This window comes from Leptosomus discolor, chromosome Z (genome assembly GCF_034619465.1).
Source record: "Leptosomus discolor isolate bLepDis1 chromosome Z, bLepDis1.hap2, whole genome shotgun sequence".
Taxonomy (NCBI): Eukaryota; Metazoa; Chordata; class Aves; order Leptosomiformes; family Leptosomidae; genus Leptosomus; species Leptosomus discolor.
In genome coordinates, this window is record NC_141419.1 from 26,502,565 (window position 1) to 26,790,922 (window position 288,358).

The 288,358-nt window shown below is 38.9% G+C and overlaps 1 protein-coding gene across 1 annotated transcript; it reads left to right on the plus strand.

Annotated features, from left to right (window-relative positions):
* Positions 1-103,486: 103,486 nt before the first annotated feature.
* Positions 103,487-217,027, plus strand: PRR16 (proline rich 16). The gene is made up of 2 exons (XM_086480316.1): positions 103,487-103,648; positions 216,269-217,027. Exons 1-2 carry the CDS (start codon positions 103,487-103,489, stop codon positions 217,025-217,027), a joined length of 921 nt encoding a protein of 306 aa, XP_086336442.1.
* Positions 217,028-288,358: the final 71,331 nt, after the last annotated feature.

Below are 288,358 nucleotides of genomic sequence, written 5' to 3' on the forward strand. Positions count from 1 at the left end.
AATTATATTGACGAGGTCTATCACAAGTAAAAGCTTGTGATCTTAATGGTGAGAGCTAATGTTTTAGAAAACTATTCTAAGCTGAATATTAGAAATGCACCTTACAGATTTCAGGGTTTCCTGGCTCCTTCAAAACAGAGACTAGAGAAGACCCAAATGATATTGCTGCTTTTGGCCAGTCTTCAGAAAGCTTCTTTCTGCTCTGTTTAGTTGATGAGCACAGGATGAATTGGTGCTGCTGCAATGTGGAATATTGCAATTCTTACTAAACTGTCCTCTGCAGGGACGCAGGTTTTTGCGGGAGTGAATGTGTAACAACTTTTAGGAAACGAAAATTTTCTCTTATTAGCAGTGCTCAAAATCACTCAAAGAAACAGAGGCCACTGGAGATGTTTATAAAGTGACAGTTGTAAACAGTGTATTAACTGGCAAAATGCACCAACAGAACTAATGGATTTGGTATGTATGTCTAATGATGTGTGGTTTGTTGACCCAGGCTGGATTCTAGGTGCCCAGCAAACCAGTCTATCACTCCCTCTCCTCAGCTGGACAGGGGAGAGAGAATATAATGAAAGGCCCACGGGTCAAGATAAGGATAGAGAGTTCATTCAGCAATTACCATCATGGGCAAAACAGGCTTGATTTGGGGAAAATGGATTTAATTTATTACCAATCAAATCAGAGTAGGGTAATGAGAAATAAAAACTAAATCTTAAAACACCTTCACACCATGCCTCCCTTCTTCCCAGGCTCAGCTCTGCTCCCGATTTTTCTACCTCCTCCCCTCCAGCAGTGCAGGGGGACAGGGAGTGGGGGTTATGGTCAGTTCATCACATGTTGGCTGTGCTGCTGCTTCTTCCTCAGAGGTAGGATCCTCACACTCTTCCCTTGCTTCAGCATCAAGTCCCTCCCCCTGGAGAGAATTCTCCACCAACTTCTCCAATGTGAATCCTTCCCATGGGCTGCAGTTCTTCATGAACTGCTCCAGTGTAGGTCCTTTCCATGGGGTGCAGTCGTTCAGGAAACAACTGCTTCAGCATGGGTCCCCCATAGGGTCACAACTCCTGCCAGCAAACCTGCTCTTGAGTGGGCTCCTCTCTCCATGGGGCTACAGATCCTGCCAGGAGCCTGCTCCAACGCAGGCTTTCCATGGTGTCACAGATTCCTTCTGCACATTCACCTGCTCCTGCGTGGGGTCCTCCACAGATTGCAGGTGGACATCTGCTCTGCTGTATACTTCCACGGGCTGCAGAGGGGACAACCTGCTTCACCATGGTCTTCGTCACAGGGAGTGCAGGGGAATCTCTGCTCCAACACCTGGGGCGCCTCTTCCTCCTCCCTCTTCACTGACCTTGGTGTCTGCAGAGTTGTTTCTCTCTTATATTCTCACTACTCTCTCTGGCTGCAATTGTGCAGGTTTTTTCCACTTTCTAAATATGTTATCACAGAGGTGCTACCACCATTGCTGTTGGGCTCAGCCTTGGTTAGCCACGGGTGCATCTTGGAGCCAGCTGGCATTGTCTCCATTGGGCATGAGGGAAATTTATGGCATCTTCTCACAGAAGACATCCCTGTAGCCTCCCTGCTACCAAAACCTTGCCACACAAACTCAATACAATGTCCAGTAAAAAATTATCCAGACTAATTGCCAATTATCAGTCACGCTAATACAAAAGATATATAAAGCCTTTTTTGCTAGTAAGTCTTGCAAGAATCTTGTAAAAAGTCAACACCTTCTGAAATGCATGACTTCTGCTTCCAGAATGACCAGAAATAGGATCTGCTTTTAATTATAGTTTTATTTATCCTTGTAAGAGGAAACATATTTTTAAGTCCACAAAAATTTAAGAGCTGCAGAAAAATTGTTAGTATGAAATAAACATGGCTCTTTAATCTTCTTGGCTTGTCCATTTTTTTAATGTACAGACTATTAATTCGTATGGATGGCTGAGTAAAAGTTTCATTCTGACAGCATTATCTTCCTTACAAATGTAGGTTACAAAGGTTTCCTTCCATTAAAAGGCAATATTTCATGCTGAAGTTATGAATGCGAACCACTAGAGCAATGCAAACTGATGGAGAGCTTAGATCACATCACAGTGAAGTTTAACATCCTATTAACATCTTCAGTGTTTTAGCCTTAGTCCTTAAAATAAATAAGGCAAAGAGCATCATAAAATTAGATTAAAATCGTGAGGAACTGGAACTATCACCTGGAAACTCTAGCATTTTTCTTAATGAACAAAAGAATGTATTTATATAACCACATGTTCAACTGCTTTGTAATATTAGAGATTATTTCCCTCTTTCCCACATGTTCATCAGCTTCTCCTATCACATTTATTGTGGGTGACATTTACTTTGCATGTTCCTTTTAATAATAAGTGATCCCAACAGTATGTCAGCATTGAAAATTATTTTCTCTGAGAAAAAAAATAATAGAGCAGAGAAAACAAAAAAAAAATAGAGCAGAAAATACATGCTGCTTTTTCATTGCTTATGTCTTGACTCGAGGAAGAAAAAGAAAAGGCAGAGCATGAGGTAAGCACACAGAACAGAGCTTTTGCTGGTTTCTGTATCGCTGTGCATTGCAGTCCTATTTAGGCTGTGAATAGATGTGCTTATTCCAGTGCAATTGAACAAGAACATGGGGCAACAGTAGTACTGCTAACTGATCACTGGATAAGCATTGCACAGTGCTTTGGAAAGTCACTTTTCCCACACCAGTTATGTTATGCTTTTTTGTCTTTACATCAGTTTTAGTGAATAATGGTCTGGACATAATTGTGATAAGTATCTGCAGAAGAGACGAACTTTGATTCTTTTCAAAAAGCAACACTTAGAAACAAAGCATTTGAACTGCTTTTTCTGCCTTTAAAAACATAAACACTCTAGCCTCATTATTCACTCATCACTTTAGTTTTACATGTGTGTATTGTCCTGTCCTATCTAAGCAGTACTCATATAACAGGACAGAACTGGGCTTTTTGTATCCTGTTTTCTACTTAAACTTTTCCAGGTGTAGGACTAATCATTTTTTACAAACCTACTATTTAAATACTCCTGGTGAATTTAAAGGTCCTGTGTGAATACTTGATTTAAATTTAGCCCAGGCTCACAAAAGGAATGTTAAGGGAAATACTGATGAAAGCGGGGATCAAAAAATTATGTATATATTTTCACTGCTTCATTACATTACAGAACTTTGTCTGTTGTGTGGACTTTTTCTTTTTTTTCCCCTTTTCCTTTTTTCTCCTTTCCCCCCCTGTATTCTCTCTTTCTTTCTTTCTTTCTTTCTTTCTTTCTTTCTTTCTTTCTTTCTTTCTTTCTTTCTTTCTTTCTTTCTTTCTTTCTTTCTTTCTTTCTTTCTTTCTTTCTTTCTTTCTTTCTTTCTTTCTTTCTTTCTTTCTTTCTTTCTTTCTTTCTTTCTTTCTTTCTTTCTTTCTTTCTTTCTTTCTTTCTTTCTTTCTTTCTTTCTTTCTTTCTTTCTTTCTTTCTTTCTCTTTCTTTCTTTCTTTCTTTCTTTCTTTCTTTCTTTCTTTCTTTCTTTCTTTCTTTCTTTCTCTCTTTCTCTCTTTCTCTCTTTCTCTCTTTCTCTCTTTCTTTCTCTCTTTCTCTCTTTCTCTCTTTCTCTCTCTCTTTCTCTCTTTCTCTCTTTCTTTTCTTTCTTTTCTTTCTTTCTTTCTTTCTTTCTTTCCTTTTGTAAAGGCCTAACATTTTGGTTAGGCTTTTTAGTTAGACCTAATCAAAGTCCAAAGACACATTAATTGAAGTCCAAAAAGATACATTATTTAGGTTTGGGTTGAGAATTAAATGCAACAGATCCACTGCAACAAATCATTAACTTGTTCAGCCCTTCAACTGACAGACTTATCCAAGGGCTTTTCTGTTACTGGTAGTGTTTTGGAACTTTTTAATATTTTATTGTTTCTGAGCAGATGCAGTTTGTAGGCAGCAATAGGAACCTAAGCAACATGTTACTTAGTGCAGAGTATAGATGAGATTAAAATCATCATCAGATCAATTACCTGGGATTATATATCTGGATATCTACATGTCTCTTAGAAATGTTGATTCACTTGTAAATCTGCTTTCCACTTTATAGTAGAAAGTTTTCTTTTTGGATGGAATGCATCTTAACTTAAGGTGATCACCTAGGTTTACACGCTCAATTCATACTTCTTTGTTCATTAGATATATATGTCTCACTCTTGCATTCAGTGTAGATATGTATGATGTTTAGGTAATACACCACTAACTAGAAATATACAAAAGGGAGTGAACATGTATCCTGAGGATACAAGAATGCATAGAAGCCAATTTAAACCTTAAAGGTAGAGAAGCAAAGCAAAAAAAAACCCAACTAGGTAGAAGACTGATGCTAACAAGATACTCAAACGGTAGAGACCTAGCAAAACACTAATCTTTTAATATAGTCTTGATCAGCACATGGAGCAAGTGTTTCCAGCTTTCCTGTTACATAGATAAGCCACAATTCTTCAGGTGTTTGTACTGGAAATCTATACACTGTCTTTCTCACATGGAAGTTTTTCTTTTCCTCTGTAAATAGCTTCTGATTTCTCACTCCGTGAGTTTATTCTGTAACATGAATGGCCACAGAGTGACAGGCAGCTCTAAGTTTGTTTATTTTTCTCCCTTTTTTTTTACTATTTTCTTAAACTCTGTCTTCTGAATTAAGCTGAAGCTAAGAGCTAGTGTGTGTGGTAAGTATATGGTGTGCTTGTGGTATATTCTTGTGGCTCAGAGGCTGTTATGGGGTAGGTGAGAGGGAGTGGAAGAAATAAAGAATGGTATGAGAAATGCTATAGATAGGGATTTTCTCTGTGGCTCTTTAATATTGTATGCTTTCTTTTCTTGGCCTAAGAAAGCTTGACCACCACTGTAACAGGAAATTTAATCATGGAGTGTGTTGGTTATCTATTAAACTTTACTTTCTGTAGTGCTTTTCTGTCTATACAAGTAGTTATTTATCATCTTCTTAGTTGGGAAAAATACAATATTCTTTATTGCTCCAAATGTGCCTGCTAGAGAAATTAATGTAAGGCTGTAGAAGGAGTGAAGAGCTATAACTTTATGTGTTTCTACTGTTTCTTTATGTGGACAAATAAGTTAATTCACTTTGTCATTTATCTGCAATATGATCAAAATGATCATTCATGTCACATTGTAGAAAAGTCGTATGGAAATTCCTTTCCCTCTTGAGGTCTCAGTAATACTACAACAAACTTGAAATGTCCTATTTGCTGGCATTATCTTAGGGTCTTAATCTTAACAATTTCAACCTTGCTTGGATTTTAAGATTTTTAATAGTTCTCCACATCGTTAAAGAATTATATCTCTTAAAAATAGTCTAGTTGATCTATGCATCTTGTTTTAACTTTGACAGTGACAGAACATATGTTATTTCTCAATGCGATTTTGTTTGAGGCTGTGACTGACATAGTCAATGCTGTGTCAGTGAAGTGCACTGGAAGAATAGCTGAGAGTAACCTCAAGAATTCAAAAGAATTTGTAAATTAGGCTTCTGATGCACAAGGCTCTGTTTTATAATATCACTCCACTTTCATGTCAGACCCATGGAATTCTGGCATGATGTTTAATATCTATGCAACTACATAAATACCCTATCACTTAACAGTTATACCAATTTAATTTTCAGAGTCAATCTCAGAAGGATATTTGAGCAACAACCAAAGCTAAATCAGTGCAAATTAATATGCTGTTTTGCATATGCTTTAATGATTGTGATGAGAGACAGCTTTCTGATTGCTGCGGAGTTGCCTGTGATGATCAGGAAAACACTGAGTCTTCTCCTCAGGTAGTGTAAAAAAGCCTACGTAGCATCACATAAAGGTTAAAACTTCGTTTTTACTTTCATACCTTTTATTGACAGAAAGGAACTAAAGTCAGAAAAACAGACTAACTTTAAATAAAGAAACAAGTATCTTACTCTTGTTTCCTCCATCTGAACTGCAACAAACCAGCAGGTGCTTTCGAGGCAGATAGAAACTCACTTATGTGTAAAACTGTAAGTCACACACCAAAAATTAAGTATTTTTCCTTATTTTTAAAGCTATATATAATAAATATAATATGCCTATACAAAGTTAGCTGATGTGCTTTTTGAGCTTTCCTATCATTGAGTACACACTCAAACCAGGTGTTCATCTGAAATGACCAGTGCTTAGGTTTAACAGGTTAAACCAAACACTTTTCTGCCAGCTTAGTAAGAGAGCAACATACACAATAAAATAACTTGTAATACTGTAAAAAGCTTAAACAATGTGAGATTCTCCCCTGTAATGGAAATAATTTTCTTATGATTTTGTGAGAAAGAATAGCTGATGAAAATAATTTGCAGTGACAGGAATTGCCTTATTTCAAGGCAGCATGGCTTGGGTAATAACTTGTAGATAACAGAGTAGTGAGGGATAGCTTAGGATTTTGGTCCAGATTTTTCTTCAAATCTAAGTTGCATTCACTGCCTAAAACCTTTAACTGAGCTGAACACTGAGTAATTTGGCAATGATGACCAAGTAACATGTTCTCAGTCCTGTCACATCTTTCCTTGCTAATTCTATGGATCCTTGTTTTCAAGCATGAAGGGTGACATATAAGCCTGTCTTCACTTGCACATATGAAACCATTCTGTGTTTAGAGTAATTATCTTCATAGCATTATAATAATATTTTAATTAATTTTATTGCAGCATTACCAACGTGATTAAATATGAAGTGTTTGGGGGGCATTGCTGTTTTTTTTTTTTAGTGAGTTTTTGTTGTATTTTTAGTGGGTTTTCATTTGTTTCTTTAACTCTGGTCATTTAACTGTTTTGTCATTTGAAGCCAAGAGATGCACTCCAGGTAAAAAACATGTACCTTTTGCTGGGGGAAATATGTATTTCCAGTCTGGAAGCATGGGGTTTTTGCCTCACACAAAGTTCCTTCAGCTGTTGTGCAGTGCAGCTGAGACATACAAAATCATCTATATTCATATTTTCAGCCCCTGGGAAATTATGTGCATGTGTTCAGCAGTCCACTTTGGATTTCCTCTAAGCATTATAGGTGATAACTAGTCAAGAAATTGTCTTGTTCTGTAGCCCTAGTGATGGCACATCTCTACAGAACCCAGCTGTGTAGTAACCTTGCAGAAAACAAAAACTACCGGGTTTTACCCGTATTACATCATCCTAAGCAGAAAGTTGAGAAACAATAGGTTAAAAGTATACAGAATTATATATCCAAAAATAATAAAATGGGGATAAAAAGAAATGTAGCAGTTTGTGTCCATTTTCTGTACCTTCCCACTCTGACTGGTTATTTTACAAAAGAGGATTCACAACACTGTATAAAATTAGTGGCAGTAATGAGGTGTAGGTATGTTACATTTATTACAGAACACATTTTTAAAATGAAAATTAATTTGCTTGCCTTTGTATGACCTTTAACTTATATATAGCTGCCTCTACTCTTTTTCTCACTAATGAATTTTTGTCTGTGTTAGATACAGCAAGTACTGCTGCAAAACCTAGGTGTTGCTCACACATGGGCTTTAGGGGTAGGTTACCCAAAATCATCCTTTGGAGATGACTAGACTGACAATAATCAGACTGGCTCAGGATGTATAACAACCTAGATGGAAACGGATTTCAGAGTGTTTTTTCACTTCTGTTTCTTTCTTTTTACTCCCATTATTGTCTGATATACTCTTCAGCACACAAGTTCACTCTCAGAATCCTTTACTTTTCAGGTGAAAACCAAAAATTTAGCAGCCTTTCCCCCTTCTGCCCCAGAAACAGGATCACAGGTTTTGCTCCTAACAGCAGCGGCATAAAGGCTGCTTCTATAAGACACCACAGTTTAGAATACAGAAGGATTAATATCTTATCATCATATGGGATAATAATTGATAAAACTATGGCAAATCATTGGAAAACATATTTAATCTATTATTCTGAAATATTTGCTTAAGTCTTTGTAATAGTATTCAAGGCCTTCCATTATATATGCTTAACCCTGAATCTCTTTCTCAAGATTAATTTCTTGTGAATTTAGATTTCTCAGGGTCATATTTAGAAAGTTTGTTTCCGCTGTTTATGAATCATGTGAGATTCACACTGCTATGAGTTAATGAATCTGAGATGTTGATCGCTGACCAATGAACACCTGTCATTTAGACAGAAGTGGAATTTACTGAACCTGCTTGTTATTTTATACATGTACTTCAGAAGAAATAAATGTCCTGGATGTATTTTTCCTCCAGTGGTGTTGGCTTGATTATTTTTTTCTTTCAACTTCATCTTTTTAGGAAATGGATTTATGAACAGCAAGAATTTAATTTCTTAAAAGGAAACCATAGAAAACAATGTTCTGAAGAGTTCTTCTACCAGGTTTAAATTCCAACACTGATGTGAGGAAAACACTCCTTATCCCTCTTGTTAAGTGTTAAGCCCAGCAAAGTCTTAGTTTAAGAACTGCTACAGATAGATGCCTGTGTAAATTTGATGCATTGTTTCCAGAACTGTCAGTGATTCAATTTACTTGAGATTTTTTGAATTTTATTGGAATTTGGAGCTCTAAAATACTGCAGCATTGTTTTATATCAAGATGAATAAGATCTAACAAATTGAAAAACAAGAACAAATAACTCTGAAAAACATGGACCTTGAGCTAGTAAACTGACGTCCCTATGTGGTTAAGATTCTGGACTTTTAGCTTACTATACAAGTTGCAAAGACTATTTTTGCATCACTGGATTTCCATGATCTTGTGATGACTGCTTGCTTCATCTTAAGCCAAATGAGGTGTCTGATTACTATTGCATCATGTGTTTTAAAAAACGTACTCTTTCTTGGTCATAGAAAGCGCCATTGTAATCGTTTTGTGTGGCAAGGTTTTGGTAGCTGGGGGAGCTTACAGGGGTGGTTTCAGTGAGAAGCTGCTAGAAGTTTCCCCACGTCAAATACAGCCAATGCCAACTGGCTTTAAGACGGACCTGCCACTGGCCAAGGCCGAGCCCATCAGCGACAGTGGCAATGCCTCTGGGATAATGTGTTTAAGAAAGGGAAAAGTTACCGTGCAGCAGCAATTGCAGTGAGAGAGAGGAGTGAGAATATGTGAGAGAAACATTCTGCAGACACCAGGGTCAGTGAAGAAGGAGGAGGAGGAAATGCCCCAGATACTGGAGCAGAGATTCCCCTGCATTCCATGGTGAAGACCATTGTGAAGCAGGCTGTCTCCCTGCAGCCCATGGGTGGTGGAGCAGATATCTGCCTACAGCTTGTGGAGGACCCCACACCAGAGTAGGTGGATACCTGAAGGAAGCTGTGAACCCGTGCGAATCCTGCACCGGAGCAGGCTCTTGGCAGGACCTGTGGACTGCATGGAGACAGAGAAGTCCACACTGGAGCAGGTTTGCGGCTAGTGACCCCATGGGGGACCCACGCTGGAGCTGTCATTTCCTGGAGGACTGCACCCCGTGAAGGAGACCCACGCTGGAGCAGTTCATGAACTCTGGCCCATGGGAAGGACTCGTGCTGGAGAAGTCATGAAGGACTGGCTCCCGTGAGGGGGCCCCCACATTGGAGCAGGGGAAGTGTGTGAGGAGTCCTCCCCGTGAGGAGGAAGAAGTGGCAGATACAATGGTGTGATGAACTGACCCCAACCCCCGTCCCCTGTCTCCTTGCGCCAGTGGAGGGGAGGAGGAAGAGAAATCAGCAACAAACTTAAGCCCAGGAAAGAAGGGAGGGGTGGGGGGAAAGTGTTTTAAGATTTGGTTTTATTTCTTCTTACTCCTCTCTCAGTTAACTGGTAATAAATTACATTTTTCCCAAGTTGAGTCTGTTTTTCCAGTAACAGTAAATGTTGAGTGACCTCCCTGTCCTTATCTCAACCCACAAGCCTGTTACATTTTTCTCTCCCCTGTCCTGTTGAGGAGGGGGAGAATGATAGAACAGCTTTGGTGGGCACCTGGCATCCAGCCAGGGTCAAACCGCCACAACAATATGCTACCAAATTCTGTTGCAGTAAAAATGGTGATTAAAGTTACATGGAACAATTTCATAAGGTCCTTCTTGGAGAAAAAAAACACCAAAACCCCCAAATCTCTTCACATTAAAAAAGAAAAAAGATAAAAAATTTCCCCTAAAGAATTAATTTCCAGTCTAGCAATCAAAATGCTGCTGATTTTAGCACACAAGTGAGTAATTGCTGCTGAAGCACCGGGCATGCTACTGCTGTGCCAGACATGCCGAAACTGTACTAAGTAACTGGTACTTGCATTTACAGACAGTGATGTCACCCAGTTAACTCAAAAATCATTGTCCCCCTAAAACATTAAATGAAAATGCGGTGTTTCTCAGAAATTACAAATCTACGTGTAGACATTTTCACCTTATGTTTTTAGATTAGTCTTCAATTTCTTGCTTAGCTTTCTTCACATATTTTAGACAAATTCCTTTTTTGATGCAAGATCTTCAATAAATACTAAGTTCCTGCACCTCACAGAAGTTCTTAATTTCTTTCTGTTCTAAAGTTAGTAAAATATAGTTTTATCTTTGCAGGTGTGGTGGTACGATTCCTCACCCCCTTCCCAGGCCGTTCAGTACTTGGTGCCATCCGCCCTCCCTGGGCCACATACCAATCTGGGGTAAGCCAGATATGGGTTGCGAAAAGCAGCTTACCAGGCTGTTAAGACACCCCCTTAATGTCCCTGACTCCTGCTTCCCTGCCTAAGGAATGATAGTAACTATCACCTCTTGGCAACGTAACACATGGCCCAATGCAGGTGATAGAAGAACTCTAAAATCTAGCAAGTTCTGGGCCTGCGCAACTGGTGGAAAGCACCCAAAAATTACATAGTCAAAATGGAAAAGTATCATAGAATCATAGAAGCACCTGACAAAAGTAAATTATCTCAGACCCTATAAATAGCAACTCTAAAGGAGACCCTTTGAGCTCTCCTGGATTGCAGCGGGCTGTGACCAGCAGCTCCCCTGAGTTGGGACCTTGAGGACCATCTGCCAACAAAGCTGACGACTGGCCAGGGTGAGAAGTCAGACATCTCGAGGCTCGATTATTGCCTACTGAGGAATGCCAATGCATTTACTCTAACTCGAGAAGAGGGAGATTTTAGCAATAGGCTAACCTTTTCCATCCACTTCTCTACCTATGTGTATGTTCACACACATCTGTGTTCACAAGTGTGGGTGCATTTCATTGGATCCAAATATTTTTGTCTGTGTGTGTTTGCGTATATCTGTCTGTGTCTGTGTTTATACATACATACACACACATACACATATATATATATACAGATTTACTACAGCTTGTCACAAGTTATTGTGAATCTTGTAATTCTCGAATCTGTAATTAAGTCACTGTTTTGGTTATAACATAGGTTATAACCATTTGGTTATAATTTAATAAATCACCCTGTTAATGTCTAGATTTGTTAATGATTAAATACTGCTAAATTCAAACTTTTGTTCTACCTCACACCATTAATAAATTTTGAATTGCTGCTAAATCAGAACCATGTGAAAAAATTTCATCCACAACAAATTGGCATAGTTGGCAGGATCCTAAATCAGGATTCCATGAGAAGTGATTTAAGTGATTTAAACATTCATGCACAAGAGCAGGACAGTGTGGTGTTATAGTTTAAGAGTCATATGCATTCAAAGTACTTTATTGGATTTTTTTTATTAAAAAAAAATAATCTTCTTCTTCTCTAGAAAGATGCCAGGCTGCTAAAATTTGAGTTGAACATAAAGGGTATGAGAGTACTGATGTATGGTTTAATAAAGCCTGCTTAATACACAATATGCAAGAGTGATTGCTGACACAGAGAGAATTATGGCATTATTTTTTTGAACATGGAAGCACTTTACATAAATAACTTTTAAGTGACTTTAAAACTAATCCTTATTATTTTGATATCTGAAGTGTTTAACGTGTGCAAAATACTCTACACACAGAGGCAACATTTTCAGAAGAATGTAACCTACAAAGAAAAGACACTTTTGGGAAATACATAGGAAGGACAGATAGACAAAAAAAAAAAAAAAAAAAAGAGGTACATCATCTATTTGTGTTTATCACTGTTTTATCACTTGACTCACAAAGTGGGTTATTTTAAAGATTAAAATAATTGTTATTATAACACATGTATAAACATGTATGATACAACTATAATGCATACTGGCTAATTTAAGGACTGAAGTGGCAACAGAAGCAGACTCTGTTGCCCTCTTACTTTTCCTACCATTCCTCCATGATGTAGCTTTTCCCTTGCCCATTCTTCTTTCTTCTCATTACTCCCTCTGTATTTGCACTGACATTTGCAGAGTCATGGTGCAGTTGTGTACTTCCCGTCACCAACATAGCTGCATCAGTACCCTCAAATGGTATATCAAAGATTTTATCTAAAGAGAGACTTAGGTTTTGCAATACTGTACTTCCAGAATTCAGTGGTAGCACCACAGATTGCTTGAAAGGTCTGGAAAGGTTAGGTGGCATGCAAAAAGTCATCAAACATATTACAAATGATGACAAAACTTGAGTCTGCCTGTGCTGAACATTGTGAGAGCAGCCTGCAGGAAAGCATACAGCTATATTGCTGCAGCCTCAGAAGTGAAGAGCATTCCTTTGATAGCCTTTTTTTTTTTTTTTTTTTCTGAAGTTCTAAACCCTAAGTCAAGGACCGACTATTAAGTCTTTCTGTTTCATGTAAAGTACACCAATTATCCTTGTAGCAGGGACTGAATATCGAAGGTTTTCTGGCTGACGTTATCATGACAGAGATACACTATCTCTTTATACTCAAGTGAATCTTGGCTTCTGTTCTGCACAGCGAAACTGTTTCAAGAGTAACGGTATAGATTCAGGCTTTTGTCAAAAGCATAACGGAATAGGGTAAACTGTTTTGCAGGCAGGTTCTGGACAAGTATTGGCTACATAAAGCATATAATAAACTACAGCATAGAAGTATTTAGTGAAAGGCAAATAGCTGAACTCCTTAACTTAGAGAACGAAAGCCCTTTTTCTTTGCTGATCTTCCTGTCATCTTTTAAGACAAACTATCATTACATTAATTTTAATGATACTCTTTTGGGGATTGTCCTATAATCTTTTCAGAACTGAATTCGCAGTTCAATTACCACACCAAAAACTTGGACAGGACAATCATTTGTTTTTTGAACCCTGCCCCCCAAACCTAACAAAGATACAAAGCATTATTTTTCCCTTCTTGGACAAGCTGTCATACAGAAAACCACAAAAAAATGAGACTGAAGTGAATTTCCTTTGGCTAAGAGCAAACAAGTTTCAGAAGCCCTGAGGCATCGGCTGCTTCCAAAACCACCATTTCTCACCTAGATTATTAGATACCACTAACAATTAAGAATAAACTTGTCATAGATAGGATACAGGTATTCCGGAGTAGTGACTCCTACAGAAAACTTGCATATGCCAATGAACTCATTTCTTTAATATTAGAGTAGGAAGGTCAATATGTAAGAACATTCCGTCATAGACTAAATGCACAGAAATACCACTAAGATATTTGTATGTATTTCCACATATTACAGTTTCCTCAAACTCATTATCTTTATTTAAAAACATTTGCAACCAGATGGTGAAAGTCTTTAAAGCCGTTACTTCGTATATATGTATTTGTTAATAAGCTTATTACATTGTAAGTGGAGTTAAAGATTATGTCTTCATTAAATAATTTTGAAATGTGTGGATAAATGTCTTTCTAACATCAATACATTTATTAAAAAAATCCTGAACGATCTTTGTGTGTACACAGTTCTCGAGTCTCTGGATCCTGACATTTAAAATCAGCTCGGACAACCAGAGGGCAGAAGAACTGTGACATTTCACTTTGGCTGGAGATCTGTCGTAGTAAATTAGCTCATGCTCCCACACAATGGAGAATCTATCAAAGTCCATAAGTGTAAGCCTTGATACCCAATCAGTGGCGTACACAATCAGTACTTCTATACATACATAATCTACACTTGTCTTTGGCATCTATGACCTTTACCTCACATAATTCTAGATTTAGCTGTCACAGAATAAGTTGCTCAATCCACATGTTGGCGCCTGTGTAGATCTCTTGCTCATACAAAACATAGACACAACAGCACGTTATCTTGTAACAATTTGCTTTACTTATTCCTTATGAAAAATTTCTCAAATGCATAGTTTTTCAATTTCCAGACTGAATGTTACTCCAAACTCTAAAACAGATGGTGCCTAGCTGATGCTGCTTCTGTGGAGCAGGATGCAAATAAGTTACTCATTTTTTTCTCTCTAAAGTAGCTATAATGATTTCATAGCCTAAGATCCTTACCCTCTTGAACACTTGAACAAGCTGTCCAAATAATCCATTTGAAAATAGTTGGTTTGCAGGTTTTTTTCTGCATCCATGCTACAAAAAGAAACTGAAGCAGAGAGAAGGAAGAATTACATAATAAGTAAAGCACAAATAGAAAAAAAACCCAGATTTACAGTAATGAATCAATAATAATTTTTCTCCTTGAATTAAAAAAAAAAAATTGCTGCCATTTGGCTGCTTATCATGCTAACACCCATCACCCTTTATGGCAATGCATTCAGAAACATTGAGAAACTTTCTAGAAGAATCAAGTACTAATGGTGACCTAGAAGTTACCTGTACTTCAGTAGAGTGCAGGTGATAGGAATACCTCCATTTACCTAAAATTGTACATAAAAACAGAGCAGCATCTAAGAAAAGAACAAGCACTTCCTTTTTTTTCCGTCAATTAGCACAAGATTCTCTGAGCATTAGCAATAAATCATCCACTTCTGTGTGTATTTCATCAGCAAAGCTATCACCATATTTTCAATGAAGCCAGCTGCTGATGGATATAAGAATTCTTACAAGCACAAGGGTAGGAGTGTAGAAATTCTCTGCAATTTAAATGAAGTTTGAAATATCAGATTCTCCTAGATTGTGTCTTCTTATTTATGTAGGAAAGACTCATCTGGTTTATTTAAGGACATGTTTGATAACACAAATTTGCAGTATTGCTAATAAAGAGTAGAATATATATACCTTCAGCAGGGGGATGATTTAAAATGCTGTCACAGTGATATAGGAAGAAACATGCTTTGAAAAGAGATTTCTTTGCTTGTCACTTGCGTTACTGCAGATACAAAACCTGATTTCACTCCGTATTTACAGAAAAGCCTATTTTTAATCAGGTTATCTTCTTCTAGAATATCCACATTAACATTAGTAAACTTTTCTTTTATCTTTACTTATATCTTTGCTTCTGTGTAAAGTAAAAGTCTTATAGGAGCAATTTTAACAAGAAAGCATCACTGATGGCAATAAAAACTTAAATGTACAGCCCTCATAATTACACTTTTTACAAGAGTACTAAGGCAAAGACAAAATGAATACATAAAAGACACTGGGAGAGGGATGACAATGTTAGAGGCAAACAAGACATTGCCAAAGAAAGCGTGCAGTAATTTAAGCAGCACATTCTGCCTTGTTTTTAGACATTTGTTTTTCAGGTGATTCAGTATTATCTCACTCTGGCTCCATCTGCCTTGTGGTTATCAGAAATCCATTAAGTTTTACACTTTCCACTTCAAGAGAACAACATGTATGCATTCAGGGGTTTAACGTAATGTTTTTGGAAATACATGAAGAATACGGTATGGCTGGCTGCAGTGGACTGCATCTAAGGGGGTACAAAATTCATTGTTGACTGTCTCTTAAGTTTGCTTATGCTGCCCACAAGAGTGAAGTGCAGCATTGCCTCATCTAGGAGAAACCATGATTGCTCTGGAAAAGAAAGCAATATAACCCTGTCAGAATGGCATCGGGCCTTTCTGAGTGGCAAGTCACGTTACCTCTGCAAAATGGTGCTTCCTGGACCTGAAGTTACTATCTGTTCTTAGGTTTATCAGGCTTATAAGGCCTCTATGATGCTAAATGCTTGCACCATGGTCCACCTTAAGCTTTGAGACAGCCCATTCTTGGTGTTGAGGTGAGTTTTGACTGACGTTTTGACATCCACAGACTGCCAAGGATATACCAACTCAAATTCTGAACTTCAAATTATGTTGTCTGCAAACTACTGCTAAAATAGCATCACTCCCTGTAAGTTATTACCACAGATAGGGCTCCTTGTTAATCAACATAATTCATTAAGGACAGCATAAGGTTTATTGTTCTGATTCTAGAGCTGCGTAGATACAGAATGAATGTTTCCCTGTGTGTATATAATGTGAGAATGGATAGTAAGAATTAGATCAAGCATTACTCTAGCCTAAACCACTTTGGCTGTCACTGACATGCCCATCAGCTTCACAAAAGACTGCCTTTGTCCAGGCAGAAGTGGACAGGTTGATCAGCTCTTAATAAGATCTTGTTTTACGTTCTTTGAATTTTAGTATCTCCTTGGCTTACTTATCCAGTGTCAGGCAGGCCACCTGGTGCCTGTGATATTTCCCTAAACACAGGCATATTTCTGATGTTGTCCACTTGCCCTGTAACTGCATAGATGAAGATCCTTGTGCACTTACTTATAACATAGTATATATGAACTTTTATATACAGTGGCACAGGGATTTTGGGGTTTTTTTGTTATTGTCTTCTCTTCTTCTCCTGATAGCTTGTAATATTCACTGTATGTTTTGACTATTTTGACCTTTTTGAGAAGGGTGCTGTAATGGCACTCAAATACCAAGCGACAGTTCCAAAGATCACTTTCCTGAGCACAAATGGATTATCTGGAATCCCTTATTGCCACATAGAGTTATGGGTGTTCTTTCACTTGGTTATTACTTTGTACTTTGAACACTCCCAACTGCCAGTTTATCACCCAGTCAAATTTTTTTTTAAGCTTTTCCCGAAAATCTTGAAGAAGATAGGAAAATATTCTGAAAGATGTACAACTCCATATTCTTACCCTTACATTCTTTTATAAGCATCTGCTCTTGGCACTATAATAAACAAGGTCTTCAGTCATACTCAGTACATCTGTGTTCCTAACCTTTTGCTGTTCTTCGCTGTCAGCTTCTGGGCTGATAAGTGAATTCTGTGAGATTACATTTCACATTTTTTGTGACACACGTTACTTTTTGTGCTCTTAATCTGGGATTTTGTGTTCTAAATGATATTAAAACTTCTTTTCCTGGAAGCAATTTAGAAATAAAATTTGGCTTTGTGCATGCATTCAGCCCTTGTTTTATAGAAGGTAAGACAAATAGGTTTTCTCACCCTAACACCTTCTGAGAAGCATTTAATTTACTTGTGCACACTGACCTTTAATTATGTGAAAGATTGTAACTGAAGTCTAAAGCACTTCATCTGCTGAGGCTGGCATACACGATTATGCTTAAGAGGATGTTCAGGAAATAAGGAGGGTTTTAGTCTGTCCTGTACCACACCTGGGAGAGAAAAAGACTCAGAAAGGGGCCACTTTATTTCTGTAGCACTGTTTTCATTGTCTGAAGTAGTTCACCCCCTCTCCTTTTCCTGTTAGTATGATTTTACTTTCATTTGAAAAAGAATTAATCAATTCAGATAAAAATTATATATACTTTGTCCTCCACTGTCTTCTCCAGTCAGAGAAGACTAAAGAGATTCCTCTTTCCTAAAGGCTTCTTGTTCTGAGATTCCTCTTTCCTAAAGGCTTCTTGTTCCACCATGCTAAGTGCTTAAGGTGTGTTCTGAGTTGTTCTGTCATTCTTCTGCTTGGGAACAATTTCACAATTCTAATTGTTCAGGGAAAAAAATATCTGAACTATGTCAACACATTTCAGCCAGGTGTTATGACATGGTTACTTAATTTCAATGTGCAAAAGCTGTCTATCCTATCCACTAAGTGGGACTGACTTACTGACAGCATGGAGTGTAATATACCATTAACATGAAAATGGAGACTGTTAAGACTGCTGACTTCACTGTGAAGTCTGAAACAATATACAAATATTTCCACCGGAAAACACACCAACAGCTTTGATGAACTATATTCAAGGTGAGAAAATTTTGACAGGATATTTGACATTGTCTGCCACCACATCCTCATAGGTAAGCTTAGGAAGCATGGGATAGACGAGTGGACAGCAAGGTGGATTGACAACTGTCTGAAAGACAGCTCAGGGTTGTGATCAGGGGTGCAGAGTCTAGTTAGAGGTCTGTGACTAGCGGTGCTCCCCAGGGGTCAGTACTGAGTCCGGTCTTATTCAACATATTCATCAGTGCGCTGGATGAAGGGACAGAGTGCATCCTCAGCAAGTTCGCTGATGATACAAAACTGGGAGGAGTGGCTGACACACCAGAAGACTGTCCCGCCATTCAGTGAGATCTGGACAGGCTGGAGAGCTGGGCAGAGAGAAAACCAACGAGGTTCAACAAGGGCAAGTGTAGGGTCCTGCACCTGCAGAGGAATATCCCCATACACCAGAACAGGTTGGGGCTTAAGCTGATGGAGAGCAGCTCTGCAGAGAAGGACCTGGGAGTTCTGGTAGACAAGTTGACTATGAGCCAGCAACGTGCCCTTGCGGCCAAGAGGGGCAATGGTGTCCTGAAGTGTATGAAGAAGAGTGTGGCCAGCAGGTCGAGGGAGGTTATTCTCCCCCTCTACTCTGCCCTGGTGAGGCCACATCTGGAATAATGTGTTCGGTTCTGGGCCCCCCAGTTCAAGAAGGACAGGGAACTACTGGAGAAAGTCCAGCAGAGGGCTATGAAGATAATTTGGGGACTGGAACATCTCTCTAATGAGGAAACATGGAGAGATGTGGGGCTTTTTAGCCTAGAGAAGAGAAGACTGAGAGAGGATCTTATCAACACCTACAGTAGGTGTCAAGAGGATGGGGCCAGGCTCTTTCAGTGGTGTCCAGTGACAGGACAAGGGGCAATGGGCACAAACTGGAGCACAGGAAGATCCACTTCAACATGGGGAAAAAATTCTTTACATTAAGGGTGGCAGAGCACTAGAACAGGCTGCCCAGGGACGTTGTGGAATCTCCTTCTGTGGAGATATTCAAAATCCGCCTGGACACGATCCTGTGTAACCTGATGTGGGTGAATCTGCTTTAGCAAGGGGGTGGGACTAGATGATAGCGAGGCCGGTGATGGTCTCTTCTCCCAAGTAACTAATTACAGGACAAGAATAAATAGCCTCAAATTGTGCCAGGGAAGATTTAGATTGGATATAAGGAGAAATTTCTTTACTGAAAGAGCTGTTAAGCATTGGAACAGGCTATGGAGTCACCATCCCTGGAGGTGTTCAAAAGACGTATAGATGTGGTGCTTAGGGACATGGTTTAATGGTGGGCTTGGTAGTGTTAGGATAATGGTTGGACTTGATGATCTTAAAGGTCTTTTCCAACCAAAATGATTCTATGATTCTGTCTCCAGAGGTCCCTTCCAACCCCTACCGTTCTGTGACTCTGTGATACATATTTGCTGTTTGACTGTCATTAATTTTCTAAAGGAAATAGTTCTAAACAAATTTTAGAAAGGTTCTGCAGAGGGTCTTGGATAGGCTGGATTGATGGGCCAAGGTCAAAGCTATGAGATTCAACAAGGCCAAGTGCCTGGTCCTGCACTTGAGTTACAACAACCCCACGCAGCGCTACAGGCTTGGGGATGAGTGGCTGGAAAGCTACCTGGCAGAAAAGGACCTGGAGGTGCTGGTCAGCAGCCGGCTGAACATGAGCTGGCAGTGTGCCCAGGTGGCCAAGAAGGCCAACAGCATCCTGGCCTGTATCAGAAATGGTGTGGCCAGCAGGAGTAGGGAGGTGATCGTGTCCCTCTACTTGGCACTGGTGAGGCTGCACCTCAAATCCTATGTGCAGTTTTGGGCCCCTCACTACAAGAAAGACATTGAGGTGCTGGAGCGTGTCCAGAGAAGAGCAACGAAGCTGGTGAAGGGCCTGGAGAACAGATCTTATGAGGAGCTGGGATTGTTTAGTCTAGAGGAGGCTGAGGGGAGACCTTATGGCTCTCTACAGCTACCTGAGAGGAGGCTGTACTGAGTTGGGGGTCCATCTCTTTTTTCAAGTGACAAATGACAGGACAAGAAGAAATGGCCTGGGGAGGTTTAGGTTGGACATTAGGAAAAATTTCCTTAATGAAAGAGTGGTCAAACATTGGACCAGGCTGCCCAGAGAAGTGGTGGTGTCACCATCCCTGGAGATGTTCAAAAAACGTGTTGATGTGGCACTTGCAGACATGGTTTAATGGGCATGAGGTATTAGGCCAACGGTTGGACTTGATGATCTCAAAGGTCTATTCTAACCTTTATGATTCCATGATTCTAATTGCAGCAAAAAGAACAAGATCTGTAAACTACACATTGTATATATATCCTAATTAAAAATATGACAAAAAGTCTTTGCTACAGGTATCTGTTTAACAGTGAAGGCCCAACAGAAGTCCTGTCACTAAGTTTCCTAACAGTGATCTGGTTGCATTTACTAATACATAAAAAAGCAGTTAGAATTATTTCTGAAAACCAAGAAATTCATTTGCTTTGTAAATCCAGGCATGGTTGTATTTTAAAAATCAAACTCTGCCCCACCCCCCCACCCCCCCACCCCTTTGTGTGTTTAACTTAGAAGACTTAGCTTAGAAGCCTGAGCTCAGCTCCCAGTCTACCGTGGAAGATTTTGATTTCTTAAGATGGTAGGTAATGAAGTCTGTTGTTTTAATTTAGACAGGTAAAATTTCTTCAGTCATAAGTAGGGCTAGATGCTGGCAACAAGGGGGTTGCTATTCTGGAGAAGATATAAAGTTTATTTAGTGATATATTATTCTTCCATTAAAAAGCAACAGCCTCAGCATCAAAGAGAATGTGATAGCCTCACAGAAAATGCATGGAAGAATAACCTTACCCTATGATTAGAAATTTTTCTAATTGCTTGTAATTAGGTTGTGGTTTAAACCTTGAACTAAGAAGTTTAATTTCCATAGAATCTGATAGCTTCCATAAAATTTGATACTTCTAAGTGTTAAAGTTTTTTTATATTTGTTATCTATATAAAAATCCCTCTTTTTGAAGATTGCTACATTTTTGATCTCTATGACATGCTTGGACAACTGTTTTCATGGGTTATTGTGCACAATGTTAAAATTTGTAAGTAGTTTTGAACATAAACTTCGAATTGTGTTCCACTTTTTGTTAGAACAGAATCTCTCATTCTACCTTCTGAAAATCATTTGCTGTTCATAGATACTATGAGCAATAATCTTTTCAGTATGTTTTAATTTGAGATATTTCAATACCTTCATTATTCTTTTACTCCTCTTGAGCCGTAAAGTCTGTACATAATATTTTACACATTATTAATAAATATTAATATTTTCTATGCATCGTATGCAAATCCATATGCTGCCTTTATATAGTAATTTGATTCTAACCGTAACTGTCTATGAAATTGAGGTTGTTACTGAGCTGTGACTATTAAAACTTTCCTCAAATTGTACAGGTAATTTAGAACCACACAAGACATGTTTTCCTCCCCAGTGATCATTTGTTTTCTTTCATCAACTTTGAACTTTATTTGAGATCTATGTATCTAACTTTGAATATGATTCACTGAAGTTCCTTGGATTCTTCTGTGAACTTGACCAACAAAATAACTTTGTGTCATCTGCAATTTTGTGTTAGCTTGTTGGTCATTCCTTTTCCAGATCATTAGTATGTCAATATGTCAATATTTCCGGATCAATATATATCAATATATTGATAAATATAATAAATAACACTGGCTTTCGCACAGATCCCCCAGCCACCCTGCTACTGATCTTTTGGGTTTTTTTCATCAAAGGATTGTTTGATGAAAATAGGTCGTTTAATACCTGTTTTGTGACTCCAAGCCTGTCTCTGATCCATATAAATTCTTTGCATCTCACCTTATGCTACATACTTCCTTTAGTAACCTTCTGTCAAGGAGCTTGTCAAAGGCCTTTTGAAAGTTTTATTGGGTTTATATGGCAAGGTTTTGATGGCAGAGAGGCCACAGGGGTGGCTTCTGTGAGATGACACCAGCATGTGCCCCCATGTCAGACAGAACTAGTTCCAGTGGCACCAAGACAGTCTCGCTGCTGGCCACAGCTGAGACTATGAGTGATGCTGACAGCACTTTTGGGGTAACGTATTTAGGAAAGGGTAAAAAATACTGCACAACAACAGCTGGGAGAGAGGAGTGAGAATATGTGAGACAAACAACTCTGTAGACACAAAGGTCAGTGAAGACATAGGAGGAGAGGTTGCTCCAGGAGGCAGAGATTCCTCTGCAGCAAAGGACAAGGCCATGGTGAAGCAGGTTGTCCCTCTGCAGCCCATGGAGCACCACATCAGAGCAAATATCCACACTGCAGCCTGTGGAGGACCCCATGCCACAGCAGGTGGACATGCCCTGAAGAAAACTGCAGCCCATGGAGAACTTATGCAGAACCTGGCTCTTGGAGGGGGCTGTGGCCCATGAGAGGAGCCCACACAGGAGTGGGCTTTCTGGTGGGACCTGTGACTCCATGTCACAAGCATGCTGGAGTAGACCATTGCTGAAGGACTGTACACATGGAAAGGACCCATGATGGTGCAGTTCTTGAAGAACTATAGCCTATAGGAAGGACTTCTACTGCAGAAGTTTGTGAAGGACTATATCCCATGGAAGGAACGCCATGCTGGAGCAGGTGAAAAGCATGAGGGAATAGGAGTGGCAGAGATGAAGTATTATGAACTGACCACAATCCACATTCCCCATCCCTGTCACAAGCAGTGCAGGAAAAAGGGGGTGTGGGAAAGGTGATTTTAGTTTCATTTTTATTACTCACTATCCTATTCTTTTATTAATTGGCAATAAATAAAATTATTTTTCCCCAGGTTGAGTCTGTTTTGCCTGTGATGGTAATTTATGAGCGATCTCCCTATGCTTATCTCAACCCACAAACTTTTTCATCTTATTTTCTCCTTGTGTCATGTGGATGGAGGGAGGGTGATATAGCTGCTTGGTGGGCACCTGGCTGCCAGCCAAGGTCAACTCACCGTAAAAGTGTAAATAAATTATACATATCTCTTTAATTTATTCCTTCTTAACACATTTATAAAGATCTAATAAATTAGTAAAATGCAATTTTCCTTCACAGGAACACTGCTATTTAGATACAGAAATGTACCTAACCGGAAAATTCCCAAACAGATTTAATTTGCATACTGTGGTTAATAGCTAGCATGTATTAACATCTGATCTTTTTAACTTTCATGAACTGAAAGCACACAGTTTTAGTTGAAAGATAGTTTTAGTTGGCATAGATTAAGATACACAAATTCTCCATTATGAGCTCTGAAACACTTAAATGTGGATGTGTCCTTGAAATACTTCTGGAAGTGATCTACTACAGTTTTTCCAGAGGCTAAAATGTCAGTATTTTTGTAAGTCTTTATAGATCTTTATGTGGAAACATAAATCAGAAATAGGATATAAGAACTCCCATGCTGTTGAAAAGGTGATAGACACATTGGAACAAGGTCCAAATGTACTTGAACTGAAAGTAGAAAAGGAAAAGTATTTTTATCTCATAGCACTAAATAAAGTGCAAGAACCGTGAAGAATAATCTGGTATAAAAATCCCACTGATAGGTTTATTATTAAGTGGTAGGAAGGGAAGAGAAGAAGAAGAAAGGTTCCAAAACATGTCAATTTATCCAGTTCCTAAAATGATCTAATTTATGTAGATGTGGAAAGCACATATTTATCCCACCATGCAAGGGATTGAATAGCATTCCTGTTAGCTCTTCTTCTGCACTGGAGTTCTTCTGCACCTACTCAGCACTGGAGGAACTCAGTATAATTTATGTTTTGGGTTCACTATGTGAGAGATTTCAAAGCATCGTACAGTAGGCAGCAGGTACATTGGATTTGGGGGTTGCAAACTAACCTGGATTTATCTGAGGCTAGATTTATCCTTGAAAGTAAGAGTTCAGTCAGAAAGCTAGCAAGATTATTCTGACTTTTAGAATTGTTTTTTGTCTTTTTAGAAAGGCAGCACACTTACCAAATTTATCCAAAACTAACTTTAGGATGACAGCTGTGTCTGGTGGTGAATCTCTTTGATTTAATGTAGGCATACTAATGTGTGTGTTTGCCCAGATTATCCTCGCTGGAAAATGTTACAATTTCTGTGTAGTGAAAGATAATTTTGCAATAAGGATTGCAACGACAAATGGCTGAAGTCAAACTGGAATGTACTTAACAGTTCAGCAAATATTCCAAAAGTCCCAAATGGTGAAGGCGGAATTTGTTGCAGGTGAGCTAATAAAGAAAGCTCATAGAAGTATCAGATTCTTTTTCCTCACGCTGGTATAATTTTAAAATAAGTTCACTATTTCAACAGAGCTGCAGAGGTTTAGCCAGGTTTGCGATTTTGCAGAGATTTAATTGAAATGATGTTATGAATAGAATGGATAGCAGAGAGGATACTCCAACTGATTGTGATGTGCCTGAATTGAGATAAGCTTGAGGTAAATATACACTGTGAATGTAAAGACAAAAGGCTTCTGACAGGTAAGATTAAGATGCATATATGTCTATAATCAGAACATTATTACAATTGGTATCACTTTAGTGTGACTTTATTTGAAATTGCCCACATATAATCTCTTAGAATTCCAGATATGAGTATACGGACTAGCTCTGTCTATAACTCTATTCTTTAAAAGGAAGGATAAGAACTGACGTACTAGACTTGTTAAAAATTCCTGGTTTTTATTTTTAGCAAGAAGAGTAAACTGACAATGTCACAAGGGAATGGATTTCCTTCACTTTTCCTTAGTTATGAAACACAAAGACAAGCATAGAATAAGAAACCTACAAAGTGCTATGTTTACTTAGGTAGTTAACTGCAAGAAACAAAGCTAGGTTTTCTGTAGTGTGCAATTGAAAATGCACATATTAAGACCAATTCGTACAATTTAATTGAAAGACAGATCCTGAGACTGTCTCTAAGCATATTCATTTTCTGCAAAATTAACCAGACCAAACAGATGCTATTCCCCTGAAAACTCTCTCAGAGAGTCATAGAGTTGCAAGTTTAATGACAAAGGCAGTTATCTTGAGACAGCATGTTGAGACTGCTTTGATATAATCTCCTTTTTTTCTTACAGTTATTGGGAATTTGATTAATTTACATAATATTTTTCCAACTTTGGATATTATGACATACTGGTTTAAGTACAAAATCATTTCAGTTATATTTCCTACTGTCTACAGCTTCAACATTACAGGGTAACCCTAACAGAAGGGAGTTTAGGCTTCTATAAAGTAAAGCAAATAAACTATGTGTAGATCTTTCTTTGCAGATCAAGATTTGATTTCCTTATAGCAAGTCCTAGAGCAATTTGTCTGGCTACCAAAGCTGGCTAAATAAGGTGTACAACTTAATATTGTAATGCTTTCTCACTCTCCTATACTTAAATTGTCTCAGAAAGACATGACCTTTTCAGCATAAAATAACCTGGACATGAAATGCATAGTATATAATGGCATTCTGTGTGAGCTGCAGAATTCGCCTGTCACCAGTTACATGAAGGCTACTTCTGTCAAAGACCCTACCAGCCACATACATCAGGTACAGTGCATCTATGGTTCAAAATTATGACTTTTCCTCGGAATAAAAGCTGCATTGCTACCAAGACCTCAAGTGACACTTAAAGCACAGCTAGGAGGAAACTACCTTCAACAGTACAGACAGCAACAAGTTGCATTCCTCTCTGTACCTTCAACATTATAGAAATTCTGCATATATATGCACAACACTGTACCTTGCACATCTGATACCCCCTAAGATTTTTACCAAAGTAGAAGTCCTCAGGCATCCAAATTATATCAACTACATTTTTGCATTCTTTAATGCAAGAAGTGACAGTGAGTCATTTCCAGGGAGTTCATTCCACTGTGGACAGTTTGTTGTAGTTTAAAAACTCCCTTTTTTTCCTCATTTCTGAAATACTATTTAGTGTAGCAAACTCAATCAAACACTTTAGAAAGTGTTCACCTTACTGGAACTTGTCAGAGTATACTTTGGCTAGAAAAATGTCACAACAAACGATGTTTAGATAAAACCTAGATCTATTTTTAGGTCCTTAGCCAGTTTGCATTCTATTCTGAAAGCACTTTTTTATAGCATGCATTATCATGTTTCACATTCATAATATGTTAATTAAATGCTAATGTGGATCTGGTCTGATCCCATTCAACAGTCCAAAATTGATGATTATTGCAACAAAAGCCTTTTTGCTCATTGCAATACTCACTTTAAATACATAAAAATATTTTTATTTAACTAAGAAGTAGCTTAGATATTCAGCAGGATATTTAAAATTAAATGGAAAGTGATTTCTAAATGTCTTGAAGTAAATGGAAATCTGTGACTTCTATATTTTAAGTAGGTTATTATGTGGTTAAACCACCAAATATAATACTGCAGTTTCTTTATATTTCTTAAATTCAGTCATCACTATTATCTACACATTTAATACAGACATTACAAAAAAAGTGCTATAAAGCAAACATAATTATAAAGCAAAATAATTGATCTTAGCTTTTCTGATCGAAAAGCATAGATGGTCTTTAAGTGTTTAATTGTGAAAAGTCCTTGTGGAAGAAGATATCTCTCCTGTACCCTGAAATTACACAAGTACATTAGAATATTGAAGAATACGTCTAGCATTCAAAAGTAAATGAAGGCCCAATGACTTCTTTAAAGCTCCTGTGTAGCATGACGATAAAAGGACTAGCTAGTATAATGGCAGCAAACAGGAAAAATTGGTTGTATAGCTTTACTTTAATGGCTGCTAGGTGCTAACATCTTTTTATGGACAAGATGACATAGCATGGTGTGTTGACCCTGGCTGGATGCCAGGTGCCCACCAAACCTGCTGTATCACTCCTCTCTCCAGCTGGACAGGGATGAGAAAAATATAACAAAAGGCTTGTGAGTCAGGGTAAGGACAGGGAGATCGTTCAGCAATTACTGTCAACAGCAAAGCAGACTCGACTTGGGGAAATTAATTTAATTTATTACCAATCAAATCAGAGCAGGATAATGAGAAATAAAAACTAAATCTTAAAACACCTTCCCCATACCCCTCCCTTCTTCCCAGGCTCAGCTCTGCTCCCAATTTTTCTACCTCCTCCCCTCCAGCAGTGCAGGGGGACAGGGAGTGGGGGTTATGGTCAGTTCATCACATGTTGGCTGTGCTGCTTCTTCCTCCTCAGAGGTAGGATCCTCACACTCTTCCCCTGCTTCAGCATCAAGTCTCTCCCCCTGGAGAGAATTCTCCACCAACTTCTCCAATGTGAATCCTTCCCATGGGCTGCAGTTCTTCATGAACTGCTCCAGTGTAGGTCCTTTCCATGGGGTGCGGTCGTTCAGGAACCAGCTGCTTCAGCATGGGTCCCCCACAGGGTCACAACTCCTGCCAGCAAACCTGCTTTTAAGTGGGCTCCTCTCTCCACAGGTCCACAAGTCCTGTCAGAAGCCTGCTTCTGCACAGGCTTTCCACAGGGTCACAGCCTTCTTCGAACATCCACCTGCTCCAACATTGGGTCCCCCATGGGATGCAGGTGGATAACTGTTCCGGCATGGGGTTCTCTGTGGGCTGCAGGGGGACAGCCTGCCTCACCATTGTTCTTCATCACAGGTTGCAGGAGAACCTGTGCTCCAGCACCTGGAGCACCTCCTTACCCTCCTTCTTCACTGACCTTGGTGTCTGCAGAGTCATTTCTCTCACATATTCTCACTTCTCTCCCTACCAGCTGCTGTTGTACATCAGTGGTTTTTTTCCCCCCTTTTTACACATGTTTTTGCAGAGGCACTAACAACATTGCTGACAGCTCAGCTGCTCAGCTTTGGTCAGCAAGTCCATCTTGGAGCTGGCTGGCATTGACTCCATCAGACATAGGGGAAACTTATGGCATCTTTTCACAGAAGCCACACCTGTAGCCCCCCTGCCACTACCAACACCTTGCCACGTGAACCCAATACACATAGCTATCAGATTCTGTTTGCCATGTAAACATTTTTGAGCTGTGATCATGAGATGCCAATAATAGTCACATTTCTATATGTAGTTCTGATTTCTGATATATTTTCATATATTTCAACATATATCTATAACATTTTAGGGTTTGTCTTTTTCCTCCTTAACTGACTATCATAACATGTAGCCAGATTTTTGCTAGTATTTCTGTTGTATTGCCTTGAATGACTTTGAAAAATCATGTTCCGAATTAAGTTCATGTCAAAGAGGAGTTACATTTCATTTAAATTTGTATTTGCTTGCAGGCCATATGTTGATTTAAATCTATTAGCCTACAATCAAACTGAAGATCAAAGATAAAATGTGGTGTTCATTGACAGAACAGGGATCCATTTTTTTCAACTACTACTTAGAAATCTGAAAATTGAAAAGTTATTGCATCTTGTTTTAATTCCATTTTCCTTTAGTGCTTCTTACCCCCTAAGACGTGTCTTCATGTACTAGAAGGCTATGTATGCTGCATGCTGTGTGTTTTAGAGACATATGGGAAGCACATTCTGCAGGAAAATTCTGAGCAAAGAAAGTGAACCTGGAGGGAAAGCAGAAGAAACAGGACGAAAGCAAATAGTGTTAGCACCTTGTTTTGCTTCTGCTCTTTTCAGTACTTCCTAATGTTTCCTTTATCAAATAATATCTAGATCAATATATAATTTTCAAGTCTTTGATTTTTACAGTCTTTGATGTTTAAAATCTTGATAATTTGAAAGTCTCTCCTAAAGCTGAAAAAATGGCTTGAAGAAATAATAAGGGCTTGGCCCATCTTCCTAGTTTTGTCTCTGTCCCTTTTCCAAAGCATAAGAAGTTCTTTGATGCCATATACCTTTGATTTTGTGTTCCTCATTCATTATGTCTTTGCTTTATGCGATGGCATTGCCTAAGGTCATCACGGAATTCTTTTGGTCTTTTCCAGCCGAGAGACTATAAGTTGAAGATTGTGTTATTTTATCCATATAATAGGTGACATTCACTTAAGCTCACAGACTCTTTCAGGTTTTTCTTCTGTCTAATAAGCTGAGTACTCAAGTAGGCATTAAAAAAATTAAAATGTAAACAACTAGCCAAATGTAAACATCCTTTTCTAGGACATTAGGTCCTTTAAAAGTTCACATCCCACCTCAATCCACACGAAATAGGTTTCTACTGTTCAATCATACAATTACACAATAATTCAGGTTGTAAGAAACCCCTTGAGGTCTCTAGTGCAACCTATTGCTAAAAGCAGAGCTAACTTCCAAGTTAGATCATGCTCCAGATAGGGGATTTCTGAGGAGCTCTAAGGGTTTTATGGAGCTCAAATATTCTCATAAATTTTCTCATAAATTCTCATAAATTTTATGGATATGATGGCAATTAATCTCTTTTAACCCACAACTTCATGATTTGAACCCACACTTTATGAATTTTGAGCTTTATCTTACAATGTCTACTATACATATAGGGCTAGATTGTGCTCACTCTGATATAACTACGTTGCATGAAATAATGTCTTTGGCATGGAATATCTGAGGGAATTCCTAGTTGGCTGAGATATGCTTCTTTAGGATTTGAATTGAGACAATTAATTCCCTAGTTGTCGTAAAGACACATTAACTCATTAAATGCCATTCACAGAATAATAATAAACTGAGTATGATTGAAAAGTTTCAGAAAGTCTTGAGAAGCTTGTGAGAAATAATCACCAAATAAATGAATATATCATGGAAAACAATAACTCAATATTATTTCTAAATTCTGCTTTTCAGTTCTATTCACTTTTTGGACCAAAAAAAATCAGTAGAAAAATTTGTACTTTTTCATGTTGTATGAAAAATAATAACATAATGTAAATTCTAGCTGTTTCTGTGACTGGTATTATTTCAAACTCTTCTGTTTGGGTTTCTGCTCCAAACAAGGTCTATCTAATGCACATGCACATGCTACACAAGTTGTCTCTTTTGTGTCTGTCTGTCTCTAAATAAAACAATACCTGTAAAGAATTAAACTTTCACATATGCTGGTGGTAAGTAAATCAGTGGGTTTTTTCTGATTAGTCTAAGTGCATTTGTCCATGTCAAATGTGAGGTTCAAGATATTGCTGCAATAGCACTACCAAGTTCTGCACAGCAATGCACAAAGCTAGCGCAATAATAAAGAATAAATATTAGTTTCTCCATTTTCTTACTTCTACATTATCTGGGTGGAAACAGTCCCCTATATAATAGCAAGAGATTTTCTGTCATTTGGAAAAGCAGATAGATTTCCAGTCATTTCTCTGTTTTCTAGTGCACATTATACCCACATTAAATTTGTTAAATTTTGTTTTTAAATTTTAGAACAAATGTATTAGTACCAAAAGAGAGAGATACAAGTATCAATTTAATTAGTAGATACAGTGTGATGCTCCACTTCAGCTGCAAATTTTCCACTGTGGAAAATGGCATTGCTGGCAATGACATAAAAAAGTTTAGCCTGTAGGAGCAGACAGAGAGCTAAGAGTGCTGGCAGCATACACAGTTTAGAAGGCAAGGTAAAAATCAAGATGAGATGTGTGAAGTAGAATTTCTTGTTTATGAAAATAATTACCTAAACAGATGTTTGCAACAAATTTCCTAATACTAATATTATTTTAACAAATATTAGATCTGAAGAAAAGATTTGATGCTTGGCTGACAGTCATATAATGAATGGGACCTGGGAACAGTGGGACTCTGGAGCTAGCTACAGGCTGTAGTTCTTGAATCTCTAGTGATGCTTTAAAGAGCAACGGGAATTGGATGCATGCGAACTTACAAATGTCAATAGATCTACTGTGGAGGAGTAATACGAACTTCAGCACTATTCGTATGCATGCCCGATATTGCCTCCCAATATACAACAGTCTGATACTTTTTCGCCATTCCTTGTAGTGGAATCATTTTACACTAGTATGATGGAGAAAAATTTTGCCTTTGTCATCTTGTAAAATGACAGCATCACACTGGAAATAATTACTTAAGAAGACAATACATTTGTCTAAATAATAGAATGATTTCAGGCAGATACCTAGATGAACTGAGTTATATGTCCTCAGTTCATAATAGTTGAATGGGACTTTTGGACTAACCTTGTCATAAAAGTTTCAAACTCTTCATTCTCCTGTGCTCAGGATACTCCTCCCCAACAGGCACTGAAATGCATGATACGGTAACACCACACAGGTGTGAGGAGTAGTTCCTTAAATATTTGTTGGCCGTTCACTTTGGACAAATGGTAACAAAGGTTAAAGAAACACTACTGAGCATCAATCTGCAGCAGTTCCCAAAACTTAATCTGATTTCCTAAGGAAGTAAAACAGAAATGTAATACTTCTTGCCCACTTGTTTAGTCCTTAGATCCTGTAACTCAGTTGTGAACACATTGCTCAATTTACATCGAATACAACAGAGGGATAGAGGGACATATTTTGTAAGAATTGATGAATAAGTAGAGGAAAGATGTCCAAATGACTGCCACTGCAGAGAGAAAAGCTGCAGTCTGAGCTCAGCAGCTATTGCTTCCATTTGGCCTGCTGGCTAGCACATTAGCAAACTTGCCAGCCCACCATACACTCAGCGTGCTGTCACTTGCCTAGGTGGTGATGAAGGACATTGGAAGGGGCTTTAAAACCTGTAAATTCTGGTGTGATGGGGCAGAGGTGCAGGCTAGTAGAAGGATGGCAGGATCCAGGATTCTTGCAGGAAAAAAACCTGTAGAAACCAGTCCCCACTAACTGTTCAGAGAACATCTACTGAAAGGTCTTGGTGATTGTGCGCATGCTTTAGTGTGTGAAAAGTATGAGTAACACTGGAAGACAACAAATGATAGTGTTGCCAATAGCATTTTGTGTAGAACATTACAGACTAGTGAGTTTCTAAATTTCAACACTTACTCCTCAAATTCCTATACCTGCAGTTTTGAATCCTGGAAATTGAGCATGTTTTGGATGAAATGGATAACACTGCCTCACCAGCAGTAACTGGTGAGCAAAACTGACATCACTTAAGAGGAAGACAAAATCTCAGAAGGTATAGGCCTGCTTTTGTAGTGCATGTGCCATGTAAAATAAGCTGAAGTGATAGAAAGCGAACTACTCTTCATATTTCAGCTGTCCCACAAAGCAGCATCACATTCAATAGAAGTAGTATTAACTTAAAAGGAACATGGACCAACAGATGGCCTGTCATCTTCCCTTTATATCTTCCTCTGAGACAATGCCTATGGAAATGCTGCAAGGTTTAAAACTTGCTGTCTCAAACTAAAATCTCATGTAATAGTAAGTAAAAAGTGTACCAAACAAACAAAGGAATGACCCTCCCAAGCCCACAGAAATAAGAAAAGCCTGGGTTCCTTTAGTGTCTGAATATAAGTAAACTGTCTTTTCAGTTTTGGTTCAACACAGTCCTCATCTATGAAGACATCTCTTCTAAAACAAAAAGGCAGCAGACAAATAGCTTGTTTGGACTGGTTGAATAACTTTTAGGCAATATCCCTAAAAGAGGGAAGAGATAAAAATTTGCATAAGAGAAGGTGTCTTGCTGCTTCAGAAAAGTTTGGATAAACAACTGAATTTAAGACTTCTACAGTAATTTCTGGAAGTTTCATGCTGAACCTTTTGCATTTCAGTTATTAGCAGTTATTTGGAGGTTATTTTCCATTATCAAGGGGATTATAAAAGCTTTTTGAAACCAGCATGTTCTACTTTATACACTCTACTTTACACTGTAGTAACCTCATCAGTGCTGTACCAATCATCACTAGATTCATTTTTGCCATGGAAACTAATTTAGCTTGTTTAGAATATTCATAATAGCAGTTTCCTTTGCTTGGTTTTCTTTCTAAAATGGTGAATTGCAATGTGACAAACATGAACCCTTGTGAAGGACTTGAATCTTTAATATGCTGGAGTCTGTAGCTTTATTAGTATTATTACAGGAAAAGCAAACCTTTCCTTTTTATCAATACAGTCACATGAAAGTGAATAATTTTCCCTTCTTGGTGAGGGTTTGTGGAATACGAATATTTGGTTCTATTAAAAGGGCCTTAAGTCACAAAGTTTGGGGTTTAGGAAATTCCATACATATACAAAAAATTATTCCTTGAGATTTCTTAAGTAAAAAATCAAGGTGTGAAATTAGAATCTGAGTCTTAATTAGGAACATGAGCCTTCTCTCCAAACATTTGTAAAGGTTTAGATTTGTGGGCTTGATTTGAGGTTCACTTGTAGATATAGACATCGTCCCCACTTAGTAAAGGCTTCTAGATTTGAGACACATGTGTATCTATTTTGCAAGCCCTAGTAGAGGACATTTTCTTTGCGCAGACGGTCGTCATTACAACGCACTGCATCAGTCAGCAACATAGCATCTTCTTAGATAATGATATGCTGTGGCCATCTCTTCAAAGAACATACAATATTGCTTGATGCTTTATGATACTAGTCCATTTCTAGGTCAGAGTTTCACATGAGATCTCTTCCTCTTCCATAATACCAGGACATTTTTGTTCACACAAGAAGCTCCTGTTAAGAGATTCAGTCCCTCTTTTTGAAAAAGAAAGCAAATGAGACTTTAACCAATATCAATAGTGCTCTGTACCAACCTAACTGATTTATAAGGAATTAGTGGTCTGGCTCTTAGTAAGATACTATTACAAGAAAAGTGTTCTGTGGAGATCACATTTTATCAAAAGGCAAACATGATCAGTCAAAGATTGCAGCTTCTGTGCCAACCTGTTTTCTAATGAGCCCAGAAAAAAACATGGTAAGGTTAAAAAAAGGCTGTGAATAAAGCTACCTTCCTTTTGAGGCAGTATACTTCCCATAATTTGGAAAGATTTTATTAAAACATCATATATCTTTTAAGAGCAAAATGAAAAGTGATTTGTGTTTGATAATTGCTCTTGCTCTCCAATAGCCTGCAGGGTTTGTTCAGTCACTTATTTTTAAAAAGGTTTTCGATAACTTTGTTGTACTTGCAACTTAGAGAAAATGAGACCTTATCTCTCTAAGGTCCTGAAAATAACCATGGGCTTAAAGATTTTAATTCCCATAAAAAATGGTAGGAGTGAGAGTAGTTAGTTACATCTCAGGTGGAATCTTAAACCACATGGAATGATACTAAAACTGGTAACCAGATTTTAGTTACCTTTTAGGAGTAGTGCTTTGCCACAGAAGAAGAAGAAAAGTGCCTTCTGTGTAGGTTTTTTTGTACAAAGCTTGATGAAGGAACTTGAGAGAGGAAGTCTCTCCTACGTAGACTGGAGCACCTTCCTGCTAATTGCATTGTTATTTTGGAAACTCCTTTTCATGCATTGCGTGAATGGAGCTTTTCAAACCAAGACTCTCACATTCAAACTACTGTGTATTGGTGTGATTTTTGTGTGACAACAGGTGTTAAATATCGATATGGAATTCATGTTGCCTGTGCTTCTGTGTATCCCTGTATATCTACCTCACCCATTCCTGTGGTTCACCATTCAGCATCTGCAGATAAGAGAGTAGGCTCAGCACAGCTGTTCTGTGATGATTGTCACTTTACACCCTGAAAGATCAGGGTGTTCCAAAACTTTATTGTTATAAATGTTATTCTGCTATACCATGCACATTATGGCACACAGATGGTGCAGGTAAAACCCATTTAAAAGCTGTATATATCATCAATAGCAAGACAACATTTCATACTCATATAGCAAACTAGATATTGCTGCTGCTATGTAGAAGTTTTTTAGTTTGAAGTTTTCTGCTTTGCTCTTTCTCAAAGATGTGCTGTATCTGGCAGTGCATGTTGTCAGGCCCTTCTACAAAAGGCTGTCCTCTGATGCATCATTAACATGACAAAATTATTTGATAGCTTCCAACCTTACGTTTCTGTTCAAACTTTACCTGGTCAAAGCTTATCTATCACCTCTGTGTTTTTCCACTGCTCATAACAAGTCCCTACCTCTTTATAAACAAGGTGTCTAAAGCAAATAATCAGTAACTGTTTGAGCCTCAAGGGCAAAGCATTTATCATACAACACCTCACAACTGTCTAAAAAGATTTTTGAGGATTTCGACACCCATCAAGTTTAAGCAATTTCCACATTATAAAAAATGTATCTAGATCAAACTTCTTGCTTTATCTGGGAGTAGCATGGCTGGAGGACAGAATGATATTGAGTTCTAGGATTTCTTTGTTTGGTTATTCCTTTGCTAAAGGCAATGGGATAAGAATTGGTCAGAACACTGTCCAAACTGACTCTATCAAACACATCATCACAGAACAGTCTTGTTATCAGATATCATGTTATCAGTATTTTTTTGTCAGGCCCGAAAAGTTCAAGGTAGCTACTGACAGCTGTAAAAGTGTCTCTTAGATTACTAAAGACAGAGAAGACAACAAACCATCTACCCTACTTCTCTCACAGTTGAAGAGCGCTAAGTACAATTTCGCATGTACTTCGTTTGAGTCTGAAGTTACAGCTGGTGATTGGCAATACATTGTAGCAATCTCTTCTGCCTTTTTTTAATCGATGAGACTAACGGCACCTCTAACTTCTGAGACTTACATAAACACAGGAAGCTTTTTAATGTATATCTAAACATTTCTGCCCATATATTTTCAGTCAAGTAATTTCAGATTTTGATTGCATTACTAACTTTGGCAAGGAACGGAGATACTGTAGATTGTTGTTCTGTGAGGAGAATAGTAGAAGAATTCAGAAGTTATTTTTCTTTTAAAATGTTACTATTGAATTGTTTTGTTTTGTTTTTTAATAAGTAAAAAGGTAGTTTTATAGATCATCACAGTGATTAATTCTTCATCACTACAAATGACAAGATGCCAAATTAATTTTATAATTAGTTATAAATATATAATATTAGTCATAACATTGCTTGCAAAGTTGAACTCCTATAGCTTCTTCTGCTGAATGCTTTAGTTTGAGTTATTTAACTAGATTTTTGTCGATCAAAAAAGCTTCTTTTGTCTCTATACCGATAGTTCAAAATAGATCAAAGACAGCCCTGCCAGTATCTGTCCTTCTTGTCCCCTTGCTTGGTGTAAGAGAACGGACACCTGTAGCACAGTCCCTGTTTTCAGTACATGCTAGAGAAAGTTCACATACACTGTGTGATGAACTTTTGAAATTCTTGACATAGAGTTTGTAATTGTGGACTCAGCAAGTGATTGACATGCTGTGATCTGGATAACCACATAGGAAGAAACACGCTTTCCTTTTTCATTGATTCTGGTTTCATTAACTGCATCAGTGTCTATCCTGTATTGAACGAATGTTAATCTCTTGATATGTGAATTATGAGTTTTGTAGTTTTATTGTTAAAAAATCAAAGAATCATAGATTCATACAGCGGTATGGGTTAGAATGGACCTTACAGATCATCTAGTTCCAACCGCCCTGCCATGGGCAGTTACACCTTCCATTAGACAAGGTTGCTCAAAGCCCCATCCAACCTGGCCTTGAACACTTTCAGGCAGGAGGCACCCACAACCTCTCTGGGCAACCTGTTCCAGTGTCTCACCACCCTCACTGTAGAGAAATTCTTCCTAATGTCTAATCTAAATCTGCCCTCTTTCAGTTTGAAAGTGTTACTCCTCGTCCTATCACTATAATCCGTGATAAAGAGTCCCTCTGTAGGGACTTTCCTGTAGGCCCCTTTCAGGTACTGGAAGGCTGCTAGAAGGTCTCCCCGGAGCCTTCTCTTCTCCAGGCTGAACAACCCCAACTCTCTCAACCTGTGCTCACAGGGGAGGTGCTCCAGCCCCCTGATCATCTTCATGACCCTCCTCTGGACCCCCTCAAGTAGGTTTGTGTCTGTCTTATGCTGGGGGCCCTAGAGCTGAATGAAGTACTCCAGGTGGGCTCTCACCGGAGTGGAACAAAGGGGTCGAACATATAATTACGTATATTCTTATCAGTCTTACCAAATAATACACATTCTTACCACACAAATCTGCCCCAGTCCCAATAGCCTCAGCAGGTTTCCACTACAGTGCGTAGAGTTTAGGACACAGTTTTACTAGCTCCCCGGAGCAAACAGTACAGTACAAAAACTACTCAGAGTGCTGGTTCCTCCCTCGACATCCAGCTCTGAGCAGCCTTCAGAGTATGCTATGATCATCTGACTATAGAAAGGATCATGGATGTGATGGTCAAAAATGCCATGGTAGTTTTTGACTACCTGCAGTCCGTAAGTCCACCATCTTTCTTCCCACTGCAGCTGAACTTCTAACTCATGTAGCCAAACACTGGAAAAATTAAATATGTGTAGCTGTGACTTAGGCTTGTGGACTGCATCTTCACTTCATCTATCTTGCCCTCAGGCTCCATGCCTTTTGCTGTTACTTTCTTCCCTTTCCCCTCACCAGGGGGAACTTAACTCAGAAGTTGAAATCCTTGAGCTCTGTGTCACCTTTTGAAGAGGTCATTCCCAGTTGTAGCAGGGAAAGCAGGGGCCCTGCAGAGACATTGATTGCAGTAAGTCTTTTACCCAGGGTTGGTTTCAACTTCATTCACTTGTCTTTACAGCACTGGGAATTACATATGATATAACAGCTAGTTCTTACACAACTATTAATCAGAGATAATTCTATTATACTCTTTGGAATCACAGCAGAGAAAGTGAGTGAAGACTAGCAGCACACTTTTCTGTCCAAATTATTCTCTAGAAGACTCTAGACAAACAAAAGATACAACCTCATTTTGTATAAATATTTTGCAAAACACATACTTGATGTTTTGCATATTCCTTATTATTTTCAAATAATACTTACCCTGGTAGATGTGCTCCTCCAGCTACCACAGATATCATTAGAAAGAGCATTTAATTATAACAAACCTAATAGTGTGCTTTTTTCTTCCCCTAAAAGCTTCTTTGCTTCGGGCTATTACTAAAACTGATTAACATTTTCAGTTTCTAGAAATTATGTGAATATTTGTTCCTTCTTCTGTGTATCATTAACATGCTTCTTTAGTCGTATGCTCTACTTACTTGAACAGTTTTCATCCTCTTGTTTCTCTGGCTCTCTGATTTTGGGACAAGACATCTGAGCACAACGAACAAATTACAGTAATTATTTTTAAAAGTAACAGGAACATAGCACAGGAACAGAGCACTCAGCTAACAGTTGAAGCAGCTGTGAAACATTCCTCCTTACTCGTGGAAGCCTCAGCAACGGAAAGAGAGACTGCAGGACTGATGCTTACACCTAATGGTATGAGTTATGTCTTGATATATGATTATAGGTTTACCGTCATCCTCTGGGATAGAATGTGTATCTGTTTGAGGATATAAATTATAGGGTCTCTTCAGCTGCCTCAGTAGTATGGGGAGAAATTAAAAAGGCAGAAGGGAATACAAAAGCAAGGTGTAAATTCAGCACTACTTGGAATCTAGAAAGTCAGGATTTGCTTTTTCCAAAGGAGATATTCCATTTTAACTACATCATTTGGACTTAACAGGGTTTTTTTGTTTTGTTTTGTGGGAGTTTTCTTGGGGTTTTGTTTGTTTATTTGATTGGTTCGGGGTTTTTTTATGTGTAAATGAGTAGTAATTAATTTCATGAGAAAAAAAGCTCTGGATACAATAATATGTGTGTTCCCCGACCGGCCCAGGAGTAAACACATGACTTCCAGATGTTCAGTGTTGTAAAATGCTGATGATTCTGTTTTGTGCCGTTGTTGTGGTAACATTGATTTTTTTCCTTAGAGTCACCTCCTGTTTTGAGGATTGAAAACTGATAATAAATTCTTTGTTCCAAACTTAATCTTGACATATACATTTTAAGTCAGGAATAAGTTAGGTTTTTAAATTTTTTTCACCAAATTAGGAAAAGCAATACATAGACATTCAGAAACAAAGCTGTTCATAGCAGAAGTGTTTCTTTTCTATTATTTTCCCCCTGAAATATATAGATGAGGTTGTATGACACCACTACTTCCATTTTGTTCCTTAGCTGCATGAATCCAACTCGCTTATCATTTTTGAAGCTATAAATGACATTTGTTGAAATCAATGAAATTACTTGCTGGCAAAACTTCATGCAGGCATGAGGAAAAGGTCTCCCAGAAAACATATGTATGTGCCTCTGTTTCAATTAGCTCTTGAGGATCCTCCTCTAGCATACACCACTAAATAAGGTGTTAGGAATTATTTGCCTGGCTTTATTTGTCTGTATCTTTTTCTATTTCAGTATGACACCTGTGGTCACCCAGAAAACTCGTGTAAAATTTCAACATTGATGTGTTCTGTTTCTATGCAGACCGCTATTATGAGGCCACAGGATCCAAGACATCTGCTTATCTCAAAGCAGAAACACAACCATAACTTCGGGGTTTTTTTTTTTCACAGTTTATAATCCAGTCTGTTGATTTCTTAGATTTCTTAGAAGGTTTCTGAGATAAGCAGATATGAAGTTTTCAGAAATTGTCTCAGAATATATCAGCAGCATAGAATGCTGTACCCATTTTTTAGGTAACTTGCTTGGTTAATTAATTTATTCCAGCAAACTCTTTCCTCCTGCTAATTTTAAAAGTATAATATAGAGATCAGATCAAATAAAACCACTAGGTTCAAACTTCAGAACAGACTATAACCCAGACATTGTATCTTTATCTCATGTCTGCTATAATTAAGCATTTCAGTTCCACAACAGAACTTTGGCAAGAAAAGAGTTGAGAACATATAAAGGCAATATTTAGGTACGTTTTTTTCTGCTTCTAAGCTAAGAACTGTTTTAGGACCATCCCTATTGCAAGTCAGATTATTTGGAGAGTTTATTTTCAGTTTACAGCTGTTTACAGCTTCTAAATTGCCACAACAACAATATGGCAGAGTAATGTAGAGCAGTGCTAATGAAAAGGATAAATCTTGCTCACATAATGTATTCCTTAGTGGAGATTTCTTCTAAGGAGATAAGATTTACACTGAAATATTGCTTAATTTTATTCCTTTTTCTCTATATTATACAATACTATCTTGGACAATGTTTTTTTCCTGTATTTAAAATTCTTAATGTTTTACTACATAAACGAAAATCGTATATCTTGCTTATTAAATCTGTTAATGATATCTTCTAATGGTATTGCTGAGGATGGATTATACTTGAGTATATCCGATATTTTTTGTCATATAATCAAGAGTTCAATGTTGGTAGTTTGAAAACAAGAGTTGTTCAAATAAGAAAACCCCATGCTTACAAACTATGTAGAACTCCTCATTGTTGGGTTACTTGATTATATTTCTTAATATTTGTTTCTTCTCTATTCTTCTCTAATAGAAGTCAAACCACTCCTACTTTCTGGTCTTAGATCTTGGCAATTTTCAACAATAAACATACGAGTTCCAGATGTTTGCTAAAACTACAGAAAATTACTGCCAATTCCATTTGTGCCATTGTTGTGTGAGAACTCTTTTTCTCCTTGGAGACCTCTCCTCTTCCAAGGATTTACAGCATGGTCGTAAAACGTTTCAAGTCAGATTTTGCCATATAAATATCATCTCAGGAACACAATGTGTTTTTCACAAAATATAGGACTATTTGGATTGTATTACTATCAGTTTAAAAGACTATCCTTAGGCTAAATCTACTACTTTTTCTTTCCTGAAGCAGAGGACAATTTTTCAAAAATACCAAAGTAACTTGTGACATTCAAGCATCAAGCTCTTTTCACTTAAACAATCAGACAGTCTTAGAAGTGGTTATTTTAAAATTCTATATATTTTTGTACTTGAAATCAGTATCTAAACTGCTGTCTGTACACAAATAGCAGTTGACATGATTAACTAGCAAGCAAACAACTTTAGCTAAACTCAAAAGATACACATTTTTGCATTTTTCTTCAGCCATGGAAAGATATCAATCTTTCAGGATAGTTGCCTGTATCACTGTAAAGTTAACAGAGCCAAGGGAGGGATGGAGAGAGTAAGAGGAGGACAGAAAAAAGAGGAGGAAGAGAGAGAAATCTTCCCATCCTTACAGAAGCAGAGTGGGTTGTATGAATTTTCTTGTAAAGGCATCTTTATCTTTACACTTTCTACAGAAGCAGTTCTTTGAATTGTTCAGAACGGATGTGTCTTCCTTGTTTGTAACGTCTGGTGGAACAGGGCTTTCTCAACAACAAAACAAAAAATCATACTTTTGAGAATAAAACTAATAATTAATGCGAAATGTCTCAGGTACATTTTCTAAGTGGTAGAAATAAGCGTTATTAAAAATAGGAGGGGTCTGACTGAACTAATTTTTATTTGTTAAAATGTTAAATGTGAACTTTTTTCACTTATTGATAAGCTTTTCCCCCCTTTACTCTTTTTTAATCACACTACAGAAAGTATTTTTTCTAGAAGATCTAGTTTATAGTTAGAAACATATTTAATCCAGGAAATGTAAGCATCCAGAATCCATTTAGTTCTCATTTTCACAGCATTAGCAGTCAGAAGGAAGAATTTTCCTTCAAGCCTCAGTGGCTCAGACTGAGAATCCTTTAATCTGAAAATAACCGCCTCTGGTCATACAGGCATTCCTGGGCTATAAGCACAAAGGGCTAGCTACCGTGGGAGTTCCTCATGACAAAAAGTAGAAATGGAGACCCTGAATTGGTCACATGAGTTTGGGTGATCATGCAACATTTGAAATACATTGCATGCTTCTGGCAAGAAAGTATTCACCCTGCAGACACATTTTTAAAATATATCTGATTCTCTCCTGTTAGGTAATGAGGTCAAACCTCTGCCTGTTTCCATATCCCTAGGTTTAAGTAGCTCACAGCCTGCCCTTGTATCGTTAAACCATTTAAAGATCAAAAGAAAATTTTATTTCATCTTCTCCTCTATAATTTTAGGGGAAACAAATCTTTGTGTCCAATCACCAACTAGTTCACTTTAAAAATACACAGCAAAAGGAGTATAGTTTCCTTTATTATTAACTCTTTCTAAAATAAGTACATACTAATAACACCTGCATATAATTTAAGGTGTACAAAACATGACTCGACATGGAGAACCACTTTGTATAAACATCCACCTATTGTGGAATTTCCACTTTTAGACTACACAGCTGAATGGTCTGTCTTTGAACTCAAATGAGTTTTCATTGCATTTCCATTTAGAAAACTATTGCAACGCATGAGTTAAAAGAGCCCTCTTTCTCAGTTTATACCACTTTTTAAGATGAAATTTTCACTTCTACTTACAAAATGTTGTTAGCTATTTTAGCAGATGCAACAATTTCAGAGAGTTGTTCTTGCATCATCTTGTTATCAGTATAATACCAGTGGCCCTATTTTTAGCCTTATTCCAGGGGGGTTAATCAGAATGTCATCTGATTTACAATTAGTGCCCTTGTGGTCAAGCATGTGAATGACAATCTAATTCTACGTAACACCATAATGTCACAGTTAGAAGATACTCGCTGTAGCTGGGAATTACAAATGAAAGGAAATGGTGAGACTAGAGTCCTCCCTCCTTCCTGTGCCTGTGCACAAGGTTCGGCATTGTGTTGAGGGGCTCTGGGTTACTGCACCCGGCATAGTTGCAGTATACGAATGAAACTGTCTAACTCACCCTATTAAAGGAGAAACCATTAGGGGTAGAAAGAATTTATACTAGGAATGTTCAATCTCCTGTCACAATTAATAAAGAGAAATACAGGAACCTTGCTTCTAGGTGATGGTAAGTGGAGGCAGCAACCCTCTCTTTGTTGACCTTCATAACTCGGAAGGTGGTGCTACTTACCCCCATTGGTACTTGCCAGAGCCATGATGAACCAGAGAAGTTATAGAAGACTAGATGAAGAAGTGTTAGAAAGAAGTCACTCAGCCGTTGAGTTAAATTGGCCAAACTGACATTTTCTGCCACTTCCAACATTTTTGCTTACTGTTTTAAAACACCTTCATTGGTTTTGAAACATTAAAATTGATTTCTTTCCCACAGAGGTTTCTGTATATTCTGCATTATTTTTAATATAGTCCGAGTTTTCCATCACACTTTCCTAAACTTTTCAATGTTGGTTTTTCGGTTGGGGTATTTATGTTGTTGGGGTCTTTTCGTTGTTGGGGTTTTTTCGGTTTTATTTTGTTGTGTTGTTGTTTTGGTTTTTTTTGCCTACCCTACTGTTCTGAATGTCCGTATAAGCTACGTTGGGCCAGGATACAATTCAGGATATATTTGTATTTTTGTCATATATCAAATATATAACCATTTTTAAAAAATTCAGGTACATCTTTTTTGTTTCATTTATTGCTTAATTGATACTGGTTACTCATGCTTCTTGAAATTTGTATTCAGAATAAGTGGGAAATCAGTTCAATGGGAGATGCTAAATGTAGGCAATACTCTGTTATGTTACGTTTTAACACACAATTTTTTTAAACACCTTCCCACACACGAGGATTTGAGGCTTCAGGTCACTTGCCTAAACTCTGATTACCATATAGTAATCTAGGAGAGAGACTTAAATTTTCAGTTATAGCATCCTCCTCCTAGTCTTTTCTAGTTTCATTAGTTTTATGGAACAACACAATGTAATGAACATGAATAGTGAAATATTAGTCAGACAAAGAAAGAGATGACATGAGAACAATCACAAGGCTTACAGGTAGACTGTCATTTAAAAAATGCTACTATATACCCACAGCAGCTCATAAGTGCACAGGTATTTTATACAAAATGAAATATTTCTGAAAGGAACAGTTGAAAACATGGTCTATTAAAAGTTGGAAGACAGAAGGTCTGCTTTGAACTTTAGTCTTTCTCTTCCTTGTTAGGTAGCTATGTTAAACATGATACCATTGGAAAAATAGGGGGACAACACTTTAGGTATATAGATGGGTAACATGATCTAAGGAGTATACTGCATTAATGAACCAAAGAAAAATACACAGAACACTGAATATTTTATCAAGATTATTTGGTCTGAGGTGGTTAACTCTGATATCAAGAAGTGTACGCCTCTGAGAAAGCTCCCAAGCTGACATGCAGGTGCTTGGGTAACTTTACCAGCAGAACTTAGATCGGGTTCGTGACTATCTAAAGAACCCGAAGGTGTACAAGTCCATGGGACCTGATGAGGTTCATCCACGGGTCTTGAGAGAACTGGCAGACCAAATTGCTAGGCCACTTTCCATTGTATTTGAGAAGTCATAGGAGTCTGGTGAAGTGCCTACTGACTGGAAAAGGAGAAACATCACCTCCATTTTCAAAAAGGGAAAAAAGGAAGACACGGACAACTACAGGATGGTCAGTCTCACTTCTGTATCTGGTGAGACGATGGAGCAGATCCTCCTGAAGGCTCTGCTATGGCACATGGAAAATGTGGAGGGGACTGGTGTTGACGAGCATGGCTTCACCAAGGGAAAATCCTGCCTGATGAATACGGTGGCCTTTTATGGTGGAGTAACAGCATCAACTGACAAGGGAAGAGCAATTGTTGTCACCTATCTGAACTTGTGCAACACTGTTCCTGGTCTCCAAATTGGAAACACGTGGATTTGACGGATGGACCACTCAGTGGATAAGAAATTGGCTGGAAGGTCACACTCAAAAGGGTTGCGACTTGTGGCTCAATGTCTGAGTGGAGACCAGTGACAAGTGGCATTCCTCAGGGATCGGTACTGGGACCAGTGCTATTTAATATCTTTGTCACCAATATGGACAGTGGGATTGAATACGTCCTCATGAAGTTTGCCAAAGACACCAAGCTGTGTGGTGTGGTGGGCAAGCTGGAGGGAAGGGATGCCATCCAGAGGAACCTTGACAGGTTGGAGAGGTGGGCCCAGGCCAACCTCATGAAGTTTAACAAGGCCAAGCGTAAGGTCCTGCACCTGGGTCGAGGCAATCCCAAGCGCAGATACAGGCTGGGCAATGAGTCGATTGAGAGCAGTCCTGAAGAAAAGGACTTGGGCATGCTGGTGGATGATAAGATGAACATGAGCAAACAGTGTGTGCTTGCAGCCCAGAAAGCCAATGGCATCCTGGGCTGCATCAAAAGAAGTGTGGCCAGCAGGTCGAGGGAGGTGATTCTGCCCCTCTACTCTGCTCTAATGAGAGTCCATCAGGGGTACTGCATCCAGCTCTGGAGCCCTCAACACAAGAAAGACATGGAGCTGTTGAAGTGAGTGCAGAGGACGGCTACCAAGATGGTCAGAGGGTTGGAACACCTTTCCTATGAAGACAGGCTGAGAGAGTTAGGCTTGTTCAGCCTGGAAAAGAGAAGGCTCCAGGGAGACCTTATAGCAACCTTCCAGCACCTGAAGGGGGCCTACAAGAAGGCTGGGGAGGGACTTTTTGCAAGGGCCTGCAGTGGTAGGACGAGGGATAATGGTTGGAAGCTGTGAGAGGGCAGGTTTAGACTAAATATAAGGAAGAAGTTCTTCACCGTGAGGGTGGTGAGACACTGGAACAGGTTGCCTAAGGAAGCTGTTGATGCTCCATCCCTGGAAGTGCTCAAGGCCAGGTTGGATGGAGCCTTGATCAGCCTGGTCCAGTGGGAGGTGTCCCTGTCATGGCAGGGGTTGGAACTAGATGATTTTTGAGGTCCCTTCCAACCCATACCATTCTATTATTCTATGATTTAGGATCTTTAGGTATGTGGAAGGAAAGGAAAGTAGCGATATTGTAGATTTGCCTACAGAATTTTCAAAACCTGCTGTTTGTGGTCCTTGATAGAAAAAAACCCAAAACCTTATTTTCTGAGAAAACTTAATCTAGAAAATAATCGATATTATATTACATTAATTAGATCATTCTTCCAGAGCCTTTCACACTAGTGTGAAAGATCTGTCGCTAAGAAGCGTAAAACTGTTGCTTGTTACCCAGACAACCATTGTAAAGGAAGACTAGGTTAGTCTTCAAGTCCCTATTAAATTGTCTAAAAAGACTAAAATACATGTCTCAGAAATACCTACCAAAGGAGATTTTAAAATACAATAATAGCCTGTAATATCTCATGTTCTGCATAAAAATGTGGCTCTTTTTACTTTAGTTTCCATACCAACAACAATAACAAAATATCCCACTGCTGCTGCAACATGTTTTGCTGGATGTTTTCTGGATCTCTTGCTCCCCCATAAAGGACATGTATTAAAAACAGAGAACATGCATGGCAAACTTATTGATTCCATCATTTTTAGCCAATTCTTAGGGAAATACAACTCCAAATTTGTTATTCCAGTTCATTTGGCAAATCCTTTAGATCGTAAGTGTGTCATGGTAGATGAGGCTTTTCCTTATCAAAGGGGTTTGGCTGAGAATCTGTTTCAATGGGTTTTTTTCCTCTTGTCACAAGCATGCACCTGAGAATGCCATGTATCCATCTTGAAAAAAATCAAGCAACCAAACAACAAACCCCCAAAAGCTCAAATCATTCCAGAGAGGTTTTATGAGGCGTTTCTTCCTTTCCCTTCTAACATGTTCCCACAAAAACCCTGACAATGATATTCCAAAAAATCCATGTGCCCTGAGAATGCAAGTGCAGAATAAAAGGCTAGAAAAAGTGGATTTAGAAATTAAACAGGTCCAATGGAATTCTCTTCTTCATAGTTTGTGAATTTTTGATTGAAAACCTGGTCGTTTACAAAAACGCCTTGAAGTTACTAGAGAATTTCCCAGCAGCCCAGCTTTTATAATGCTTGATTTTGCCATGGTTATTTCTAGCTGTAAGAGGAAGATTGTGTTAAAATGACAAAAGGACTTTTAAAATTTTCCTAAGGTCTGATCTTTGGAGCTTGAGTCTTTTTCTCTTTTTGTAACCAGATGGGAACAAGGGAAAAATCCCACTTAATATGTTCTGTCCCACACAAACTCCTTCTGCCTTTGTTGTAGGTGCCACTGATTTAACATTCAGTGACTGTTCTATACATACTAATCAAAACTTTCAGATGTCCATATTCTTCCATTTTTTACTTCATTTCAATTCTCACATACGCAAACTGTGCCCATGAAACTGTTTGATAACTGTCATTACTGGCCTGCCATTCTTTTTAAAATGAAAGTATTACCTTCTATTTTTCTATTTAAGTAATAAAAGATAAAAACTTGTAAAACCCACGGTTTTGTAACTTAACTGGTTGCAATGGAGCATTGATTTCTAGAACCTCATCGATATTTCTGTATTATCAGAACTATTTCACAAGTTTGTGGAGAAACTATATTAGAAACATCATGCTGTAAAGTAGTATGCTTATTTTTTGGCAGCTAGATCTTTAGGTTGTGGATCTCATAGCCCACAAGCTGTAGTTTGATCAGTGCTATGCTGTTTTATACAGTCAATATGATAAGCAGTCAAGTCGACTGTCCAGAAACAAACTGGAGAGACAGTTCCAGGACTGAGTTCAGGGGCCAGAGACATGAGTCCCTAGGCAATGTGGGATAAATACATAGAAAGAGAAATATGTATTATTTTTTTTCTCCTTGATATAGAAACCAATTGAGAGTAGTATTTGTTTTATACAAATCAATTTTATCGTATGGTAACAGTAACAGGTTTGAGTTAGTATCAGATTAAGAACAATTAAGTTGGTAACTAGTGACATGCTCCTGACTCCCTCACCCATTCAGAAATTTGCAATGTTTGTACAAAATCTCTAGTGTTGGAGCACTTGTGGATCAATTATAGCCACTGTATAATTATATAGCTATTATAATTAGCTGTACCTACTATCAATATAGATACATCTGTTATCATGGGTAGTGATAAAAAAGAGATTTCTATAGCTTTTCATGCAATGATCTAAGAATACCTTCGAAATGAGGTGTCATGCTGCCTGTTTTCTGCTGAAAGGAAAAATAAGTATGTTTACACAGTGCTATACAGTGCTGCGCTGAGAAAAAGCTCTCACTTTTTCTACATCTAAATACTAGCTCATATTCCAGAAGCAATGCAATAATTCCAATGCAGAAATCTGCCTAGACTAATACTTCCAATTCCTCAGCAGAACCAATCATTCTGCTGACCTGGTTTAGTCTGCTTCCAGTTATAGATTTAACTGTCCACAAAGCCCACTGCACCACCCAGACGTCTTCTGAAGTTCACGTTTTCTGTAGGCAAAATCAAATGCTTTGGTAGGTCTATAAATAGGACTCCTTGTCCATGGCCCCTTCCTTCCTCTGTCCCTGTAAAATACGCACAGAATATGCACAGAGGATAGTGAGGCAGCTAAGATTTTACCTTACATTTTTGAGCTGCCTTTCAGCTTTGTTGATAAAAGCATCGCAGTGGAAGAACAGAGTGCACCAAAAGCATTCACTTAGCATAAGAGTTTAAAGCTTGAATGGCAAAGCACATGAAACTAGTGGAGCATTCCGAGGTGGATTCTTCAAAGGAACTAACCAAACAATCTGACCTTTGTATTTGGTCTGCATTGACTGAGAAGCCAATGTCTGTGAAATGCAGAGCACAGGCTCATTGACTATTAGTGACTTAATTTGTACCTTACACATCACTATGCAGGCTGTCTGTCAAAGTCCTTTTAGGATTTTAAGAGTTCTCTTAGTTTCAAAGATTAACACCAGACTCAAGCTAAAGCACTAATAGTTCTTGTGAATTTATCGAAGTGAAATAAACCATGTTTATTTTTTCATCTTTGAGCTGTGAATTGTATCTGCACGTGTATGTTTGCAGTGTCATCTTCTGTACTAAACATTAGCATGTAGTTTAAGAAGGTCTAACATTATAGGATATACAAAATGAGTGATTTGTTAATGTTCTCATGTTTCAGCTTAAGTGATCTTTCACTCATCATGTCCAGTGCAGGCTAATTATTTAGAAGCAACTTGGTTGATTTTTTTTTCCTTTTGATTGATGTTTCTAGAACACTTATCTGAAAACAGAATCACCGGCTGTCTCTGGATCTGTGTTGAATCCTCCTCATCTGAAGTAAATAACCTTTTAGTTTGACACCACAAGTCTTTTTCTTTTTTTTTTTTTTAACCTGTCAATATAAAACAGATTTGTCTACAACACCTTTCACTATTGAAGCCAATGGATTTTCTGCCAACAGAAAATATGGCCCACTACACAAGTAGGATGGGAGGGCTTATACAGCTCTTTCTGGGTAGATTTAGTGCACAACAACTTGAAAAAGCAGGCTGTTCAAACGTAGACTCAAAAGCCACCCCTTATTTGAGGATGTTTCTTTTACAGAGAATCTGAAAAATAGCCCTGCTGGGAATGCTATGAATCCAGGACAAAGAAGAAAAGCTTTGGTTTATCCTCCCCTGCTCCTCAAGGTATCTGGTAAATCTTCCTTCCTTCCTTTTTTGTACTGCAGTCAGAGCAAGGATTACAGACTCTGTGTTTCTCTGGTGATGCTTTTAGTACTAGTCTAGCAGACTCTAAGCTCTTGGGTGGGACAGGTGGAAAGATGGCAGAGTGCATAGATTTGTACATGTAAATTGTTCATTCCCTCTGGATGTTTGTGGTTTCTACCATTTTTCTGTATTTTAAAACAATGTTTAGTTGTTCATTGTCATCACAAAATCCAATATATACTTTATATTTATATTTACATTTATATGTATATGTATATTTATATCTGCTTTACAGTATTTTTAATCTATGAGGCCAAATCAAGATTCAATGTCACTGGGTCATGTATCAAAATATCCTGCTGGCTGTCATGATCACAATCTCGTTTTCTTTGAATAGTAAATAGGGTATGCAATATAATTATGGTAGGAGCTGGTGAGTGAGTTCAGTGTTTAGTTATTGCCTCAGAATTCCATGAGTCAGAGTAAGACTTTAGAGACAGCTGAACTGACTATTCTAGACGTACCTAAATTAACACGCATATTAGAGGAGAAACAAAATTAATGTCTGTAATAAATCCGTGGATTCTATCAGGAGATGGCAGAAAGAAAAATTAAACTTAATTTTTAAAGTGTGCACAGTTTGATTTGGTGAAATCCAGCTGTAAAGCATAGGCAATGGCAAATTCAATCACGTACTCAATAAGACCAAATATTAATGATTTTGCGATAAAATGTTTTCCCAAAAAGGACATAGCTAAGTGTCAAATGTTCCAACGTTTTTCAATGGTATAAACTTTCAATTTGTCTCTAAGCTAGATGCTCAAGTTAAAACACCTCTGAAAAATAACAGTGTAGTCTAGTTTAACATATCCTCACATGTTTTTGAAAATCGTGGCTCACAAGTATTACATATATGTTTGTAAAAGGAACTGTTGCTGCCACAAAATCGAGAAACAAATCTGCAGTGCTAAGTACTAGCACTTCACTATTTTATATCAGCCCAAACAGTACAGGGCTTAGATCTCCTCTGAAGAATGGATGGTGGTGTCAATTCCTATTACAACAATACAAAGGTTTGTGTACATTGTCCAATTGGCTTGTCTTTTCTGCACTTTTATTTGTATATAATGAATTGCATAATAACTCCTTTGGACAGAACTGCAGTACCTGAATGTTCCTGTCATTAACCTTCTTTGGTTTAATTCTTTTACTTTGAAAGTTTAATTCTCTTCCTGAATCCAGAAAGCTAAATAAGTGTCACTGAACCTGTCATGGTAATATAGACTACAAAACTGAAGAGTCAGTTGTCAAAAATCTCCCACCTCAGTAGCATATAGCTTTCTTTTCGTGTATCAAATAGTGGTGTTGATTTGACCTGAAATACCTTGATGACAATGCCTATACTACTGTGAGTAAAGGATTCAAAATTTTTTTACCCTAGAGGGCCTGCATTATTACCTTGCACACGCAGCCAAGAATCTCTTGCCCCTCTGTAGTAACATCCTTGCATACATAGTTAATAAGACCAAGATGTACAGGTGGACTGGCAGAATTTATAGATATAAATGAAAAATATTAGTAAAATTTTAAAGATAAAAGACTTTTTTTTTTTTTTTTTAATGGATGCAACAGATGTGGTAGTTCAGTTAAATGTGGGAGGGATAGGATAACTTTACTCATTCTTATATCATGGAGCAACAGTTACACAAATCAATCAGAGAAGCAAAACAAGCAAATGTAGGACCGCTGGACTGGAGAAAGCCCCCTCAGCTGCTAAACTCTTTCAAGTGCTGCAAGCATTTCAGGCAAGCAAGCCCTGGAAGAAAAGCTGCGGGTAGCAGGGAAGGAGAGAAGACTCTGATAACCCCTTCACCTTCAACAAGGTTTGTTGTGCAAAGTTTAAAAACCAAACACGTTTGCAAAAAATCCTTATAAACTTTCAAAACGCTTTCCATAGCATGGATTCATTTTTCACAAACCTTGCACTAGAAGCAATTGCTCTGTTTCCACAGTTTAGGAACAAATTTCCACTAGATTACAAATTCCAGCACAATTTGAAAAAGTTATAAACAAGTGCCAAGTTCTGGTCCATCCTTTGCAGATGCATTAGCTAAACATACCTTCAGGCAGGAGTAAGAGCCAACACATCCTGCACAAGGGGGCAAAGAAAGATGCCTTTCTTTACAGGACTGTTTAGGATGTATTAAAATTTCAGCTTTACCCTTTTTTTCTTTCTTTTCAACTGAAGTACAGAATTTTAAGGCAGACTGCAGGAGACCTAGCAAAACATTATTTAGCCATTTAGAAGTGAAAAGGAGGTAGGACCTCTTGCCAATGGTAGCGAATGTGCAAGTGAAAAAAATACTTCATTTTAAATAGTAATGTCAGATTTGTATCCCTGCAGTTGTTCCAATGTGATTAAATTCTGCGTCAGCTCTAAGCCTTCTAGAATCATCAGTTCACTGCACCATAAAATAAGCCACTTACAAGACAGATTCTCAATGTATTATCAGTTTAACAGACCATAATATAAGAACAACTTCCTCTCCAAAATTATTACTTTGTAATTATAGAGATAACATTGAATATAGCTGAAAATGAATTTTACCACCATTGAGTGAATATTCCCATGGAGTCTTTTTTAATTAATTTACAATTCTTTCTGCTGATCCATGACTCTGCATTGTCAATTAGTACATACATTATAAAGGCACAAACGAGTTAGGATTAAACTTTGGCAACACTAAATGAATAAAAATGCTGCTTTGCACACACGGCCTGACCAAAAATGCTAATAAAAATAATGCTATTGTGCATCATCTTTATTTGTACACATTAACTGAAAGAAACCCACAATCATATAGCCTACAAAAATATAGGAAAGATCACAATTAGTTGGCATTTTTGTAATCATTGTACAAGACTACCCTGTAGGTACAATGGTTTTGTAAGTCTGTTTCTGTCAAGAAAGCAGTTGAGAATCTATGTGTGTTTGTTCTCGATTTTTCTGTTTTGATACTCCACAAAGTATACTACCACAGAACTACAACAGCAATATTAAACCTGAAACTTAGTATCTCCATAGCAAATTTTCTCCCAGTTAAAAAATGCTAAAATATTCTGAATGATGAGATGCCTGCTTTGCTAATGCGTAAGGCAGAAGCAACTCATCACGGGAGCTTCTCTTATGAAATAGTGAGCAAGACGCTTTAGCATGCCACAACATCTCATTCTTAGTGACTACTAAGGATTATCTTTCATTTGATGTCACATGAATCATCATAAACTTGTTTGCAACAGGGAAAAAAATGTCATTTCTTACTGTTTCCCCATTTTTAAGTTATCCGGGAGATTATATATACACTAATAACTGCCAGGTGCACTATATAACACAACTGCGTAGAGGATCAGTATGAGTCCAAACTCGTCCTTGTTTTTCGGAAAAAAAAAATTCTAATCTTTTTTACTATCTAGTATGAATATCAGATGATTTGACAATGGTTGGTGGTCACTTAGACAAATAGTAGAAGAATAATTTTGCCCCACAGTTCAATATATTTCTCTTACAAAGTCATGATGTTACGATTGAAAAGGACGTACAAATGACATGAACAGGAGATATGTATGAGCTACAGATAAATAAAAAATTTCAGCGTATGTGTGTATATACAGTTTTTCTATTCTGCCATATTTTGAATGGCACAATTCTAATGTTACAAACCATGTTCTCACTGACTTTTTGGAGTCTTTGAGATCTATTGCATGTTACAGATTTCAAAAAGACTTGGACAGATCAACGTTTTGACCTTTTCCATATAGAAGTGCTACTTGATCTTTGTATTCTTCTTAATTTGATTTGTAGTAACTAAAGACTACTTCAGTTTTAAATATTCAAGGAATGAAATGACCTCCGATAAAACTGTTTTTTGACTCTCAGATGACGGTCAAATAAAAAATACAATTAATTTTTTTCTTCTTTTTCTTATCTTTGCAGATAATATGTTATCTTTGGGTTCTGTAAGAAAAACTCTTAACATGAATTAGTGGTCACACTTTAAGAAGAAAAAAAGAAGATACAATAAATGAGGAGGTGAATTCTGTGCTGTATTTGTACGCAGTATTCTATGGGTAAATACCCACAGTATACTAAACCAAACAATTTTACTCAGTCTTGTATTAACTTAGCTGACAATAGAATTTGGCTCACAGCAGCAAAGGAAAAATTGAGAATAGTATTCATGTGTGACCATTTACTTTTGACTTTGAGAAGCTATTTTATTGCTGTGCTTTACACTCAAAAGAGGCCTTTAGAAAAGAAAGCTACATACATTGAACACATATTTTCACAGCAGGCATATTCTGTAAATATGTATGCAAATACAGAATAAATCTGGATGTTTTTCCCTTGTATTGGCCCCAAGGGGTTTTTTTCACCAGAACCTTGATCACTTGCAAACAGTTCATAGCAGCTGCATTGGGAACAAAGCCAAAAACATGGCTGACTGTGGTTTGTAAAGGGTGCACACAGAAAAGCACCCAGCCTTACAATTTCATTCAGTTTAAGATTCGATTCTCCATCAGTGGCTGTAAGCTGGGCACACTACTTCATTCAAATTGAGCAATGTAAGGTAAATTATAACAGTGTCACATATCTGTTCTGGTAACAAGATATGATAGCCTGATCTTTGATCAAAAGGAAGATGGTAATATAAGATTTACCATTTTGATTCATACCAAAAATCTGTCTAGCCAAGCATTCTGTCTCTGACTGTCACTTATGCCTTAGGACAGAATATAAAAACTGGGAGTATATAGTGTGATATTTCTTTCATCATACGCTTCTAGTAACCAACAATCTCAGGACTTCTTGAGCCATTCATATATTCATCTCATCATGGTGAGACCCTTCAGAAATTACTTCCTGGAAATCTGTGTTTTCCTGCTACCCCCATCTCTATAAGCCAAACTGCTCCATATCTCTCATATCCTCTCATTTTTTGAGTAGAATTTATACTTCTGGTTATCTCTTTGATGATTGTGATTATGCAGCTATTGGCAGCACTGCTTCTGGAGACATAATCTTGTCTATGTTTATTTTTGAATTAGAATGGATAGTAGCATGCAGCCAGGATGGTGCAACCTTGGAGGTGATCACTGGGGGTAGCAGATAAGATTTGGTTTCTTTTATATTATGAAGGAAAATCATGGCCCATGATCCAAGGTGTAACATGAATTCATGGTTTTTACTTGCTGGAACAACCTATTTAAATCCAGACAAGGATGTGAAGACTATGTTTCTTAGGTGTAAGATCTGACTAATGACCAAAGAATGTTACAACTACCCATCAATTCCAGAAACCTTAGACAGTGTTTAGTGCTTTCTTTCCATGTTGGGAAACCAGATGGTATAGCTTTTCCAAATAAATTTTACAGTGAGAGGGAAGCTGGGTCAAAGGAAAGCAAGGTCAACCTGCATCCTCCACCAATCTTAATTTACTTAGTCATTGACAAATAATTAAGTCAGTGATTCTTTCTTCACAAGACATAAAATTCTACCTCCTAGAAAGAGCAAATTAGTCCAAGGTATGTGGAAGGAGAGAAAAAATAAAAAAAGGATTCCCAGAAAAATGTGTCAGGATACAAGTGATTATTTGCAGTGGCCAAAAGACGCAGTGGGAAGATGATTTATTCTGAATCTGTGTAGTTGGAATCAAAACAATCTTGTCCAGATGTTCTTGTGTACATGTACCTGCAGATCATGAAAATAAAAATTTTCTGTTATGTGGGAAAGAAGATATCCTTGACACTGGCTGTCCTGTTCTTCACACAACGAAATTGTATTCTGCAGGGTTATGTAAAACACTGACATGACCAATGAATTCTTCATATTCACTAGCAGATGCTCTGTATGGGATCAATATGGTCCAGTTATGATTTGAGCAGTGGAGCCCACTCTTAGACCTTAACTTCTATGCATCTTACATTCTAAGTCTTCATGGCCCTTTGTGGTGGTTTGGTGCCTGGCAGGGTTTTGGCTCAGTTTTGACAGTGGGGGAGGAGGCTATGGAGGTGGATCCTGCAAAAGGCTTTGAGAAGCTCCCCTGGCTCTGATTTCAGACCCGACTCTGGGCAAGGCCGGACCAATGGCGCCTTTGTGAATAACTATTTAAGAGTGAAAGAAGCCGTTGATTGTGTCTCTTTGTTCTGTTTGTGTTGGTGAGAGAGGGGGGATGGGAGAGAGAGAACCATGAGGACACCCCGGTCAGTGAGGCAGGAGAGGGGGAGCTGTGCCGGAGCAGAGGTTCCCCTGCGGCCCGCGGTGGGGTGGCGGCTGAGCCCCTGCAGGCCCTGGAGCCCAGCGGTGGCCCAGAGGTCGCCCTGCAGCCCGCGGAGGGCCCCGGGCCGGAGGAGCAGGGGCCGGGCCCGGAGCAGCCGTGGCTCCGAGGCAGCCCGCGCTGGAGCCGCCCGTCGGTGGGAGGGCGGCAGCCCCGGGAGGGACCCGCCCCGGGGGGTTCTGGGGAGCTGCGGCCCCGCGGGAAGGACTCGCGTTGGGGCAGTGGGCGGAGGGCTGTCTGCCGGGAGAGGGACCCCGCGGTGGGGCAGGGGAGGGCTGCGAGGGCCCCTCTCCCTGAGGGGGAAGGAGCAGCGGGGACACCTCGTGCCGGACGGACTGTGACCCCCATTCCCTGCCCCCTGCGCTGCTGGGGGGGAAGAGGGAGCAGAGCTGAGCCTGGGAAGACCAGAAGGGTGTGGGGGGGGAAGGTGTGTTATATTTAAGACCTAGTTGTATCTCTCATTATTCTTGATGGTGGTGGTTGTTGTGTCAAATGTGTGTTGTTACCCCAAGTTGAGTCTGTCTTTTGCTCGTGACCATAACTGGTGAGTGAGCCCTCCCTGTCCTTTGTCTTGATCCTCAAGCACTTTTTGTTGCATTTTCTCCTCCCCACCCCTCAGGGGAGTAAAGGAGTAAGGGACTGTCAACATTGCATCAGAATCTCTTGTGTGGTACTGTTTCACATTAGTGTTTTCATTGCTGGTAAATTTGATATATCTGTGTAAAATAATCCTTTTTGTTTCATGAAATATGAAAAAACTAGAATAGTTCAAGTGTGGTTTTTCTAAACCAATATACAAAGAGAACCCAAGTAAATCGGTAAAATTATTAATTGCACCTGACTACGCAACTACACAGTGTTCAGACCTCATTTGGTTGCAAGTAAAGTAATAGAAGAGCTTTCATGCATTTAATTGAACACGAGACAACAATATTTGCTATACAGCATTACATGTAGGTCCTGGACACATTAGGTACCCACCAAATTTCAATTACTAATGGTAGCATTTATTTTCTTTCTGTTTGTTTATTTGCTTTTTGTTGCGTACTTTAAAAATTCGGTCTTCATCCTTATGAATATGTTGCAAGGTATTCCCTCAGGAGAAGCAGTCTGATTTGGAAAATAAAATATATTTTATCATCATCCGGTAGCTGGTTCCACATAGTGGAGTGTAGTGGAGACAGTGACATTTTATACATACTAGTAAAAGTTAAAGCCTCCATTGCAATTTCTATATCCATACAGGATTGTGTTGCAGTCTACTAGCAAATCCACCAAGTCTTGGGAAGAGTTTGGAATTCCTGTCATTCTCACTTGTCCTGCAAACCTGCTATTGTTGCAGACTATGTTACACTTTCCTATTTCACTGTGCTCCTTTTCATTAAGAACTGTGATTTCTTTTGAGGAAAAGACTGTTTGATATGTTCAATGCTGTATGGAAAAGTATTACAAAATTATATTCTTGATCCTTCTTGATCATAAGCATAGAAGTATTATCACAGTAAACATGGTAAACATTAAGAAATTTGCACTAAAATGGAAAATGGATTATAACTCAAATAAATTTCCACTAGTTAACATTTAATAATCATTATATTTATTTATATTTAGGGTATTTTCTCTTGCTTTTTCCTGTACAAGGCCACACACTGATTATCCTGCTTGATTAATCTGATCTTCTATGAGAAGGTGACCAGCTTAGTTGATGAGGGAAAGGCTGTGGATGTTGTTTGCCTAGACTTTATTAAAGCTTTTGACATCGTTTTCCACAGATTTCTCGTGGAGAAACTGGTTGCTCATGGCTTGGATGGGTGTACTCTTCACTGGGTGAAAAACTAGCTGAATGGCTGGGCCCAAAGAGCTGTGGGGAATAGATTTCAATCCGGTTGGCAGCTGGTCACAAGCAGTGTTCCCCAGGGCTCAGTGTTGGGGCCAGTTCTATTTAACATCTTTGTCAATAATCTGGACAAGGGGATCAAGGGTAGGTTTGCTGACGTCACCAAGTTGGGAAGGAATGTTGATCTGCTTGAGGTTAGGAAGGCTCTACAGAGGGACCTGGACAGGCTGGATCGATGGGCTGAGGCCAATGCTATGACGTTTAACAAGTCCAAGTGCCGGGTCCTGCACTTGGGTCACAACAACCCCACGCAGCGCTACAGGCTTGGGGAGGAGTGGCTGGAAAGCTGCCCGGCAGAAAAGGGCCTCGGGGTGCTGGTCGACAGACGGCTGAACATGAGCCAGCAGTGTGCCCAGGTGGCCAAGAAGGCAAACAGCATCCTGGCCTGTATCAGCAATAGTGTGGCCAGCAGGAGTAGGGAGGTGATCGTGCCCATGTACTCAGCACTGATGAGGCCGCACCTTGAGTCCTGTGTGCAGTTTTGGGCCCCTCACTGCAAGAAAGACACTGAGGTGCTGGAGCATGTCCAGAGAACGGCAACAAAGCTGGTGAAGGGTCTGGAGAACGGGTCTTATGAGGAGTGGCTGAGGGAACTGGGATTGTTTAGTCTGGAGAAGAAGAGGCTGAGGGGAGACCTTATCGCTCTCTACAGCTGCCTGAAAGGAAGTTGTAGTGAGGTGGGGGTCGGCCTGTTCTCCCAGGAAAGAAGCAATAGGACGAAAGGAAACTGCCTCAAGTTGTGGCAGGGGAGGTTTAGTTTGGAAAGTTTAGTTAGGAAAAGTTAGTGGTTGAGTCACCATCCCTGGAGGTATTTGAAAGATATGCAGATGTGGTGCTTACGGACCTGGTTTAGTGGTGGACTTGGCAGTGCTAGGTTAATGGTGGGACTCGATGATCTTAAAGGTCTTTTCCAACCTAAACAATTCTATGATTCTAGGACTCTATACCAGTTCCTCTTAGACCAGTACAATAGTCTGCTTGTTCAGACAGTAGGTCTGCACATGCTTTGAAACCTATTGCCTTCAGTTGCATCACCAGATCTTAGAGGTACATGAAAGGTTATACAAACAGGGGAATAGTGCAAATATAGGGGGTTTAAACCTAACTTCTCCTTGGTAAAGGGGTAGATAGATAGTATCAATCAAGCAGATTAAGTTAGAATTAGAAGATAAAAATAAACAGAAGTAAAAGCCAAAATAGAATATAAAAATTAGTGCTAGCTAAATTTTTGTTCATTATTGGTTACTCTAGAGGAATTGTTGTTTATCGCTCCAAGTTTTGTCATAGAATCATAGAATAGTTTGTGTTGAAAGGACCTTTAAAAGTCATCTAGTCCAACCCCCCTGCAGTGAGCAGGGACATCTTTAGACCTCCAGTCCAGCCCCTTCTTGAATGTTTCCAGGGATGGGGCTTCTACCACATCTCCAGGCTACCTGTTCCAGTGTTTCACTACCCTCATCGTAAACAATTTTTTCCTCATATCTAGCCTAAATCTGCCCCCTTTTATTTTCAAACCACTACTCCTTGTTCTAACACAGCAGGCCCTGCTAAAAAGATTGCCCTCATCTTTCTTATAGACCCCCTTTAAGTACTGAAAGGCCACAATGAGGTCTCCTTGGAGCCTTCTCTTTTCCAAGCTGTACAACCTCAACTCTCAGGCTATCCTCATAGAAAAGGTGCTCCAGCCCCCTGACCATCTTTATGGCCCTGAGCAGTTTGTACCCAGAGCAGTTAATGTATCCATTTTAAAGTGGAATATCTCAGTGAAGAAAAACGCCTTCTACAATTAAGGCCAGAACTGGAATAGGAATATTACATATGTAGAAACAATAAACTTAGCAAGATGGCAAAACTTTAAATCCTTTAATACTGCGAAGTATCCTAATGAATTAAAGAACAAAATCTGTTTTCAGCTATTTGGAAGGAACATTTCACACCACTGTATATCAAGATGGGTTTAATATTTCAATTCTGAAAGTTATTCTGGTTTGTGAATGTCAGGACATTAAGTCAGTTCCTATTAGGGATTCTGCAACAGTGTAGTTACCTCTTCGTCTTCTTTGTTTGGAATGGTCTCAAATGCTAGAGCGAAATGAATCAAAGACATAGGATATGAATTAGATCTTTTGGGGGATACAAAACTCTCTGCCATATGCAGGGAGTGTAGTAGAAAATGAAGAATACTAACATGCTCACCTCCTCAATAGAAATTGCCTGATTAGAGTCTTTGTGAAATGCAGAGTTTTAGCTAGTTATTCATTACTAAAATCTTTGCATTGCTTCCCTTTATTGCAGTTCTTACTGCGCAGCTTTGGGAAATGGTTTCACACAGAATCACACAGAATCACAGAAGGTTAGGGGTTGGAAGGGACCTCAAAAGATCATCTAGTCCAACCCCCCTGCCAGAGCAGGATCACCTAGAATAGATCACACAGGAACACGTCCAGGCGGGTTTTGAATGTCTCCAGAGAAGGAGACTCCACAACCTCTCTGGGCAGCCTGTTCCAGGGCTCTGTCACCCTCACAGGGAAAAAGTTTTTCCTTATGTTGATGTGGAACCTCCTTATGTTGATGTGGAACCTCCTGTGCCTCAGCTTGCACCCGTTGCTCCTTGTCCTGTCATTGGCCATCACTGAGAAGAGCCTGGCTTGTAGAGAGAGCGCAAAGTTAATCACAAAGTCCAAGTCACGTACATCATGTAACTGCATGCCTGAAAGCATGAAATTCAGCATTGGGCAAAGTTACAAGCACTGGGCAGGGGTCAACCATCATTAGATTGATATCTGGTGTTATGTGGATGCCCAGAGGAGTGTGAGATGGGGCGGAGGCCTCGTGGTCCCAGTCCCCCATTCTCTTTGCCCTTACCAAAAGGAGCCTCTACCTCCTCCCATGCAGGTGTAAATCAACAGACTTTGTGGCATTAACATAAGCTATTAAGATTGTCTATAGTCATCCCCACCCACACATATACCAGGGTGATGTAATGTAAAAATTTGAGTATAAATATCACCCCAATTTCGGCCCAAAAATCGGGACAGGATCAACTCGGAACCATTCTGCAACTGGATGGATTGACAAATTCGCTCCTTCTCCATCCCCCCGACTTGGGATGCTGTGTGGGTAATATTATTTACCTCAGCTAATGCTGAAAGATATACTTTTGCTCCCCGGGTGTATTTCACATTTTCTCCTCAGCTGCATTTCTATGCTTCCCTGAGTATATCCTTGATTCTTGTTTGTCGCGACTTTACTGTCTCTTGTTCCAATGTATCCCTGTTATACAGGCTTGTCTATTTGCCAAGCAGCTGGGCCTACAGCAGGCAAGTTGTTATTGTTGTTGGTGTGCACATGGGCATATAGTGTGTGTTGTTGTTGTTGTATTAGTGACAAACCTTTAGTTATACCTGTAGCTTTTAATTTATCACTGGCAATCCAAAAGAACCTGTAAATGTTGCTGTAAATAAACGATTACTATTTTGTCTTCCGATTTGCATCTGTCACATATTCAGTGCCGGCCGCACAAGACCGGATTGACTTCCCCGTTTTCGCAACAAGGCTCCATTGTCCTGACACTCACCCTTTACATATTTATAAACATTCATGAGGTCACCCCTCTGTCTTCTCTTCTCCAAGCTCAAGAGACCCAACTCCCTCAGCCTTTCACCATAAGGGAGATGTTCCACCCCCTTAATCAGCTTTGTGTCTCTGAGCTGGAGTCTTTCAAGCAGTTCTCTCTCCTTCTTGAACTGAGGGGCCCAGAACTGGACACACTATTCCAGAGGCGGTCTCACCAGGGCAGGGTAGAGAGGGAGGAGAACCTCTCTTGACCTACTGACCACACCCCTTCTAATACACCCCAGGATGCCACTGGCCTTCTTGGCCACGAGGGCACCTTGCTGGCTCATGGCCGTCCTGCTGTCCACCAGGACCCCCAGGTCCCTTTCCCCTACACTGCTTTCTAACAGCTCAGTGCCTAGCCTATACTGGTACATGGGGTTGTTCTTTCCCAGATCCAAGTCCCTACACTTGGCCCTTGTTGTATTTAATTAAATTTCTCCCCTCCCACCTCTCCAGCTTGTCTAGGTCTCGCTGAATGGCAGCACAGCCTTCTGGTGTGTCAGCGCACTGGCCCTAATTACTAGCAGGAGTCTGAGTGGAATGCTGTGGTTTTATACTATAACTGATTCTGTTGTACTTGTGGGGGAAGAACAAGTGCTGCTGTGGGTTAGCTGCCAGGTTCCTGTTTTTACTGCTTAGATTAGTGGTGCAGTCATTCTGAGATTATAATAAATCTCATTGTAGGCTCAGCTGATGAACCTACAGATCAAGAGAATCCTCAGAATAATCCCTTGTCAAATCACTCATGGAAGGATGTGTAGCTCCCTTTCTCTCTGTAATGTGGCAGTAGAGTTCCCCTCTGCTGCTTCCTGTAAATCAACCTTCTTGTCAAGGAGATGGATTTAGCATTTATATAGTTCAACATGGACGAGATGAGCAGCAAATGTCCCACTGCCTTGTTCCTGAGAGCCCATAACAGTAATTTTATATTTCCTAGGAATCAATAAAAACCATAGGTAGATCTATTTTTATAACAAAGCAGCTTTCATTCTATCTTGTATTTACATCTTGTTTGTGTGTCTTCCTGTTATCTACGTATTCAAGGTTCTGAATCAAAGGATTAGGTTCTTTTAAAATTAAGCAGTTTCTTCTCCCTTTAAAAAGTCACAGGAAATATTTCTTTCTATGCATGTTGCTTCTGTTGACGGCCAGCAACCATAACCAAGACCACTTTAATTAAGAAAACATGATTGTTTGAAATTAACTGTTGAGTCAGTATCATTCTTTTAGCAAACTTTAGACACAATTGAAATTAAATTTTACAGTGCATATTGGAAATTATTGTCCAGCATAAACCCTGAATTATAGTTAGAATAAATTAGAATCTGATTTCTTCATACGTGGAGATCAATGTATATCTTACCAATCATAGCTACATATAATGAGTACTGAGTGACAGCAAACTATATATCATTATTTTCTACCTCTTATTTGGAACAATTAACACAGCATGACATTCTAATAGCTGACTTTGAAAAATTACTACCAGTTGAACAGATACATATTCTTACAGTAATATTCTACTGAGAGGGGAGGAGAAAATAAATATACTTCATGTAAGTGTATCTGTAAGATCATAATATAGAGTTATTCAATACTAAAAGTGGTAGGAGTTTATGCTTTGTTGTTGAAGGTTTGGAGTCAAACTGATGGTGGATGTAGGAAAGGATTGTCACTTGCACAACCCCTTCTTAATTATATATATGTTTAGTAAATATAACTTCTTATAGACACAACAATTCATGACATTAAACATAAAAAAGTCAAACACATCAAAGCAAGCTTTGTTATGTAGCCTCAGCCTTTCTCCCTCTCTATTTTTTTTCTTTTCTTTTTTTTCGCACATATACATTATGAAACTGTCATTAGTTACACCATGGCATAGTGTTTTCCTAAGGGACTGCTGCATCATTCAGAGTACAGCCTTGATGTGTAAGGGCAGAATGAATGTGCCAGCATTTTTGCATTTAGAAATAATAAGCTTGCTTTGATTCACTGTAATGATTTGACTTTGCAACCTAAAAATATTTTTTACATAATTATTTTGATGTAGGTAACTCAGAGTACTTCAGTAGTAGTGTAGTATTTTTTTCTTTGATGTGCTCAGTATGGAATTTAAATACACTGAAACCTCCAATTTTTCAAGAAATTTTCAGAGAGGTAAGCACGAGACAATATGAATGTTGTTTTCCATTTGAAAAGGTGTTTCAGGGAGTCTTCACTGAGTTCTTGAAGGTCAATAAAGTTCTCGAACTGCCTGTTGATATTGCCATGTATGTCTTTGGGAACAAAAATGTAGCATTTCTACAATTAACCAAACAAAATGTTGTTTAACCACCCAGATAGTTATTTGCAATAGCACATTGCAAATTCAATCAGGAAAAAAATATGAAAAATATTTTTTTTAAACAAATCCACTGGTAGGATTTTTACATATATCATGAATGATAGAATGAAACTTCTATAATGGTATTCAGTCCAAAAATAGTTTACATTCTACATCCTTCACATTTTCTTTCTAATTAATCAGTTTAAACATACTTGTGATGTCAGCGTTTATATTTTCTAGCACACAGGAAAAAGCCTGTGTACGTATCACAAATTCACACAGAATTTTTGAGGCTGGAAGAGACCTATTGAGATCATCTTCTCCAGCCTCCCTGGTCAAACAGGGTCAGCTACAGCAGACAGCTCAGGGCCATATCCAGTCAGATTTTTAATATCTCCAAAGATGGAGACTGTAAACTCTCTGGTTAAGCGTTCGACTGCCCTCACATTAAAAAAAAAGTTTTTTCTTTCTTGAAAGAATAATTTCTTGCATTTCAGTTCACGCATGCTGCCCCTTGTCCTATCACTGGGCTCCACCAAGAAGAGTCTGTCTTCACCTTTACTTGCCCATACCATCTACTTATACACACTGGTGAGATTTCGCTGAGCCTTCTCTTCTCTATGATGGACAACCCAGCTCTCTCTGCCTCTCCATCTATGTCAGTTACTCAAACCCTTTAATTATCTTCATGATCCTTTGTATGTCACTTTGTTGAACTTCATCAGACACATGCCTGCTTACATCTCCAGCCTGTTGACGTCCCTCTGAATGGCAGCACAACATAAAGTGTGCCAATGACTCTTCACAGCTTTATATCATCTGCAGACTTGATGAGGGTGCACATTGTCCCATAATCAGGATCATTAATGAACATGTTGCCCCCAGTATCAAACCCTGGACTACACCACTAGTGACTGGCCTCCAGCTGGAGATACATTGCCACTAATCGTAATCTTTTGAGCCTGACAGTTCAGCCAGTTTTCAGTGCACCTCATTGTCCACCTTTGGGACTAGTACTTTATCAGTCTGTTCAGGAGAGTGCTAGACAAGACAGTGTTGAAAGGCTTGCTAAAGTCAAGATAAACAACATCCATTGTTCTCCCTCATTCACTGAGTTGATCATCTCAACATAGAAGTCTATCAAGTTGGTTAACGGGGATTTCCCGTTTAGAAATCCATGCTGACTACTCCTTGCCCTTTGTATATTACAGAAGTGCCCTATGAAAAACATGGACCAGCTTGCCCAGCACCTGTGGGTGCACCTGATGAAGTCCCATGGACCTAAATTTATCCAATTACTTTAAATGTTCTTAAACCTGATCCTCCTCCACAGAGGGTAAGCCTTCCTCACTCCAGACTTTCCTTCTCATCTTAGGAACCCTTGATTCCCAAAGGCTGGTCTTACCAGGAGAGATTGAGGCAAAGAAGATATTAAGGACATCTTCCATGTCCTTTGTCACCAAGCAGTTAAACTGCTATTTTGCCATAGCTGATCAGCTAATCTTTTTAGCAGTGACACCTCCAAAAAGTTTTAGGGGTGAAAAATATGTGGATGGGAAGAACAGTATCATTTAAAAGAATCATCAAATAAACCTGTTGAAATCAAATGGAGATTTTGCCCCTTTAGTACAGCAGAGTAATAATTGCTATTTTAAATAAAGTTCCCTATGGATTTCCACTCTAAACCCTTTCCTAGGTATTTCCTTCTGTTATTTGATCCTTGCATTTCACTGATTTTTAAAAGCCTAAGGAAGTACTTTTAGAGTATTTCTGGGAGTAAGTGGGGGAAAACAATAAGGTCTTTGCAATATGAAAACCTGACCTATTTTTGAACACTCCTCTGAAAAGAGCTGAGTCTTGCAAGTTGAAATCTGACATAAGAATGGCACTTTTTCAAAAAAACCTTATGGTGGAAGTAATTTGATTTTGTTTGAGTGAGTTATGACCATTTAAATCATGTGCTGAATTGTGAATGTCTCTCTCCATAGGCTGAGTGCACCAGCAAAAAATGCTGCAGCATCCACCCATGTATGAATTATATATGGATGAAGTTTTCCTGTTTTAGCAGTATCAGGAAGGAAAATGCCTGCAAAACCAGATTGTGTTTTTGCCAAGAAACAGCAAGAGCAGGGACTACTCACTGAGAGGACAGGGAGGTGAGGACCTGAGCAAGGCCAGCAGGACAGACCTGGAAGTGGTGGCCAGATCCAGCCAGGAGTCCAAATCATAATGCTGTACCACAGTCACAAAGCAGATGTGAGGTCCAGTCTGGAAGTCAGTCTCTAGTGGTAAGGCTAGGTGATGGCCGGGTGGGGCCGTGGTGACAGGGATGGATGGGATGTCAGCATGCAGGTGGGGGCCAGGATCAGGCCCAGTGAGAGGAAGCAGGGTCAGACACAGGCTGTGGTGGTCGAGCAGGGCCATGGGGACAGTGATGGGCCAAGGCCTTGCCAGGACATCAGCCTGTGGGTCAGGACTGGCTCAGCAGGGCCCATGGCTGGGCAGGACAGGGCAGTGGGGAGCTGGAGACCAGCCCTGCTGCAGCGGCACTGGGGCATGGACTGACAGAACCAGGAGGGGGTGCTCAGAGGCCATTCTGGGCCATGGGCAGGGACAGCGGATGCCACGGGGTGGGTGGCAGGGCTGCTAAAGCCTGTGCTTTCCAGGCCGTGATGAGTTTTTTGGTTTGGTTTTTTTTTTTCATTTCTGTAAAATTTGGGATGTGTAACATTGGCCAGCATCTTCATTAATGACGTGGATGATAAGGCAAAGTGCACTCTAAGCAAGTTTGCAGACAATAAGAATTTGGGATGATAGTTCTGACAGTCATCCTGCTGTTCAGAGGAACTTTGTCAGCCTGGAGAAGGCATCAGATAGGAGTCTGAAGAAGTTCAACAAAGTCCTGTCCCCAGGGAGGAATAGCCCTGAGGACCAGAACCAGGTTTTCACTGAGCTTAGGCACTTCTAATGCTAGGCAGTTGCTAAGTGAAACTTTAGTAGACAGATACATTTTGGGTAAAGTCCTAAAGTGCACCTCTGAGGCCCCAAGCAATCTCTGAACGTTGCTCCTGCACCAAATCATTTTAATTTGCAGTCAAAAAAAGGCTATTTTCACCTCAGGAAGTGGGTAATGAAACCTGTTGTTAGTCAAAGGCTGTCTAGGTACCCTGTCAAGTTTTATTACTGATCAGAATCAGGGAATCAATTCAATCAATTCCACAGCAATAAATTATTATGGAATACAGCTTTTAAAAAATAAGTGCCCAGAGACATAGCAAGCCTCCAAATACCTTCAAAAGCACTGTCTTTGTCTTACCAATAATATTTTTTTTTGATCACCTACTGCTGTCATTATGCATAGTGCAATGTGAGTGAAATCCAAGTTGCATTATGTGACATCTGATTGCAGTAACTTGTTTGCTGTAATTAAGAACAGAATTTGTTACATGGCACAAGAAATTATAAGATCAGTGAGATCCATAAATTTAAGTTTATTAGCCATTCTCATTGGTGTAATTTAGATTTTGAATGGAAATCCTGTGAAGTATGTTCTTTTCCAATTGGCAAAGAAGCAAAATCAGAACCATGAGGTACATCTTGCTTGATTCATGTTTGTAAATCGCTGTGATTCACTCTTGGCGTAAGAAACAATCAGCAAGAATCTACATTTTCATCTGAATTGTTCAGATTGTTTTCCTTTTAAAAGAGTATTATTTTCCTTCTTCAAGCCATCTCTGCCTTTTACAAATCAGGAATAATCAAAACTGATGTTGCAATGATCAACATCTGTATATTCTAAGATGATTTTCATTAAAAAGTTTATCTTAAAATTACCAGATATCCATACTAAATAAAGACAGTGAATGTACGTGGCCTGCTATCATTGGATGTTTCACTAGGTGATTTTTAGAAGTACAGGAAAAAATTAGTACGGCCAGGATTGACAGAAGAAACACGTGTGAGCTGCTGGAAGTATGACATATTGCATTGTGTCCAAAACCAGCAGATGGTAAGTGATAGGAAGTGGACAGCTATTATTTAGGGAGCAGAAAGGTTTGGCTTCATACTTTGTTTGGGAAAGTCAGGGTATGGCATAACAAGTAGTAAAGACAGTCTATATACAAGTGAAATTTTAAAGAGATGGTAGCAACATCCAAAATCCAAAATATAGTCACATAAATGCCATAAACAGCTGATGCAGTCCAGACAGCACCACAAATACTGAACTCTTCTCTATGCCCAAAACTAGAAGCCAAATGGATACATGTTATTTGTGTAATGCTAGGAGTTGATTTCCAGTGAGACAAATATTTTCTATCACCTTATTCAAATGTGCTGCAACCCATTGAGGAGAATCTCAAAAAAAATACTAGATGACTCCTAAAGCGCACAAATTTGGTGACAGGTCAATAGCTTTCCTCTCCATAACCATACTCGCACTCAGAGTTTTCCTTGAGTGTTGAGATGAACTGAAGCAGTGCTGCTGGATTCCTGTATTAGTCCAGATGGCATTTGTTCTAAAATTCAGACAGCTGCAAATCTTTCCTCCTTATAAATACACATGCATTTCTACAGACCTCTGTAGAGAATTGCCAGCCCCTCACATTCACAACACCTCAAGCAGGGACAGAGTGCTATATATGATCTAATGCTCTGTGTAATTTAAAAGATTCAAACAGGCAAAGTTATTTTGGTTTTAAGCATTTTGAACTACAGCATTTCGTATCACAGTGTATTACTTGCTTTCATTTCTTGTTTTTATATCTACAATGTTTTTAAAGAAATCTTATTCAAATAAAGTATGACTGCCTATGACTGCCTTTACCAGTTTCAGTTGAGTGCAACCACTAACATCTGCACAAGAATTTTCAGCATAAAAATATTACAGATACGAAGAGTGTACATTTTCTTTTCTGCATAATTTTAAAATAAAATTATAGGTATTTATATTTAGGTAAACATGTAAAAATGTACAATATCAGTAAAATCTATGGCCTGATTTATGGCCTTGATCATCACAGTTTCCAAACCACTGGAAAAGAAGACTGTGAAAACTGACCTATTGAATCCTTGACAAAAATGATCAGCAATAAATTAAGAAGGAATAAACAAGTGCTAGAAGGAACCTGCTAAAGCAGGTTCACCTAGAACAGGCTGCACAGGACTGAGTCCAGGCGGGTTTTGAATATCTCCAAGGGAGGAGACTCCTCAACCTCCCTTGGCAGCCTGTTCCAGTGCTCTGTCACCCTCAATGATGTTGAAGGTGGAACTTTCTGTGCCCCAGTTTGTGTCTATTGCCTCTTGTCCTGTAAAAGTTAGTTAGGTGCTGTTTAAAAAAGTACTTTCCTTTAACTGTTTTAAACTGATTTGCTTCTATTTTCAATGACTGAACTTTAGTTATTGTAGAATTCAGTGAATGACACTCACCTAATCTTTTTTTCATGATTTTGTAAACCTTGATCATATTCCACATCACACTTCACCCTAAATGAAGAATCCTAGTATTTTCAGTCTTAATTCACAAGGCAGTTGTTCCATCCTCTGATAATTTTAGTTTTCTCTCTGTACATTTTTTATTGCCTTGTGTCCTTTTTGAGATGCAGAAATTAGAACTACACAGAGTACTTCAAATGTTGGTACAGCAAAGTCTTCTATGGGGCAAAATGATGTGCTTTTCTTGTTCTCCTTACCATTCCTGGTAATGCACAATATTTTCTGTTTGTTTGTTTGTTTGTTTGTTTTTGTCTGCTGCTGAACATTGTCCTGGGTTACAGTGTAAAATGTGCCAAAAGGAAAAATATTCTATTACCATCTTCAGGAGCTGTTGAGACCAGGTGGGGCGGTGCTCCCTGCCTCCCCCCTCTGGACTATCTCCCGTCAATGGGCACAACAATGCCTTATCGCCTGACCCATCGATAACTCGCTCCTGGGCTATCTCCTGTTAATGGCCCATCAAGGAACTGCCTCACGACTCCCCATCCCATTGTGAGATGCTCCGCCCGGGGAGGCGGGGGAAGGAGCCAAGCAGTCCATGCCAAATAAAAACGGAGATTTTGAACACCCTAGCAGCCTTTTCTTCCACTGGATTCCCAGAGGAGCTTTTTCCCCCACTGGAGTTCCAGAGGACGAGAGCTACCTGCCGACCACTGGACCTTCGGAGGAAGACCAGACTCTTTTACCTGATTGCTGCTTCCACAGAACTACACCCATCACTTCAGGAGGACTGCAGCCAGCATCTTGTCGGACTGCTACTGCCACCCTAACAGGGTGTCAGGTTGTATTCCTGACTCTGTCAGTGTAAACCAGTGTGTTGTTTGCTTTTTCCCTGCCTTGTGTTATATATATATATATATTAGTAAAGAACTGTTATTCCTATTCCCCATATCTTTGCCTGAAGGCCCGTTAATTTCAAAATTATAATAATTTGGAGGGAAGGGGGTTGCACTTTCCATTTCAAGGGAGGCTCCTGCCTTCCTCCACAGACACCTGTCTTTTCAAACCAAGACAACATAGAGCCAAGTATTTCAGAGACGTGTCAACATATAGGGACATGACAACTAATGGCCTTTGTACATTTAATTTAGGTATGTTATTAAGAATCCATTGTCAAGACAATACTGCACATGCTTTGGAAGTGACAGGTTTCTAGTTTTGGAACCACTGTCAATGACTTTAAACTGGAGTACTGAAAAGGATTATATTATAATTATCTCCTGACTTTTTCTTATACGTTGTACCCTTTTTTAATATCACTGACCTTGAACCTAATGGGATTTTTTCCTACTGAGTATATTGTTCTAAAAATGTTCAAGATTATAACAGTCTACCAAAAAGTTATATAGTACACTTGTATATTTAAACTAGATATTATGTGCTTACTTTTTTTCACTTAATTAATTTATTTCATCTGGGATAGTGTCATACCAAATGTTTTTACAACTCTGAGCGCTCCAATCATGGTAGCATATTTTTAGTGGTAGTTGTTACTTGCTATGCTATCTGATACTTAGATGTTTTAAGTCTTCTGGAAGGGAACCTTATCGATAGTATTAACAGTTGTGTACAAATGATGTTGTACAACTAATATAAAACAATAGACTAATTACCTTACTTCTTTCTCACTTTTGTCTTCCAGCTAATTGAAAACTCTTGCTGATATATTTGTCGTTTCCCACCTCCACTTTAGAACTTCTTCGGTTTAGCTCCCTGTGTTTTTTTTTTCTCTTGACTTGATTTTTATTAAGGCTCTATCTCTTCAACAAATTTCAAAACTACTGTTAATCTTCACCCAAAATCATCTGTGCACTTCCTTGTAAGATCTTGTCCTTTGTTGGCTTACATTACTCTTATCTACTGATTCATCTCCAGTCTTTATAGCTGTTCCTTGCACCTGTGCATCATCAGAAGACAATTCAATGGTTCTTCAAGCAATTCCTGTATTTTTTCTCTCTAAATTTGATATAATCTATAAGTCTGATTTTAGCGAATATCTCTATGACAACACCTTGCAGATCAGCTTCTCTTCTCCTCTCTCCTCTTATCTAATCTAAACCCCCTATTTATCTCTCTCACTTCCTCTATTTCTTGATTGGCATTGACAGTACTACCATCCGCCCTTTCACTCAAATCTGTAATGTGGTTGCGACATTCCTCCTCAATTTCTAAATTTTAAAATCTGGAATGTGCTTAAAATCCTGATGCTTTTGTTAGTATAATAACTTAAGATGTGGGTGTTATGGATATTTCTTTCCCAAGTAGCCATATGGCTAAAACTCTCCTCCAGACTCTTACCATATTATGTTTCAACTTCTGCAGCACCCTTTTCTGTGGCTTTGTTTATATGAGTCAGACTTCTGCTACAAGAAGTAGTTTCTCAGCTTTTTATTTTCACACTCTAATCTATGCCTATTTCACTAGTGTTATCTACTTCTTTTAACTTTTGAGCCCCAAAATCTGTAATATCCATTTTCCCTTTCCATTTTCATCAACTATCACTTTATGGACTCTCACTTTTACTTGCCTCATAGTACCAGTTCCTATCATCCCTCTCTCTAGCATACCTCTGCTTTCTCCCATGCTCAATTGCACCCTTTAGAAACATGTTCAGTGCAAAAAGCCATTCAATTAACCCCTCCTAACACTGTGCTTTGTACTGACAGTCATAAAATTGCCAGACAACATTTGAAACCTCTATGGCACTACCACAAATCAAATTATATTTGTAACAACAGCATCCTTTAAAATAATATTCTGAAGATGGTTTTTTAAGAATGAGCATTTTCTTCTCCTAGAAGTAAATAAATTAATTTCTTATTTCTAATAATGTCCTATTTTGAGAAAAAGGAAAAGTACTTTTTCTCTTTAGTATCCTGTTATTTATGTAAATTAACTACTTCTGTTCCCCTTTGCACTTTAAGTTCCACTTCAACTTAACAAGTTACGCAGATATAGTTGAGGAAAAAAAAAGTAATTCAGGAACACCTGACTATTTATGAATTCAAAAACTCAACCCCTGTAATATGGTGCCTTCTTTGGCTTTCCCCCCATTATTCAGTTCCATCAACATTACATTACTGATATTTCTGTCTTGACTTTGAAGCATTCGCAAGTGGGAGAATGTACTTAATTACACTACTCTGGCACTATTCTGTAGCACAAAAAATCTAACTGTATTTGTAGAGCAGTGCAGTTAAAAATGTGTGTGAGGCAAGTCAAAAACAAGAGCTCTAAAAAAGAAATCTGTGCAGCTTGGAGGCAAGTGTCTGAAAACATGATGGTACAAAATAAATTAGCCTTGCTCTATGTGTTAGTTTCCAGTTACTGGTACGTCAGCCTACAGCAAGGCCCCAGAAAAAGTCACATACTTTCTTCCAGTGTTTCGGGAAATGTTTGAGTCTCATTATTTAGAAATATATGATGATTTTTATATTACTGAACACTAAGATTTATACTCTGACATGTATAAATGTGTGCAGTGTGGGGGCAGGGAGTTACATACTCAACTACAGCTGAGAAAAGTTAAGGCAGGGCCTAATTGCTTCTCTCAGGTGTACATAAAACTGTCAAATGAAACCCTGGCTTGTATCTTCTAACTTTTACTGTTGACAGTACGGTTTATCTCTCATTTGTTTAGGTAACCAAGAATATTTGATTTATGTTCTATTTTGACCCTGCAGGTCTCAATGCCTGCTGGCCACTAGAGGTGCATGTCTCCTCTGGAAAATGGGATAGCAACATTCCTATCTTGCCATGCATTTCTAATCTGCTAAAAAACATGTTAGAGATTTTCATTTGTAGAGAATACAGAATCCTTGCAGAGTACCAGTAAGCTGGCCAGAGACTTTTCCTTTCTCCTGAAAATTGACTTTCAGGATCCTGTACAGGCCATAATTTTCTTATCATCAATCACCACAGCACTGCAGTTTGTATGTATTCTCTTGAAAGTGAACAATTTATTCAAGGGGATTTTTGTTGCTTTTTTGTTGTTTTTTCCCTCAAAGCGACTCAATGTCCTTTACAATACAGCACTGCAAACTTGTCCAAGTTTATGGGGATTTGCAGTTAGGTTTCTGGTTTTGCTTAGCTATAAGCTTTTTGTCTGGCACACAAGTAACTTTAAAGTTTTAGATGTTTCAGAATTGTGGTTGTCCCAGAAGTTAACCAACTAGTTTAAGAATAAAATCTCATAAAACAGCTTAAAGATGCAAACTTTAAGAACATTCCCAAAGATTGGAAAAGCATTCCAGCTCCTATATTTCCTTTCTGGAACATACTGTAAGAATAAGGTGTCTAGAAATCTGGAGTCTGCATTAGATAAGAATCTGCAAAATAGCTTTGAATTTAGATTTGATTTAAGAGTCTTGACAAGCCAGCAGGAAAAGAAATAATCTACTCTGTCTTATGCAATTACCTATCAATTGCTGAGTTTTGCCCTAATGGAAATCCTTTCTGAAATGGAAGTTGTGAGATGCTGTATCTAGCCTTAACTTTTCTGATCACTGACATTTGATCATATCCAGCTGTCGTAATTGTCCAAGAAGGCCAATGGCATCCTGGCCTGTATCAGGAATAGTGTTGTCAGCAGGAGTAGGGAGGTGATCATTTCCCTGTACTCAGCTTCGGTGAGGCCGCACCTCAAGTACTGCGTCCAGTTTTGGGCCCCTCTCTACAAGAAGGACGTTGAAGTGCTGGAGAGGGTACAGAGGCGGGCTACCAAGCTAGTAAAGAATTTGGAGCATGTCTTGTATGAGGAACAGCTGAGGGATCTGAGGCTGTTCAGCCTGGAGAAGAGAAGGCTGAGGGGAGACCTTATTGCTCTCGACAGCCACCTGAAAGGAAGTTGTAGTGAGGTGGGTGTTGGTCTGTTCTCCCTAGTAACAAGCGATAGCACAGGAGAAAATGGCCTTAAGCTGCACCAGGGGAGGTTCAGGCTGGATATTAGGAAGAATTTCTTTGCTGAAAGGGTTGTCAGGCATTGGAACAGGCTGCCCAGGGAGGTGGTGGAGTCACCATCCCTGGAGGTGTTCAAGAGACGGGTAGATGTTGTACTTAGGGACATGGTTTAGTGGTGTTGACAGAGCTGGGACAAAGGTTGGACTTGAGGATCTTGAAGGTCTTTTCCAACCAAAACTGTTCTATGATTCTATTCTATGATTCAACAATATCCATCACTGCAGATTTAACCACCGGTTGGTTTTACTTCATCTTGGAATAAAATGCACTGGATGAATCCTTAGGTGGACCTAATCTAACTTTAGTACCTCGTTGATACTTACATATATAAGACTCATCTTAACCTGGGATTTATTTACTTAGGTCTGATAGAACGTGTACAGAGTTTAGAGTTCCAGGCTGGAGATTATACAAGCATTCTTATCTATCCTTTTTGAAGACATAAAAGGAGTAATGGAAAATATCCTAATGGGGTCACATTTCTTCTGATGATTGTTCGAACTCTTGAAATGTTTCTACAGTTTTCTAAGCTCCAAATCTTTGACTTCTCAAGAGCTTTGAAAATACAAATTAATTACCAGAGCAAATAGTTTTCTGGGTGATTATTCTAAGAGCAATGCACAGTTCCCTTACAGCTACTCAAGACTGGCCTTTGATGTGCTAAATACTAATACTCATGGGGTTTATTTTTTATCTTCTTCCTCTCCCAGATTCCTACCATGGGATAAGACTGATGCCATGGCTGTCGTAAGTTGTACTAAAGATTGTGCGGCTTTCCTTCTCAACTGCGTACTGAGTGCCCTATTTAGAGAGCAGGACAATCCAGCACATTGAGCAGAGAACAGAGAACAGCAAGCTTCATTAAAGGTTAAATCTTTTAAGGAAAAGATTTCCAGTTCACTGATTTGATTCCATATGAAGGCAATCTTATGGTCTTTTGAGAAAATACAATTTATAAATAATTCTTCATGCACACAGAAACACTTGTTACTAATCTGGATGCCTTATTCATATTTTTATCCTATTCTCTGTTATCTGTCACATTTATGTAACAGTTCTGAAAAAAATATGATAGCTGATTCTTTGTCTTTGGCTTGTGATAACTTGTCTTTTCATGAGGGAAAAAGATATACACAGCTTTTTATAAACAAGATTTTTTTTTTTTTTTTGTTCTTATCCAGATACTGAGATAATATTCATGACAGCATGGTAATTTACCCCAGGGTTAAATCTTATAAACTTTCTTGATAACAAGAAATGGAAATAATACTTGAGGAAAATCAGAGGGTTGTGGGACTTTCGTTTTTTTGGTATTTGTTTGTTTTAGTTAATCTTGCTTAAACCCTGTTGCTGGCTTTGGACGCCAGCAACAGGAGGCCTAGGTAGCAGAGCTTCAGTGTCATTGAGCAGAGAACAGAAGACTTTCAGCTAGGTTGCAAACAGCAGATATTCATGCATCAGAACTGGAGAATTTTGTATCTGTTAATAATGACATATTTCATCGCTGTGATTTTGGAGGATAGAAATCTGGCTGACTATGTGGATGAGCTGGAGAGAACTAAAGCACATTTTTGCAAATTAAGGATTATGGTCACTTCTGACAGCTCCCTTAATGAAAAAGTAGAGATTGTTTAGAACCAAGTGGATTGCTGAGCTCTTCAATCTTGACAAGTTTAATGAGATAGGAAGATGAGTTTTGATGAAGAGGAAGCTGCCCCTAACTAAAAACTTTTCTTCAACCCCTCAGCTTTTTTTGCCACGTGGAAGAGTCCTCCTGTGAGGAATACTGTTTTACAAGCCTTTTAGTCAATGACTAAAAGATTTCTTTTTCAAGCAGATGACTTTTTTTCCTCTGAATAAATGACAACATTATCTGAAAGAGGATGTTTCAGAATTGTTCCAACTAGATGTTGACAACTATGTATAAAAAAGTTTATCACTGACCTTTGTTGTTATTCCACAATACTGTGGTAATCTTTATGCCAGGAGTAGGGTCCACATGTTACAGTGTCGCAGCTTCACTGATAATGACGTTAATCTGATACTGTGAGGTGGTGAATCTGCAGCATCTGTACTTTCTCAAAATACATGCAGATACAGTTATTTGTAGAGAGAGTACAGAATTATGTGTATTTCTTCCAAAATTATTTTCTCTCTGAAGATGTAGGACCCCATTGTTGCATGATTATTGTTGCTCTCCAAATCTGGCTCCTTGTCTTATCTCTTTCCAAGCTGACCTGCTTTCTACAACGACCTCTGTTTGCATTTCAGTGGGGGTTTTTTTTGGATGCTAGAGAGAGGTAGAATTTTTTCTTTGTTTTTAAATCAGTGCCTTATCCTAGAATATAATCCATTCAATTTTAACAGCTAGCAGCTTTGCCTTATTATTTATTGGAATGGAAGGAGGGATTGAAGGCTCTGAAGGGCTGGAGAAGCACCAAACTATTGCTGGAGTTCCAGTTCCTTCTAATTTTTAATCTGAATCATTTCATTCAGAAACAGGGATAAAGTTTTACTTCCAGAACTGGATAGCAGTTCACGACATTCACAGTAAACATCGTTCATAGTCATGTGTTTAAGTTATTGTCTGAATACGCAAAACAAGTGCTTCTTGCTTATCATGGAAAATTTAATACCTAATTATTTGGGTTTTGTGACACTACTGCTCTAAACCAAAGACAACCACTGAAATTGTTGCAACTGTTGTTTCAAACAAAGGAAACCAGATTTACACAGTAAACTTTCTGCCACTGTGCAATCAGAACAGGAGCATCTACTCATTAAAGATGCTTCTTTGTTAATACAACAGTCAAGGCTTTACCATGCAAATGCATCCATATGGCAGAGAACTGTAGTATATTTATCATATATGTAAATTTACTTTTCCATCAAGGCTGCTTCTTTCAGAATGTCTCAGAGTTGTCACCTCACAGTGGCTGACTTTCATTTTCTAGTACTAGTCATGTGTTTATGCATGGAGGGTGTACTCAGGATGCTTTTAACAAAACTCATATTTATGCCTCTGGTTTTCTGGGTTTGAGTTTTGGAAATGGCTGTAAAAAAGTGTCTATACAGATTTGCTCTTATTTCCCTCTTTTTTAACAAATGCTATGGAAAAATTCTGCCTTTGCTCGTCTTTCAGAAACATAATGAATGTCAGCGTTTTGTAGGAGTGGTACATGAAACACTGATGTGTTACGGTGATGGTGACTGCTCCACAGGACTACTAAAAGTATTTTCTGAAGCTGTCCAGACATAAACTGAACTGGAAGATTTAAATTTCCCAGCCTGCTCTGTAAGGCAATAACGGCATAGCAATCTGGGGGCAGTGGCCTTTTTTTGGCCCCTGAACTAGAAGTGAAATTCACTGAAACACAGTAGGAAACACTCAGGATGCTCTGTGACAACCATATGTTCTGTCTAAATATTTCACTGATATTTTAAAATATCCCAACAATGCTGACTCATATTTAAATTCAAAATGAAACTTATTTATGTTAAATGAATGTCAAAAATTAGTAACGTGAACTATAGCACACAAAAAGCCTCTGAATCCCCCAATAAATTAAGATCAGTCTAACAACTACTTTTACAACACATATCCATACAAAGAATAGAGAGGTAAGAATAACATAACAGTAATGAGACTTTTTGCATAGGTTTCCTTTTCAAATAATAAGATACAGAATGTGAGACAAGTTTACCAGTTTTGTCAGGAAAATAAACCCATGTTTCCTCTGATCCTTAAAACATAGCACCTTCCACATTCGAGGGTTTAAGCCTCACAACCTGACACAGATAAAATAGGTGTCAAAAAAGTTTTATTAAGCGAAAAGCTAAGACAATGTTCTGATTCCATATACATGGAGCTAGTGAGTGGATGCTGATAATTAGCTGCCCCAGAGAGTCAGAGACCACCACTAACTCCACAGCCAAGACTCACAGCAAGCATATATAATCCACATGGGCTTGGCAGGCTGCCACCATGAAGAGGCCCCTTGAATATTTTCCTCTTTTCATTTCTTTAAGTAACATTTAACTGTAGATACAAATGGACAGATTGCTGGGTAAGAAAAATAGTGCAAAAAACTCCCCATATTTTAAAAATTGGAATAATGATAGTGAATCTATCAAATTCTTACAGTTAAGGACAACTGAATCATGTTTATTATTATAACAATTTCACTATTATCAAAAGAAACAAATTTTTTTTTTTTTAAATCTAGATACATTTTCCAGTTTCTTAAATGATACCAGTTTAGATTCTTCCAATCCCAATAAATAACCTAAAATAATTTATTGAATTGGAGTTCTAAGAGCATTACTAGGTGTTGTGACCAGAATGGTCATGACAGATACACATAAGATGTTACAGATTTATAACACTGAAGCTGTACTCAGGGAAACTGAAAAAAAAAAAAATCAACCCCAGATGTTTTTCATTCCAAGAACACTAACTGCTGAATCCTTTAATGGCTGTGAAGTCACCATGAGAACACTGGAAAATACAGAAATATTTTTGAGAGGTTATAACAGAAATTCATTCTTTTCAAACTTAAACAGGAAATGGGGAAATAGAGGCCAACATGGTTAGAGGATATAAAAAGTTAGTATAAGCAATAAGCAGAAGGCTTTTAAGTAACACAAACAATCTGGAAAGGGGAAACTTTGGGAGTCATTAAAAAGTTAAAAGAAAGACCAAAAGGAAGCAGTGAGTGTAGAATTACAGGGCATATTTTAACCACCTATAAAGATTTATTTGAATAAACCATATTTGCAGTGAGCAGAAGGAAAGTAAAATAGACAGGAAAGTAAAAAATTGACTAGTAAAATAGCTATGGAAAATCCAGGAGAGGAGAAAAGAAATAGCAGATTTCTTAATGTCATTTTGTTTCACAAATGAGAAGAGAAAGCAATTAGATGTATTTAAAATCAGGATTGTTTGATCAGTATCGTCATTGAATTGGCTAATGAGGATGCCAAGGAAAACATTTTACAAAAAAACCTAAGCAATAGAATTTTTATTATTGCAAAAAAATATTCTCAAACCTCTGAATTAGATGTTAGTGGACTTCTCTTTGGTCAGTGTTTGTAATATCTGAAACACTGCCTGCCTCTGAAGGTTGCACCAGAGAGAACTCTACACAATTCCTGGCAAATCCTCTCACACTTGTGGAGCAGTAGGAAACATTTTCAGTACAGAGCAAGACATTTCACTGAATCTGCAAAATCAGGGAATGAAAGTATATATATTTCTGCTTCCCATTTATTGGCCAATTATTTGTTAGATACTTGCATGTATACAATGAGCCTGCCTAAAGAATATTAAAAAAATCTCCTTTTCATCATGTGATCTTGCAATACTGAACTTACTAAATGTGCTGTGCCTTGCGTGAGGACTTCTGGCAAAGCTAAAGTTGCAGGCAGATTGTGCTGTGTGACTTCTTCTTCCCCTTTGGATTAAGTAATCTGTTTAAAAAATTTGCATAATTTACTTTTGTGCCTACAGAGTGTACTCCAGAAATGTTACACACTTCAGCAGTTAATTAAGCTTTTTTTAGGGAGACTACTCCAATTCTGAATACTTTGTTATTCAGAAGTTATGCCCTTTACCAGTTTGTGTTTCCCAGATTTAACCTTCCCATAATGTCTGTTTTCAAGTTTTTCCAGTATAACTATCTCAGTATATTCTGAACACTCTCCTAATATGATTGAAACGATGCTTTACTCATAAGTGGTTCACTGTCAAATTACAGAATCTGGAAGCTGATTTTTTTCTTTTGTTTGTTTAATGACCCTCATGTCCAATGATACCAATGTATGTACATTTCCCATGGACCTTTCACATGCACCTTTCAGACCACATGCATCTGAGAGATATTGTAACGTGTTTTGAAAAAAACTCAGTGAGTTCTAGACATTTTTATGGAAACTAAACAGCAGTATGTTTACCTGCCGAACGTCATTGCAGGTGACTGAGTGTTGGATTATGGAAGTGTGAAGCTGGTTATTACGTCACGTGTAATTCTCTGCAGAGCAGCAAGTTTGTCAATTTCAATGTTTTCTTACTATGACTGAAGACAAACTATTACTTCTTATCTGCATATTCCCTTCTGTTAGACTTACAAGGGAAACTATTTCTCCTTTCTTCCCATGTAAACATTCTCCAGGAAGGCAAATAAAAGCTTTGATATGCAAGAATCGCAGTCCTTTCAAATGTACTCAGACTTCTTCTAACAAATAACCTTACAGCTGTATCTTGTCTATGTCTACTAAACTGTGAGATACATTACATTATTCCCAGAAGAGATATTCACTCTAAGTCTGTCACCTCCTGATTTAAAAGACGATAAATTTCATATAGTTTCATGGACCAAATCTTATTATACTTAAAAGAAGATCTTCGGTTTTTTGAGTAACTATTAAATAAGCACAATTTTTATGTTTCCACAATCTGGATCTTGTGATAAAATTAAAAAAAAAATCTAGTCAATAAAGTGATCTGATAAGGCATCTGTATCTTCTTAAATCCCCCAAGCACATCACTTTAAGTGGTGATTATTTCGTATGCAGAGCAGAAAAAATATGGTTAACCATCAGAAAAATCTTTTCAGCTTCTCAGTGATTTAAAAGACTTTTGTACTAGGAGTAGAAGGCACAGTTAATTCTCAAAATACTTCAAAATTTTTTTTCACTGTTGTGTTCCTGTACTTGATCCCAAGGCTTGGCCAAGGTTGGTTTACGTACATTTTGAAAAGCATAGCAAGGGGGTTGTGTCCTGTCATGAAAAAGAGGCTTCGCCTTCAGTGAATGTCCTAGAAACACAGGCTTCCAGGTTGCAGCTAAAGCTCACAGGGCAGAGAAGAGCAGTGCAGCTCTGTGCCCTGAACTAGAATTCTGCATTGTGCTCCCCTTTCTCCCTTGAAGCCTGGAAGAGACATTAATAACATGTGGTGAGTGTACCAGGTTATGAGCACTCACATGGTCTAATGTGCAGATGCTGTAAATCTCTGGTTTTGCGCAGGGTTTACAGAACTGGAGGCTTACTCAAAAACTGACTTGAAATGTCTTAAAGGAAAAATTAGCTTTCTGTCCCCATGTCTGGCTCCAGTGCAGTGGCCTGTACTATAAGCTAGTGCAAAACAGGTGCCTGGAGTGTACACTCGCAGCATACTAACTTCTGCAAGGTTAAATATGATGTGTGAGGGAGTGGAGCTAAACTTGTTAGATTACAGCTGTTTAGATGCCTGCCTGATATAGCAGTTGACAATAAAGTGGATTTCCTGGATATGGATTCCTGTGACTTCTGCCAGGGATTAAATGAACAAATTAGTTCCATCAAATATTACATGCTAAAGTAAGTAAACCACCGTAATTCTATTGCTAACTGATGTAAGTACAGTTAGCTTGCTATGTCTCTGATTCCCTGGCTTCTTGTGTTCAGATCTTTTTTTGGTCTGGGATGAATATCCACTGCGCTATCATAAATACAGCATTTGCACAGAAATACTTAAATTAAGGCAGAATAGATTCAGAATACTTCTGAAATAGGGATCCTGAGCAATGCATCTTTGTGCTGAAAGATTTCTCTTCTGTGTCTTGGAGTGCGAGAACTTTGATAACGTCACTACACGTTTTCACCCACAGGACACAGCACAGTGTGTTTCCAGTCCTGACTCGTATTTGTGTGGTTGAACTGGAACTATTTGTCACTAACAGCTTATATATTATGTCTTTGCTTTTCTTTGAATGTCTTCACTGTCATGTGAAGACAAATTGCATGTCTGACCTGAGGGAAACTATCACAATGCCTTTCATCACCTCTTTCTCTATCAGTCTTCTCTTATGAATGATCTGACTATCCCTAAAATCATGTATTTTAGGGCAAGTCAGAGGACTCCTCTGCCCTAGATGGTCAATTACTAACCATTTGGCAGTGGCTTCACATAATATTAGGAAAATAGTCATAACATGTTTTTTCTTCAAAATGTGATTCAGTGTTGTTCCTGACAAAACCATTATTTTCAACTAAGCCAGCATTTTCCACCAGAAAAAAATCATTTACAGATTTTCTGACATTTTCTGGAAGACAGTGCCAGATGCTTTCTCTAACAGAGTATGGCAGTTTACATAAAACCTTCATTAGCCTATTGGTTGGTGTAACATCTTCACCCTGTAACTCTTTGTTAGTTTTATTCTATTCATCAAAGAAACATTTGTATGCTACATGGTGCTGCTTCCAATAACTCAATCATATAACTAAAATATATCATCAACATGATGAAAACAGGTGCTAGATCTGATTCATAACTCTGATAAATCTTTTTTTAAACATTGCAGAGCTGTAATATTTCATATTTCCATAGTGCTTTCCATGTCGTGGGCTGTGAAGGCTAAAACTTCCCATCCAGGAAGGCAGAAAACACAAGCTAAATGAAGAATCAGAGATGACATTTTCTTTAAAGCAGTTTCCTTTTAGTTTGGAGAGGACTGGTTACTTCTTTGCATATGTATATAAAATAAAAAATCACTGGATGATAGCCTAATTACTATTTTCATCACTTTTCAATGTAAAGTTTCGTGAGTCTTGGTGGCAGTGGAGTCTGGATCCTTACACGTGGAAAGGTATGACTTCCTGTAAAATACTGCTTGATTTGAAAAGTGTCTAGAAAACAGGTTTTTTTCCTATTTTTACATAAGAAAACAAAATCTGGTTTACTTTTATAGCTTTTTTGTGCTTTCTGTTAATATGTGGAAAGAAGTCAATCATCTCTGGAAGCTTAGAAAAAAATGTATTGAATTTCACTCTGCTTCAAACATATCTCTCTCTCTGGTTTATCTAGAAGATTTTATTCTGGGTAGCTTTAGCTGTCTGTCCAAAATATCTTTCTTCTAGATCTCCCTTCTCCATTTTCTTGTTCTTTCTGGGAAAAAAAAAAAAGTTAACAAAAACTATACACAAGGAAAAAGTAGTCTACTACCACACGTCTGTTATAAGGTCTTCATTACTCTGCAGAATATTTTTTTGACCTAAGATTAACTTGGTGCCTTGTGTATTACTTTACTATGATGCTAAGTTGTTTTTTAGCTCACCACAGGTGATCATAATGAATTGAGCTTGTTCTGTTCTGATGCTCAGTCAGAAATGACTTGCAGCTTATCATCTATTTCAGCAACAGGTGCCTAAGCACTCCTTTAGAGCAGCAGAGCTTCCTGTCTAAAATCCAGTAGTACTCTCAAGTATTCTACAACACAGAGGAGAGAAAAAAAAAAAAAAAGTAACTCAGAGCCCATTTTGAAAAGACAAAAATCCAGTCCCATGGCCTATCTCTGCAATTTCAACTCTTCAATACCTTTTTTTTGCCAGAGCCGCCCCAAACACCATAAACAAAAGTCCCCCACTGACCTTTTCCATTTTAAATTACTATTATTCTGCATTAAGATTAATTTCCTTGTATATTTCAATGTAAATTTCAACAAGTCTGATAACATGTAAAAGTAAAAGAACAGGATGTCTGATTACTGGGTCAACTTGGTTTTGCATAATAACTTTAAAATATTCTTTTGTATTTGAGGTGAATAGAATCTACCCACAGCTTTATGCATTTCCATGTGACATCTCTGTCAAAATTAGAAAAGTTTCTGTTTATTGATGTTAGTTTATTATTCAGCTAGGCAGACATCTAGAGCATTAGTACCACATCATGTTTCCACCTCTTTTTTAACAACCCCAGATCTCACGGACAGCATATTACACAAGAAGAAAAGACCAACATCCTTCAGATCAGTGAAGCCTCCTTTCTGTTTAATGGACCTGGCCTTTACTGCACTGCTGAAGCTTACCTAACTTATGTGCAAAGACAGCATGCTAATATACTGTCTCCCAGGTCAGCATCAAGTAAAAACTATCAGACTTGGAAAAATTAAAATTTTCCAAGCCTAGTCAATATGTGCATATGATTCTGGGGCATAGAACAGCCAGTTTACTCTCTAACTGATCAATCCGTGTTGCAATTATTCACTAATTCTACCAGACTACTTGCTGAGTAATCATTAGTGCCCTGCCAAAGATTCATAAGCTTGAAATGCACATTGAGCTGAGTATAAATTCTTCCTCAGAAAAGTTCATCTTTTTAACTATTCTCACTGCTTGGAACACTTGCAACAACATGGGTAAATGTGTTAAGAAAAACAACGATGGCAGACAGATTATACAACCTGCTGACACATAAACAACCTTATTTTTCTTCCTCATGCTATAAATTCCCTACTACTCAGGCTCAAGAATAAATGACCACTGATATCCATTTGATATCATCTCTTCCCTAACAGACTGCTGCTGTTTGCCTTTTTCATACCCAGAAATTGAACAGGAGTTGTGTGGTTTTACTCCAAAGCAGAAATGGAGAAACAAACACTTCATCTGGAGTCACATAGATTCCTTAAAGACGAAAAATCAGCATTCTCTTGAAAGCACAGCTGCTTTTGAGAATGCAAGAATTCAAACTTTATCCTGAAAATTGGTGGGTGGTTTGGGGTTTTTTTTACATTGGAAGTATCCTTCTCCTAAGCCTCTTCCTCTTAGATTAGATTTAATCTTGCCAGGGCTCTCCATCGCTTAAATTCTAATAGAATTCCTCCTCTCTCCAGAGCCTATAAAAATCAGAATGATTTTTTTAATGGAATTTAGACTAAAGGTGAGAAGAAAGGAAGGAAGAGCACAACAGTCCTCAGTACAGAAGTGTTTAATTCTAAGGACTGTGCTGATGGGAAAAAAGCCACACTACAGACTTGATATAACTGTAATTTCTGTTTGAGCAAAGACATATGTAACTAAGACAGAGACAAGAGCTCTCTGTTTCGCTCCATCTGTGATTCAAACTCACTGCTGATTCTCAGGACTATGCAAAAAACCTTCACATTTTTTAGTCAATATCTACGGCAGACAGGATCATAAAAGCTTCAGTCTCTGTCAAAAAAGGAGGGGAGGGAGAATGATGCTTATATTGGCTATTCTTTTCTTAATTTATTTTTTTTCTGTTTCATTTCAAGTGTGTGGATTTCACTAATGACAATGATACATGTGGCTCCAGATTGTTGACTTTCCTATATTGCTTTGTATCCTTACACTCAGGGAAAAACAAAATCAAAATATGGATTACAATAAGCATTTGTATGATACAGAAAACCTGCAAAACTTAAAGTTAGGGAGTAAAATTTAGCAATATAAATTCCCAAAACATTAAATTTCCCACCATTGATGCATAAGGGAAGCAACTTGTATTTGAATGGGTCTTTTCTGTCAATTTCTAGCCTGTCCTAAGAAAGTTTTCATTCTTTCTTTTTTTTTTTACATGGAGAAGTTTATTCATAGTAACAAGCAAGTTTGCCTTCTCACAGCTTTCAGTCTGCCTACCTGACTAATTAGTGTGACACTGAAGAGGTCTTAAGACAAATGGATTGTGAACCTACTTTGAAGATACTAAAATTGGAAGGGGAAAAGGGGACAGAATCTGCTTTTGATTTCTGGTACTAAAGGAAAAGTTCAAGAAAACACTAAAGAAATTCACGGCTTTGAATTCTCTTGAGTTGCAGGGTATTTTATTTATGATGAAACTTCTGATGGGAAGAAATTTCCATTTTTCATCCATCTCTAGCACTCAAGTACTTACTGAGATTCTAAAATTACTTATATCTTTTTCACTTCCTGCAATGTTAATTAGTTTTCTCAATACATATGAGTATCTCCTGAGACTTTTTTTTTAAAAAAATATCTAAGTATCTTTTAAAATAGCCCAGTAACACATGTTACTGTGTATTCTTCCTTCATGTTTAAAATGCTTTGAGGTACATCTATTATTTGGATGCCTCTTCACCAGTGTGACTAAATTTCCACAGGCTGCTAGTATTTGATTTCTGAGGAACACAAAGCACTGTGAAAACAAACACAAATTTTTTGTATGTGATGCCACTGACGTGACAGCGTATTTAAAGGGATCTGTCTTGACAGAAGCCAGTAATAATGGTCTGGGAAGGTGGGAGCTGCAACTGCTGAAAAATTAGCTAGTGAAATGTATCCCCCTCGGACTGTGTAAGAGCAAGGGAAATACAAACGTATTTTTCTTATTCTTAAGTTGAGTAAAATAATAATTATATTATAGAGTTTAAAAGAGGAGGAAGAACTATATAGAAGGTGTAAATCTAAATGGATTGGTCTGAAGAAACTGAGCTCTGTGGTGCGGCCAGATCAGTGCTGATACTATGGAAAGTTACCTGAAATAGGAACACAAAAGATGAAGCATTTGAATAAAGGTTAGTGGTCTCGCAGGGAAAGAAAATTATGTCTGGCAAGCTTTTAAAATTCTGTGCTAGGTGAGCTGCTGGCTAGTGAGGAACCTGAGATCAGAGAGCCTGTACGTCAGAGCATGGATTAAAACATGGCTGGAAGGAGAAGGGTGCTCTGGGGTCATCAGCAGAAGACACTGTAAACGACCTTCACTTGAATTCCAGAAACTTTTGCGGGGTGTCACTACTGATGGTTGTTATGCCATGATGTTTCCACCAACCTTCCTTCCATAATGTATTGGAAGGACTTTCTGAAGAAACTTTCTGTTGGTAACTAAACCTCCAAGTGGAAAATCCCGTGGAAGAAAAGCCGAGGCAGTGGCTCTATGTTTTCCTTTTGTTCTATTTTGTGCCACCGTCAGACAGGAGCATAGCTACGTAGCTTCAGATTTAGTAATTACAGTTTACTGAGTACAAAATACATTGCAGAAAACAAACTTGCTATTCTCTTCTGAAGAAAACACATACGTGTGTTCACACACAGGGGCATGTGACTGGAGTTGAGGGTTGTTTTTTTTCTGGAACTGTTAAACTCTTTGGGAATTTTAAAACACTTCCTCTCTTCCTTTCACTCCCTCTCTGACTTTTGCGGTCACAACAATGCCATTATGCTAGTTTCCAGTAAGTATGACAAACTGTTTTAATTAAGTCATTTAAAACAACAGTTTTATTGCAAACATGTGAAAACAAATGTGTTCTTAAATTAATTTTCCACTGCTCTTTTGTGCAAATTAGATGGCTTCAATCATTGTAAGTGTGATTTAGGAAAGCTGGAGTTGTTGGAACCCACTGTTTTGTGAGAAGAGGATGCATTCTTTGTTTATTGAAATATATGCACTAGTAATATGTGTTTACAAGGAATATATTCAGTTTGTTGAAGTTTAATTCAACTAACATAAATATTTCACATAATATTGCTTAAAATATTTTAACCTAAGTGGATAACCTGTGACTTTCAAATGTAAAAGACCTTGCCTTGTTAATTCAAGAATTAAAAAGATTTATTAAATTGGCATTTATGGCATGACACAGCTATTTAAGTGTTACTGTAAAGACCTACTAATGCTTTCAGTATTATTTTTTTAACACATTTTAAATTTAACTATTTAAATTTGAGATAATCTGTTTAAATCTGCTTAGTAAATATTTCGTTTCTGTAAGTACAGTGTTTGGTGATATAGCTGTATAAAATAAAGACTCTAGACATAAAAAGCAAGGTTTTATCTAAACAAAAGCCTGTTTAAGTATGAAATGGAAGCTCAGGAGCAGATCTGCCAAATCAATTTAGCCTCAGCACAGCAGAAATTAATAGAAGGCTCCTAACTCTGCTGTAGAAACTGCTGGTTTGCATTCAGGGTTAAAGCTCCCTATTCAATATTTAGGGACATGTAAGTCTTTGTGATGCTGGTCCTCAACAGTTCATTTGCTATATTGGGAGGTATTTAGTCTTCATCTCTACTTCTCTCTATAAATTCAGAGATTTGCTCCAGGCTATACTTCTCAAACAAGAATTCAAAATCTGAAGTCTTTTCGAAGAAAGGCATATATGCAAGATGCTTATCTCACTTTCATTCACCCAGAGATATGATAAGCTTCTTTCATTAAAACTGTCTCTCTGCTTGAGGATACTTAAACCTAATCTGTCCTTCTAGTGCAGGTGTTGGAAACCAGGTCTTTCAATTTCTTGAGTGAACGATCCTTGTGCTGGGTTTTAAGAGTTTACAGCAGTTACGTTCTCAAATCCCTAGCTGAAATTAATCTAATTTTGTATGGTATAAACAGAACAGGCAGAGTTCCTTCTCTAAAAACAGTATGGTAATGAATGGAGGACATTAGTGACAGGAAAAAAGGAGTGATCTTATTTGCTCTGTATTCTTACATTAAAGCAATCCACAGCTCTATCACCTGCAGCTCCAGAAACGGCAATACTTGCTTTCCCACAGCTATTCTATCAGAGCTCATAACAGAGTGTTTCCCCCCCGCCTCCTCAGCACTCACATCAGAGCCTGTGGCATCCTCTCCCGCTTCAAGCCCTAAAGTGCTCAAGTACCCTGAGAGAAGTCCATTGGGGGCCCACAGGGCTTACCTGCAACCTTCCAGATACTGTTTGCAGAAACACAGCATGAGGATCCAGCACATGCATTCAGATCCTCTCATCTGGGTTGCAAGCACACTCCTTGGCTGCTGGCACTTGCTGCCACTTTATCCTTGGCCACTGAGGTCAACTAAGCTACCTTTTTAATCTGCAACATCGTGTCCTTACTGGCTGTCCCCACAGTAACCAAATTCTACCTCCTTTTCCAGGCAAGAATTTTAAAAACCCTCAGACACCAGCTTTACCTGTTGAAAATCTGTCAGAGGGCAAACAAGGTTATGTCTAAAAAGATAAATACATCACCTTAAAAAGAACTATATGCTCTTGCACTTGTTGAAAATAAGGATGTCTTTAGAAAGGTTGAGAACCACTAGTAACCAAGTGTATCTTCACTTCTGTCTTTTTGTAATACACATCACTCTGTTCAACGCACACACACTATATCTAGCATGTTCACAAAATAATCTTTAATTTACATGTTAACTCACTTATCTTAGTGTTTGCATCTTTAAATCCTAGGTATGGCTTAAATCACTTGTGTGTAACTTAGTGGCTAGAGCAATCGACTGTGTAAAAGACAAGACCTGTGTTCAAGTCCTGTCTAGTTAAGAATAATATTTCTAAGATTAGAAATGAGTGGTGGATGCTTCTCTGCAAATAAATGTTTTTATCATCACACATGTGTGATTCTCAGTCCTGGATTTTCTCTCTGGATAACAAATACAATTATTCTAAGTGTTCAAACTTTTAACAGAAACAACTGAAAGCACGGTACGATTTCCACAAGTTTCAAAGATCAGCTGTATTCAGGGTTCACCTGCACAACATTACATAGAGTATGTTGTGCTACTCCTGTGTGGACAGACTCAAACTGCAGTTGGAAGAACTCCTTTGCAGTTCATATACAGCTGCTTTCTCTCCTGGAGTCTATGGGTCTATCCCTCCACCCAGTAGTGCAACTCACATCTTGTGACTATTGCGTCTTGCTGGAGCATTGTTGGGCTTGCCCAAAACATTGGCCAAATTAGGTACCATAACACTATGACTAATAGATCTCTTACAGAAGAATAGGCCAACAAAGTTAAGAGGATGGTACGAGCTCTGCAGTCCTGACAAAAAGAGAGCAAGTGAGATACAATTATTTAATACTTACTATTAATGCTTGCTTGTAAGAGAGTGGAAGTATATGAACATCCATACCAGAATGCAGGTACAATCTAGCCGACAATATTACTATCATTAGTAGCACACAACAATAATTACTGTGGGAAAGGATTCATGAAACCTGAAACAAGATGGCAGAAGGGAAAGAGCTACCAGAAGCAGAACATTTTCTCTGATTTGCAGCCTGTCTACAGCTTGTATCTATGAAAGGAGGAGACCAAGAATGGTCAGCCCTAGTTTTTCTACCTGCACCAGCCCATTACTGAGTATCTTTGCCATGTGCACGGATCTACAAAAAAGAAGTCAATGCTTATATCAAGTTAACTGAAAAGTGTTGAATATATTGCATGTGCAGTGCATCACTGATTCCTCATGTGCAGTACGCTTGACCTGTATCCTCAGGGCATGAGGTTTACTGTCTGTGTGACCCATAAATTTGTCCATGAGAGATTTTGTGGCTTAAAATGGAAGAAAGCACGAGGAGCACTCCCACTGACATCCTTGATTAAGGAATTCTTCACAAAGATGCTGATTCAGGTCTCCTCAGATGTGGATATCATACCAGAAATGTCCAGGTATGTCCAACAATGAAGTGTCTAATTAACTTTAACATTAGGAAGTCAGACAAATTTGCAAAAACATCTGTTCTCTGCTTTTGATAGTCTAACAGCAGACCTGAAACTTGATCTGTGCATGACAACCAACAGCTTACATGATGTATTTTAGTATTTTAATGGGGTTTCACCCCTATGGACTTTAAAGCAACTTTGCTTGATCAGGACAGATCCTAAAGACATTCCTGATCTCTTCGTATCTGAGTACCTTTTCATATGGGTAGTGAGCAGAGCACGGGTCAGAAAACTATTCTGGTAATGGTTGCTTGTCCTCAGCTTCTATCTTTCTCTATTGTGACAGAATAGACCTATCCAATGATACTGCTAAGAATATGTCTAACTCTTGACAAAAGAAACAAAAGGTTGAGCATTTTGACATCAACTCCAAGGTATATGACCTGTGGAAGGGAGACCAGAAGTCACCATGAGTTGCAGAGGGTTTCTTATGTGTTTCACAAAGAAAAGGCACATAACCATGCTCCCAGAAGAACAGTTTAGGGCTAACCAAAACGAAATACTAAGGACAGGGCTGTATCCCATGAAAAAAAACAAGAGGAGCTCCCATCTCCTGGAGACTCGCTTGAGAAGGTATGCCATTATGTTTGTCTTTCCAAGAGCAACTCAGGACAATTAGTATTTAAAATGTTGGTAGACATGGAAAGCTGTTGCACATTTTGGCTACAAGTGATCAGAGAATTCACTCAAGATGTTGAAGACCATAAAATCTTCCTGATTAAAATCAGATATACATATTTTGCCTCATATGGAAATGTCATAAGGAATCAGAGAAGTAGCTGTGACATTGAGCAGAAAAAAAATTAAAGATTCATAAGGTCATAAGGAGGAGATAGTAGTATGATTTTATAGCCTGAAGAGTAGGGCAATGACCTGCTTCTCATTGTCAAAGGACTGCTCTGTATATTATTCAACATTTTATATAATACATTCATAGATTGCCAATAATTTTGATTTAAAGTATATGCTTTTATTCCATAAAGCTGTTAAAGTTTATAGCTTAGTCATTCTGGTTGTATGAATTAAATTTTTAGTGTAGATTAAAATTTGTACCTGTGATCAATCTCAATTTTTTTGTTCCTGATGTGTTACCACATCTCAATTGAAGATAATGTACAAAAAGCCTCAGAAAATTATTACAGTATGGACACACACAACCTCAAGTTTTATTATAATCCTTAAGGATTGAAAATTCCATCTGAATGAGAATCAAGTCAAAGCAACAAAAACAGATATAAAAAATAATTTTAGGAGACAGTAGTACTGTTGTAAGAGCTGAAAAAGAAAAAGTGACTCCAAGACAAGAAAACTTTATAGACTCACTGAGTAAACCTTTTCAGGTCTTGACTGTGGCAGGAGTACGTTAAATACCAGATGGAATACAACACAAGTACTTTGGACATCTTCCAAAGAATTACATGCCAGGATATTGAAAGTTCCAAGTATTTCATCTTGCCACACAACTGAGCCAATACTTTTTCCCTTCAAGTCACCGTTTTGTATCTAAGAGAAATAGAAGTGTAAGAATGGAAGTGAGTCTGGTCTTAGCCAAAAGTGAATGAGTGATGTCTATTTGTTTAGGTCCTCATATGGTTCCTATCACTTAGTATTAAGAGTGTCAAAAAAATATTGAAGAATACTGATTGGATTGACAGACTTTCTTTTCACTTTAGAGACTATTCCGCTCGATGTTTGAACCTATCAGTGTGGCAATAGTATCTAAAATGTTTGACAAATGGGAAAAATACAGACTACCTGTTTAGTTTCATACATCTCCATTTCTTATTACAAAGTTTTAAGAATAAAATATTTTTTAAAAGATGCTTCCTCCTTGCATAAATTTAAAATAATAGGGAAAGTAAGTTAGGTTAGACCATTGTGAGACAGGTTAGTTTTACCCTACTGATGATGTGTTGTTGCAAAAGAAATTTTGAGGTTTTGCATAGCTTGCAAGTCTTAAATCCAACATTTCAGAAATTTCAAGCACAGAAGCTAAGGGAAAAGAGATTGACAAGAACGTAAATGTTCACTTCCATTCCTTTCCACACTCAGACCTTTTGTCAGGTGCCACCCAACCGTGAGACTGTTGACGCTGTACTTGCAAAAACTGGGAATCTAAATATCTGTTCTTAAGGACACTCAGAAGCCTCACTCCAGAAGGTGAGAATTGGTATCATTAGCAGCCTACTTCCTGCTCAAGCCCTGCTTTCAAGTACAGCACACATCCTGCGGTCAGCATGCATGTACTAATAGAGGACTACATCCCTTCTTTTCTCTGGTGGCCTAAGACAGCCTGAGGCCTCACTGAGTGCCAGGCCTGATCCTCTTTGTCTGTCTCAGCGAATTCAGTACATGGCTTCTGTGTGACAAGGCCTATTCACAAGCCCAGAGTGAAGTTTTCAATAGGTTAGAAGACTGAGGGGTGTTCAAGCTGTCTCAAAACTTTAGAAATATCAGTTTCCAGTTTGTAAACATCAGTTAAATAGGCATTCAGAGCCTGTGTGAGTTTGATCCTATAAATCAGAATTTTTTGCTAGGAGGGCAAAATCTGGGCTCCAACCCCTTCTCTGGTGTCTAATTGCCATGAGAACAGGGAGTAGTCCAATGGTTAAAACACAGTTATGACAGTAAATATTTCAATAAGTACTAAGTAAAAGAAACAGTAAATACAAGAATTTAAAACTATGAATCTCATGGCTTATCATGTGTCTCTTTTGTAAGACAAAAAGTAAACAGAAACTGAGTTACCCAGCCTTCTAATGCTGCAGAAAAACAAAGCTGAGTCACCTTACTCCAAACAAGACATACAAAAGAGAGCCATGGCAGTTAATTCTGCACAGACATTTAGATTTGAGATTCTTGTCTTTGTATTGGTACGTGTATGAAGCCCTGTAAAAGGAAATGGCAAAACAAATTTTTTATATTTACCTCTGATTATTGTACAACTTATACTCATCTTTTACTCCTTAGCTTGGTGAGTGCAAAGACAGAATCTGTGCTATGCAAAAAGCATTTCAGCTATAATAAACTGCTGCACCACAACAACAGACCTTAAGTAATCAGAAAGTCTACCAACTTCAAAAGGCATCACATAAAAGCTGAGTTTTGATAAAAATTTCAACACTTCAGAATAAGTGATCATCGAAAAGGATCCTGGAAATGGTGATGCGTTTTTTCCCACTTCTTCATTAAACAACCACAAGAATTATGTTCTTCCTCTTGCAGAAAACAGAAGCGAATGTAAAAATCTTAAGGCAAAAGTTACAAGTTTCTGCTTCTCTCTCTAGTGACTGAAATCACATAGATTAATTAACTCCCTTATGCAACCCACACAAGAGTTAAAAGGACTTCTATCTTGACTTGAGGGTGCTCTGTGAGAAAAGAGGAGTATCTAAGTATGCCCTTTCTATCAATCTGGAGAAAGGATGCTTCATCTGATGGACCCTGAGACTTCAGGTCACCCTTTGGCTCCTGTACAAACAGGCTTGAGCATATGAATCCAATCTTTTTAAAGGAATCTTTCCTTTGTACTTAAATTGCTTGCCTTGTGAAGTAGCAAATTATTAAGAAACGACTAAACGTTTGGATCCCAAAATCACTGTCCTGGTTCGGCTCAGTTGCAATGCCAGCCCAGCCATGCTAGGCAGGCTGCTAGCAGTTTCGAGTCAGCCAAGATAGTTGGCCTGAGTTAGCAACGGGGATAGCCCATACCATAATGTCACAGTTGTTATAAAGAGGGAAGTTTTATTGACAAAGGGGAGCTCCTGCTGGGGTCCCTTCTGCTCCTCCTCTGGCTTTTCATGGCTCCTGAGGACTGGATATTCATTTGGCTGCATATAACTCTGTATATCTGTGTGGTATTGCTCTTCTCTCATTAAAATCTGTTCTCACTTCCACACATGGGTCTGCTCTCCTTTTTCCCAATTCCCCTCCCTGGCTGATGAGGGTTTGTCGGGTGATTCAGCGACTGTTATAGTTTAGCTCTGGATACAGGCTAAACGTATACAATCACAAATGAAAGTAGTCAGTCGAGCAATTTCTGTAAAACTTGGATTTACACGTGAATTTAAGAGAAAGCATAATGGCATGGAAATTTAGGAATGGGATTATAGATTCCAGTGTCTGTCAAAGCAAGAAAACAACTCTCTTCACAGAGAAAGAAGAGGTGCTCTCATAGTGGGCTAAAGTAGGCCAAACTAGCTGTAAACTGCCTAAACTGTTGGCTTGATCTTCCATTTTATCAGACCTCACAGGTTGATGAATGTACTTGCTTTCAGTGCCTGTAGTTTAAGCAACTTCCAAAGTAGAAGGTCAGTGCTGTAAAATATTTATGGAAAATTTAATCAACACTTCACTCTAAATAATTTGTCAAATTGAGCAGAGTTTTAAGAAGTTTCTAGAAACCTTTGTAGCTCTTCCTTTGTTGTTTGTTTGTTTGATTGATTGTTTTTAAATTCAACTACTGACAACGTTGTTGAAGTCACAAATTTACAAAGGTAAATTACACTAAATAGGGTTTATTTGGTTTGTCAGGCACACTACTGATGCATTATTTTTCAAGTGCAGAAAAAAGAATGGAAATTATCAGGGAGACACAAATGAACATGTTTACATTAAGCCTTTTGATCTTTATCATTTTATCTTTAGATGAAATCTGAATTGGTGTAAAAACTTCAAAATGGTGCTAATGACACAAATAAGGTATCTTCAAATGTTAAGTGCCTGAGCAATAGCAAGAGCCAAAGAAAATTCAGATTGTTCTTCCTTTGCTAATCTCTGGATACCAGAGCAGCCTAGGTTTGCTGTTCCTATACAAAATAATGCGCAAAGCTAGGGATAAAAAAAAAAATTAGGATTTTCACCAACTTTCAGACTGTAAATGGTATGTGGGTACTTCTTTTCATTCACTGTACTAATGTTGTTTTAAATTCTTTTAAAAATAGAGTTATTCTACTTAAGATCTTCTAAAGCAAGAATATTCAATGCTAAAACTGATATCAATGTAGAAGATTTACACGGCAACTTACTAAATATGGTACTTGACACCCGGACAAAAAGTAACTGGGTGTTGTTATTGGCTAGATAGAAGTATTCAGCAGTATAATTTTGGAGTGACTTTATAGGTTGAGACCCCAGGAAGAGAAGTGTATGTGTATTGGGTAAGACATAAGGTCCTTTTAGGCCAGTAGCCTGTATCTGGTATTGAATTACCACAGAACCAAATGACAGCAGTATAAAAACACATCACATCCCAGGGAAACTAAGATACAGAGCCTTCTGATCTTGGACATACTGAAGATGTTTCAGAAAACAATTGTTTGGATGTTTAGACCAAACTCTCTCACTTTTTAAAGAGGTTTGTAGGCTGTGGGTCAGGTCTTCAGGTAATATAAGTCAAGTATGTTAGTTAGAAGTTTAATTATAGCCACTTCTCTGAAAGTACAACTGGCCTGTTTTTCTCTCTACATGTTACCTACAAGTGTTTAATGGCTTGTCAAACAACCAGCCTGTGTTTCAATGGGAAAATTCAGTCTGATCTGGATTTTCCTCCTAATCTTTTGCAACATTACAGCTGTTTAAAAAAAAAAAATCATTAAAAAAAAAGTAAGATGGAGCTGCCTTTTGCTGTCATCTGAGTGCTATTTATTTTTCCTGATGCTTGCTGAAAAGATCAGGAAATATTCCACTGTTTTGAAAGAAAACAGATATTCAAGGTCAAGAAAATTTAAAGCTCTACCACTGTGTTGGTTTTGTACCTTTCAGCTGAGATTACAATCCAGAGTGCATACGCTCTAGAGCTCCTTTTTCTGAACTAGTAGCTAAAAATGGACCGGTGGTAATTACCAAGGAAGCAAATGGCATGCACTTGACTCTGAAGATTTCTGTTAGTAATAGTTCTTACCTAGGGAGAAGGGGAGTTGTGAGTTTTCCCAGCATAGCTGCAAAGAGTTGCAAATTCTCCGGAACAAATTCAAAGCTGAGGTAAGCAAGAACAGCCACTTTGAATGACTGGTGGATGAGACATTCGGATATCCACTGAAAATACTACTTTCTTGAAAACACCTGGCATCACTTCTCAAAGCATTACATAAAAGGTATGTGTCACTGTGCAACTGACATTTTAAAGACAGGCCATAGGTCCAGGAAGACTGCTAGAAATGTTGTGATTCCAGGTAAATTGATTGTGAGAATTTGCAAGGAGACTGTTTCCTGGAAAATATTGTTTAAAATGAAAAAAAGCATAGTGGAAAAGCATTAATGTCCAAATTAATAACAGGTGACATTAACATTATGTAATAATTAGTGAACACTGAATAACTGAAAGATAACATATTTTCAATTATAATTATCTGAATTTAGGAGTGGAATATGGGAATATATTTCTATAGTTTGAAGGAGTCTGGCTGGCACCCTTGGGTGCTTGGGTCTGTAATGTTACGGGCCCAGTTCAGTGAGGCATGGACAGAACCAGCGTGTACCTCAAGGGACTGCTTGGCACTCACAAAATCCAGTTGTATTTTCATCGGGTGCGTAATGGATTCTTCCCGCTTATGTTTCTGGCTTCTTTCTCTTAGCTTGTACCATGGCTTTTAACATAATTTGAATCTGGGGAGTAGCGGAGGAAGTAGCAGAGATTAATTGTCTGTCAATAGGTAATTCATCAATCTAAAATGAAAGCCTTGAATATGTGAATGTTCACCTTTGCTTTACGGTGTATGACCCAGAAAAAATCGGTTTTTAACTATAGTAGCTGGAGTGGGCTTTGAGATAGTGGCTGTATAAATCCACTGTAGGCCTGCAAGTTAAAGAATTGTATTTTTACCTTTCTATTCTTACTGCTGTACTCTAGTCCTTTTCCATGTTTGGGTTACTCATTTACTCTGGCATTCTCTTGCTTGGACTATTCTTGTTGAGGTGCTTTAGGAAAAATCCAGACAGTGTTTTTCTTGTGTGCTCCAGATGTTTGCAATAACATCCTACTGAAGCGAATGCCAGCATTAAAGGGATATTCCTCTACAGGAAGCACTTTGCTTCTGACGCCAACCAATAGCTCCTTAGGGAAAAAAAGGCACTAATTTATTAGCCAACAGTTAACCAGTAAACATAAAATAGTCTTGGTAAAATTAGATTAAGTATAAAACTTCCAGTAACTGAGTTTGAAAAACAAGCATAAGAAATGACTAACATAAACTATTCTTTTAGGATTACTACAGAAAACTATTTAGACACCATTCTCCTTTCAGTGTTACCACCTGTTTGGTTTTCAATTTTGAATTGAAAAAAAAGAAACTTCTTCTTTTTCCGAGCAATTATGCAGAAAGTATTCAACGGAGAAAAAAATATATTTTGCAGAACGTATTAAATGGAGAAAAAAATACATTTTATCTCCCATTATTCCTATACTTTAGAAATATTTTGATGGATATTTGCAAGAGAGATGCAATAAGCGTGATATAATCATGTTTTTCCTTCCTTGACCCGTTTCCTATTTATTTTTTGCCATATATGACATTCTATCAATTTGCATTAAGACAGACATTTTTGTTAATTCTCTCCACCAAAAGAGTGGACATTGAACTGAGTGTTTACTATGAGAGCAAATACATTTCTGTATCTTTCAAGGATGTGTATGCATATAGTTCAGTTTTCTTTTTCTCCCACATGAAATTAATACACTTTTTTTTTGCTTGGCTATCCAGTAGGTCATTGTCAAGGCAAACCATTGCACAGAGAATTATTTACACGATGTTAGAAGCCATTGTGTAGTATGAATGGACAAAGTTCACATAACCTGGACAAAGTTCATAATATTACATCACCTCTAGGTACTTGTATTCTGGCTGAGGTCTGTTTTATTGTCCTGTCTTACTAAATACATAGACTGTACTTTCTTGAATTTTACACTGAAAACTGAATCTTTGTTGAATTAAAAGAAGTCACAGATATAACTGTCACTCATATTTTTTAGTAAGATGCTCCATTTCTTTATCTAGGTATTAAGGGATTAGTTTGCAGAAAATAAATAATTTAAATTCTTTGTCTTTTGTACTTTTCAGAACTTTTGACATTTTCGAAGAAATAGCACTAGTTAAAATTTGACAGAAAAAAGTCCACTGCAATTTAGCACCTGGGGAATACTCTAGATGGAGGATGGTTCATTTGCTACAGTTGTTGCTTACCAAGGAAGCCTGATAGAACACCAGTAGTTCAAAGAGAATTTAGTTTCAACAAGTTTATCTTCCACCTAGGTAGTATTTCTTATTTCCCAGTGAAGAGCTAATAAATCTTGGCAGTTGGCATTCCAATACAGAGACATTATACAGATTTTTCTTTGAACTGTGTAAACTAATGTGACACTCCATCCCGAGCAGATTGATGGAAGTGAACATGACTTATGCATGGGACACATTTTATTCATATTTAATAGAGAAATTCTTGCATATATTTTTTAAGTTAGGCCAAAATAACTAAGTAATTTCTTAGGATTTGCCAGATATGAAAAGTAACTTTTATTACCACCCTGATTATATACTTTACAAGCAACATGCAATGAAAATAGATTTGGATTCCACAAAACTGCTCTACTTTTACTTCTAAAGGAGAATGACATACTTTAAGCTGTCTGTTCAGTTTCTTGAAAGCTTAGCTCCATGCAATAAAGTTCTGCTCTACAAATAATCAGCCCTGTACCATCTTTACCAATATGTAAGTCCTTATGACAAATGTGTGGATTGTGCACGTGACTGAAAGCAAGACATGACTATTTTCATATGGTATGCCTGATTTTAAATCCTTATCAAGAAGAAAAAGGTTGGAGACATAAGACAAGAACTTGGTGAAAAGGGTTACTTTGCCTTAGTTCTGACTTCCATTATGTTGCTAGTTACTGTTTGGAAGCGAGCCAACTTAATTCAGAACTATGTCATTTATTTCGTGAAATCCTGAGTTTGTTTTTATGGGAATAACTTGTTTTTAAAGAAATGCAATAACATATACCACATTTCAAAAAGTTCTTTCAATTTTATCTTTTAACCAAAGAGTCTTTCAGCCTCTGTCCTAAAGAACTACAACTCTATAGTTTGGAGGGTAAGCAGCCAGGGTGACTTCCTCAGCATAATTGTTAAAGATTTGTTTAAGAACTGAGAAAAGAATACCCCATTCAGTTAGCTATAGGAGCATTTCAGAAAGAGATTAGCCCACTATTATTTTAGGATAGAAAAGATAAATACTGTATTCAACCAGTATCTGGGATGTAAGCTACTGGCACTGTACTATAACTTAACCCATTGTTTTAATTACATTTAGGATTAATTTTGAAGATCTCAATGAATATATTAATTATCATGTGTCTAATATGCAAGCCTGTGGCAACTGAATTAAGCTTTCTTCCAAAATTTCATTTGGGATGAAAAGACAGGTTCATTTTTCAGTGCTTCCCTATCTTGTATGTGGAATATTTCCTTTAGGGACAAATTCAGAAAAGGGATAGAAAATAAACCCAGGCTTTATTTTATCATTCCACAAATTAGTTAGTTCAGCTAGGTATCTTTTTGGTTTGTAAATTCCTTAATTTTGTTTGGAAAGTTCGAAAACTTTTAAAATAAATCAGAACATTCAGATTACAAATGTTTAGTTTGACCTATAACACTTTGTTCAACTTCTATCTTTGATAAAAAGCACAAATCCCAAACAAAATACCTTCAACAGACAACAGCAAATTAATTTTTAATGAATCTATGTGAAATACTACCGACTTGGGGAAAGTGATATGCAGTTCTACATATGTAATTTGTAAAGTGCTCATTTGGTTTCTCTTCTCATACAAGAATAAGTATGAAAGTTTTATGGTACTGTTTCAACTCCTCCTAAGTAGGTAAGCATTTGGAGCTCTTTTTGTATTATTTTGTGTTTTTCATTAAGAAACAAGTGACTCAATTTAAAAATAATTACATTCCTGTATTTGATATGACTGGCCTGGCTGATTCTCATAAAAAAATATTATTTCTGTGATTCATTTATGGTTTTTTGATTTTTTTTTAATTTATTCTATGATTACTCATGATTTCCTGCATAGTTTCCAACTCTTTTTGTGATGCCACACATAAAATAAAAAGCATAAATAAAACAGCATAATAAAATCTCTGCTTTGTGTGTGTGTTCAGTTCAGACTGGGCTGAGAGAGGATATTTTTTTCCAAAAGGAAAAGTGCCACCTACTGAATCACTAAAACAAAATTTTCCAGCATCTTTAGAGATTTTCCTGAGAGCTGTCCTTTCCAACCACTGGTGAGGCCAAGCCTTACTCAACTTGTGAGCTTTAATGAGATCACAGCTGGCAATGGTATGGTTGAGTGCCACATTACTTCACTAAGTACCCATTTAATGTGTGTTTTGTTTTTGTTTGGGTGCTTTTTTCTGGATTAAAAAGTGTTAGTGGAAGATCAGTGAATTGCACTTTGAAGGTCTTAAGCTTTTACTTCTAAAATAACTTTCTCCCACAAGATTTCTAGGGAGACTTCTTGTGCACCTTCTGCATCTTCTTAAGGGCCTACAGAAGTCAGACTTCCAGTAAAGAGTTACTCCTCTTTTCCCTGGTTAGCCATTTCTGGTTTGGTGAAGGTGCAGATAGAAAGACTTCAAAAAGGATAAACTGGAAACAGAAATAATGTTTCCTTGCAGAGACAGAAGCAAAAGAAATAGAACAACTAGTAGATAACTTTGCTATGGGACACTACCTATTAGTTAACTGAGACATGGTTTAGCAAGGTACAGCACGTTTTTTAAGGGCATAAATTTGCTTTCAAGACCAATAGGACAATGGACTTTACTCAGGATTTAGAAAAGCTGTCAGGTTTTTTTGGTGATAAGCAGTAGATACTTTGACGAACATAAAATATCAGCCACTATATAATCCCGCACAGCTCTTAGAAGAATGTCACTAGAAATGTGGAGGGATTGGGGAAGACTTGTATCTTCAAAAGTTTGGGCAATCTCCAAACATGGTCACAGGATTAAGGAGATTGGATAATCACAGGATTACGGGTAAAGTCTTGTCATGACTTATAACTAACTGATGAGATAGAACAGGAATCTATTTTCCCTCCTGAAAGTAAAAATATTTAGCAGTGAGAGGTACCAAGGTTTTATACCGAGACAATAAAAAAGTAAGCAACTGTATAGGAAAAAAAGTCTAATTGTGAATGCTCAATTAGGCTAAACAAAATTTAGAGGGTAGCAAATACAGTAGTAATTTTGTGACAATGTTGATGATTTCTACAGAAACGTGGTAGAAACAGTCCCTTATGTATTTAAGCCATGTTATGTATAAGCCCATACAATATATACTGTTATAGAGTAACCATAACTTCTGTCAGAAAATAGACTTCTTCTTGAATAGTAAACTGGATAGGTGCTGGCTTCTGCATGGATAGTTTCACTGATAGCTTTTTATACATGTTTGTTTGTTTTTTTTCTTAGAACAATGCTTTTGAGGAATAGCATGTGAACATATTAATTAAAACTTAGTCAACAACCTGTGAGTTGCTTTCTTCCTAATTTGGTGGTGACCGCAGTTTGGAAATTGAGACTGTATTACTTGGCTAGCTTCAAAAATCATATGATGTTGTTGCTCATACAGGAACAGTAAAGCAAAAATAACCATCAGGAATGCTTTTTAAAAGTCAAGTGTTGGGAGAGCTTTTGCTTCGGTGAGATGAGAAGAATCTACCACGAGACTTGAAGAAAGTGAAAAGACATGGGCTCTTCTTGAACACGGCCTCCTTGAAATTGTTTAAAAGTTCTATGAGACAAATTATTTCAGCCAAACACCGTAGGTTTTATAGTAGTAATAATTACACCTAAACCAAGACACTAAGAGGTACTGTGAGGCCCTGTCTATTCATACCCCAGTCCCACACCCCTCCCAGAGACAAACTGTCACTAACTGAGATTTTTACCACGTGCAGGCACACTGCTCTGGGCAAGGTTTCTGCTTTCCCCCTCCTGCTTCAGCTAGGTTAAAACCTCTCAGGCTGCCAAAACTCTCAGAAGCATTTACAACATCAAAGTCAGTTGCAACCATGCAGGGTGATCCTCGAAGCATGGTTTGGCCTCATGCCCTCTTCTTGCTTTTCATAGCTACTGGGAGGTAGAAATACCTAAACATGCTGCTTTTTTGCAGTAAGGTGAAAAACCAGCAGTGGTGAGTGGTATCTAGCAATCTCTTCCTTTTGCACCACAGGCTGATCTCTGACTAATGCTAGGGAAAGTGTGTGTTCAAAAGCAGCTCTGGTCTCTATTTCAGCGAAAAAGCCTGCTAGCATGTTCACAAAAGCTATTCTGACTCATGTGCATTTTTATTTCTGTCTGACCAGATGCACAAGCTTTACTTCCCCATTAGAATAGGGTCCGCTGATCACTGCGTGTTTGCAGGGCAGTATGTAGGGGTGGGCAGAGACACACGTCTAAGTGACTTTTACCAATTCGGTGGCATTTACAAAACACTGTTCTTCGTATAGCCTCCTTGCAGCAGCAGAGTCCGAAATGAGCGTGGTGCACCCCGAAGGAACCAGAACGGTTACTTTACAGCGCAGAGGTGTGCGCGCGTCACTCCCGATTACGACTTTTTTCACCAGAGACAAGCACTGCTGTTTGTCCTTCGACAGGAACGCTCGCAATGAGCCAAACCCTAAAAGCGTTTCCCTTTTTGGGGGTCTGTTTCGGCGCGTCAATATTTTTCTCAGCCAGAGCTGGGGCAGAGCCGGCCCGGGGGTCGGGTGTCTCCGGGGTGACCCCCCGCCGTGCGCTCGCCCCCGCGGGCTCGCGGGCGGCGACGATGCAGGCAGAGCGCCTCCCGCGGAGGACGCGCCCTCCCTCCCCGCCCCCCGGGGAGCACGGGCGGGGGCGATGCCGCGGCCGGCGGGCGCTCCTCCCCCGGCCCCTCTCCCCGCCCGGAGCCGCAGCCGGAGCGGGAGCGGGCGCGGGAGCGGGCGGCGGCGCGGGCGGGGCGAGGCGCAGGCGCGGCGCACGGCGGGCTGCAGGCGGGCCCCCGCGCCGCTCCCGGGAGCCGATGGCAGCTGCACAGCGCGGCCGCCCGGCGGAGCGCGGCGCGGCTCGGCGCCCCCGGCGCGGGATGCGCGGGCGGGCAGGCGGCGGCGGCGGCGGCAGCGGCTGCGGCAGCGGCAGCTCCGGGAGCCGGAGGGACGGGGCCGCCGCGCTCGCCTGACCTGCGTGCTCCCCTGGCCGCGCCGGGCTGCCCCCGAAGGATGTCCGCCCAGTCCAAGGGGACCGCATCCTCCTCCTCGTCGCCGTCCGAGGGGCCGCCGGCAGCCTCCAAAGCCAAGGTGAAGGAGCAGATCAAGATCATCGTGGAGGATTTGGAATTAGTCCTGGGGGACCTGAAAGACGTGGCCAAGGAACTTAAGGAGGTGAGAAGCGGAGGGCTGCGCGGACCCCCGGTCTGCCCCGTGGGGGTCGAGCACCGTTCGCCCGTGGGCCGGGGGCTCTGCTTCCGCCGGGGCTCCTCTGCCGCCCCCAGGCTCGTTCCACCACTTCTTCACCGCGGATCGAGCAACTGGTGTCCAGGCTGGGGACGGGGCTGCCCCCGGCTGTGCCCCGGGACCGGCGGCTGTGCTTCGCTGCAGCTCCCGGCCATCCGTAACGGGACTTGGCGGCGCGTCTGGAGCCCCGTGTCCCGGGTGCCGTGCGCCCCCGGGGCCGGTCGTGCTCCTCTCGGCTGCCAGGCGGCTTTTCCCGGGCACTTTCCACCTCGGCGCACTCATGGGAGTTTGGTGGCTTTTTTTTTTTTTTGTGGGTTTTGTTTGTTTGTTTCTTTCTTTGTTTGTTTTTCCCCGGGAGGCCTGCGGGGTCCCTGCTGGGCGAGGAGGATGTTTGGGAGAGCGGCGGGACCCGTAGCCTTGCCCCATCCCCGGCTGTGCCGGGCCGGCATCCCGACGGTGGGAGAGGCGTCGGGAGGGGCTCCACTCCCGCTCCAGCGGGTTTAACTTTTTGGCTGGACGGTGCAGCCCCATATTCACCCCCAGGCAGCGGCGCGGCTCGGAACTCCCGGTCGATGAGGGCTGGGGGGTGCCGGACCCGCCCGCAACCCGCCGTCCAGGGGGAAGGGTCCCTGCCCGGCTCGGTAGTAGCGGCGCGGCGAAGTCTGCTTCTGCCTCTGCAGCCTGCTTTACCAGGAGCTGAGCGCCCTGTTTATCTTGCCTATCTGGCAAGATTTGCCTTTGCAATCTTCCTTTCGCCGGTGGCGAGTGTCATCTCTCCTAGGTTAATCTGCAGGCAGAGTGTACTTAGCGCGGGCATGTTCCTAAGCAGAGAAATGCTGTAGCTGAAGGAGGAGAATTTGGCTGTCCTTTTGGAGATTTCCACGTTATCTTGATTTTTCTACACAACTGGTCGACAGATGGTTGGATTATGCACCGAAATTCAAGTCCAGAATCTCTGTGCGTTGCTTTATAATCCTGTATTTGACATTTATAACAGGCTGTGGTTTTTTGCTATCAAATACTAGTTTTCTATTTTAACAACATTGTCAACAAGTTTTGTTGTACAGAATTTTGCCGTCTGAGGCAGTATGAAATTCACCCAGTGCTTCGCATAATGTTGAAAGATGCATAACCACAGAGCTCACTAATCACAGCTGTTAGACTTTTTGGTCATCCACAGTTCTAGAGTTCTTGTTTTTTGAAAATATGTCTGTAATTTCTCTTTTCCTTAACGTGCTGCTGTCTGTGCTTTGTAATTTTTTGAGGTATTTTGCAGAGGAAATAAACATTGTTTGTAGGGCAGTTCTTTCAACATTTTAAAGACTGATAGAGCAAACTGGCTTCTGTTGCTGCAGAAGCAGATTTTTAGGACCTGGAGAGTATGTGCTGTTATCTATCCCGTGAATGTAAATCATTCTCTGCATGTAATCAGTCCTAGCTTTCCTCTAGGAAGCAAACAAGATCACTGTAGGTGGAGGTAGTATGTCATCATTTGCTGTGGCATGTTTTATCTGAGCAAACTTGTCTGTTCTGGTTGACTGCATCTGCGAAAGAGAACTGGGTTTACATCTGCTTGATGGGGAAATGGCTTGTGTAGAACTCCTTTTCCCAAGTAGAGTGAAATGTGAAAGGGCAGTTGCAGAGAAATAGTGCTGTAACTCTATTTATCGTGTACCTGTTGAAGGGTGGAGGGATTGCCAAGACCATCTGTTTTGAGAAAATAAAAGTATTGTTATCAAAAGGATAGTTAAATCGTGTTTGTAACCACACATGAGCTTTTGGGTAATGCTTTTCTCTAAATATGTCTTACAAATTTGATAACTGCAATACTCTGACAAACAAGGGTTGCACGTGCAGTTATCTGCTTGCTTGCAATATTATTGTTATGTATTAAATACACTTGGCATTATGTTTATTTTGAAATGTGTCAGAAGTTTGAAATGTATCTGAGTACCTCCAATTGTCTGCCTTTTGTAGTATGGACTACATCTGTACAACATCTCTTGACCCATCTGCAATATATACGTTTTTATGTGAAAGTGAGTTAATTGATATTACAAGCTAATAATCAGTCTCTTTTGTTGGTTAGTTATAGGCGTTTGAGAGCATTGTCAGATCTTTCATTAAAGCGTACAGGAAAATGGTCTATAGTTAGTTTTGGTGTGTACCTGTGCTTTGTTTGTGGTTCCTTACTTTAGGACCAGGCAGAGTAATACACTAGAGGATGTATGTTCACACTTTGCATTTTCACTACGAATTGTGTTCTTCTGGAAATGTTTTGGTTCTTTCTTTTTCTTTTTTTTTTTTTTTTTTTTTGTTTCCCCTCCCCATTGGGTGTTTGCTGCAGTCCAGCTGTTGGGCTTCAACCTTTTCTGTTGTTCATTTTTCTTTTTTTTTTTTTTTTAATTAGGAATATAGTATTCTGAAAACAGCCTTTCATTCTTTTTGTTACTGTTAAGAAAACCTTCAATTCTGCTACAATGATAGAGCATGAAGGCTTATTTTAGTAATATTTAGTTATGATACTGAAAATACAGCATTTGTAGAACACTTTTTTTCTATTATGTCTACCTATTTGTTACACTTAAATATAAATTATTTAATTATTTATTAGGTTATACTTAATGTAGCACTTTAGGTATTGGGACAGACTAGAAGTCCTCCCTTAGCATCTTTCAGTCTTCTTTTGTAAAATTTTATATTCAAAGTACTGTCAAATTGAAAGATAGTTTCATTACTTCAAAGGGAACTGTTCTATAACAGTAAGGAGTTTGGCTGTACAAGACTTGTATGTCTTGGTACATTTAGATTGTTTTAGTTTACTTACATTGATGTATTTGTGTCTGCCTTTTGCTCCAAAGCTTTTTCTAATTGATGCATTAACATTTTTTGTACTTATAAGGGGGAAAGAGAGGAGTGGGGAGAGGATGCACAAACCATGAAGCTTATAAATTTTTTGTAAAAACACATGACTAAATTGTGTGGATTAAAATGAATGCGTGTTAGGAGTTACTGTGTCTAGGAAGGGGAACATCTGTCTGTTTTTTTGTTTTTTTTTTTTTTTTTCCTTATTTATTGGTCTGGTCTGCTTAGGCTAAGGTAACCACAAAAGACTAAGGAAGGAGAAGGGAGGTGACTGGGAGACATGTTAGGATGGAATGGGGCTAAATGCAGAGTCTGAGCCTCATGTATGGCTTGTCCTCTCTAGGGTGCAGTTAACTTAGGAGAGGCTTGTCCCCTTTTGCCTCCTTGCTAAAAAGAAACACTGCATGGATGTGTACCAACAGTGGGATGTGTTTTTCTGCTGGAAGAAATTAATGTATTTAAAATGGATTGAGTGGCTGTTATTTGATGCGTATTCCAAAGAAAAATCAAAGGAGTGCCAGAGGATTGAGCAACATTCACTATTCCTTTAGTCCAAGCTGTTTCAAAACTGAGTTGGTCAAGCCTTAAACTTTGATTCTCCTCCAGAGGACTGGATAAAAGACCTTTTTCTCTGGAGTCTGTCTAGAAATATGATTATTATTAAGTCTTGCTTTCCAGATGATATTTATCTGTCTGGTACCTAAATAATGAGATGATGAACAATACTGGAAACCAGACGACATGTGCTAATTAAACTATTTTGAGTGTAAAATGCATGATGTAGTCCTAATTTGATGATTTCAGAAGGGATTGTAAGGGGTGTGCATGCACACCTGTGGACAGCAGGGGACAGAGATCTGTATCTTCCTAACACTGATAGTATGATTTTTAAGACTTCCCTGCTTTCACATTTTATGTTAATGTTACACATTTTTGTACCCTGCACTTGTTTACATGAAGGAAATACTTAACTAAATCATGCGATAAATACTTTTTGTAGTAATAAAAATTCATCATGCAGAACAAATTCCTGGAAGTTATGGGTGAAACATTTGCATAGCTTTTAATTGGCCAAATACTCTTCAACCTTTTATCGAAAGGAAGCAGCTGTGTAGCTATTGCCAATGTTTAGAATAATCCAAAATGGAGGTGCAGGAGAAACAGAAGCCCTCATAGGCATTGCACATGCATCAGTAAATTTCCAGTCTTTCCAAGTCTACCTCCTCTGCTTTAAATCCTCCAAAAATGTTTTGCTGACAGAATGAGTGAATAATCCTCCCTCATCTAACTGATGCATTTATTTTCCATAAAGATGTGATCTATAAAATTTGGACATGACTTAACAAATAATGTTTTCTAAGTGATGATGGAACTAGCAGATGCCAACCCCCCTCCCCCAAACACCATGACAAAGTTTTTTATGGGGTAGATGACCTGATTCCATAACCAGGCCAGTCATCGTTCTTTTAAGTGGAGCGTGGTCATGTGCTCCATGGTCTTAATTTCTGGATCAGGCCTGCACGAGCATATTACAATTTCAACACCGATGTTTTCCATTCCGTTTTTGTTTTTGTGTTCAGCTAACGATCCAGATGGCAGGAAGGCATTTCAGGTTCTTGCCTGTTAATCGAGAAACTAGAAGCTGGAGTTCATATTCACCACGAGGATTACAAGAACAACAATCAATCATGTATCATTATCTCTGATGTGCAGGCAGCAATACAAACACCAATACAAAAAATGATTTCAGTTGATACTGCTGCATGAAGGTGAGGGAGGGGAGGCATTACAGCGTGGGTGTAGAATATACTATATAGAAACCTAAGGGTAGGTTCCTTCTCTTGCTGATCCCTGCCTCTTCTCCTTTTTGTGTGCTCTCCAGATGTAGAGGACCTGCCTCTCCTTTTCTAGGTAGTGGCAATTGAAGGAAGAGATTTTTGAGCATACCTGTTCCTACCGTTAGAAATCCAACAAAGATGCCCTTCTTAGGTATGGATTCTGGATGCTGGCCCTCTTAACAGTGTTGCTCTTGGAGTCTTGGTTCAGTGAATACACTCTCTGTATATGCAGATCTAGTTACTGAGATGAGAGAGGGACGGAAGCTTTCTTGTGATTTTTTTCTTGCTGTAGCTGGGATTGTGGTCTGGTTCAGGCATGAGGACCAAGGTGTTGTATGACTAATGCATTGTCCATTCCAAAATTTGCTAAGCACTCCAGCAGCAGACTTTTTTCTGATTTCTTATTGCAGTCCTTAGTGACAAATGCAATCATGAACTGTACCTGGATGTTTATTGTAAGTGCAGAGTGTGATTCATTATATAAGAGAAGCACTGTACAGCAACTTTATTGTGATCTGCCCAGGGGTCCAAGTAGGGCCATAAATAGTCGTTTTGTTTGTTTGTAACGGAATCATATTTTGCCTTTCCTTTTTTAATTTTCTTTTCCTTGTGGTCTATGAAGCATTTATACGGTCATACACAACAAAAAAGTGCAAATATATTAAGAAAAAATTCTTATGCTGATAGTGTCAATAAAGCTAGTAGAGCTAAAAGGTGACTGTGAACCTTAAAAAACCCCCCCTGTATAAGATTGTCAGGAATATTGTAAATGCTTATCCATGACAAGATAAGGTTGCTCCACATCTGATTTGTAACCAAAGCTACCAAGAGTTAGTAACTGTATTGTGTAACACAATGAAAAGAATAACTAGTGTACATACAGAGCATTACTTGTTTATATCAAGAGGCTTGACAGAGGGAAGCACACTGTCAATTTATGCTAGCTGTTTTGTTTTTATAAACACTCTTGTCAGCTACTTCATTCCTTTTATGCAATACTAAGCTCCTGATAGTAATGTGTCTTGTGCGGCCATGAGGTAAATAGAGCATATATAAATTCAGTTTTCAAATAAAAGCAGTACCATAGTGAAAATATGTATCTTTGGTAGAGCTTGAACTTCACACAATCTGTGCACTACTGACTGCGATACATAAAACAAAAGTAGTGAGGTACAAACTTCAGTCTGTTGCAGTCAGATTTTTTCATTGATTCTAGGAGGAATGAAAGTAAGTTTAAGGGTGACAGAAGTTAGTTTTGCGCTGCTTCATTTTTTATTAAAACTTCAGAATTCAGGGGAATCACTTGCTGTGGTGTGAATGTGTGAATGCATCATACAAAAACAATTACTTGGTTGAGCACCGTCATTGAGGTTTTGCACATTTTTGCCAGTTTCCTCTGGAAATGAAACAGTGCTTCTGTTCCCATTACTCACATTGGACAAAATTCTGGAATAGCCTTCCCACTTCCAGTCAAAAACTTCCAGCCAAGTTACTACTCAGTGTTGATTTGTACACAACTAATTACTTGGGGTGTTGGTGGGAGAGGTGCAAATGTCATCCCCGAGTTTGAAGAGTACTTTCCCGTAGTGCCTATTAAACAATACCTTTATGAAGAGCGTCGCTATCCTCTTCTAGTTTTCATTTCTTTTAGAGCTGCAAAATATCGGTGGCTCATCGTCTTCTCTGTGTATTATACCTGTTCTTTGAAAGGCAGGTGAACTGAATGGTAGTGATCTCACAGGTAGCTCATATATCCTGCTTAGGTGTCCCCAGTTTTTTTCTTCAGTAGCGGTTATTGCTGTGAGGCAGACAGAGTGAAGGGGTCTGTTTTGCGTATGGACTGCTGGCCTTGCCACATAACCTGTGACATGCAGGTTAACACTAGCTTGGTTACCTATATGTAGATAGGGCTTTGTTTTATTCTGCTAGTAGTTGGGATTTTTGTTTTGTTTTGGTGGTTTGGCTGGGTTTTTTGTTTGTGCTTTGTTGGTTTTTTTTTTTCAGTAGATGCAGTAAATAGCAGCTAATGTATGTTATTTTCTTAAAGTCAAGGTCTCGTGGTAGCATTTCACTCAAATTTCAATGTAGGGTGCATATTATCTGTTTTACTGAATCTTTACTACGTTAGCCATGAATGTGTGATAAGGTCTGCAGCCTATGCATGCTTCCTTCTCTCACAGTTCATGTCCAGCTCTGTCATTCTTGCTGCAGCTACCTGCAATGCTTCAAAATGCCCTTTTGTATTGTACTCAGGGGAAGAAGAAAAGCAGAGCCTGCTTTCATGTGGAAGGGCTGAGAAAATCCTCTAGCAGATCTCTCACTACAGCTTCCCTGTGTCAGGTCATGTGCGTGTTGAATGACTGGGGTGGGAGGGCTTGGTGGATGAGCTGCTGACATTCTAGTGTGCTTTAAAATTATTGAATTACATCTGATGGGAGTATTGAGGAGCAATTGCCTCCAAACAGGAGTAGTACTGTCAGTTGTTGCTTTTGCAAAAATTATAGTACGTTCATATGACTTTAAAGGTTAACAGACTCATCCGTTGTTTCACGCAGCATGTGCCACATTGCATTATGAAGCCTGAGAGCACTGATGTTGAATCATTTCCAGATTTCATTGTAGATTATTTCTCAGTAATCTGAAAAATCCTCCAATTTTAAAACAGTATTAATTTTTTTTTTCTCTTTAAATTTTTTGGATAAATCTGCAGTAATTTTTTTAGTCTTTCACCCAAATATCACTCTCTATGATATCTGAAATGTCATGGCAGTCAGGTGAAGTCTCTAGTGACTGGAAGAAAGGAAACATTATGCCCAGGTGGAAAGGAGGACCCTGAGAAGTATTGACCTGTCAGCATCACCTCTGTGCCTGGTAAGGTCATGGAACAGATCCTCCCAGAAGCTGTGCTAAGGCACATGGAGGACAGGGAGGTGATTCAAGACAGTCAGCATGGCTTTACTGGGGGCAAGTCCTGACTGACCAGCCTAGTGGCTTTCTACAATGGAGTGACTGCATCAGTGGACGAGGGAAGAGCTATGGATGTGTCATGGGTTGAGGCTGGCCAGCCGCTAATGAATGACAGACGCTCTCTACTAACCCCTCTCACCTCCCAAAAGGGAAAAGGGGAGAGAACAAGGGAGAGGGACTTTACAGTTTAGAAAAGAAAACTAAAACAGCTTTAATGAAACAATAACAGTAATCAGGCCTTATCACTGCTAGAAGCAGTCACTGTCTGGAAAAATGTGCTACTGTTTCAGAAAGTGCATTTAGTTAGAAGAGACTTAACTGAAAAGTTAAAGCACTAAAACAGAATTAGTTCTGGTTTAGCCCAAACCAGGACAGGATGTCATCTGTCTGGACTTCTGCCAGGCCTTTGACATGGTCTCCCGGAACATCCTTCTCTCTAAGTTGTAGAGATATGGATTTGATGGGTGGACTGTTCAGTGGGTAAGGAATTGGCTGGTTGGTCACATCAGAGAATAGTGGTCAATGGCTCAATGTCCAGATGGAGACGGGTGACAAATGGTGTCCCTCAGGGGTCCGTACTGGGACCAGTGTTGTTTAATATCTTCATTGATGATATTGACAGTGGCATTGAGTGCACCTTCAGCAAGTTTGCTGGTGACACCAAGCTGGGTGGTGCAGTCAATATGCCAGAGGGATGGGATGCCATCCAGAGGGACCTGGACAGGCTGGAGAGGTGGGCCCAGGTGAGCTTCATGAAGTTCAGCAAGGCCAAATGCAGGGTCCTGCAACTGGGCCGGAGCAACTGCTGGTATCAACACAGGGAATCAAAAAATAGATTTGGGCTTTACGTTCAACTGCAGAAGGTGAGATAAGTGCTTAAAGTATTCAAAATTTCAGTATTCATTTTTTATGCTTTACTGGAAATGGCACCCTGTTGAAGTAGGCAGCTTATGTGGCCTGAAAGATGCAGATTTTAAAACCGAACAAACAAACTGAAAACATTAACAAATGCACAGTTTGGGCTTACTTCTCCGTTAAAATGTATTGGTTTGTATCCATGTAACTGTGTCCTTCTGATATAAATTGATGTGAAAAATCAAGGTCAGTATTTTTTTTTCTTTTCTGCAGTGTAACAAAAAACACGTATAATTCTTTCTTTGCATGCTTTGTCATTGAGACTTTTTTTTTTCCGTGTCTTATATCTTCTGCTTTTTCTTGTCTTTTTATTAAAACAGGCAAACCCAACACTTTTTCAGTGTTAGTTCTCTGAATACTTGCAAGGGCACGTGCTAATGAGAGCGTAATTGTCCAACTAAATGAACTACTGAAAGTTTAGTAGTTATTGGACAAATAATTGGAACAATTATATTTATTTCGAAATGCAGAATCACAGACAGGTTGAGGTTGAAAAGGACCCCTGGAAATTGTCCGATCCAGTCAAGAGTCAACTAGAACAGGTTGCTTAGGATCTTACTCTTGAATATCTGAAAGGATAGAGACTCCACAACCCTTTTGGACTACCTATTCCAGTGTTGAATTACCATTACATCTAAAAATGTTTAAGTAGAATTTCTTGTATTTCAGTTTGTGCCTGTTGCCTGTTGTCTTCTCATTTAGCACCACTGAGAAGAGTCTGGCTTCATCTTCTTGCTCCTTCCAATCCAGTATTTTTACATATGGAGATAGAGTGTTCTCTAGGGTAAACAATCCCAGTTCTCTCAGCTGCTCCTTGTATAACAGATGCTCCAACACCTTAGTCATCTTCCCTACCTTTTGCTGGACTAACTCCAATATGTTCATATCTGTCTTGAACTGGGGAGCCAAGAACTGCACACAATACTCCAGATGTGGTATCCAAAAATCAGGTATATATTCAGTAAAAATGCTATGTTACAAACATTAGCTTCTCTTAATAAATATTTATCTGAAAATTTTGAATTAGCTAAAAAATATAGTCTCTATTTTTTCATTAAAGTTGCAGTAATAAATGGTTCTGGACTTCTCACTGGCTGGGACCTGAATCTGGATTTTACTTGCTCTCAGACAGAAGAGTAAATAACAAATGAGCATATAGCTTTCTATGTTAATATAATGGATGCATACACCATGGGTTTGGAAATGGTGTTCATAAGTGAGTGCAGCCGCTGGAGCATGTGTGTGATGTTAGGCAGTGATGATGGGAAGGGAGGGCTGCAGCTCCTTCTGCTTTTACAGGAATGCCGCTCCTCCATAACATCTCTGTGAAACTATGTTATATTGCTTTCCCCACCTCGAAATGAAATTGTCCAGGCAAACTCAATGCAATTACTCAAATTAACTTTGTGATTAATTTTCCTGCTCTGCTCCAACCTCCTGTCAGTTTTCACTTTGATTTCTCATGTTCTGTTGCATCATACTAATCCCTCCATTTCTATGAGGCTTTTTGTTTCTTTCCCTAGCCCTTTTCGTCTTTTCCCTTGTAACAGGTTCTGGTGCTTCTGCAACTTTATCTACCTCACTGTTAGTGGCTATCAAAACAACATCTGGGTTGTTAAACATGAGAGTGTTTGTCTTTCCATTCTTGAATGTTGACTTGGGAAAGTCAACATTAAAGTTTTAAGATTAGTCTTAAGAATTTCAGGTGACTCTGGCATTCATCTTGGTAAGACAATTGTTCTCCTCATGCATCTTTTGCATGCTAATAGGAGATTCTCCTGTGTAGGTTCTGGAAGCATTGTTAGTATTTTTTTCTAGCTCAGTTTCCAACCTGGTATAGCAACTGAAAGCTGTGTTGTTTGGATTCCAAAGTTATCTGTGGTGTTATTACAACCGAAAGCTTTTAATTTAAAGTCCGTGACAGGTTAAGTTCACATTGTTTTCCAGCTTTCTAATTCAGCATCCAGAATATTTACAATTCACTCCGTCTTTTCTTAAAATACTGCAGTGCTAGTCTTTTACATAAATTGTTTTTCACTTAGCAAATAGAGTATACTTCATTCTCTGGGTGTTTTTACTGATGAGTGCAGAAACCATTTGAATGGGGTAAGTTTATGACAGCAGGTGGCTCTGCTCGTGCTACTGAGTTTTATCTGTGATAACCAGAGTGGTACAGTCTAGGGTTATTTGACTTTCATTGATAATAGGTAATTTAATGGGATGGTTTTTAGGTTCAGAAAAGCCATGGCATTTGGATAAAGAAATATGCTGTATATGGACACAGTGTCTGGTAGTTTGCATAATTTCTTAAGACTAGGAAACTATATAAGCATATGTACCTCTGCTGAAGGAATAACTTTTGTTTCATAAATGAAAGTACAGATGGTATGGTGAACCTGTAAGGCTTATGGAAAACTGATGTTTGACCAAACTGGGAGGTTTACGTTGAGGCAAGAGAATGAGGAGGTTGTGATTGTTAGTTTTTGTTGTTACCTGTTGACAATTCATTTGCGTGTGTTTGTTTTTCAGATGGTGGTTATTTGATTTTGTCTATTAAAAAAAAAAATAATTTGAATGGTAGGATTGTAAGCACTTCAAATCATGTGCAAACACTTTAGTTAATTATTTTCATTAGCTGTGTTAGATCTTAGCAAACAGAGCCTTTGCTGATGTGATATACTGTAACCATCAAGGTGTATGACAAAGCTGACACTTTAAATTGAAGAGTATAATGAAAAATACAGTGTACTACAAAGATACGAGACAATATAGCTACACACAAAAAAAACCAACCACACAACCCCCAAGCCAATATATTGCTATACATAGTAATCTTTAAAGTAGGGATGGATATACATAACAAAAAGTCATAGTACTTCAGGTGCTGAGGATGCTGAACTAGGAAAAAATCTACCGCAGAGGAGTAAGAAATTTTTATTTAGTACACATAGTCTGTTTCTTCAAGTTAAAACAGCAAGAACAAGACAGAAAAAATGATACATTGAAAATACTCAGATTTGTCCTTGAGGAGGTTTTGAAGAATACAGTGAAACTGAGGACACTATAATACAATTAGAACAGTGTCTTGAATGACTTCCCCCCCCCCCCCCCCCCCCCTCTTTTTAAGGTGGTATACACAGAATAAACTTAATTTGACTTTGATAGAGCTATGCCTATTAACTGCTAATGTATTAACTGACCTATTGTCCTTCAGTGGTGCCAGTCATTCTAGAGATTTGGTACATGTGTGTGAAGTTGGTGGCTGATTCACATGGTTCATGTCCTTCATTTCAGGAGAAATTAGAACCCTAGTATTTGTATAGACAGTGATGTGTATGAATTGCAATGATGAGGTTCTAATTCTTTTAAGACTTAAGTTCATTGCATGCTGAAGAGTTACAGTGTAAAATTGAATCAAGATAGACATATATAGGAATTACATTTAACGTAACTGGTGGAAATGTCTTTTAAAAATCTCTGAAAATATCTTATAAAATCTTAAAAGTCCTTAAAAATACTTTAAAATCTTCTGTTCACTAGTGAATCTTTTCTGAGTGTTTGTTGCAAGATTGTATTACAGGTCACACTGTAGTAGGAAACCTGACTGAATCTTAATGAAGACTGCTGTATATACTATTTCTAGGAGGTGAACACTTGGCTAGCATTGTGAATCTCTACTCCAGCTTTCTTACAAATTTAAAAAAAAAATTATCGCTATCAAAATCCAAGTTTATTCAGTGTACACCACCTTAGAAACAGGGGCCACTTTATAATAGAGTATTGAATGTACCTAGTCAGTTATTTTCTCTGTAGCTTGGTAGTCTGCTGCAAACTTATATCTGGCTTAGAATATAATTTATTTCTGAGATTGAATGTTTAACAGATATTAGTCAACCAAGGGCATAAAATAAAATGTTAATAAATAACCCTCAGGATTAATTCTTTCTTGGGGAATAATGTAAACAACCTTGACTTAATGCTTTGTATTATGAAGTCAGGTGTCTCCATAATGGTGTATTATGAAAAGAAGGAAGTACCTATATTTCTGTAAATCTTGTGGATCATTTGCTAAATGTGAAGCATGCTTTTCACCACTTCTGACAGTGACATCTTGTGATACAGCATTAATATCCTTAGGTATTTTGTGATAGCTTTTCAAACGATTTTTGTTTTTTATAGCTATCTTTTGAAAGAGTGGCAAGGCTCAGGGAATTTAGAACATTATTGAGCCTTAATTTTCTAAAAATCAAGTTCTTGTTTTAATAACTGCTTGTTTTGTACAGGCAGAGTACTCCTGTCTTGTTCATCTATTGATTCTCAGCTTAATTTATTAATCAAGAATGAGGCATCGTTGCTATCACTGTGAATTACAGATATGATATGTCTTCCTTCTATGCATGTTTCTTGTAAATAATGAAACAAAGTTTTCTGCAACATAAATGCTAATATACTGCAATTAAATCTTGATCAAGTGGATTTTACAACAATTCAATGTCTATTTTGAGCAATTTTGAAATTGTTTCCTTTTATGCAGTAACTCTAGTCTTGTAACAGACAGTACAATTTTTCATTGAAGAATTTTGTGTTAGACTTGGGGAGACTGTTTAGCTAGAGGACAAGATGTCAGAATCTTGCTTTCTCCTAACATAGAGCACTAGCAAGTGTATGTGGCTTTAAGGTTTTCTTCCCATGAATCACATGTTCTAGGAGTCTTTACGTGCTTCCTACTGCGGACTGCCATGCAATACAGACATAGGAAGCGTACTACCATGTTTTTGTGCATGGAAACTGTTTAGTCTAGGCAAAAAAAAAAAAAAGCCCAACAGGCAAACAAACAGTAACAACAAAATTTTGTTAGAATTGTAGGAGTAGTACTAAACTTTAGTAGTAGTAGGAGATTAATCACAAAGTCTTTTCCCCTTAGCAGTACCCTTATCTTTGATTTCCTTCTGCTTCTCATTTTTGTATGGTGTTTATTTGAGATGCAAAATATATATATGCTAAATTAACATACACAGAGCACTGTGGTGTTGTGGCTAGGCTACTTGCAACTTGTCTCCTGTATACACAGACATGTGCATGTGCTTTACTTAATTTTCTCTGTTCATGCAGGTATGTCCTCTAGTGGAAGTGGTTGCAGATAATACACAAGGCATTCTCTTTTTTTGTTTGTTTGTTTGTTTTTTTGTTTGTTTGTTTGTTTGTTTTTGTTGGTTTTTTTGTTAGGAAGCATGCCCTGTTTCCAGCAGAGTAGAAAGAGATTTCTCTGAAGGAATGATTTTCTTCAAGGACATCAAAGGGGAACAAATTACTGTAGTGTTTTCTGAACCGCGTCTGAGGAACAATGAAACTGTAAAAGTTCTGTAGAGACTCACAGGCTAAGTAGAAGTGAGATAGTAGTGTGGTCCTCTGTATCATTGCAGTGTGTACATATTCAGGAAAGAAATCTTGAAAGATAATAGTCTGCTTTCCTAAATGAGAAGGCAAATGTGTTGCAATAAATTCAGCAAGAATTTAGGTTTCCTTTTTAGAAAAGTTCTGTTGTTGTTCTTCAAAGAATACCTTCTGGATGAATGTTAACACAGTGTTACCATCTTGATTTGCAGACTGCTCTTGCACCTCTGCTCTCACTTGCCTTGTGTAATGAGATTGGTAATTTTCACAACAGGTGTGAAGAAAATCATAACTATAAAATTAGGCGTAAGAATTATTTGTGATTTTTCTTTTTTTTTTTTTTTTTTTTTTTTTAGTTCTTGGTAGAACCTCAAGTTGTCACAGGTGCTGGAACTGTTGACGTAGAATGAAGAACTTGGAGAAAATGCAGGAAGAACTTCGGGACATGATTTAGTGGGTGTGGTGGTATTAAGTCAATGGTTGGACTTGAGGGTCTAAGAGGTCTGTTCCAACCTAATGATTCTGTGATTCTGTAAGAAAGAAAGGAAGAAAAAGAAGGGATGCTGATGGCGAAGGAAGATAGATGGTTGGGAAAATAAAAGCTTTGCCTGGCAGTTTTTCCAGTTAGAAAAGGAAGATGAAATTGGAGTAAAAACCATTGCATCCAGAAACTCAGCTTATGATATTGTCTGAAATGTCATGACTTTTCTGTGTGGTGGTCTATGTTTTATTTAAGAATTGATGACTGGAAAGAGCAAACTATGTGTCTGAATCCAGGACCCTTCCATGGTAGGCAGATCACATGTTTCTTTGTGAGTTTATCTACTTGCATTTTAAATATATCCATTTATTTTGTTCTTTTCTTCCTACTGTTCCCAGTGGAATATGGGGCTTTGAGCAACCTAGTCTAGTGCAAGGTGTCCCTGGCCATGGCAGGGGGGTTGGAACTAGATGATCTTTAAGGTTCCTCCCTACCCAAACCATTCTATGCAACGACTTGGAATCTTTTAAATATTTTTTTTTAACACCTAATTTTTTTTTTGCTAGTGTTACCACTCAACTCAGGTAGCTCTTAAATATTTCTTCCTCTACCTGTAGTTGTATGTTGATTGACTAGTAAAGAAAGTCTTACTCCTTTTCTTAATTTGATAGACTCTCTCTTCATTTGATGAAACAGAGAGCTTTTCAGTCTCTATTTTGAGGTAATCCTCATAGAAATGTGTACAATACTGTGGGTGAGGTCTATCCAGAGCTTTGCACAGTGTTGCTTATCTTTACTGGAACTCTCTGTTTTGCTGCGTCCCGAAGTTGCATTTCCATTTTTGTGTCAGATTGGCAGCTGACAGCCATGCTGTGATCACCTTGTACACGGAGGATCTCCACACAGGTCTATGAATTAGTGAACTTCCAGTGTGTAGCACAAAGCTGTTTAGTTGGTCCTCATATTTATGATCTTACATATTGCACAATAGGAACAGAAACTTCTAAGTGTCTGTGAGATTTACTTCATCCCCTGCCTGTTGTCTCCTAGCTCTGCTGGATCAGCAGATTTCTTCAGAGCATTTGGAACATGTGTCACAGGGTAATTAATAAAGCTATTGTATGACATCAGCCAAAGTCTGATTAAGGAACTTCATTGCTCTTTCCTCCTGACCCAAATCTACTGCTTTTTGCTATCTAGAAAACTGGTTAACTGTAAAGTAATCGGCAATCTACCTGAAAGTGGCTTTTCAAACAGTATGTGCTTAAGTTGTGGAACATCTTGCCACTGTACATTATGGAGAACATGAGTTTTCATGTGTTGAAGATGACAGTGGACAAAATTAATGAGGGGGAGGCTCTCTAAATGCATAGAAAAGCCTGGAAGCAGACTAAATGTATAGAATGAAGCACGTATCTCAGGAAAACTGTGGGCCTCCAGTGATTGTAGCTTGGGAGAGTGCTTAAAGAGACTGCTCGTTGTGTTTTTCAGCATCTGTTTGTGATGACTACTGGAGACAAGATGAGAGGCTAAAGAGGTTTGATCTCTTCCAGTATGGCCATCTTATGTGATTTGATTATCATAGTTTAGCCAGTTTGATTTACTGTCTTTATTTCTTTCCCACAGGCATTTCCAGATTTAAGGGGTTTCATTTTAGGTTTATCAGCCTGTAGATGTCATCTTTCCATTTAAATATAAATGTAATATAATACCTTTTGTCCATCACCTGTGTATTTGGTCTGGCTGAGATGGAGTTAATTTTCACCCTAACAAGCCTCATCGTGCTGTGCTTTGTAGTACCTAGAAATAAATCTCAGCCTAGAGTTGATAACACCCCAGTGTTTTGGCTGCTGCTGAGCAGGGCTCACACAGCATCAAGGCTGTCTCTCCAACATTTACCCAGCAGGCTGGGGGTGGGCAAGATCTTGGGAGGGGATATAGCCAGGACAGCTGACCCAGACTGACCAAAGGCACATTCCATACCATATGACGTCTGCTCAGCAATACAAGCTAGGGAAAAGATGAGGAAGTGGTGGGCGGCATTAATTTTTATGTTTGTTGTCTGGAGCCACCAGAAAAGTGTCTGAATGTCACCTGCTGATGAGAAGTAGAGAATAAAATCTTTTGTTTTCCTTTGCTTCTGTGCGTGGCCTTTGCTTTTGCTTTATTAAACTGTCCTTATCTTGACCCACTTACTGTTGTTATATATTCTCTCCCCTGCCCAGCTGAGGAGGGGAGTGATAGAGTGGCTTTGGTGGGTGCCTGGCATCCAGCCAGGGACAACCAAGCACAGCCTGGTATCTCATTTGACTGTCAAGATTTAAAGATCTTGCTACTGGCCCTGGAGATGACTGTGTCAGCATTTCTAGAGCAGCACAACTGAGCTCGTCCCACACTGCTCACCTTAGCGCATTAAGTTTCTGGGCTTTCATTTCTGTCTCTAATGGCTGGAGTTTAATTTCCATTGTCCGTCTTGCTGCTGGGTAAGCATAACTGATATTCAATATAGGAATAAAAGCCAAGTAGTCCCATCAGCTCTCTTGAAAGCTAAGTCAAATTAAAATTTGAGGGCTACCTGTCTTTAAAGTGTACTGACAACCATATTCTTTACTTTTCTTCAGCAAATCTGGAGAATCTCTCACTACTTAATAACAATTGTAAAGTCTAATTCAGGTTGTTAATTATCTCGTAATATTCTTCTTTACTGTACAGTCTTTATTTTCATGAAGTCTTGGTGGACTGTTTATTTCTGTGTGCTCTTTGAGGTAGTTTCTCACCAAATTAGTTCTAGAAGTGAAGGGCTATCTACTTCTGATTGGTTTTGTACTTCTACTTGAATAGATTGCAGCCCTTCTCTGTATCCAGATTCATGAGCTTCTCAGTTAACCTTGTTAATCAGTCCCTTGTGTTCTGTCGATATCTATCATTTTTCAAATTAAAGACCTATTTCTGTTGGGTTTTTGTTTTGTTTTGTTTTAATTTTAAACTAAGTGTGTTAATCTGCTATCATTATATGCAGGGTTATTTCTATGATTGCTCTTTCTACAGGGCCTGAAAGGTCCCAAATGGTATCTTACTGAAGCAATGACTGGTTGAGATGGCTGTGTCTGGTTTCACCCTCAGGAATACTTGTGTATTACCATTGATGATAGCAATGTTGCATGTGGTAGTGGACATGAGATACGAGGTGATGGGAAGTGCGGATACCAGCAAATGAGCAGTTTACTGGACAATGAAGTAGATTCTGCGTGTTGAGTTGGTCCAGTAGGTTTAAAGACTAACAGTTAACAAACATCTTTATGAAACAATGGTTATACTGTTGTAGTGTTACTAAATTATTGTTACAATAGTTTGAATTACTGAAGTGGAGACTGCAAAGATACAAGCTGATAAAGGCAAGACACAAAGTGAAGGAAAATGATGGTGGTCTTCAGAGTCTGAGTAATGTCTGTGCCGTCTGGCAAGGTAATCTGTACTGTCAGGAATACAGTGTCAGGAGGCATTTTCACTGGAAGTTATCTTTGCTATTCTTAATTTTATTTTTTTTTTTCCCACCTCCTGACTAAGCTTCCTCTTAGTCACCTTAAATTGCAGCTCTTACTTTCATGAAGGAATATGCCTGCTGTGACTTTTCCACAGTGGTGGAACACAGTAATGTCCTGTTGTTATTTATGGACTTAGGCATGTTTCTATTTCTTTTGGGATTTTTATTGTTAATATTTTGTTGTTTGGATTTAGAACATCATAGTATTTTTTGCGTTGTGCTTGATTAAGAAAGCATATGTTGTCATTCTGCTTTTTCTCTGCCTGTTTTCTCAGACTGTGATGATTTTCCAAAACCATATTTCAAAATATCTGTTCTCCTCTGTTATTACTTCGTACAGGAGATGAAGGCTATTTACATCACTTAAATTCTGTCCTTGTTCTAAGACAAAGTGATGTTTCTAATTAACTACTTTAAGTGTCCTGGCCTTGTTTGTTTGTGGCTACCCCTTAATTCTCTCAGCAGAGGAGTGAACTTTCTGGATCTTTTCTGTCTTCCTTGAGGGTTCGGTTTCGTCTGTTGTGAAACCATGGCCAAAGAGTACACCCTGTTGGAACTAGACTGTCCTGTCTAGCACATTTTTCCCCCTTCCCCTCTCTCCAGTCAGTAGACTTCTGGTGAGGTTTTTCAGGCCCTGGGAGATGTTGTGTCAAGGTAACCAATTAAAAGCAAGAGTAATAGCAGCTGAAGATAGCAATTTAAGCAGTGTTCTTTTATGAGAGAGTGACATTAAGCATTTGCCTTTACATGTTTTTACAAACCTACTCTATCAGTGAAGAAAAATATTGTCTGAAGGACTGATTTGCTATAGCATACTGTATATTAATGTGAAAGAAGAATTGTCTAAAATGGCTGGGTACGTTTTCAAGGGCATAAGATGCCATTCTGAAGAGTTTACATGGTTTTGTTCATTTAATTTTCTTTGTTTTGCTTTGCAGACGAACATAGTGTTACAGATAGTGTATCACATCATTAGATTGCCAGGTGTTTTGAATTATAAAATACTGTCTTCAGTTTGTAACTTTTTTGTTAAGGCAAATAGTTCAGATGGACATTTTCAGTGCTGAGTTCTGCATTGTGCTGGTATTATTTTTTAAAAAAAAGTTTAAGTGATTGATCTACTTCAGAGCAGTAAGTGTGGGGATACTTTATTGTTTTCATCATGCTTAAAAGCTTTCCCCCGCCCCCTTCCTTTCTAGCAGAGGAGTCTAGCCTTTGCTGTGTTTTTTTATCGTGGAAGCCTGTATGACATGACCAGGGGATGTAAATGCCCCCTCTGAACTGCTGTAACTGGGTCCAGGACTCCAACTTCTGGGGAGGATTTATTTTTTTTTCCTCTTGTCCTGAGTAAACCATGCCACTGTGCTGAGCTTACTAGGTAGAGAGATACATACCTGAAATGAAAGGACAATGTTGAACAGCAGGTTAAGGGTAAAGTGGGGTGAGGATGCTGCAATGCACATAAACTGCATGTACAATTTACCTTTGCATAAGGAAAGGTTTGTCAGAGAGGGGTGGGAAAATGACTGTAAATGAAAAACTGGTATGATGATAAAACTGTCGCCAGAGATGTGCATGTTTGAGGGGCTCTGGGAAGAAGATGTCAAGTTTGAGAGTTTTGAGCAGAATCTGTGTACCCTTTTCTTCAGAGTGCTGAGTGAAAAGGCTCCCAGGATCTCAGACTCTTTCCTGCCTTCATCTCTATATGTGTGAAACCCTCTAGTAAAAGGCCCATGACTCTCTCAGATCCTTTATACCGTGGCTGTGAATTATCTTGTTTCTTTGTGTACCACTGGTTTTATAATGATCTACGTGGCTCAGCTGCCTGTTATGGTGCCAAATGATGGAGTTGATCTTTTCCCTTGTTTTGGTTTGCTTTTAGATGAGGAGATGCAACATAAACTTAGAGTGTGTATTCATAAATTTTATTTTTTTTTTAATTTGTTTTGATGCAGTTTTCAGTTGCATTCCCATAACTGTTTTTTTGTGAAACTCTGCCTTACTTAGAGTATTTTATGGTGGTTCATACTCGCCATGTAATTAGCTGTGTGGTACTATGCCATTATAATTATTTGGTGTGGTAGCCCATGCCTTATACATAGTACGACGTTCAGAGGTTTTCTGAATGGAGAATTAATTTCCTATTGGGCTTTTCTGTGATAAGCATCATTATGGTCCTGGAAAGTCTCGTAAATCCTTAATGAGTTTCATAATACATTTATGAGGTGAGGGGTTACTATCTCCAATTCAGAGATACAAGACTGGAGGGTGCCAAATGCAAAACAGTTGAAACCTGGATTTTCAGTGTGTTAAGGACTTTATAGGTACACTGACTTCAGGTGTAATAGGTTAGCTTTGGGAAATCAGATATGAGTATTTCAGGCCAGAAAATAAGGAATACTCATCTGCAAGGTACGTACAATTTTGATGGCAAGGGTTTCCTATGGTATCACCAAGTAGTATGGCATGGGTAGAATCAGGGTATTTTTGAAACGCATTTATTGAATCAGGTACTGGATCATCTCTCCTTTCCCCTGTGCGCCGCCCCCCCCCCCCCCCCCCCTTTTTTTTTAAGTCTCTGTTGCTTTTGTACCTTCCAACACAGTAGTCCATGGCTCTTTTACCAAATGAAATTGATCTAGTCTCAGACCAGCTTGACTTTTTCCATTCAGTCATGTGGGACTTATGTTGAAAGTACTGTGCAATCCAAGTCTGGAACATAAAGTATATCTGCTAGGGGCTCCAACTAAAATTGTAAGGGAAATTTTGACCCAGTGACCCTACTTTTTACTCTTATCTTTAAGCTTTAGACTTAGTCAGAATGACACTTAAAGGGATGCAAATTTTGTATTAAGTGGTTTGGGAAAACTGAATCATATATATTGAAACCAACATCTAAAAACAAATCCCTGACAGAAATAAGGCCAATAAACATGATAAGTTCTGAGATGGTTTATGCAAAATGAATCAACAGCTAGTTGAAATTAACTAATTGAATTACAAAGAAGTGTAATAGTGTGTTTGTCTGCTAACTGTTTTCAACTGAAATGCTATTGAAATCTGTATGAATTAAAGGAGAAAATACCACCAAAAAGCTGGTCATGTTTTTGGAAAAGGTTTCAGCCTTGTATTTCCATTATTCTGTCTTAGAATCTCTTTTGAGAACCTTTTGCAGAAGGATCTTCTAATGCTTGTATCAGGCTCATTGATCACAAAGGTGTCAGGTATAAGCAGCTAGCTATTTAAAAGGTATTTCAGGATTTGTGGAGTCTCATAAGTCTATGGAGATATTTTTACTTATGACCGATTAAAGTAACTGTAAACATTAATTTTACGTGATCCAAATTGCATAGTATTATTAAATCAACTTTTTGTACTACTAATATGATAATCTATTTTATTTTTTACAGCCTAAATTTATATAAATCTCCTGGTTTAAATTTCAGTCCTGTTTTATCTCATTGATCAAAGATAATTAAAATTATTTTCATTAAAATTAGTAATGCTCTTGAAGAAATGTGCACTCTTTTTACCATCTTAGCTTGATCAATAATCATCTTTAAAGATCCTATGACACTCAGAAACTTTTATTCCCTAATTATGGATGATCTTGGTCACTTTCAGAAGAAAGTTTGAAAAAGACGAACCCAAAAACCAGAAAGAAAAAATAAAGTGCAATTTACTCGCTCTTTATTAGAATACGTACTGTGAAAATAAACTAGTTACATTTTTCCCACTGGTATTTTACATAAGCAAAGCCATCAAGGAGCTAGAGTAGATGCTTTTTAAAATTCAAAGTTGAAATCCATAAAAAAACCTTAAGTATATTGCAAAAAAGGAAATTCTTTCAGTAGGTGAACTATGTAATACACTCTACTTTGTTTCCATGGCACATTTAGATTAGCTGTTGGGAAGAAGTTCTTCCCTGTGAGGGTGGTGAGGCACTGGCACAGGTTGCCCAGAGAAGCTGTGGCTGCCCCCTCCCTGGCAGTGTTCAAGGCCAGGCTGGATGGGGCTTTGAGCAACCTGGTCTGGTGGGAGGTGTCCCTGCCCATGGCAGGAACTAGATGGTCTTTGAGGTCCCTTCCAATCCAAACCATTCTGTGATTCTATGATTTAACTTTCTTGTAGTGTCCTTTTTATGTAGTAAAAGGACACTGAAAATAAAGATGTGACTCTTTTACAATACTCACTCTATCTCTGGTGTTCCCTTATTTCTTTCACTGGATATTGTCAACATTTTATTTCTTATTATAAAGGCAATACAGCTTCTGGCATAATACATCATTAGGGAAGACACTGTTTAGCTACCACTCCAAAAATGTTTGTCATTCCTGAGTTGCGTTGCAGCATAAACCCAAAGTCAGTGATATATTTCGTTTCACATGTGCTGAAAAGCTCATCACAACTTGGAGAGACAGGAAAGGGGAATTTTTTTGGTGATTTTGTTATACTTAGAGGTGACAAATTGCTAGGTTACATGTAGCTAAAATTGTGCCCAAGTCAGCAGTTGAAACTGAAGAAAGTTGATATTCGTCTTTTCTTGATTTTTATGTAGCTTGACAGTTTTTAGGTTAGGTTTTTTAAGCAAAACAGAGTTTAGCACAATTTTGATTTGAGTGTGCTGCTGTCTGTTCTTTACGCACACCCATGCACAAGTACAGGCTCTGTCTTACCTGTTTTTTTTTTCTTTAATGTTGTTTCTTTTGGATCTTCTAGTTACCTCTCTACATGATCATTGTGGCAGTGTGGAAGGTCTGGCATGTTCACGGCCTGTTTGTCAACTTTCTTGCTCAGCTGTTGCTGTCCTTACATTGAATGTGTGTCTGTTCAGATGCTAGAAATAGCATCTTTGCAGTTTCAGTAGGTGAATGAGAATTAAATTCCTAATCATAGAATCATTTAGGTTGGAAAAGACCTTTAAAATCATCAAGTCAAACCATTATAACCTAGCACTTGCCACTAGGTTAAGAACTTGCCAAGTCCACCACTAAATCACGTCCCTAAGCACCACACCTACACATCTTTTAAATACCTCCAGGGGTGGTGACTCCACCACTTCCCTGGCCAGCCTGTTCCAATGCTTCACAACCCTTTTGGTGAAGAAATTTCTCCTAATGTCCAGTCTAAACTTCCCCTGATGCAACTTGAGGCCATTTCCTCTGCTTATTACTTGGCAGAAGAGACTGACACTCACCTTGCTACAGCCTCCTTTCAGGTAGTTGTAGAGAGTGGTAAAGTCTCCCCTCAGCCTCCTCTTCGTGAGGCTAAACTGTGCGAATTGGGAATTGTTGATGCAGCAAACACTCAAAACAAGCCCTAGTTCAGTCTTTAAACTTGGGCTGTAGTAAATTCTTCTTGAAAACCATTTTAACATCTAAAATTGAGTTTTTGTATTTCAGTTGAAACCCTAAAGTTAATTACTTTTACTTGGTTGACCTAGTTGTAGGTTTTATTAAAAGTATAGTGCACCCAGAAATACATCCTGACAAAGGATTTTGAAAATGCAAAGCTGTGTAACATTATAGCTTAAACTCAGCTCCACATGTGTGCACTTGGTTTGACTGTATTTCCCTGACCTCACTAGAGTGTTGTAAAAATAACTGCACTGAAGATTGTAAAATGCCTATATATTATGGTAATAGGGGCCATGTAAGTACCTAAGATAGATGGATAGACAGATAGCATTAGTGCATTAGAGGGTTCCTTGAGAACACTAACCAGATTAAGTGCCAGTGTTCTCCTATGTAGCAATGTTAATTGCTAATTTTTGGCAGTTGCACAGGCGCTAATTACTTTTTAATAGAACCAATGGAAGAAAATTTTCCACTGAGCTTTTATGGATAATTATTGCAATTTTTTTTCCTTCCAGGATCTTGAAAGTTTTCTTTTACAGCATCCATCAGATCTGTCTTCCAGATAAATGGTAGCATTACAGCACGTGCAAGATTGTATTCTGTAGCTTTATACCATCTCTGCCTGCTTTTTAAATGATACCATTTAAAACCTTCTCCCTCATGAAACACAGTGTTTATACAAATAACACATTAATGCATTGCTTTGTCTTGTTCAAATGCATCTTGTTTCTACACAGTGTGTTACGTAACAGCTGCATCTGTGGGGACTGTCCGCTGTACTTAGAAATGAAGCCTCACTACCGTGCTGAATAAATATACAGGACTATTAGTATTTAATGCACTAAATTTGCTGGTGTCTGTTTCTAAAGGTTTTAAGGATTTACTCTTTCTGTGGCTCATTCACTCATTATGTATTCATGTTGTGCTCAAAATAAAGAAATTGCTGTATGAACAGTCTCAGAAAGAGAAGATCAATCTAAGACGGTAAACTTTAAATCATGTTAAAAGATGAGCGTGTCATTGCAGTTGGACTGAAATAGTATTGGCACCACCTTACATCACCCTTCAGTCAAAGAATTGCAGCAGTTCATTGGCATTTTAATTTAACACATCTTTCATAATACTTCACAAACCAATATGCCATTTCTTCTCTGTGGTAATGAGTTAGGCTGAAGACTAATCTTTTTGGCTTTAAAGCCCACTGTGGCTTCAGGGTAAAATATCATGTCTTCAATTGTAGGAGATTCCTTGAAGGACAAGACATACATATTTAAAAGGCAATAAGGGTTTGTGTTGGTCAAATTCTGGTAGTTTGTCAGAAGGTCCTTAAGATAATAGGTATATGTAAAATCAAGATTGTTTTCGTGGGCTATGGGGAGGTAGGGACAGTGTACCCCAAACCATCCCCTCCATGGGGACTGATGCAGAGGTCACTCAGGTGTGTGAGGGTCCTACACTCACTCTTGTCCTGCATTTGGCTCTAAAATACCCATCTGACAAGCCTGGTCCTGTCTGAAAGATTACTAGAATTTGGACAAAACTTTTTTGTAGTTTTTTTCTTGAAGTGTTTACTGGAATAGTTATGTAACCACTAGCAAAAGAAAAAAAAAAGATGGGAGCAAATGTTTATATTTGAAGTATTATTCATAAGGATTTTGTTCTTCATGTTGTGTTATATGTAATAATTTCAATCTATACGCCTAAAGTTATACATTACATCATGATATGAAATGATGGTTACAGAGTAAGAAACCTGTGTTTTTATTTAAAAAATAATTTAAACTTAGCAATTGATAAACTTGGTTGAAGCAATGTTTGCTTAGAGTCCCACTGAAAAGGTATTTTTAGTGTTTCTGTGTGTATAAGTATAATGTGTTTATAATGTAGTGTATACTTGGTCTCTTCTCTAGAGCCATTCGGTTGATTTGCATTAATTACTCCCTACTCCTTCTTTCTCCCTTTCTTTATGCTTGTCATTAAAAAAATAGAACAAGAAAAAAGAATCACTCCTCCCCTTCCCAAAATCTTTCTCATCCTTGTGACTTGCTGTAAGAATAGTTAGTATCACAAACCTTGCTTATGACACTTCATATAGCATTCATTCACACATTTCAAGGGATTTAAAACTTCAGCTCCTTATGGTTTCAATCATGATGAAAAATCTTGTTCTTCTTCTGACAAATAAATAAAACTGTAAGTTACAAGGTTTGTTGCACTTTCTGAACTCTTTCAGAATGACAGTATTTTAATGAGCTTGTATTGAAGTATTTTATTTGTTTTGTATGTTAGTTATTTATAGAGGCACAGACAAATGAATAGATGAGAAAGGGCAGAAGCAGCACTGGGAGAAAAGGCTTCCAGGGAAAGGTGAACACTCAACAGTTGGAATAGATGGAAGATGGCAGAAGCATCGTCTGTGTGGTTACCCTCAGTGTTGGGTGTAACTAAATTGACTGGTTCCCTCATCTCCTAGTGGTAGAAACTACCACCGATGGTTCAAACACATGATGTGAATAACCTGTGCAAGACTGTTGAGAAGATGATTAAATCTAAAAAGTGCCGTTTTCCAAGACTTGGTAAACATGAAACATGGAGCAGGAAACAACCAACACCTATCCAAACAGGTAGATGGAAAAATTTGACTAACATTGAGGACAAGGAATGACACTCCTTATAAGTCACTCTACATCTTGTAACAACTGAATCCAGAACTCCAATTAACATCTGGCTTTTGGGCTACATGGCCAGTACAGGGAGCAATAACGGGATTGTCCTCAGCAGCTGTCTTTTCTCATAACTCGTAATTCATTAACGGAATATTTCAGAATGCTGATACATGTAGAAGTTCATTCATCAGAACAAAATCCTGTCCGCAGCTGGATGTAGTCCAAGGCACTCCCTTCAGTTCCAGGCCCTCAATTTACGGACCTTCTTAAATGTTAGAGTCATCCTGCTGTACATTATCAGATCTGCTGATGCCACTGTTCTGCCACTTCTCCTGCAGTGGGTATGGGGAGCAGTACACCAGGAAATATGCTATAAATGCTTCCTTATTTAAGACTTCAGATGTTGATTTCCAGTAGTACACGCAGGATTTTGTGATGTGTGTTTGGAAAGTAGGATTCTCTTCTATGGTAAGAAACACTGGACATGGACAAGGGTCTTAATTCTGTACCATAGCCCTCACTGTTTCGGTAAGGACTTTGTCACATTTGAAGCTGGGTTCAAAGGCAGTTCACTCTTAATTCAAATGAAGATGTGAAACGGCTTATGTTCTTAGCAGGAATGATTTCTTGCAGTGGTAAAATGCTGCAGTTTGTCACATGTGGAGTTTTAATCTTACAGGCAAAATCAAAGTAAGGACAGTGGGTATGTTTCAGTAATTGACAGAATTTCCTAAATCTGTGTCTGTAAAAGCTGATTAGACCCCACCAGCATAGGAAAGGCTAAATAGGTGGTGCTAAGTGTAAGGGAAGTCTAATGGTTGTGCTAGAATTGGCTCGGTTTCCGTTAACAGGGAGACTACATTCTCCTTTTCTTTATTAGTGTAAATTTATGAGGATAAATCTGCTTTGTATTTTTTTTATTATAATTTCAAGTGATTTGAGGAGAAAACAATTAAAAATGTAAAATTGTTTGACAGTCAAAAGTCATGTTTGATGGTTTAAATCTGTGTTTCTCTGTTTGGTTTTGATGATAACCAGAAGTTTTGTAAAGAGGTATTTACTTGTGGACTGGTCTTTAAAAGACCCTTAATTAGATTTAATCTTCCTAATTTTATCTCATTAGGTGCTGAATAAGTTTGTCTCTAGTGGCCATTTAACTGCCTGGATGATTTAGGTTGTATTCTTACTCTTTTTTTGGCTGTTGCCTGAGATAAGAGAATTGCAGTGGGTTTAGAGGTTTCTGATTTTTTTTTTAATACCAGTTCAGTTCTAAAGAAATACTAAAATTACTTGAGTCCATGCTTTATAAAATAATTTCCCTTTGAAAACACAATAATTTATTCTATAAACATTAAAATGCTAAGAATGCCATTAAAGAGTTTTTTTCTGTGGATTTTCTTTCAGATATAATTGTCATGATGACAGCAAACCTACTTGGCAGCAAAAGAAAACAAGCTTTGGTGGGTTGACCTTGGGTGGCTGCCGGACCCCACCCAGCTGCTTTATCACTCCCACTCCTCACCAGGACAGGGGAGAAAATAAGATGAAAAAGCTTGTAGGTCAAGGTGAGGGAAGAGAGATCACTTGGCAATTACTGTCACAGGCAGAACAGACTTGACTTGGAGAAATTAATTTAATTTATTTCCAATTAAAAAAATAGAGTAGGATGGTGAGAAACAATTAAAAACCTAAACCACCTTCCCCTCACGTCTGCCTTCTTCCCAAGCTCAGGTTCACTCCTGACTGTTCAGTCTCCTTCCTGCAAGTGGTGCAAGGGGATAGGGAACGGGGGTTGCAGTCGATTTAATTCCTAATGCTTTGTTCCTGCTGCTCCTTCCTCCTCACAGTCTTTCCCCTGCTTCAGCGTGAGGTCCTTCACATGAGCTGCAGTTCTTCAAGAACTGCTTCAGCTTGGGTCCTCACCATGGGATGCAGTCCTTCAGAAACAGGCTGCTTCAGCATGGGTCCCCCATGGGTCTCATGTCCTGCCAGAAGACCTGCTCCTGTGTGGGCTCCTCTCCATAGGCTGCAACTCTCACCAGGAGTCTGCTCTGGTGTGGGCTCTCCATGGGCTGCAGCTTCCTTCAGGTGACATTCACCTACTCTGGTCCTCTGCAGGCAGCAGGGTGGGTATCTGCTCTAGTGTGGTCCTCCACGGGCTGTGGGGGGATAATGTGCATCACGGTGGTCTTCTCCAGCGGCTGCAGGGGAATCTCTGCTCCAGTGCCTGGAGCACCTCCTCCTCCTCCTTCTTCACTGACCTTAGTATCTGCAGGGCTGTTTCTTCCACACTCCTCTCTCCCAGCTGCTGTTGTACAGCATTTTTTACGCTTTCTTGAATATGTTCTCATAGAGATGCCACCATCTTGGCTGCTGGGCTCAGCTGTGCCTTGCAGTGGGCCCATTGGAGCTGGCTGGAATGGCTGTGTCTGGCACAGGGCAGCCCTGGCCTCTGCTCACTGAGGCTACCCCTGTGCCCCCCTGCCAGCACCTGGGCAGCTGCACCCAATGCATAAGTCTTGTTCCAGAAAGTAAATGCAATGTGCAACAGAAATGGAGTGCACCTTTGATTAATAGGTGACTTTTTTTTCATGGGAATCCCAGATGCTGAAGGCAAGATTTGGTGCAGAGAGATGCTTATTTGTTTGCATTATTATAGTGTATTTTGGACCTAATATGAAGCAGTAGGGAGGCCATAGGTTCTTTCCTTTGCTTCTGGTTTCTAATGGAAAGCCTGCAAGGTGAGTAGCTGAATAGCGCAAGTGTGATGTGTGATCAGCCTACTAGCCTGACACGTGGGAGGTTCCTCTTTGGTGTGGCTTAAGTTTTTTTCCCCTGCCCCTTTCAACTTTATTAGTATTATAGAAAACTTTATAATTTTTCCATAAATAGTTTCTTTCTTGAAATTTGATATAATGATAAATGGTTTGTTGATTAAAATGTTAATAAAATTTTAACTACTTTTTTTTTCTTTTTTAAATTCACAGTGCATTAGACATCTTAAGTGTTATGCCAGTTTCAAGTCCAAGAGGGCATTTGGTTTTAGGTTGCCAAAGGTAAGGGGTAGGTTTGGGTAAATGCTGCAGCTTCAGAGGGACACTTCAGGTTTCCTTGCAGAGCAATTTGCGGTTCTGCCACTCAGAAAGAGCACTGAATTGTCAATGCATTGTGATGGCATTTACCCTGGGAGCTAAGAGACTTCATTAGGGCATGAAGCATATTTTGACTTTCCTGAAATGTAATCCAGTCTCCAGAGATGGAAGATGGTGGTTATTAGTACAAAACTACTATTTTAATAGGTCTGATAGTAACAAGCTGTTAAAGTGAACATCCTGAACAGTAAAGTATTCAAAGTCTTTGTAAGAAAAGAGCTGACAGCTTACAAGAGAGGAACCAGAAGCAGTATTAAATCAGTCATGTCACACCTGTTTGCAAGCAGGTGATTTTTAAATTATTTTTGTGACCCAAAATGAATTTGATTGATAATTAACTGATTTTAAAGACCCCTAACATCAGCATTGTAAGTGTCTGGGGCAGCAGACGTGGGAAGAACCTACAGTTAAGGCAAACTCAAAAAGTACAATGGAGAAATTTCAGGAATAGACAAGAAATGGCAATTATAAACCGTTATGTGTGACTCCAGGAGTCCCTTCACTTGAGAAACACAAAGTATTTTATGTTGAACAAATACGCTGGTTTTCTGTTTATTAAATATGTCCATTTTGTGAGCAGGTGGATGCCGCAGAATGTTCTTGGGGGAAGTTCTGGAGTATTGAAGTATTGCAGGGACTGGGTGGGATGAGGAGAATAAATTGAAATGGACTTGGACTGTTTTAAGTTCCATATGTGAAATGTTCTAGTGCAGGAGGAAAAAGGAGAAAACAGCAGCTGAGAGAGTCTGTACACAGCTGTCTTAATTTTGCTTCAGGGTCAACCATAGCCTGCCACCAGGCTTCCTAGGTTTGGTGCAAGTATTTGTGTTGCTGCTTAGAACAAAATAGCTCAGGCTGGAAAGTGGAATAGGCTTAGTCAGCAGTTGGGTGGTGAAGAGAAAGAAATCCACAGGTTGCTTCCACAAGTACTTTGTGATTCAAAATGGTTTATGTTATTCGGTTATTTATCGGGATCATATTGTACCACATACTGTAGAAGAATATCCCCAGTAGTTTGTGGTGTAAGGATAAGACTGGCAGCACAGGAAAACAGGATTAATCAATACGATTAGTTCAGCTATGGCTTTTCACATATTTTGTAGGAGGAGATAGAAGGAAGATAATGGTTTTCTGCAGAAATATCCACCCTACCTCTGAGGGTTATCATTGGAGAAAGCTCGTAAATTCTCACTTGAAAATTTAATGTTGTGGGTTACATGGATACTCTGCTATTGTCGTTCCTCCTGCAAGGCTGAGTGAGAACATACAGTGGTGGATGGGGAAGAGACAAAACAGGTAATGCTTGAAAAGGTGTTCCAGTAGAGAGAAGCTTCTTTAAAAAAAGACTTGTTAGGTTAGTTATCTTTGCAACAACATTTTGGAGAGTTCTGGATGAGGCACGTTTCTCTTTCTCAAGGCCTGGGAACAGAATGTTGCACTGATCTGTTCAGTTGCTGGTGGCTATGCTCTCCCTCAGCAGTCGCTGATGTTTTTCATAAGACTTCTACCATCAGAGCATAACAATAGTTTTTGGCCTGTAATGATTATGAAAACTGTTCAGCAGGGTGTATGAGTAAGAGCGCCTGGCACAATACATGGATGCTATAGATCGTGAAATAACTACCTTTCTGTACAGCTGCCCTTTCTCCATCAGTAATCACTGTCTTGAGGAATGGAAGCCTGTATTTGTCAGTGGCAGCAGAACCTGTCTCTGAGAACAAGTGATTGCAACACAGCAAGAACTGGATGCTAGAAGTGGTATTGAGGGCTCGCCCATGCCCAATTAATTACAGCCTTCTCTGGTGAAGCCAGAAATCCTAGTGGACAGATGACATCACTGCTTCTTTCTTTTTTTTCCCTGCTATTTACCACAAGACTTCAAACTACAGAAACTTGTTACAAATAGCTTCTCCTCTCCTAAAGCCAGCCCTGCTCTGTTTTTGCAAAGCAATGCCATCCCCAGAAACACCAGGTCCCTTTCAGTATTGCTGCACTGTCAGATTCCCCCACTTTACAAGCTCCCACTGCAATACCATGTTTTGTGATTCCTGTTTCTCTGGTTTTCCTAAAATCTGCCAGTGTCAAATGCTGGCATTCCTGGCACCCCTTCATGGTGGGTGAATTCTGAAGATTTAAAGACTGTTAGCCGTCCTCATTGCAATAGTGCATTTGCTGCAAAAACCTGAGGGATGTAAAGAGCTGGGAGTAGATATATTCAAATTGCACTGTTGGAAAAATCTACTTTTTAAGCCATTGTTGTGAATGGCCTGATTTCTTGGTTTGTTTGGTGGGTTTTTTCAGCTCGTTATTCAGATGTAAAGATATCTTATAGGTTAGGGCCAGCAGCACATTTTTGCACTGATCTTACCAGTTACTCTTCTAATGTAGTGCCACACTCCAGATTTTATAGCTGCTGATCTCAGAAGTTCTCCTGCTTTGCCAATAAACAATTCCAGCAGGCTGTGAAGAGGGTTTTCTGGAAGAAGAGGAACTGAAAAGCTTCTGTCTGGATCGTTTTGAGTTGCAAAGCAGTGCCATTTGGATGAAGTTGTCAGAGTGGACCCGGTTAGATGGGGCAAGAGGAGAACATGAAGCTGTGATCATGTCATGTGTCATGGGAATGAGTATGGCGTCATCTAAGGTTTCTGGAGGTGCAAGCACCCTTAATTCTCCTGTTTTCTTCCTTTCCAGGTGTGTATCAGGTTGTATGCAGTATCTATTTCAGGAAGACACTATTTTACTGATTCTGATTTTATTAAACTCTTCTAACGTGTGGTTGCTGTCTTGCCTATATGAAGGCTGTTATTATTTGACCATAGTTCTCCCAAGTTTTAAAGTATCTTGTGTGTTAATTGCAATCTTGATTTTTTTTTTTTTTTTTGAGGACAACTTGACTAGTGAGGCTTTGAAAGCTCTACATAGTGGCTACAGTGGAGTATTACTTTTAGTCAGCTAGCAGGAGAGATATTTTAAAGTATTCGATGTATTGAACTGTGTGTCTCCTGGGTTCACTTCTGTGGATGCACAGATCTGTTCGTGAAATCTGTTGCTTTTCCCTTTTGCAGATCAGTTTTGAGGGAACTCCTCTTTATCTGAAGACTTTGAAAAAAACCAAAACAAAAACCCCAGGTAGACATTTCCTTCTTGGATGAGCATTAGAAATCAATTACGCTCAGCTCCAGTGAATAAATAGAATTAATGTAGGGATTAAATTGGCCATTAATGCTGTACCTTTTTTTTTCCCTAGACCATGCAGTCATGATTTTTTTTTCTGGTGAAACTTCTTTTAAATTCTTTACTGCTCTAAGTATGGCTTTGAGGGGAAAAGTGTTTTTCAGCATTTCAGTGTATTTGCTGCATGACTGATGCAGCCTGATATGACTTATCACAACATGACTTGTCATCAGAAAAAAGCTGAGAAAACAAAAGTAAGTTCCTCGAAGCTAATGCTGAGAAAACCAGTGTTAAGGGCAGAGCAAGAAAAGTGCATGCTTTTAAGAATGGCTTCTCTCTTTTCCTCTTACACCCTTTTCACTTAAAGAAAAGAAATCTGGCTAACAGGAAGTTAGTAAGTGGTAAACTTTAAAATAAGATCCTGGATTTGGAGGTTGTTTTCTAGTGCTTAGGGAAAGGAAAAAAAAAAAAAAAGATATTGCATTGGATCTTTTTTTTGGGGGGCGGGGTGTTAATCTCTTAATAGGTGAGGAAGGCTAATAATTAGCAAAATAACTGAAGGCTGTAGATTTTAAATGCTGTTGTAGTCTTAGTTGTCACAGTAATTTGAAGGGTGGAAGCATTCATTTGCAGTAGCCTAGCCTTTCAAGATTGTGTTATTAGTGTTCAATTTTTATGCGGGTTTTTTAAATAATTTTCTAAGTTTCTGTTCTTATGGCTGTTGTTCAACTAATAAACTTTGTGGGAGTCAAAAATAAAGCACAAATCAGAATATGTTCTCTGTAGTCAAATAGAAGTATTTGATCATTTTATACATATTTAATGTATATACACTGAGAAGCATAATTAGTTTACTGAGGTTCTACTGCTAAGCTCTTGTATGGCAAGATGAGAAGACGGTGATAAAAGGATTGCTAACTGGTGTCAATAATGAGTTGAATTCCGTATTTATCTTGGTAAGAGTGAGTTTATCTGAATGCTGGTTACACTTGAAACAAATTAGGAGCATTTTTTAAGTCATACTGAGGCCTCAAAGTGTTCAAGGAGAGAAACTTTAATGCAGTCACAACCTATATAACATCTCTTGTCATGTTTCAAAACAAAGCCTATGCCCTGGTCCTTAGTATTCAATATATTTTTTTGCTGGCTTTCTGCTTTTAATGTCAGAACTAAAAGTGGGAACTAAGGTAAGATTCTAGTACAAGAGACCATTAACAGTAGACTGATGCGTAACAGCATGATTTAAAAGTGAGTGCTATATTATTTTAGCAAGGTACTTTTCAGTTCAGGATGGAAGAGAGAGTATGAGGAGAGACAAAATGGGTCTCCAAGTCTACCAGCAGGAAAAAAGTAAACTGCTGGAAAGGAGACTTAAAGAGATGTAGTGTGAACTCAGTAACCGATATATGTCTGGCTTGTGGATCATGCAGTGTGAATATATAAAATTGCTCTTCCAAGAGACAGTGGGCACAGCGGACAAATGAGCAGGGGTTTTGGTGCAGATGACCTCTAGAGGTCCCTTCCAGCCTCAGCCATTATGTCATTCTGTGATTGTATTAACATTTGTTGTCACTGGATCCTGAGAGAAGTGAGTATTTGAGGTGCAATTTTGTTTGTTTTTTTTTTTTTTTTTTAAATATTTTTAAAAAATCATATGCTTGAACTTTACTAGCATAAATTTAAAAAGAAAAATTATTTCAGTTTGTCGTGGTTTGAGCCTACCCAGCTGGCTCCAAAAGCTCCACGCAACCGCTCCTTTGCCCCTACCCTCCCCTGAGGAGTGGGGAGGAGAAAATACAACCAAAAGGCTTGAGGATCAAGACAAAGGACAGGGAGGGCTCACTCACCAGTTATGGTCACGAGCAAAAGACAGACTCAACTTGGGGATAACAACACACATTTGATAAAACCGCCACCATCAAGAATAATGAGAGATACAACTAGGTCTTAAATACAATACACCTTTCCCCCCCCCCCCCCCCCCCCCCCCCTTCTGGTCTTCCCAGGCTCAGCTCTGCTCCCTCTTCCCCCCCAGCAGTGCAGGGGGCAGGGAATGGGGGTCACAGTCCGTCCGGCACAAGGTGTCCCCGCTGCTCCTTCCCCCTCAGGGAGAGGGGCCCTCGCAGCCCTCCCCTGCCCCACCGCGGGGTCCCTCTCCCGGCAGACAGCCCTCCGCCCACTGCCCCAACGCGAGTCCTTCCCGCGGGGCCGCAGCTCCCCAGAACCCCCCGGGGCGGGTCCCTCCCGGGGCTGCCGCCCTCCCACCGACGGGCGGCTCCAGCGCGGGCTGCCTCGGAGCCACGGCTGCTCCGGGCCCGGCCCCTGCTCCTCCGGCCCGGGGCCCTCCGCGGGCTGCAGGGCGACCTCTGGGCCACCGCTGGGCTCCAGGGGCTCAGCCGCCACCCCACCGCGGGCCGCAGGGGAACCTCTGCTCCGGCACAGCTCCCCCTCTCCTTCCTCAATGACCGGGGTGTCCTCATGGTTCTCTCCCATCCCCCCTCGCTGACCAACAGAATGAAGGAACGCAATCAACGTCTCCTTTTACTCTTAAATCGTTATTCGCAGAGGCAGGTCCGAATTGGAGCCGGGCGAGCTTCTCGAAGCCTCTTAGAGGATCCACCTCCGTAGCCTCCTCCCCCACTGCCAAAACCGGGCCAAAACCCCTCCAGACACCAAACCACCACACTATTACATACCACTCACCAACATTTTCTACTGTAAAGTGTTTAATCGTATAATATTTCCTAGTTGCCATTCAATTACAGAGGAAGAACATCAGGAAACTTAAGACATAGTTTAGTAAAAGAGCCTATATTAGAAATGTTTTTCACTTCAATTTCCTCTCTCTGCTAGAATTTAAAAGTGTTATTTACTAGTTAGGGGAATTAAAAGAAATTATTTTATATAATCCTGTCTCAAATATTCAAAGTGAGTTAATATCTTAAAAGGCATGTGGCTCATCAGGAAAAATTGAGTCACCGCTTTCAATGGATGCTATTCTTGCTCTGTAAGCATATCTTTTTTTAGTGAAAACTGCCAGCTGCCTACCATTTTTTAAGGAGTTCTAATGTATTATTGGCTAATAATTGCCTTGAGGCTTTAAATAGATTTGGAGTTATTAACAACAAATTTCAGACTGGTGTTACAGACGGGTCCTTTGACTTACATGCCACAAGTACTGAATGTCAGCTCTAGAAATCTTATTGAACTGTATAACTAAAATGGGATGTATTTGGGCTAATGTTTAGCCAATCTTCTGTAAATGACATGGAAAACATACCTAACTCAAATTTAGGTGTTATTGTCAGTAACTTTTGAATTGGGAAGATGAAACAAATTACATGTTGATGTGATGTGGGTGAATTTTTCCATTGCTTTTTAGAAGCGTGGAGAGGAGTCTCCTGGTGTGGATGTATCAGAGCATGCTAAAAAAACCCCACTAGTTTGTATTTTCAGTATTCTAGTAGAATGTGGGGTTTTTGCAGCTGGAAGAGATGTTTTATTTTGGCTGTGTTGCTGCTTGTTTGGTAGTTGGCAGCTCAGAAAGTCCAGGCAGTTCACCCTTACGAACATGTTCCTTTCTGAGCTCACTATGACTTCTCAGTATGGTTGTAGCTGGCTTAACATGTCAAGCCAGTGACTCCTGAAGAAAAATGCCTGTAAAACCCTATTAAAAAACATAAACCTATAAAAATGTGTCATCTAGAGATATTTATTTCTAAAGTATTTTGAAGTGTGATTGTTCTTTTTCAGATTGTATTTTAGGTCTGTGCAGAATATATCTGCGGAAAGTGGCTTTTTTTTTTTTCCACAAATATTTCACCTAGCTTGAGGCCAGGATAGAGAAAGAAATGCATGACTAAAATGCAAACACAGCTTTGAAAACAACTTTAGTGGTTTTACTGGTACAAGTGTTTTTTCAGAGGTAAGCCTCTCTTTCCTTGTCTACAGCTAATACATGTTATCACATAGCTGACATCTCTTGTTTCCTCCGTGACCCTTCCTCCCATCTTCTTTGCAAATGGGGAAGAAACATTTGTTCAGGGAATACTTAGCTTGCTGGAGTGATTTGATGATTTTGGTATTGTAATAAGTAGTGTTTGAAAGCTCACTTTAGGCTCCATCTGCAAGTATATAATTTATTTTCAGAGAATGTAGATAAATGCTCATAGAAGCTACCTATCTTATTCATTTAAACGACTGTCTTAGGCTTATCACTTCCTTATTTCCATAGTTTTCTTTCACGTCTGCATATCAATTGGGCAATTTGGGAAGTGCAGGATCTCTTGGGAGTGCTTAACCAATTTATTGACTGCAACCATTTTTTTTTTTTTTTTTTATTTTAACATGACTGATAGTGCTGAGTAACATTAATTTTTGTTTCATGGAATTGGTGAATCCACCTCTGGTATGTTGAGGTGGTTGAGTCCTATCGGTTGCAAGTTCGTGTAACAAGATTATGGGAACCTATTGATGATCACCAAGTTCCCTTTTTCTGTTAAAACGTCATTACTTTTTTTCTGTGCTAAATTTCATTTGAAGACATTAAAAAAATGGAAGTCTGAAAAATGTTCTACTTCTCCATTACTCAAAAAAAGCTAAATTATTATGATAGTTGAAAGCATTTATCTTGAGGCAGAGATTCTTAGGCAAATGTCCTTAGCACTCCAGGAACAAGATTTCCAAACTCATGATATACAAGGTGAGTAATTGGGCCTAAAGAAACAGAGTGTTACTTGAGAGGAGGAGAAAAATGAATAAATTTGGAATACTTTGCTTTATTCCCACAGACAAAGCTGCTGTCTTCCAGGGAACGCTGAATATGGGTCCTGGCTATGTTTTCCGGCTCTCCTTGTGGGACTTGCTGTGATGGCCAGTTGTACAGTGTATTTCTTTTGCATCATGTGTATTGTCTAAGCTTAGCTGATGAAGTTATGATGATGACCTGGTGTTCATAAAAACAGTATTGAGATTTTCCAGATATTAAGTTGTCCCATGCATAGGGAACTGCCTGTCCACTGTTGGAGAAGATGAAGTTCGGTCAGGTTGGTGTTCTGAGCCTGTCCTCTGCCTCTTAACCTGCCTGTCTTGGCTGTGCCCTTCAACAGTCCTAGTGGAGTTTGTTCGTTTGGAAAAGGTGTGATGACATACCCAGTCTGTAGGGAGTTGCACAGGGGGCTTCCTGTGTAGATTTTCTGCCTTGAAAATCAACGAAAAAAGCGGACCTTGCACAACATATATCCTGGTGGGTTTACAGGTCTCCTGGGTTGCCTGCTCTTTTCTCAACACACCTGTAAGCATTATAGTTTTGCATCTTCACAATGTAAGTGGTTTTGACAGAAATACTCCAAACATTATGAAACATGTGCATAAGTAGGTTCTGCTTAGCCTTGAGTTTGATCTCTGGGCCAGCCAGAGCACTTTGATTGAGAGAGTTTACCCAAAATTGCTGCTCTTCGTGGAGCTCCTGGTTTGTCTGGAAGTCCCAACAACCACTTCCTGCTCAGATCTCATGAAGTTATAAACTAAGGAGTAGTATGTTGTGTTGTAGAGTGCTGTTTTGGGGTTATTTTTGGTTCTTTTAGCAAATGAAGTAGAATGAAAATGACGAAGATTCCAGATGATATCCCTGATTCTTAAATTCGTGTAATAGAGTATGTGTGAGCAGGATGGTGGTGAAGGAAAATGTGCTTACACATATATTTCTTTTTCAGAAAGATGACTAGAGGCAGGTTAGCAGATACAAACTGAAGGACATCTGTCTCTGCTACCCATGTGTTCCTTACTGTTTAATCTCTTTGCAGAGTATTGCAGATGTTCAGTGCTTGATTTAGAATGTTGGAGAGGGAAAGGATAACAGCCATAATTAAAAAGGATTTATTTTCTGAACATGGTTTTTATGTCTTCATTTCCTTCCCTTGACCTTATGTTAGGGATGCTGAATACCTTCAGTTTCCGATTAAGTAAAAGGAAGGCATCAGTATTTCTCAAAGCTAGCTATGTGTGATTTAGTATTTTATATCATATATGATCGTGGTAGTTTCTGAGATAGAAATGTTTATAGTAATTTTGGAGAAGAAATTACTTGTTGTTAATAAGGTAGTAAGCATTTTAGGGCTATTGTCCTGGCCTGTTTGACCAAAGGTATTGAGAAAGAAAAGGTATTTTAGTGCCTGCATGCCTGGAGACTGGTTTTGTTCTGGGGTATGTTTTTTAAGGTTTGGGAGATATGAGATGGGTTTCAGTGAGTTGCCTTTACATCACTGTCATTCTCATAATATTTTAGCAAAACCTTTTTGTTCTTAAAAAAAATAAATAAATAAAATAAACTTACTCATCTCACTTTAGAGAATGACCTTTACCTTAATTGAGCTTCAAAAGGTATAAAACTAAGGAACCTAGATAAAGTAACCCCTAACTCCTTCTCTTCCCTATTCTTTTCTTTGACCATGAAAAATAAAAAAGACTAATTTACCTTAAAATTTTCATTTGCAGGGCTTCACCTGTGCACTGAATACCTAACCTGTTCAGGTGTGGGTCAGTACAGTCTAAAATTCACAGATATTTAGAGTTCAGAAGTGTTCTGAAGTCCGTATAGTCTATGAGCAAATCCTCCTTGTAGAATTCATGCTAGAGGGAAGAACTGAGGGGTTTCATTGGTCCTAAAGGCTGTCTGTGGGCCTGAGTGATGGGAACGGCTTAGTGTAGGGATTAACTTCCCGCTTGCCTGTTGGCTGCATGTTGAAGGTGAAACAAGAAGCATCTCAACAGACGGGCTTTGTGAACAGAAAAGGCATTTTTAATCCCTGAGTGTGGTGGGATGACCTTAGCTGGCCTTTAGATGCTTACCAAGCAGCTTGATTTCTCCCACTTCTCAACAGGACAGGGGCAGAAAATACAACAGAAAGTTCGTGGATTGAGATAAGGACAGGAAGATCACTCAGCAATTACCGTCATGGGCAAAGCAGGCTTGACTTGGGGAAAATTAATTTAATTTGTTGCCAATTAGTAGCAGAGTATGATAGTGAGTAATAAAAACAAAACTAAAAGCATCTTCCATCTGCCCCTTCTTCCCATGCTCAACTTCATGCCTGACTCCTCTGCCTCCTGCCTGCAAGTGATGCAGAGTGATGAGGAATGGGGGTTGTGATCAGTTCATAACACTTTTTCGCTGCTGCTTCTTCCTTCTCAGGCTTGTCCCCTACTCCAGTGTGGTGTCCCTCCCATGGGATAAAGGCCTTCACAAACTTTTCGCATGTTGGGTCCTTCACACGGGCTGCAGCTCTTCACGAACTGCTCCAGTGTGAGTCCTTTCCATGGAGTGCAGTCCTTCAGGAACAGACTGCTCCAGCGTGGGTCCCCCCCAGGGTCATAAGTCGGGCCAGCAAACCTGCTCCAGTGTGGGCTTTCCACAGCTTCCTTCAGAGCACATCTATGTGCCCTGGTGTGGTGTCCTCCGTTGGGTTGCAGTGTGGATATCTGCTTTGGTGTGGTCCTCCATGGGCTGCAGAGGGACAACTTGCTTCACCATGGTCTTCTTGAACTGCAATAGAATCTGCTCTGGTGCTTGGAGCACCTCCTCACCCTGCTTCCTCACCAAACGTGGTGTCTGCAGGGCTGTTTGTTTCACATTTTCTTGCTCTTCCCTGCCAGCTGCTGTTGTGCTATGTTTTTTTACCCCTTCTGAAATGTGTTATCACAGGGGTGCTACCAGCATTGCTGATGGGCTCAGCTTTGGCCAGCAGCAGGTATGCTTGGAGCCAGCTGGATCTATCAGTGTCCGACATGGGGACAACTTCTGGCGGCTTCTCACAGAATCCACTCCTGCAGGCACCCTGTTACCATCTTGCCATGTAAAACTGATACACTGACAAAATGCATCAGAAAAGTAACAAAACTTCCTTTTTGGTACAAAGTCAGTTGTTTAGAGCATCCTTTATACTGTGACTCAGTAGGGAAATAGATATTTTCCTTCATGGTGTGAGAGCAGAATTCTAATTTGGAAATTATACATGCCAGTTAGATGCTAACAGTTTCCTATGTTATTCTTTGTGTCTTATTTTAAAAATTTATTCTGAAAGACTTGCATTAAAAAACCCCAAAATTTCGTCTTTCTGTCTTGCAAATGAAATAAATGAGGTGACATTTGGTAGATTTTAATCATTTGTGAAGCAGGACATTAGGGCTGTCAAACCTGGGAGCTTATTAAGTTGTTATTTGTAACAGTTTCAACACTGGGTAGTTTATATTTTGGTGGGGAAAAACTCTTTTGTAGACTAGTAAACTGTCAGCGTATATGTTAATGCAAGTTTAAGGCACTGACAATGCATGTGAAAATTCTAATACAGAAGAGGCTGTGTGAAAGGTTGATACATGTTCCTTCCACAGCTTGTTCGTGGAGTGGATCTGTTGTATCATGGTACATCATTGTCCGGGTATCGGGTATGCACAAGAATGGTCTGTGCACTCATCATTTAGCAGGACTAATGAGGTTTTCAGTGACTTTTTCTGTTGTCATATAAAAATGCTAATATGGATAGTTTCCAGCCATTTTCAGATTTCGGTTGGATCTGGCAATCACAATATATATATATATATATATATATATATATATTGCTTGATATATTGCAAACCTGTGTTAAACGATGAAGTTTGTGCATGTTTAGGTGTGAAATGTTATAGTGAATTTTTAAGAGGGGGAGAGGAATAAAATGTCCTGGGAGAAAAGAAGAAACTGTTTTGTTGTTTTATAGCACTGCACATTCTACAGGATTCCACAAATTCTTTCATGGAGAGTTTTTTTGTGGGAAACCTTGGGGCTTGTCTGTGGTGCACCACCCATTGTAAGCAGTGCAGTATTTCCCCTTCCATTTTTCTGTATTTCTATGGGAAGTCAGGAGGGAGTAGGTTGTTATTCAAACTGCAGGTTATTAAAAGATATTTTTAGTAAGTCACAGGACTTTCTTTGTTTTTTTTTAATAACCTGCATGTCCTTATTAGAAGGTAGTCATAAGTAGCATTCACTGTTGAAGCTTGCTTACCTCATGCTCTGCTTTGCTTCTTCAGCCAGTGTTTTTCTCTCCTAGCTCTTAAACAGATATAGACTTCATAATTGCACATTTTTTTTTTTTTTTTTTTTTTTTTTTTTTTTAGTAGGAGATGAGATCTGTAAATAGGTAAAGTACAATTTCTTTCTTCTGGAAAGATAGCATGGCTTCAGTTTGGTGGTTTGTTAACATAAATGGGCAAACCAAAATACCATTTGCAAAATATTTTAAATTCTTTCTGTTCAGGGTTTGTTTGATACCCATAATACAGATCAAACTTCGTGAATGGATTCCAGTAGTCTTACTTAGCAGATATATTTATGAGTTAATTTTGGTACTATTTCTTACTTTTTAGGTCTTATTTGGCATGTTACATTCTTTAGAAAAATCTGTAAACAAAAACATTTTGTTGGAGTATTTGTGTGAAAAGATGAAGTATCAAGCCTTTTTAGTGAAGTATTCGGTCCCATTTGTTTTTTATAAGGCAAGACAGTGGGAAGCTTGGCAAACAAGCATAACTTAATTTGCTTTCCAAGATGTGAATGCCTCTTGAAGTGAAAAGACCCACTCTGTTGCATATCTAAAATTAGATTGCATATAATATATTCAAAGCTGACAAAATAAAATTGCTCCATGATGAATGCCATTTTGTTGATATGAAACTTATTTTTAAATCCTTTTTATGTGGAGCTTTTTGTTTAAGTTTAAGCTAGGGTTGAATACTTCAGACCTCAGAGTCCCATTCTGTGATGGATTTATTTATCTTTTTGTCTTAAAATAAAATAAAAGGGAAGAGAATGAGGAAGTGACTAAAACTTGGTACACATTCTAATATCTGCAAATCGCTGGATTCTTGACTCAGGTTCCACAGCCTTAACCCATGAGAATATTTAAACCCAGCAATAGATGTAAGAAATTATGGAGAGAGAGCAGAGCTTCCTGTGTAAACCAGGCTTTTCTGCAATGAGTCTGCTCCATGCCAAACCACATGGAAAATTTTTACAGATACTTGTATTTTATTTTTACCTTGCCTTATTTCAGGTCGGCTCCCATGGCACTAGAGACTTGGAAAAGCTGAGTCTCTTAGGACATGTTAACTGTGATGCAGGTGCCACTGGAACAAGGTCAAACCAAGTCCAGGCTGAAGCAGGTATAGTTACGTGATGCTGCACCACTTAGTGTGTCTTGTTGGCTTGCTCCTGCGCCTTCTGGGAATTTTCAAAAAAAAAGATGTAGTAACTCTGTGGGATGCATCTCTTTGACACTGCTGATTTAAGCAAAATGTTGCAATCTTTGGTATAAGATAACCGTATCTTGTGTTCTGTGTACTGCACTAAAGCATGGTTTACTGGAAGCACTCAACCCACTGAGGTAGGTAGGAGTTGAGAAAATGATGCATCTGGTGGGAGTGCACCCTAAATTCAGGCATGGCTTTATGATGCTTGCTCCAGGCTGACTCTTTGTGGCAAAAGAAAATGAAATACAAATGTGCCGTGTGGGCAATTTCACACCTGCCTGTACCATCTTTTTAGACATCTCTTCCACAATATATTTCCTTCCTTTTGTTTCATATCCCTGAGAGTTAGTTTGCTGTTTCATAAATATCCACATTGTGAGCATTATTCCACTTAGCACTGGTAGAAGACAAATTAAAAAACAGATATAGTATTTTGCAACTTCCTCCTTTATTCTTTGTCTTCAGCAGATACTGGTTTTGCTGATGACATTCTTTTTATCATCTGATAGCCTTTAACCCATACATCACTTACCTGAGTTTAAATCTGCAGTTGATAACTTGTCTTTCCCCATATGGTTCCTTTTATGTATTTTTGGTATGCTGAGGTAGGTATCTGAATGGATTACCCATACCACAGCTTAAGCATGAGATTGATTTAGGGACAGAAAGTTGGCCATGTCAGGCTAGCCTGAAAAATATAGTAAGGATTTTGATGACCTGCTTTACCCAGTGTTTTGTTTCAATTTACTAAAATAATTCCTAAACAGATACTACTCAATTTCAGTTTTCTCTGAATGACACCTTTTCCAAGACAAGTATCAATTTAGACAAATATTAATACATATCCACCCCAATTTATTAAGGAAGTGAATCAGATACCTTTTCACATTTTAGTGTTTCTCTTACTTTAATGGCTTGTTTTCAATATGTATATTAAAAAGGGACTTTAAGTGGAAAAAAGTTGCAAATATATCTTATTTGTTTCTGGGACAGCAGTGGTGGCACACACTGTAACACAGCAGTTACACAACCTAGCACAGCAGATAGACTTATACCTGTAGCTTGCAGAGCAGACATTCATCATTTACCAGTAGCAGAGTGCCTAAATTCTATCATACAGAATACTTTTCCTTATTTACTCTAATAATTCTAATCATATAAACACTTTTCTGTATTTACTCTAAAGATAACCAAATATGGATTGCACTTATTACCCCTAAAAAATCATAAACTAAGCCTCACTGAGCAGAACTGCCCGTTTAATGTGTATGGAATATGTAGTTTGTATAATTACTCCATATATGTAGACATAGTATTGACTTATAAATCAGTTAGTACAGATTTACAAGACTTTGTCTCAGAGGTGTTATACAAACAAAACAGTGAGATAAATGCTTGGCCTGTGTTGGTCACTGATAAATTTTATATTTGTATAAAATCATCTACATAAAATTTATTCAGGTTAAATCTTTATATCATATCACATAATTATCTGTGCACAGATATGCATAAGGCACTGAATTCTGCCTGAAGTAATTGTATTTTCATTACCTGTTAGTTTTCTTGTTTTTATCAGAAAGAAACTTATGCAAATAATTTATTAGTAATTATATTCAGGCATAAAACTAAGCTGACTGTGCACTACCTGAGCACCTAAAACCCACCAGGAAAATGAGAGTATGGTTACGCACCTTATGGGCTGTGTACACAGGGTGTGAGGTTCAAAATACTAATACAAAATAATTATAATAGAAATAAGATACTAACACATAACTGTATTAGAATGCATTGCATGACTATAATCCTTTGGCTTCTTAGAATCTGATCAGTCAGGGAATGTGTCATGCAGGTTCATGTAGATGTCCCAGAAGAGTGAATAAAGTGCACTTGCTTTGCACTTCTTTAAAAAAAAAACAGTTTAAAAGAATGACAGAATTTTTAAAATATTTATTTGGGTTTAGGTGAAAGGCAGGAGGTCACTGTCAACTTGTCTGTGCTTGAACTGCATGTAAAAGTTGGGATTTGAAACTCAAATATTTTGAGAATTAACAGCACACCAGTGGTAGTTCCCTTATTTTTCTGCTCCACAAAGTGTAATATAAGTTCTATTTATATTTGATAATAGGGAGTTGTGACCCTTGGAAAACCTGAGTTCAAGAAGGATGGAAGCTGGTGTTAAAAGTGGAAGGTTTGCTGCAAATACAGGAAGAAAGGCATACACTTTGAAAGCTGATGTTTACATAAAAAAGGCAAAATTTTACGCTGATGTTTATGTGATAATTAATTAAAATCATGCCAGGGGTAATCATAATTCAAATTACTTGTAACTTTCCTTTTTAACCTCTGTATTCCGTTCTTTTTAATACTTGATGACTTTCATCTAGCCAGCAGCCTTTCTGAAGATATTTTTGGTGGAATCCTTGATGAAAATAGATCAGTCTTTTTTATATAATCCCCTTTAGATTTGTATATTTTTTTTGGCCTTTTCCACACCTCTATACAAAGACTGTCTATATGTTATCTTAAGACCAAGTCAGTAGCATTGTAAGACTTCTTTTTTTGAAGCATGTTGTGACATACTAGATGTAATCCAAAGCGTACATAAGTAGAGTTGATTTGAGGAGAGCAATGGCATAGAGTCAGGTCTTTCTTGACATTAGCACATTGTTGTATTGTAAAATGGAATGCAGTGCAGAGATTTTCAGGCATTGGAAACTCTCATTAGTTACAAACCTCAGCTGAGTACCCGTGGAGAAATTGTCAGCTCTGACAAATCTCTCCATGTAATCATAAAATGCATTTTTAAATTTAAAATGATGGGGTCATGCTGTCAGAGATGGTATACTATTTTGTAAACTGGAATGGTACTTGAGTGCCACAGTGGTAAGTTTTTATTAAATGGGTAAAATAAAAACATCCTGGGCATCACAGTATACAGTGGAAATCCATTATTTGTAAGGGTAGTCATTGGTGTGATTGTTCCTCCTATTGCTCAAGGCATGAAAAGATGTCAAGGAAGCTTCTCCCTGTCAAGGCTGTCTCTCCAACGTTTCCCCAGTAAGGCTGGGGGTGGCCAAAACACTTGGGCGGGGATATAGCCAGGACAGCTGTCCCAAACCAACCAAAGGCACATTCCATACCATATGAGGTCTGCTCAGCAATACAAGCTAGGGAAAAGAAGAGGAAGGTGGGGGTCATTTGTTGTACATTTGTCGTCCGGAGCAACCGCTATGTGTACCAGAGCCCTACTTCCCAGGAAGTGGCTGGACATCGCCTGCTGATGGGAAGTACAAAATAAAATCTTTCGTTTTCCGTTGCTTCCACATGCGGCCTTTGCTTTTGCTTTATTAAACTGTCTTTATCTTGACCCACATGCCTGTTGTTATGTTTTCTCTCCCCTGTCCAGCTGAGGAGGGCGAGAGTGATAGAGGGGCTTTGGTGGACACCTGGCATCCAGCCAGGGCCAAACCACCACAGTCTTTTTGGCGTACAACATGACGCTCCCTAACGGCAGTTTTGTATGTGCTGTAGCTATAGTAGTTATTAAGTAGCAAGCTTCTGTGCAGGTCAGTGAGTTTGTTGGCTGCACTGCTTATCTCTTTATTTTGCTGAGCTTGGGAGCATGTTGGTGCAAATAATGGCTATGTGCTTTGCTCTCACATTGATGGCTTTACTGTGCTGGGGAAGCTATTTTGTGGGGAGGATGAAGGAGCTTGGGAACATGCTAGCACAAACAGTAGCTATGTGCTTTGCCCTGACATTGGTGGCCTTGTTGTGCTGCTGTGGAGATGATGAGGGAACCAATCTCCCTCTCCCTGCTTGGAATTGGTGTGGATGATTTTATTACGCAGGCTCCGAAGGTCCTTGTCCACCCTTATGTGAGTTGTTTAATACTACTAATTAATACTGTTGGCATGGTATGGGTTTTGTGGGATCTGGTGTTATCCTGGTGTAAGAGAAGGCAGCTTTTGGGTCAGGTGATACTGAAATGTGCCAAGGTGGCTGGTCCCTAGGTGGAGGGGTGTGTGGGAGGATTTGGGCAGATTCTTAGGACAGTTATCTCCTCGCATAACCTGGGACTTTATACCTGAACAGGCAAGCGATCCTGGCAATCTAATGCACCACCTGATGGAAGGGTGCCTTGCCTACCCCAGTGAAAACCAGCAGCTTCTAGCTCTCTACTGGGGCCTGGCCTGTGCGTATTGAGCCAGTTCAGTACTGTCAGAGGACTGTGGCTGAGGCAAGGACCCAAACTACATCTGAGGACGCCATGGCTGAGTTAGGAACCCAGACAACAACAACTACAATAATTGCCCCAGTAGCGAAGAAGAAACAGTGGATAAGGAGATCAACAGGTCCATATCCTCGATTAGTAAGGGAGGAGGAAGGGTCTGATCAAGAAGCTGGTCCTTCGACAAAAAAAACAGAGGAAGAAGTGAGAGAAATCAAACAGGGAGCAGAAACTACTCGGTCCTTAACCTCATCAGAACTTCAAGACATGCAGAAAGACTACAGCTGCCAGCCAGGTGAGCGGGTTGCTGCCTGGATGCTCTGATTCTGGGATAACTGGGCCGACGGTCAGCAGCTGGAAGGAAGGAAGGCTGAAGCTGGGTTCTCTTGCTAGAGACTGGGGAATTGAGAGAGGAATTGGAAAAGGGACAGCAATTTGCAGTCTCTGGAGACTGCCCCTCTCAAGTGTGAAGGCAAGATATCCATTCAAAGAAGATCTTGCAAACTCACCAGGAAAGCGGACTACCGCAGATGAAGGCATCCAGTACCTGAGAGAACTAGCGGTGCAGGAAGTCATCTACAGCAATCTGGACAAAAACGAGGTCCCCAAAGATCCAGAGGATGTCCTGTGCACACGGGCCATGTGGAGGAAGGTGGTTCAAAGTGCCCCAGCATCATATTCTAGCAAGTTCTCACAGAAGCCACGCCTGTAAACCCCCCCACTACCAAAACCTTGCCATGCAAACCCATTACATTCCACCCCTTGTCTCTGTGAATCGCATATTTAAGAATTATCAATAAAATCCACATTCATCACACGATCTTCACAAACTTCATTCACGTTAACAGAAAGAATTCCCCACACCAAATTAAATTAACATCATTACAACACCGAATAAAAGTGGACAATTTCCACACAATCCACCCCTTGTCTCTTCAACACAATTACCACATAAATTTCCGACAGTCATTCTGCTCTCTAACATTGTTCAGTCCATATTTTGCCCATCACCTCTCCCAATTGTTATCCTTACCTTGAATTCTTTGAGCCCTCTTTGGGCACCAAAAAGACTGTGGTGGTTTGACCCTGGTTGGACACCAGGTGCCCACCAAAGCCGCTCTATCACTCCCCCTCCTCAATGGCACAGAGAAGAAGAAAATAGAACAACAGGCTTACGGGTCGAGGTAAGGACAGGGATATCACTCAGCAATTACTGTCATGGGCAAAACAGACTCAGCTTGGGAAAAAATGTGATTTATTACCAATCAAATCAGACAGGACTAATGAGAAGTAAAACCGAATATTAAACACCTTCCCAATCCTCCGTTCTCTCTCAGGCTTAGCTTTATTCCTGATTTCTCTCTCACCTTCCCCTGAGCGTCGCAGGGAGACAGGGAATGGGGGTTGGTGTCAGTTCATCGCAATGTTGTTTCTGCCGCTTCTTCCTCCTCACGGGGAGGACTCCTCACATGCTTCCCCTGCTCCAATGTGGGGTCCCCCTCACGGGAGAAAGTTCTCCATGACTTCTCCAGTGTGAGTCCTTCCCACGGGCTGCAGTTCTTCATGAACTGCTCCAGTGTGGGTCTCCTTCATGGGGTGCAGTCCTTCAGGAACCAACTGCTCCAGCGTGGGTCCCCCATGGGGTCACTAGCAGCAAACCTGCTCCAGCGTGGGCTTCTCTCTCTCCACGGGCCACAGCTCCTGCCAGGAGCCTGCTCCGGTGCAGGCTTCCCACGGGGTCACAGCTTCCTTCAGGTATCCACCTACTCTGGCGTGGGGCCCTCCACGGGGCGTAGGCAGATATCTGCTCCACCACCCATGGGCTGCAGGGGGACAGCCTACCTCACCATGGTCTTCACCGCAGGTTGCAGTGGAATTCCTGCTCTGGTGCCTGGGGCACTTCCTCCTCCTCCTCCTTCACTGACCTTGGTGTCTGCAGGATGTTTCTCTCACATATTCTCACTCCTCTCTCTGGCTGCAATTACTGCTGTGCAATAACTTTTTTTTCCTCTCTTAAAGACGTTATCACAGAGGTGCTACCTTGGCCAGCAGTGGGTCCGTCTTGGAGGTGACTGGCATTGGCTGTATTAGACATAGGGGAAACTTCTAGGTGTTTCTTATGGAAGCCACCCCTGTAACCGGCCCCCCCATGCCCCAGAACCTTGCCACACAAACCCATTACGTCTGTGATGATACTGATGATATAATTGCAATACTTACAGGTTCACTGTTCCCTGCAGTGAAAACATCACAGCTTGATCTGAGCATTAACTACGTCTAGCAACAGGAGTTGACAATGCAAGTAGGATTCTTAGATGTCTTAGGAGGAGGTTTGAGACTAAAAAATGTGAAAGTGATATGTTAGAAATTATTCGTTTGGAACACCATGTCAAATTTTAGGCTGCTTTTCAAAGGGAAAAATGATCAGACTTAATAGGATTAAATAAGATAGATGAGAATATCTAGCGCGTGGTGAGATTTATGGCATATGAAAGTGGAGATTACAAATAAATGAAAAAAAATCAGGATTTGGGAAAAGCATTCAAATTGTAAATGCTTATGAAAATGAATGTCTCATTTTTCTTCTGTTCTATAAAGAAGTGAAATTATTATGGAATAAAATTATTCATCTGTACTCCTGGCCTGTAACGGCCTCTGCGGCAATGGGTCACTGAGAAGTGATTTACAGATGGGTATTTTATTTTCACTATTATCCTGTGCAACTAGTTGCTGAAGTTTAAAACAACTAGGTTTATCCGTTTCTATGATTCAAGTCATAAACTGAAGACTGTGGGGTGCTCTGAAAAGTTGAGGTGCTCTAAAGACAGGATTTTCCTCTTCTATTTGTCTGAAGTGCTTCAAAACCTGTGTCTGAGAGCAGAGTATCAGATAAAATAGTATAATCAAGTGTGGCAAGCACAATGCACTGTAGAAGGGTAGTGTCATAAACAGTAAATCTTTCTGTATATTTTAACAACAGTGAAAGCACAAGTGTAGGTTTTAACCATTATGCCAATGTTGAGCTTAGCATCTCATGTTGACCACTTGCTAGACTTGTCAGGGAATCCACTTCTGGCCTCTTGCATGCTTTTAAAACCGATGATGTCTGTGAGACACTTCTGAGTGCTGCCTCTCCCTTTAGGCTCTGGCTGTGCCCAAGTGCCTCTCACCTGCAGACCAGTCTGTCTGCCTCTTGCAGGGTCATGGGGTAACCTATGGGTAGGGAGCTCGGGAGGTGCCGGGTGCAAGGTGCTGCCTTTGCAGCAAGGATCAGCCAAGGGATCATACCAGGCTGCTCAGGGAGGGAGGGAGCCTGCACAGCCCTGAGGCAGCCTGTGCCACCGCTTGGCTGTCTTCCTGGGGAAAGGTTTCCTTATGACCAGTCCCAGCCTCACCTGTCCCTCACCCTCTTGCCATGCCCCACTGAGAAGAGCCTGGCTCCCTGATAGCCCCTTGTAGGCACCGGGGCTGCTGTTGGGTGGCATTGGAGCTGCCTCTTCTCCAGGTTGAACCAGCCCTGGTCCTCCAGACTCTCCTCACAATGTGAGTGCTCCAGCAGTGACCATGTTGGTAGCTCTGGTGATCTTACTGTGGTATATTGATGTTTTCCTTGTGGTGGGAGGCCCCAAACTGGACACAATTATCTAGTTGTGGTCTAATGAGTGGTCAGTAGAGGTGGGAAAATCCCATCTGTTGATTTGCTGACCATCCTTCTGTTCATATATCCCAAGGTGCATCTGGCCTTCACTGTCCACTGATTCAAGCTTCATATCCAAGCCATCGCTGAAGAATAGGCTTTCTTAGAGGTGCGCTGAAGATTTACATGTCAACTGCTGAAAGCACTGGATTTAAGCAATAGATATTCTACGTTATTTACCAGCACAGCATTATCTCTAGATGATAAGAAAAGTTATCATAGTGAAAAATCACATGTCCTAAATATAATGCACTTATTCAAGACCATTATTTCTATGAGAGTCTCTGAGGTCTGTTGGAGTTTTGGGAGGGTGTCACTAGAAAGCCTCCCCACAGCTTGAGTTTTTGAAAGTATCATCAGAAAATAAAGAACTCAGGTTTTTCAGTCTTGCAACTTTCAAGCTGATTACCTGGGCAGCAGCCACAGCATCTGAGGTGACATTTTTGTGTACCTGTTCTGACTCCTGACAATCCAGTGCTTCTCTACCAGGATCTAACCTCTCATCTAGAGTAAACTATCATTGATTGGTACTGAAAGGATAGTAGTTGTTCACTGTTAGTCAAAGGGAGCCTTTTGCTGAGATTTCAGATGTTAGGAGCTGTGTATCACGTTTTCTATCATGAGAGTATTTATAGCTTATGTGTCTTTATATAAAAGAAAATGTGTTTTCCCTGATGCTATGAAAATGTCAAGGAATTCGAGTAGTTACTGGATTTTGCTTCTTAAAGAATTTATTATTTGATCAAACAACTAGACTTAAAAAACCAACCAAACAAACAAAAGAACAAAAAACCCCAAACCTGAAAAATCTGTGGTTGTTATGGATTGGGGGCACTTCTGGGCTGATGTCAAAAATCCCAGTTTTAGTTCTTATCTTAGAAAATGTCAGATAAATAATGTGGAAATCAGTCATTTGTGCAATTTCTCTTCAGTTTTTCCCTTTTGTGATTATTCAAGCTCCTCTGCTTTCTGTGGCTGGGTTTTTTGTTTGTTTGTTTCTAATGTAGAAACTTGTGATTTCTGCTTTGGGTGCTCTGATTTACAGCTGGTTAATCAGAAAGGTGCAGGACCGTTGTCAGAGAGCTTAGTGACAAAAAAAAAGAGTAGAAGGAACATGTGGAGTTGCTGTAGCAGAAATCTGATAAGGAGCCAGCCCTGCTGATGGGCCAAAACTACTTTTTTTTTGTTGTTTTAACACTCTTGTCTAATGCCAAGAGTCACTGAATAAAATATTTCAGAAAACTATGAAACCCGTAAGAGCCAGTTAAGAACTTGCTGTTTCTGTGCCTCAAAAGCTAGCAATAAAAATGCTAAGATAGCCTTTGCTGTCTTTGTTGTTCATTTGAATCTTTAAGACATTGTGCTTGTTGCGGTGTTTCTTCTGAATATTGAGATCTTTCCTCTGAATATTAAGTAGTAATACATTTAAATTGTTGGGGTGTTTGCTCTGTTGGAAGCTGACTACCTTTTCTCTAGTTGTAGGAGGATAATAACGCTCATTACTAATATTAGATTTTTCTACGCTCAAAGTTTTGTACAGTCATTAATTAAACAGATAACAGAACACTTGGTGAAATTGAATTCAAAGAATATATAAAACGTAAGACTTAAAGATAAAAAATTGAAATGTAGTGTTATAGTATTGGCAAATTCTAATGGTTTCATTTTTCTTCTGTTGAACAGAGATTCACTAGTTTTGATTTAGTTTCCAGAGGTACATTTGAAATTTTGAACAATGTAGCGTGTAAACAGTGCTTCTAAATTTAGGCTGCCAGAACCATCCCACTATTCCAGACTACCTTTTATTATTTCTTTTATTGATATTAAGATCAAAGTGGTGCACTATTCTGAATTTTACTGTAATTAAAGACACACAAATGTGTATTTTACTGTAATTTTATATGTAACACAGTCACCTAGCTCATCTTCTATTAGCATTCCCAGATATCGTAGAAAATGCAGCAGTATTTAAATGCAGATTGGTGTGTCTGGTCTGCTTGTCATTTGCAAAAAGCACAGCTGAGTTACATGTTTATAAACTAGCTTCAGTATTTCCATGTTCCATTTTCATATTCAATTTCGTTTCAGTATTTCCATAGTTTTTGGACTTAATTATGAAGTTTAAACGAGGAAGTGAGATGTTGGGGTTTTTTATGTAGTAAAAGAAACCTAAATTCTTTTCTGTGAACTGGAGAAGGCTGCTCTTGAGTAATTGTCATGTTTGCGACTACTTTAAGTAAAAACAAACAAGCGTATTGTATCTTAAAATTATATAATATCCATATTTGGGGCGACGATTGTTCATATGAATCATTTATACTCAGTGTGGAGGAGAACAGTGATGCATGAAGTGTGTTCATATCACATTGCAGTATTACCATTTATGAAAATGTTTAATTTACAAAATAGAACAGAGTGGGTATTTTGAAGCTCTGATGCTTTTCCTGTGTTGCTAATCCTGATTAAAGCAGCATAAGTAGGAATTGACACAAGCTAGTGTAGTCCATTATGCTAGTAATCTGTGGTTTAAGATTCCCTAAGATATCGTGCACATTAGTATGAAGGAACTTAGTAGCTGAACCATCATGTTAGTGGCCTGCACATAGATTTGATTTTGTCAGTTTCTGCTAAACATATGTTTTGTGTCCATGGAGCAAAAGGTTTTACAGGATGATTGAAAAAATATTGTCTATAAGCAAAGCTTCTATAAGTAACTGAAAAAAAAAAAAACCAGATAAATAATCTGTTAGGTATTTTGCAAATATTAAATATGCATATATGATCTACCGATAAATGTTTTTTTTTTTATTTTGCAAGAAGTAAAGCTTTTATATTGATTAATAGGCTAACAAAAATAATAAATAATTGGCAAACACCTATCAAGATTATCTCAAACTGTTGCAGTAGCTAAGCACAACAAAATGAGGGGAGGGCTGTGTGAAAGCTTAACTTAATTTATGTTAGTATTTGTAATCCTTGTGACTGCAGAGAAGCTAGAAGTTGAAGGCACATGGTTTAAATGTGAACCATAGCATTTACTCCTGTAATTAGGAGATTGCACTTTTAAGTTAAACAGTGTGTTGACAACTGTGTGACTGATTGTAGGTGCTGCTTGGAAAAAAAAAAATCCAGGTCCTGCCGTTTGTGCTCATCATCTCTTGCAGATGCAAAATTCAGAACATATTTAAAATACTGATTGCACTAAGTGATACAGTAGGAGATAGTTGCCGAGTTATTTGAAAATGTCAGGCTTGCATTAGTATACGTGGCTTTTTTAAGGCAATGTTGTGACAATCTCAATCATAAGACTTGAGTTTCTTGGGCAGTTTAAAGAAAAAGAACACTTAAAAAAAATCAGATGGGTTGATTAAATCTGTGTTTATAGGCTTAATCGTTATCACGTACTTTAAGCAAAGTTTTGTGATCCTTATAAAATAAGAAACTTCATGACTGAAATTTGAAGAGCATCTGTCACAGACAGCAATGCCTGAGAAATATTTTGGTATAGTAGACACAAAGATTTAGAGAAGATGTAGTAGGAGGTTTTGACTAAACCTCTGTAATATATATTCACTAGTTATGGGAAAGTAGGAAGCTGTTTGATATAAATGATGAGTTGGAGGTAGGCATTTCAGTGTTTTATATGCCACCATATGAAGCCCTAAAAGGCGAAACTGTGATTTGCATGTTTTAAGGGCACCTGCTGATTCTGTGTTTTTACGTGACTTTGTAGAACCTGATCATGAAAAATCTTTCGTGAGTTTTCAGATGTGGTGTAGACATTGTTGTCTGTAGCTGGTTCAGCATGAGTTTTGCTGTGGATCAGCATCTATATCAGCATCTGGATGAACATGTATATACATATATATATACATCTAAACGTATTCAGGAATGCTTCTGGTTTTTGAAGTCATGGTGAGCATGTTGGCTGTGTTTCAGTTCACCAGCAGAGTGGGAACAGAGTGCATGCTGCTCCTGAAGCTGTTACCCCTAGGGAGGACACGTACATGCATGGGACAGCCTGCTCTGGCCATTGAGCGTATGTCATTGTGAAGGAAAAATAATCAGCTTCTTCCAATTCCTTTATGACTGAACTGATAGAATATTGTTACACTCCCAGATGTTTCTCATGAAAATCACTGAGTGGTGTTAAGATGATTTGTCTTGCTGAACACAGTAATAAATAACTTAAATTGCTACTTAACTCACCCCTTTATTGGTAGGAAAGTACTTACCAGTTTACTTATTTCCACAGCAATTTCTGTTGTATGAAATATGTACCTGTATTTTGGTCTTGGAGTAACAGAGGGAAGGTGACTGATCTGAAGCTTAGTGAAGACATTAGACTGTTCTTGGTTTTTTGGTGACCTAGGCAAGGTGACTGTTGCAAAGATAGGATTTAGCTAGCTTTCACATGTCTGTGTTCTGCACTTCGCTGTCTCCTTCCCATAACATAGACGGACTGCTCTGAATGGTGCAAAATCTGCCCTGAATGGCAGATGGGCTCATTGATTTTTCCCCCTCTGTGGGGCTCCCAGAAATGAATAACAGCACCACGTATTTGAGTGCAAGAGCTGAGAAATACATCCTTAGAAGCCAGGAATTCAAATATCTGTTTAACACTGAGTCTAGTGAAGTAACAAACTTACTGTGTCCACATAATATACAAGGGACTGGGAAAGAAGATCTAAAAGTCTACAGTAATTTAACTCAACCCATTCTTCCCTGATCAAGAATTTCATCATTTCACCATAAAGAATTTGTTTTTGCACAGGAGAACCAACCCCTTGCCCAGGAGAAGGTGTAAAGCAACATAAATTGCTTTGATAACCTTTTCAGCTTCCACATGCTTAGCTGATAGAGTCCTAGTATGAACAGATGCTCTAACAGATGTCATACTTCTCAGAAACAAGAAAGTTGATGATTTAGGGGTTTCTTGACTGGCAAATATCACTGGCAGAAGATGTAGAGCGTGTAATGCAATTCTGTGTTAGCTGATTGCTGTTTATGCCCATCTAGATTGCACTTTCAGATTGGTCATTGCCAGCAAATAGGTGATGGGCATAATTCAAAGGTTAGCAGAAATGAAATGCACAAACACCAAAACCAGACTCATTCATTTCCTGATCAAGAGTCTTGGTGTATGTAAGATAGAAAACATCTCCAGAATAAAAACAAAGTTAGGCCCAGGATATGGGCTCTGAAGTTCATAGCTGTGGAGGTACTGCACTTCTTCCAAAAGCTTGTCATTCTCAGTGTGTGACCTAGGTAATTGTAGACCCTAATGTTAGCCTGCAGATATGAACCTTAGCAGTGGTGAATGCCCTTCTCTTAGGCTCCTCTTAGTATTATTTGTGATGCGGAGGCAATGGGAAGATGACCTGTTCTTTCTAGTGTAACAAGGGAGCATGGCCTTATGGACACAAACCATTGCTGTCAAGGAGGAAACATAGTTTGTGAGAGGCAGGGTTTTTTTAAATAACTGATTTTCCTGAACTTGAGTCTGCAGGACTGGATTGAAAGCCAATAAGCAGCTCTTCCTCTTAATGAAACTTCAGAAGATGGTGAAGTCCATGAAGCACAGTTGCCACTGAGGTTAGGCTATGACTCCTTTTGACCAGATTGAAACTTATCTCAAGCATGATCAGTCTAAAATAATTATTTTTTTTTTTTCTAAAATGAGAAAGTATATGTTTCTGCTTCATGAACTAAATAGATTGCAAGACTTAAAAGAACCCATGCTATATGATGACTGTATCTGTCCTGGTGACTCACTTGAAGATCCCACACAGCACAGACCATGGGGGTACCAGGCAGTCCTGCTCTATTTTAACCAGTGGGGAAGGCTGTTATTTTCCATTCTCTCAGCTGGTGGCCAAGAAGCTGGAAAATGGACAGTCAGCACACGAGAGCTAACATTGTACTGGGCTTTTGTTTAACAGAAGGTTTGTGAGGAGTTTGCTGTAATGGGGTGTGGTCTCGTGCTCTAGTTTCACTCTGTGAACTTGCTGGTAAAGTCAATCAGTTCATCTGATCTAGCAGGTGTGGACAAAGGACAAACAGATCTTTCCAACTTCAGGGAGGGCTGACTGAAAGTCAGTATAAGTGGTATGTACGACTATAATGTTGAAGGAAGAAATTCCTATTGAGAGGCACCTAAGGGGAGCAGAGGTGGTGAATTTTATTTTGCATTTATTAAGGACAAATACACCAGTGGAGTGAAACTATCACTGATTTACTAAAGACAGGGCAGTTTTCTTTCAGAGATGGCTGTGTTGATAGCATTTAGGACTAATGACGTATATGTTCTAAAGCAAACAAAAAACCGAAATCCTTTGATTTGTTTTTACAAACTTGGATTCATCATAAAACAGGTAAAATTGTTATTTTAAAATGGTTAAAGCATGAAATGCTGTTTTAAGAAAGGAGCTAAGTGAGAGTGGAGAACCTTTTTTGGTAGAATAAATGAATGAGTATTTTGCGCTTGTCAGTGAACACATGCAATGAACATTTAAAGAAATGTCACGATGTTGTATCTTTGCACATTTAACTGATTTCCATGAGTTTAATACAGATTTTTTTAGTTGCTGCTTTCTCAAGGCCATTCTGGGTTTTAGTACCAGTACGGAGAACATTAAAGTAGAACCAATCAATTTATTTAATTTTACCAGTCTATTACTCCTGTTCCTAAGGGCCTGCAAATCAAAGGATTATTTTTTAAAAAAAATATTGTGGAATAAAAGAGTAACTTTATCTATTTTCTGGTTGAAAATAATTTGGAATTTTAAAAATGGTACACTGATGTCACAACCAGGCCGTGTGCTTGATGTATTTGAAGAACATAATTCGTTTGGAAGACAACTGGTAGGAATTCAGCTGCAGTAACAAGGCATTAATTGCTAATAACTGAGGTAATTTCTGCGTGTTATTCTTCTACAGGTACAGATAGAAGTTCAGGTGTTTTTCAAAAAGAAATTAGTGCATTGTATTTTACTAATGAGTTACGAATGTTGAGCTGAGGTTAGCAATCAGAACGTCTAGTCTGATTCTTCAGCTAGTTAGAGGCTCAAAGATAGATACATCTTCTAATCTTAATTGAGAAGATATGGTAATTTAATCTGCTTCAGATCATTTCAGATCTGTTTCAGATCACTCCTGTGAAAAATTCATGTTGAAATTATAGTAAATTAGAGGATGGTGATCAGATTTTTCTAAGCAACCTAACTAGAAATTGAGTGAGGATTTGTTATCATAGGAAATTGGAAAAGTGTATGTGGGAGAAATCTGACAATGTGGGTAAGTTGTTATTCTTGTTGTTATTCTTCGTGCAGGTGTAAAATGCAGTTTTGTGTTAAAATCAAAAACTACCCTTTCTGTATAGCAGAACAAGATGTTCTATATAACGGTGTTAAAAAGATCTTAGAAAACTATGGGAGCCTTCACTCGTTCAAGGTCTGTTGCCTATATAGGAGTGAAATATGGATAAAACAGTTATGTGAGTTGAAGGCCAAACCCAAGCCGATCCTGCATCCCTAGCAGAGAATCAGCTGAACTGCAGCTCTATCAGGTGGTCACAGGCAGGAGGCATGGGTTTGAGAAGAACTGAGGCAAAAATACAGTTCTTCTATGAACAGACACCAAAACAGGACACCAACAAAGGGCAGTCAGAAATAATCATGATGTGGAGGAGGTGATACTAGTGTAAATCATAAAGTAGATCAGCAAGTTAGAAATATGTTTTCTTGGGCTGTTTTTTGCATTTTTGCTAGGGTATCCTATTTAGTTTTGATTTTATCCTTAGAGATGTCACTTTTGCCAGCAAATGGCCAGGATCTGTAAGTAAATCAAGTCTGTGCTGGAAATTCAGGCCATCTGCTTCATATATGGAATTTTAACTTCACAAGTGAAACAAAAGTGTTTCCATCATTTGTTTAACACTATTCACAAAGTTGTCATGTTTTCCTACCTGTTTTGTCTGAAACACTCCCTTTCTCTTGGAAACCTTAATTTTTTTTTATAATGCAAGGTCATTGAAATGGGTATTACTTTTTGCATTTGCTGAAAAGTCTAAATTTAATACAAAACCTGTATTTAATCCTTCTCCCCAATTCCAGAAACTAAGCTAGCAACTTTCACAAAGTTCACAAAGGGACTTCATCAACTGCTTTTTCAACTGCTGGAGAGTGATAATGGGCACAACTTGTGGAATAAGTGATCTTATCCACATTTCACAGCCATTTTCAAAAACTGGGTCTTTTGTATCCCTTCTTGCCAGCTTCCAGTCTTGTGTGTTCAGGTGCAGAGTACTTAAGAATATCAGTTGTGAAGAGTAAGTATTAAAGGGAAAGGAGAATGTTAGTGTCAGTGCATTTGCTTGTGCTTCATTAAAGCCCTCCCTAGTTCTAAAAGTGGAACATCTAGGAAAAAATGCATGTAGAGCATGTGTGCATCTGAGGTGTGGCTTTAGCTGGAACAATATAGATGCCTAGGTTAGTAATCTATACCAGCAGACTTATTTACTCTTCCTGATAGACTGGCTAAAGGAGATTGAAACAGCTGAAGGAAGCTTGGCTGAGAAGGGAAGAAAGCTGAGGAGAAAAGCTGCTTGCTCAAGCTGAGAGAGAAGGGGTTTGGCTCTTTATTTTTAGCACGGGAGGGAAAATTGCTGTCTGTCACTGCTTCACTTCAACCTGATTGAGCAAATTGTCCTGGATCAGTAAACCCTTAAACAGCTATGGGCATCCTACTGGTTTGTATTGAATGAGGTTTAAAGATGAGGAATTAAAAATGTTTGATATCTTGCTCAAATTAACACCAATTGTCAAGGCAAGTCGAATGCTATTACAGTAAAACTTACAGGGAAAACATTATTTAGACTTTAGGCTTCTGTTTTCGTGGTTAGAAGCTAGTTAATATTTGGAAGATGGAAGATGCTTAAAATTTGTTTTCTACCTTTAAAAAGAAATAATTTGAGATTTTCAGTTTGACAAAAGAGAAGGCAGGGAAAGATTTATGTGAACATACCCGTGTTTCTGTCTGTATGCATGATGTCACAATTTACTTTTATTGTTCTTTGGTGTTTCTGATTAAACTTTTGATTACCCTGGTTCTGTTCAAAGCGCATTGGTGTTTTCTGCCATTTGACTGATAATGGAAGGAAAAAAATGACTTCACAGACTATGGTTTGAAAAGGCAGCTCCGTTAATTTTGACAATGAATTTGATACTGGCCATAAACTTCTCAGTTTTTCTTTAGAAAATTGATTGATCTCTTTTCTGTTTGGTGGTATGCCCATCTAAACACATTCCAGTGTTTGTGATTTTTAAATGAAAATTTAAAGTTGTTCTTTACATTTTATTGTCTCTTGAGATGTTCTGCCTATGCATGCAAGCATTCTTCTTCGCAGATGTGGTATAGATGCAACTTCCGTGAGTAAGGATATAGCCACTGAAGATGTCACAGATGTAGAGACACGCACGCACCGTGAATGCTATATGAGGTCTGGAAACTATTTGTGTTCATCTGACTGTTGCTGAAGTGTAAGCCTTGATCTCAGCTTTTGTGATGTGTGAAGAAGTGGGGCTTGTATGTGTGCATGCAAGCAGATCCTCAGGATCTCTGCGCTCTGCACTGCTCCATAGTGTAGATAGGAAGCTGCTGTAACACAGAAGAAGCCACAGACCTGAATACTTAAACTCCTTGTATAATGACTGAGGAGATTTGAGTACGTTTATCTAGAGATTGCAACAACGAACAGACAGGAGAGGACAGCTGAACTGGTCAGGAGAAAATGCTTTTGGTGCTGCATGTGTTTTAATCTTGCCTCTGATCACAGGTTGGATGTCCAACTGCGTCCTAATGCGAGTGCTTCCTTTACTAAACAGCAGAGACATCACTTTGTTACAGAAAATGTCAGGAAGTATATGGGAGGTGGTATCTAAAAATAGCGGTGATAATTGCTTTCTGCTGGTGGGAGGTTTTATTCTGGAACACTGAAAGGAGGAAAGAATGGAAAGGCCACCGCCAAGGAAAACTGGAGCCGGCTTTAGCCTCTATTTGGTGTTACCCCTCAGTTGTTGCAGATATTTTCAATGCTGATGTTCATACTTCATGTAAAATTTCTTAGCACAGATAGCTGACTAGCCTCTGATGAGATGTTTGTGCCATTCGTTGTTTCAATTACCACTCTCCCTTGGCCGTTGATCTAGAGGCCAGATCGTGCTGGTTGGTGGGGAAGCAGCTAGCTGTTGAGTGTTGAGCAACATTTGGTGCAAAAAGTCCAAACAGTACTGGAGAATCAGGATAGGTTTATTGGAATGTTGGAGGTGAGGGTCTGGAAAACTGGTACATCAGGGGATACGTGCCCCATTTCAGTCTGCAGGATTACAGGACTAATGGCTGAGACTAATCTGTGCTACTCCAGTGCTAGGAATAGTGCCTGAAAGAATAAAACTGGAGAAAGCTTGAAAATTTCGGTTCAAGTGATGATCATAAAATCATAGAATGGTTTAGGCTGGAAGGGACCTTAAAGGTCATCTAGTTCCACCCCCCCTGACGTGGGCAGGGACACCTTCCACTAGACCAGGTTGCTCCAAGCCCCATCCAAGCTGGCCCTGAATGCTTCCAGGGAGGGGCAGCCACAGCTTCTCTGGGAAACCTGTTCCAGTGCCTCACCACTCTCACAGGAAAGTTTCTTCCTAATATCTAACCTAAATCTTCCCTCTTTCGGTTTGAAACTATTACCCCTCATCCTATCAGTACCCTTCCTGGTAAAGGGTACCTCCCCACCTTTCCTGCAGGCCCCCTTTAAGTACTGGAAGGCTGCTAGAAGGTCTCCCCAGAGCCTTCTTCTCTCCAGGCTGAGCAGCCCCAACTCTCTCAGCCTGTCCTGATAGGGGAGGTGCTCCAGCCCCCTGATCATTTGTGGCCCTCCTCTGGGCTCGCTCCAACAGGTCCATGTCTTTCTTATGCTGGGGGCCCCAGAGCTCAACACAGTACTCCAGGTGGGGTCTCAAGAGAGTGGAGTAGAGGGGGAGAATCACCTCCCTCAACATGATGGCCACACTTCTTTTAATGCAGCCCAGGATATGGTTGGCTTTCTGGTCTGCAAACACACATTGCCAGGTCATGTTGAGCTTCTCATCAACCAACACCCCTAAGTCCTTCTCTGCAAGGCTGCTCTCAGTGCACTCATTGCCCAGCCGGTATTTGTGTTTGGGATTGCCCCAAGCGGTGTAGAGGACCTTGCACTTGTCCATTATTGAACTTCCCTGTTGATGGATCATTGAAAAGGCAAAGCACTTCATTTTGTATTGTTAAAGGTAAATGTCTGTTAGTGTGCTTCTTTTTCTAGTCCTTATTATTACCTTTAAGATGTTTCAAGTCTGCATATTTATCAATATCAAGCTGTACTTGCCGAAACTAGCTGTGCTCAAGTTTGTGAGGTACACTTCTTACAAGATTTGTGGTATACGCACATACCCACAAAATACTAAAATGCATAGCACAAGTAGTAAGATGCAAAACTGTAGGCTTTTTGGTTTTTTCAAATAAGAAACCTTTTGCTGCTCTAAACTGATTTTCTCAGATCCATTCTGCCCAAGTGATTAAATAATTTATCTTTCCAATCCTGAAAACAAAAGGGAAATTAAAAGATGATCCTTTTCTCTTTCTGTGTTGTAAGGCTAGATCATAATCATGTCATCTATGAGTATCTCAAATGACGCAGATTACTCAAAATTCCTAGTTTATCTGGTCCAGTGTTCCATTGTCCTTAGCGTTACAAAAGTTTTCTTAATGGATTTCTCTTTGCTGCATTTTAAGCTAGTTACTTTTTCTCTACTTTGTTGTATAGAACACCTGTTCACTTCAGTTTTCCTTGCAGGGCTATATTGCAGAAACTTTGGAAAACTGTTCTCAAATGTTCTGATCCCTTTTTCTAATTTTCAGTGTACTGCATTGGTAGTATCCAAGAGTGGTAGGAAAGAGTTGCAGAAAAGAATAAAGAAAAGCATGCAGCAGAAAAGCATAAAGAAGATGGTGAGAGAGAGATTACAATTTTACTGGGTTTAGTAACTGATCATTCAGCATAAAGGATTGGTAGTTCGGATGTCATCTAGATTAACAGTGATTGGAAGTTGTTATCTGGTGATTTAGTGAAACAGCCTAATGATTTTTGTTTGATTTGTTGTGGACAGGTGGCCATATCTGAGAATTTGGTCCTTTTTTGGTCAATTTGTTTTCCCTTTTGGAAATTATTTAAAGAAGATAACAAAGAATCAGAAGTTAAAGGTTGAATTGGTCTCTCCGTAGGTAAGGATTGAAGTACATTGGCAGTGAAATTTCTAGGGCACATCTTCTGTCTATGTCAAACTTGTATTGGGCAGAAATACAATATTGTTTCTGGATCTGTCAGTCATGCACCTTTCAGAGGTAATGAAATGCAAGAGACATTCTTCTGAATTAGGTCCTATTCTGACACACATACCACTTTTGAAATTTTACTGCTGTGGGAGAAGTTGCCATATTACTTTTCTAAGATGGATTTTTTTGTTTGTTTTATTTTTCACTGAGTCTAAAAAATGTTTTCTTTGCCAGATTTATATAGCAAAATGATGGGAGCTGACTACAGTCTAAGAAAGGATCAAGTCTCTTTATTGTTAAGTTTCCATGTGTTTTTGCCATATTGTGAGTCAAAAAAAATCACAAATCAAGAAAAGACACAAATGAAGAATAGTGCTCTGCATTAAACGAATTATTTGAGACGGCATGTATTTATTGATTGTGTGGGAGTTAGAAAAAATAATCATATAGACATTTTTAAAATTCTTTAAATAAGCATGATTTTAGTTTTTAAGTTTGATAGCTGTGCCTCAGTTTTGGGAATAACTCTTGTTCTCTCTACAATCTTAGAAGTTGTATGGGTTTGGTTTTTCATGGATGTCAGTCTTTCCTGGCTTTAAAAATGTAGTACTCTCCTAATGTCATTGTGGAGGTTGTATGTATACAGGCATGCAAGGAAACAGTGTTCTGTTTGTGAGATGTTGACGTGAGAATGTGCTTTTCCATCCATTCACTTCTTTTATTCAAAAAAATTATAGCTGATGCAAATACTGAAGTAAAATTATTTTCTTACCTATGAAATCCTGGGTTATTTCCTTTCCTGTTCTGGGTTTGGGACAGGGATGGAGCGAAGTAGCAAAACCTATAGCGTTATGCCCTGCTTCCTGCAGAATTAGTAAGCACAGCATCAGCATCAAGAACAGAAAGTTGAGTTTCAGGTGTGGCCTCTGAAGCTCACTTTGATTTCTGGAAGGAGGAACCACAACACAGACGTCCTGCTGTGTGTGTTGTTCAATTCTGGCATCAGACTCCTTGTGTCTCGGGGTGCATAGGAGCGTTGGACAAAGCACGGAGATTGTGCTTTCTGAGAGGCTACTTGGGGGCAAAAATTCTTCACTATGTCTGCTAAACAGACACTCACATTGTCTGAAGTGAGTGTAATATGACTCAGGTAGTGGTTTTTTGACAGTGTGTGAACATGCCAGCTACACAGCAGCTCAGGGCACTCACATGCTCAAAGTGAGGCTCCTGTCCCCTTCGGTTTCAAATTAAAACAAAGTTAGACAAATGAAAAATAGGTTTTATTTTACTGTTTCAGTCCATGTACCACACTTCATCTTTTCATTGCAAACTCTTTTAGCTGTCCCGCTGTGATCCTCTACATCCTGTGACCCTCTAAGTAAGCTCTTTCTGCCCATCTGCCCTGCTTCACATCTGTTGCTTCATCTCTTACAGTCTCTGAATTTAGCAAAGAGTCTCCTGGATTGTTGTGACATTATTTTTTTTTTTTCAGTGAATCTTCTAAAGCCCTCTGCATATAGACAATGTAAATCCGCACTTAACCAGGTCACATAAGATAAAATGTTAATATTTCTCTTGGCTTGAAATTTGCAACAGGATTCAAGTGTCTGTGAGGTGTTTTCAGGGAACAAGAATTTCCTAGGATTAATACAGAAATTGTCTTTAACTCTTTAATCTGTCTGCCAGAGTAGGGTAATCTCAGCAAGAGACAGAATATCACAGTATCCTGGGGAACTGTTTTAGTCATACTAAGTTAGTATGACTTACTATGTATCAGAAATAGTGAACATACAGTGGAGAAAAATCTTTCTCTGATACACCATGGCTATATGTCAAAATTTCTTGTATTATTTAATGCTGTAGTATCTTTAAGCATTAATGAAAGCTTGTTGCAAAAGTTGGTTAGGCTGTGAGGTAACTGAGGTTAATGTTGCTGTAAATATCTAGAGATTGCTAGATGCAACTTCTGTATCTAATAGTGGAAATAGAAATGTAAAAAAATTATACATACTTGTCATAGATATAGAGCCACCATATTCCTTATTTTCTACGTTTTCTACATTTTCTAGTTCCTCTGTGCTTCATTCAGCCCTGATTTTGTTCCAGTGACACTTTCCATGAAATACAAATATGTGGAAGGATATTTACAAAATAAGGGACATGGGAACAATCCAGCCTTTTCAGAGAGCCTGGGCTGGGATGTACCGGAACTGCGGAAAGCATAAACAACTTCCGGTGCAGAGGGCATCAACATCTTGCAGGTGCAGAAGAAGAGACAGCCGCCATTAATGACGCAGTTTTAATTCCTGAAGAAGATGGGTGTGAACATTTGTGAACGTGACTTGAACATGACTCGCAACATGGCCAATCGGGTTGGACTGTGGGCTGTTATTTGCGATGAAGCCAATCAGTATTTATTGGGTGTGGTCGAGGGTTATATATTGCACTGAAAAACACAGAAATTAAGGTTCACTTGTTAGATCACATTGATCATGCCAGTGTCCTCATGCAGCTCCCGCACAAATATTTATCGTTTTGCTAAATCTCGTGTCTATTTTAATGTATTATAGTTGCTGAGGGCAATTTTGAGGTGTGTGTTTGTGCTTGTGGGGGGTGTCCTATGAAGGTGCAGCTTCATTACTTCAGGAAGTGGTGACAAGTATTTTTTATAGGCATTTGTAACCTTGCTATCATTAGAAACTGGGAAAGAGTTTTTATAAAAGTTAAATCCATTGGGTAGCTGTAGCTTTGATGGTCTTTGCATTGTTAGTGGAGACACTTTTCGTTGTAAACTCTTTGTGATATTTTGGGAATTTTGGAGAGGTTTGGGTTTTTTTTTTGTTGTGGTTTTTTTTTTTTTTTTTATTTTCATTAAAAACTGCTTTGATGACTAATACATGATTTACTGTGGATCCAAGATCCTTTCTTCCGATTTAGCTGGTTCTTCCCCATCTTATATTTGTCGAGCTGATTATATTCTTATCTAGAAGCAGCACATAGCTGGCTTGCATCCTGTCTATTTCAGATCATGTCTCAAGCTTATGATTTGAATTCTAATCCTCTCCTACAAAATAACCAAGTTGCCAATGTCTGCAGATTTAAAAAGGATGCTCTCCCTTTCTCTAAGTTGTTAGTAAAAGTGCTGAATGGCAGCAGACCTAAGCCACATACCTGAACAGTTCATTAGAACAATTTTTCCAATCTGACAGTGACCGATTGGCAGGTGCTAATTTTGGTACTGTGTTCTGGTGAGTTTTGCTGGTGTTGTAGTGGGATCCCTGTATGAGATGGTTTGGAGTCTGCAAATACCTGAACGCAGGCTTCCCTTTGGCAGTATCCATTGGGAGTGGTGGCAGGGTGCAAGGATCATTTTCCCAGGTCTGTTTAGTGTTCAGGCTTATCCTACACTTTAGCTTGTGGGGCAGCAGGGCTAAGTGGGAAGGATTTTGTAAGGCACTAGGTTTGTGGCGGTATTTCTGACATAGAGAAGCCTTCATGTCTTATACCTCTTATTTTGGGCTGCAGCCTCTGAAATGGCAGGCCTCTATTGAAGAGCTCCTAGAAGAACAAGAAGAGCATAGGCATAACTCAGGGGCTTACAGGATCAGTGTCAAGTGTGTATTCATGACCTTGATACATTGTGCAGGAAAAAAGCTTGCACAAACTACCACTGGGTGTATTTGCAACACATGTAGCAATAGCATGCAATAGACTGGATTTTTCTTTTTGTAAGATATCGTAGTCTTCCACTTGCTTGGTTAATGAAAAGTTTATTTTTGTGTTCCTTTGTTAGAGTAGTCCAAAATAGGCACATGGAGGGGGAAAAGGTAGTAAGACTTAGCTGTATCTGTTGCAGACTGTGTTTTCCTAACTAGCTCAGGAGGATGACACATGAGGAAAAAGCCAAGAGTTATTGCATCTTTGTGTCTTTTTCATCTGTTATACTTGGTCCCCTGTCACAGAAGCAAAGTAGATTTGTTTTGACGTGGTTTCTATTTGACAAGTGAGCATTGGCTGTTACTCATCTCCCTGTTGTTTTGTCTGTGTTTACAAGTAGTTGGTTTGACTGTTTCTTCTAGTTTTTTAGGAATTGAAAGGTTTGCAATAATTCCTTGGTTTGCTACATTTTTAAAAGTAAGTATTCTTTTTGTCCCCTTCTAGTCATCTTGGATCACAGGTTTTCAAAACAGTTATTAAAAGTCTGTGTCATTAGAGCTGGTAATTCTTTAAATGTTCTGGAGTGATTTTTTGTCAGGTCCAGGTAACTCAAAAACCTGTAGTTTAGCTAAGTAGACTCCAGACTCTCTAGCTAGTCTGAACTGATTCTTACTGCTTGGTCTCTTTGTTTAATTATATTTAGTAAGAATGAAGTATGTTAGCCTTCTCAGGGTCGCATGTTTCTGATTTTTTTTTTTGGTATTGACTAATAGATAAACTATTTTCTTGGTCTTCTGTGTGTTAGTGTTCTCCAGGAATTTTTTGTTTGTTTGTTTTATTTACTGTATCCTACTTGGCGGTTGTGGATTTTTAAATTTTTTTTTTTTGAATCTTTGGCCTGTGTGATTTTATCCATAAACCTCTATTGCTATAGCTTACATGCTTATCCATAATATTTTGATCTATTGTTCACATTTTAACAGGGTTTATTTTGAGTTTCAGCTGAATAAACAAATCATGGTTTAGTCCATTTGATTTCCCTTTATAAATTCTTTCCTTGCAGTGCGATAGATTGTGCTTTTACCTTTTGTATTGGATAAGAAATTAAGAATATTTTTTCCTTAATCCATTCTTCACATGGGGTCTTGCTTATCAATTCTTTGAGTTTATAGAAGTTTATTTGCTGAAGATGATTGACTTTATGCTTAACTCCCCCCTTCCCCCAAAAAAACCCATCACAAATCCCCAAACAGTCAAAAAACCAAAAGGTCTGAAAGGCCTATGGAGGCCATTCAGTCTAACCTCCTGCTCTAAACAGATCTAATTTCAAATCAGTCAGATTTCTCAGGTGAGGTTATTTCTTTTTTCAGGTATAACGTGTTCCCTGTTGTGTGAACTGCCATTTGTTTTGATCAGCTCCTCCCTGTTACTCAGAATTAAATCTAGCAAAGCAATTCTATCTTTTATTTTCATTCTTTTGCATCAAAAATTTCCAGAAGATGCTGGATATGCATTGTGTACTGCCATATTATTTTTGAGATGATGTTATTAAACAATTAAAACCATGTTCCAGATATTTCTATCTGTGGCTCAAGAAAAGCCTTTTCTATGATGACTCCCCATTTGCTGGACTAACTGCAAGTCACTGATAGACGGCGCTCTTTTTCTTCTCTTCTGTCCAGAGATTTGGATGCCGTGTTGCTTTTCCTTCTTGAACATGCTTTATCCTTCTCTATCAATTTCCAGACATAATCTTGTCTGTTACTGTCACGTTACCTAAATTACCCAGGTAACAGGTTTCTAGCATTCTGTAAAACCCTGCCCTGCCCATACCGTAAGCTTCAGTTAACTCAGCAGATCAAACATACTCGTCTACAGTGATCTAGGATTCACATACTCTGGCTAGGAAATACAATTTTTCATTCTTCCATGTTCCTTGGCTTCCTGTGTACTGGCACTTGTTTGCTACTACCAGCGTGTTTGCAGTGGCAGCCTTACAGAAGGGGAACAAAAGAAAATGCAGCAAAATGCAGTAGACAGCTGTATGTTGCTATGTTGTTTATTTCTAGTCAAGAAAGATTAAGTTATAATTCATTAGAGGAGGACACTGGGGTCAGACTTTTCTCAACAGACATAAATTGTGTGTTATATATATGGTTGTCCACCATTTTTGGCAGTAGCTACTACCAAGCCAGCTGTTAGATTCTTTATTTTGTCACTTTAGTTCATGCTGAGAATTTTTTGAAGATGAAATTACTGATGTTTTGTGTCAAGGATGAAAAAACCACAAACACTGGACCAGAATAAGAAATTATAGGCCAGGCATCAAACACCTCAGAGTCCTTATGCCTGTAGAGAAGTCATGAATGCAACTGCATGATGACATGTATATTAGGCTGCACAAGTCTAATGTTTCATGACTAATTGATGTTTTAAAGTAAGGATCCAATTGGTTGTTAAGATATTTAATTTATATGTGACTGTTTCACCCTCAAGTTGAAAATATAACCATAGAAGTAGACCATGGGTTTTCCAGATGGAAAATAGTTTTCTGTACAGCTGGTATCCTTGTGTCTGAATATATATAATGCTTCAGAAGTTATTTTAACACAAAGTGGAAGCTGGCACTAGCATGTTTAGCGGCTTGATGTCAGTGGTGGTACCTGAGCTGTCTGATTACCTGTGCTTTAGCAGTTTGCATTCTTAGCCTGTGGACTGCTAGGATCAGACTGGCAAGCCTACAATTAAGCTGAAGAGTTTCTAGGCTCTCAGCCAGGTAGTTAAGAGGTCTGGCTCCAGTTTTTCAGCTTCATATCTTTACTCTGCCTCATGTTCGAACTGTTGAACTAAAATGGCTTTTTATACATAAATTAGTTTCCAAGGAACTAGAAGAAACTGTAGTTTTTCTGAGATGGACCTAAAACTTTTTCACAATTTAAATTTCAGAAAATTTCATTCAGCTCTGAAACCAAGCATTGTTATTGACAACAAATCTTGGAAGATTAATTAATGAGTACTGTTTGTCATATAAAAAAATAAGCATGCCTGCTTTCCTACAAAAAAGAGATTAGTAGATTTAGCTAGGCAGACAGTTCAATTTTGACTATTGTTTTCATCCTCTTTTTTTATATGCTCCAAACTTCCTTTGAAGAGACTAATCTGATTCTTAAGATGTACTTATATACAGTGGAGTTAACTTATCATGTATTAAATAACTAATTTTTTTTTTTGTCCAAAATCACAGTTTTCCATGTAAAGGTGAAAAGTGAAAGTTAAAATAATTTCAGGTGAATGATTTTCTAAAGACCAGCTAGCTGACAAGCTGTGGCTGTACTGATTGCTTTCAAATCTCAGTTGTTTCACTGTTCTGTTGTTACCTTAAAAAAAGTAGCCATCATTGAAAGAAGGCATGAGGGGTAATAATGCTTAATGTAAATTTCCTTAAGGAATTTTGGAAGACTGAATTAATCTCATAGGTGTTTGAAGCAGATTGTACTGCTTTGGCTAGACAAGAAAGCAGGAAATGTAGCTCTTCAGTGTAAAAAAATCAGATCCCACAAGTAGCTTCTCCTTAAAAAGTTACATATGCTTTCTGTGATCCTCTAGTCATTCAGGTAGGGGTCTTTAAAGTGGGGGGTCTTTCTGTGCATTGTCCCCTATTCTTAGGGAACCCAAACCAGCCTTTTCCTTGATATTTTCAGTATAACTGTTGTCGTTCTTATTTGGAAAGTACTGTGTCCTGAAGTGATTTTGGAATTATGATTAAGCTGCTTGTTGCATACAGATTAAAGTGCTTTTTTTACAAGATAGTCTGTGTCTATATAAAATATAATAAAACATTATTGTTTATTAGTCATACATTTAGATGCTTATCCAAGGTACAGCACTTGCACTTTTTCCAGCTGATACAGGATACTGATGTGTTGGCTCATGTGAGAAGTGTATGTATTAAGCAAGTGACACAATGAGAGGGGAACCACAGTTACAATGTGTCTGTATCCAGAAGAATTTGTCCTCTGATGCAAATCTTCCAGGGCAGTGAAGCCTTATAGTTTCTTGCTTTTTCTGTGGCCTTATTCTCCAGACAAAGCTGAAGCTCACTGCTGGGGTGAGGCAATGGTTTCTGTTGTATGAAGTCTCAGAGCGTAAGCCGAAGATTAGGAGAGCTTGCAAATCCTCAAGATGTGGGAGGTGCAGCAGGTAACTGGATGGTCTGGTAGCGTGTGAGGCTACCACATCTGCAGTGTCTGATTACTGCATTTATGATCCAGAGGAAAGGAGTTTTAGCTGGAAATGTCGGTTTGAATAACTTGAGGGCATACACCAATCTTGAATTGATTTTAGGTAGAATCTGCAAGCGGTGGAAAAACACACAGTGGGGCAAGACTTAATTCTTTCCCACAGCTTCTATCTACACCCTCACCAGTTTCACAGATCACAAAAAAAAAAAAAAAAAAAAAAAAAAAAAGTTGACAAGTTGTTTCCTTATGGTTTAAAATGCGACATCACCTAAATTCTCCTGGTTTTATTCCAGCAAGTGTCTAAAGAGCTTCTTGGCTTGCACTAGCTTTAGTTTAGGCTTTGCAAGCAGCGTCACCATACCAGCGCAGAGAGCAGTGCAGGTGCAAAACCCACCCAAGTTTTATGTAACTGATTTATTAACCATGGAGGTGGTTCACAAAGGCTGAGCTGCATGTTACCGTGGAGACCGTGTTAGCAACTTTAAGCTGGATTGGGTACATCCACGTGAGCTGCAGTTGAAGCAGTAACTGCAGGGAAGGGTACCCTGAGGGACCAATGATGGGATTTTTAATTTTTCTTAATCTTAAATGCAGTTTTATCCAGCTCATTAATGAACAGTGATAAAAATGTTTAGCTTCAGTTCTCCGTGATGCTGCAGGGGGTGGGGTGGGTTTGTGGGTATTTTGTAACAGTGTTTATGTCCCCATAAATTCTGGAATTTTGCAGGAACACGTTGTTCTGCTGTCAGTGACAAGCTGCTGCTGCTGCCTCACCTCTGCATCTCTGTATTGTAAGGGGCATTGCTGCGCACACTTGTTCTCCTGCAGCTGTGCTGATGAAGAATGATGCTTATTGCACCATATTTTAGATGCTGCCTGGTTTCATTTGCCTGATCTCAAGACTGGTAGTGGTCATACTGGTTCATGTTCACAGATATTATTCCTAGCTGCAGGAGCCTGCCCAAGAACCTCTCTGAATTACACCTAAGATATACATAGGGAAGAAAGTGATCTATTTTGACTCTCCAGAGGATATTCCCAGCCTTTTCTTTAGGACTATTCTTGGCTTCTTAAAGAGAAAGTTGGCTTAGACTGCCTATAGTAGTACACTGAAGGTAAATTGGCTTGCTTTGTACATAGGTAGGTATTATCTGCAAACTCTTGACCACCTTTTAGAGACATTTGAAATGCACAGATGGAAACCAGTGTTCAAAAGGTGGAATCACTGCCAGATTTGTATGTGGAGGGAAGGAAACCCTTCTTCAGTTGTTACTGTTCTTCTCTTTCCACACAGCGTCAGGCTCATCAGTTGGTGTGGTATGTGTCCTGAGAGAGTTCCTTTGTATTATTATTTCCGTTATCTAGTCTGTCAATGGGACTGAATTGCTGCTTGTTCATGGGAGTACTCATTTTGTATGGCTGTATAGACTTTGGCTGGGTAGTAACCATTCTGGGTGAGTCCCTTTTTTGTTAGTGATTTTTTACTACATTTTATACAGTAATAAAAGGGTAAGTCTTGCCACCTTTTCTGACAAGGATTTGCTCCACTATCTTTTAGATGTATTTTGAATAGGAAAATATCTCAGTCCTAGTATGCCAGACTATGATTTTTTGCATAATCTTTTCCTTTCTGAAGGGTCATACTTATGTTTAAATTGTAACTGCAGGGTAGTTCTTAGCTGGCAAAGGGCCTCTTCCTTAGTTGTGCAGCTATTAGATGATTAGTGAAAACCTTTTACGAAATACAGCCTTATACTTGGCATTGACAAGCTAGCATTTACTATTGTGATTGACAGGCTCAAAAATAATTTTCAGCCAGGCCCTCTTTTCTTTCTCACACAGTGCAATGATTTGTGGAGAGTTTTAGCAAGATTTGCTAAGAGCAATAGTGTGTCTGTTCTAGCCTTTGCAACGGAGAACCTGAATTGTGGTTAAATTTTATGTGGTAACTTACCAGTCCAGCTGCCAGTTTTATTTAAAGCCTAACAAATTTACATCTTTCAGAAACAGTACAAAGTTCTTCCCCAGTTTAAAGATCTGGAACTGGATGATAAGAGAACGACTTCACACAAACTCTTCAAACCAGTTGTCTTTGCAGTTAGCCCATTTAAAAACAACAAAACTGAGTCTGCAGTGCAGATGGAGAAATAAACTTCGAGTTCTGTAGCAGGCCAGCAGAATCAACATGTATTCTTCTTAACAATACTGTTAAAATTTGTATAGATACCCTTCCTCCTGTCTGCTTCTTTCCTTCGTGTTATGCTCAACTTCTGTCATGACAGGGTAAGTGATCCTTAAGGTGGGTGGCTTCAGTTTTGGTGGGTGGTGATGGTATAAGCATGCTTGTCATGTGCCAGGAGGGGTATGGTGTTGGTAGTGGATGTTTTTCTTCCTCCTCTTTGCCGAGGAAAGCATGATGTTGTTGATATCTTCTTCCTCCCTCTGGAGTCTGAGAGGGGCTTCCACCACACTTGTATTAGGCTCATTTTCATTGGTCTGTAACTTCACTTTACATTGGAATTTGATGCATGAGGTGGGTTTTCTCTATGTTGGGTAGTTATTCTTTATTCCCTTTGCTGTCCCTAAGAAAAACGCTTTCCCTGTTCCCAGGTTGTCAGTGCCTTTGACTGATGGCAAGGGAGTTGCTTATGGCCATAGGATCTCCATTGTCATTCTCTACCCCCTCTTACCATATAGTGACCATACTCCTCTGCACTTCATCCTGTGTCCCCACTTTTGAGGCTGCTGTTGTCATGCGATGCCTTTTTTTTTTTTGCATATCTTTATGGCAGGATCTTAAGTATTTAATTCTATGTGGTCTAACTGCTTGTTACTACTAGATATGTAAAAATTATGATTATAACACGTGATTATGCAAAAATAATTAAAAGTAAAGCAAAATAGACAGTAGACATTTAGGCTTTTACAGCTAAACCAGCTAAAACAAATCTCTACACAAGCCAAGACATACTCAGACAAAGCCTGACAAGTCCTGAGGCCTTTTGGAGTCAGTATGAAATCTATTACTAGCAACAGTGATACTGTCGTCACAAGGCTACAGAGTGACAATACAAAGCATATGCAATGCATATTTCATATGATGAGTAATTTGTTGTGTAACAGTCTTAAAGAATTCTTAGCAGTCAGGAGATCTTTTAAATTAGTATGAAAGCCAATGGGGAAGCAACCGAAAAACATGATGGAGATAGAGTAATAAGAGAAGGGCTCAAAAACTCACTCTGCTATTTTCCAGCTTGCAAAACAACTTCAAAGGCAATAGACAGAGGACATATGCATCATCAAAGTTGATTATTAAACAGGAAGCACCCCCCCCCCATTTGATATAAAAAGAAGTAGATCTAAAAAGCCTTATTAATATTGGCTCAAAAGGAGGCCACCAAGACAAAAGCAGAGTAAAGAATAGAATACTGAACACAGAGAGAGAAGAAATGCCTGAAGGCAGGACAGCAGAGTGTAGGGAGTACATCACTAGCTCTCAAGCTAGCTTTAGGACAAGATTCAGAAAAAGCTGGTAGTTATGCAGACAGAATCACAGATCTGGTCACCAGTCCATGTCTGCTGGACCTTAGATACGAGAAAGCCAGGAATCTTAATGCTGCAAAAACATAGGTGAAGATAGCATTTACATATTATTTTTTCATGCTGTTTCCGTTCTTATAATTGAAGCTTAGGATCAGAACTTTGTGGATTTTCTTTTTTACATTTTAGGTTGTCCGAAACTGCAAAAGGTCCAAATGTGATCATTATGGGCACTCTTTAGAGAAAATATATCCAAAGCAGAATTGTTTCCTGTGATGTTGAAAAGTTTAATACATGATCAGTGTTTCTAGGACTTTGAGAAGAGTTATGTCCTGCAATAAGAGTCTTTTGTATTGGGTTCAGATGGCACAGAGAAAGCCTTGCAGTCGTAAGGAAACCCTCGTGTCATACTCATATTAGCCCTGCATTTTCTAATCCTAAGTAGCCCTATCTTTTTGATACCCTAGAGGGATTAAAAGTATTGATGATGGGTTTATGTGTATGTCTTTGTTCATGTTGACTTTCAGCATCTTAATCTTCCTTATGGGTTTCTTTGTAACTTGTTTTAGTTGCAATTTTTTCACAAGTATGTTAAAACAAAATTAATTTACTAGGTCTCTAGTGGAAGCAATCTTAAGTGTGTCTTGTGTAACTGTAGGCTCAATTTCTTTTTATATACTGAAATATATAGAAGCTGTTATGATTCTGTGGCAAAGGAGAACCAGCAGCCTTGGAAAGAAGAGATCAGAGGTGGCATAGGAATGAGCAGGAAATTCCTATTGAGTAGCTAGGAAATCTTTTATGCTTCTGCTGAGTTAATTTGGTATAAAATAGCAAAAACACCTTTGTTGTAAAGATTCCTGAACTTCAGAATAGATAATGGTATCACAGGAACAAAAGCAGTGCTTCATAGAATACTGTTTCCCATTTTTTATATGCATGTGTACTTTTGAAATTGTAAATTTCTCAAACAATAGATTTCATTTGTTTTCTTGATGCTGATTACAAACTCTCAGGATGTTGTGGGGTTTTTTTTCCTAACTATCCTTCATAACCAGGGTTTCTACACGTCATGAAACTTGAATCTTATTTCACTATCTGCAACATACAGAATTTGTAATTGTTTTCCTCCTACTGAATCTGTAGACTTGTGTTTGGTACCCTCCTTGTTTTCATTGAGGAGACCAGAATTTTCTTTCTGAAATGAATGCAGCCATTTAAAGATAGTGTCCTAGATCAGATAAGGCATATTGTTAAAGTTACCATTCTCTGAAAGCCTTCCAGTGAAATCATGCTTTCAGTAAAATAGAGCATGTCTGGGCTAGGAGAAGCTCTGTTATTATAGGACAATTTTGCATTCAGTAGTATATTCAACTTGTATTTATAGTGTAACAGTGGATTAACTAACAGACGTCCTGGGAAAGAGCTTGTCACCGTACGCTGGTGGATGAAGGGAGAGTAAGCCACGTGTTTCTTCTTTACCTACAGATGAGAATCAGCTAGGCAGACTGCTCTAAAGGAGTTATATTTTAGCCCAAGTGTAAATGGGACAGACGTACTTATACAAGACAGTTGGTACAACTTAAAAATAAAACTCACACCTCTCATATCTGAAAGAGTCTAATCCAGAACTCTGAGTTTTGATGTGTCTGTATTCTTTAGGTTAGCTGATGTCCTGTGAATTGACTCTTACGTTGTCTACCGAGACAAGTTAGACAGTTATACAATTAAGAAATTGTCTTCTTTTGCTCAAATATATGGATTCTTTTATGGGGGCACAGGATCTTGAGTGTGGGTTTGAAGAATCTAACACAGGAAACAAATTACTTTAGTGAAATGCAATAATATTGTTCTCCACAGATGTTCTGCTGGTGGAGGGAAACCTAAAGTCTCTTGACTCCTTCCTATACCAATGAGATGAATTGTGAAAGTCTTACAGGTGATTCCTCATGAGTTTCTACAGACTGAACTCCTTTGTTCTAACTCCTCAGTATGAAGGGTTTTGCTGTTTCCAGTTGTGGTTTTCTTTAATAAAAACAGGAAAACAGAATCAGAACATGAGATACTTATTTTAAAAGGCTTTGTTTTATTTATAAACACTTTCTTAAAATATTAATATGGGGATAATGTTGGAGAGCATTTTAAAAAAGGCAGAATAATACTGAAGATAACATTTTCTGCATGGTTAGATAAATAATGTTTAGGTTTCAGAGATGGTGGCTATAAATACACAATTTATTTCAAGAAAAGCAGACAGTAATAGCATTTAATGGTTCCTTGTCTAAGTTCAGGTAATAAAAAGTTTTGCTAGTGTTGCTATAAGACCAAATACTGCCTCTGAAGTTAAAGACTGGTAGTTCTTAGCCTTTTTAAGGAATTCTTCTGTATTCTCTTCTTACTTTTCTGTCATTGCTAATTATCCAAAGTTTTAAGATAAATGTGACAGAACTTGGTTGTAAAGCTTTGGAAACCAGCCATTAAAAAAAAAATTAGCTGTGAGATCTGAGAATATGTGTAATAGTTTTCCTAAACACCTTTAAATGTAATTTAAGCTTAAGTACCATTGTGTACAGACTGTTCTGAGTGGTAGGGTTAGCTGTGAGAGTTCTCCAAATTAGGTATTGCTGTGTTAGAGGTTTAAGAGAATTCAGTGAAAATACCAGATTCCTCAACATTACTGAAATAAATTTTAAGAGTCTGTCCTCCTGGTTTTGTATGTTCATGACGTCTTTTTTTTTTGAATGTCTCAGTATCGGTAAGTTGGGAATGACAGAAAATGATGTCAGAAGTGCCAAAACATGAAGATGCCAAGGTAGGCATAAACTTTCTGCCCCAAAATCGACATCTACCAAGGAAGGCTATCAGAGGCTAAAATGGCATAATATTCTAGTTACTGTGAGAAGCCAAAGAGTTTTGGAAGGCTAATTATCTTGAAAACTCTGCATTTCACATTTTGGCTTATATCAGCTGAAAATGAAGCATGTGCTTTTCAGGACAGAAGGTATTGAATCAGAGAATCATGTTGGCATTGGAGAACCTCACCTTTTATGAGAGGCTCTGACTAAAGAAAGGATAGAGCATATGTCTAGTGGAAAGGATAAGGGAAGAAGTGTATCTCAGTTGAAAACTCAGAATTTTGTATCCTACCTCATTCACAGTCATTTTATATTGCAGTATTTCCTTGAGTTTTATATGTAAAAATTCTGGTTTTCAACACAGAAATTTTTGTTGCTGACTTGATGCATTCTGCATCTTACTGAAATTACCCAATTTTGTGCTGCATACCACAATCCTGTGAATCTGTATTAATAGAATCTGCCTGAAAACCATATGCTGTGTTTCAGATCTTTTCTTCTTGGAATATAAATGGCTAGAGACCTTATAAAATGTGTCTGATAATCAGGAAAAAGAAATTCAGACAAACTCGCCGGGGAGGTATTGAAGCTGATCTAGTCAAAAGTATGTATTATTTGAATCATGAACACTAATCCTTTTTTTTTTTTAACCATAAATACTAAATTTATTGAAATGAAAGACATTCAGGCAGTGAAATGAGAAACAGAAGTATGCCTTCTATTTTTTTTGAAAAATCACAGAGCTCACAAATGGAGGAGCTGTCAGTGAGTTGCATGCATTCATATTTGAACTATAAGGAAAATGCATTTCCACTGACTTTTTTTTTTTTGTTATGTCAAGTGCTAATTGTGTAAGATTGTAACTGATGAACACTAAATGTTTAAGAATTTTCAACACTTGCTGCACCTAGCAATCTTTGGTTTCTTGAAATAAGATTCATTTCTGTCCTCAAGAATTTTGTTTAAGTGCAAAAAGAAGAGCAGATGGATATTGCCATGCTGTTAGACATGCTTTGTTTATGACAGTACAAAGCTGTACTTTGAAGCTGCAGTAAGTATCAACTTCTCGAAGAAATTTTACTGTAAATTGTAGAACATGAACCAGTGTATCAGCAAGATATTTTTTAAATAAATACATTATTGATGTGAATTGTTAGTAGCTTAGTTTCTGAAAATCTCCAGAATATACTGAACCCAGAAAATAATGCTATTGTAAAAACAAACAAACAAACCCCAAGAACGACTTTTGAAAAATGAAACATGGTCAAATAATATTACTAAAAAATTATGAACAGAGTACCAGTGTACTGATGTGTCATTGCTATCCAGGGATTTATCTTTGTGAAATCCTTCTGTGGCTCTGCTGCCCTTAGATTCATGCTTTGGGTTGTTGTGTCTATGCAGAGAAAGTTCATTCTTTGCTCTTGAGATTATTTGTTGTATAGGTGAACAGTCTTTGCAAGCTGCAGTATTTCTTAAAACATCACCTCAACTCCACCTGTTACAGTATCGTGATGTGCTCAAAGGCACTGAGCATGTGACAATTAAAGGATTACTGCTTTTAAATCCTACATCCCAAATGCTGGCCAAACACATTATGAACAATAGCTAGTAAAACCATGAAACCTTCTGAGCATTTGAAATACTTTCTGGCTTCATAATACGTCTAAAGGTCTTGTGTTTGGTCAGCAGCACTCTCTGAGGTCTCTGCTCCTGAAAGCAATTCGAAGCTGTAGGAATTCTGCTCTCGCAATCACATCTCTTGTACCTGAGGGAGGCTAAAGCTGACTGCTTCTGTAAATCACATTGGTTCTCCTGCACTTGATGTTTACTGTTGTTGTTCTTTTTTTCCTTGACAAATGCTACTTTGATAAATTCAGTTCGGCAGGCGTGCTTGAGGAGTCTTTGTATTTACCAGTCCTTTATATACATGATTTATTTTTACCAGAACCAAACTGGCATTGTTCCCAGTCTCCTCTCTCACTCTATGAAATTAGTCCTGGTAATATACATCAGTTGTAACTGTTTTTTTAAACTTAATGCTGGGTTCCAGTCGTATCCAGCTATCTGAAGGGAAGTTGATTTTTCAGCAGTATCAGACAATACTGTCGAAGCTAGAAGTGGTTAGTAGTGCTGCAGTGTGTGTCAAAGCACACCTGGGCCTCCTTTGTCTGGTTTTGGTGCCCCAGTATGAGAAAGATGTTGACAAACTAGATAGAGCCCAGAAGGCTTTCTGGGTAATTGTGTGGGGTATGAGGAGGGACTGGAGCTACTGTGCTCCTTTGTCCTGCAGAGGAGAAGGCTAAAGGTGGACAGAGTGTGCCTAGTGAGTGTCTTCTGCTACCTAATGAGAGGTTTTGAAGAAAGTGGAGCCAGGGTCTTCTCATACATGCACAACAAAAGGATCAGGGACAACAGGCAAATTGCAAGAAGAGAAATTCTGATCAAGTGTTAGGAAAAGAAATTTTACAGCAAAGATGATGAGACACTGGAGGAGGGCCCTGAAGAGCAGGGGATACTTACAGAATTTTGAAAACTCATTTATCGGATTTTTTTAACATCTAAGGAATGTTGTAATCAATCTCAAACAAGGGGTAACTTTAAATTAAAATTTAGTTTACTTAGAGTTTATTTTGAATTGATCCTTGGTGAGGATCTTTAACAAAGGTAGTTGGACAACTTCTAGTAAAGTTTTGAAGCACCTGTAGTAGTATACTTAAGGACTAAAATGGTTTATAGGGTCTGTGATTCAGAGGCCCTTTTCATTTTTTTGTGAGAAAATGGCCTTTCTGAGGCTTTTTAATTCAGCCTGTAGAATCCGTGTTTCTTTCAAAAAAACGAGTTAACAATTTTTTTATTAAACTGGTCTAGTAACTCTGAAAAAGAATGTTTTTTTCTTCTATAGCTGTTAACTTTCAGTTACAGTTATTAAGATAGTCTTTCAAAAAACCCATATCATAGGAATCCAGTTGAATGCTTTCTGATAAAGGCAAAATTAGATGATACTCAAAGGAAGAGAGCATGTCTGAAAGATGTTTTTATATTATTTGCTAATAAGGATATTTGTCATGTGTTAAAACCTTGTGGATATATTCCAGTCATGCGGGAGTTGCTATGCTGTGGAAATAAAAAGGTAAAGAATTAAATTTCAATATTTAGAGAATACAGTCATTTTGAGAAATAGTAATACAAGCACAGTTGATGAAGATGCTTTAATCTTCTTATAATGTGAGTCTGCAGTTATAGTCTCAGACTCCCAGAGTTTTTTTTCTCTTTAATTCTGATCACATACATGGATTTCCAATCCACAGGGCTGAGAGATAATTTATGACCTTCATATTAATGCTTAATTATACTTACAGGCTACATTACTTTTCTGTGACAGACCGCGGAAGACAAGTAAGTAAAATTAAAAAAAAACGTTAAGTCTCATCTCCAATTGCTGTGTACAGTGTATTGTTACTAAGCTAAATGAAAGAGCAGTGGTGTTACAGAAAATTGGGGGGGATTTTGTTTGTTTGGTTGGTTGGTTGTTTTTACTTTCTTCATCATGTGAAAGGGAATGTTGGAGTCAGATTTGTGCCGACGACAGAATTTAGACCCCTTCTGGCGTTTGTGGACCCTACTATGGATTGATTGTCTCGGGTTCTGCATAATGGTCTTAAATGAAACTAGGGTGGGGTTTTTTTTGTAATAAAGATAAACCAAGCAATTGGTTAAAAAAAAAAAAAGGAAACAAATTTAGAAATTGGGTTAGGTCCAAGAGATATATAGTCCAATATCGAAAACTTTCTAGGCAATGTAAGCTTGCAAAGAACTCCCCCAAAAATGATCCTTCCAGTCCATCAGAATGAGTCTTCTCAGTTTCAGTTGGTTAAAGTTTGATTAGGTTTATGATGGACTTTCGGTGATCAGTACTTCAGTGCTCCATAGGTGCCTTGATTAACTTGAAACAGCTTTTGAATCTAAAGGGTGTAATATGTAATGGAAGGAGGTGAGTTCTTGTTACAGTGATCTGGGAATGAGTGCATTTTTATCCAGAATTGTAACCCAAATTTTATCCAAATTTGATGCATTCTAAGTTGATATATAACAGCTATGCTGGGTAATGCTATATCTAGCTCAAGACCTGCCTCCAATGGCAGCCAACAGTGAATGTCTAGAAAAGTGACATTTTCATAACATTTGGTGAGATTCATCCATTTTGTTATGAGATTAAAGATCTTTCAGATATTGTCTATTTGTACAAAATGCTGTCAGTGTTTTCCTTTCAATTATTCCGACAGGAAGCCACTACCATAATATCATATTTATCTGATTTGTCTCTGTAGCAAGGCTCAGCCAGCCATGCCTTAACCTTTCCAGCCTTTCTACTGGTAACTGCATGTCTTCTCTCTATCGTATAAATGAAACCTGAGCTTGTCCCCTTCTATCTTTACTGAGCTCTCTTCTTGTGAGTATCAGAACTGGTTAGGATCATGTGTGAAATGGCATACTGGATCTAGGTCACTTCACCCTACTGCAATGTATGTAAAGGAAGGATGTACATTTAATGGCACGGGACACATTACTTCTAGCAGTATTGCAGCACCGTACCTTCAATTGAAACTTAAATGGGAACCCTTACATTTATCAGCATTGCTTCTCAAACATTTGTTGTTAATAATAATATCAAAAGTTAATTTAGAAGAATAAAGCATTTGACATAATTATTTTTTAATATTCTTCTGTTCTTACAGCTGCAACACTTAGAATTTCTTTTGCCAAATTACTGTTCAACCAGGCAGCATCTCCTGCCATGTTGATGTGAGTTCTTTGCAATAGCAGTTAAGCAAAACAAGACAAAAACCCACAGCAAGACCCACTGTCTTGTACTGGGAGCCCAGGACTGGGCCCTAAACTCCAGATGTATCTCACCAGTGCTGAGTAGGGAGCAAGGATCACCTCCCAGAAGGCTGCTGGATTTCTTTGCTGTAAGGGCACACTGCGTGGTCATGATCATGGTTAGCTTGGTGTCCACCAAGTCCCCCAAGTCCATTGCTGCTGCTTTCTAACCGCTAAGCCACCTGGTGCCAGAAGTCATGAGCTTCCAGCCCCCTTCCTCATGGGACTCCCATCTGGATAATCTTGGACGTTGCCTGCTCCTCCTTTGGTACCTCCAGAGGTTCAGGCCTGCACAGCCACAGAGGCTTGGAGGAGATACAGTCCATCTCTTTCTTCTCAACTGTGATGCTGTCCAGGCTGCTGTCTTCCTCTGTGGCACAGATGGTCCTCCAGTGCACACCTCCTGCAGGCACTCTGAAGAAAAACTTCCCAGTTGTATTCTCCTCCTAGGAGGCTGGGATTGGTACTGGTATTTCATACTACTCTGAAGAAAGGTGAAGGATGTGTTTAAGACCATGTACATTGAATTTCAAGTGTTCTCCTGTCCTCTTACACTTGCTTTTTGACTGCATTTCTACCCTTGTGTTTTGTCATGGGCAATAATTGTGAATGCATTTTTGCAAAATTTTACTTCTTTGATTTCTGCATTCATCAGTCTGTGAACTTGATTAATTGCATTGGTTCTTCATTTTCTGTCTTCAACTGAAATTTCACAGAATTCACAAAAAGCTGCTAAATTTTATTCATTTTCTGTGCAATTAGAAGTGCTCTTGGTCACAATGTTGCCTACTGTACAGACAAAGAACAGTTTACAATTTAAAGGCTCCTTTCTCAGAAGTAAGGAAGTAACCTGTTAACTAAGTAACAGATTGTAGGATGAGGGGCAATGTCAGTTATTCTTCTGCAGTACAGAAGCTCAGTTGCTATTGAGCTGAGGTGAGATATTCTATGGCTTGAAAATAAGCTTCCCCATTCATGTAAAATTAAATACCAGCAAATAGTAAATAATCTGAATTTATATTACAGCCTGTTTTCCAGTGGCATCTGGCTGAAATTAGGTTCTACTCTTCTAAATCCATTTGTTAGGATAGCCTGCAGCTATGAGGAGAAATTAAAGTTCTTTAATGTTATTTGATGAGAAGTTCATGCCTTTCATTCCAGAAACTGGAATAGCTGACCTCTCTCTTGAGGTCAAATACTACATAATGCCAAGTAATAAGTCATATCAAGGATGATAATTGCTATCAGCTTCCATTTATAAATATATGTGCTTGCTAACATCACTAGAAGTTTTTAAATTAGAAATGCCTTTCCAGTAAAGAGATTCATGGGGCATTTTATTTCCATGCATGAGAAATTAATTGGCTAATTTCACAAAGGCATATAAAGATTGTTGATTCTAATGTAAGCTAAGAATTCTTGGCTTTTGTAGTTCAGTTCTAGTATTTAATATACTTGAAATTCCAACTATCCATTTTTGCACTTCTGTTTAGTTTGATAGTCCTTTATGTGGATATCCAGATTTCTGAATGCACACCCAGCTTCTGAGAAAAAGGTGCATTACTGAGAGACTCTTCAGACTACTTTCCAATCAGTATTATTTTGGAAACCTGAATTCAAGTACATTCTTTTAAAAGGATTTTTTTAAAAAATAAATCTTGCCTTCTTACACAATGATATAATGAAAGCAATGCTTCAGGCAAACTAGGACAGGGAAAGACCAGCTCGTTCCTGGGAGGTTTCAGCCTTGCAGAAATCACATTTGTTATCTTACAATCAGCGTGATGTGAATAAGCATTAACATGCTCATAAATTCAATCAGTTCATCTAAGCAAAGATTATGCTGTTTAAAGTTATCTGTTCTATTTGTTTGAATGCTTCAATGCTCTTCATATTGTTGAAAATGTCACGTTTTTCCTACTACAGACCACAGTGGTCAAAATATCATCCTCCAAGTGTATTAAATGCTATGTTTCTTTTAATGAACCTATTGTGGTATTTGCTTTCAGGCATAGTTTGGATGTCAGTGATACTCATTGTGCATTTCCCAAATGTGAAGGAAAATACATGTTAAAGAAACATCAAAACACAATATTTTAAAGTTTCTTCTTCCATATGAGAGGCAGGGGGACTACATAGTTAATTCTGCATGTTTTTTATTTCATTGCCTTTTAATCTGAATTGTCTTTAGGGATAATTCTTGTACATTGAAGACAAGGCACCGTGTTCTTCCTTTCATGGAAAAGTTTCCCAGAAGATAGTATTCAATTATAGCATTTACAATGGACGTGAGTATTTTTTTTCTTAAAAGCTAGTTTGCAAAGTGTTTACTAATTCAGAAGAAGCTAGGCAAGAAAAGGCATAATACAAAATTGTAAGAAGAGTCTTTAGGTTTAGCAGATGTAAATTCAGGGTAAAAGGAAAAGGCAATCGAGATCGCTAATTTTGGTTTTTTCCTCTTGCCAAAGGTATACAGATAAAGTTTCAGGAGGAACACTTTTCTTCCCCTCTGCTGCATAAAGAAGAAATGGATTAAGTACAAAAATTGTACCTATAGAACTGCTGTTTTGTGGAAAGGGTAGCTTGAAACTCTCCAGCCACAAGATGAAGTCTAGGAAATTATTGCCTTTTCAGCAAAAGTGTAGAAGACACCTGGAAGAGAAAATTAAATGTACTTGATGCTTACAGTGGCTTTATCTCTTCATGTCATCAACTTGTGTTTCATCAAGTTTTATAAAAATAGCAGTTTTCTGGTTGTGCTTCAAAAGTCTCACTGCATGATCCCAGGCCACAATGGAAAATATATGGGAGTAAACTGGTGTCGATGCTCCCCTGATCTTCCCTAGGCACCTGATCGTTACTATTGAACTTGACTATTTTTATTTTTTCATTTAAATGTGTTAGGAAATAGGCAATTGGGGCATCCCTTCTGTCGCAAAATCTAACAAGCAAAAAGTTATAAAACTTTACTAGTCTCTAAAAACTGTTCTGTAAGTTCCATTGTGGCATGTGCCGTGTTAAATCCAGTAAATCCAGTGTGGTTCATGAGTTTGAGATGGCAGAAGATGCTGCTGACTTGTCAGCCTTCCTTTGCACAGTTGAAACTGGCTCTGATTTGTAGTTACTGTTAGTTAAATGGGAAACCATATAGATTTCCAGAAATATCTTATGCAATATATATGTAAGACCATATTTTCCATAACACTTGTGGAGTTTGATGAGTATGGCTTTTAAATGTAATTAAAATGCCAAGTTATTTACTCAGGCTTATACATAGTGTATTTCAGTGTATATTTTTAGATATAGGAAATACATAGCCACAAAGGATGAGCATTCAAAAAAGTCATTTGGTACATGATGCCTTCCTGTCTTTTCTTTTTAAAATCATGCCTAGTACGATATTGCCTTTCAATATTTCTAAGTAAATATTTTTTTTTCTCATTTCAACTGTTAGGCCCTGACGTTTGTTTCAAGCAAAGCTCAAGTTTTTAAGGCGTCTTCCTTATTGCTTTACATGCATGAGCTCAATCAAAAATACTATTAGTACTAAATGAATAGTGCCAGTTGATTATTTCATGGAATCAAATCCACAAGGGAACCAGCGTGCTGCTTTTGCCCACCTTCATAAAAGCAGTGGTTGTTAATGCACTTGCAGGTATTGTTTTTGTTTCTTTGTGGTAAAAGAAAATTAATTTGCTTTGAAAGAAACGGGAAAATAGCTGGTGCTCTAAGATTAATATGAAGGGGTAGGTTTGCCTAATTATGAGATATCCACAGAGATTAGAGTTTTCATCGGTAGAGGGTTCTGTGTTTGCATTGCCTTGGGTAGAGGCCAACATTGCATAAAATCTTTGGACTGTTGTTGTCTGAAGTCTGTTCAAATTTCAGGCTGAAGTTATACTGTGCAGATTAAAGGGTCCTAAATTGGACTGATTTGTTTTCATTCAATAAGGACATTCTATTTTTAAATATTTCTCTCCCTTCATTAATTAAGAGATGTATGAGTGCAATGAGCACAGTGCCTAGGGTTTAGATTTCCAGTGTTCAGTTGTTCTGAGGCCCATTTTTGTATTTAAAGTCCTCCCTGAGAGACATGAAAAATTAGAAATCTGAAAGTAAAGTGCATAGGGGTTTAAGTAAATTATCAAATACCTTATGAAAGCAACATGTACAAAAGTATATAGATCTTAAGTTTTGGTATTCAGTATTTAACAACTTGCTTGATTTTTAAGTAAAACAGTTCTTTCACTATTTTATTCTTTCCATTGCCTCCTTTCCATTAAAGAAAAAGAAAGGCAAGACAATTAGTATGTTTTGTGCTAGGCAGTCACTTATTCTGAAGGCAGACAATCAAAAGTGTGTGAAAAATAACACCTCTTTGTGTTTACCTAGAATAATTGTATTCCTTTAAGACATGACTTAGTTTACATGAATGAATGTTACATTAAATAAAGCAAATGTACTCTAAGTAGTGCTCTTCTTGCATCTGAATGGCATGTTTTTTGAGTATTTATATAATACGGTTTTCTGAATGGGCTGGTATTGCAGATGAACTGAAATGGCCCTTAACTTCATCACAATGAGTTGCTTGTATCTCGTCATGTCTGAACAAAAGTAGAATATCAGTTGCTAGTTTTTAATTTCATGAAAATATATTTGATTCTTCAATTTTAACATCTGAAATACATAGCCAAACATGTTCTTTCATTTATCCTGATGGACATCTGTCTCTAGGCTGCATGTGCTCAAGGAGAGTTGCTGATAGGGGATGCTGGGCACAACAGTTAAACCAGTAAGTGTCCTGATGTCATCTTACCTCTTGATGATGCAGTTTGTTTTTTCTTTCTGTGGAAAATGCCGAAAGGATGTAATATGGAAAATATACATGTCTGCAATTCATCCTAATTGTCTGCAGCTATGTTCCCTCTCATGTTTATTAATCCCTCCTGTTGCATGCTTCTAGATTTATTCACATAGGAGGACAACGTGACTCTCCCACTCTTAGATAAACCCACTCTTTGGATTGTATGTCCTTAATTATATATCCTTAATTACTCCAAATACACAGCTTTATTCAATAACTCATGATTCTTCCTTTTTGGGAAAAGGGGGCAGGGAATGGTACGTGGTTGGAAGCAAACAGCAAAACCTAGCAGTTTCCTTAAATCATAATAGTGTATGTGTCTTTTTTTTTTCCCTAAAAGCCATTTAGTGGAGAACATGTAATCTATTAAAAACATTCAAGTTCTAGTTCAACTTTCTTAAAGGAGTTTCTGAACAGAAGAAGAGTAGAAAAAATATAAAAGAATGATTTTAGCTAAGACAAGAATTCCAGTTATGCTGTGTCTTGAAATTGCATCTTGATAGTTTCATTTAATGTTCCTTATGTTCTGCATTATGAGAGTGAGTGACTAATCTTTACCTTGGTAGTGGTGAATAGGAAAAGGATTAGTCACTCGTACTAAGGTGCTGGTGAATAGCAATTTATGATTTGATTATATCTTCCTTCAGCTGTTGCTTTTCCCAGCTGAGGAATCTTAGTCTATTTAGGGTTTTTCTTCTTTTCTGTGCAAAAGCCATTTCATTGCCTTTGTTGCCCTCCTAGCTACCTTTTCTAGTTCCGCTGTGTCATCTTTGGGATGAGGGGCCAGAACTGAGCACATCAGTCCAAATACAGTACATTTCGGATATATTCACTGACTTCCTGCTGCCAATAACTAAATTCTTGTTGCAGCTAAACTTCTTTACCTTGTTAGCTCACTTGGTTTGGGGATTTGCCTGTCCTGGGCTGGAAGCCTCTCTGCTGGATTTCTAACATCTCCTCTTCAGTAACAGAGGAGAGAGAAGAAGGGAGAGGAGAAAAGGGGTAAATCTGTGCATTTCAGATTGGTGCTGACATACTGAAGCATTCATGGAGTTTAGTGTTCTCTGTAACTTGTACTGTTAAGAGTTTATTTTGAAAATAGTGAGCTTATTCATCTGAAAACAGAAAGTGGTGGGGGGTGTTCCTCTGATTCTGATTTCCAAATCTTACTGAAGGAAAAAATAGAAGCAGCGTGGTGCCTTTTTTGACATAACAACTGATGAAGTTTTAGTTATCTTTTTCTTTACCTTCTGGGAAGATTCCAGGCATTGTTGAATCTTCCTAGGGGTAAAAAAAAAAATTAAAATAATAAAAAAATAAAGATAAGTTATAAGGGAAGATTCCACCCTCAGCATGTTTCTGCCAGGAAGACTTGCCAGACCACACTAATCAGTTTTGTGTGGAGGTTTAGCTTAGTGTAAACCTTAGCTATTTTCTAACGAGTTGGTGTTGCAGCCAATCATTCTAGCTGGAAAATGGCAATAAGGAACACCAAGAGTAAATAAAAGATTAGTCAGAGTTGTCTTTCTCATGGTGGACTCTCTTTATCTCTCAGTCTATCATTGATTCTGAGCAACAAAGAAATTTTATTCTGGGTTTGCAACATGTTTATAGGAAAATTTATGTACTAATCTTCTTAGTGTTTCTAGAGATGAACTCATCGGTTTTTCTTTTCGTAAACTTTAACAAGTAAATAGGTCATTTATAATCACAAGTGTTTATGAATGCATAAATGCCTGTTTGTGAATTCCGTGTACTGCTCTAAACATGGAATTGCAGTGATTTATGCTGTTATCATAAAAGCAGACATGTAATAAGCAACACTGAACTCTGACCTCAGCCTAAGGAAATTAGGCTTATTAAGTCATTTGTGATGTTCCTGCATAAAATTTTACTGCATAAGGTCTTGTTAATGCTTTGTCAAGCTTGTTTTTTAAATGTCCCAATCTGCTGTGCGTTTTAGAAGTATTCCCCTCAGCTGACCTCGGTGCATACACTTTTAATGTTTTCTATAGGATGCGTTGCACATAGGGAAACACAGAAAGCTTTCTAATTTTGTTAGCTCTTCTCCAGAGCAAGGAGCTTCCGTTCCCATTTTCCTGTTTCCTGGGCTGGGACTATGCACATTCCTCTCATCTCTTCACACCACCTGATTCCTCCCACCTCCCTCCTTCCCTCCTTCCCTTTATGTTAAAATTTGAAAGGCACAATGGGATTTTTTGTTTTCTGGTGATTATTTAGGTGTCTGCCTCAGTGTATGTTTGGGGAATCTCTGCAGGTGGTACAGGTAGCGCACATGAAAGCCACTTCAATATCCCCCCTCACCACGTTGTTCTCTCCAGATCTGCTGATTCTTTCCTTGGGCTTGTCCAGCTGCCTGGGTCCTTACAGAAGAGATCTGGGAATCAGACGCAGGGTGCCTTATATAAAGGGATTCTTAGATCTATTTGTTGCTTTAATAGCAGCAGCTATTAATTTCTAAAAACAATTTAGGCAATCTCAAATGATTTAATATGCTGCCTCATTGAGCATATTATACATGTACTATGCTCTGAAAAGAGCGTGCATCTTCAAAAGAGGGCTTTTAATTTTGTTTTTCATTAATGAAGTCAAACTATTTCTGGGACACCATATGTTCCCCACCACTACCACCAACTAAATTTTTCCTTATGCTTCATTCTTCATTAATTGGCATAGTTATGTGCATTTTATGCTTCTATAGACTGTTATTTTGCAACTACTTGCATGAAATTAACAGAATATTTGCTGTGTTTATATGTATGTATGTCTGTGTGAATGTTCATCGTAAACTATATATATATATGAAATATGCATAGAAATTGAAAAATAAGTCTGGTTTAAGACAAAGGGCATTTGTCATATATAGGAGAAATATGGTACAGATTAATGTTTTTGAGATGAGGCAGTGTTTTCAGTAAGGGTGAAATACTCTAAATGGCTTATTCCTGCTTTTCTTGAATTTGAAAGCAGGTAAAATTCCCAGGATTTGACCATATCTCTGCATCTGCACAGCCATGGGGCCTTTTTGGTGAAAGCGGCTTTGAGGCTTGTGCCAGCACCCTGGTGCTCCTGTGAATTGCCTGAATAATCACTTTAATTTTTCAGTCACCTCACAAACACCATTTGACCAATGAAACATATTAAAAAGTTAACTCGTGTTTGGCTATATCCCCTTCTCAAAAGAAATAGTAATCACTGTTCTGAGAACTCTTTGGTCTTGTTCATGTAAATCTTCTCTGACGTGTAAGAAGCTTTGCAGGGAAAAACTGAGATCATAATATTTTTCAATACAGTACTAGGCCATCATTTCTAGAAATAGGAGTACAATGTTCTGTTGATCATTTTTCTCCTGTTCTCTAAGAAAAGTACCTAGCCACACGCTTACATTGACAGAAGAAATATTTTCACTGATGTGTGAACTTGCATAATTCTATGACTTCTTTTCAGTTGCTCACTCCTTGAAGGCGAATAAAAAATGCAAGATGGTGGCCAGCCTGGGGTTTCCATGGTTGAGAGGCAAAGTCAGCAAGCATTGTGTCACTCTTGCTGATCCAGCATGAACCCTGGACACTGGAGATTTTGCCTACCTACATTTCAGTTCATGTGAATGACATTTTGGTATTTGAAGTTGCTCCAAAGCTATGGTAAAGTCTCCTGCCTTCTTTATGCCTGGTGTCTTGATGGGAGCACAGACTTTTCTAATGTGGTCACAGCACAGGCCAACGGAGGAGGCTTTTCCGCAGGCATGGGTGCCCACCTGGTGCAGCAGAGATCACAAGGCAAGAAATGCTCCCTTTTGCTGGCATGATGCTGCTTGATGCATGGCTTTGCTGGCAGAACCGATCAGGGAGGGGCATACTTGCCTTCAAGGTCTAGTTAATGTGGTTAGGCCAGCCAAACTTTATAGCATGCAGCTGGTCTGAAATGTGGTGCCTGACATTAAACCATTGGCCGCAGGGTGGGCAGCGTAAGGAGAGTGCTCAAGCATGGCTGTTGCACGGGTCATGGTGCTGCCTGACAGATGTAAGTAGTGCTGGTACAGGAGCAGTGAATAAGGTAAGGTGGAGGTTTTGGTCTGTGAAGGCTGCACAGTATGTTTCACAGCCACTTTACATTCAGGTGGTGAACAGTTTTTTCGATTTCTGGCAGTAATGGATTCCTAAAATCCTCAGGAGAATTTTTTTTTAAGTTATATTTAAAGGTAAGCATGTCTTGTAGAAGTTTTGCTGTTCAAAGTCTTCCTTCTGTTATCTTGTTGGTAATGCACTGGCAAAAGTGAGAAAGAGATTATATGGATATATTGCTAACTGGCTGATGTGTATAGTATCATTACTTTCATATGGCTGTAATCACTGTACAACGGTTTTCTCCCTTCAATCATTCTGCGTATTCCAGTGCTTCTAGGTATCAGGCATCCAAGAGAAGCACGTACATTACACTTTCATGCAAAGACACATTCTAGTGTATTGTTCTTACTGTCTATTAGAAAGCAAGGATGTTATCTGTCATGTGGTGATACATTCACTACTTAGAAGGTTGTGACTTGCATAGCTTTGAAGCAGTATTAAGACAGCAGATTTCTTCTTAGAGTTGCATACTACTAATGATTACTAAGCTTTGAGGAATCTGAATTGTCCTTACACATTTACTTGCTACATGGATGTTGCACATGCATGATACTATTGAATATGAAAATTTTAATGGCTAGTTTAACATTATCAGTTCAGTTCCTTTGGCACCTCACAGTTGTGCAGTCTGGAATACTGATGTCTTGGCAACCATAGTAACTAGCAGATCTCTGTGATTTTATGAACATGAACATAGTAGCTTGTGCCAGCGATCAGAACAGGAGCTCAATGGAATTTTTTTTTTTATTACTGCATATTAATGAAGTGATTTTTATTCAGTTTACCTATAGCTGCTTTAAAAGTTGACCCATGTAGATATCAGTTATGCTTTGAACTGGCATGGTTATACTTTTACTTTGGCTCAAATGTTATGTATTTTGTACTGATCCATGACTGAAGGAAAGTCGGACTGTTTGGCGAAAGATAACAGTGAAAGATCTGAAGAGCAAATAGGTGTCTGAAATGTCAGATACTGAGATCGTGAAAACTGTGTTTAATTTTGTTCACAAGTTTAATCAAAACAAGGTGGAGGATTAAAAATAGTGTGACAGAAGTGGACAGCATAGTGGACAGTTGTGATATGTGCAAGTAATAGAATTCAAAATATTTGACAAGGCAATGGGAGTCAACAGAAAATAGAATTTAATTTGATTTGCATTGAATGTTCCTTCTTTGATCAAAATATTTCATAGCTTATGGATTGAAAACAGCTATGTCTTCATTGTTCATAATGAAAAGAAATTCTTTCTCCCCTGACTTCTGAGATCAGATAATTAACTTTCACCACCTTTTTTGGTAGAATGAAGAAAATGAATAGTTGGAGGATAGTATCTGGTTTTAGTAAAGAATTTGGATAAGCCAATTTTCTTTTTCCTCTTTCTTTTTCAAAGTTTTCATTTTATTGAAAGAATGAAGTAGATGTGTAAAGGAATTGAACTGGTCAGAAGGCTGAAAAGAAGTAAAACCTAAAATCCATTTTCTTTTTTTTTTCTTACTTAGTAAAGATCCTGTGTGTTTGAAAGCCAGTGCTTTCTTCCAGCCATCAGCTGGTTTTATAAAGACTTTTACTGCTTGCTTCTTTCTGTAAGTAAACACGTTAATCTGAGAATGAGATGCACTTGGGTCTCTAGCTAAGCTGAGGGATTTTTTTAAATTAAAGTCTAATATACAACTTTCAGTAAACTCTTCTGGTTTGTTATGAATACAACAAATAATTGCAGCCTGCCTTAAATATGTATGTTTCAGAAGATTAATTTCCACAGCCTGGATTTATTTATTTACATGTTCATGAATTCTCGTATCCGAACTCTCCCCTTAGAGAGAAGGATTAAAAGTAACTCTGCTGCTGTTAATAGCAGTGGAAAGAACTGTATTATTGGAGTTTTTTTCCAATTAGGATTCACCCTTTACTACAGCCCAGTGAGAAAAAATACTGATTCTTATGCGCTGCAGGTCTCTCTTCCACTGCATCAGTAAAAACTGTCAGCGTGAATGAACATGTGTATTTCCACAACATCTTGGCTCATGGATTCCCCTAGTTATTGCCACCTTTATATCATCATAATGTTTTCTTTATTGACTTTCTCTCGTTTTAGATAACAGTGCTATCATTTCATGTTATACTTCTTGGTTGTGAGGAACCTAGTTTTATCTGTGGAATCAGAATCTGACGTCAGTGAATAGAAACACACTGATTTAATTAAGAAGGGAACAAAATCCTTATTTCATTATCTGTAATGTGAGTGTACTTTTTTGTAGAAATCATACTACAGTTGTAATACTTAAAAGAGTCAGTCTTTTAGCTGTCGGGACTCTATTCTGCCTGTTAACTCCATTTATCGTAATAAATTTAGGAAGACTGTAAACACTACTGTGTTCAGTAGCCTATAAACTGTGACTAGGTAGTCTGAACACAACTGTGCTTTCCCCTTGCTAAGCTTCTGAAAGACCTCAATATTGGCTTCCTCACTAGAGAAGGAACATTCATGCTACCTACCTCAATCACTTTTATTATTAAAAACCAACCAACCAAACAAACAAATTAAAACCTTTCTTATACTCACTGCTTATTTGATGCTATCATGCCGACCTATATCTGCAGGCTGTCCTTTTTCAGTGTCAGACTACTGCATACATTAGTGTCATCTTATTAGATGTCCCTGAAGTAGTAGACACTCTCCTTTTTTTCAGTCACTTCCACCTGAAAGATATAAAGTTAATTTTTTCCAGTTTCCGTATGAAATTGGTCTACTTGAAAGTCTAAGTGAAAAATCCCACAGCTAATGCTTCTTGGTGCCTGGTTTTCAATTATTTTTTTTTGCTCATTTTTAATACAAACAGAGAATGTTTCTCTTGTTTTGAAAGTAGCATTCCAGCATTTTTCTTTTATGGTACATTAAACTATCCTGGTTCTGAGATTTATATTTTTGTATGTCAGAGGAGCTAGAAATTTTGAGTTCTTTGTATACCTGTGCGTAAGGCAGCTCACACAATGCAAGCTTATGAATAAGCTGAGCAGTTTTTGAACTTCATTACCTTGCTGTTGTGACTGTTTGTATATATAGATGCAACATATCTGTATTTTTTTATATTCGATGTAATACCGATTTTGAAATGACTGCATGTTTGTGCGGTGTATCATTGTTTCTGCTAGACACTGAGAAACCGTATGGGTGTTTATTTTCATTGGAAAAAATGCTCACTACAAATTCTGATAGTCCTTTGTGGGAAAAAGTAGTATTTTCAATAGTGACTTAAAACCAGCTAATTAAGTTAACGCTGCGTGATCTGTGTGCTGTGTAACCAATGAGTGCATGAATTTCAGTGTATCTTGGAACTTAGTGCCAGAAGCTGAATGATGTCTGAGAAGAGCTCAGATGGGTGAGATTGTGTTGGTTAATATGTAAGGAAAAGTTTACTTTATGGAGAATTTGTGAACAATTCTGTGTCAAGAGATACTTATGTTTTTATCACTTCTAGTTTATTAACAGTTATGGGTACTGGAGAGCATTCAGAGTTTCCTGAGATCTAGGAACAAGCAGGGACAGAAAATTTATAGTGTATAATTTAGGTAACGTTGCAAATGGACAGTGAAATAGATATAGAGACATGATAGCTTCGAAAGTCTGAGTGAGTTTGACACAAATTGTGTATCCCTTTATTAACTTCCGATATAACTTGCTTGTACTGCATGGATACTTGGAGCACCAAGCCAGACGTTAACAGGTCAGAAGCAGCCTGTGAGATCAGTACAAATTATGAAAAGTGTGGTGATGGGGACTTCTGCAGTCTGATACTTTGTTGTCTTCTTCCCTCAAAGCATGGTGATTTTGAGGTGGATAATCCTATGAAAGCTGAAGCCTGAAATTCTTCTGAAACTTGATCAGGAAGTTTTATCTTTCAATACTAAAGATGACATGGCTTACCTGCTAAGACAGGTCACTCCACTGCTTTGCTGTTACTTCATGTAGCTTCTTCTCAACCTATATCTGTCTTTTGTAATAGGTTTTATAGGCTCTGTTCCTGTGTGAACTTCAACTCTTAACTCATGCATGGGAGTATTTAATCTTTCATTTAATGAGTAAATTTACTTCTGATTTATTTTTTTAAAAGAATAGGTATTGCTTTTGACTTGAAATTTGGGTTCTGGGACAAGTGTTTTAAAACACTTCTTGAGAAATTAGGCAGATACGAGTATTATTCGAATGGGAGCAAGATCTAAGACCCCAAGTAGTGCTATAAGTGTGCTGATCAGTGTCTGTGAGAACATGGCTTAGAGGACAGGGATGGTTTGATGTGTTCAGAATTGTCTTGGGGACATTTAGTGTTATGTAGCCTAATATGGCATATACTTACACCGTGCTGTTGAAAATATGTAATTTCCACAAATACTTATAGTAGCTGATATCTAAAACATATTTTCCGCAATATATAGTTAGATGAAGTGAATTTTGAGTTGTTTGGGGATTTTTTCCAATAAATGTTCTAGTGCATAAGTTGCAACTAAATGTTAATTAAAGGCATATTTGCGTTTTGAAACATCTACACTTGAAACTTGGCTATAAGTGTTTTATTTATCCTGCTGTGGAGAGAATCTATTAGCCAACAAAATTGGCCAATAAGATTAGCTAACAATGTTCTAATGTTCTGCTCTGAAATAGTGTTGAAGAATAATAGTAACAAGTAGCACATATCTTGCAGGGAGGGTTACATACAAGAGAAATGTAACTCCTGTTCCAGAGTGTATAGTGTAAATGGATGAGAGATAAAGAGAAAAATGGCATCACATAAAGATGGAACTCTTTTCTTGAGTTAACACAACAGTTACGTTAAAAGCAGAGCTAGAAATTAAAAACCACTGGGCATGAATCTATTTCCTGTGATCTCTTTTAAGATAATCTGTAGATTACCTGTTATTTCAAATAATCACGAACCGTAAAACCAACAACATGATACTGCAAAAAAATGAGTGCCATTAAGTCATTGAACAAGCTCCTCTCCAATCACAGGTATTGCAGCAGAAGAAATAATTCTTAACATATTTTCAATCTCTTTTTTTATTTATGACAGAGAAAGAAAATCTCAGTTGCTTTCAATGTAATTCTGCCCTTGTATGTTACTAACTTAGTGAAAAAAAAAAAGCAAACAAAATGCAGAGATCATCACTTTAACCAGGTATATTATAAATATTTGATGGCAGGTGTGAAATATGCATATAATGCTGTGTATATATATATACTATATACATAAAAAAATACTTGCATAATAGTGCATATAAAAGAAGAGAGAAGAGTTGGGGAAGACTTAAACCCTTAACAATGTGATGTTTTGCAGAGCTGCTTTTGTCTTAACTGTTCTGATGTTAAGAGTAGTAGAAATAACTATGAGTATTGTTTGTGTTCAAGTTGTGGGTTTTTTTTAGCTCCTGACATTTCCTCTAGTACTTTCTGTCAAGAAGGTGGTTGGGGTATGTCACAATCATGGTGCACAGAAATAAACAATGAAGTCACACGTAGATATTAAATAGCAGTATTTAGTACATGGTATGTACAAACTTATAATCTAAAAAAGATAAATTAAATTTAATTGTTATTTAATGTTAAATTTTCCTTATCTCTGATTTCTCATCTTTAATGTGTTATGTTTAGCCCAAAAGAAACACCTTAACACCCACCAGGAAAACAGAATAGAGAAAGTGAGTAGGATAGAACTCTCTGTGAATATAGAGAGTTCTCGCTTTTTGAGCTGCCTAATTTGTCAGATATTACACTTTGAACTTAAATAAATATAATTGTTTTGACTAAAAATAATAGTTTCTGTTAAGCCTTTTAAAAAACTAAATGCAAGTCCATAGGGTATTCAATAATTTTAATTTAAAAGTTTAAAATAATTTGCAGTACTTCTTCTTCAGGCGTTTTAGAATTACTTTTTTTCTCTCAGTATAGGTGATATTTTTCACAGAGTTTGGAGCACTTCCTTGTATAAGACATATATACTCTTTACCTTAGTCTACAGGCTAGTTTTATGGGTCTGAACCCCAGTCTACATTTGCAGCTTATATTTATTTTGCTAAAAGGGCAAATCTTGGATCTAAAATTCTAGGTCTCACTATTAAAATATGAATTATAGCTATGAATCTTACCTATATAATTGTCTTTTCACTAATAGCCCAGAAAATGAAATGATTATTTGTTCAGTGCTGTCTGTTTATGCTGTATACAGCAATAGCAGATGAGATTTATGGTAAAATGTTTATACCAAGGTCTGTTGTACATAACGTCTTTTCTTCTCTCCAGCCATGTTCTTTTGAATAGTAGGACTGCATTTTTATTTGGAATAAAGCAAACCAAGGTGACCTCCACAGGATGATCTGTCTTCCTAGTGCTTCTCTGTGCATCCTGCCGGCAGCACTGGCAAAATTTCCCTCTGTACAACTAAGGACCACTTCAACATAATAGGTAAAAAACATTTAATTCCTGCTGCCACAAGTACTGCAAATGTCAGAAAGGGACTGGGAATTGTAAGGACTGGATATGAGGACTCTTCAAAGTGGATTAGTAATGTGTGCAGCAATCAAAGAAATTATTTAGTACTGGAGGGATTACATCATTAACCTGAGCAGAAATTGTGCTGCTTGCATATTATATACTTTAAAAACAATTAAAAAAAAACAAACAAGAGGAAAAAGTATTCATGTCTGTAAATTCCAGAAGACAATGTGAAACCAAAGTATAGCAATCATAGAAAACTGCTTTTTTTCCTCTTCTCCCCGTGAGTTTTGAGTCAGATTTTCCTCTTATTGTCATTGTCACTATAGAAATAATTATTAATTTACATAACTTTAAAATAAATATTCCATAGCTTTTTTTTTGCCAGCATGCTTGAAAATTCTTTGTAGGGAAGCCAAAAACCAGAACAAAGCTTCAAAGGCTAAGTACCAGCAATTTGTTTCAAGGAGTGGATCATTTTGACTTCGGTTGGAAATTTGCAGGAGCTGTGCTGAATCTTGACTGCTTGACTGTATTTTGCAAATCTCTTTGGAAATGATTTTCTACTCTCTGCATCAATGTAGTCTACTACTGCAGTTTCCCACTGTAGTGCAACTATTCATTTACTGAGGGAAACAGACCTCTTGAATTCCACCTTCAGCCTTTAATTAATAGTTCTGATAAGTCATGATTCTCTCATGCATTAAAAATAGCAAAACTAAGTACACCCAAGGGAAACCTGTGCCACAGATTGAGAGGCATCTGAACTGAATACATGAGGGAGGGACTGAACAACAAGCAGTAAAAATACAGTGTCATGGTACTGAGTACAAATACCATGTACCACGTGAGAGAGCCGCATTCTCTTTTAATATTTCAGTAGTGCTAGGAGTGCATGTTACAGGCATAACAGGCCCAGCTTCTTTGCAGATTGTGCAAAAGCAAAGACTTTCTGTTTTCTTACGTTGTAACCTAACTGATGTGTAACCAGAAATAGAATTGGAACAACAGGTAATAGTGCCAAAAACATGAGCTAATGACCTTTTAAGGACAAAAATTTATTAGCCATTGCTTGGACCAACTTCCATGGTATTGTTTTTTGGCACACTCTGAAACAATTACTTCCTTCAAAAGTGCTGGAAATACCTGAGGTACAGGTTTGGGGTTTTGTTTTTTTGGGTTTGTTTTTTTTTTTTTTTCTGTTGGGGCAATTAGTGGTACAAACACTAGATTTTTGAAACAGAAGACTTCCTAAATCTTAAGGGCAACTTAAAGATGTTAGAGAAGCATTTTTATGGCTCAGCAAATAGATTGTGTATCTCATTGCAGACATTAGCTGTAAACTCCTTCACCTTTGCAATCATGCATCCTTAATTTATGGTATTTGTTAATTTATTTATTTTTTTGACTGGAAGGCAGCTAGAAAGCTTTCTTCAAGCTCTGAAATAAGTGATTTTGATTAAATTCAGCTTTAACTAAAAAGTAAGCACCAATATATATAAACGTGTAACATTGGATTACATTATTTGTATTTTTTAAAACAGCTGCCTTGGCTTTGTTCATATTATGCTAATTTGAATACCATAATTATTGTGAAATCATTAATTGTATTGTTTATTAAAAAAAATCCTTAGCTACAGTTTGCTTTTGTTCACAGTTTCAAATACATATAAATCTGTACTAATGACTTGAAGGGATCAGATTTAGATATCTGCCTAAGGGAACAAAAGTTTTTATTAGATTATATTGTTATTAGCTTTCTTCAGATAATTATCATATTGAATAAAAAATGTGGTTCAGGCCAAAACCATGGAAAGCGAAGACTGAATAAACTTTTGTAGCATTTTGACACATATAATGTATATAGAACCAAGGATGAGATAAAATTCCTTATTTTTGTATTTCACTTGTGTGCATGTAGCATTTTATTTAAAGGAATCTAAAGAAAAAGTTATCCATAAATATTAAGATAGAATATTCTGTGACTTTTAATTAAATTCCTTAAATACGTTGTGATGCAGTGTGAGCGGAAGTCATTTAACTTGGAGCAACTAATAATTAAAAGTCAACCAAGTATTCATTTCAAACCTGCATGGTTCATAGCAATTACTTTCTCTAGTTGCAGGGTTTGGCTGATTCATTACTATTATTTATTAGTGGTGTAAGCTCACCATGGGCTGTCTCCTGTTACGTATTCTGCCCAGTACATCCAGATGGAAAAAAAGTCATATTGAGTCCCAAGAAGCCTTCAGTAGGGTCAATATTACAACATCTTTTTTGTTCTCTCATTCTTGGAGCAAAGTTTACAGCACACTTACTTCCAGATGTCACCAGCAGCTCACTGAGAGAGCAAGGGGGAGAAGGCAACTTACCCATAGTAAGACCTCTCAGCTGAAAGAGGTATACAACTTCTTAATAGTAATCATTGTTATCCATAACATTATTTTTTCCAGGCAGATAGTTCAACTTAACTGCACAAACAGAAACTCTTTTCTTTCAATGAAACCATATGAACAGAAAGAGTATTGCTGGTGTATCTTAAGCATAAAAGCCTACTGCTGTAGTACTTTTTTACTGTTAAAAGCAGACAATGCTGTCACTTCATCTAAAATGTGCTTTGAACTTTGGATTTGTAAAAACTTTTTGTTAGAATGAAACTTAATCCACTGTGCAATTTTGGGTCATGTTTTGAAGCCAGAAGAACCAGTTAGAAATGTGTCTACCAAGCTAAGTCGTCCAGTTCTGTTCAGCTCTGTTGAAACTGTATTGTAATAAGTGTCCAACAGGCTTGGAATTAGTACTTCCAGATTAATGTAAATTCCTTGCACGTTTCAGTTGGGCTTAAATGTGGCTTTGGAGCTGTAACAGAAATGCTGCTGAAATATTAAAATATGGAGGCCATCTAGACTCAGACTACTATTTCACAAATAAAATCCTTTCAGTCAAAAAATCCACCAGCCCAACATGTGGTCTCCAAAGGGATATATTGGCTGTTCCTGGGGAACATCTTTTTGGTTTTAGAACAAAAGGATGTGTTTATTTTTGAAGTCTTTTTTAGACTGTCAGAGGAAAAGGAAGGATGCTGAGTGATACTTCGCCTAGTGAGGTGGTTTATTTAAAATCACATAAGTATACCCAGTGCCTAAGACTAGAGTTAACGCAAAAGAATTGCAATAGAATCATAGAATCATAGAATGGTTTGGGTTGGACGGGACCTTAAAGATCATCTAGTTCCAACCCACCTACCATGGGCAGGGATACCTTCCACTGGATCAGGTTGCTCAAAGCCCTATCCAGCCTGGCCTTGAATGTTTCCAGGGATGGGGCATCTACCATCTCTCTGGATAACCTGTTCCAGTATCTCGCTACCCTCATTGTAAAAAATTTCTTCCTAATATCTAAACTATATCTACCCTCTTTTAGTTTAAAACTATTACTCCTTGCCCTATCGCAGCAGGCCCTGCTAAAAAGATTGCCCCCACTTTTCGTGTAGGCCCCCTTTAAGTGCTGAAAGGCCACTATAAGGTCTCCCTGGAGCTTCCTCCTCTCCAGGCTGAAAAACCTCAACTGTCTCAGCCTGTCCTCAAAGGGGAGGTGCTCCAGACCCCTGATCATCAGGTTTTTATCCACAGAAGCTGTTTTCCAACTTCTTAGAAATTTTTTTTTGATTGTGCTAAATATTTTAAATTATTTTTCAGAGATGTAACATTATGAGGCTTTTTTTCATGATAGCTGTTACGAATGTATCTGAAGAGTGTACCTAGGAAACTGTGTGATTAGTGGTACATTTCTTTCTAATCCTGCAGAGGAACGTTCAGCCTCCATCATTAGCATTAATAGTTTGGGGATGCACATACTTTAAGGAACTTCTACATGCTGTTCACAGTAATAGTTAAGAGCTTAGACAAATATTTAGCATTTGTTTAAATTAATATGATGTATGATTAGTCAGATCACTGTATTTGCAGTCATTATGAACTGATGTTTATAGCAAAGGTTGTTACGTAGGGACTAAAATCTCTGTAACATTTTATGGTACTGCATTTTCAGCTGTTTTACAACACTATTCAGAAAACAATAGAAATAATGATAATACACAGGCTAACCATTCAGTAGTTTTTGTCAACATATGGACACGTAAATTTTGTTACCTGTGTTGAGAGGGAAAAACAGTAGTAAGCTGCAGCTTCTAAAATGTTGATTTAGAAAGATACATTTGATTCAGAAGACGCATCAAAGTTTCACAGCTCTGTTATTCTTTGGCCTCTTTATATTAAATAAAAGAGGTCCACTGTCATGAAGTATTACTGAAATATGTACAGAATGGTTGCACATTAATTAATTAATTGAGTTTTTTACAGGGAAGCCTTTTTACTTGTATTTACATATGCATTTAAGTATTGAATGCTGATTAGCAATTTGTCTTGTAAATTTCCTGATTTGTTCCAATGAATTAAAAAATTATGTATGCAGAAATAGTTTATCAAATATGTCTTTACCATGTTCAGCTTCACCCTTTTCAAAGTGGTTTTTTTTGTTTTCTTATCTAATAGCATAAAAAGAGGGATCTGCAGTCTTTATGTTTTCGAAAATGTAATTTATAATTCCACAAATTTAGGAAAAAATGTACAAAACCCAAATAATAAAGTAGTTGTCCGCTGTCCTTATTGTAGTCTTACAGTAGGCATTTTCAGAGATAGGATGAAAAGTAGATTTCAGTGTTGCCCAAAATAAAATGAGCATTGTTCCATAACTTTCATGAGCTTAAATAGTCACATATATCTACACTGTCAAACCTATACTCAAAGAGTAAAGAAAAAAAAAAAGTATAATTGACATGACTATAACTAACAATAAAGGGAAAATTGCTGATTTCCTGTTAAGTTGCAGTTTTCTTCATGAGTCATATGAAATTAAAATTTCTTTGTGTTTTATTATGTAATCCTCATTCGTTTCTCCAGTACTTAAAAGCCCTTGTTTCTAGTTATGAGCCTTTCAATGTTCAGAACAAGCAGTGCCAAATTCAATTGCTGCTCTTGGAATCTGTTCTTGAACAACTCTTAGTTAACACTGCTGCCCATAGAGATAAGCATACTTGTGATTTCAAATATGTGGATTGATTTGCTATGCTTACACAGTTTTGGTGACTGCATCATTATGGGCAAGAGAGGGGAGCAAAGGAAAGGTGTTGCTGATAACTCAGGTGAGGCTTTTTTTTTTTGAGTGTTGAGTCTGAGTTGTAGTTTGTCTTTCAGCCTGAGTAATGAGCTACCTGTGAAATCATTGCACTCCGTTGCCTTAGAGCTAAGACAAGTGTCATCTCTCTGTGTCTCTAGATGTGACATAAAACTAGATTTAATTCCCTTTACTTTTATTAAATTAATTAGTTTCCTGTATTAAATACAAGATAATGTGAGTATTTCACTGGAAGTGTGAAATTCTGTTACCATTAATAAGGAATGCTGACTTACTCAGTTAATATTTTGGAACAGCTATCTTTTTCTAACAAATATTCTTTGAACTTGTTTTTCTGGAAAGGTATTTTTTGTTCGGTTGTTTTTTTACTTTGTTTTCTCAGGGTTTCTGTTTGTTTATCATAATTTTATCAGGGTTCTTTTGTCTGTGACAGGAACTATAATTGTACTATTCTTCATGCTATGAATACCTGCCACATACCTGCCTTCATCTCTCTCTCTGATCTTCCAAGCAATGTCCGTAGTAGACTTAATACAAAAGGGTGCACAGAAGAATTACCATGGCTATGTTAAGTTCTTATAGGGGAACACAGAGAGCAGCTTACTGCATTTTCTATTTCTTTTTTATTCCTTCATGGAAAAGAAGCCTTTTTCTTTTAAGTTTTTGAATATGGGCTTACCAGTTTGTTTTACCTGAAATGCTGATTCAGAATGATGGTACAGAGCTTTCATGGCCTTGTTAGATTTCCAAGAGTCCAGCATATTCTTAAATTTCTATGTATATGTTTATGTCAAGCCTAACTTGGTGTTCAGTCTGCTTCCAAATGTCAGAGTACAGTTTAGTAAACCCTGTAATTGGAAACGATGTCTTTCTGAATTCATTTATATACAGAGGGTAAGGTTGAATCAATGACTGTATAATATACTCCAAAGGGTAATACTAGTTTGCTGAAGTTACTAATGTATTCTGTAGCAAAAACTTTCTGGTGGCAACAACAGCTGCATGTGGGTTTTTTTTTTCTGTTATTTATCAAGTTGAGATGTGTGTAAGTTTGCTTAGGATGGTGTTGATGTTTTAGATAACACTGACAGCTCTCACGCTAACCTTGCCCTTCACTAGTTCTGCAGGGTGACTTGACTGAGCTGTCTGAGATGCTACTGTAAGGGTCATCTCCTGAAAGCTGAACTTTGAATCTGCCTGGAAGTGTGTATTAAATATCAGATTCATCCCTAGTGCTGTGCTAGTGTATCTTAGCATAAACAGACACGGTTATTTGTTAATACAGCTTCAGATATGAAGATGCTGCTGGATACACTGTAAAACTGTTATTATAACTTACTAGTGGTGGCAGAAGGACTGCTGGGTGTAGCCACCTATTTAAGTCTTTGTTTCGTTTTGTAGGGTTATTACTCTGTGCTACAGACCTTTATCATGGATTTGATTTAAAAAAAAAATAAAATTCCAAGGCTGAGACGGCTTGCATAGCTGTGGTTTTACAAAACAGCTACAGCCTAAGTAATATGCAAGTCTATGAAACACTTTGTCTCAAGCAGAAATAGGAGTAAGTGGTCTATCTGTACCATGAAGGTAGGAAACTGCAAGATATTGTGAATGCTAAAAGCTTATATGGGTTCAAGCAGAAATAGGCATTTTCATGGTAGATAAATATGCCAAGATCTACTTAATGCAAGCCCTGTTAAGAAGTCCTTGAGTTAGAAATTGTTTGAGACTGGGATAAGAAATATTTCTGTGTGACTTTTTTATTCTTGTGTTCTTGCCTGGGAACCTGCTTTTTTCTAATTTTTCACAATATTGTACTAACTAGGCCACTTGTCTCTCCTAGAACAGCTCTTCTTTTGGTGTCTTTTTGCAAATTTTTGGCTTACACAACTTTATGTTTCTAGTCTAAATTTCTCCATGACCTGGAAGTATTCACTGGGAATGGGGAGCAGGCAGTGTAGAGAAGTTATCTGTGGCAAATGCAAAAGATATGACCATGGATGACTGAAGCTGGAACATAAACAACTAAGAACAGGGTCTTACTCTGATGTTATGAAACTTAAACTGTGGAGGGAAATACTGGCTCTCTCACAGTTAGTAGGGACCTCCCTTTCATTTGTTCTTAGCTCTGTGGTGGTTCAGGATTCACAGGCAAAGACTTGATGTGGAGAAGGCTTTGTTTGTGTCCTTAGTTATATTGAGCGTTCATTTTTGTCAACAAAGAGCGAGTAACTCTAGAGGAAATAATAAGCTAAGATGATGGGAAGGTAGATAGTTTGACAGCTTGTCTTAAAGATTCCTGTAGTAATTATAGCAAGCGAACAATTTCTTGTAGGGTTAGAGATGCGATCATAAGATGTTAGAGCTACTGACACAGCATGTTTGCCCCTTCCTTACTTAAAGGCATCAGTAGCCTCTCTGTGATAGAGCTGATTGCTGTTTTATTGTTAATTACATATTTCTTCTTCTGGCTTGTCACATAGTTAATTTTGCATGTGCAATGCAAAATTTATCCATGTAAAACTTTGCAAGTCTTTGGAATTGCTTAAAAAAATAATGAAAATGGGAGATTTTTGTTACACTTGTTTGTAATTAAAGAATACCACCTAATTTTGTTCCTTTCCCCAGTGATTTTTTTAGTTCAGAGTAAGAAAGCAAAAACTTATGCTCATCTCATGACCTGACTTGATTTCAGTTGTTTTAAAATCAAGATCAGTATCTGTCTCTAATCATTTTCCTGGTAACTTCCAGCAAGCTCTTAAATCATACCTCGTAGCTGCACACTGCTGTGGTGTAGTACTAAACAGTAATATATGGATTATAACTATTCCATCTCAGAAGAAGTAATATCACAGCTAAGTACTATTTGCATTTTGCTTATACAGCTTTTTTGAGAGATACTAGCCTGCACAGAAGCAAGTCATTTTAAAAAAGAAATCTTACTTATAAAGCTTCGTCAAACTTTGAAGAACATACAAACAGTGAAAATGAATGGACATCATAGGAAAAATTATAATTTTGAAGTTCTGTGAACTTAAAAGTTTATGAATCTTTAAGAGTGTATTACTTCTCTTTCTGAAAATAAATTTGCTTCTTTACTCAACAGTTGAAAACAATGGCAATTGTCTTTGGTGGATTTAGTGCAGGTAGTAGTTTATATATTCATTGAACATCAGTATCTTTCTGCCTTGTTTCCTGCTGCCTTTAAACAGGAGAAAAAAAAAAACAACAACCCTGGTGAAGCATTTATTGTAAGGAGATAAGAAACCTCTCAATAGATTGCATATGCATTTGTGGATGTGTATCACATAATCTCACAAAGAGAAGCTCTGTAGAAATTGTTTGTGACTAGTTGTAGATACTCTTTTCAGGGAAATTTAGGGATACAATTAAGTAATAAAAGAAACTGTTGGTTTCAGTGTCATGTTTAGTCTTATTCTTGCCAAGTTAGTTTCTTGTAATAAGATCCTGGCATCCATTAAGAAATTCAGGAATTTGAACCTTGGTCTAATTGAGTTAGGATATTCACCCACAGAAGTGCCTTAGCAGAGGAGGTAAAAAACAGACAAAACTTACATGTACAACTCAAACAATGGAAATATTAGGCCAGCATAGTCTGCTTTTGATAATCAGAAGATATTTTCTTGGATGAGATTCTCAGTTACTTTAAAAAGGGACTGTAGTTTGACCTCAGTGAAAAAGCAATATTTTATGCTAGCTCCATATTTTTAGGCAATTTAATATCGGAGTTTGATAACTTTGAGGGATGGGGTTAATTGTAGGATATCTTTGCATAGCAAATTGTTTGCAACTTCAGTGTCTTTGTTTTTCCAGATGTTTTTTGTTTTTGTTTGTTTTTCTTTTTTATTGCGGGTGGGTAGTATTTCTGTCCTTTTTACCTCCTTACTTTGGTAGTACCAATTCATTCTCCATAAACTGATGGTTGCAGCACAGAACTTCTGAGTCTAAATGCACATTGGTAAAGGGTTTTTTTCAGTAGTACATAACTTAATCTTACCTTTCTCTACAATAGGAAGCTTTACATTTTCTCTGACAGTTAATATGCCATGCACTCCCAGAGAGAGACAACAGGGAGGAAAGTTGCCACCAAATAGTGACATCTTTAGTCTCAGTTTACTTATGGTTCTATCTTACAAATGTCACACAAACCATATTCATTTTTAATCTTAGTGAAGTGGGAAAAAAAACTCGTGCACTGTTACTACACATCCTTCATATTGTATAAATTTAAAAGTTACGTGTATAAACTTCTGCATGCAGTCTTTCTCACAAATACTCCTAGAACTTCAGCCATTTTCTCATGTTTTTTCAGCTCCTTGTGAGGTATGCTCCTACACGGCTGCCTTTTCTTTCCTAGCTCTCTCTACACTATTCTTTCACTTTCAGGAATCAAGTTTACACCATTCATCCACTGATTCACTTTGGCTTCTTCAACTTCTATTGCTCAAGTGTATCCAGAGTGCAACCACTGTTTTATATTGCACTTTCATCTTAAAAATCTAGTGATCTTGCCTCATTGCCTACTCTTAGAAATTACTACTGGCAAGTTCTCAGCATGAAGCAATGCTTGGTTACTTCGTGTTTGCTTTTATTCTTCCCAATGGCTGTTTGTCAGCTCCTGCACAGGTACTTTATTTCTTTTGTGTCCTTTCTGGAGTGTGGAGTTTTCATTTCCACATGTCCTCTTTGATGAGCTTCTAACGATTTTTTTTTTTTATTTCTAACGATTTCATTTGTACTTCATTGGTGGACACTATTCATAGCATTTATTTATTAGAAAAATAATTTTTAAATTATCTAACAAAATTAAGGACAAATTTCAGATTTAACCACAGATCTGTCATTTTCCTTTGGCTTAATTTTATTCTCATTCTTTAGTTTTTTGTGTCTAATCCAAACATGAAAGCTCTTGAAGCAGAGAGAAATGTGTTGTTTTGCTTGTCTGTAAAACATCTCAAGCATCTATGGCAATCTATGAAGATTTGGATTGTACTGGTATGAGGAAAGTACCCCTGATTACTTCTTACCATCTTTTCAATTGTATATTTCTACACTCTTTTAATATTGAAGTTATGAGTTTAGATAGCTTGAGAAAACCTTCTGAAATAAAGATTTAAAAAAAAAATTAAAATATTAAAAGTTAGTGTGTTGACAAGCAAGAACTCAACAACAGTAGCATTCTTTTGCTTTAGCAAATATCCGTGGTCTTCCTATAGTCATACAACACCGATTTTTTCCTTGAAGCTGTTCATGTAGTTAGGTACTCCACAAGGAGGCAGCTTACCAGGTGAGATAGTCAGCCCCTCTGGGTTAAGCAATTTAGGAGCAGTGGTGCATTTGAGCGCTTGACTGTTTCCTAATTGGAATGTTCATAATTAACGTTTTTCCCAAATCTACTGAAAATCTTGAGTGTCTACATAAAAATGTAAAAGAAAAAGAAAAAGCAGAATAATTGTGAATTGTACCTCCAATTCTACTTTTGCTGATTTTTTTTTTTTTAATTTGGTAAATTGCTGTTAGCTACTGTTGGTCTTTAAATATACTGCTGTTTTTTAAACATACCCCTCCTGTTTAGAGTTTAGATAGAGATAAGATCTAATTCACATCAATTGATTGATGGTTCTAAATGGTGATTGTAAATTCTTATGTACATATATTACACATGCTGTTGCTGATCTTCTGTCTAGTTTGAATGTTACTGGAAAGAAAGGCTTGAGTGTCTACATAAAAAATGAAAAGGACAAGAAAATACAAAATAATTTTCAGTCAGTAAACTGGAGGTGAAGGATAAATGTAATATCTACACTAAATTTGCTTTTTCCAAACAATTGTTTTCTCTGCTCATTGTGTGGTAAAGACACCCAGTTGTTGTCAAAAAAAAAAAAAAAAAAAAAAAAAGGGACACAAAAAAATGCCAACCAAAAGACCCATACATATTTCTAAGGATAAAGTGATGATATAAGCAGAGATTTGACTTGTTGAATAATTTCAGTTTCGGGATAAAATATTTTGTGTCTGTACATGTGTTAACAGACTTTGGTTAATTTATTTGGGTCAGCTAGAGAAACCCAGCTCCATCCCTGCTGGGCACCTAGTATTGTTGTCCAGAAACAACCCGGAAAGGGGATAGGAATGAGCTAATGTCCTGGTTCATTCAAGAGTGTCACACTTGATCCCACAGAGCTTGAAGACTCAGGACATAGCTGGTGGGGGAGAAGTGGGCATCTTTGCAGACCTCAAATGCAGTTAATGGCTAAGTTGCTCCTCAGGCTATAAAAGGATGTCTCCCCCATGCTTGTACATGTGAATCAAGTCCTGTTTTGTTACAGAAATTAAAAATGGACAGATTCTGCACAACTAGAGCAGCTTTTTTATTTCTAAATATTCTCTCTGTTACTTTTGTAGGAAATGCGTTGTGAAATGGAGGCTTTTTTTTTTTTTGTTCTGCTTGATTTTTTTTTTAAGCTGCATCAGTTTCATTGTGTAGTCACTGGTTGTCTGTTACTTTTTCATCTTATTTAAATTTTTACTTCTGGGACAAAAAAAAAATCAGAATTACAATTTGTGTTGGGAATGAATGTGGACAGATAAACTGTGTTGTTATGTCACAGTCATTTTATGCTGGTTTTATGTTTTACAAGTGGATACGTGACAAAAAGATTCTGATGTGTACTACACATTTGCCCAGAGGGCAAGAGATAAACTGTATGGTCATTTAAATTCAATGACAGTTCATAACAGACTTTTCTGTTACCTTTCAGAAAATTTTTACACTATCAGGACAGTTTACATGGATGCAAATTTTCTCAGCACTCGGGTCTGCCATTTTATGACACAGGTGTGCTGCATAATTACCGTTATAACCTCACAGCACCAGTGGAATATCAACTTTAATGTACCTGTCTCAAAATGATAAACATTAGGTTTTGTTTCTCTAGAATTGCGTTGAGTGGAGTACATTCATTTGTGACTGGTTCTGCAGAAAAAAAAAAAAAATGCATAAAATGCTTAGAATTTTGTGTATGTCTTAAAATAACATGAAAGTGCATTTTTGTTATTTTATTTTCTTCTTTATTGGGAATTTGATATTGGAAATTGTGAGTGAATTTTATTAAGGTAAGGAAGTGTATTATTTGGGTAATCTCCATGAGATTTATCCATAGCTAATTGTAGAATAACCACGTCAGCAGTCCGTGGCTGGCTTTTTCCTCATATGTGTGATGTTGGTTTCTAAGGACCTGTGTGATTGTAGGTATCCTTTGAGGGGACTATCACTTTAGAAAACAGAGGAGAAAAAAAAAGGATTTTGTTGGAATAAGCCAACTACGAAGGAAATCAATTTTTGTTCTTGGCTTTTTAATATAGCTCTTATCAAGCAATAGGAAGCAACAAAATATAACTTAGTATTTTCTAATAGTGTAATATAAGTCAATGTACTGTGTGACCAGTTCAAGCTATCCAGTGCTCTTATGTTGACCATCCTTATGGATGTGTCTTTCCTTTCTCTCCCACCTGCAGCTGTTTAATGGCTCTTTTTTTTTTTTTCTTCGCTTGCCAAGGAGTTTCTTTGCTTTATGTTGTATCAATCCATTCTGTAGCTGTTATAGTTTAATGTAAAAGATTACATATTGAATTCCAGCAGAGGATTCAATAGCATATTTAGCCATGTGTAGGCAGACATTTATATTTACACAAATCTATACTAAACTTGCAGAGGGGTGCTTGATTTTCAGGCTTAGTGCCGCAGAGCATGACTGTCTTTTCCTTGTTCCTTTAGGTTCACTGTTTCATTCTGAGAAGTTCTCTCTGCCTTGGTTTACATATGTAAAGTAAGGTGATAATGCGAGTTGTTTCTGCTGTAAACTCTCATTCTTGTTATGAATTTTGCATTGTCTTAGTACAGATGTGGTTTATCTGCCTTTATTCTGAAATTTCCAAGAGTAGCCATATGCTGTACTCTGGAGGATCTGAGAGTTACCAAAGTTCAACTGTACCTTTCAACTTCTAGACTAATATTTTAAATCCTGACTATTTGGGGGAATTAATGTCTTTTAAGGGTGTAATTTTTCTTTATTCTTTATTGGAGAAAAATCAGAATGCTAAAATAGAAACTGAAATGCAACAAGATATTGGGCTTTGAATAGTGAATAAATGAGCAGTTTTAGTCTTGAAGAAAAAAATAAATTTTTTTCAAAGATTTGAAGGCTCTCTTTCTGGATCATGGTTATCTGCATGTTTGTTGTTTTTAGGAAAAGGAGGACACTGAAATGAACTGTTGCATATGAATTTTTATGAATTTTATGTTACACAACTCTTAGCTACAGTATGAGCAGTGGAAGCTAAAGTGTTCTTTTGTTCTAAAATGGTTTTGCTTTCATTATTTACTGTTTACCACTGGGCACATAAGTGAGTTACTGGTGTGGCTGAATAAAATCACTGCCTTCAGTAGTGACTTTCACTTTTTTTTTTCCAGTTAACATATGGCTTATACTCCTCAAAAATAGGCTTACTTTGAAATCAATAGTATTAGGACCAAATTATTGAAAGCAGGAAGTAGAAAGGAGAGTCTCAAACGGGTAGGAAGGATTGATTCAGTGGCACAACTGGAGGCGTCTAGTTTCATTTCAAGTGTACTTGTGTGCCCCCTCCAGCTTTCCCTCCAGAATGTCACAGATCTCCCATAAGGAGCCCAAGCAGTGGCAGGAGATTTTTTTTCATGCACCAAAGTTAGCTGGTAATATTTCAGCTACTGATTATGTATGTTCTGTGAGGATGTAAAGGATAAAGATCAGGTTTTAAATGTGTGCTTACTTCCTGTGGTGTGTGTTGTAGTTACCTGTAGATTATAACTACAGTTGTTTGGCTAGGTACTGAGTGAAATGCAGTTTTCAGGAAGGGCTTTTAATTGTCATATGACAAATTTTCACTACCTAGTAAAGACGCCATCAGTTGCATGTCCTGTGAAAAGCTGAGTAGAAAAAAAGAATCTGGAAGACTAGAAGAGAAACATTGTAGAAACTACAAACAGAAGTGTGGGAGGTAGAGGAAATCTTGGAATAAAGCGCATGAGTTAATAAATGCTTGTAACTTTGGAAACCAAGCTTCTTTTCCTCTTTTTCTTGCAGCAAATGCTATTTCAGGATCGCTTCAGAGGATTTTAGATCTTAAGGAAAATATTCATAAAGGGAGATAATGCAGTCTAATACAAGAGGGAAGTTGCTTCTCAGTACTCGATGTTAAAAAATTGTCAGGAAAGAGTGTACCAAACTTATGATTGTAGAGAGATGCATATTTAAATCTAGACTGTGTGAAAGGTCAGAGCTAAAAGATACTCTGCAGAAGATTTGGATTCAGAAGTTGTCATGTAGAAGCTGAAGTTAAATAATTCAGTCTCCTCCTGCACTGGAAGGCAAAGCATAATATTGAAGGATTACGGTTCACTTACAGTGATATTGCCAAGTAAACCCTAGAGGGAAAGAAACGGAATTTCATCCCAGAGTGTTTCAAGTTATATTTCTTTTGTATTCAGGTGAAAAGCCAGCAAACTAGCCATCCTTAAAAAAAAAGTATTTTACTATGTTGGCAAGAAAAAAGAAATAATGCTCAAAAAAATTTGGGTGCTTCAGTTCTGGGAAGGACAAGATTGATGGTGGAGACTACTTTTGTTTTTCTGTGCCTTCATTGGGGCAAGCTTTTCTCACTGTTTTTACTCTGGCTGTTGTGCAGGTCGTTGACCAGATCGACACACTGACATCTGACCTGCAGCTGGAGGATGAGATGACAGACAGTTCCAAAACAGACACACTCAACAGCAGCTCCAGCAGCACAACAGCTTCCAGCTTGGAGAAAGTCAAGGTGCGGGGCAGTGCACCGCTCATCAAGCCACCTGCACACCCCTCGGCTATCCTCACTGTACTGCGGAAGCCAAATCCACCACCACCTCCACCACGACTGACGCCCGTCAAGTGCGATGAGCCTCTGAGACTGCCTCCTACGGCCAACCCTGTCAAGACTAATGGTACCCTTCTGCGAAATGGGGGCTTGCCAATTGGGCCCAGCCGCATCCCAAACGGAGATATATGCTGTATACCGAACAGTAATTTGGAGAAAGTTGCGATGCAGCCTCTGATGCACAGACCTGAGAAAGAGCGGTGTCCTCAGCCTGGAGCAAGGGAGCGGGTACGATTTAGTGAAAAAGTGCAGTACCATGGCTATTGCCCTGACTGTGACGTTCGGTATAACATTAAAAACAGGGATGTGCATTTGCACAGTGAGCCTGCCCATGCTGTAGGAAAGCTGCCACACCAGTGCCCTCCTCTGCCACCTCCACCACCTCCCCTGCCTCCATTTCCTCTAGAAAATGGAGGTTTGGGGATAAGTCCCAGTAATAGCTTTCCTCCTCCAAGACCTGCGACTGTGCCTCCACAAACTGCACCAAAACCCCAGAAGACCATCTTGAGGAAATCAACCACTACAACAGTGTGATGTATGCCACTTGAAACAACTCTTTGTTTTTTCCTATATACAAACATAAATAGGTAATGAGCACTTTCTACTTGAGCAATAAAAAGACCCAATGTATTACTCCCTGTGTCCAGTGAAGTGGCATAAAAATCACATGGTAAGTACAAAGAGGAATGCTTGTTGATCTTACTTGTACTCACCAAAACATGTCATTATGGCAAAGGATGCTGAAAAAGTATTCATGCTTTAGCTCATAGATTGTAAGCGTCTATTGCAGTTTGATGTCTGTAGCATGGTTTAAAAGACAGTGAAAAGAAAGTTCAGTTTGAAAATGGTGGTGATTTGTGATAGATTTTGGTCTGTTTGACATAAGGGAATAACCATTGCTCCTGGGTTTTTGGAAACTTCCTGTTTCTAGCAAGTGCCTTTTAAAATGTCATTTGATGAAGCAAAGTGGAGTGCCAGATAACAGCTTTTGACTGAATTCCGGCAAATGCATTTTTCTCTGCCTGACTGCTTGAGCAGAGGCATTGTGTGTGGAGCAGTGCAATAGGATGTAATCACTGGACTTTCAGGCAGTTTGATCTTTGGTGGGGAAGTAAAGAAATAATTGAAAGGTATGTTGGCATGGCTTTGGAAAACTGAATTATCTCACATTTTGTTTCTCACTTGCTCAATGTGCCACAGCCAAGGTGAAGTACAGAGTTTTCAGATAAGCAGGGACAGTCCCATTCAGTTCCCCCCAATTTCCACTGCTCTGTCTGCAAAATGATAGTAATATTTTATCTCACGTGAGATGACTCGAGATTAAAACAACAAACCACTGTCCTGCATTTTTCACAAAGCTTTTGTCTGGTCCAGATCTCTTTTTGAAGGCATAAAAAATTTCGCCTAAGGCCTTCAGGGACATCCACTTAATTAATGTAAAGAGCTTTGAACTTGAAAAGCTCTATGCAATTATGAAGCATTAACATGCAAAACAAGATATTTTACATGTTATCACATTTTGATGGTGAACCCAATTAATAGTCTTACTAGTTGAAGAAAAGTCCTCAGTGTTTTTAATTATTTTATGAAAGTACATTCTTTTAATCTCACAAAGAGAATTGTGGGGACCTAGAGTTAAAAAAATCTGATCAGTGAAGAAAATCAGGTAATAAATCTTTATCTACAAAAGTTGTGCCAAATTAATCTCAAATGGCCCAACAGCAGATGCTTTATAAAAGTGGTATGCTTTTTTCCGCTGAAATTTAAAAGGTACTCTATGGCAAAACAGACAAAACTAGACAAAACAGATTTTTATTTTAAATTTCCATTTCTGTTTACATGCAGTACTAGGTATTAAACAGAAGACCAATCTTCAATCAGTTTCTCTGTATACAAATTATAGTACATTTATAGTATTTAAACTGAAATAATAAGTATCATCATAACAAAAATTCTAACAGATAGCTACCCTTTGAAATTCTTTACAGTAAATAGAGTGCAAATACATGTATTTAGAGTCTAAAGCTTCATGTTGTATTCCCTGCACAGAAGTGGCAGAGCAAGGAAATAATCTTAAATGCTTAATCATGCTTTTCCCAAATGCTTCCCGTGTGCTTTTCGTAATGCACTTTACATTTTGTATTATTTGACTGTACTTAATCACATGGGAGCTGTTGCCAAGTGAAGTCCTAGTGCTTACAGCAGGAGGCAGTAACTTGTTCTGCATGTGTGTGAGATCTTTGCTGCCCAAATGAAATTTCTGTCAGGTGGATTCTGCTTGCACCCTGGGACTCCACAGCGCCTCCCTTGCTCACACATTGAAAATTACATTTAAAATCACTGGAACAATGTGTGGATGTATCTACATTGTGTATCTACAGGGTTTTCTTTTAAAAACAAAACATTTGCTGTCTGTTTGACTTTTATCACTGCTGAGGAGATCATATACCAACTATTATTAGCTAGTTTAATATTTTTTTCCTTCTTAAATCAGCTACCATGTACAAGAAATTATTGGATAATGCAAATCAAACATTGCATGTTTTATACAAAAGATTTCAATTTAATCTCAAATTAGAGAAAATAACACTGAATAATTTTAGGGGGGAGGGTCGGCTACACATGTCCTACTGCATTTTTTTCAATATAAACTCATCTCTGATAGGAAAGCACAGTATTTCTCCTCTGGATTCTGCTCCTGGGTTTGTCAGAGTCCCATGAACATATTAGTACCTCCAAATCAGATGCTGTACTCCATGGATGTGAAACTGATATACACATAAATTTCAGCTTTGTTGCAGTGTTCAGTTTACAGTTCTCAGCTCTGGAAAGTTTAAGTGGCATCTGACTTTGGGCATTTCAAATTCAGTTTTGGTATCCAACATTTACTCACACTCTGTCCTCTCAGAGGTGCTTTCTTGTCTCTTTTCTGATCCCTCCTGAGTACCCTTTCACAAACTATTGCCCTTCTTTGTGCATTTTCATAGGGGGAAGAGCGCTGTGCTATAAAAAAACAAAAGATGCAGCTTTTCAAATGCAATGCTGCTTTTGGCCAGAAATGCAGTTTCTGAATGTGAAGGAAATACATTATTTTTTGGCAAAGTTTTGCTAATCCATGCTTTTCCTTAGAGCACCAAAGTGTTCCAAGATCTCTATTAAATCATGGTATGACCATTGAATCAATTCTTCTGTTTTAATAAGAACGTCTCTGGCCTGTGTTCAATTGTAAAGTACTTTTATCAGTAGAACAATTTCACATTGTTAACGTAACAGAATAAAATTCAGGTTAAAACAGGTAAACTTGCAAAGCGTGGGAAACAATTAACTTTAAGCTTTGCAGCACTGTCTGGAAACTTCTAATAAAAATGGCATAAGAAATAATGCAATACTGTGTTCAGCCAGCAGTATTTTTTACATTTACATTAGGAATGTAATCTCTGTGAAGCATTTTTGAACACCTATAACATAGGATGTTTCTCACCTTACTGAGGAAAACACAGTAAGCTAACCAGAACCGGACAGGAATTGTCTGGCTTTGAAACATGAATGTAATAGCTTTGAGATTCTATTTAGTGTTTTGCAAAGGTGTTAATACCTGAAAAACTGAAAGGCCAGTAACAGCACTCAGAGCTTTAATGCGACATTTGCCAACATTTCACACAGCTGCTCAGGTTTGATTCCCCAAAGGTAATTTAAAGTCTGAATTGTCCAGATCTAGACTTCTCAAATGCAAACAGAAGGAGAAGGTAGTTTCTATCAATTTAATGAAGGAGATGAGTTTAGGACAATGGAAATAAGCAATTTAATTGCTTAATTTGTAATAATGGCATTGATTAATAAAAGCTGTCTTATGGATGCTTTATAAGAAAAGAACACTAGGGGAGTAAAATCCAATAACAATCCTTTTTAAGGACCTAAGAATTTTCAAAAAGATCATGGATCTTTTTATCACTTAGTAAAAGTCACTGTTCTTCCTTCTCTCTTGTCTTCTGGAGCATTGTGGAGGATCATCATCCATTGTTCATAGAAACAAGAAAAGTTTCCAAATCTTCTTCCTCCTTTTCATTTTTAAATCAGTATTTTATTTAAAATGTTACCTGAAGTAAGTGAAGTAGACTACAGCTCTTGTTAGCTTAACTTCAGATAACTTGGTTATTAGCTTTGAAGGAAACAGAGTGCAATGTGAATTCTTTAATTACCAGAGAGAGTTGGGTATGCCCTCTGGACCTGCTCAGATCTCTTTGTTTCTATGTTCTAATTATGGCTTTCCTTTCCGTGATATGATGAACAGTAATTTTACATGTGGAGATAAAAATCATGCTATGGTTGCTACGTCACTCATCTGATTTACTCTTTAAGTAGTCATGAGTATTGGGCACATATTTTTATAGAGGCAGCATTTCTCATTCTCAGTTTGTATATATGCTGTGATTCATGCTTTTTCAGAGGGTGTGTATAGAAGCAAAATACCTATCCACTGTTCAAACTAGTAATAATAGTGAAGGCATCAGGCGTAGAGCTGCAGTAAGGTCTTGCAAGTGAGATATGTGCAAAGACATGCAGTAGACAAAATGCCTATGGTAAACCATGGTAAGAACAACGTTTAGAACTTAATCTGAAAAATACTGCTCATCTGTTGAATGACCACGTTGTATTTTGTAGGGCAGTGTGTGCTGTATAGCTTGCAATAGTTACATGCTGCATCCTAGTGTTTCTGAATCTAGTAGTGCAGACCGTGCAGTTCATAACTGAAGCAGCAGTGGCAGTGCTGGTGTTACTGGCTGCAGTACAGTGCATACAAACTGCAGTTCAGCCTCATCTTTGTATGGTAGCAGTTACATGCTCATGGTTTTTAAATGGGAAAAACTAGCAGCCCTCACTGGCCTGTTTCATGGTGAAGAGCCCAAGAGAGCCAGTTTCTCCCTCAGTCATAATTTCAACAAGGTATCTGTAGTAGTCCATCTTGGTATAGCTCTGGGGAGCACATGCAAGTTCGTTTTCATTCTTGATCTTAAATGATTTGACATCTGGCTACCTCATGTTGGTCAAAAATCTCTCTTGTTAGCTGAGACTGGAGCTGCTGGGATAAATGAACTTTACCAGGTATCCTGCTGCAGGAGAGTGGCCCATGCTCTTGTCAACCTGTGCAGGTTCTCTGTTTTTTCACATTTGTTCATGTATGGCAAAGTCCCCATGTTACTACGTGGTTGGAGGGGTTTGTTAAGAAATTGCACTGTGCACTGTATCTATCAGCTGAGCTTCATTATTTCAGTGGTGTAAGCATGTGGGACCATGGCCGTATTTAGGTTGCCCAGTCTTTTGTGATGCTGAATCTTTGGAAATTTTGAGGCAGTTTTCTTATTGTTGAGATAATCAGTCTGCTGTGAGGTTATAAAAATAAGATGAGAGTCTATCGTACAAGAGAGAGCTAGGAACTTTCATGTTTTGCAGGACTGTTTTTGTTATTGCAGAACTATATGTCTTTTGTGGTGTGAAAATATTTTTTATAGATAGATGAGAAAAAAACCAAGTCTGATTCAGTAAAAGAAGTAGAATATAAATTGCACCTGATAGCCAGCCAAGAGCAGTGCTTCGAACAATGAGTAAGACCAAGACCATTCTTCTGCCCTGCTTGGGAAAGATGAAGAGTGGAACTCCAGAAATTGTTGTATCTTCTCCTCAAGAGAAGAATTCTTTTCTTTCATCCTGAAATATGCGATGTATATACCAAGACTCTTTAAGGAACTGAGCACACTGCCTCGCTGTTGGTTGTACATTATAATAAGAACTCATATTTCTGTAAGAGGTTTCTGATCACAGATCTGTCCCTTTTTGTTGTTTGTCTGATCTTTTGACTGACTTCTTCTGCAATCTTGCAAGCAATAATGGAAGAAAATAATTTACATAAGAAGGGAAAAGTAATAGGTAAATTTTGAAAAAAAAAAAAAGGAAATTTGAACAGATACGTTTAAGTGTATTCCTTAGCAGTGCTTGCATGGTGATGACTACGTCAATCTCAGAGTTTGTTTTTCTTTAAGTAGAGTTATTACCATTGCTTTAAACTTAATCTTGAATCACTTTAAGCATAAAAAAGCAAGAAAAAAGCCAGTCAGTGGCAGAATTTTTCTTAGAAGTGTTTATTTCCTTTCCAGTTTAATGTTGACTTTGCTAAGTAAAAATTATTAATGCATGTCAGTTTCCTTCCTGGATAAATTAGCATGTAAAAACCAGGATATGATGATAATATCTTTCTGCATAGATCCCTAATGCCTACAGAAAATTTTGGTTTTCATTTTTTGCAAATGCAGTGATGATTGTGTACTGGAGCTACAAATTACATTATCTTCTGTCACCAAGGAGTAACTAACAAACTGTAATTTTAGCGGATGACTGTTTTCCTTCAGTTTTACAATTTCAACATGATTACATGGTTCAACTTTACAATGATAATTTTGGGCTTCAGACCATGTAAGACAAAACATGAACTACAGTCAATACCAGTGGAGCTGACTTTTGAAACAAAGCCCATGTACTTTCCTCACACCCACTGCAAAAGGATTGGTTGCAGAATCTTTCTGGAATTATATAAAAAGCTGCTTCTGTGTCAGTATGTTCCAGTTTCTTCCTTGTTTATAAAAAAGGTTCCACAGTGACATCTACTTTGCTAAATGTTAGATTTGCAAATATTTGATATTAGGAAATACTGATTCATTAAAGATAATACAAGGCAAAAGAAAAACCTCACTGATTCTCACAATATCATCTATTTACTCCTATGAGAAAACTGTATAGCGATTATTTCTCAATAGTGTATAACAAGATATGTATGAAATAAGGCACTTATGCTGCTACGTAGTAATTGTTACAGGTGAAAATGCACTTCTTTCACTTTGGACAGCAATACATCTAACTGTATTGATTAAATGTATGAAGGAAATGGACTGGAGACAACTTCTAAGTTTATCCGTATCTGTGGACCAGCTTCCTCATACTATGTTGTTAAACCAGTCCAGTTGAATCAGTACCAAAAAAAATGAACAGATAAAGTGATTTTTGTTTTGCTTGCTTTCCTTCTTTTATTTTGGGTTATAAGACAGTATGGGCCTTTCTGTATTTGTAAGAAACAGAGGCTTTTTAATTATTATTTATTTATTTAAAGCATGGGACATGCATATCCTTGTGGAGTGAGTGTAGCACAGTGGGAGCAGTGGGTATAGCACAGGCAGAATCAGAAATAGCAGAGCCAGGCCATTCTGTCCATGCTGAAAACAGCAAAATTCACCTGTATTTGAAAGGTGCCTTGATTTACTCCAGAAGTTGTAAAGTACAGAGGTTTTTAAGAATGTTCATAAATAAATCTGCTGATACCTTAACTTGTACTACATTACCTATAGCATCTGAGATGCTTCTCTTTTTTTTAGCTCACAGACTACATAAAGGAATAAAAGTAACTTCTGCAGTTTAGGGTATAGCTGAAAAATAAAGGTGATATCCCCACTAAAAATACTTTCCTATGCTAGAACTGAAGATAGAGAACACAGAAAGCTAAGTGGTGTTCAGTAGGACTTTTATAATTAGCAGTAGAGGGACTTCCATTATTAGCTGTCAAGTGAATGTAGAACCCATTAATGAATGTATAAAACCCATGAGATTTAATAATATATAATAAATAAAGAAAAATCTGGTTAAGTGCTTAGGAAAATGATAAAATTAAAAGGAGATTCTAGTGAGTTAATAAGAGTTTAGTATCTCTGGGACTTGTCATTTACATACAGCGTGAAAGAAGGTATGATGCATAGCTGTGCTGCCCAGAAGGAGCACTGGGAGGCAATGACAAACTTCTTCCTGGAGGGACTGTGTTCCTAGCACTGCGCCATTTCTAGACCTGATACTAAATCAGATATAGGGGACAGTATATCTTGGTATCCCTTGCATAGCCAGACATGTCTGCAGTTCAGTGTATTAAGAAGGCAGTGCCTCGGAGCACTACAGAAAATACAAACACACAATTTGCTCAGCCCAGGGTTTAATTCTACCAAAATTTTACATTATTTGGGTAGTTTTAAAGTTTGGCTTTTTGTACCCTTCATTGTCTTCTCCTTCTCTACTCCTCTTTTTCTTTCTTCACAAATGCACGGTAGTGTAAGAGTGGGATAGTTTCCCTCTGTTAGCTTTAATGTGGATCAATATTACTAAAATTTATTAGATGTGACAATAAAAATGCTTATAAAAGATATTCAGATACTCTTAGTTCACTTTTAACTGGAAACATGCCAATCATCATTCCTAGTGCTAGGAACTGAACAAAAGAGAAAGTTTACTTTCCCTGTGTTAGGATGCATTGACTGATACCGGGCAGCCAGTTTGACTTCCCATGCTATTCTGAGCTCACTTTTAAGCATATTATTGAAACTAAGGTCTCTGTGGTTGTCACAAACTAAAGGTGTTGTATTTCAGAGAATGAAGGGCTCCTTGATGTGTCTGTCACAGATTAAAATATTCACAGCATTATGGTTAGTGCTTTTCATCCTAAATATTCAGAATAAAGTTTCTGACACCATCTTTCATGCTTGTATATTGGAGAGAAGAGAGTGGGCATTTTTTATCATCTCTTTGAGCAACATCAAAAGCTTTCCATCAAAAACTGGCCTGGCCTTCTAAACTGATTTTAGCCTGAAGACTAAGAGGCTGAGGTTCCCTTGGGCTGTGAACTTCCCACCAAAGTACTGGTAGCTCAGGAGGTCTATTTTTGTAGATGATAGTAGTAAATCTGTCTAAAGACCAAAATGAAACACTTTCTTCCTGAAACAATTTTAAAGGTATATTTGTTTCCATGATTTTTTTAATAACTCATTGTTTTGAAGTGAAATAAAATTTCTGTCAAAATGCTATCATTCCTTACCAATACAAATACTCCTAACTGGTATCCAGTCAAGTCTTTCGGGCAACATATGTCATGGACAAGAAAATATTATAGAACGGCTGCTGCAACTGTAAGAACTGTCTTGTGTGTTTGTTTAGTGGAGCATAGGATTGCTTGCTGTGCTCATATCAGCCCTTATTTCCCCAATGGATGTTAACAGGACATTGTGTACAAATTTGGAGTGCAATTTTCTTTTTGTATGGGAAATCAAACCCTTATTTTTTTCATCTGTTATCAAAGAGCTGTAATGTTCAATGCGAGGCTTGTGCCAAGCGGTGAAATGTGGAAAAGCAAGATTTTGATACTTGGACTGTCCAAGTACCTGATCAACAAATATGTCCTGAAATATATTCACTGATAGGGCTTTAAGCTTGAATTGCTTAGAATTTCTCTTAAATGGCAACTAGAAATCAGGTATTTGAAATATCCTAACTCTGCTATTTTAAAATGCAAGGGAAAAAAAATACAGAGTTTCTTTCATTCAGCAAGGTTTCCACGTGTCCAAGTTTTATACTCTCAGTGTGTAATACTCCTGATAGAAATGGTTAATGACAGTCTCTGCCTCTAGAGAATTTACTAGTCTAGATTCAGGAAATATCTGACGCCATCAAGCTAATTTTATAGTAGCTGACTTAAGAACCAGAAGGTATTAGAAGTGGATGGACTGTATAGGTTGCTGTCCTCCAATGAAGTACATTTTTAGTTTAGAGGGACCTAAAGGAATAAAAGGTTACCAAAGAAATAAATTACAGACATCTCACATTTAGCTATCTATGCAATGATTTCAAAGCTCAGTTTTCATTTGTATTGAGGCAAAATCTGTTTGGAGGACAAACAGATTAATGAATGCTGCTGAATAGGTGTCAAAAGTGGGAAGAGAAAGTAAAAACAACATAAAAACGTTTTACCAGCCGGCCAAAATACACATTTTATTTTAGCTTCGCAACAGTAACGTGTTAAAAATACAAAGATTTGTGTTTTACTGTAAGATAGATGGCAGAAGTAGACATACAAACTGGGTTCAACCCTTGTGCAACACAACTAGACAGAGGAGTTGAAAGTGGATGGTGTGTCTTGACTTCCGTGGATTTTTCCATTGGGATAAGTATTGCTCGTTTGGCTGTTGTTCCATGATCATTTATAGTTGATGTACATCTACCAGGCAGCTTTTCAGCTGGAAAGCCTTTGTCTGCAGGTGTGCAGTCCTGGTGACATTTCAGTTGAATTAGTCTGTATTTCTGGATGTCTTGTCAGGTTGCCATTGCTGGGTGCACCAGGTGCTACCCACTGCCTTCCCCAGCTGAAATGGCAGGTCTTGGAAAAGCATCCCAGGCACTGCCAGTTCCTATCTGCTGTTTTTGTGTCTCAGCTTGGACACAACCAAGCTTCTCATAGAAGGAACCAAGACCTCTTAGGAGTCCATTATTAACCCTGGTCTTGCTGTAGGACTAGTTCAGTTTTTCTTCTACCCTTCCAGTTGTGGGCAGCAATATTGGACAAAACAGACGGACCCAGTCTATTAATTCATGGCTCCATGGCTGGTATCACAGCCAGAATTTTGGGGGTTTCAATAATGAGATTGTCCACATGGCACGAGGCCTGTTGGCTTTGGATGGGATTCATCTGGCTCAAAGGGCGAAGAGGGTCTTTGTTCCCAAGCTAGCAGGGCTGATTGACAGAGCTTTAAATTAGTCTTTAGGGGGAGGGGGATAATATCAGGCTTGCCCATGACAAGCCATGGGGTGACATGCCAAAGTTAGAGGGCCAGGGTGCTAGTGAGGGCCTTCAGCCTGTTGCTCTGAGGCATGCTGTGTACACTGTAGCACACTTGAAGTCTTGCAGAGATGAGCCACGGGCTCCTGAGGTAATAGGAGCCAACAGGGAACACTGGTGAAATCCCTTGAAGGAACTAAAGTGTACTCCTCTAAAAAGGTGTATGGCTGACAGTCCAGCTCAAGTGCTTGGTGGACTGAATCCTATGACTGGAGTGCAGCTATCAATAGCTACAAGCTGTTCAGAAGGGACAGACAAGGAAGGAGGGACAGAGCGGTTACCCTTTATGTCAAGAACTGGATAGATTTTAAAGAGCTGTCTCTGAAGAATAGCCATGAGCAGATTAGAGACAGGCAACAAAGGGAACTTTGTGGTTGTTTTTTTGCTACAGGCTGCCCAATCACAGGGAGCCTATTGACAAACTCATCTTACTCCAGCTACAAAAGGCATCACACTCACAGGCTCTTGTCCTGCTGGGGGATTTCAGCCACTCTGATATCTGCTGAAAAAGTAGCATGGTGAGTTGTAGGCAATCCAGGAGACTCCACGAGTGCATCGAGGATAACTTCTTAAGCCAGGTAATAGTCACCCCTACCAGAGGATTCATCCCAGAGCTCTGAGGGAATTGGCTGATGTAGCTGCTACTTTCCATGGTATTTGAAAAGTCATGTCAGTCAGGTGAAGTCCTCAGGGACTGGAAAAGGGGAGACATTGCACCCATTTTTAAAGAGTAGAAAGGAGAACACTGGGAATTACCAACCTGTTAGCCTCAGTTCTGTGCCTGGGAAGATCATGGAACAGATCCTCCCAGAAGCTATGCGAGGGCACATGGAGGACAGAGAGGTGATTTGAGACAGCCAGCATGGCTTCACCAAGGGCAAGTCCACCAACCTAGCGGCCTTCTATGATGGAGTGACTACATCAGTGGACAAGGGAAGAGCTATGGATGTCATCGATCTAGACTTCTGTGAGGCCTTTGATGCGGTCCCCCACAACATCCTTCTCTCTAAATTGGTGAGGTACGGATTTGATGAGTGGACTGTTCAGTGGATAAGGAATTGGCTGGATGGTCACATCCAGAGAGTAGTAATCAATGGTTCAATGTCCAGATGGAGACAGGTGATAAGTGGTGTCCCTCAGGGGTCCATACCGGGACTAGTGCTGTTTAATGTCTTCACTGATGACACTGACAGTGGGATCAAGTACACCCTCAGCAAGTTTGCAGGCAACACTAAGCTGAGTGCTGCAGCTGATATGCCTGAGAGGCAGGATGCCATCCAGAGGGACCTGGAGAAGCTTGAGAGCTTGAGAAGTGCACCCATGTGAACCTCATGAGATTCAACAAGGCCAAGTGAAAGGTCCTGCACATGGGCCATGGCAACCCCCGCTATCAGTACATGCTGGGGGATGAAAGGATTGAGAGCAGCCCTGCTGAGAAGGACTTGGGGGTGCTGGTGGATGAAAAGATGGGCGTGAGCCAGCGATATATGCTCGTAGCCCAGAGAGCCAACTGTATCCTGAGCTGCATCAAAAGCAGTGTGGACAGCAGGTGATTCTCCCCGTCTATTCTGCTCTTGTGACACCCTACCTGGAGTACTGTGTCCAGTTTTGGAGTACAAGAAAGCCATGGACCTGTTGGAATGGGTCCAGAGGAGGGCCACAAAAACGATCAGAGGGATGGAACAGCTCTCCTATGGGGACAGGCTGAGAGAGTTGGGGGTGTTTAGCCTGGAGAAGGGGAGGCTCGAGGGAGACCTTACTGCGGCCTTCCAGTACTTAAAGGGGCCTTATAAGCAAGATGGGGACAGACTTTGTAGTAGGGCCTGTGGGGATAGGAGAAGGAGTAATGGTTTTAAACTAAAGGAGGGTAGATTTAGACTAAATTTAAGGAAGAAATTTTTTACGATGAGGGTGGTGAAACACTGGCATAGGCTGCCCAAAGAGGTGGTAGGTGCCCCATCATTGGACGCATTCAAGGTCAGGTTGGACGTGGCTCTGAGCAACCTGATCTAGTTGAAGATACCCCTGCTCATTACAAGGCACATTGGACTAGATGACATTTAAAGGTCCCTTCCAACCCAAACGATTCAATGATTCTATGATCCTGTCCCCTTGGCCTGTGCATGTCCCTAAGGATGGACTGTATAATTCTCATGCTTCAGAAAGCAGGAACTTGATTAGATGCTGCTAAAAGTATTTAGTAATATCAGCACTTTTACTTCATGTGTGATGACAGGAGAGGCAGTAAGAACTTTGAAAGACATAGCAGAATGCAGAGAGGATCAGTTTGGTGCAGAGGCCTGAAGAAATGTGCTTCTGTAGGCACAGTATAAATGTTACCCTGACTCATGTCCCTGAACAGGTGTGAATGGTTCCTATTCAGGATCTTTTAGATAATCACTCAAAGATATGTTGGTGCCATCTTATGTGAGTCATGATATACCCACAGTGATGTCTTTGTGTAATGGTAATATGGTAGCTAGTTGCGTAGCTGTTGGGTTAGATCAACAAATACTTCTTCCAGTGAGTGAACATCTCTGATCTTTTACCATCTTTTCTAGTTCAGAGCACGTCTTTCTAGGAGAATGTAATTAATAAATTACAGCCATCACAATATCAAAGTTAATAGATTAAAATAAGGATAGGAATATTTTGGTTATCATGCAAAAAAACTCTGTAGGCTTTGGAGCAAAGTTATGTAGTACTAGGAAAATCAGGAGAAGGTTCTTCACTGACAGTATGGTCAGTCACTGGAACAGGTTTCCCAGGGGTGTGGTTATTGCCCCAAGCCTGTTAGAGTTCATGGAGTGTGTGGATAATGCTCTTAGTCATATGGTTTAGTTTTAGGTGGTCCTGCAAGGAGCAGGGAGTTGGATTTGATGATCTTTTTGGGTCACTTCCAACTTGACATATTCTATGATTCTATGAAAAGTGTATGTTGAGTGCCTTTCAGAGAAAGTATTTATCACAGACCTCTTCTGCTTGAGTATGAAAGACAGTTCACGCTATAAAGAATTAGATTTTAGGATAGTAAAGTACAGGCCATGTAAGGGCCAGTCCTGATGAGCAAGTTGAACAGCAAAAGCAGTATATTGGGTTTGCGTGGCAAGGTTTCGGTAGTGGGGGGACTACAGAGGTGGCTTCTGTCAGAAGCTGCTAGAAGCTTCCCCTGTGTCCGACAGGCTCCAGGGTGGACCCACCATTGGCCAAGTCCAAGCCAATCAGTGATTGTGGTAGTGCCTCTGTGCTTTTGAAGAAGGTAGGACAAAAACCCCCAAAATGGCACAATTGCAGCTGGAGAAAGCAGTGAGAATATGTGAAACAACTCTGCAGACACCAAGGCCAGTGAAGAAGGAGGGGGAGAAGGTGCTCCAGGTGCCAGAGCAGAGATTCCCTTGCAACCAGTGGTGAAGACCACGGCTTCTGCCAGCAGAGGCTGGCTGGAGGATCCCATGCTGGAGTGGGTGGATGCGCCCAAAGGAGGCTGTGACCCCATGGGAAGCCCATGCTGGAGCAGGCTTCTGGCAGGACCTGTGGGCCCATGGAGAGAGGAACCCACACTGGAGCAGATTTGCTGGCAGGACTTGTGGCCCCGTGGGGGACCCACACTGGAGCAGTCTCTTCCTGGAGGACTACGCCCCGTGGAAAGGACCCACACTGGAGCAGTTTGTGAAGAACTGCAGTCTGTGGGAAGGACTCATGTTGGAGATGGTGAAGGACTGTCTCCTGTGGGTGGGACCCCACGCTGGAGCAGGAGAAGAGTATGACGAGTCCTCCACCTGAGGAGGAAGGAGCGGCAGAGATAATATGTGATGAACTGACCGCAACCCCAAATCCCTGTCCCCCTGCACTGCTGGGTGGACGGGAGGTAGAGAAAATCTGGAGTGAAGTTGAGCCCAGGAAGGAGCCAAGGGTGGGGGGAAGGTGTTTTAAAATTTATTTTTTATTTCTTACTATCCTATTCTGATTTGACTGGAAATAAGCTAAATCAATTTTTCCAAGTTGAGTCTGTTTTGTCCATGACAGTAATTGCTGAGTGATCTCTCCCTGTCCTTGTCTTTATCCATGAGCCTTTTCTTATATTTTCTGTCCAGTGTCCAGCTGAGGAGGAGTGATAAAGCAGCTTGGTGGGCACCTGGTGTCCAGCCAGGGTCAACCGACCACAAGCAGTGTCTAAGAGTGCCAAGATCTAGTGAGGATGTTACTAGAAAACTTCCTTTCCTTATAATCAATCTGCAGAAAAGATAATGCAAATTAAAAAATCAGGAAAAATAAAAAATGAGTCCTTTCATACTATTAAATCTTTTCTGGAATTTAAAATTTTCTGGATGTGAGTTGCTTTAACTGAACAAATAAAATGTTTAGAAGGAAGCTTATTCATTAATTCAGTGGAAGGGTTTCTGACAGCAGAGGACCTGTTAATATAGTAAAAACAGAAGGTACTGTTGCCTACATTAATAAAAGCAGACTAGAAATAAGCTAAAAAATTCTTCACAATGAGGTGTGTAGCTACTGGAGCAACTTACTTGGAAAAATAGTAAGTAATCCACATGATGAAGTTTTTAAATTAAAAGTAGACATCTCTTAAAAAAGAGACACACCAAGTCTGAGGAAATCACTTTGAAGAGCTACAGTTCTTAAGCAGCAGGGCGAAGTAATTTACTTTAACATTCCCTGTTAGCCATTGAATACATTGTATCAGTTAGCCACTGATACACCTTTCATTAAAAGACAGATGAGAAATACACCTTTCTGATGTTTCTAGCAAGTGCAATTTTGCACTCCACAAAGAAGAGAGATGAAAAAAGGAAGTTAAGCATGCCAGAAGCAGTGGAAAACTAAAATGTCAAACTTTGGTTTTTATAAACAGGTATAACTCAGTACAAATTGTGCAGTGTTAATGAATTGCTTTTACTTGTACAGTGACTAGAAATGAAGGGGTTGGATGCCTTTTATGGGTATATCTCGAAGTGCCTCTTTAGCCTTTACAGTTATGATTTCGGAACAAACCATCTTTCTGTATCTGTATGTAAAATCTACAGCAGATGATCTGGGATACTCCAGATCAACCATAGTGACAAATCGTTTGGCAGCCACAGTACTAGTTGGCTGTGTAGGAATCCACCTCAGAATCAGTCTGTGGATGTGACAAATGTCTGTGTGGCCATAGACAAATGCTTTTCAATTACCAGTGCTGATATGCCTTGGTATACATTTAATCCTGCACTGTTTTTTCAAAAACCATCATAACCCAACTTTGCTGCTCATTCCTGTGTCATCACAATAAAACACAATAAATCAACTACACACATTTTTGCACTGAAGTAGTGAACAAGATGGGTGACCCAAGCTTTCTGAAAAAATGTTTATGCCCAAAAACAGGTGAGTCAGTCAATGACACCCAATGCTTACATGCCTTTGTTTTTCATCACTTAGATTATGTCATTGTGAAATTATCGAAGACCTAATTATAGAATCATAAAATCACAGAATGTTTTGGGTTGGAAGGGACCTTACAGATCACCTAGTTCCAACCCCCCTGCCATAGGCAGGGACACCTCCCACCAGACCAGGTTGCTCAAAGCCCCATCCAACCTGGCCTTGAACACTGCCAGGGAGGGGGCAGCCACAGCTTCTCTGGGTAACCTGTGCCAGTGTCTCACCACCCTCACAGTGAAGAATTTCCTTCTAATATCTAATCTAAATCTTCACTCTTTCAGTTTGAAACTGTTACCCCTCATCATATCACCACACTCCCTGAGAAAGAGTCCCTCCCCACCTTTCCTGTAGGCCCCCTTTAAGTACTGGAAGGCCGCTATAAGGTCTTCCCGGAACCTGGAACATACCACGATATATTTGAAATAGGTGGTTGGGCTTCAGCAGTGTAACTGGGAAGATATAACCCAAAGAGTTGTGTTTTGATGTGATTTCAGTAATCCTTCTAGTAAAATATGTCTCTTTGTAAGAATGAAGGTGAGCTAGCATGCCACTTCTAAGAAATTTATAGCTTGTATTTCTGCACCAAGTTGTCATAATACCAGTAAATAATGAAAGGAAATATATAAGGAAAAATTTCTCATGGATGTTTATTTTCTAACACATAATCCTTGCAGATATGCATGAAAGAGAAATGGATTTTTAGCAACAGAAATAGCACCACTTATATTTGCATTAATGAGATACCAGTCAACCTTTTTTCTGCTTGGGATTTGTGGGCAATTTTTTTTCTTTTTGTCCTACCAGATACAAGGAGGCAGTTGTGTATTTTATTTTTTTTTACTCTTTCCTTTTGGATTCTTTCCATCTAAAATCAACCAAGAGGGAAAATAAAAAAAAAGAGAGAGAGAAAGAGAAAAAAAATACCTGCGACATTTTTTTATTTCTTCATGATCTATAACACGGCATGTTAAGGCATTTTTAAAGACGTCAGTAATTCTCACATTGTCTCTTCCTGAGAAACTCTGTCAAGTGAAGTACTAGTGAAAACCTGACCTACAAAAAGATGAGAGTAACAATCAGCAGAACAGTTAAATTCACTGAAATTTTGATAAACATATATAATATCAATAATTACTGAACAGGTTGGACAAGAGACGTATCTGATAAAGATTCAGTGCTACCGTGGTTTTTGACAAAGAAGATCATGGTTCACAAAAAGAAATTGTGAGACTTCTCCAACAGGTTATGTGGAATGTTTTGTACTTTTATCTGCATTGAGATAGTAATTGGTTTGATAACATTCGTTATGAGTGTCTATGGGAAAGCTTGTATAGGCCAATATGATGCATTTATTTTCATAACTCATAATGAATTTTCATAATAAATCCATTTTCATGATAAATGTATTAGTAAGTTTTACAACCTTAGTCATAATATGTTACTGAGAAATTAAAGTATATCACTCTGTGACAAATTTCTTTAAAACTTTTTGGTAATTACACTTCCTGAATGATAAATGAAAAAATACAGCTATGATAATTCATAATTTGTAATTTATATATTTGAAATCTGTATAAACAACTGAATATGATCCTGACTACTTTAGAGACTGATGATTTTAATTTTTTTCCTATGGTGACCTGATTTTTAAATGCAAGAGTAGTATTTCAAGCGCATGTCTAACTTGCAGACTTGTAATTATATACTGCTTGGAGACTAGCTATGCTATTTGAAAACTATTTGAACTTGGGTTTTGCCAAATCTTGGAAAACAGTTGTAGATACTGAAACAATCATTTTCTTATGATATTACAAATCATTGTTCTAATTAGAAAAATCTTTTACTAGAATATGCTGAGTAAATTATTATGTATGTGCGTGAAAACAATATTGTGTCTTAGTGGCAGGAAGAGATGACAAACTCATGTTAGAAAATTAAGAATGCAGTGTCTTCATCTGAAGGCTATTACTTAACATTGACTTCATCTTGTTAGGGATCTTAAAATGCATATATTTACATTTTGTTTCATTGTGATTCAGGTTTGAACTTGTAACAGTAGTATACAGGTTAATTATCCATTTTTCAATGCAGAAGTACAGAAAATTAAGGACTGTTCCAAGCAGTTTACTTTTTGGTGTAATCCGAGGTCAGTTCTGATCATATTCACACTTGAGAGTAAGTCTTCTAAAACTGCCACTCTTCTATGTGGGAGAATGCTTTTAGAGCCTGAATTGCATTGCTGAGGCAGAAGAAGCATTAAACGAGAAAAGTTGAAGCAGAGCAGGAAATATGGTAAGCAAAACTTCGTATAAACTTAAGGCTTAGCATGTAAATTTTGTAGCATTATTGCATTTTACATGCATTGTTCATTTTCTGCCTCTTCCTTTTCCTGATACGGAGCTCCAGCTGTACAAAGGCATGCTGTTCAGGCACTTCTTTTAAGGCTAGGGGAACAATAGATAAGGTTGTATATAAATTACAACTCATTGATTTCTAGAAAGACGACTGCCAATGTAACAAGCTTCAGTGATGGTCTTATAGTCTGAATTCATAGGCTGAGGCAGGAAAACTGTTAGAAAAGCATTTGTATATACTAGTATCTCTTTTAACAAGTTTGTTTCTTTATCACTCATTAACCATACATGCAGGAGATTAATTGCTTCTCACTCAGACATGCAATGAATCTTTTAAATAGTGTTTAAAAGTGAATGCTTCATGAGCTTTCAGCAACTGTGTTCTGTGTGGTACATTTTATGTCTATGTGTGGAAGCTTTAAACATCTGAAATACAAAGCAGAGAGCTTTATCATAATTCCATAAGATTCTAGGACACAAGATAAATATTGTGAAGTACTGTGGGTAGGAAGTTATTGTACTGGTTCTGTGTTTAACAGGAAATTGCCTCTTTGATAAACCAACCTTGCACCGCTCTGCTTCATCTATATTGACTGGAAGTACTATGAACTGTAGATCTGATCCCACTGCCTATACTTGTAAGTAGTCTAATCCCTTGTCTAATTTGACCTGTGGGTTTGTGTTCGTAAGACCACACATGGTCAACTGCAACCTATGAATCCTACATTTTCGTTGTGTAGAAACTGGTGCATGGAAATAGAAGGCAGAGGAAGGGCACTACTGCACTCTTGGCTTATGCCAGGTAATGTTTTGACATAGTTGGTACACAAACTTGGACTAGGAAACTTGAGTACTCCTAGGGTCTCAAATTTAGATAGGCTGAGTAACCAGATGTATTCAGTTTACATGGCAAGGTTTGGGGGGGGGAGGGGTCCGGGGTTGGGGGGGTGGTAGGGGGGCACTGCAGGAGTGGCTTCTGTGAGAAGATACCAGAAGCTGTCCCCATGTCAGACGGAGTCCATTCCAGCTGCCTGCAAGACGGATCTGCCACTGGCCTAAGATGAGCCTGTCAGCAATGTTGGTAGTGCTTCTGTGATAGCATATTGTCGTTACTTCCTATTATCCTTCTCTGATTTGGATTGACAATAAGTTAAATTAATTTCCCCAAACCGAGTCTGTTTTGTCCATGACAGTAATTGCTGAGTGATCTCCTTATCCTTAATCTCAACCTATAAGCCTTTCCTCATATTTCTCCCCCCATCCAGTTGAGGAGGGGGAGTGTCACAGCAGCTTGGTGGGCACAAGGTGGCCAGACAAGGTCGACCTACCACAACACTCATGCTTATGGGCGTGGCAGTGGCTTAGCAGAGCTGGGAGGGTTGATCAGTTGCCCGAGCCTAGCCTGGATCAAAGCATCTCAGCAGCCAGAGTGCAAGGTATATTCAGCCGCTGCCTCCAACACCTGGTCCTCCGCACGCCTGTGTTTCTTCGCGTCTGGATTTGCTTAGGCACTTGCATGGTGCACCAGGGGTGGGGGAAAAGCTGCTTTCTGCCTCCACACTCCGAGCTCTGCCCTGAGATGCTCCCCTTCTGTGCCACTCGCAGCTTGTTGGGATGTAGAGAGGGAAACAAGGAGGCATTTCCACAACTTCTCCATCCTGGAGCACTCAAGATGGTGTTTGTGCAATGGGGACAAGGGGCAGCCCCAATGAAAATGAGCCTGGCGCTACCTTTGCAGCTCGATGCAAAGTGGCAATCAACAAAGGTGCTGACCTGCCTTCTCAGGCTGGCTTTTCTCAAGGACCAAGGTCTCAGCTGGCTCCACAGCATGAAGCTTCAGTGCAGTGGCACGTGCTGTGGTCTGTTGCTTGAAGCATTTCACTGGAGTGTAGCCGCCCTCCACGTGCCAAAGGCACTGCCTGCTGTCTCCTGCAGAAGCCCAGGCCATGGCTGTTGCTTGGAAAGCTGACTCTGCAGGGGTGTGAGGCTGGACAGGGTGTTTCCTGCACTCCCTGGGCCAGCCACTGAGCCTTTTGAACAGGGTGAGCAGAGTAGGAGATGACTGCAAGGACTTCATGTCACAACAAGACTTCGGATGACATCCTCTGCTCAGATGAGCCCTAGGGAGGGAGCGTGGCTTGCAGGAGTGCCCCAGCCCTGTGCTGATGGGGGTGTCTCCCTGGGTCCTCACAGGGAAGGGCTCTGCTGGACCACTCCAGGGTGAGAGCACAGGCAAGGTTGCCCTCAGCTAACGGCTACCTGGCTGCTGTGGCACAGCAGGAGAAGCCCCTGGCCAGGGCCAGGCTGTGACCTGACTCTTAGTCCTGCCGTGGTGACGCCGGGAGCTTGCAGCACAGGGTCACAGGGAGGGAGCCCAGCAGGCTGCTGCAGGTGCGCCCAGTGCACGGCCACCAAGGGCAGGGACAGCCCCCGGACCCTGGGCACAGGGACCTCCTCGGGGCCAGCACCCCAAAGCCTTCCTCCTGTGTGGCCCACCACTGTGCCACCACCCAGCAACATGTCAGAATGCCTGGGCAAGATAAAAGGGGCATCCTCCTGTGCCCCACTGCCAGGCTGCACCACTGGGACAGAGCTGGCCAGAGGCCACCCCGTGGTGTGGTAGAGGACGTCTTTCAGGGGCCAGTGGGGTTAATTGGAGAGGCTGAGGGGGGAAGTCTCGAGGCTGGACAAGGTGGCTGGACATTCTCTGCTGCAGTCCCAGCTCCTGGCAGGGCCATGTTCAAAGCTGCATCTGCTGGATAGAAATCCAGCTTCATCCTCCCTTCTGGGGAAGGGAGACGAGCTCATGGGGAGACAAGAAGTGCCACAAACACCTGGAGGTGCCCACAGCTGTCAGGCCTTCTCAGCTGGATAGCAGTGGCAGAGGTTGGCTTGGGGGGCTGCCAAGACCCATGGGAATGCTTCTCGGTGCTTGAGGAGCACTGCAGAGCTTGCCGTCCTCATCCCCTGCAGAGCCAGTGGCAGCGGCACTAGGGAATGGGCTGCTAAAGTGTTGCAAGGGGTATCAGAGCCAGCACCTTCCCCCAGTGCTTTGGAGCACCACTGGTGTCCTGCCAGGCACAGGAAGGATTGTTGTCCCCAAGATCAATCTGGCCAGGGGCTTTTGCCACTCTTGGAAGCTCCTGAAATGGATCTGGGTTGCAGGAGGGAAGGGGTCGGGCAGCAGTGGTGTCCCTGTTAGGGGTGACCATCCCATGGGGCTGGGAGGCAGGTCTTCCTGCCTGTTCCCCTCAGGGAAGAGGGATTGCCAGCCCTGGGGTTAGGAAGGATTCTCCCCCCTGGGATGGATTGGCATTTGTCCTGGGGTTTTTTTTGCCTTTCTCTGCAGCACTGAGCACGGCCCTTTGCCAGGGCTCCTCTGGGCCATTTTGGGTAAGTGACAGCCACCTGCTTTTGCAGCACCCAGATGCCACTGATGCCCTCTGTCTTTGGTGAAGGAAGAAAATTTTCTGCCCCAGGGCAGACTGGCACTGGTCCCCAGGGGTTAGGTATTTTTTTTTCCCCTTCCTCTGCAGCACTGAGCACAACCCCTTGCCAGGGCTCCTCTGGGCCAATTTGGGTGAGTTCCTGCCTGCTGCTTTTGCAGCAATCAGATGCTTCTTTTTCAGCATGAAGATGCCACTGCTTCCCTGGCCTCGGGTCAGGAAGGAATTTTTCCCCGGAGGGCAGATTGACACTGATCCCCAGGGAGGTTTTGACTTACCTAGCTGCATTGAGCACAGCCCCTTGCCAGGGCTTCTCTGGGACATTTTGTCTAAGTGCCTGCCTGCTGTTCTTGCAGCATGAAGACACTATGGGTGCCCTGCATCCATCAGGAGCTGCCACTTTTCAGCTGTACCTACATTCAATAAAAGTGCTGGTTTGTCCTTGATCTGCTGTTGGTGTTGGCCTGGGAACCTTGTCCTGCAGCTGTGCTGTCAGCAAACTTGTACACTATATTGGGTTTACATGGCAAGTTGGCAGTGGGAGGGGAGGTTGCAGGGCTGGCTTCTGTGGTAAGATACCAGAAGCTGTATGTACTCATGTTGGACAAAGCCATTTCCAGTTGTCTCCAAGATAGACCTGCCACTGGCCAAAGCTGAGCCTGACAGGAATGTTGGTAGTGCCTCTGTGATAACATATTTAAGAAGGGGTAAAAACAGCTGCACAACAGCAGCTGGGAGAGAGGAATGAGAATATGTGAGAGAAACAACTCTGCAGACATCAAGGTCAGTGAAGAAGGAGGGGGAGGCGGTGCTTCAGGAGCCAAAGCAGAAATTATCCTGCAGCCTGTGGTGAAGACCATGGTAAAATAGGTTGTCCCCCTGCAGCCCATGGAGGTTGACAGTCAAGCAGGTATCCACCACCCTGCAGCACATGGAGGACCCCAGGCCATAGCAGGTGGATGTGCCCTGAAAGAAGCTGTGACCCTCTGGGAATCCCATGCTGGAACTGGCTTGTGGCAGGAACTGAGGTCTGTGGAGAGAAGCCCACACTGCAGCAGGTTTGCTGGCAGGACTTGTCACCTCATGGGGGAACCCATGCTGGAGCCGTCTGTTCCTGAAGGACTGCACCCCATGGAAAGGACCCACACGGGAGTAGTGTGTGAAGAACTGCAGCCCATGGGAAAGACCCACAATGGAGAAGTTAACGAAGGACTGTCTCCTGTGGGTGGGACCCCATGCTGGAGCAGGGGAGCAGTGTAAGGAAGAAGGGGGAAGCAGAGACAACGTGCAATGAACTGTCTGTGACCCCCATTCCTGACATCCTCCTGTGCTGCTCAGGGGGAGGAAGAAAAGAAATTGGGAGTGAAGTTGAACCCAGGAAAAAGGCAATGGCGGGGGAAGGTGGTTTTAGATTTGTCCTTATTTCTCATTATCCTCCTTTGATTTGGTTGGTAATAGATTAAATTAGTTTCTCAAAGTTGAGTCTGTTTTGCACATGGCAGTAACTGGTGAATGATCTCCCTGTCTTTATCTCAACACACAAGCTTTTCATATTGTCTCCCTACTCCAGCTGAGGAGGGGGAGTGACAGGACAGCTTTGGTGAGCTCCTCCCAGCCAGCCAAGATCAACCCACCACACCTCTTGAGCTACATAATGTTATTTTTTCAATACCACTGAATCTAAGGTAAGGAAAGGTCTCTGAGTCTATTCCAAGAAATAGAAGTTGAATGTTACTTAAGAAAAAACTGATACAGCCTAGAAAGATGAGTGTAATCTCCAATGCACTCATTATGCTCAAAATGTAAATTTTGTAGTATTCTGGCAGTCTAGATTCCACACTTTGTTAGACCGTTTCTGATTTTTTTTTTGTAATTCCTGTACACTTCCATGAGGATTGAGGGAGAAATTATTAAAATGAAACTGTAATACTGACAGCTGTTTTCTGATTATCAGAGAAACAGTTTGTGCTGGATCTGTTTTGAAAAATATATAACATGAACAAAATCAAACCAGCATTTTCTCCATGTTTTAATTTCACATAGTTATGCTTTTCAGTTTATTTTATTTTATATTAAAAGGCCTAAGTAGAAGGAACATCGAGCACAGGAAATAGTTTTTCAGGAAACTTTCAGTATATGTGTGGCTTGATTATGAAATTTTATACTGTATAATCTCTTATTTGTGGTGCAATAACAAAGGCTTTTCTAAAGTAGAACTGCCTCTTCCCTTTCTAAATAAAGCATCTGAGGTCAAATTTGCTTTTAAATTTTTCACTGTAGGGTTGACTGACCATCACCAGGTGATACATGAGTTAAGAAAGTAGTTTGGGTTTTTTTACATTTGCAGAGGAACTTCACAGATTGTACTGAATATAAGAGAACAAAGCATGATTTTTGGTCGCAATCAAATGTAGTTGCTATTTAATAGAGCAGATATTATGGTACAAACCAGGTTTCTAAACAGTACTATATTGTTGCTGTAGCTAACCATTGTAGACTTCATACGTGGGTGGAGAGAATATAGTTTCCCTCACTGCCTTTTTTTTTTTTTAAGACTGGTAGTAAATGGCAGCACGAGCCCTGGAGGATTAATTCCTGGTCAAACCAGATCCACCTAAAAGCAAGCAGCAGTGAGACGCAAAGGGATGGTGAGGAAGAGTGCAAGGAAGAGGTGATGAGAAGCAAGTTTTCCATGCCCTATTTCCCAAGGAGAAACTGAAAAGGAGAGAAACACAGCTATTGGGTGAACACGGCAGCTCATGTGCCACAGACACATGGGATTTAGTGGTTCACTTTACTCCTTAGTTTCTTGATTTGGATCCAATTTATTGCAGTAACTTGTTTATTACTTACCATCTGTTTTGTGTGATGTACAACAGTGAAAAGTTTGTTTGGCCTCTTCAGAGATCTTTTTGGTCATTTCTCATTATTTATTCATGCCTTTCTGAACCCAAGAGCTTAAAGTGACTTATCAAAAAATAAGAATTTTTTTCCTACTCACTTTTCATCATTTTTGCCTACTGTCAGAGAGTTTTTTGGCTGCCCAAACGGTGCAGGTGCCACATTCATTTTACATTAGAAGCTTTTTCGACAAGTTCAGTAGCAAGTATTTTGGCATCGTGCTGAAATTTTAAATGCATTTTCTTTCCTCCAGCTATTATGGCATGCGTGTGTGTATATGCAAGCAAATATTTAAATGTAGCTAACAAAATATTAGAAAAACTAGGAAAAAAGTCTTCTTTGGTCAAGGTTTCAAAATATGAGACTTCTTTCCTGGCACATTATTTTAGAATACTGCTTTAATAATTTATAAAAGCCAAAGCTCCAACTTGGATGGAAGAGCTTGCTACTGTTTCAAACATGCAGAATTTAAGAACATTTATAGGCATTTTGTATGTATGTATCTGTACATAACAGTGTCACAGCAAATAAGCACAAGCGTATGCTGGTAGTTCTTGCCCTTATTAAGACAACACTTTATTGGGCAGTTATAATTTGAGTCTCTTTAATACCTGTCAGAAGTTATTAAGCATCAGTTGTCTGGATCTGGGATATTGCTGAGGGTTCCATTTGTTGAGGGGCTGCTGATTGCAACACGTACTGCACAGAACAACAGTCTCCTTGTCCCCCCTCCAAAGGTCCAAACCTTAATTTACAGCACAGAAACAGTCTGGAAGAAACAAACATTACTCTGGGCCAAATGACTATTATCAAAGTCGTGCCATGATGTTGCAGGGCTCAAAAGGGGAGAGCTTTGGAGAGAATGCATAGCCAAGAATAAGAGGCAATGAAAGGAAGGACCCCACTGAAGTGAAAAGCAAAGGGTGAAGTAGAAGTGAAGATGAAAGGGTGAAAGAAGGATGCAAGAACAGTAAGCCCATCTAGAAAATATTCTCACTACATCACCGCTGTCTGGCATCCCAGCTTAGATTAGTTTTATCTTCTTCACAAAATGTCTTTCCTGAAGGCCACATGGCATGAGATGACAAATTATTTCACATTTGTTGTTTCTCTATCAAACATATAAGGAGTTGGCAGGGCACATGTGCTTTAGTTCCACACCTTCATGTGCTTACTATTTTTTTTTTTTTTAATTCATATAATGCCTGGAAGTCCTTGTGGCTGAACAGGAAGTTTTCCTTTTGACTTTTCTGACTGAAGCAAATGAAACATACGAGCATTGCTGGGATTTCAAATAAAAGTGCAGCATGAAATAGGTAACATTTCATAAAAGCGGAGGTGGTATTGGGAGTAAATGGAAGTTATAGAAGTACAGATGCATCTTATAGAACATGACAGTTAAGAAGGAATTGCTTTGGAATGTCATTTTAAATAGCTTTAGACAGAAATTAACCCTCTGAACAGACAAGACCAAAAGCATCCCTACAGCCAGTGGCTAGATTAGTTACATCAGGGGTGAACTGGGCCCACTGTGCGGATGATAGGATATAGGGCTTGAAAAGTGCATGAAAAAAGATGAATTGGAAACATGTCAGAAAGAATTTTTAGAATCATGCATTTGTGATGTAGCTGCTGGGCAAAGCAGTTCATGAAAAACACAAGGGGACAAGAGGGAGAGAGAGACAGACAGACAGGGGAAGAGAGATACGGACATCTCTTAGTAGCTGTTGCAGGTAAAAAAAGATCTGTGCAGGGGAAGTCTGATGTCCCTAGCAGTTCTTTTAGTTCACTGCCACATTGAGGTGTAAACTGGCAATGTTGAAACCTATTTAGTACTTTCTCTTGAAAATTTTTCTTTGTGTATCAGTCAAATTATAGAATCATAGAATAATTTGGGCTGGAAGGGACCTTTAGAGGTAGTCTAGTCCTGCAGTGAGCAGGGATATCTTCAAGTACATCAGGTTGCTCAGAGTCCCACCCAACCTGACCTTGAATGTTTCCAGGGATGGGGCATCTACAACCTCTCCAGGCAACCTGTTCCAGTATTTCACTACCCTCATTGTAAAAAATTTCTTCCTTCTGTAAAATACATACATTTGGGTATGCATATAGGCATGTTGTATTGCTTAGGAAATTAAAGATGTGGAAATAGTGGGGTTTACCCTATATATAAGCACAGGTGAAGTGTATATATACACTTTAAAAGACAATGAGCAATTTTTGAGTTAGAAGATATGCACCATGTGTTCTGATACTGCAGAGATACATAGCAGTTTCTGAAGAGCAGATACATAAGTTTTACACTCCTAAAACTAAGGTTAAGTAACCTTAGAATCAGTTCAAATACCATTCTATTTTGAGAGTCTGATAGTAAGATATAGGGAATTTTGTCCACTTATGTCTTTTTCATGTTGGTTTGAGCGCTTTCTTTCATATTATCCTTCATATAAGGTATACTTTCCATAGCCATGATATTCCTCCACTTCCAGCAGTGTTTCCCGTTTTGTAGGGAGAACAATATAGAGATTGTTGCCAATAGCTCTTGATTATTTGTCACCAAACACAACCAGCAACTACTGGTCAACAAATAGGAATTCTCCCTCTTTTTTTAAATTACTTTATTATCTACCTTTCAATTTTTGGCCATTGTAGGTAAATCATCACTATTTCAAGACAACCCAGATTGTCCAAAATGGGACTGAGACTTTCACGTGTATTTCAGGCTATATGCCCAGGTGCCTACAGTGAGAATGTGCAAAATATTTTTTCCTAGACCATGCTTCTGATTAGACTTAAACCAATGTTTGCTCTATCCAAATTTTTTGCCATTTAAACCACACTGTAATAAACTAGTAAAAGGATAAGCACTCACAAAAATGCCAGATATTTTCGGTATGGACAGTGTCGTGGTTTGAGCCTACCCAGCACCCAAAAGCACCATGCAGCCGCTCACTCAACCCTACCCTGTCCCCTGAGGGATGCGGAGGGGAAAATACAACCAAAACGCTTGAGGATCAAGACAAAGGACAGGGAGGGCTCACTCAACCAGTTACAATCACAGACAAGAGACAGACTCAACTTGGGGATAACAACATCAAATTAATACAAAAATCCACCAGCACCAAGAATAATGAGAAATGCAACCAAGTCTTAAAAGCACACGTTCCCCCCCACACCCTTCTGGTCTTCCCGGTCTCAGCTCTGCTCCCTCTTCCCCCCCAGCAGCGCAGGGGGCAGGGAATGGGGGTCACAGTCCGTCCGGCACGAGGTGTCCCCGCTGCTCCTTCCCCCTCAGGGAGAGGGGCCCTCGCAGCCCTCCCCTGCCCCACCGCGGGGTCCCTCTCCCGGCAGACAGCCCTCCGCCCACTGCCCCAACGCGAGTCCTTCCCGCGGGGCCGCAGCTCCCCAGAACCCCCCGGGGCGGGTCCCTCCCGGGGCTGCCGCCCTCCCACCGACGGGCGGCTCCAGCGCGAGCTGCCTCGGAGCCACGGCTGCTCCGGGCCCGGCCCCTGCTCCTCCGGCCCGGGGCCCTCCGCGGGCTGCAGGGCGACCTCTGGGCCACCGCTGGGCTCCAGGGGCTGCAGGGGCTCAGCCGCCACCCCACCGCGGGCCGCAGGGGAACCTCTGCTCCGGCACAGCTCCCCCTCTCCTGCCTCACTGACCGGGGTGTCCGCAGGGTTCTCTCCCATCCCCCTTCACTCACAACACAAACAGAACAAAGAGACACAATCAATGGCTTCTTTCACTCTTAAATAGTTATTCACAAAGGCGCCATTGGTCCGGCCTTGCCTAGAGGCGGGTCTGAAACCGGAGCCGGCGGATCTTCTCGAAACCCCTTACAGGAGCCACCTGTGTGGTCTCCTCCCCCACGGTCAACACCCCTGCAGATATCAAACCACCACAGGCAGAAACTTCATCATGAGGTGTTGATTCAAGGATGCTTTACAGTGACAACAAGAAGTTAAGTACAAGTGTCATATGGATTCTGAGGTTCTATGTGACAAGAGCTCTGTGTGCAGGTTAGGAGCACAAATCCCTAGTACACTGAAACCTGAACAACTCCATGGTATTTCGAGTAACTTTGGTAGCAGAAGAACATTATATAAGCTTAACAGGAGCTGCTTGCCTGCTTAGCTGGTTAGACTCGCACAGTTTGAAAGCTACTTCTAGGATTTACATAAGCACTAACATACCAGATGACCAAAAATATAATTTAGCTGAACTTTGATTTCTGCTTTTCATTAGACAAGTAAAATTCCATTTTGATCATTAAAACAGCACAACTGACAGCATTGAGTGAAATAGCATTTATGATTTGAAATTTTCAAAGCTATGAAAATGCTGGGAGTAAAGTCCTGCTGCTTTTTGTACTTCTGGCTTTATTTCCTCTGAAAAAGCCAGATATTCACTGTGTGTGCAACAACTGTGTCACTTCCAAACTTACTCTCTTGTCTCTGATGATGCTGAAGAAAATGGGTCCTGCTTACCTTAGGGAGGTGGTCCTCACATGGTCCTCCTCACCTATGAAACTTCTGAAGGCCTTGAAGACATTGGATAGTTCATTTTCAGTTGCTATTCTACCTCTTTATTGTTTAATTGTTTAAAAATCTATATCCATTTATTTTATCTTTGAAATCAAGACTTTTAGGAACATTTTCTACATAGAATTCTAAACTGTATGTTTTTACTGGATAGAACAAATTTCATTCAATATAGGGATTTCCTGTTATCATTCTTTGGTTCAAAAATAATAAAAGTATCATTCTGGTTTTCCAGAAAGAGGAACTTTTATTCTGGAAATTTATTCTTAGGGTACCATTAATTGCTTTGTTTTCCCCAAAATTAACCCCTGAAAGAAAGGAATATGAAGTGTTAATGTTTCCTTTTGTAGTCTGGCTTTATGGTTGCAAAGTGCAAACACTCATTAATAATGAAACAGTTTAAAATCTTACAAAGATAATATTGTTATTTGGTTTGGGGTTTTGTTGTTGTTTTTAATTTAATTGATTGAAGGGGAGTTGTTTGTTTTGAGGTTTTTTTGCTGGAAATCGTTATATAGCAGTGCATAAAAGCAGTGGGCCAAGTTGGAGACTGATAAACAAATCCACGTTTCATGGTTTTTTTCCAAAATATTGCATGCTTCAGTTAAATGTCCAACAAAGTGGAATTGCAATTGACCCACCATGAATCATAGTAAAAATATAATTTAATTTTGTAATTTCGACTTCAAATCCAAATGCTAGTCTGGGCCAGAATAATATTTTATATTCACTCTGCTCTCCTGTAAATGTTGCTTAAGGTTTAAAGCCACAAGTAACTGCGCCCTGCTATTTTGTAATCAAACCCTGCAATCTGAACAGAGAGGTAATAACTGTCTTTTGTTATGAAAGTCCTTTCCGCTGTAGAATCTGCAGTAAGTTTCAGGCTGCAGCCTTTATATGTTAAATAGTTCATGACTGTAGCTCAAGGCCACCTCTTGATTATAAACCTGTAGCCAGATTCAGCACCAGCAGAAGCAGGCAAATTTCACCCATGTAAGCAGAACCATTTATACAAATAGTATTTGTAGGTCTTGGTCCATTAAAACCATGAGACCAGTACTTAACTTTCCCACAATTTAAGTGTTCCTTATCTGTCTTATAATACAGTTCGGAAGTGTCTTTGAGCTCTTGAAGATTAATTACTGCAGTTTTCCTCAAGTTTCGGTATCTCCTATCACCTGGACTGGTTTAAAAGGACATTGCTTTTAATTTTCTTATGCCTGCTTTCTCTGAAATTTTAAAGGCTTAACATAAAACTGTTTCCTCTGCCATCTCTAGGAACAACAGTGCATGCTATTTGAAATGCTGCTGTTAAGTAAAATTTCACATTTAGAAGGGCAAAATAATGCAAAATTTAATTTCTAGAGTTGATGATGAATGATTCATAGAAGATGAATGACATTAGTTAGATGTACACTCACAAAAATTAAAAAACTTAAAAAAATTTGAAAATTATAGTGTCTTTAAAAAGGTTAATTCACAGGAGAACATAAATAAACTGTTTAATCTACTCCCTTTGTGACAGAAATCTTAGCTCTGGGCACAGTTAAAAAAACTTTTCTTAATAACTATTGTTATACACAATTATTTTTTCAAAATCAAAGCATTCATGTTATAGGCTTTGTCTGGAACAGCTTATGTAATAATTAGGAAAAGGGGGCTAAATTGTGTACTTGAGGAATGGCGTGGTAAGCTTTTAAATGACATAAGTAATAAAGTATTTATTGAAACTAGCTACATTCAAACATCACATATTTAAAAACTTTTGAGACAACACATTTGTCTACATTTAGCCTGTACCCCGGGGCTAAACTATAGCAGTTGCTCTATCACCCAAAAACCTCTCACCAGCCAGGGAGAAGAACTGGGAAAAAGGAGAGCAAAGCCACAGATAGAAGCAAAACAGATTTAATGAAAACACCAATACCAACAGAGATATACAGAGTTATACTTAGCCACATGAATATCCAGCCATCACAACTGACCGGAGAGCAGTCCTTGGGAGAAGCCAGCAGAGGAGCAGAAAGAACCCCAGCAGGAACCCAGGGAAATCTTCCCCCTTTATAATGACCATGTTGTTATGGTGTGGGCTACACCTGTAGCTAACTCAGGTCAGCTGCCCTGGCTGAAACTGCTAATGGCCTAGCCCTGTCATGGCTGGCCTAGGATTCTGTCCCAGCCAAACCAGGACAACGTTTGAAATCTATGTAATAAAATGTTGACTATATTGTCTGTTTAAACAGAAGGACTTCCTAAAGAACACTGTCAGAGCAAATCAGCTTTTTGTGTTTAAAGAAAACTCTTCACGCCTGCAGCATAGTTCCCTAGATTGAAACATGGAAGTTTGCAACATCTCGCAGAATCACAGAAAGGTGCTGCACATCTGTATTCCACCGCAGAGTCATTGGGAACTGGAGGAGATCTCCTCCTATGGTCTGGCCTCTGACAGCAATTGTATAAGGTGCCCTGCTGCTCTTTCCTGACAAAATATGTTCTGGCAAGTTTTCAAGAGATTCTCCTCAAGAAGTAAACCAGACTTCAGTTGTGAGTACACACAGATTTGTAGTGATGAAGTGGATAGACTTACATCACAGAAATTTCTAAAGTTAATCCCAAGGATAAATGAATAAAGTATAGTATCTGTTCTAGCCAACCTGGGAAGATTAAGACATTTATGATAAATTTGTAAACTTTATTATACTGCTTTATCAAAATATTCTTTCTTTCAAAGTAAATCTGTAGTGATTCACTTAGGCTATTTGGTTCCATACTGATTTTTGTCAGATATGCGAGTCTCCAGGGTTGTAAGCAATGTATTGTCGATCTAAACCTCATTCAGGTTTGTGAATTACCAAGGCTTGTACTATTTTGCATAGAAACAATTCACTTCCATCAGTGGGATTTATTCTTCATATTCGTAGTTTGTCTGTGTATTTTGTTGTTTGGGGTTTTTTTATATTTACCTACCATATAAAAAGAAACAGTAAAGGAGATACCATGTAAGTGCTATTGCTTTGTAATGCGGACAGGTAGATACTTTTTAGGTATTTTGATTTTATAGATGAAATTCCTATATCCTCTGAAAAATTTCAGGGATACAGACCTACTTTGAAAAGAAGTGTCTATTCTCAGAACACAGATCTGTTTACAAATGCACATAGCAAAAATTAAAGATATGTTGGGAATTACAAAACTGTATACATTTTAGGTGTTTAACTCCACTTCATACCTTTATTTTGCAGAGACAGCCTGAAACTGGACTTGCTACAGTATCTAGAATCCTTTCTGTGCCAAATACCTGTTTTCAAAAGACCTAGGAATAATTTTGTATTTCAGAGTTATTATATTTTTCTTTTTATAATTTACTAACATCTCCAAAGGAATGTTGCTATAAACAAATTTTCTTGTATTCTCAGGTGAATTCTGCAGAGATCTGTTTCTACTGAAAATTAAATTTAATTTGCTATAAAATATATTTGTACCATGTTAGATGTTTATACTTTCAAAGATTACTTCTGCTCAAGCTTCCCCTGCCTGCAAACCTAAATTATGTTGAAATTCATAATCTGAGGAAGGAGAAAATTTAAGTAAAGGGGAAGGAACAGCAAAATAGCATAGTGAGCTGTGGGTAGAGAAACCACAGAGAGGGGGTGGAAACAGGTATGATTAAAAGGAAAGGCTAAAATCTTGTCTTTTTTAGCTATGAAAGAGTCATGCAAACATTTTAGCATAGACCATGAATGAACCAAATGAGCAGGCTACTTACTATCACAGACGATTTTTTTTGAAGAGTAGAAGCATAGATTTGTTTTCTAGAGTAGAAGAAAATGAGCATGTCTTGAGAGCCTTTAGCTTTTTTTCATGGCAATAAATTAAGAATTCTGTTGTGCAAAGTAATGATATTCAGTTCTGAAAAGGCTTCCTCTTATCGCATATCCTTCAACAGCAAATAAAATGAAATGATATTATTCTAAAAAAGTATTTTTTACAAGAAAAAAGCAGGTTCACATATGAAGAAACAATTGACTACTTGGTTGAGCATAGGCATAGGTACTGTAGAGACCTCCAAAGAAACAGTACATATAGGATCCCCATCATGCTGTGTTCAAAATCCCTCTTCAGAAGACAGTGGGCACACAAAGTCGTAGGTTCAGATTAATTTTTAGATTAATTCCTTCATTTTATAACTACTGACTTAATGATATCCAAATATCATAGAATCACAGAGTGGTTTGGATTGGAAGGGACCTTAAAGATCATCTGGTTCCAACCGCCCCGCCATGTCTATTGGACACCTTCCACTAGACCAAGTTGCTTAAAGGTGCATCCAACCTGGCCTTGAACACTTACAAAATTTAAGAGTTTTGAACAGTTACGCGTTCAAGCATCAGAAAACAGAGGTATTCATGGATATTTCTTAGGCTAGAGCAGGTAACCCTGGAGGCAGAAGCTCAGAGTGCTGTATTGTATCCATCCCTGGAAACATTCACATTTCTTTGGGACAAGGCCCAGAGCAACCTGATCTAACTGTAAAGTCTGCTTTACTTTGGATTGGGCTCCACATATTCCTTCCAGTTTCAGTTTTTCTCTGATTTTGTTATCTGAGTGGTCTGATTAGAGGTAACTAAAATGATCTGAAGAAATAGGCTTAGAAAGTTGCTGCCTATTTCAGCATCCATAAACATGGAGTTTCACTAGTGGGCAGATACTACTAATAATATCTAGTTTAATAATGAAATTCTCTCCAGAATATATCTTTGAGATTGTTAATATTTATTTTCTAAACCATGTATTAAGCCTGGTTTTGCTTAGAGATTAATGTACCATGAAATGTAAGTATTGATGCATGTGTATGCCATAGGCTATTTCAGATTTAGCAGTCTGGAGAAAGCTATATTAGAATTCTCTCATATATGCAGTGGTTCTGGATGGTTTGGTCTTAATTTTCTTGAATTAGTTGAAAAGTGGGAGGAACATGAACTGCATGTTTCTTTGAGCCTGAATTTCCCTCATAAATTTGCAGACTGTGTTTCAGTCTTTCTGTGTTAACACTGAGTATTCTCTGAAGTCATGTTTAGCACCATTCTTTCTCCTGCTTTAAGGCTATCTGCTCTATGAGTCTGTCCCTTCAGGCTATTCACTGAATGCTTTCCACAATTGATTCAGTCTTCACACTGCCACATACATTCTTAATTTTGTTACTTTGTGAATTGAAATGAAAGCACCATGTTGCTATATCATTTGTACCATATGTTACTGTTGTTTATAGTTGGAGCAGAGAGAATAACCATCAGAATTTTCATTAGTTTTAGTTCATGACACTATCAGCAGTATTATAATTTAACATTCACTTGCTTCCTTGAGTTATCATGTAATAATGTCTTTGAACATAACCATGCCTTTCTTTGCATGCCTTAACACACAAGCATATGAATGTGCCTTCTGTGACTCCACTACTCGTTAATATTGTCAGTGTACTGTCTATATATGCTCTGGCCCCTTGAATGAACTTAGTAGTGTGCCGAGTTAGTGTCTGGATGTGGTTTTTGAGAGACTGGTACTACACTGGAAGTAACTTGGTTGAAAAAAGATGCTTTTTTTCTGGGTAAAATAACCCTATAAAAATAGTTCCTTTTTGAGTTTACTATTAAAAGTTGCATAGAGTATAAGTTTGTCATATCAGTACACAAAGTCTGAGAAAAATATTTGTCCATGTAAACAAAAACAAAAAACAAACTAAAAAACCCCCAGCTTTGCCTCTACCTATGTTGGAAACTTGCAGAACACGTGAAGTTATGTCTCAGTTAGTCACCGCTGAGTCCGTTTGTTTCAGTAGTAACTCAATATTTTTCAGAAGTGTTGTACACTTAGAATTACTTTGCAAATATTACCACTGCATGCCAGTTGCACACACAGGCGTTGTTGTCTTGAATATCATAGGTGATAAAGCAACCTGGTGATGCAATGTGTTGTTTTTACAGATCAAAATTATTGGAATTTCTGAAGTAACAGCAGATCCTGTAGGATAATTTTTCATTAAAGTATTCATTTACTTTGCACTCTCATTTGCCTTGCAGAGAGAGGAAATCACAAGTGCATAAAATAATCCCAAAGCCAGTTCATAAAATGTTCAGACTAGATGAGAGGTTGTGAACTGTAGTGATTGAATGACTATAGACAGCAGCTCAGGTTCTTTACATATACAGATGAATGCAAACAGGTGGAAATTATGTGAAATCTCAGCCCTTCTCAAGTCTCTTATTGCAGTAACTTGATTGACATGAAACCTAGTTTCTGATTGCTTCCCTAATGTAGACTCTTTTCTCAGACGTCCAGTTACCTGGAAAATTTATCCAGAGAAACATCTAAAGAAAAGATTATCTGGCATTTTCTATTGCTCCCATCAATAGGAGTATGTTTCTTTTATCTGTCTTTCTATCTATATGTCTGTCTATCTGTCTATCTAGTTAGTTATTAGTGGCCACTAGATCCTGGGAAAGTATATTAATGGGAAATATTACTTGCTGTCTTATATAGCTATATCACACAAAGTCAGTCATTTACAAGAAATACTAATCTTCCTTGTGCCTTACAAATGCTCAAGAAATTACCAGTCAAAGCAGTCAAGAAGAATACAAAATGAGGATGTAATGATATGTATGATTTGGGCTTGACTCTGTAGTAAGACTGCTGTTTTGTCCTGTTTAGTTTCATGGAGTAAGTAGCAGTGAGTGTGTTAGGACGTCTTATGTGTCTGTGTGACAGCTGGTGCAACTGTTCTATCTCTCGTTTTTTTCATTTTAGTGTCTGGGCACTGTAGGTAGGCACAGCAGGTAATGTGGCTAGACTGTTCCTTCTGGGGGAAAAGCAAAGAGTGTTACAGAGCGTGGGCGATGGAAATTTTGGTGTTTGGGCAGAGAACGTTTAGGTTTGGGCATGTAAGATGGAAATTTTGGAATGGACAGAGAACATTTAGCCCCGTTATGCTGGCAGACTCCAAGGAAGACACATCTATAAAAACCAAAAAGTGATTTTCTGAAGGCTATTGACTTGTAGGAAGCCACCAAAAAATGCTGAATGTAAAGTAAGCCTGAAATGCCATCCTGGCCAAGGGGAGATTTGTTCAAAACCATTTTCATTTTGATCCAGTCTCACACAACCGACCCGAATTGCCTTTTGCAAATGTTACCTTATTCTGGGGGCCCTACTGAAACCTAACATTAAAAATTGAAAGACCTTTTCATGTTTGAAGCATATTCGGTTTAAGGAAGATGCTGGCAGATCCACTGAAACTGCATTCCATTTCCGGTCCTGAGAGAGCATTTCTGCTTATCATTTCTCTGCTTAGTGTCCTAGGGTAGCTGTCAAAATCCTTTTGGGTAGCACAGTGTTAGGATAGAAATGAGGAGGGAGCAAGTCTGGTTTTAGTATAAAATGTGTTTCTTTGTTTATAAACCTCTTTCACCACCTGCAGTGAGTCATTAACTGCAGTCGTGCTCTCTCTTGCACAATGGCTCATGCATTATTTTCTGCAAAAGTTGCATAGTTTCAGCAAAAGCATCGGGGGAAAATCCCGTACTCAGAGTAGTACGTAACTGGGAATCATGGTTGTCTTCTAAATAGAAGACTGACATTAAAATGCAGTCATAGGAGGGAAATGAACACTGCTTTTCTCACTAATAGAGGGGTATTTTAACATTTAAAATCTGGTTTCATCTCTTCCTTCTTCTTTTCTCTACCTTTCCTCTCTCTTCTATGTGCCTTCTCTGGATGCATTTCAAAAGGTAAGAAGGGCAGTCACTTCATTTTGAGCGGACCTAATCTGGTCAGTTTTTACTAGGAAAAATCTATGTTCACAGGCCAATTAAGCACAAGGATACTTGTTTTTGAATCCCAGTCAACTGTGAATGTCAGCTGGGCAAAGTGGCTCAGCCCTGCAAAGCGCTTTAACATATCACAGAATCACAGAGTTGTAGGGGTTGGAAATGACCATCTAGTCTGACCCCCCTGCTAAAGCAAGTTCACCTAGAGCAGGTCATCTCGCCTTCTTGGTCACAAGGGCACGGTGCTGGCTCATGGTCGACTTGCTGTCTGCCAGGACTCCCAGGTCCTCCACAGGGCTGCTGTCCAGCAGGTCGACCCTCAGCCTGTACAGGTGCATGGGGCTATTCCTCCCCAGATGCAGGGCCCTACACCTGCCCTTATTGAACCTCATTAGGTTCCTTTCTGCCCAAATACGAATATCCATGAAAACCAAAATATGTAAGGTTACAAGCTGCAGCTTCTATTAAGTAAAGGCATGTCCAGGATTCAGAGTCACTAAACACAGGCATTTCAAGATAGTAAGTTTGAATTTCATATTTGGTGTTGTTTTCTGGGCATCTGTGGTATGAAGTTTAACTTGTGACATGTTAGATAGGACTAGATGACTAGAGGACTTCAAACAATCCTTCTAAGATAAACTAATGGGTTTATAAAACATCACTACCTGAAATCCTAATAGCCTTTGGAAAACGTAAGATATGTCTAGGAACAAAATTAAAGTTAAATATTTCTTTATTTTTTTTTCCATTCTTCACTTTGTCAGAACAATGTTCCTCACTTCTCTGTTTTACCAGAAGTGATGGCTTTTTCTTGAATATTTGGCATAGTCTAGCTGAAATTACTTTGCATGGAACATATATTGCAGAGATTATACTTTCAGTTGGCTGATACCTTATACCTGCCTATAAAAGCAAAACTGAAGTCGTGATATGACATTTTATTTTCATATATTATCTTGTGTCTGTCTTGGGAATTTTAGTTGAGAATGTGTAAACAGTTTGCCTGCTTTAGAAGTATTCAGCAATAAGAATTCTTATTCTGGATCAATAAGAATTCTTGTTCTGGATATTAAGTTTAGATTCCCTGAAAATTGTTTTGATTGGTTTACACTTGCATTTTTATATGTGCAACCAGTATAAATTCTCTCCTAAAGACTTATGATGCAAATCAAAATACAATTTGGCCCAAGCACACTTTTTCTTCTGTCTTCTGGCATATTTTACTTTCCCAAGAGTTACAAATTCCCCCACCTCAGCATAATTCAGCTTCGCTGTATGCTCTTGAATGTGCAAATATTTCACTTTAGTGTGGAAGCTTTCTTTTTTGTACCTTGGTAGTAATATTACATACAATCCTGATATCATGCATATGATCTGATGGTAATAGCTCTATTCCAGTCATTGTGTCACTTTCCTGTCCCAGCTCACAGGAACTGAAGGCTGGGTTTTGGGAAAGATGGTTCTTAGATTCTTAGGTTCTTCAATTGATGCCATAATCAAATGATGGCTTCATTCTCTTTACAAATATTATCTACTCCCAGAGGGTCCTCCAGCAAAGGTGTCTAGTGGCACCACCACAGGCAGATGAGATAAATGGGTGCCTATGGGCCAGGTTCTGCTGCTTGTCCTTGGAGATGAATGCGCTTGAAGTCTGAAAGGTACCCAAGATTTCTCTCTGCAAGCTGTGTTGGCAAGTTCAACAGAGAATTTTGCTTTGAAATACTTTGTATTAGGAATCTCTGTGAAAATACCGTCCAATATTTATATGGCTGCTGCATTCACCTCTGTGGAGCATTCACGCTAGGATCCTGAACAAGAAGCTGATCATGCAGTTTCTTTCAGAATAAGTTGTAGGACTACTTTTTTGCCTTTCTGAGATTTGGGGAATTGGTGGGAAAACAGTGGATGTCTGTTAGCATGTAAATGATTTAGTTGTTTTCTCATTGCAGGATCACCAGTAGGGATGGGAATAGCGCATGGGCTTTCCTTCATTTGGGACCCAGCCAGGTCAGGTAGAAAACAGTATAAGCAGCGTCTAATGTAAGAGCATTAAATCAAGCAGCGATTATTTCAGTTGATTTTTGTTTGGAAATAGTTTTTGTAACTACACAGGTATTTTTGTAAGTACTAAAAGGTGGCAAATATTGGTATGAATAAGTATGATTTCTGAATATAAGCTGGATTTTTTGTTTACTAAAAATTTGTAACCTAAGGGGACTTTTAAACATAGTTTTCTTAGTTGCTGAAAAATTGAATGAGAAATTTGAATATTATTAATCATGATTAGTGTACTGGCTATTTCTTACAGGATCCAATGTTAAGAATTATGTTTTCCTCAATACAGATAACATAAATAACCTCCTCGGATTTTCCTTCTAATTCCATCTCTGTTAACAGGTCATTATTTCAAAATCCTATTAAACAAAGGGGTTTTATCTGTTTAATCTCGTAATTTTATGACGAAGAACTTTGTGGTATTGTCTTGATCAAGATCAAGAGCATATTGATCCTCCTCCAAAAGCTTTTATGTTATTTTCTTCTGATTGCCTAATTTTAAAGGTAAAAAAGATCCGAGACACCATCATCCCACTTAGTTTTTAAACTGCTACTACTTGACAGCTGCAATAAAATAAAATTATTAGATTGCTTCTGCACATAAATTTATTAAAGAATTACTATCTGAACAGTAGAAGACTTGTATTTGAATTAAAGCCTCTAAAGCAGAAACCACATTTTAGTTACTGCTGATGCATTCTTATCAGTTACTAGAGCGTTAAGCTAACTCTTAACTTTCCTATTTATGGGAACTATTCATGGCGTAAAGGAGAGAGGATGATACACATAAAGAATTATTCAACTCTAATCTCTACTGTCAAAAAAATCCTTGCACACAAGTTAATTCCTGGTTTTTAACTAATGTATAGTTTGACTTCAGCCCACAGGCAAGATGGAAATTTTGCTTTTTGGTTGCTATCTGTATCTCTACTGTAATATTTCTAGTAACATCAGGAACATCAGAAATATAGCTAACACAGTACCAGTCTTAAAGTCCATGTCATCAAAAAGAAAAGGAAAGGTTGCAGTTTTTTCCACTCTCATCACCATCTGAGGTGGCCACTAGGCTGCGTTATTTCAAGCAATGCAAGCCAGCAGGGACCAAAGTGTTCTTTTGTATCCATCCTGTTTAATTGTAACTCTGGAAGGCAAGCCAGTATATTTTGACTTACACTGAGAGTAAAACACGGTCTGTGTATTTGTATGGCCAAATGAAAAACTGCAATCTGTCATTCCTTTCAGCATTTAGATATTCTAGCTGACACAAATCCAATTGCTTTTCATTCACTCGTAAATAAAGCATGGGACAGATGTGCTAGATTTACAAATTGCTGGAGAGGGAGATGGTGTGTGTAGACTGTCTTTCTTTTGCCCTTTGTTGCTAGAGATAGGAGAAATCCAAACTGAGTTGCTTCCTCTGCCTGAGGCGTTTAGAACTCACAGCTTCTCTGATGTCTGAAGCATGCTCTGCATTACTGTACCGAACAGTATGGGTTGAGGTGTTCATGGCTGCACCTCTAACTTCTTTGAGATTTTGGTACTGGAAGGTGCCATGAGAGAGGAGAGAGCGAGTGCTAGGATGTTTGTTTTAGAAAAGCAATAAGCACCACACTGAAAGGACAGAGTACCCCTTTTTCACCTGCCGTATCCTATGCCTGAAGGATGGATTGAACTCCTCTTCTGCAACCTCCACAAACACATACCCTTTTCAGTTTAACCTAACGTTATGGATGTACTGCTAAGGGCACTCCCAGTATTTTGGGGCGTTGCACCTAAAGCCTCCCCACTGCCTGCAGGGCTCCTTCAGGCTCTGAGCTGCTGTTTCTGCAAGAGTGACCACCAGCCAGGTTGCGCTTTGTGCCAGATTTCCCCCTTTCTCAACAGCCATGAATACCAAAAACGGCAAGCAAAAACGTCACCAAATTCAATTCTGACCTCCTGTCCTTTCTTCTCAGGTCCCACACCAGAGGCTGACTTTTCCCAAGCCACAAAGAGAGGGTGAAGTCTTCTGACTTTTTTTAACTTCCCCCCTCTTACTTCTCTTACCTCCCCATCCCTTTAAGGGAAGCCATATTCTCTTGATGACTCAGTTAACTGATGCTTATTGCAGCAATAAAAGCAAATTAGTGTATTTTCACCTTCTGTTTGCTGGAATATGTTTAGACATTCCCTAAAATACTCTAGAATTTGATTCTTGAAGAAAAGTAAGTTCACAGTCATAGTGAGACTTTTAATAGAAGATTGCAGGAGGATGCAGCTAGCAATTTACCATTCTGCACATACTCTCTGTTGGTGGGAGGAGTGGTAAGGCTTCACTCAAAGTGGAGGCTGGTGTTGTGGAAAAAGGCTTTTCAGAAGTCAGCTGTCAGCTTGTCATTTGTCCATTATATACTTTGCAGGTTTGACATAGTACGTGAAGATCTTGTTACATCAGCAATGAGCTTTCAGCTGGTCACTGACTTAACAGTTGTGATTAGTGCAGTGATTTATATGCCCACATGCTAAGAGCTTGTTATATTTCTTCCTGATTTTTGTTTTCTTATTGGAAAATTGCGTTGACACAGGTGAAACAGCTTACAAAGCTAAATTTAGCATCTTTATTAGTGCTGCTTACACATTGATGCCATTTTCTAATCTAGGGAAGGTATTTTGAAAATTATGTAGGCATGTATGTCTAATTATTGATGTGGATGATTCAGTTTATTATTCCAGTTTATTGTCCCAGGACACATTTGTGTCTATGAAATATAAATATTGATAATAAAAGCAAGCTCTTCCAGTTTTCTTCACTAAACATTTTTTGTTGTGCTTTTGCTTAGAAGGTCTTTTAGTCATTAAGAGTCAAGAGGTTCTTAGATAACTTTAAAAATAAGAAGTTTTATTAAGGATTAATACATTTTTCAATATTAACTGTAGAAGAAAGTTTCATCAGGACAAAGTTCCAGCTTCTGTTGTTGGGTTTGCAAGGGAAAAACAAAGCCATTTTGTTTTTCCTCGTTATTTTCATCAGCTAAGAATTTCACAGAATCAAGAATGGTAGGAATTGGAAGGGACCTCTGGAGATCATCTAGTCCAACTCCCCCACCAAAGCAGGTTAGCCTAGAGCAGGTCACACAGGAACGTGTCCAGACGGGTTTTGAGTATCTCCAGGGAAGGAGACTCCACAACCTCCCTAGGCAGCCTGTTCCAGTGCTCTGCCACCCTCAAAGTAAAGAAGTTCCTCCTCATGTTCAAGCAGAACTTCCTGTGCTCCAGTTTGTGCCCATTGCCCCTTGTCCTGTCACTGGGCACCACTGAACAGAGCCTGGCCCCATCCTCTGGCCTGGCCCCTGTAGTTATTTGTGAGTGTTGATAAGGTCCCCTCTCAGTCTTCTCCAGGCTAAAGAGCCCCAGGTCTCTCAGCCTTTCCTCATAGGAGAGATGCTCCAGCCCCCTAATCATCTTAGTAGCCCTCCACCGGACTCTCTCCAGTAGCTCCCTGTCTCTCTTGAACTGGGGAGCCCACAACTGGACACAGTACTCCAGGTGTGACCTCATCAGGGCAGAGTAGAAGGGGAGGATAACCTCCCTTGACCTGCTGGCCACACTCTTCTTAATGCAACCTAGGATGCTGTTGGCCTTCTTGACCACAAGGGCAGGTTACTGGCTCATCGTCATCCTGTTATCTGCCAAAACTCCCAGGTCCCTCTCTGCAGAGCTACTCTCAAGCAGGTCAACCCCCAACCTGTACTGGTGTATGGGCTTATTCCTCCTCAGGTGCAGGACCCTACACTTGCCCCTGTTAGACTTCATTTGGTTCCTCTCCACCCAGCTCTCCAGCCTGTCTAGATCTCACTGAAAGGCAGCACTGCCTTCCACTGTATCTGCCACTCCTCCCAGCTTCATATCATCACCAAATTTGCTGAGGTTACACTCTGTCCCTTCATCTAAGTCGTTGATGATTATATTGAGTAGGACAGGCCCTGCTATTGACCCCTGGGGAACACCACTAGTTACAGGCCTCCAGCTGGACTCATCACCACTGATCACAACCCTCTGAGCTCTGTCCTTCAGCCAGTTCTCAACAGTGTCTGCTCATCTATCCCACGCTTCCTAAGCTTACCTATGAGGATGTGGTGGGAGACAGTGTCAAGGTAGACCACATCCACTGCCCTCCCCTCATCCACCCAGCCAGTCATTTTATCATAGAAGGCTATCAGATTGGTCAAGCATGATTTCCCCTTAGTGAATCCATGCTGACTACTCCTGATAATCTTCTTTTGCTCCATGTGCTTGGAGATAACAGCCAGAATGAGCTGTTCCATCACCTTCCCAGGAATGGAGGTGAGGCTGACCGGACGGTAGTTTCCTGGGTCCTCCTTCTTGCCCTTCTTGAAGATCGGAGTGACATTAGTTTTCCTCCAGTCCTTGGGCACCTCTCCTGTCCTCCATGACCTTTCAAAGATGATGGAGAGTGGCTTTGCAATGGCATCCACCAGCTCCCTCAACACTCGTAGGTGCATCCCATCAGGGCCCATGGATTTGTGGGTGTCCAGTCCAGCTAAGAGATCTCTAACTCAGTCCTCCTTGACCAAGGGGCAGTCTTCCTTTCTTCTGACTTCTTCCCCTACTGCCAGGGGGAAGGCAGGTCAGGGATTCCTGAGGGCCAGCTTTAGTAGTAGAGACTGAGGCAAAGAAGGCATTCAACAACTGCGCCTTCTCCATGTCCTCTGTCACCAGGGTACCTGCCTCATTCAGCAATGGGCCCACAGTTTCTCTGTTTTTTCTTTTACTACCAATGTATTTGAAGAAGCCCTTCTTGTTGTTTTTGACATCCTTGGCTAGATTTAATTCCAAGTGGGCCTTAGCTTTCCTCATTGCATCCCTGCATTCTCTGACAGTGTTTCTATATTCCTCCCAAGCGAGAGTCAGCAAGCCTGTCTACGCTGCAAAAGTCTTGAAGTTTGCAGATGTTGATATTGAAAAAAAAAAACAAAACCGCCAACCAACCGACGAGTCAACAACAAAAAAAAAGAGTATTATGTTCATTGCGAGCCAAGCCTTTAAGGATAGTTGATGGACATTACAAAAGGTCTAAGGCAGAGATGCTTTATAACTTTGAATTTTTCCTATGATGAGGAAAGACATCTGAGATTGGGATAGATTGTTGCCTCTGTAATTGTCCCCTTTTCCTGCTGGAGCTCACAACCTGCCACAATGCACTTGAAGTAGTTCTTTAGAATCATAGAATCACAGAATCATTCAGGTTGGAAAAGACCTTTGAGATCATGAAGTCCAACCACCAACCCTAGTCTACCAAGTACAGCCCTAAACCATATCTTCAAGCACCACATCTACATTTTCCATATGTGTAGATTTTGTAGGGATGTCTATGCTAGTAATGGAGATAAATTAAGTTCCTTAAAGGCTAAGTGGAAGTAAGATTTGTTGCTGAGCTTGTGTTTGACTGTCTAGTCCAGTTGTATATAACATTATACGTCATTAGAGCTGGATGGAGAAAAGCAGTGATCACTACATTTGTCAAAAAATACTGTTTCATTCAAGTCTAGGCTTCTGGGCATTCAGCTTAAAATGGCTAAACAAGCTATAGAAGTAAAGGGGCCCATGGTAGGTCTGAAAAATGAGAAGCTGAAATGTTGGTCTTTATTTTCTTTGCCTTTTTCCAGAGAAACCCCAAAATTATGTGTTTGTTTCAAATATAGTGTTATGGCACACAAACATAACAGAACTATGGAAGCTCGTTTTTAGGATTGCTCAAAATAAATTAAAAGACGACATTCTGAATGTCTAAGAAAAAGATTAATACTGATATTTCTGATAAACATATTTCTGCCTTTTAAACATCAGGTGCATGTGGTTCGTTATCTTTGGAGTGGTGGGTAAGTGGAATAAGACAGCTAATGAGTAGGTTTTAAGAGAGGATGGATAGGAGCATCTCTTCTTTTATATACAGGTATTTGAAGAAGCTGTTGAAACAGACGCCAGCATCACTTAAAATAAAAGTTTGCACTGAGCTATACATAAAACTTCCAAAACCAGGAAATTTTAACTTCCTGTATGTCTATTTTTATGGTCTAGAAAGCAAGTACATTCTAGTAGACTATGTACTACTTCACAAATCAGAGCTCTTTACCAAGGTTTACATTAATTCTGTTTGAACATTCCCAGAAAACACATAGTGCTTTCCATAAGGAGATTCTTCAATATAAATGTCGAGTCAGGTTGATCTCTTTCATGCATATTGTTGCTGAAAGTACAAGGCATATGAAGGTGCTAGGTAACTTACTGATGGGGTTTTTTTTCACCTTCCAATTTAAGAATATATTGTTACATTTTTGGAATATCTTTTGCTGGTTTGTTTCAGTTTCTTTCTGATACCATGATTTCCTCTGGAGCTCAAGCAGGTAGCTGGTTAAGTCTTGGTAAATGAGTGTGTAGAAGTTTCAGTATTTTTCTTTCACAATGCATGAAGTCTCAAGCAGATGCAACCCTTTCTTTTGTACCTTGTGATGAAAAAAAGCTGCAGCTGGTGGTCAGGAATTCTTCCAGAAGGCTGCTGAAGTGTGGAGACTTGAGTAAATACTGTCCCATTGCTCCATGGCCTCAGGGCCTCTGTTGCGCTTATGGGCTTCTACACAAGAATCAGCTGTGAGCTACTAAATAATTTCTAGCAGCTAAAAACTCCTAGCTACAAAGACAGAACCTCCCAGTGTCCAGAAGCATCACGGAAAACCCTTTTCTTTTGTGAAGAAAAAATCTGAATTTGAGTGTGCTGACTAACCAGAATAGTAATGAATTATTGTAAGCCTTTAGTCACATTGGCATTAGGGAGAACAGGAAAATGTAGTTTCAGTAATCACCATATCTCTGCTGGCGGTGAAATTAATTTTTTTTCTTGTGTGGTGAAATATTTGTGCCAAATGATAAAGGAAAAAGTAAATCCTATAAAGCGCTCGTTAACGAGCAGCATGTCAGTCAGAATCAAAAATTATTTCGTCTCTCAATAGGCAAACCTGCGGAAAAGTTGTGCCAAAGTATTTACAGATATTTGCTGATGTCTTTTAAGTCCTTTTGGCTTGCAATGTAGGCCTAATTCTAGAAGGCTGCTGGATTGCTTGAGTAATTTGAAATAGATGAAAGATCAGTAAATGTCAGAAAAAGCAGAAATATTGATAGTTAAATTTTCTCCTACATGGGTCCTTTCACCCATATAATTTTTTATTTTTATTTTAATAAGCAAGTGAAGAGCTGCCAGCTCACTTATCATCCATCCTTCCTAGCTCCAGGCTGAGTGAGAAAAGGTTACACCTGTCAACTGAAAGATGTACTCTGGGAAGAATAATTTTCAAATCATTCGCATGTCGCCTTAAGATATGTAATTATATAAAGACCTCTAAACTCTAAAAATTGAAACATAAAACTTGAAATTTTTAAATAATAGCAGATGCTGGTCTTTTCAAGCATCTAACTATTTTGTGTAAAATTTCACTTATCCTGAGACTAATGTCCCTTTCACTGACTGGTAATTTTTTTTTCCATTGGCATGTAGATTATGCCATATACTCAAAGAAATAATTTTTATTCAGTTAGTGTAGGTTCTCACAACTTGTATTATCAACCTGTTTTCTGTAATATAGTCAGCTTCAGGAATTGAGTGATTTAAAAGTAAACGATGGGAAATCTGAATTTTTACAGAAAAAACACTGGTATATATGGGGTATGGGGTGGTGGTGTCTTTTCTAACCTGTCAGGCCTTCTATCTCTTTTAGTTTCTGCCAACAGCTAGAGTGTAAGAAGGCAATGATTGCAAGGTCCTTAGATTAAGCAAAGAGGTAATAGGTGCAGCATTGATAGGAAACTTCCAAGCCCTTGATACTGGGTGTGATATTCTTTGGCAACTCATTGCAAATGCAAAGCTACTTCATGCTTAATAGTTCTATTTCATTATTTGCTTGCTGTGGTATTGCATGTGTTAAAGTAGATAGATAAATTTTGTAACCAGCTCCCCAAGTGTGTTACTAGCTAATTTTTCACTAAACATTAAAACCAGAAAGTTACTTCTGTTAGGAACTTAGCTGTCTTTTACATCTCTTTCTTTTCCTAATCTTTGTTCTGTCCCTGTTTGACACAGATGTGCATTCAAGCTAATTAATGAAATTTCTTTGGCTCAGCATGAAAAGGAGGGCAAAACTAAGGGCAGAAAGGTTCAAATAGTATCACATGCTATCTAGCTTTTATGTTTAAAAGCCTATTTGTAAATCAAAAAATGCAGTAAGAATGAATAGATGTCTTCCCTGGACTGTATTGTTTTCTGTATCACTATAGAAGATTATTTTTGTGCATCTTAGATACAGAGCCTCAATTTGGAAAAGCAGCAGTAGGCCTCAGGTTTGCCTAGCCATGCATCCCCACCCCCTCTGATATTCAGCAGAAGGATACTGCAAGAAGCAAGTTTTTGTTTACCACTAGCAGTGTAGGGTTTGTTTCTGTTGTTTCAAGAGTGTGGAGAGCCCTCAACAACCATCAAAACTCTTGGTTTAGTGTTTGTGCTTGTAGGTTCAGTGTTTTGGAGTATTTACATTATGAAAGGATGAAGCAGAAATCTGTAGAGAGTGAAAGGGACAGAGTCAAATAAAATGCTGTTAACTTGTAACATGCAGATTAAAAGGATTGCTTGGATCTCAAAGGAAATCTACATCCAAACCAGAAAGTGGACCCAAATTTCCTTTTCTATAGTTGTGACTCATATGCAAGGCTAGCTTTATGGTTTAATTGTTGTCCACTGAACACTTGTTACAAATTATTTCAGTAATCCCTCATAAAGAAATACTCAAGTACTTTACGTATTAAAAGACCTTACAGATAAACAATTGATATTTCCTGTTTGAGAACCATCACCAGACATTAGTTAGGCTGTCAATACATCAAATTCTTTTTCATAGTATCATTGGCATATCTGTTCTAGGGGTGTGACTGAGCTGAAGTGTGACTGCTTCAGTACAGGCAGACCAAATCCAGTTTTCACATTGGTTGCTCAGCTACTGCTGTTGATACAACTGCAATAGCTGCTTGAACTGTAGCTATGGATATGCCTTTGCAAACTGTAGTCTAACTGTTTGCAGCCTTGTGTATATTGAGCAAGATCTGTCCTGTAGTTAACCCGACTGTGATGGGTTGACCCTGGGTGGACGCCAGGTGCCCACCAAAGCCACTCTGTCTCTCCCCCTCCTCATCTGGACAGGGGAGAGAAAATACAAGGGAAGGCCTATGGGTCAAGATAAGGACAGGGAGATCACTCAGGAATTACCATCATGGGCAAAACAGACTCAAGTTGTGGAAGTTGGTTTAGTTTATTAACAATCAAATGAGGGAAGGATAATGAGAAATAAACCTAAATCTTATAACACCTTCCCACCCACCCCTCCCTTATTTCCAGGCTTCACGTTACTCCTGATTTTCTCTACCTCTTCCCCGCCAGTAGTGCAGGGGGACAAGGAATGGGGATTGAAGTCAGTTCATCACACATTGTCTCTGCTGCTCCTTCCTCCTCAGGGGAAGGACTCCTCACACTATTCTTCTGCTTCAGCATGGGGTCCCTCCCATGGGAAACAGTCCTCCACCAACTTCTCCAGTGTGAGTCCTTCCCATGGGCTGCAATTCTTCACAAACTGCTCCAGCGTGGGTGTCCCCCCCGGGTCGTAAGTTCTGCCAGCAAGCCTGCTCCACTGTGGGATTCCCATGGGGTCACAGCCTCCTTTATCGCATCCACCTGTTCTGGCATAGGGTCCTCCATGGGCTGCAGGGTGGATACCTGCTCCACTGTCAACTTCCGTGGGCTACAAGGGGACAACCTGCTTCACCATGGTCTTCACCACAGGCTGCAGGGGAATTTCTGCTCTGGCTCCTGAAGCACCGCCTCCCCCTCCTCCTTCACTGACCTTGATGTCTGCAGAGTTGTTTCTCTCACATATTCTCACTCCTCTCTTGGCTGCAGTTGCACTTGCACAGCAACTTTCTATTCTCATTCGTAAATATGTTATCACAGAGGTGCTACCACCATCACTTGTGGGCTCAGCTTTGCCCAGCAATGGGTCCATCTTGGAGCCAGCTAGCATTGGCTCTGCGGAAAGCTGGTGGTATCTTCTCAAAGAAGCCATCTATATAGCCCCCCGGCTGCCAAAACCTTGCCACATAAACCAAATATACCCAACTCGGGGTATACGTATTAATACATATACATTACTTATATGTATACATGTACCTAGGATATATGAAGAATGTGTAAATATATATGTTTGTATTTATGGATATGTATATATCTATTCAAGTACAGCCATTAAGGAAACACTTAAGAGTACTGGGCCTTGCTTTTTAAGCAAGTCTATGTCAGAAGCCTAACTATAAATGAAAATTAAGAAGATCTATGCCTTGTTCCTTTGAAATGAAAGATAGCTTGAATTTTATATCACACTCTAGCACGAAGAAAAAGCTGATTTTTTTCTTCTTGATCATTTCTTGCTTTTTCTGTGCATGTTAGTCAAATACAAGATATATTGGAGTCCAAAGCAAATTTTTTGAGAAAATAACTTTTCTGGGACCTAGTAAACATGTATCCCAGAGACAAAATGAAGAAAAAAAGCCCTTCCAGAAGTATTTTGTGAGCACTTGTCTCATGAAAGATGTATTATATCAAAAAACTGCTGAAAAAAGAATTAAGCTTCCTAGGAATGTAGTCACACTTGACATAAACAATTCTATCCTAAGATATGCTTTAAGATGTTGCAAAAACATTTGGCCAGAATCTAAGTGGATCGGTGACCAAAAAGGCAAATGAAAAGAACATCATGTCAAGAAAAATGACCTGATAAAAATGTTTCTAAGGCTTGAAAATGATTAACAGAAATGTATTGTCTCTGCCAAAAATAGGTCTGAGGAATTTTAAAAATGCTTGTTTATATATCCTTTCTGTACATGCTGAGTAAGTAAGATCTTATTTTTCTAGTTAAATTTCTGTATACTTCTTTTACCAGACAAGGTGCATCTGATCAGTGAACAACACTGTCAGAGTTTTCCAGGATACATCATCAGGACTTTTCCCAGTGCCATTCTTTCCCCTTCTAGCATTTTTAGTCAGAGATTTAACATTTTTTGGCCTTCGTCATGACAATCCATAATGTGGGCTATTGACTTCCATGGTGTCAAGATATCACCTAGTAACTTTGGTTGCCTAGATTTCAGCTTTGTTGGAAACTAGTGGTATCAACAAAAAAAGGCTTAATTTCATGTTGTCATTCCTCCAGATTTCTTCACTCAAATCTGAACTGTTTGGGACGTTATTGAGACAAGCACCATAGAGATTTGACCAGCAGTAAAAAGCTGTATGAGTTTCATATATTGGCAAACATGATGTTCCTAACATTCATTGCATGCTTCTATTACCATTAATTTTATATTTATAAAAAAATTATTCTAGAGTAGCTCTTGGAGCCAGTATTCTGATGGTCTTCATTTTGTTGTGCAAACACACAAAGACGGTAAACTTCGACAAATACATTATTTAAGAGTTCAGTTGGAAAAAAAAAAACTTTCTTCATATGCTTTTTGACATAATTTACAGATTTCTATTTAGGATTATCTTTATAGAACTATATATAGAAAGGGCTTTAGAGAAAAATCCAGAGATCTCAAGCTGGGACAAAAGAGGACTTGATAATCATATTACAGAAGTGGTGTTAGGAGAGGTTAGCAAGACGATAACAATAATGCTACTGTAGAAGCTAAAACATGCTGTCAACATATAAATGAATTATATTATGTGAAGGAAAAAATTGAAAATATATAAATTTAGATATTTTGATTTTTTGTGCCATTTACAATCTCAAAGCTTTGAAAGAAAAAGAAAAACATCCCATTAGCAACTTGGAATTCTTGTTTACTCATTGACAAATAAATTGTTTACAGGCTGAAAGAGTAGAATGAGGTAATCATACATAAATAAGTATTCTGAGACTTCTGAGGAAAAAATACAAAGAATTTGTTAACATTCTGTGTTATTTAGATTGATTGTTTTAGTTTTTGAAGAGAAATACTTCTCAACATTGCTATACCACAGAACACAAAAATGCTAACATTGGCTTATGTAGTTAAAATGTTGATGCAGAAATAAAATGCTTGGTAAAAACATTGGCTTTGTATTCAGAAGAATGTCTTTAATCATAAAAGATATACAATTTTATCTGAAATGTTCTGGCTTATGACTGAAGGTGTGTGTCTTCTGAAATCTATTATTTAAATTTAGACATAAAACCAAAAATACACCAGGGGTCATGGTGGAGATTTCTTGGACAACTGAAACAAGCAAAAAATGACTCTACAAAAGCATTCTTTTCCCTTTCAATAATTCTTTCTTCTAACAAAGGAGTTAACATAGTAATGCATCTTATCTTAAACGAGTAAAAAACCTAACATAACATAGATAAAGTTGTCTGTATCTGAATCTAAATATTTCTGTATCTTGCAGGTATAACTGAGTAACTGGAACAGATGTCATTACTATTTAAACAATATCTAGAAAATATGTGCACTATGTTTAGGAGGGTTTATTACTGGGTTTATTACTATGTGGCTTCTTTTGTTTTTTTTTTTTTTTCCTTAGGAATATTTAGTATACTCCTAAATATGTGAGTAAAACTAGTAGCTTGGCCTGTGCTCTGAATGCTACTGTGCTTATGACAAGTGAAAATGTATGTCCAAATTATGCTGTCGGTGCTAAAATAGCCCAAATAGTAGACATTTTAATTAAGCTAGTCTTTTAGGTGCTTTTATCAAACTCTTAAAAGGATGTGGAAATTATATGGCTTGATGTTAATCAAGTAAATCTCTCTTTCTCAACTGAATGTGAAGTGCATTTCCTAGTTGTTTTCTCCTTTTTCTTGACAAAAGGCACTAGACACAGCATAGAAAGTTTCATTTAAAGTATCCTTTTTTGTGATCATTGGCCGTCACCACTGCACTCATCAGTTCAAACTGGATAAATGTCTTCTATATGATTTGCTTGTTGTCTTGCTGTCATGCCACTATAGAATCAAACTGCATTTATTACTCTTTTAATACTGCAAGTTGAACCTGAGTATCCCTGTATCTTTAAAACAAAATTTATTGCTTATTCAGCTAGGCTTGGATAAATGTCCCCTCCTAACATTTTCCTGTTTTGTACCAAACCTGTAAATCAATGTTCAGTTTATTCTAACCAGTGTATGCGTAGCCATCCCATAGGTCTAAAGTGAGATGCTGGTTCGCTTTAGTAGCCTTTTCCCTTAATATTTTCCATCCACAGTGTTCTGCGAAGCACTCTGTGCAGCTACACTATGGTCATGCCATGATGAAGAGGAGGGTGTCATGGTAGATTGGACGGGACTCACTTTCGGTTTTTTAGAAAATCATGACAAACAGAAGGAAGCAGAAGGGAGGGGATGTTTTTCAGTTAATACTAGCAAAGAAGTAAAATGTAATTTTACTGGGAAGTGAAATTCTACCCAAGTCACAGCAGGCAAAGGCAGGGACTGGGAGAATGAAGAACTGGCCACTGTAGGGGAGGATCAGGTTCGAGACCATCTAAGGAACCTGAAATCTCACAAGTCCATGGGACCTCATGAGATGCATCCACGGGTCCTGAGGGAACTGGGGTGTTGAAGTGGCTAAGCCACTGTCCATCTCATTTGAGAAGTCATGGCAGTCCAGTGAAGTTCCCACTGACTGGAAAAAGGGAAACATAACCACCATTTTTAAAAAGGGAGAAAAGGAAGACCTGGGGAACTACAGGCCAGTCAGTTTCACCTCTGTGCCTGGCAAGATCATGGAGCGGATCCTCCTGGAAAATATGCTAGGAAAATAAGGCAGTGAATGGTGGCTTCACTAAGGGCAAATTATGCCTGACATATTTTGTGGCCTTCTATGGTGGAGTTATAGCATTGGTGGATAAGGGAAGAGCAATCGACATCATCTACCTAGGCTTGCGCAACGCATTCGACACTGTCCCGCACAATATCTTTGTCTCTAAGTTGGAGAGACATGGATCTGATGGATAGACCACTTGGTGGATCAGGAATTGGCTGGATGGTTGCACTCAAAAACTTCAAAAAATCAACAGCTTGATGTCCAAGTGGAGATCAGTGATGTGCGGTGTTCCTCAGGTGTTGCTACAGGGACTGGTGCTGTTTAACATCTTTGTCAGCGATATGGACAGTGGCATTGTGTGCACCCTCAGCAAGTCTGCAGACAACACGAAGCTGTGTGGTGCACATGACACACTGGAGGGAAGGGAAGCCATCCAGAGGGACCTTGACAGGCTGGAGAAGTGGGCCCGTGCCAACCTCATGAAGTTCAACAAGGCCCAGTGCAAGGTCCTGCACCTAGGTCAGGGCAATCCCAAGCACAGATACAGGCTGGGCAATGAGTGGATTGTGAGTAGTCCTGCAGAGAAGGACTTGGGTGTGCCTGGTGGATGAAAAACTGAATATGAGCTAGCGATGTGCACTTGCAGCCCAGAAAGCCAATTACATCTTGGGCTGGATGAAGAGCAGTGGCAGGGAGGTGATTTTGCCCCTCTACTCCACTCTTGAGACCTCACCTGGAGGGCTGTGTTGATGTCTGGGACCCCCAGCACAAGAAAGACATGGACCTGTTGGAGTAAGTCAGAGGAGGGCCATGAAGAAGATCAGGGGCTGGAGCACCTCCCCTATGAGGACGGGCTGAGAGAGTTGGGGTTGTTCAGCCTGGAGAAGAGAAGGCTCCTATAAGGTCCTATAAGAGAAGGTCTCCTATAAGGGAGACCTTATAGGGGCCTTCCAGTACTTCCAGTACTTAAAGGGGGCCTACAGTAAAGATGGGGAGTGACTTTTTATCGGGTAGTGTAGTGGTAGGATGAGGGGTGACAGTTTTAAACTGAGAAGGTGTAGATTCAATATTAGGAAGAAATTCTTTACTGTGAGTGAGGGTGGTGAGACACTGGAACAGGTTGCCCAGATGCCCTCTCCCTGGCAGTGTTCAAGGCCAGGCTGGATGGAACTTTGAGCAACCTGGTCTAGTGAGAGGTGTCCCTGCCCATGTTAGGGAGATTGGAACTAGATGATCTTTAAGATCCCTTCCCACCCAAAGCATTCTATGATTCCATGATTCCATGATTCTGTGATTCTTACAGAAGAGTAGCTATCTGGTTTTGAATGGGGAAAACAGTAACATTTGTTTCTCTGAGTTTATTTTTTGGAACTAAATCTGATGCTGTAGAAGGAAGAGAATGATCTCATTACTCTGATAAAGCAGTGAAAGGGAGGAGAAGGGATGTGAGTGAACAAAATGGTCTCCCAGTAATTGTCTGAACTCTAGCTCCCTGCTAGAGCTGAGGTCTGCTTTTTTCACTATAAGGAGATTGACAAGGTATCGTGTAATGAAGGGATTTTATAAAAATGAATTAAATGTAGTGATTTGAATGTAAAGCCTCACTGCCAAAATATTAAAAACCATAGAATTAAGAACTAGACAGTTCTGGATAGGTATCTGTAATTAGTAGAAACTTTTTTTTTCAATGACTGGCTTGTTTTCTCTGTGTGCCTCACTTCTTCCTGTGTGCTATAATGCTTTGTTATTATGAAAAGTTTTTTGAAGGCGGCAAGAGGAACTGCTGCTTCTGTTTTTAATGCAGGCATTGCTACCTTCCGAATTTTTTGCTGAACAAGCTTCAGCATAATCTTCTAATTTGAACAAATTCTTTATTAATGTGGAGAGGTCCATCATGTTTTTCACAGTGCTGCAGTTTGTACTTTTTAGCAGAGATATCATAAAGAAACAAAAGGCGGGCTTGTCTTCTTTGGTAGAATCATGATGAAATAAAGGTGGATGTCATGTGTTTGTGTGACAGAATAAATCAAATCGTGTGGGTTGATGACCAAATTAGAGAGATGCTAAAGAATACAGATATACCTGTTATACCACTTATTGGTCTTATGGGATTGATATTGAATATATTTATGAATTGCAAGCCAGAGGAAAAGAAAAAAACTATATCACTTTTCATGCCTACAGCTACTCAGCACTGTATTATACTGTATTCAGAATGAGTTTGAGGAACTGTTTTCTGACGAACAGATAGACTTTGTTATTTCTTTTGTTATTATTGTTATTATTATTACTTTTGCATATGTGTTTGTTGTACCGTATTCATCTTGTTTCATGAGCATTAAGCTGAGTTCAAGGGCAATACCATATTTTTTGTGTGATTTTTATGAGGTATTAACATACACAAATCATTTGGCCAAATGTGATTGAAGCCAGAAACTGTGACAGCTGAAAAAGGCTTGTATGTTTCTAGTGATACACTTAAAAAATAAGCTGCTAGTAGGTGTTTAGGATACTTGTCTTTTTCATTAATAATGTGAGCCAAACCTTAATTGACTAAGAAAATTTTTCTTCTAGGCCAATTTTACTAAAAATTTCTTATATCTTGTTTGCTAGACTGTTGGGTTACATTAGGACACTGTAAAATCCTGGATGTTCTTAAGTTTCCCTGAATAATTGATATTTTATTTTAGTTGGGGGGGGGGGGGAGGAAATAAAGTGTTCACAGCACACCAACTTCAGATTCTTTTTTTTTTCCCTGCCAAAGTGAAATTCTGTCCTACCCCTTGACAACCTTTATCAAATTGAACCATTCGTAGAATCATGCAGTCATTAGGTTGGAATAGACCTCTAAGATCATCAAGTCCAAGCATTGACCTAATACCACCATGCCCACTAAACCATGTCTACAAGTGCCACATCAACATGTTTTTTGCACACCTCCAGGGATGGTGACTCCATCACTTCCCTGGGCAGCCTGTTCCAATGCTTGACCACTCTTTCAGTAAAGAAGTTTTTCCTAATGTCCAATCTAAACCTCCCCTGCCACAACTTGAGGCCATTTCCTCTTGTCCTATCACTTGTTACTTGGGAGAAGAGATCAACACCCACCTTGCTACAACCTCCTTTCAGGTAGTTGTAGGGAGCAATAACGTCTCCCCTCAGCCTTTTCTTCTGCAGACTGAACAACCCCAGTTCCCTCAGCCACTCCTATTAAGACTTGTTCTCCAGGCCCTTCACCAGCTTTGTCGCCCTTCTCTGGACATGCTCCAGCACCTCAATGTCTGTCTTGTAGTGAGTGGCCCAAAACTGCACACAGGATTTGAGGTGTGGCCTCACTAGTGCCGAGTAGAGGGACACGATCGCTTCCCTGCTCCTGCTGGGCACACTATTGCTGATACAGGCCAGGATGCTGTTGGCCTTCTTGGCCACCTGGCCACACTGCCAGCTCATGTTCAGCTGGCTGTTGACCAGCACCCCCAGGTCCTTTTTCACCAGGCAGCTTTCCAGCCACTCATCCCCAAGCCTGTAGCGCTGCATGGAGTGGTTGTGACCCAAGTGCAAGGCCCTGTATTTGCCCATGTTGAACCTCATACAATTGACCTCGGCCCATCAATCCAGCCTGTCCAGATCCCTCTGCAGAGCCTTCCTACCCTTGAGCAGATCAAGACTCCCACCCAAATAGTGTCATCTGCAAACTTACTGAGGGAACGCTCAATCCCCTCAACCAGATCATCGATAAAGGTGTTAAATGAGATCAGTCCTAATACTGAGTCCTGAGGAGGTCAATATGAAATAAGAGGAAACATGAATGAAGGGCTAGATTCATAAAAGTAATGGCAAAGAAATAATTTTCCTTGTACTTGCAGTACATAGCTCTGAGTGTAAATCATCAACACTGGAAGAAGAAGTTCTCATTCTTTTCCTCAGGACATGTGAATTTAATCATTTAACCCAAGTTAGTGCCCTAGCTACAAACAGGTAAGTATCCCAAGGACTGTCTTTTTGCTGTTTCTTTATCTTGCCTAGTAAATAAAGTAAGGAAATTCAGTGTATCAGTGAACCTCAGCACTAGGCTGAAGTATTATTTTCTTTCACTGAGAGGACTATTTTGGTGTTTTATACAAAATAAAGCAGTTTTACAAAAAGGAATGTGAAAGACCAAATAAAAATTTTATATAGTATTAGTGACTGGAAAACTTACCTGTCAGTTGAGAAACTTCAGCTGAGTTCACTTTCTGTTTAGTTAGAGAACAGGGATTAGAATCCAGAATGTCAGGTTAGATTATACTTGAATTCTTAGAGGTTTTTTCAAATGCTTAATATATAGCTCTTTATTTTTAAGATCTCTGGAGTTCCTGGTTCATTTTGTGCCCTAAGACATACTGTTAAGCTGAACTGTTACGTTAGGTAAGTTAAGAAGGGTAATCTTCTTAAAAAGAATAATTAAAAAAATATTTAAAAATCATAATTTCAAGGTCCCCATGTACTTCGGGACATAGGATAGTAATGATCAGTTTCTCAGGTGGTGTAGTATAATTTGATTCCAAAGACATCATTGAAGTTAAATCCATTTACTCCAGCAAAGAACCAAGGCTTTCATCAGTAATAAAGTACAACTATAAAAGGTCAAGTTTCAAAATACCATATTTCTTTGAGCCCTTGCTTACATGAAAAGTTGAATGATTATTCAAAATTCTGGTTTGTTTACTATTAAAGTTGTCTATATAAAGTAACATATTTTTAACTTTGTCCTTGTCTTCTTTTCTTTTTAATAGCACCTTCAGGCTTGAAGGAATATCTATATCTGAAGGCACGTCAGTTAATTTCTTGTATATCAGATTCGTCATTGTGGCTTCTTGCAGGCCAGATCTGAGAAGTAACGAGGAACCTGACCCTCCGTGGAGAGTGGAAAAGCCCTTCAAGTCAGAGCACAACTGATCATGAGTGTAATCTGCATTGAATTATCTTTCTCAGATCTGACAGCTACAAGCTGAGTCCTGGCAAAAGCCACAGCCTTAAATTCCATTTTGTGGGAAAGAAGAATAAAGAGGACTAAATGTCTTGCCCCTTTGCAGAAACTGCTCTTTCCAAGCCTGACACTTGAGTTCTGTGCTGAGCAACCAGAGTAACAAACAATGAGTTTTTCATGGATCCAGCCAGCATCCAAAAAAATTTCGGTATGTAGCCAAAAGGAGAAATGAAGCACTTAGGTGACAGCAGAAAGTGAATGCATTTACTGTAACAGAGGAATGTTACTGTCTGCGCGGAAAGAAGACCTCTGTCATCCCTTGTACATATTCAAAGCCATACAGGAACAGGGCATTGATGATGTTAAATTTCCTAAAAGGATGCTGTCTCCTGTCCTCCACCCAACTTTGAAGAAGTTCAGCGGTTAGAGATTGCATCTCAATGCACTTCTAGTATTTGCACTGTCACTTCCATTCAGGGTAATGATGTGTGTCACCATTTGCACAGATGGCCCCAGGAAATTTTTGACTGCAACAAGCTATATTTTGCCGGGGCTCCAAAAGGAATTAAAAAGTTAGAACTGAAGAAAAATATTTGCGCTCTCTTTCACTATGGGGATCTCTTCACAGAAAGGACTATAGTCCTTTCTTAGGTTTAAAGAAATACGTACATATACATACATATATATATATATGTATATATATGAAAAAGCAGCAACATGATAAGGTGTATTTAAAAAGGGGATATAATCTTTTTTAATAGCATCCATTTTTTATCATATTAGCAGCCAAGAAATTTAGTCTATTAAATTATACATCCAAAATGTTCCTATTGAACACTGACATTATGGTCCCAGTTACTGTTAAAGAAATCATTTGTGATATGTATTTGACATAAAATTTTTCTAGCCATTTGTCTATACTTCATGGAGAAATCTAACAGACAAGGAGCATTTTCAGTTTATTTTTCTAAATAAATGTGTTATTTGTATTATTTGCAGTCACTCATTTTGGATGGTTTTCATTATCTCCAAAAATGGTTTAAAGACAGAACCAAAACACAGGAACTGTTTGTTCATGTTAAGCTGTAATGATTTGCTGACAGAAAGCTTTAATATAAATGCTGTAATTTGTAAAATGAGCAAGTATATTTATACAGGCAAATATGTATGGAAAACAAGAGGAGGTATTTTAACTCTTAATTTCAGAACATAGTTTATTTTAATATCCACATGAAGAAATCGAAATATATAATGGGATAGATTTTTTATTACCAGTGAGTTTTAGCAAGTGAAGATTTGGGTGTTTAGGAATGAAAGGAATGTAGTCTAATAATGGTGGTTTCCCAAATTATACAGAGACCTCAGCTGTGTCATTCAAATATGTATACTGTATGTATACTGACCTCAGCTGTGTCACTCAAAAACTGGTTTAGTTTTTTTGGGTTTGGGGGTTTTTTTGGTATGTATGTGCATTGAGGCTTTTTTTTTTTTTTTTTTTTTGCTTGTTTTAGCATACTGACAAGGCCATGAAGTTGATACTATTTGATCACAAAAAATTGAGAAGCTGCAGAGTAAGAGCTTGTTCCTTAGAACAATCTACAGTTAAGAACAGTTGTCGTTATCCATCTACTGCAGTATTTGTTGTCAAGTTATTGAACATTTCAATGCTAGAGCTGTTTTGAATAAAAAGATATTTTTTCCTTTTTTCTTAGTCCATTAGCCTGTGTGTAATTTTAAGAGAAAAGTATAGCATATGATTCCCAGTTCACTTTAAACATTCATCTTAAATCCATTTATATGTATCTGATTTATAAAGCTCAATAGGTTTTGCTTTATTTTCATTGCTTTATGAAGCCTATTAAGTGCTCACTAACAGAAAAATGAGCTTTCAATGACAAAAAAAAGGAAAAATCAAGTCTTTTTTAATCTGTGGGTTAACTTTGTAAAGGGCGGATATCTTAACAATATGTTGCACTGCTCTATTGTACTAAGTAGTCTATGCGTGTGTGTTTGTGTGTGTGTCTGCACGCATGCGCACCCTTACCTGCTGATGAATGAAATGCCAGCTCTGCTGAAGTAAATGCCGTAAGTCCTGTTACTGAAAAAGATGCTCATGTTATTGTATTTTTTGGAGAAAGACCTGAGCTCTATCTTTGCTTGTGACTCTGAAGCCATAAATAGCTTTTACAGTTTGTCAGGAAATAACAGAATGAAATAATTAAGTGAATGTTAGCCTCCCTCATTTGGCAAAACTTGGGATAATCTCATGATTTGACTCTTTTTAAAGAAAGTTAGTGGCCAATTTCCATTGGTGCAATGGATAAACAAAACCTTTGTATTTGTTAAAGAATGATGCCTGTGTTTTGTTCCCACACATTTTAGCTTATGATTGGCTTACAGTCTTTTAACTGTGATTTCATTTCTGTGTCATTAGAATAACATATTTGGACACAAAACTTGCATGGGCTTGGTTTTGCTCCTTCTTTAGATAACCTGAATTTTAAAATTGGAGACCTTACTCTTTGAGACTATTATTCAGAGTTGTTTAAAGAAGGGACAACATTATCAAAACAATAAGAACATTTCAGAATGATAATTTGAGCACTTCCATTATTATCTAATAATAATATTTGGAAAAGCTCTAATTTTTGTGATCAGAATGCATTCATCTATATTTGAAATAGCCCAATAAAAATCTGGTGAAATAATTTGTTACTACTTGCAAATATTTTTCTGCTATGCTGAGTTCTAGATCAGCTTGTGTGTGAAATTTTTATTGCACAAAAACCACCTGAAATAATGCACAATTTTCTTCGGAAAAATACAGCAGATATGAAAAATAATTACCTGGTCCCAGGAGTGGTTTTACACAATGTGTGTAGTGCAAAAATAATAAACATATAACAACATGTAGGTCTAATTTAAGTGACATATAGTTGGAAGAGGACACCACAAATCACAGTTCTCATCAATCACATGCTGTTGTTTATAGCTCTGTGTTAACTGGGGTTTCATGCTGGAAAGTGAATTTCAGGGCATATGCACACACATTCACTCACATATATCATGTCTTATTGTACTACTAGTAACACAGGGCTAAATCCAGATTTCTTTATTTTTGTAGATTCAAATAATTAAGTCTTTAGGTAAGTATTCAGTGTTGTGATATAAATTGAGCTGATGTCTGTATACTATGCATACTCCTCTGAGATAACAGTTCAACACAGGATAATAAGGCTCTACTGGAACGTCAGAAATTGTTGGCAAATGATTAGCACTGAAATATTTTTTCATAAAATTCAAAACTGGAGGAGACAATTAGATTATCTTATTAAACAATCAAAATTTTCTGCAGGCTAAGCATTTTGATAAGACCAGCAGAACTTTTTCAGCTAAGGTGACATTATGATGACTGATGAGTCCATTTGTAGGTTTATGGGTTTTGTGTATATAGGAAGTGTCTGCAGAAGTGGTTCTAGCAGAATGCAGTGTTTCATTATCTGGCAACTGAAAGGCTATCTGAAGCAACCAATATGCTTGAAATGATGAGGTGTGCAAAACAAAAAGCTGATAGTTCTGGATGTGTCTATGAGACATACTTCCAACACTTTAATTTTTTTAAAGTCAAGGACCATTACCATTCATGAGAAAAACAGGGATATATTAAAATAGCTATTATGTAAAGTGGAAGCAGAAGATTGCAAAAATTAAGTGATTGCCATGTTGTTATAAAAGTGTCCCCATCCCGATACAAAAAATCACCCCAAGTGTCACATGGCATGAATACCCCCAAGGCACAGATTTTTTTTCTCTGATGGGATACATGCTTGGTCCCTAGCAAGGCTGTCCAATGACATTGTAAATAAAACCTTCCATAACATAACCATGCCAGTTTTGGTGTGGGAGGGTATTACCTGGGGAGGGATGGGAGGAGGGCAGCTATGGCTCTGCCCTGGGGCTCCCGCTGAAGGTAGTAGGCTGTTACTCAGGTATCTGGCAGAAACAGAGTCCGTCAGGGAACTGCTTTATGGGAACATCTGTGCCGACTGTGAGGTAGGACATATCATCTGGTATCAATGCTGCCTGATAGCCAACAGAGGAGTCAGGGGCCATGGACCCTCTGGATGTATGTGGCAGAAGAAAAGAAGTCAGGAGCTTCTAGGGCAAAATTTACAGGATACTGGGAGAGAGGCTGTAAGGTTAATATGATAAAAATCCCAGGAAGACCCTGGGAACTGCCACCCTCTCAGCCTCACTTCTGTGCCTGGGAAGATCATGGAACAGATCCTCCTAGAAGCTATGCTCATGGAGGACAGAGAGGTGATTTGATACAGCCAGCATGGCTTCATGAAGGGCAATTCCTGCCTTACAAACCTAATGGCCTTCTATGATGGAGTGACTACGCCAGTGGACAAGAAGACATCTATGGATGTCACCTACCTGGACTTCTGCAAGGCCTTTAACATGGTCCCCCACAACATCCTTCTCTCTAAATTGGAGAGATACGGATTTGACAGGTGGACTGTTGAGTGGATAAGGAATTGGTTGAATGGTCACATCCAGACGGTAATGGTCCACGGCTGAAAGTTCAGATGGAGATCAGTGACAAGTGGTGTCCCTCAGGGGTCTATAGTGGGATCAGTACTGTTCCATATGTTTTGTATCTGATGCAGTTCAAGATCCTAACAGCAGCAAGGAGGGTGCATAGCGAGCTCGCTACCCTGAAGTTCAGGAGAGCAGACTTTGTCTTCTTCAGGGAACTGCTTGGTAGAGTACCATGGGGTACAACCCTGGAGGGAAGAGGGGCCCAAGAAAGATGGTTAATATTCAAGGATCAGCTCCTGCAAGCTCAGGAGCAATGCATCCCAGCAAAGAGGAAGTCACGTGAAAACACCAGGAAGCCTGTGTGGATGAACAAGGAGATCCTGGACAAACTCAGACAAAAAAAAGGAAGCCTACAGAGGGTAGAAGCAAGGACAGGTACCCTGGAAGGAATACACAGAAATTGTCTGAGCAGCCAGGGATCAGGTGAGGAAAGCCAAAGTCCTGATAGAATTAAATCTGGCCAGGGCCATCAAGGGGAAGAAGAAAAGCTTCTACAGGTATGTCAGTGACAAAAAGAAGACTAGAGATAATGCGGGCCCTCTCTGGAAGGAAATGGGAGACCTGGCTACCCAGGATATGGAGAAGGCTGAAGTACTCACTGACTTTTTTGACTCAGTCTTCACCGGCAAGTGCTCCAGCCACACTGCCCAAGTCACAGCAGACAAAGGCAGGGACTGGGAGAATGAAGAACCACCAACTGTAGGAGAGGATCAGGTTCGAGACCATCTAAGGAACCTGAAGGCGCACAAGTCCATAGTACCTGATGAGGTGCATCCACGGGTCCCGAGGGAACTGGGGGACTGAAGTGACTAAGCCACTGTCCATCATATTTGAGAAGTTGTGGCAGTCCAGCAAAGTTCCCACTGACTGGAAAAAGGGAAACATAACTACCATTTTTAAAAACTGAAAAAACGAAGACTGAGGGAACTAAAGACCACTCAATCTCACCTCTGTGCCAAACAAGATCCTGAAGCAAATCCTCCTAGAAAATATGCTAAGCTGCATGGGAAATTTGTGACAGCCAATGTGGATTCATTAAGGGCAAATCATACCTGACAAATTTGGTGGCCTTCTACAATGGGTTTACAGCATCATAGAAGCATTGCTGGATAAGGGAACAGCAACTAATGTTGTCTACCTGTACTTGTGCAAAGCATTCGACACTGTCCCACAAAACAACCTTATCTCTAAATTGGAGACACATGGATCTGATGCATAGACCACTCGGTGATTCAGGAATTGGCTGGATGATTGCACTTAAACAGTGGTGTGCAATCAAAATCAAAAAATCAACAGCTTAATGTCCAAGTGGAGATCGGTGATGTGCGGTGTTCCTCAGGTGTTGCTACAGCGACTGGTGCTGTTTAACACCTTTGTCAGTGACATGGACAGTGGCATCGAATGCACCCTCAGCAAGTTTGCAGACGACACCAAGCTGTGTGGTGCACATGACACACTGGAGGGAAGGGAGGCCATCCAGAGGGACCTTGATAGGCTGGAGAAGTGGGCCTGTGCCAACCTCATGAAGTTCAACAAGGCCCAGTGCAAGGTCCTGCACCTGGGTTGGGGCAATCCCAAGCACAGATACAGGCTGGGCAATGAGTGAATTGCGAGTAGTCCTGCAGAGAAGGACTTGGGTGTGCTGGTAGTTGAAAAACTGAGTATGAGCCAGAGATGTGCACTTGCAGCCCAGAAAGCCAATTGCATCTTGGGCTGGATGAAGAGCAGTGGCAGGGAGGTGATTTTGCCCCTCTACTCCACTCTTGAGACCTCACCTGGAGGGCTGTGTTGATGTCTGGGACCCCCAGCACAAGAAAGACATGGACCTGTTGGAGCAAGTCCAGAGGAGGGCCATGAAGAAGATCAGGGGCTGGAGCACCTCCCCTACGAGGACGGGCTGAGAGAGTTGGGGTTGTTCAGCCTGAAGAAGAGAAGGGTCCAGGGGGACCTTATAGCGTCCTTCCAGTACCTGAAGGGGACCTACAGGAAAGATGGGGATAGACTTTTTAGCAGGGAATGTGGTGATGGGACAAGGGGTAACGGTTTCAAACTGAAAGAGGGGAGATTTAGATCAACTAGTAGGAAGAAATTCTTTACTGCGAGTGAGGGTGGTGAGACACTGGAACAGGTTGCCCAGAGAAGCTTTGGATTCCCCCTTCTTGGCAGTGTTCAAGGCCAGGTTGGATGGAACTTTGAGCAACCTGGTCCAGTGGGAGGTGTCCCTGCCCATGTCATGGGGTTTGGAACTAGATGACCTTTAAGATTCCTTCCAGCCTAAACCACTTTATGATTCTATGGTAATGACAGGGACAGTGGGATGGATGTATCCTCAGCAAGTTTGCACGCAACAACAAGCTGAGTGATGCCGCTGTTAAGCCTGAGGGACAGGATACCATCCAGAGGGTCCTGAACAAACTTGAGAAGTGGGCCCATGAACACACTGGAGGGAAGGGAGGCCATCCAGAGGGACCTTGACAGGCTGGAGAGGTGAGCCCGTGCCAACCTCATTAGGTTCAACAAGGCTAAGCCCGATGTCCTGTACCTGGGTCAGGGCAGTCCCCATTATCAACACAGGCTGGGGGATGAAGGGATTGAGAGCAGTCCTGCTGAGAAGGACTTGGGGGTGCTGGTGGGTGTAAAGCAGGACATGAGCCAGCAGTGTGCACTCACAGCCTAGAAAGCCAGCCATATTGTGGGCTGCATGAAAAGAAGCGTGTCCAGCAGGCTGAGGGAGATGATTCTCCCTCTCTACTCAGCTCTGGTGAGACTCCACCTGCAGTACTGCATCCAGCTCTGGAGTCCTCAGCAAAACCATGGACCTGTTGGAGCAAGTCCAGAGGAGGGCCACAAAAATGATCAGAGGGATGGAACAGCTCTCCTGTGAGGACAGGCTGAGAGAGTTGAGGGTTTTCAGCCTGAAGAAGGGAAGAGAAGACTCCAGGGAGACCTTCTAGCAGCCTTTCAGTGTATAAAGGGGGCTTATATGCAAGACAGGGTCAGACTTTGTAGTAGGGCCTGTAGGGATAGGACAAGGGGTGATGGCTTTAAACTAAAAGAGGGTAGATTCAGACTAGATATAAGGAAGACGCTCTTTACAATGGGGGTGGTGAAACATGAACAGGCTGCCCAGAGAGGTGGTAGATGCCCCATCCCTGGAAACATTCAAGGTCAGGTTGGACATGGCTCTGAGCAACCTGATCTGGTGCAACATATGCCTTCTCATTGCAAGGGAGGGCTAAAGTAGGTGACCTTTAAAGGTTCCTTCCAGCGCAAACAATTCTATGATTCTCTGATAAATTATGGAGTGTCTGGGAAGGAAAGGAGAGTTTATGCTGACTGCTTTTAAGTACCATTATCCTTTTGTGGGTTTAAGAGTTGATTTATTTAACAAGTGTCTACAGCAGGGGTTCGATAGCATTGGCGCAGCAGACCAGGATCTCTGCAGTGACCTGTGAGTTACAGAGTGTCTGAAAGGCAATGTTTTCATGTATAACTACAAAACGATGTAAGGAGAAGATTCATCCTTAAAAGGAACTAAGGAGACCTTGTGAATACAGGAGACTGTAAAGATGGGTTGTCACTTAAACTGAGATCACAAGTGAGTCTAGCTAAAAAGTGGGGAAAAGGCAAGAGGTGGAGTTGAGCATGCAGTTTGAGAGGACACACTTAGCAGGGGAAAATTGTAGGAATGAGTTGGAAGCACAAGACAAGTCTTAAAATGAAAATTAGATTGAACAGAGTGACACTTACATACATTACGGTAAGTTTCCTTAGAAGGCTGCTAAGGCCAAATTACTGATTTTCATGGGCTGGACTGAAGATCCCATGAAAGAAGGAGCAAAACTCAGGTGGATGTGGTTCAAAATGCTTCAGCTGAATCTCTCTAGATTCAATATCCTTGCAGAGCAGCAGAAACCAAGAAATCTCCCCACAGCTGTTCTCAGCTTCAGAAAGGACAATTATAAACAAGGGCTCCTGCAAGGAAGGATCTGGAAGGAGTCACTAAGAGACTTAAGTTATGACAGATGGCACTAAGACTATTTAAGATATTGTATTGAAGAGCAAATGCATCCTGCTTAGCAAGGAGGGCTTGACAAAAGGCAAAAGGGAGCCCACATGTCTAAGTAGCAGGATATAAGAAACTGCTGAGAGCAAGAAGACATCCTTCAGATAGCTGAAGACTTTTGAAGACAACATAAGGACTGAAAAGCTTTTGAGGCTAAATATAATTTTTTTACAAAATTCACAGCAAAGCAAATCAAAACAATCGCAAGATACCTAACAGATTTGTTAATCAAAATAGTTGCAAGAAACACGTGAGTTAAGAAATTTTATTCCTACAATAATAGCAGCAGAAAGTCTGGCAGAGTCTCTGTGGCACCAAAGGATAATGAAGGAAAACAAAAGCACTTAGAAGAAGTTACAGAAACAGAACTGTCTTAACATTTTAATTCTGCATTTGCTGTATAAGTGTTTTGGTAGATTCTCTCACATGAATTTTTGTCTATGGGGGAACTAATTTGAAGTCATACTTTGTCAGTATGAGGTGGTACAAAACAAAATGAAGAAAATATCAAGACCAGATAACATACACTTAAGATTTTATATGCCCTTGGGTGAAATAGTCAAAATGGTAACTGTGGTGTGAAATTTGTTGTTTAAAACTATGTGGTACCTTTTGAGATGTGAAGTTGCAAATATGTTGCCTATTTAAAGTGAATTTGAGGAAGATTGAAAGAAGAGTGTAGACCATTAAGTCAGTACTGGGCAATTCAGTCGAAACTATAGTAATGCTTTTTTTTTAAAGAACTAGAAGGCATTTAGCAGTGTCAGTGTCACCAAACACTGCAGGAAACAGTGCAGCTGGCTAAGAGGAGAGTTTCTGCATTCATTAAAAAGGTGTTAAAATATGGGAGAAAAGAGTGATTTTTTTATGGTCAGTTTGCACAGTGGAAAGATGTCATGAATGAAATTCCATGGGACATGTGCTGGGATCCATACTTCTCAAAATATATGTGAATATGCTGGAAAAGCAGTGATTAGTTATTTGGTAAATTTTCTGATTGTACTAAGTTATTAAATGAATTAAATATGAGTGGCCTGAATAACTGGTTATTAAAATGGCAGATGAAATTCAATGAAGAGAAATGTAAATTGATCTATATGGAAACCAATTTTTATTTCACATATGTCACTTACCTTGATATTTAATGGTTAAATATTTCTATGAAAATGTCAGTCCTGTGCTTCGGTGGTCACAAAAATGTAAGTATGCAGTTAACAATTATTAGGAAAGCAACAGAGAAAATAAGTGAATATCATTGTATGGGTCAATAGTTGTGTGGTAGGCCATGATATCTAACTTTTTAAATACTATGTGCAGTTCTGATCTTCAACTGTGAAAAAAATAAAAAAAGGGACGTAATCTAACTGAAAAATCTTCACAGAATGAATGACAAAGGTAGTTAAATGGTAGGATTAGGTTCTGCCTGAGGAGTGACAGCAAGCAATGATTCTGCTCAAAAGAGAGGTGTGAAAGCGAAGTACAATAGACAATGATAAAATCATTAGTGGCATCAAATGTGCAGTGGTAGGGGACATCAAACAAAGCTAGCCATTTGCAAGTTCAAAAACAACAAAAAAGTGGTTATTTAAGTACGGTGTGGGGAAACTGTGGAACTTTTTCACTGGACGCATTGCATATGCTGAATGTTTGTGGGACTTAGCAGGGGCTGTGAGAAGCAGAGAGAACATAGTTATTGATAGCTACTAAATTAAATTATCCCATTTTTGACTCAACCATGACCCATTGGTGTCAGAGGGGGTATCGCTGTCAGCTACTTTTGTGGCCCAGGTATGCCATTTACATAAGCTGAAACCCTTGGTCAGAAGATTCTGGTTTTGTAATGTTTACCATGTACTTTATCAAGGCACCATAATTACTGCAAACAAATTGACAAAACTATCCAATAGTGTTCATATGGAAAGCACAACAAAAAAAGTCTGAGGGATGGTGTTCTGAAAGTTATGTCATGATTAAAAATTCACCTATGTATTGGTTCATTAACCTCTTACATTGATGTTTAGATACTGAGGTTTAAATAGGTATGTGTTGTAATTAAGAAGACCAATGCCAAGCAGAGAAATGCATACTTCAAAAAGTAAAATATTCCCTTATTAGCTTAACTTACAATCTATTGATTAGTGCTGATTATATATTTCTTTAAAGTAAATGTATGTTATTTATTTCTCTAATTTTATCACTGAAATAAATATACTTTCCTGATAAATGCAGTTGCATTGTAAATTGTAAATGGAAACCATCTGAATAATCAGAACGAAGAGTCTATAATTTACCTCCGAGACCCACGTCAATTGGGTAAACTGCCTCTGAATTACCTGCATTTGAATAACTAGAGAGTTTTCATATGCTTACACCAAACTGATATATGACAAACCTATTTTTTATACTGAAAAATTTACTTAGGCACTATAGTTTGTTAGTGTTATTTACAATTAAAATTAATCTCGCTAGAAGACCTAGTCAACAGAATTTAAAACTTTTGAAACCAGTTTTGAATGGCTAGACTGGATAAGATGCTGAAATGAATCAAAATCTGTATGTAATGTGGAACATAACAGAATTCATTTGATTTGGCCTATTATTTATTTCCATTTAAAGAGATTTTGCAATAATAATGAATATGTTGTGCAAAAATAACTACAAGATTTTTTTCATATAGGAAAATGTTTTTAAAATGTTGTAACTGAGAAAGTCAGTGAATAATTTCTATTTATTACAATTTAGTAAGTACAATGTTGGCTATTCTTGTGTGTGTCACTGTTAAAATTGTGGTGCTATCACTGAAATAAGACAATTTGGTTTTAAAACTGTTGTTCATCTATCTATTCTTAGAACAAATGCTTGCTTTTTTCAGTTCCTCTATAAGGCTATCTGCTTTCATATTGCTATCAGAGGCCTCTGGTTTGTTCATTCCTCTGTTTTCAAACTGTAGTTGTCATATGTGATATTATAAAACTAACTTGATTCATCTGTTGGAAATTTGTTGTCTGTTGATCTTATGCCCTGTTCTTTTCTCTGACAGGCAAATATTGCAGATTGGTCTTGTGTTGACAGAGTTAGTTTAATGTAGCTTGTACTGATTTTATCTTATGAAAAAGTAAACACTTGGTATTTGTGTGGAAAACCTAACTAAAGGCACTGTCTTTGCTGTAGGCTGCTAAAACAGACTTTTCTAAGAAAAAGCTAATTTAGAATATCTTGAGAATGGATGAGAAGTATTTCCATAAACCTAGTTACGGCTTTGTTCCATTGAACTAACAACGTGATGTTTTGAATGGAATTAATTGAACTGAATGAAATCATCACTATATAACCTATTTCTAGTTTGCAAAATTTTTACTTTTTTGACAGTCTAGAGAACCTTGGGTCACTTTAAAACCAGATTATAATTAAGATTTAAAATTTCTCCATCCTTTTTTATGGTACGCAGGAAAGAGAGTAAACAATGATAAAATGTAGAGTGGCAAAAGGGAGATCATTATAAAAGTAAAAAGAAAATTAAAAAGTAAGACAATTCCATTTGTTTTGGAAAGATGTAGTCACAAATGAACTGAAAATGCATTGTAAGACCCATAGCTAAAAGATCTAAACTGTGATGTGCAGAAAAGTAACAGGAAACATCACACTGAATATTAGATTCTTGGAACTGAGGCCTGCAAAATGTCAATTAATAAATGGCGAAATGTAAAACATATATCACTCTGCCTTCAAACTTTCCAACTTTTGCAGTTAGGCTGGCTATGTTTGCAGAGAATCCAAGGAATGGTAAAAATGCTGGCTGGAAGGGATTTCTGAATATAATCTGTTCCAGTTTCCCTTTGAAGGTGATCAGCCAAAGCTTTGTCTTCATAACCTTCTCTGATGGTGTGTCCACGCTTTCTAGGGATATCCTGGTGTAGTGCTGCACTGTGAATTAATTTTTCCAAAATTAGTTTCTCCATGTCAGTCATGTGGTTTAGGCTCCTTGTAGTCCTCTGCTGAGCATTCTGTAAAGTTCATCTTGCTCAGGGCAAAAGCATGTTGTTGGCCTTGTGGTCAACCACCACACCCAAGTACTTTCACCCTGGCTGTTGCTCAGCTAGTCAGTCCCCATCAGCCACAGCTATTCCACTCCAGGTGCAAATCTTGGCCCTTCTGCCTGTTAAACTTCATGAGGTTTCTCTTGCTGTAATCCATAAATTTTCCAAGATCCTGATGGCTTGGATTTTTGGCATTCATTGTGTCAGTCACTCCTCTTAATACAACACCATCCAGAAATTTATCATGTTTTCATTCTGCGTCATCATCCGGGTCCCTGGTGAAGGGACAGCAGTAGTGATACTGTGTGTCATCATGGAAGCCATTAAGGTTGGTGGAGCATGATTTGCCATTGGTAACTCTGTGTGTATTGTTCCTGATGACTGCTTTGTCTTCTATGTGTTTGGAAATTAATTTCAAATGAATGTCATCTGTGATCTTTCCAGTGTCTAAGGTGAGGCTGCCCAGTTTAGAGTTCCCCTGATCTCCCTTCCTTCTTAAGATGAATGTAATATTTGCCTTTTTCCAGTTGGAAGGACTTTTCTTGGTTACTGTGATTTTAATAGGTGGCAGTAGTCTTGTGCTCACTTCAGCCAGCTCCTTCAATACATTCAGGTGAATTTGAACTAGTATCCTGTACTTGAGTCAGTCCAGCTTCTTAAAGATGTCCTCAACTTGCTGATATCCTGGCTGCCTGCTTCCAAAAGCAGGCTGATACATGCAGAAGTTAAAAAGTAGGCTTTGCCTGCAAAGATTGAGATGAAAAAGGCATTAAATAATTCAGCTTTTTCCATATCATCTGTCACTTGTCTCTCCCATTCAGCAGCATTTATTTTCTGTGAAGTTCCTTCTAATACTACCGTACTTGTAAGAACCCTTCTTGTTACCTTTTATGTTCCTAACTAGCTTTAGCACTAATGAAGTTTTGGTCTTTGTGATTTTTATCCTTAACAACATGAGCAATGTTTTTATAGTCTTCTTTTGTTTCCTGGCCTAGTTTTCACTGTCTGGAGGATTTCTTCTAGAATTTCTTTAAGAA

Coding starts and splice junctions, on each gene's coding strand:
- PRR16 (XM_086480316.1), top strand. CDS start 103,487: ATGTCCGCCCAGTCCAAGGGGACCGCATCCTCCTCCTCGTCGCCGTCC. Junction 103,649..216,268: donor TGGCCAAGGAACTTAAGGAG/GTGAGAAGCGGA, acceptor GCTGTTGTGCAG/GTCGTTGACCAGATCGACAC.